The sequence below is a fragment of the Podarcis muralis genome, chromosome 14 (assembly GCF_964188315.1).
Source record: "Podarcis muralis chromosome 14, rPodMur119.hap1.1, whole genome shotgun sequence".
In the NCBI taxonomy this organism is placed as follows: Eukaryota; Metazoa; Chordata; class Lepidosauria; order Squamata; family Lacertidae; genus Podarcis; species Podarcis muralis.
In genome coordinates, this window is record NC_135668.1 from 29,908,969 (window position 1) to 30,133,165 (window position 224,197).

At 51.5% G+C, this 224,197-nt stretch overlaps 16 protein-coding genes, 1 long non-coding RNA gene and 1 other non-coding gene across 42 annotated transcripts; 10 read left to right on the forward strand and 8 right to left on the reverse strand.

The window, feature by feature from the left end:
- Positions 1–12,664: 12,664 nt before the first annotated feature.
- On the reverse strand, positions 12,665–16,192 carry LOC114584519 (uncharacterized). Its single transcript, XM_028706445.2, has 2 exons — positions 15,479–16,192; positions 12,665–14,986 (listed from the first exon to the last, which is right to left on the reverse strand). The coding sequence occupies exons 1-2, from the start codon at positions 16,172–16,174 to the stop codon at positions 14,924–14,926; spliced, it is 759 nt and encodes a 252-aa protein (XP_028562278.2). The 5' UTR covers positions 16,175–16,192; the 3' UTR covers positions 12,665–14,923.
- A 6,938-nt stretch (positions 16,193–23,130) lies between these two features.
- On the forward strand, positions 23,131–24,578 carry LOC114584388 (uncharacterized). Its single transcript, XM_077918862.1, has one exon. It carries the CDS (start codon positions 23,521–23,523, stop codon positions 24,505–24,507), a length of 987 nt encoding a protein of 328 aa, XP_077774988.1. The 5' UTR covers positions 23,131–23,520; the 3' UTR covers positions 24,508–24,578.
- Positions 24,579–27,327: 2,749 nt separating this feature from the next.
- Positions 27,328–49,737, reverse strand: ANPEP (alanyl aminopeptidase, membrane). Its single transcript, XM_028706212.2, has 21 exons — positions 49,444–49,737; positions 45,357–46,191; positions 44,131–44,273; positions 42,725–42,861; positions 42,429–42,555; positions 41,127–41,281; positions 40,659–40,772; positions 39,580–39,723; positions 39,187–39,252; positions 38,826–38,891; positions 36,251–36,423; positions 35,932–36,008; positions 34,513–34,652; positions 33,308–33,363; positions 32,069–32,216; positions 31,714–31,805; positions 30,836–30,946; positions 29,710–29,877; positions 28,966–29,106; positions 28,785–28,866; positions 27,328–27,901 (listed from the first exon to the last, which is right to left on the reverse strand). The coding sequence occupies exons 2-21, from the start codon at positions 46,013–46,015 to the stop codon at positions 27,752–27,754; spliced, it is 2,949 nt and encodes a 982-aa protein (XP_028562045.2). The 5' UTR covers positions 46,016–46,191; positions 49,444–49,737; the 3' UTR covers positions 27,328–27,751.
- Positions 49,738–62,336: 12,599 nt separating this feature from the next.
- Positions 62,337–74,833, reverse strand: ARPIN (actin related protein 2/3 complex inhibitor). Of its 2 annotated transcripts, none has more exons than XM_028706217.2 (6): positions 74,625–74,833; positions 69,362–69,437; positions 65,842–65,974; positions 65,095–65,301; positions 64,531–64,694; positions 62,337–64,327 (listed from the first exon to the last, which is right to left on the reverse strand). In XM_028706217.2, exons 1-6 carry the CDS (start codon positions 74,816–74,818, stop codon positions 64,319–64,321), a joined length of 783 nt encoding a protein of 260 aa, XP_028562050.2. In that variant the 5' UTR covers positions 74,819–74,833; the 3' UTR covers positions 62,337–64,318. The 2 variants fall into 2 exon arrangements, with proteins under 2 accessions (XP_028562050.2, XP_028562051.2); XM_028706218.2 differs by lacking the exon at positions 74,625–74,833 and adding an exon at positions 69,923–70,166.
- TRNAS-UGA (transfer RNA serine (anticodon UGA)) lies at positions 62,562–62,631 on the forward strand. The gene has a single exon. It is a non-coding gene; the product is annotated as a tRNA-Ser (tRNA).
- ZNF710 (zinc finger protein 710) lies at positions 73,706–93,199 on the forward strand. The gene is made up of 5 exons (XM_028706213.2): positions 73,706–74,092; positions 89,459–90,914; positions 91,342–91,533; positions 91,947–92,121; positions 92,363–93,199. The coding sequence occupies exons 2-5, from the start codon at positions 89,490–89,492 to the stop codon at positions 92,530–92,532; spliced, it is 1,962 nt and encodes a 653-aa protein (XP_028562046.2). The 5' UTR covers positions 73,706–74,092; positions 89,459–89,489; the 3' UTR covers positions 92,533–93,199.
- LOC114584390 (uncharacterized) lies at positions 81,018–83,259 on the reverse strand. The gene is made up of 2 exons (XR_003703654.2): positions 82,225–83,259; positions 81,018–81,328 (listed from the first exon to the last, which is right to left on the reverse strand). It is a non-coding gene; the product is annotated as an uncharacterized LOC114584390 (long non-coding RNA).
- Positions 93,200–93,339: 140 nt separating the features above from the next.
- IDH2 (isocitrate dehydrogenase (NADP(+)) 2) lies at positions 93,340–101,614 on the reverse strand. Its single transcript, XM_028706215.2, has 11 exons — positions 101,363–101,614; positions 99,757–99,848; positions 98,764–98,929; positions 98,214–98,374; positions 96,719–96,862; positions 96,404–96,540; positions 96,052–96,203; positions 95,154–95,266; positions 94,476–94,573; positions 93,904–93,996; positions 93,340–93,783 (listed from the first exon to the last, which is right to left on the reverse strand). Exons 1-11 carry the CDS (start codon positions 101,475–101,477, stop codon positions 93,699–93,701), a joined length of 1,356 nt encoding a protein of 451 aa, XP_028562048.2. The 5' UTR covers positions 101,478–101,614; the 3' UTR covers positions 93,340–93,698.
- A 5,076-nt stretch (positions 101,615–106,690) lies between these two features.
- On the forward strand, positions 106,691–146,606 carry SEMA4B (semaphorin 4B). 7 transcript variants are annotated; one of them, XM_077919120.1, is made up of 16 exons: positions 106,691–106,851; positions 111,740–111,846; positions 119,458–119,768; positions 134,003–134,163; positions 134,989–135,051; positions 135,231–135,329; positions 136,099–136,210; positions 136,484–136,600; positions 137,326–137,483; positions 138,907–139,085; positions 139,545–139,695; positions 139,931–140,144; positions 143,755–143,870; positions 144,380–144,546; positions 144,681–144,766; positions 144,901–146,606. In XM_077919120.1, exons 3-16 carry the CDS (start codon positions 119,675–119,677, stop codon positions 145,686–145,688), a joined length of 2,505 nt encoding a protein of 834 aa, XP_077775246.1. In that variant the 5' UTR covers positions 106,691–106,851; positions 111,740–111,846; positions 119,458–119,674; the 3' UTR covers positions 145,689–146,606. The 7 variants fall into 7 exon arrangements, with proteins under 7 accessions (XP_077775246.1, XP_077775248.1, XP_028561333.2 ...); XM_028705500.2 differs by lacking the exon at positions 106,691–106,851 and adding an exon at positions 110,155–110,283; XM_077919122.1 differs by lacking the exon at positions 119,458–119,768 and having other exon boundaries at positions 106,692–106,851.
- Positions 146,607–147,126: 520 nt separating this feature from the next.
- Positions 147,127–152,786, reverse strand: CIB1 (calcium and integrin binding 1). The gene is made up of 7 exons (XM_028705507.2): positions 152,620–152,786; positions 152,197–152,231; positions 151,458–151,560; positions 150,488–150,641; positions 148,432–148,550; positions 148,196–148,284; positions 147,127–148,000 (listed from the first exon to the last, which is right to left on the reverse strand). The coding sequence occupies exons 1-7, from the start codon at positions 152,668–152,670 to the stop codon at positions 147,979–147,981; spliced, it is 573 nt and encodes a 190-aa protein (XP_028561340.1). The 5' UTR covers positions 152,671–152,786; the 3' UTR covers positions 147,127–147,978.
- A 24-nt stretch (positions 152,787–152,810) lies between these two features.
- Positions 152,811–155,295, forward strand: GDPGP1 (GDP-D-glucose phosphorylase 1). Of its 3 annotated transcripts, XM_028705504.2 has the most exons (3): positions 152,811–153,212; positions 153,507–153,575; positions 153,940–155,295. In XM_028705504.2, exons 2-3 carry the CDS (start codon positions 153,546–153,548, stop codon positions 155,149–155,151), a joined length of 1,242 nt encoding a protein of 413 aa, XP_028561337.2. In that variant the 5' UTR covers positions 152,811–153,212; positions 153,507–153,545; the 3' UTR covers positions 155,152–155,295. The 3 variants fall into 3 exon arrangements, with proteins under 3 accessions (XP_028561337.2, XP_028561339.2, XP_028561338.2); XM_028705506.2 differs by lacking the exon at positions 153,507–153,575 and having other exon boundaries at positions 152,813–153,157; XM_028705505.2 differs by lacking the exon at positions 153,507–153,575 and having other exon boundaries at positions 152,814–153,212.
- Positions 155,296–156,151: 856 nt separating this feature from the next.
- On the forward strand, positions 156,152–167,342 carry TTLL13 (tubulin tyrosine ligase like 13). Of its 7 annotated transcripts, none has more exons than XM_028705653.2 (16): positions 156,152–156,317; positions 158,516–158,815; positions 159,104–159,144; positions 159,512–159,630; positions 160,506–160,636; positions 160,811–160,967; positions 161,135–161,278; positions 161,641–161,726; positions 162,198–162,423; positions 163,306–163,490; positions 163,988–164,176; positions 164,301–164,472; positions 165,165–165,365; positions 165,805–166,171; positions 166,540–166,777; positions 166,885–167,342. In XM_028705653.2, exons 2-16 carry the CDS (start codon positions 158,529–158,531, stop codon positions 166,895–166,897), a joined length of 2,556 nt encoding a protein of 851 aa, XP_028561486.1. In that variant the 5' UTR covers positions 156,152–156,317; positions 158,516–158,528; the 3' UTR covers positions 166,898–167,342. The 7 variants fall into 7 exon arrangements, with proteins under 7 accessions (XP_028561486.1, XP_028561488.1, XP_077775250.1 ...); XM_028705651.2 differs by lacking the exon at positions 156,152–156,317 and adding an exon at positions 156,529–156,617; XM_028705654.2 differs by lacking the exon at positions 156,152–156,317 and adding an exon at positions 156,592–156,612.
- Positions 167,343–168,119: 777 nt separating this feature from the next.
- On the forward strand, positions 168,120–171,398 carry NGRN (neugrin, neurite outgrowth associated). Its single transcript, XM_028705658.2, has 3 exons — positions 168,120–168,586; positions 168,674–168,784; positions 168,969–171,398. Exons 1-3 carry the CDS (start codon positions 168,471–168,473, stop codon positions 169,477–169,479), a joined length of 738 nt encoding a protein of 245 aa, XP_028561491.2. The 5' UTR covers positions 168,120–168,470; the 3' UTR covers positions 169,480–171,398.
- Positions 171,399–172,888: 1,490 nt separating this feature from the next.
- HDDC3 (HD domain containing 3) lies at positions 172,889–175,317 on the forward strand. Of its 2 annotated transcripts, XR_013390713.1 has the most exons (5): positions 172,889–173,265; positions 173,486–173,541; positions 173,763–174,003; positions 174,554–174,750; positions 175,000–175,317. XR_013390713.1 is itself a non-coding variant. In XM_028706075.2 (4 exons), the coding sequence occupies exons 1-4, from the start codon at positions 173,151–173,153 to the stop codon at positions 174,682–174,684; spliced, it is 543 nt and encodes a 180-aa protein (XP_028561908.1). In that variant the 5' UTR covers positions 172,891–173,150; the 3' UTR covers positions 174,685–175,317. The 2 variants fall into 2 exon arrangements, 1 of the variants encoding a protein (XP_028561908.1); XM_028706075.2 differs by having other exon boundaries at positions 172,891–173,265; positions 174,554–175,317.
- Positions 174,612–185,114, forward strand: VPS33B (VPS33B late endosome and lysosome associated). Of its 3 annotated transcripts, none has more exons than XM_077919125.1 (23): positions 174,612–174,750; positions 176,182–176,262; positions 176,682–176,743; positions 176,955–177,004; positions 177,703–177,770; positions 178,318–178,363; positions 178,919–179,013; positions 179,176–179,280; positions 179,622–179,718; positions 180,208–180,285; positions 180,461–180,534; positions 180,732–180,818; positions 180,905–180,995; positions 181,347–181,421; positions 182,086–182,150; positions 182,267–182,321; positions 182,414–182,460; positions 182,648–182,780; positions 182,951–183,024; positions 183,110–183,211; positions 183,333–183,408; positions 183,954–184,070; positions 184,616–185,114. In XM_077919125.1, the coding sequence occupies exons 2-23, from the start codon at positions 176,221–176,223 to the stop codon at positions 184,693–184,695; spliced, it is 1,719 nt and encodes a 572-aa protein (XP_077775251.1). In that variant the 5' UTR covers positions 174,612–174,750; positions 176,182–176,220; the 3' UTR covers positions 184,696–185,114. The 3 variants fall into 3 exon arrangements, 2 of the variants coding, with proteins under 2 accessions (XP_077775251.1, XP_028561906.1); XM_028706073.2 differs by lacking the exon at positions 174,612–174,750 and adding an exon at positions 175,929–176,087; XR_013390712.1 differs by lacking the exons at positions 174,612–174,750; positions 183,333–183,408 and adding an exon at positions 175,928–176,087.
- Positions 185,115–187,872: 2,758 nt separating this feature from the next.
- Positions 187,873–196,795, forward strand: PRC1 (protein regulator of cytokinesis 1). 4 transcript variants are annotated; one of them, XM_028705616.2, is made up of 14 exons: positions 187,873–188,029; positions 188,226–188,358; positions 190,652–190,774; positions 190,862–191,095; positions 191,186–191,356; positions 191,460–191,609; positions 191,863–192,010; positions 192,112–192,248; positions 192,378–192,473; positions 192,589–192,735; positions 193,280–193,390; positions 194,224–194,322; positions 194,716–194,958; positions 195,629–196,795. In XM_028705616.2, exons 1-14 carry the CDS (start codon positions 188,019–188,021, stop codon positions 195,704–195,706), a joined length of 1,881 nt encoding a protein of 626 aa, XP_028561449.2. In that variant the 5' UTR covers positions 187,873–188,018; the 3' UTR covers positions 195,707–196,795. The 4 variants fall into 4 exon arrangements, with proteins under 4 accessions (XP_028561449.2, XP_028561452.2, XP_028561451.2 ...); XM_028705619.2 differs by having other exon boundaries at positions 194,716–194,881; XM_028705618.2 differs by having other exon boundaries at positions 194,779–194,958.
- RCCD1 (RCC1 domain containing 1) lies at positions 189,736–200,758 on the reverse strand. Of its 3 annotated transcripts, none has more exons than XM_028705621.2 (8): positions 200,332–200,758; positions 199,697–199,897; positions 199,433–199,586; positions 198,890–199,011; positions 198,069–198,173; positions 197,775–197,933; positions 197,312–197,341; positions 189,736–194,568 (listed from the first exon to the last, which is right to left on the reverse strand). In XM_028705621.2, the coding sequence occupies exons 1-8, from the start codon at positions 200,741–200,743 to the stop codon at positions 194,555–194,557; spliced, it is 1,197 nt and encodes a 398-aa protein (XP_028561454.2). In that variant the 5' UTR covers positions 200,744–200,758; the 3' UTR covers positions 189,736–194,554. The 3 variants fall into 3 exon arrangements, with proteins under 3 accessions (XP_028561454.2, XP_028561453.2, XP_028561455.2); XM_028705620.2 differs by lacking the exon at positions 189,736–194,568 and adding an exon at positions 196,697–197,206; XM_028705622.2 differs by lacking the exons at positions 189,736–194,568; positions 197,775–197,933 and adding an exon at positions 196,697–197,206.
- Positions 200,759–209,002: 8,244 nt separating this feature from the next.
- Positions 209,003–219,682, reverse strand: UNC45A (unc-45 myosin chaperone A). 2 transcript variants are annotated; one of them, XM_028706159.2, is made up of 21 exons: positions 219,427–219,682; positions 219,158–219,329; positions 218,745–218,912; positions 218,043–218,079; positions 217,764–217,939; positions 217,512–217,604; positions 216,718–216,885; positions 215,774–215,942; positions 215,447–215,617; positions 215,192–215,363; positions 213,968–214,268; positions 213,723–213,817; positions 213,292–213,433; positions 211,609–211,749; positions 211,314–211,441; positions 210,929–210,995; positions 210,701–210,814; positions 210,500–210,615; positions 210,270–210,387; positions 210,035–210,190; positions 209,003–209,896 (listed from the first exon to the last, which is right to left on the reverse strand). In XM_028706159.2, the coding sequence occupies exons 2-21, from the start codon at positions 219,269–219,271 to the stop codon at positions 209,618–209,620; spliced, it is 2,925 nt and encodes a 974-aa protein (XP_028561992.2). In that variant the 5' UTR covers positions 219,272–219,329; positions 219,427–219,682; the 3' UTR covers positions 209,003–209,617. The 2 variants fall into 2 exon arrangements, with proteins under 2 accessions (XP_028561992.2, XP_028561993.2); XM_028706160.2 differs by lacking the exons at positions 219,158–219,329; positions 219,427–219,682 and adding an exon at positions 218,992–219,129.
- Positions 219,683–224,197: the final 4,515 nt, after the last annotated feature.

Genomic DNA, 224,197 nt, shown 5'->3' on the forward strand with positions numbered 1-224,197 from the left:
AACCGCCACCCTTCTGACTGGCAAGCCCAAGAGGCTCAGTGGTTTAGACCACAGCACCACCCGTGTCACTTAGCAGATGCCTTAAATCACCACCTCCAATGCCAGCCTGCCACCCCCTTGCCTCTTTGCACCCCGCTAGGTAATCCCCACCCAGGGAGCAGTACCATCCACTTTGGAACTACTGTTGTGGTGCATGAAAATGGTCTAAATCAGCCTTCCCCAACGTGATGCCCTCCAGATATTCTGCATCAGCCCCACTCAGTATGGGGGCTGTAGCCCAACAACATCAGGAGGGCGCCAGGTTGGGGAAAGCTAGCTTAAATCATTCCAGCCCTCTCACCAGAAACTATCTCCGACACTTGACTAGGCATAGGCAGAACTTGCCCTGAGTCTGGGCTCGGCATGGCAGGGGCCTGAGCAACCATTCTCGGCTTCCGCCCTGGGTGGAGCAGCAGAATGGTCGCGGAAGGGTCCCAGAGGCTAGTGGAAGAATTGCTCATCCTCACGGAGGCAGCGCGAGAGGCTGCTCTCTCTCCCTCCGCCCCGGCCAGCCCCTCTGCTGACTGCGCCCCGGAGGCAACGGATCTGGATGGCGAAGCCGCCTGTTTGCATAACCTCTGCCCGGGGTGTATAAACAGAGGATCAGCTCAATGTGGCTCTCATTAAAATGACCAGACAGCTCAGCCACTGAAGCATCAACTCTGCAATTCTGGGATTCCTCAGCTCGGCTGACTCAGCCCTTCGGCCCCACCTGCTTCCCAGTCGCTCTGTGGCGGGCGGCTCAGGGCTTCGCATGCAACGACCTGCGCAGGGTAGCTGCCCCGCTCTATTCTACCCAGAGTCCTAGTCTGACACGCTAGCTGCTGCACCACACTGGCTCTCAGGTTGTGCCCAGGGAGTTAGAACATGTCCAGAGGGGACCTTCTTATTGGCTGAATAGGCAACATTCTGGCTTACCTCAAGAATCACTTTCTAGATGTGCCAAATTGACTGCTGAGCCGTCCACAGTGGAAAATCCCAGATTTTTACACAGATGTGACGGGGCACCAGCATGATCACCCCCAAACAAAACTGTTATGTACTGAGTTGCAGTAATGGGGTGGGGGTGGGGAGCCAGTTTTCAGTCCTTGCCTTAGGTCTCTGACTGGTATATAGGCCTGCCACTCATGGGGAAGGGCAAAAATACCCCCCCCCCCTTGATCAATGGATAGACAGCAACTCTTGCAGCCCACGAACGGATCGTTTTCAGATGAAGATAATGCAAGGACAAATGTAATGTATTTGGAACGTATTTATTGAAACCATGGTGACCCTGAACCAATGTATACTTGAGGGAAATAATAAATTTATCTACTGTACTTACATACATACTACATAGTTATGTAACCTTAATTATATTGTAGTGTTACTTTGTTGTCATTTCCCCTTGCATTTAAAATGGTTTCTTCTTTTCTTTTCTTTTCTTTTCTTTTCTTTTCTTTTTCTTATTTACTTGAATTCACTGTGATATTCTCAATAAAATATAAATAAATAAAGGGGGAGAGCATTGTTTGTCTTCTGGACAGGTGGAAGATGCAGCTTAAAAGTGACTCTTGCACTCTGCTGCCCCCTGCTGGCCATGACTCTGCCCTGCTTTAGTTGTTCGACAGGTATTGCTATCACAGGGCAGAATCTTCCTTATTCTACCAGCATAAAAGGGCTTGCACTCTTCCTATGGCCCTTCTCTCTCGTTCATTCATTCATTCACTCCCTCTCCCTCTCCCTCTCCACTCTTCCTATGGCCCTTCTCTCTCGTTCATTCATTCACTCCCACTCCCTCTCTCTCTCTCTCTCTCTCTCTCTCTCTCTCTCTCTCTCTCACACACACACACACACACACACACACACACATACAAACAAACAAACATAGGACACCCGCAGGAGGCAGTAATGGCAGCCAACTTGAATGGCTTTAAAAGAGGATCAGACAAATTCACAGCTATCGCTCTACTTCCACAGTTGGAGGCAGCAGTGCTTCTGAATGCCAGTTGCTGGAAGCCACAGGAGGGGAGAACAGGATGCTGAGCTAGATGGACCATTGGCTTGATCCATCAGGCTCTTATATAGTCAGACCACTGGTCTATGTACTTCAGTGTTGTCTACCCTGACTGGCAGCAGGCATGGAATATTCCCAGTCCTACCTGGAGTTGCCACTGGGGATTGAACCTGGGGCCTTCCACACAGCAGCACAAAGGTGTGCATTTTTTTCACCTTTCCTCCTCACCTTGCCCTCACTCCAGACACTTTGAGGACCTGGGTCAGGTAAAATGTAGCAATTTCTATTGCAGTAGAAGGCTACTGCAGAGTGGCTACTGCAGTAAAGTGATTTGGGGCTGGGGGTTGCCATGGGTGCAAGGGACTCCAGGTACGCCTCTGCTGAAAAGCTGCTGCTCTCCCTCTGCTTCCTCAAACTGGGTTAGCTAAACAGAGACATGCTTCCCCAGGGACTCGAAGCTGCTGTCGCACAATTCTATTTTAGGTGGGATTTCTTTCTCTCCTCCCCCCCCCCCCGCCCCCTCTACTGCTGCATCTGAAGGGAAGTTGCTATGTATGGAAACCTATTCTGGCTGCCTCAGCTGCCCCCAGCAACTAGGCAGGAATCAGTTTCTCCTGCAGGAAACAGACGCCTTGCAAGAGCCATCCATATTCCTCCTTGAGCCAGCAGCCTCCAGACATGAGTAGAGGGTGGTCAAAGAGCAGGAGGGGACTAAAAGGGACAGATACAGTCAAGATGTCAAATGCAGGGCTCTAAACAGCTGTGCAGAGCATTGTGGCTTAGAGGAATTCTGTTCAGACTCCTGTTGGGAGCAAAACCAGTTCTGCCCAGTTTACATGACTGTGTCACCCTCAGTTCCAGCCTGAGAAGTCCACAGGAAGGCCAGGTACTTCAAGAGTAAAGCTTTAACTGTAATCTCTGTGGGAATGCCAATTCCTCCTCCTCCTCCTCCTCCTCCTCTTCTTTTTCTTCTTCCTTCAGTGAGCTCAAGGTGGCATACATTGTCTCCTCTTCTTCCTTCAACCTCTACAACAATCCTGTGAGGTAGGTTAGGCTGAGAGGAAGCGACTATCCCAAGGCTGCCCAATGAGCTTCATGGCCAAGCAAGGAATCGAACCCTGGTCTGCCAGGTCCTAGTGTGACCCTCTAACCACTACACCACCACTGGCTCTCTGCTTGACCCTCTGCAATTCTTTCCTGCTAAGGTCATATCCAGGATGCCAGGGAAATCTCCCTCAACACCCTTTGCCTAAAGAGGTTGACCTTCAAACTCTGGCTGCTTGACTGAGCAGTCTCCTTCACAACTTTGCACTTGCTCCATCTCAGCCTGAAGATCAATGAGAGGGAGGAGACTTATCCAGACAGCAACCAACCCTTCAGAGGGCACCAGGCAGGTCTTGAACCTGGGTGCCTTAGCCCAGAAGACCACAGGCCCACAAAGGATTTCTTGAGAATAAGCCAGCTACACTTCCTGGAGCTCACTGCAGGAGCATAGCTCAATACGTAGCTTGGTGGGGAAGCAGGGTGGTGGTGCTAGTTGTGGGATGTGAAACACAAGAGCAGTCAACTACAACATTCCTAGAGTGAACATGTTTACACATGGGGAGGAATGTTTGTCCAGTCAGCAGGTAAACTTCCTCACCTGTGCAGGCCTCACCTGTGCAGGTAACAACAAAAGCACAGGGCAGGGCAGCCATCTCTCCCTTTTTGACTAAATGCATCGAAGAAACAACATCTGCTTAGCCAAAGATGCTCTCTTGGCTCCAGACAAGAGAGGACAAAGGGAGTGTCTTCTTATGGAATAGTTTCCAAGTGTATGTTACTTTTCTAAGCTAAGTCTGCCTTCTGGGATCCTATTGTGAACAGAATGATATGTGAGTAAACCTTTTTATACTTTTTATAGAAGACTGTGTCGTGTCTTATCTTTTATGAGGGAATAAGGGGGAAATAACAAGAACAGTTATTATAGAGGCTTTAGTGAGCCTGAGCAAACGCATCCGCTGCAAGTTTAAAAAGGGGGATGTTACTCTGCTAAATTGTGGAACTTGTTAACACAAGTTGGAAAACGGATATAATCAGACAAGATATCCTCTCCTGCATCCCTGAACATTCCCACACTAGTTACCCCTCTCCTGCCCCCTCCAGACCACAGGCTTCTGGTTGGCCACTGTGAGAACAGGATGCTTAGCTAGATGGGACACTGGCAGGGCTGGCTCACCCATGAGGCAAGCTAAGGCAACCACCTCAGGCAGCAGGATCCACAAGGACAGCAGATCCGGTCTCCAAGGAATGCATTTCCTGCTGCTTCTACTATGGTGGCAGCAAGAGCTGCAGCATGCTTCCTGGAGGCTGGATCTGCCGCCTCCTCGCAGCTCCTCATTCTATGCCGCTTCTACAGTGTCCTTCTGACAAATAGGAGGTGTTGGTGGTCTCCTCCCACCCTTTTCCCCAATCTAGATCTTTACTTGCCATTTCTTCCCTAAGGCAGGTGCTGTTTTGTGGTTTGCCTCATGTGCCAAAATGTCTTGGGCTGCCCCTAGCCGCTGGCCTGATCCAACTGGCTTTTCTTATTTTCCATGTTCCCTTCTCCTGGGACAGACAGCACCACTGAAACAGTACAGCCTAGCCCAGGGAGAAAGAGCTGTTCCAGAGGGGCTAGGAGAAAAACCAGGGGACTTTGCAGAGTTCGAGGCTCACTCTGAATTATCTGCAGGGCTCAAGGTTTGAAGGAGAGGAAGAAAAACTCCGCCTTCTTCCAAGGTCCATCTGAACATCCAAAGGACTGTGAGCCATTTGTGTTATAATGCCTTTCATTTAGACTTTTGTTCTGCTGTTCAGAACATCCTAAACATGCTGAAGATATTTGTATTTTCCTATAAAAAGAATGGATTTGTAGCTGTACAGCAGTAGCAATCAGGTTGTTTTAAAAGCACTGGGGGTTATTACTGTCACTTAAGTGCTTTTGTTATACAAAATATACTGCATTCACTGTAAAATATTTAAACTTGACATTTGTTGTTATTTCCCTTCCATATTATTACAATTCCAGGCTAAGCTAGCACAACCGTGGGTGGGAGTTCTGCTGTCAATACAGACTTAATCCACCCACTCCTCCTGCCAAGATGGGGCTGATGGTGGGTTGAGCATGCTCAGTGTGTGTGGAGTAAGAGAGAAGAGAGAAGAAGCACCTGAGGACTCATGCTCTGCCTCCCCACCCACCGCCCAACACACCATGGAGTAAACACCTTGAATATTTTGAATAATTCTCTCTCTCTCTCTCTCTCTCTCTCTCTCTCTCTCTCTCACACACACACACACACACACACACACACACATCTATATCATCTATATCTATATCTATATCTATATCTATATCTATATCTATATCTATATCTATATCTATGACAGCTGGAGAACTGGACGCCCTTTCTATTTCTATCCTTTCCTTTTTCTCTTTTCCATTCATTTATTATTTTTATCTTTCTTTTACTTTGACTTCCCTTCGTTTGCTCTTGCTCCTGATTCCAGGGAATCCAGCTGTTCTGTTGGGTGATGTACTTCCAGCCCTTCAGATTCGGACATCTCAAGTTCATTCATTTTTCCTTCCACACAAAAAGTCTAAATGAAGTTCTCCAACTACTGTACTATTATCAATAAAAGTCAACAATAGTCTTCCTCCAATGTTCAAAAGCAATAAATCCTTGATCTTTATTCCCACAGGAGTCTCCTCGTTGGGGTCATATATTAAAACAGTAATCCACAGTTATTTACTTACTGTATGTTCATTAATTCACACCCAGTTCCATATCTTCCAGTCCCATTGCCTGTTGGCAGTGGCGTAGCGTGGGTTGTCAGCACCCGGGGCAAGGCAAGTAATTTGCGCCCCCTAACCCGTGGATTTGCGCCCCATAACCCTAACCCCCAGATGTTGCGCCTGGTGCGGCCGGCCCCCCTGCACCCCCCACGCTACGCCACTGCCTGTTGGCTGTGCTTTTGAGGGGCTGCCAATGCCCCAAAATATCTCTGTGCCATCCCACCCCACGACACAGGGTGAGAATTCTCTCTGTGCAGAAGTGTCTGCTACAGACCCCAAGAGGGAGCTCTTTGCAAAGGACTTGCCACAAGCCATGTATCTACTCAGCATTGATTTTTGTGTCCCTGTGCTCTCTCTCTGTTGGCAAAATAAAAACTCAGGTTCCACACAACATTTATTGCAGTGCACTGGTAACCAGCTAAGGTCTTCCCTCTGACCAATATCCTTCTAGCTCGTCTCACAAAAAGAATTCCATTTGGCAAAAGTTCCCTGGAAATGTCAAATAAAAGCTTCTTGCTTACAAGCTCCACTATTTTTATTACTTCTTTATTAGCCCTGGTTGGTATATTAGTGCATAACTAAATAGAAAGTGAATTGCCATGGATCAGTTTCTATTTGTATGTCTTTAATTGCCAATTTATTTTCAATATTATTATTATTATTATTATTATTATTATTATTATTATTATTGGCATTTTTTTAAGCTATTATTTTTGAATTAAACTTTAAAAATGAGAGGGGGAAGACACTGAAATGGGGCAATTCAAGGAGAAAGGGATCAATTAAAATCTGCAAAATAGGCTGAAAGTGCTAAGAGGAAGGGCTTAATTTAAAGGGCCAGGAGCCCTGAAAAGCCTTTATAAGAATTGGCTGACAGTTGGCAATCCCTAAGGAAAGGGCTTGTGTGGGTGGAAATAATCTGGTTCAAAGGTAAAAGGTAAAGGTACCCCTGCCCGTACGGGCTAGTCTTGACAGACTCTAGGGTTCTGCGCTCATCTCACTCTATAGGCCGGGAGCCAGCGCTGTCCGCAGACACTTCCGGGTCACGTGGTCAGCGTGACGAAGCTACTCTGGTGAGCCAGAGCCACACACAGAATTGCCGTTTACCTTCCCACTAGTAAGCGGTCCCTATTTATCTACTTGCACCCGGGGGTGCTTTCGAACTGCTAGGTTGGCAGGCGCTGGGACCGAGCAACGGGAGCGCACCCCGCCGCGGGGATTCGAACCGCCGACCATGCGATCGGCAAGTCCTAGGCCGGTTCAAAAAAAAAAATCTGGTTCAAAAGTCACCCCCAATTCCATGATGATTATCTGCTCCACTCCTTTACCTGCCCAATCATGATCTCCAGCTGCACACAGGAGAGCAGAGGCTGGAAAGGGCAGCAGTCAAGGTAGCTTCAGAGAGAACAGGGAACAGCACGTTCCAGGAACAAATGTTCTGGGATTAAAGAGGCAAGAACAATGCTGCCCCCCCCCCACAGGAGGGGGTGGGTGCTCTCGACTGCAGGGGCTCACAGCTGCTGTGCTTGGATTTCTGCAACAGGCAAGGCCATTGTCAGAAATCCAGGCACCCTACAGGCCCTACGAGGGGTGAAGGCAGGCCTGCAAGACATCTTTCCTTGGTCTTTCCTGAGCTCAAGAGGGCCAGGGAGGTGGGGAGAAGGCAGCTGCAAGTCCCTAGCCATGGAGAAGGCAGGATGAGTGCAGTCCCGCCCTTTCAAAATCTCCCTATCGCATTGACGCATCAATCACACGCCACAGAACCTCAGGCCTCCAAGCACCAACGCACCTTAAATGACACCTTAAACCTTAAAGTTTATTCTGAGACAGAAAGAACTCCATATATGCTCAGGGATGCTACTGGGAATTAAGCCAGCCTTCCACAATGGACGCGGGTGGCGCTGTGGGTAAAACCTCAGCGCCTAGGACTTGCCAATCGCATGGTCGGCGGTTCGAATCCCCGCGGCGGGGTGCGCTCCCGTTGCTCGGTCCCAGTGCCTGCCAACCTAGCAGTTCAAAAGCACATCAAAGTGCAAGTAGATAAATAGGGACCGCTTACTAGCAGGAAGGTAAACGGCGTTTCCGTGTGCGGCTCTGGCTTGCCAGAGCAGCTTCGTCACGCTGGCCACATGACCTGGAAGTGTCTGCGGACAGCGCTGGCTCCCGGCCTATAGAGTGAGATGAGCGCAGAACCCTAGAGTCTGTCAAGACTGGCCCGTACGGGCAGGGGTACCTTTACCTTTTTACCTTCCACAATGTAGCCGTTGGACATTGGCTACATGCATATTCATTTCACATGTAATTCCGTCTTACTATTTAATAAGTAACCAAACAAACCCCTGTGTTGCAAAGAGAACGTCAGCAATGTCTAGGCAACATGATGACCATGTACATACGCAATAGACAATCTTTATAGAATTCCTTCAAACCATAACAAGTACAAAATGAAATCTATAGTCCCAAAGTCTCTGAAAATCTTTAAATGAAGCGAGATAACAAACTTTGTACGATAAAAGACAAGCTGTGAAGCTTTGTGTATTCAGCAAATATGATGTCCAACACTGAACAGTGATTCCGAATATTGACTACTGTTTCGTAGAATTCTTCGTCAGCGTGGTGGGAGGAAATAAAATTGCTTCATAAACCCATCTTATTTCGATTGAATGTATGTAAATGAAAATATCAAATGCTGTGGAACAGTGCTCATGTAATAATGTAGTCACTGCTCATTATTACACTATAAGATGGGTTTATGAACCAATTCTATTACTATTTAATAAACCATAGAATTGTAGGGTTGGAAAGGATGCTAAGGGTCGTCCAGTCAGTGGCGTAGGAAGGAGGGTGCGGTAGGTGCAGGCCGCCCCGGGAGTAATCACTGGGGGGGGGTGACAAAATGGCAAAAATATGGGTTTTTAAAATAAATTTTTAAAAATTGGGCTCACGGCACTTTAAAAATAAATAAATAACTCCCGCACCCCCCCTTCCTACGTCACTGGTAGCTAGGTGAGGTGGGGGACACTGGGCACCACACCGCAGGGCCTGAGCCACACATCTCTCCTGAGGGGGAGGTGGCAGGTGCAGTGGCGTAGTGTGGGGGGTGCAGGGGGGGCCGGCCGCACCAGGCGCAACATCTGGGGTTAGGGCAAATCCATGGGTTAGGGGGCGCAAATCCACAGGTTAGGGGGCGCAAATCCACGGGTTAGGGGGCGCAAATTACTTGCCTTGCCCCGGGTGCTGACAACCCACGCTACGCCACTGGGCAGGTGGACAGCTTGCAAGCTCCACACTGCTTTTTTGAGCCGCATGGGGCTTGTGTCTGCCCACCGCCTCAGCCACCCTACAGCTGAGGGGGAGGCTGCGGAGAGGCTCCACACAGCCCTGCCCACACCGAGCACCCAAGCAGCTAGCTACGCCACTGCATCCAGTACAACCCCCTGCGACGCAGGAATAACAACTGAAGCATCCCTGACAGCTGGGCATCCAACCTCTGTTTACAAACCTCCAAGCGCAGAAGGTTATCAGCTATTTTCATTCTCCTGTGACTTTGCATTGCACATCCAGGCCGCTCTCCAGCCAGAGGACCCCGTGCTTGTGCTTGGGAGCTGGCTCTATCCCATTAAGTACATCCCCCAAAGCAGCCTTCCTAAGTCTGGCCCCCTCCAGGTGTTCTAGGCTTCAACACCCAGCATCCCTTGGAACCAGCACAGCTAGATGATGCTGAGCAAGTCGAGTGGGTGTCATAGTCCAAAACAGCTGGAAGGAGGAAAGCAGACGTTTGCTCTTCATTGAGCTGCTTAGAGGACCAGGCCTCTGGGTTTCAGAAGTATCTACTTGGCCACAGGATGCAGGACGAGATGGGCCCAGCAGGCTGTTCTTACATTGCTATACCACCACCCCCAGTCTTACAGGTGCAACCTCTGAGACTAGGAGAAAAAATGTGTCTGGGGATTTTTCTCCTTCTTCAGACTGCAATTCTTCCAAATCTTCCACGAGTCCCTCCTTTAGATGCTCTCCTGCTCACCTGAGTAAACCAGTCAGCAGCAGCTGTCCAGACTGCATCAGCTCCAACAGAAATCCCAGCAGTGACAGAGAAAGAGTGACTATCCAATCACCTGGAGACAGCTTTCACCAACCTGGTGCCTTCCAGCTGTTTCAAACTACAACTCCCAACAGCCCCAGTTAGTCCAGGTGGATGATGCTGGGGCTGCCAGCAACTGTAGTACAAAACATCTGGAGGGCACCAAGCTGACGAAGACAGCATCAGAGGCAGGCCTTCCTGGTGCCTCTTGACCAGGCCTGGTTTCAGCCCCCTGGCCCTCCCTTTAAAAATGCCCCCCCCCCCCGCCCAGCAATGGTGGGAGACTGGGTCAGGGAGCATCACTCCAGGCCAATATGGGAAATGCTTATGTCACTGTTAAGTAGCTTCTCATGAAATATCTCAAAGTGATGTTGGTTGGCAGCTGGCTTGGGAAACAGAGGAGTGCATCTTTTGGGGGGAAGTCAACTTGTTGAAAGGTTGCAGCGCCTGAGACCAATATGGGAGACATGTTTTGTTGCAGCTGGGGCAGATGAAGGCATCCAGCTGTGCTGCTGCAGATGCACCACGGCATGTCTTCTCTCTGTGCTCCTCTCAGCAGTCATTCCTCCTCTGGTCACTGCTGTAGATACATGACCTAACTGCCTGTCTCCAGGCACTGCTATGATCTGCAAGGGATTCCCACAGGGCAGGGCTGAAGTTGCCAGCCTTCATGCCATGTTTGCAGACATCTTTGTAATGCAGAGATGGTCTGCCAACGGGTGGCATCCCTGAAGCCAGTGCCCAGTAGAGCAAGACCTATCTTGGTAGAAAATGAGGGAAGATGCCAGGATTTGAGTAGAGGGACCCAAGCAGCTGCCTTCTGCCCAGCCAGACCCAGGGCTCCATCACAGCCAGCATGGTGTAGTGGTTAAAGTCTCGGGCTTGGACCCAGGAGAGATCAGGGTTCAGGGTTCAAATCCCCACTCAGCTAGGAGGCTCACTGGATGTGACCCCCAGTCACTGCCTCTCAGCCTAACCCACCTCACAGGGCTGTTGTGGGGATTAAACAAGAGAGGGGGTGATGCTAGGAGGCTCACTGGATGTGACCCCCAGTCACTGCCTCTCAGCCTAACCCACCTCACAGGGCTGTTGTGGGGATTAAACAAGAGAGGGGGTGATGCTAGGAGGCTCACTGGATGTGACCCCCAGTCACTGCCTCTCAGCCTAACCCACCTCACAGGGCTGTTGTGGGGATTAAACAAGAGAGGGGGTGATGCTAGGAGGCTCACTGGATGTGACCCCCAGTCACTGCCTCTCAGCCTAACCCACCTCACAGGGCTGTTGTGGGGATTAAACAGAGAGGGGGTGATGCACAGACACCACCTTCCGTTCCTTGGAGAAAAAGAAGGGCTATAAATGCAACAACAACAACAACAACAACAACAACAACAACAACAACAATAATAAAGAAGTATGGGATAGCCAGGGGGCAAGGGGGCAGTTGCCCCCTCTAAATCAAGTAAATAAACAAAAATACTTAACTAAATGGCCAATTGTATCACAGATAACTTGGTCCTGCCCTGCTCCCCAACATAAGGCCTACCCAACCCTAAAATAAATCCTGGCTATGCCCATGCTATCTTCTTCTTCTTCTTCTTCTTCTTCTTCTTCTTCTTCTTCTTCTTCTTCTTCTTCTTCTTCTTCTTATTATTATTATTATTATTATTATTATTATTATTATTATCCGTCCGACAGGCAGCGGCTCCCTAGGGCTGCGGGCGGGCCAAACGGAAACACGATTGTCTGCGAGGGTCCCTGGAGCCCCCGGGGGCTGCCCTCAAGCTGTGCTGAGAAGCGGAGGAGGAGCAGAGAAAGAAGGCGGCGGCCCGCAAGCGGGATAGACTCCGACGGGGCGGGCACCGCACTCTGCATCTCAAAGGCTCCGCCGGGACGATTAGCAAGTCCCTGCGCGAGGAAGGTGGGTTCGTTAGGGGGCGGGGGAAGAGGCTCAAGCCGCCGCCAGGCAGTCGCCAGCAGGGGCGGGGTGCCGGGGCGAGCAGGACTCGGGAGCTCACGCAAATCCTGACACGCGGCGGCAGCAGGAGCACATGCCGCGCACGTCCAGCCCGCCCCGTCGAGTGTGGCTGCTGCTGCCGGGCCTTTGTTATGTACGGTGAGGCGAGGGGCGCCATCGGGCCGCCCTCCTGTCTCCTTCCGACTGGGGCCTGGCTTCCCTTCCCTCACCGCAGAGCAGAGGGGCCCCCCATGCCTCCCACTCCTGCCCAGGATTGTGTTCATACGTGCATCTTCCCTGGTTCTTACAAGTCCTAGGAAGCCGAGGGGCTTGGTTTGCTGTCTTGTTTACAGACTATTGTATTGATTTTGTACTGTTCTAATCTGCTCCTAGACCTTTGGGGAAAAGCTGGTAATAAATATGCTAAATCTAAAACGGATTTTATGTTTGAGGTTTTTACAGAGGGGAAATAATGGGATTCCTCCTGGCTGAAATTAATAAATTCTGACTATAAAAACTTTCCCTCTAGGTCTGGGGTGACCCTGGCAGGGGCGCTGGGTTTGGAGGGGTAGAAACAGGCCTTCATTAACCCATTAACCCCCACTCATAAGGCCCCACCCAACTGTCTTTGCCTTGGCAGCATTACTCCACTTCAACTACTGTATAGGGTGTGTTTTTTCAGTCACAGAATCTGTATATTGCTTTTCACTGTCAAATATTCTCTAATCAGTTCGCAGAATTAAGAGTTGGAACCAGTTAAATAAACTTCTAATAAACATATAGGTTAAAGTGGGATTGTTTATTTACAGTCATTTGTATCACACATGTTCTCTCTGGGTAAAAGCTACAATCAGAGGAGCTACAAAAATATTTAAAACATCAATTAATATAATAAGTATTGAAACAATATCATTATTAGAGACTCACAACAAATCAGGTGGAAAAAGCAGTAAAAAGAACAGCTCAAACATATGTTTGCAACAGGAGCGGGAAACCTGATTTTAAGAAATTGTATTAAAGCAATTCAGTTTTATCTGTAATAATTTAGAAAATTAATAAAAATAATTGGGGGAAAACAGCTCAAGAAATATTCATAAAATTAAGCCCTCAAACACCTTCACCTCCCTCTAAAAAGGAAGCAAAATAAGAGGGAGGGGCCTCTCCAGGGTCATGGAAGGCCCTGTTAATCTAGATTAGAAAGCAGCACAACTTCTTGGTAGATCTCAGAGTGGAGTGGGGTAGAGACATCAGGTGGAAGACCAATTAAGGCTTCAAACAAGAGTCTTGTTGGACCTGGGAAGGAACTGGCAACCTGAGCAAAGGCTTTAGAATATGCAAAGTAAGTTTGCCACCACCTTATTAGCTGTGATTCCTGCATTTCAGAGCATTGGACTAGATGACCCTTGGCTTCCTTTGAATGCTACAATTTTATGACTGTATGATTCTACCCATCAGTAGCCTAGCTGTGTTCAGTACCAGGTTCCAGATGATGCTTCCAGACCTTCAAGGGCATTGTGGCCCATCACTTTGCAGCCATGTCATTGAGAAATTGCCAAGGAATGGATAACTCTGACCACGTGGGCTTCCATCTTCCAGCAATGCAGCCAGACCAACCCCTAAAAGTGGACTAACAGACTCCAGGCCATATCCGTTGCTGCCTAGGAGTCCAGAGAATCATAGGAATTTCCAGGCCACACAGTCCCCCAGATAGCCAGTGAGCCTAGGTGGCCCAGTCTACTCCACTCAAGATTAAGTCTACATTTATTCACCTCCATCTAGTTCACAGAGAAGCCAATACCACTTCTCTTGGAGAACAGAGCAGGGTGCCACCAGCAGATTCATGAAACAACACTTCCTGACCCCAGATAACCTTGCCCACAAGTGTCATGGAGATGTGGACTTGTGACAAAACAGATTAGTGCATTGCAGGGGTTGAACTAGATGACCCCTAGAGTTCCTTCCATCTCTACAATTCTACAAAGGGCAAATGAAAAGCAACAGGGTTACCCCACTGACAGTACCAGCAGTCTATAGGGTAACAAAGGAGGCTTCTGTCCCCCAAAGCACCCAAAAATGCAGACAAGGAAAAGATCCAGATTGGCTGTTGTGAGGCAGAAATGCTGGTCTAGGCTCCTTGGGGAAGACATCAATAATTAACCTTAGATGTGGGGGGGACGGGGACAGGACTTGTTAGGGTTAGTGGGAAAGGAAAGCTATTTTACACTTCCTCAGAGGCACTCTGTCCCGACATCTCATCCCCGTGTATTGTTCTGACTTGGAGCTTGATTGAGTCATTGATTCACTGCATCTATATCTCCAAGGAGCTGAAGCTGGCATACATGGTTCTCCCCCTCTCCATTTAATCCCCACAACAACCCTGTGAGGTAGGTTAGGCTGAGAGGCAGTGACTGGCCCAGGGTCACCCAGTGAGCTTCATGGCTGAGTAGGGATTTGAACCCTGGCCTCTTAGGTCCCAGTCCAGCGCACTAACCACTACACCACACTGGAAGCAACGTCCTCTTCTGCCCTACACACAAAGCCAGCCCACAAGGAGCCAAGCAGGCAAAGGACAGAATACATCAGAACACAAGAAGAGATGTCCTGCCTCCATGGAGGCAGAAGATAGCTATTGTGGCTAGTAGCCACTGACAGCACTCTTCTGGTCTTAATTTTTTTTAACCCTTTCCACGTTGGTGGCAATCAATGCCTCTTGTGGGAGCCATGCCAGTGACTCTTCCTTTTGTCTATCACAGCAGGGATTAGGGCAAAGTTTGTTCACAAATGCCACAACCTTGCCAGCTGCTCTTAGAGTTCCAAAGCAACATGAAGGGAGGGAAGGCAGGGGCAGCTGGCAGAAGAGCTTAATTGGCACCTTGCTTCCTAGAAGGTCCTTGCCTCTAGGGAAGAAAGAGTCTTTCAGTTTAGGAGGGTCTTTCTGCTCCAGAGCACTTCTTGCCATGGCGATGTCCCCACGGGGCTCCTGAGCTTCCAGATGCCAGTCAGGCCAGTTGGCACAGGGCAGGCGAGGGGGTGTGAAGGTCAGCCTTGAGATGCCGGGGGAAGGAAGCCCTCCAGGAAAGCCACCAGCTCATCGGGGAGAATCTGGAAAGAGAGGCAAGAGAGAGAGAGAGCAATGTAGGGGGTCAGCATCAGTCAAGGGCAAGTGGTCAGGGAGGGGGGCAGAAGGAGCCCTCTGTTCTTGGCTGTCCCCTGCTTTGCCTTATGCTCAGCTGCTGAACAGGAAACTGAACATCTGAATTAGACCCACTGGTCCATCTAGCTCAGTATTGCCAGCACTGACTGGCAGCAGCTCTCCAGGGTTTCAGGCAAGGGTTTCTCTCCCAGCCCTATCTGGAAATCCCATTGGGATTGAACTTGGGACCTTTTGCATGCGTAGCCCGGAGCTGCGACGGTCCTTCCCGCTTTAAGGCTTCCCTTGAACCTGCCCAGGGGGAGCAGAGAATAGCCGGGAGTCGGAAGGGCCGTTTGCAGCTGGAGGAGGCCCAGAGCTGCATGCAAAAGGCCACATGCTCAAGGCGCTGCCGGTCCGCGCTGGACGGAGCTTGCTGCCCAGGTGTGGCTCTAGGGACGTACCTGCGAGGAAAGATCCAGCTCCGCAGTCCAGGGCGGCTCTGTTCGCCCGCCTCCGTCGGTGGAGGACTCGGCAGGGGCCCCGATTCCGGAGCAGGACGGAGAACCCAGCAGCCAGGGGGTCGACGGCGAGGCAGGGGAGCGACAGCAGCAGGAGGCGTCGAGGGGGTCCTGCTGGATGCCGCGAGACCAAGCTAGGGGATCGGGCGCCGTCGGGGGGCGTCGGGCAGCGCGGGCCAGCGCCTCCTCGCTGAGACCCAGCTGCTCGGAGAGGTGCGCGATGTAGCGGCTGGCCAGGCGGAGCGTCTCGATCTTGGTCAGGCTCTGCCCGGCAGGCGCCACCGAGGCCGGCAGGTAGAGGCGCAGCGTGTGCAGGGCCTGGGCCAGGCGCCGCATGCGGTGCTTTTCGCGCTGGCTGGCGCTCTGGCGCTGCCCCAAGCCTAGCCGGGCCCGACGGCCGCTTCCGCTGCTGCTGCTGCCGCTGCTGCCTTTTCTGGCCTCGAGGCCCGCGCTGCTCCAGGGGCAGGGCGAGGGCGAGAAGCCGCAGGAGTCCGGAGAAGAGGCCGGGGAGGCGCTGCTGGAGCCGTCGGGCCAGCCCCACGTCGGGTACTGGGGCTGAGGCTGAGGCTGGGCGGCCCAGAAGGAGGGCAGCTCCAGAGGTGGGCTCCCGAGTGGGGTAGTGGGGTAGCCGTGGGCCATGGCTGCAGCCGAGCTGGCTCTGGGAGAACGCAGAGGCGGCCGCCGGCCTTTATGCCGGCCCGAAGGTGTGAACTGGCACCTCCGCGAAGCCCAGCGGCGCATCAAAGCCGGGCCCTTTGAATGGGGGGAAGGGAGTACCACCCCGGCCGAGGGGGGTCCTCTTTGGGGACGTTGGGGACGCCCCTTCCCTTCTCTAAGAGACCCTAATCCACCCGCAACAAGTTTCAGGAGAAAAGCGATTATTTTTTTCACGCAGTGCCTAATTAAAACTGTGGAACTACCTCCCGCAGGAGGCCCTCGTGACCACCAACTTTCGTGGCTTTAATAGAATCATAGAATTGCAGAGTTGGAAGGGACCCCAAGGGTCATCTAGTCCAACCCTCTGCAATGCGGGTATTTCAGCTAAAGCATCCATGACAGATGGCCATCCAACCTCTGCTTAGAAACCTCTAATGAAGGAGAGTCCACAACCTCCCGAGGGAGTCAGTTCCACTGTTTAACAACTCTTACCAACAGAAAGTTATTCCTGATGTTTCGTTGGAATCTCCTTTCTTGTACAGTAGCTTGAATCCATTGGTTTGGGTCCTGGCCTCCGGGGCAGACTTGCTCCATCTTCCATGTGACAGCCCTTGAGATATATTTGAAGATGGAATTGGATTTGCTGGAAGCCACCGGAGGGAAGCGTGCTCTTGTGCTCAGGTCCTGCTAGTGGGCTTCCCGTAATAAGAGTCCGGCTGCCCACTGTGAGAACAGGACACTCTACTAAATGGGCCCTTGCTTCTTATGGGGGGTGAATGGGGCGCCTCAACTTGGGCAGGTGGGATGAGACATGAGTCTGACTGACCGGGAACAAAGGAAACCTCATTGGCTTTGGAAGGGGCTCCCAGGTGCCAAAGCAGCGCCCAAGGGCAGCAAGTGCCACATGCAAAGGCAGGCATCAGGGCCTGCAGCAGCTCCCTGCCCCGCCACAGGCCAGGGACAAAATTGAGCCCCTCCTCAGCCAAAGGAGGACTAGATCAGCTTTCCTCTATCTGGTGCCCTCCAGAGTTTTTGGAGTACAACTCACATCAGCTGGAGGGCACCAGGTTGGGGAATCCCAAGCTTGGTCCAAGGACTGATAGTCATGTGGTTTGTGTTCCCTGCCCCTAAGGAATATGATGCAAAGCAAGTTTCCCTCCTAACTAGTCAGTCTTTGGTGCATGTGATTTAGCCTTTGCTTTTTCAGGGTACAGTAAGCATAAGCATCGTTTGCCCTTCCAACACCCTTGCAAGGTAGGCCTCCCAGTGAGCTGTATGGCTCTTTGTGCATGGCACACACTAGGCCCCCAAGTTACTTACTGTATGATCTGTTGTGGCTGGAAAATGCCTCCAGTGCCAGGAACCTGCACGGTATATCTAATCCAGCCTGAGGGCCTCAGTTGGACAGTTCCAGGAGGGATGCCCCTCCAGAAGCCCCTCTTTGCTCACTGAGAGGATCTACCAGCCACTGGCACAGGGACTTCTCTGTGGTAGCCCCAACCACCCCTGCATATATAGAATACTCTCCCCCAAAGAGGCCCACCTGGAGCCAACCTTGCCATTATTTTGGCATCATGCAAATACATCTTTTGTGTTCTTGGGCAACACCAACAATATTTGGATATATTGTACAATCTGTTTCTAATCTGTTTTTGTCATTTTATTATTGTATTTTCACCTTGGTTGTAAATCAGTTCAGGACTTCTTTAATGGGGAACGGCATACCGATTTGTCAAACCGGAATCAGCCCTGACCTCAAGAATCAGGCCTCTTCTTATCCAGGGTGCAGTTTCCCAGCCTGGAGACCTGGCACCACCAGGAGCCAGCGAGAGGCCTGAGGAATGTGCCCAGCCGGCCAGTCACACCCTCCCTCTAATGAGCTTTGGGTCCCCTCCTCTGCCAGCCAGAGGAGGAGCAGAAGGATGCCTGCTGGTTGCCCAGCTCACAGGGTAAAAAGGTTTGCCACTGGCATATGGGCACATGCACTCACTCAACCCACATCTTGAGGGGCACCAGGAGGAAGCAAAGCAGCCTCTAGCATACCCAAGGGTTCAAACTTCAGGTGGCAAACAGGGGGGAGAGAGAGCTGGAGTCTCCTTCCTCAAGGCTGTTGACTTGTTAGGAGTTCCCTTCAGTTTAGTATCAGTTATTGCATAGTATTCATCCCCAGCCCAGATGGATGGATGCAGCTTGTTGGGAGGATGTGGAATGAAACTTACTGGCCTCTCTGTGGAGCGAGATCTCATGATAATAGTGGCCATCAAGCCCCTCTGGGTGTGAGCCAGAGTGCGGGTGTCTGCAATACCCCAGATGCGAGGTAGGGTGGGGCCCCTGGATCTATGAAGATTGAGTCTTGAGTCCAAACAGTGTGGTGTAGTGATTAGAGCAGTGTTTCCCAACCTTGTGCCTCCAGCTGTTTTTGGACTACAATTCCCATCATCCCTTGCCACTGGTCTTGCTAGTCAGGGATGATGGGAGTTGTAGTTCAAAAACAGCTGGAGGCACAAGGTTGGGAAACACTGGATTAGAGAACTGAACTAGGACCTGGGAGACCAGGGTTCAAATCCCTAGTCAGCCGTGAAACTGACTGGGTGACCCTGGGCCAGTCACTGTCTCTCTCCACCTAACCTGCCTCGCAAGGTTGTTGTGGATTAAACAAGTAGAGGGAGAACCATGTACACCATCTTGAGCTGCTTTGAAAAAAGTTGGGATAAAAATGCAGTAAAAAACCCAAAACCTGTTGGAAATAGATGCATCTAGAGCAATGTGGGAGATTTGTACACTAATTTGTATTTCTTTGTTAGGCACAATCTTATCTCTTGTTTAGATGTAAGCTGTTAAATTAGGTTGGTTTATTTGTATTATTTTATGCAAACTTGTGTGGATTGATTTTTAAATATATATATATAGTAATAGTTGATGTCATTCCTAATTTTTGCTAATCTATCTATTGAATTGCTATACTTGTTCCTTTGATATGTTATGAGCCACTTTGAGAACAGTTTTGTGGGAAAGTGGGATTCAAATAAACAGATGATGGTGTTGGTGACTTTCCATTGCAGGCCTGATTGCACTGAGTTTTCCAAACTGAGCAACACACACACACACACACACACACACACACACACACCCTGCTCCCCCATTCCCAGCAGATTCTGCCTTGAGCCCTGGACTAGTCTCTGGAGCCCACTGTCCCAGAGTGTGAAACAGCTGGACGGACTACGGCAGGGCGGGGGGGGGGGCAGCTTTCCCAGGCCCTGCCTAGGAGGCCCTTGACACCCCTGGTGTAAAGGTTGCCAGGGAAACCCAGCCTTGCCGTTCTGGGAAACAGACCTTTTGGGGAAAGATCCAGAGGGAACGCAGAGCAAAGGCAGCTTCCAAAATACCGACGTGGGCTAAGTGTGATGAGACAACAAGAGCTGAACACAAACACCAGCACACCTGGGCAAGCACTGGTGGGCTCAGGAGAGACCCCCATGCAAGCACTGCATCCTGGGAGAGCTGGATGGGGGGGTCCCTTGTGGAGGATGGAGCATAGGGCATCTTTGTGGTGATGGCTGCTGCCAGGTCAGGTATCTGATGAGTGACAGCCCCTTACCTGCACAGGAGGGATGAGCCCAACACGGAGGAGCAATGGCGAGCACCCTCTGGGGCACACCCTCTAGTACATGCAGAACACACTCAGGGTTTGGGGGTATTGGGGACTCCTACTACCTATGTATACAATCATGCCTGGTGTGATGAAAGTGGATAGAGATATTTTCTCTCTCATAATCCTAGAGCCCAGTGGGACGATCCAATGATGCTGAATGTTAGCAGGTTTAGAGCAGAGGAAAAGGGGGACCGCTTCACACAGCACAGAGGAGGATGGCTTTACTACAGTGGTACCTCAGGTTAAGAACTTAATTCATTCTGGAGGTCCGTTCTTAACCTGAAACTGTTCTTAACCTGAGGTACCACTTTAGCCTCCCACTGCCACCCTGCCGCCGGAGCACGATTTCTGTTCTCATCCTGAAGCAAAGTTCTTAACTTGAGGTACTATTTCTGGGTTAGCGGAATCTGTAACCTGAAGTGTCTGTAACCTGAAGTGTCTGTAACCCGAGGTACCGCTGTATTTGACAATTGTGCATTACTAGAACTGGTGTGGTGTAGTAGTTATCGAGTGGGGGAGAACAGGGTTCAAATCCCCACTTGGCCATTGATCTCACTGGATGGCCATGGTCCAGTCACTGCCTCTCAGCCTAACCTATCTCACAGGGTTGTTGTCGGGATTAAAGGAGGAAACACCCAGGGCCCTAGGGAGTTGGCACCTATGCCGTGGTGTTCTGTATAGCTACTAACACAGAGAAGGAAAGTTCAGAGTTTGGACACTGAATTGGGGAGGCCTTGTCATCATAGAACTGCAGAGCTGGAAGGAACCTCAAGGGTCATCTAGTCCAACCCCCCTGTAAACATTTTGATTACAGAAAAGACTAAGGCTAAGGAACAGCTAAGGATGTGCACATCCGAGGTTTTTCAGATAAAGAGCAGCTTGGAATGCCCAATTCGGGGATGAAAAGGCCTCCAGTGATCATTGCAGAGTATGGGTCCATCCCCCGTCCCCTGGCTTTCTCCCACACCACCTCCCACCCTGTGGACCCCAATCTCTGGCAGCTTTTCCCAAGCGCTGTGAAATCTGTTTGTGGGTCAGCTTCTCAGGGCAAGGGGGCTGAGTGTGAAGACCTTCTCTCCTCCACTTGTCCAAATAAGGACCTGGGGAAGTGTGAAGAGGCCCCCCCGGGCAGATTTCAATCCCCGCTTTGGATCAGTTTAGCTGCACCACAGCTAATGATATTCAAGGTGTGAAGGGGAGGGTAGAGGGGGGGAATCCATGGGCCCTGCTGCTGCAGGAGGGCAGAGGCAGATTGCCTGGCAATGGCAGGCAGCAGAGGTCCAAAGTGAATGGGGTTCAGAAGAGTCCTGCAGCTGGAACAGGGCTAAAGCCCACATTGCTCAGCATCCTGGGCTCATGGTGGCCAACCTAATAGTAACTCCACGCATGTGCTATAGCCATCTCTTGTTGTTGCTTCCCAGCCACTGGGGGTGCCTCCTGTTCCTGTTGGTGGTGGTATGACACAGCCTTCATGATTGACAGCTTAGCCATGATTCCTGCATTGCAGGGGGTTGGGCTAGATGGCCCTTGGGTCAGGTGCCTTCCAACCCTACAATTCTATGAGCACCAGGGTAGTGCAGTGGTTATAGTGTTGGACTAGGACCTGGTAGACCAGGGTTCAAATCCCTGCCCATCCATGAAGCTCCCTGGGTGACCTTGGGCCAGTCACACACTCTCAGCTTAAGCTGCCTTGCAGGCTTGTTGTGAGTTAAAATGGGGAAAAGGAGATCTATGCTTTCATCTTGGAGAAAAGGTTACAGCAGGTAGAGAAGAATCCAGTGACTGACAGATGAAACGGCATGGGCATGTGCTCTCAGGAAGGCAGTGGAGAAGTCCTCTTTAACTTATTTTCATGTATTTATTTGTTTCTTTATGAAAATTTTTATATACTGCTGTGTCATGAAAAATATATTGCGGCAGTTTGCAGCAATAAAGCCATATAAGGAAAAGTTAAAAACAGACATCAGTTAACCTGGTGGAACAGATAGGTTTCCGCAGGCATTTAAAAGTTGGCACAAAAGGAGCCTGCTGACTCACAAGTGGCAGAGAGTTCCACAGGACTGGACCTAAGAGCTCAGTTGCTTGTTGTTGCCAAACAAGCCTCGCCAATTTGAGGAATGACCGATGCTGCTCCTGCAGATGGTCTCAGTGATCAAGTTGGGATATTATAAGGGTTCAGGCAATCCCCAAGGTAACCAGGACCAGTCTCTCTGACCCCAGCACCAGGTGCTTCCCAAACAAAAAGATGGTGCTCCTATAGACAACAGCAACACCCCTGACTCAAACCCCCAGTCTGGCTTGGTGCACCACTGAACAACCAGGTGGGCAGAGCTGGGTGACGTCAGGTTTGCCCAGCTTCCTCGCCTAAGCCAGATCAGCCCACTCATCCACAATCACAGAATGATGGAGCTGGAAGGGATCACGAGGATCATCTAGCCCCCTGCAATCCAGGAATCTTTTGCCCAACGTGGGGCTCGAACCAGAATGCTGAGATCAATCTATCCCAACATCAAATTGTGAAAGAGCATGGATTTATTACAGATTGATTTGGCATCCAGCAACAGCATCATCAGGCCAGAGGGTTCAGTGGATATGCTGCCAGTAACCTCCGGTGGAGTGAGAGGGCTAGAACGAGGAACAGAGGCCAAACACCCAGGCCTCTGCCCCAAATGGTGGTCAACCCCACCACTCCCACTGTGCCTTCCCCTGCCCACCACCACCACTGGAATTGGGGCACCATCTTGAGCACTACCTGCCCACCCAGAAGCATTAATTAACACACCGCCATTCATCTGCTAGGTGGTGGAGGGAAAGAAAGGTCCAGTACTATATGCATCCCACATGATGTTACTCTCCTGAATACAGTGGTACCTCAGGTTACATACACTTCAGGTTACAGACTCCACTAACCCAGAAATAGTGCTTCAGGTTAAGAACTTTGCTTCAGGATGAGAACAGAAATTGTGCCCCGGCGGCGCGGCAGCAGCAGGAGGCCCCATTAGCTAAAGTGGTGCTTCAGGTTAAGAACAGTTTCAGGTTAAGAACGGACCTCTGGAACGAATTAAGTACTTAACCCAAGGCGCCACATACAAGGCAAGGAGAAACAAGGGACTGGGAACAGCTTTTCTCCCTCTCCCATGAAGGCCATGCTGTCCAATAGGAGGGAACCTCCTATTGTCAGGGAAGACAATTTCTCCCTCTCTCTGGATTTGTGGAACCTTCCTGGGAAGAGAAATCTACAGGTCCTGCAGCAAGCAGCTTTGCACATTTTGGGGTGCTGGGGAAGTAACTGCAAGAGGGAGCAGGACGGGTCTCCTTGGAGGCAGGTCAAGGTCCCCTCATATTCGCTGCGAGGGCAACTACTCAGGAGCCCTGGCCAAGGAGGGGAGGCAGTAGGAGCCAAGGGAGGCTTGGAAAGAGAATTAGCAGCTGACAGGACTGTGTGAATTGCCTTCTGCACACTTCCCAAGCCCAGGGTGGCAACGATCAGGAGCAGAGCAGCGAAAAGTCACACCTTTGCAAATGAGGCCGCCTTTCCCACAGCTCCAGGGCTGGGGTCCCCCCTGTGGCCTTTGACCCCTCCCACAAACCTGCGAGGTGCCACTTCACACCTCCCAGGGCAGCATAAAGAGGACCCCTCCCACGTCCAGGCCAAAGTGGCCGCTGTCCTCCACTCATGTCCGGCTCTCCAGCCCATCTCTTTGGCCAGGACCTCCTTGTCCCCAGCTGGGCCATGACGTGGGGCCAGGCCGGCTCCTGCTCTGCCCCCTCCGTGGGCATTTGCAGCCCCTCCACGGCTTACAGCCGGAGCCTGGTCCCAGAGCAGGCCCACCGCTGGCTCCCAAAGGCCAGGGCACCCCAGAGGGCATCATGCCTCGCTGCCGGCAGCCAGCGCCAGAGTGCCAGCCAGAGAGAGAAGCACCGCATGCGACGCCTGGCCCAGGCCCTGCACACCCTGCGCCTCTACCTGCCCACCTCGGTGGCACCAGCTGGGCAGAGCCTGACCAAGATCGAGACGCTCCGCCTAGCCATCCGCTACATCACCCACCTCTCTGAGCAGCTGGGCCTCAGTGAGGAGGCGCTGGTGCAGAGGAGGGCAGTGCTGGCACGGCCTCACTGCCCCCTGTGCCTCTCAGGGCTTGGCTGCTGCCAGGCAAGGAGGTCAGACCAGGACACCACAGAGTCCCCGGCCCAGGACCGACCAGCCCCTGAGACTTGGATGGGCTCCCCAACCTGCCTGATCGGAATGGGTCAGGGGGTCCAGGTCCCCGACTCTAGAACCTGGCCACTGCCTCCTTGTGGCCTCCAGGATGAGACTCCTGCTGCCGTTGCAGAAACCTGGGTGCCTCCAGCGCCCTCTCTTCAGATCCAGGCCTCTCCTGAGCTGCAGAGGACTCCTTGCCCTCCCTCACCTTGCATGAGGTCGCCCATGGACAAACCAGGCAGAGTCTGGCCTGGGGAGCAAACAGCAGCAGATGCCCCTGTTGTCACCTGGGAAGGGCCAGCCTGGGACCTTGAAGAGCCACCTGGCTGCAAGGTAGGTGCTGCATGGGGGTGCCTCTCCTCCGGGCAAAGTGCCCCCTCCCAACCCCTGCCAGGGCCCGTTGCCCTTTTGCCTTGGTGGGGCTCCCTCCCTGCTCAGGACCACATTCCAGGACGCTAGACTTCCTGCAAGTCCCAAACTGCCGCTTGCCTTGGCACCAATGCTTTTGAAAAGCATCTACCCAAGACTGGCAGCACATGGGCAACCCCCGCCCCACCCCACCCCCATCAGGCACGGGAACCTGCAAGACAACCTCCCACCTGTCTTGCCTTATGGGACTGGGGAAGGGGGTATAGGAGCAGCCTAGGGTGCCTACAGGCGGGCTGGCTTTGGGAGAAATCGGTTCCTCCCAGATTGTGTGGCTGTGCAGTGGTACTCAGTAGGGAGAGAAACACATGTGCTGTCAATGGACAAGAACACCTCTTTTCTCCCTTTGTTTGTCTCCACCATTGTGTCTCGTTGGCTTTGTTGATTTTTGCGCACAAACGCTGATTTGTGCATTTGGCTCTGATGTTGTTTGTCAGCTGCCCTGAGTTGCATTACGAAGAAGGATGTATTTTTAACCAATTAATATGTCCAAAGACACTCTCTCTTAGTGCCTTCCAGATGTTTTCGACTGCAAGTCCCATCAGCCCCAGCCAACACGGCTGTAGGATGACCCTGGGGCTGATGAGAGATGTAGACAAAAATATCTGGAGGGCTGCAGGGTGGAGAAGGCTGGCCCGGAGGAACACCCCGCCCCCTCCGCTGGTTTCCTTGCTGCAGCGAAGAGAGCAGGCTGCCCCCTTGTGGGGGGGGGGAAGTCCTTTGCATCTCCTGGTGAGCAGACGCTGTTGCGCCAGGCGGTGATCGCCACGTGGCTTTTGACCTTCTGCGGGTTCCCCAGCCCTGACTGTGGGTTGCATATGACACGAGTGCCCCACGGATGGGAGTGGGAGGCTGCTAGATGTCTCTGAAGCAGGCAGAGCGTTGCTACGGCTTTACTTGTTTTCATTTCATAACTGGATACCGTATCGCTGGAAACCCACCCTTGGGAACAATAAAAATGTTAATTAATTAAAGATACAGCCAAGGGGAGTGGGGATTTGGTTTCCCTGCCTCCCAGGTGCAGTCCCTGAACTACATTTGAGGCAGGACTGGCTGGGATTTGAATAAGAAGTTCCAGCTCTGGGATATATGGAAAACATGCATTTCCCTGAGCATGTGCAGAGTAAACCAGGCCTTGATGGTTTCTAAATCCAGTACTGTGTGAAATGATAAAACCCTATTTATGATTTGCAAGCACCCTTTTTTTATAAAGGGTCTTTAGCCATGCCTTTCTTAAGATGAACATTCTCCTTGAATGTAAGAGCCCTCAATAACGTTTCTTACCCTTCTCTGATATATATACCTTGTTCTATGTTATGTGTAATGGAACAGTCCATATTTTATAAGGTATTGACAACTTGGTGTGTTTTTTTATTTACTTATTTTTCTGGCGAGTGCATCTTTAAAAAGCATGAAATATTACTATACGCTGCAAATTGCTCAGCATAGGGAATGTAGAGGGAAGAGGGATAAACAACAAAGAGTCCTGGTAGTTGCAGTGCATTTCTACACGCAGCGTGCGTACCCCAGTGTGGTATACTGGTGGAAGTGTCAGACTGGGACCTGGGTGATCAGGGTTCAAATCCCCACTCAGCCATGAACCTCACTGGGGGACCTTCGGCCAGTCACTCGCTCTCAGACTAGCCTGAGCGCTGTTGTGGTGAATAACCAAAGGGAGGGGGAAGGGGGGTATAAATGCAATTAATATATATTTATAATTTATAAAAATAACATCAATAGGTCCCAGAACTAAGTTCACCCGACAGAGTGCTGCCTGATAGCTGCTTCTCCCTACCCACCTGTGACTCCTTTCTTGGCTTCCTCAGGACGGCACCTACAGAGCTACTTGGGACCTCCCCACCCAGCACCCTTCCTGTGGTTTCCTGTGGAGCAGCCAGACCTTAAGAGGGTGAGCCTGCTGGGTGAGAAGCAGCCACAGAGGAGAAGCCACAGCAAAGGAGGAGGTCCTGTGGTTGTCCTGAGCACCCTCCACCTGCCCTGAAGGCATCCTCGTCCCCATCAGCAGGAGATCCTCTTCTTCAGAGCTCCCAAACGCTGGGGCACGATCAGGACAGCAGCATCTTCTCTCTCTGGAGGTTTCCAGTCCAAAGACCCACTCTGACTGCAGCAAGCGCAATTGGGGACTTGGCCTCCAGGTGCCTGCTGGGTTCTTCAAACCTTTGCTCAACCACAAACTCATTGAGTCCTCTCTGTCCGGCCATTGTCCTACCTCACAGGGTTGTTGTGAGGCCACACAAGGCCACACACTTAAAAGTAGCAAAAAAAACCCTTGTATGATTAATAAGCGGCAGTCTTCTTGCTTGAATCCAAGGTTATTTTTGTTTGTTTTAGACCAGCGGTTCCCAAAGTAGGCAGTACTGCCCCCTCCCCAGGGGGCTGCTAAGAGGCAAGGGGGCAGCCAGTGATGCTGGTGGTGTAAATGACTACCAGACTTTGAAAAGCTGGTATCACCGGATCAATTTCATCCATTTTGTTGAATTAATTAAACTTAATGGTTTTACTTGGATTTTGAATAAACGTGCAATTAATTGTTACTGCTTTGAATTTTGTTGTGTTATTATCTTCCTAAGTGAGTAGGGGGTGAGTTTATGGAACCAAGGGAAAGTGGCCTGAAAAAGTTTGGGAACCACTGATTTAGGTTATCTCTCTCTCTCTCTCTCTCTCTCTCTCTCTCTCTCTCTCTCTCTCTCTCTCTCTCTTTCCCACTCCCCAACCCCAAATACTTGGTCTCTTTCAATTCACAAAGATATTTTTTTGGGGGGGGGGATACACAGAGCTACAGAGAACCCCACCCCTCCCACTGATTAATTAAAGAACAGCCTGGGCATATAATTCAGGATACTATTCTTAATTTATAAAGTTAGGGTTTAAAAATTTATAAAGTTAGGGGTATAAAAATATACAGAGCTTTCTGGGTGGGGGAACATCACCATGGTCGAGAGGGGGACCCCTCTCTCTTTCCCCTCCCTCCCCCCTCCCAGGACCCCTGAGGCAGATGTGGAAACAGGCAGTGCAAGAGAAGAGGCTTCTGGGCAGAGCAAAGAAGCAAGCGTGGCCCGTTTGCCTCATGGCAGAAAGGAATCTGGGGCGGTGGACATGGCCAGACCTCTTCAGTGGCCAGGAAGGAGCAGGACGAGGCTCACAGAAGGATGGGGGAGAAGAGACAGCTTTGGCAGTAAAGGGGGACTCCAGAGCAACGTGGAAAGACAGGCAGCAAAACTGCTTGCGGACAACCTCAGCCTGATCCCCCAGACCTTCACAGCTGGCTCTGGAACCACTTCAGGGCAGGCTCCTTGTTCGCAGCCACCCACTGGATGTTGGCCTTCGTCTTCTCCAGGGCCTGCTCCAGCGCTCGTGTCCCTGAGCCAAAGCCCACATCCGCGTTGTCTGCCTTGAACTGCTCCAACTGCCGGGAGGGAGAGAAAGCAGGCAGGGGGTCGTCACTGTCATCATTGGAGAGTGTGAGGAAGTGGTCAGAATGCTGGACTAGGACCTGAGTGACTTGGGTTCGAATCCACACACACCCCATTCAGCCATGAAGCTCACTGGATGACCCTGGGGACCAGTCCCAGTTTCTTTCAGCCTAACCTACCTTGCAGGGTGGTTGTGAGGATGAATTATCTATCACATTTAAGTATATTCCACCTTGGAGGGGAGGTGGAACATAAACAAGCAACTATGGCTGTTTAACTAAGAAGTGCAATGTGCGTTACACTGGGGTAACCAACACCATCCTTTGCTACGTGAGCAACCCATATAGAACAGAACCCATTTTATTTTGTAAAGAATTGGCCCACTTCTTAACACTTAATCTTAAATTGTTGCAACCTGCCCTGGGACCTGCTAGTGGAAGGCAAGTAATATATTTAAAATGAAAAAGAATGAACACAACAGTAGCCACAGGGGTGAGGGGGGTGGGGGGAGAGGATGGATGTGCAATTCACCTGAGCAGCCCCTTTAAAAAAATCCTGTTTTTTAAAAAAATCAGTTGCTTAAATTACGCTATAACCCTTATTGATTAAAGTGTGGCTGCCCAGGGCAGGTTGGAAACCCCCACTTCAAACAAGTGGAGGACAGATGTGATGGTCTGGAATTGGGGGAGGCTGTGGCCCAGACCCATAGGGCGGTTTTTCCAGCACCTCACCAAGCCTTGGGTGTTCTGCTCAGTGCCTGGCATCCTTTGGGTGGCCTGCGAAGGGTCATGGCTTCTGGCTCATCAAGGTGTTTGCCCCCCACCCACACTCTGCACAGGCCTCCCTCCTGCTCCTCCAACTGTATACGGTCCTTACCTGCCGGAGCTCAAAGTCGGAAGCGAATCTCTGCGTCACCGCCTGGATCAGGTTGGAGAAGGAGAAGGAGCCTCCGCCGTACCTGGTTTGGTGGGTAGGGGGGTAACGGGAGGAAAGGGTGAGCCTGGGCACACACAACCAATGCCCCTCCCCTGTCACCAGCTCAAATCACCCCACTCACTGGTCAAAGAGCGTCTTCCAGTTGGCCCGGACAAAGTCCCACACAAGGCCCTGCCCAACCACGTTGCGGGAGATGCTGATGATGGTGGACGTAGCATCCTGACGGCGAATCTTCGTGGGGTCCAGCGAGAACTCAAGGTACCTGTAGAACCGGATGGGGGCAGGTCCTTGAGCTGGCACCACTAGCAGCAACTCCAGGGGACCCTGGGGGTCCGGTCACACACAAAACCTCACCCTTGCCCAACCTCCCCACCACCACCACCACCGCTGCATTACCTCTGGCATTCAGCCGCCTCAGCGGCGACTAGGCCAGTGCCTGCACCTCTGCCGTGGGCCTCTTTTGGGGCCCGCTGCAGCTTTAGGTGGAGGCCGTGTGGCAGACAGAGATCCCACGGTGGAGGCTCAGGCCCTGGTTCAGGCGTTGCTGTGGCTCTGGAGCGCATGTGCTCGCACTGTGCTGCAATGTCATCCCATCACAGTGAAAGCGGGCCCAAGTTGGCGCCACTGGCTGACCCTCTCCTGGCTGAAACCTGGCCCTCACTCCACCTTATTCAGTCCTTGAAGACCACATCTGCCCCTTGCCGCTTGCTTCCTGGGAGTGCATCTCCCAGGGGAAAGGGGCCACAGGCCTGACCAGAGGAAGGTTGGCCCCTGCTCGTCCCTAGGTTCTGAAGAAGCCTGGCGCATCCTCCCCATCCCCACCTCCACACCCTACAAGGGCCTTGTCCAGCTGGGGCCACCTCACCTCTGGAGGATCCAGGGCTCCTGGCTGCAGGCCAAAGCAGAACGGAGCTTGTCAGCCTCAGACACCACGGTGGCATTCAGGAACATCTGCCAGCCAAAGTCCCAGGTCTCCTCCCCACCTGTAGAAATGGCACTGCAGTAGATGGCAGAGCGCAGGTTGGGTGCGATCCTGAAGGCAAGAATGAAGAAACGATTCATTTTCTGCATAATTTTTATTAAATTTTCTGTTTTACAATTTAAAATTCTCATTTTACGCCCTTAAGATATGCATTTACACGCCAGTGAATATTTTATGCTACTATTTTATTGCTGTTATTAACAGATCCTATTTTTAATGGATTTATTTATATATATATATATAGTTTTAATCCTATTGGTGTTTAGTTGATTTTAAATGATTTTTAGTTTTTTTATTTTAGCTTTGTTCCGCAATTTTTATTTGCAAGCCACCTTGAGCCCTGGTCCAGGAGAAAAGAGGGATATAAATAAACAATAATAATACTAGTCTGCAAACCACTCTTAGAAATGTATTTGTTTTTGATTAAGCGGCATATAAAACTTGCTAAATAAATAGACTAAATGTATGATTAGCTGGCAAAGCAGCAGCTGAGGACACACGGATCACTCTCGTGTCCTGAGATCCTGCAGGAGTGGAATTTCTTTGAAAACGAAACAGAGAGGCAAACTTGCCTGACTGGCCTAAAAAGGCACTGCTGTTACACTTTGATCTAGAGGGTTTGCCTCTCCAATGCAACCGTGTGCATGCCTACTTGGAAGTAAATCTCTCTGTGCTCTGTGGGAGTTACTGGAAATGATGTATCTGATTGCAACCTTTACATTTGGAAAAAGCGAGGGTCACTTCCACACTTAAAGCACGTGGCTTCCTGCAAAGAATCATAGGGACTGTAGTTTCTTAGGGGTAGCGGGAATCATAGCTCTGTCAGAGGTAAACTACAATTCCTGTGATTTTCCTGGGGAAGCAGTGACTGTTAAAGTTCTACAAATGTGCTTTCATGGTTTGGTGTGGATGTGACCCCAAACCAGCCTGAGGGATTGGTCTGCTCAAGGGACGGAGGTCTCCCCAGAGGTCTGTCCTGGACCATTCAGACACAGCCACAAACACTTACGGGTTATTGCTGGGGTTATTCATCCAAGTGTTGAACAAGTCACTGGCCAAGTTCTGGCACTCAGAGATGCCAAAGGAGCAGGCTGTGTTGATGGCGGAGATCTCATTGTACCTGGGCAGGGAAAGGAAACTCAGGGAGTTAGACTGGATGAACCTTGAGGTCATAGAATCATAGAATATTAGAGTTGGAAGGAGACTCCACAACCTTCTGAGGGAGACCATTTCACTGTCAAACAGCTCTTAGTGTCAGAAAGTTTTTCCTGATGTTTAGCCTCCCTTCTTGTAACTTGTAGCCGTTGGTTCGAGACCAACCTTCCAGAACAGGAGAAAACAAGCTTGCTCCATCTTCCATGTGACAGCACTTAAGGTATTTGAAGATGGCTATCATATCTCCTGTCAGTCACCTCTTTTCCAGGCTAAACCTATCCAGTTCCTTCAACCATTCCTCATAAAGCTTGGGTCCTTTCCAACTCCACAATTTGGTGGTTCTCTGACTTGGAGCTAGAGAGAAGAGCAACCCAGGAGGCCTCCTGGCTGCAGCTTGGACCTGGAAATCCCAGGCACAGTGTGTTCCCAGCTTGGAGCACCACAGAGGAAGCCTCTCAGCCTTTTCCCCTGCCACTGTGAAATGATGGGATGGAGGCTTATCTTCCCACCTCCCCACTGCCCAGGGCCAAAGTGAGAGCTGGAAAGAGGAGCAAGAGGCAACAGAGCCCCCCACCTGGTGCTGCATTGCAGAGACAGTTGGCCAGTAAGATTAGCCAAACCTGCTCAGCCCCTCCTTTGAGGGTCCTCCTGCCCCAACCAGGCCAGTTGTCAACCCCAGCCTAGCCCCTCCAGTGCCCCCCGACACCTTCCCCTCAGTCCAAGGAAACTCACTGGTCCATCAGGCCATCTGGGATTTTGGTCCAGTTAGCGGTGAGGTTCTTATAATAATTGAACAGAGGAGTGACCTGCTTCTGGATGTATTTCTGCAGGAAGAGAACAACGCAGCAGTCATTAGGCAACGTTCTCTCTAAGAAAGAAATGGGCCAATGCCTGCCTTGTAGCCCCCTGCCCAACTCCATCCCTGATTAGCACTAGGCTGGGAATACCCTTCCCCATTTGTAGGGTGAGGCTGGGGGGGGGAGCTCTCAGAGGGTGCAGGAGTGACACTCTCTCCTCCTCCCTCCCAACCCACCTGGCGCCCCACATCCCTGGAACCCCACCCATGCCTACCACGACCAGAACTCACCTGCATGGGCCCATACACCTGGCTGCGGTCGAACATGAGCTGGAAGTAGCCCAGGTTGCTGAGTGCTGCACTCCAGGGCAAGTAGTCTCTCTCATTCCCCAGGTAGAGGGTGGTGTTCAGGGCCAGCTCCGTGCTGGTGTAATTTGCCCTGGAAGATTGAGACAGCTTTGGGTGGAGGGTGTGTGTGGAGCAGGCTGGTGAGGCCCCTCCCATCCCCTGCACAGTTCAGCAGCCCTGCATTTAAGGCCACCAAGACCACAGGAAGTCATTGCCCACCCCCACCCCACCCCCACAATTCTTGGATCAAAACCTAACCCAGAGTCCTGTTTGCAGTGCCAGCAGTGAGACTTATGCAGCCTTTTGCAACCTAGAGCCCTCCAGATGTTTTAGACCAGTGATTCCCAATGAGGGTGCTCTGGGGGAGGATTGCCTAGGGGGTACTAAGAGGCAAGGGGTTAGGGTTAAGTGGCTGCTGAAGGTGTAAATGACTATCAGAATTTGAAAAACTGGCATCACTGGTTTGAGTCCATCCATTTTGTTGAATGGATTAAATTAAATAGTTTACACTGAATTTTGAATAAATGTGCAGTTACTTGTTTCTTCATCACTTCCCTTCTTGCAAAAAGCCTGCTTCTTTCGGGAGAGCAGCTTTGGTTGTGCAAAAGTCCCAGTCAACTATAACAAGGCAATCCAAATTTGCAAAGATGTGACTAAATCCCATGTAAAAGCTGCAACAGGCTGAAAGTGCCCGTAATCCAAAACAACCGGAGGCATCAGGATGTGGAAGGCTGGCCCAGGAAGATGTGAGGCTCCTGAGCATGGGCAAAGTGCCCTACTGTCACTACTAGGGGACCCAATGGACCCTTGCAAGGGGAAATTTCTGGGCAGACGAGCTCAGGCACCTCACACGCTTTTGATTTTACACAAGAGCAGCAGTAAGCCTGGGTGTCTTGGAAAAATGAGAGCATGCACACTCCACATAAGTGGGTGGGGGTATGTGCGTCAACTCCAGACTGGCTCGCTGGTTCCAGAGACCAGCCCAGGAAGGACCAGGCAGGTTGGACCTGAGAGCACCGACAATAGCCACTTCTGCATCCAAGCAGCACAAGAACCCTGCTGCATCCTCATACGCCACCAGAGGGCACTTGGACAGAAGTTTGGCTTGAATGGCCTTGGGGGTGTATATGGAGATTAGTGACTCCCAGATACAGGGGAGCTGCAGGTAACCCAAAGTCTTACCTGGCCAGGTTGAAGGAGTCATCAATCAGCTGAGCACGGTTAAGAATTGGGATTTTCTGGAAAGCAGCAGAAGTTGCTGGTCAGGATGGGAGGAACAGGAGGGAGGGGCAGGCTGGTAGGAAAGGGTGAGGGCAGGAAGGGAGCTGAAACATTAGACCAGTAGTTTTCAACCAGTGTGCCGTGGCACCCTGGGGTGCCTTGAAAGATGGTCAGGGGTGCTGTGGGCAACACTGGCCTCTATCCCTCTTTCCTTTCCTCCCTCCTCTGATGCCCTCTTACGTCTGCTCCACAGGCGAATGGGGCTTCTGGGAGGCACCTCTCTTTGGGGTGGGGGCAGCTCAGAGACCAGGCACGGCAACAGCAGCTGCCCTCAGGACTCCCAAGGAGAGAGGAGAGGAGACGAGGATGAGGGAACACTCCACAAGGGAGGGTGTGTGGAAAAGGGTGAGAGGCTGCCAGCTCTGCTGGCAAGGGGTGACATAACTAGGCTCCTGAGCCCCACAGGGGTGCCAGAGAAAGAATGTACTGTAATTGGTCAAGGGAGCTGTGGACTCAAAAAGGTTGAAAACCTCTGTGTTAGACCAAGCCAAATCCAGCCATAGGGGAGCCCCACCCCACCTGCCTTGCAAGGCCAGGTTCCCACATTCGCCCGAGACTCATGATGAAGGCAGAACACTGCTGACATTTCCTGCTAGTTCAGAGTTGTGGACCAGTCCCTGGTTTGGGGTTCCCAGTCTGTCTGAAACAGCCCATTTCCTTTTGTGCATTGTCACTTAGATTGTAACCCTGAGAGCAAAGTCAGTCTTATAGCACTACTGGTTGTTGTCAGCCACTCTGGGAGCCATTTTCAGCGGAATAATTCCCTCCCACCCTTGATTTTACTGTTTTACCTTTTGTAAACCACTTTGATGGTGTGTGGTTTTTTTTACAATCAAGTAGTGTATAAATTTTATGAAATAAATTAATACTGAGTCAGGAACAGTATTTCCCCCCCCCCACACACACACACCCCTCCATCAGTCACCAAATTTCAAGGGCTGTGGGGGAGAAGGGGGGGAGCCTTTGCCTCACAGACTCTCCAGTTAAACCTTGAAGAAGTTGAACTGGAGGAAGATGGAGACCTGCCTGGGCTCCTGGTTGTGTTCAGATGAATGGGACCCTGGTTGTGTAGAGAGGGGAAGAAGGGAGTCCAGGTCTGTGGCTACCTGGTGGTCTGTCTTCAGCTGGTCCAGGAGCCTGTCCCAGTTCCCCTGGTCATAGTTCACCCGGAAATATCCTGTGACGTTAATGTTGAGGAGCAGCCACGTGTTAGGATCAGCCCCAATTGAGAAGTTGGAGTTCTGAGCTGCAAAAAGAGAGAGAGGGGTGACCTTGCGTGTGATCTAGAGAGACCCGTTCTCCAGAGCCAATTCCCCTCCCCCTGCCAATGTGGGCTCAGAGTGGCCCAGCTACAAAGTGTGATTCTAAGAAAGATGGCTAGAAAGGCATCTCTAGCCAGGGAATAGTATGGTGCCACTTTTGCCTACTTGACTACAAAACTTACTTAAAAGCCTCAACCAAGCAACCATCTTGCAAGGTTGGGGTGACCCAGTACTTTGGTCTGAAAAGCCTAATATATCGTTCTCTACAGACCCTCCCAGGTGCTAAGATCAGCAGAGAGGGCCCTCTTGGTAGTTCCTCCACCCTCATAAATTTGTGGGGGTGGGCCAGTGTGTGTTGAACCAAAGGTGAACTGTTCTGGACGCTCTGCAAACACCATCTCAGTAGTCAAGATAACCCCATAATTTATTAGTAGTTGTAGCAACGAACTCATATATGTTTATATTTTTTGCTTTGATGTTATCCTTATCTATGGGCTTGGGTGCTGGGCTCTGAGCCCAGAAAGGGGAACTATCTGTAAGATTTGGGTAGTTGCCACCTGTCGTCTCCTCTAGTCAGGTGAAGCGATGAGAAGTCCTAGACAAAGTGACATATACTGCTTTGTGTATTTAAAAATGTATGAATGTTTGCTTGGGTGAGGTCAATCTGTCCCCTTGCTGAGGTGCCCACCCCACGGTCTGTAAAGGCTAGGAGACCTGGCAGGCTGATTTGCTGCAAGTCTACACCCTTCTTCTTAATAGAACACTAGAACTGATCATTCTGGCATTTTGGGCATCCTTCTTTGTTATCCTGCACCCAGCCACTCCCATGAGGCCTCCTTTGGGTCTGCGGTTCAGAACACCTGGGAGAAGAAGGCATTCTCTGTGGCATCCCTCCCCACATGTATGCTGAAGATGAACCTCTTTACCCTGGCCTTTCACACCCAAGATACATGTTTTCAGGACCCGCCCTACTCCTGTGACTGCAACTTAGCTATTTTAAATATTGAATATTGAATAGTTGTAAGCTGCCCTGGGGCCTGTTGGTGAAGGGTGGGTAATACGTTAAAGGAGGAGGGGGGGAAGGCGGAGGAGGAGGAGGAGAAGTTGTATTCAACAAACTTTTACCCTTTGAAAATTAATGGTCCTCAATTAGCTATGGCCATGAATTTCAGTGGGTGTATTTTGAGTAAAAGTCAATTGAATGCAATAATAATCCCATTTACATCACGGTAAAGCTGGGAAGATGGTCGCAGTGAAGGGTACCTGTTGTGCTTGTGAGCCAGTACATGGGTATTGGATTATCTGACTTCATTGAGGAGACAGGGACGATCCAGGTGTAGCTGCAGAAAGAGACAGACAGGTGTGTCCTCCCTTGTCCTGACTCAAGCCAAAGGTCTCTTGGCTTCCAAGGAGGAGGAGGAGGAGGAGGAGGAGAGTGCACTGGCCAGGAAGTCTAGTGATGCCCTGCCAGGAACTGCCAATGGCCACAATGCTCTGGACACAAGCACACTCTTTCCTCCAGGTCGTTCTGGACTGGATATGGCCTTTCCATGGAGTCTGTGGCTCAGGGTTCCCTACTTACTTGAATTGTGAGGATCGGTTAACAACAGATGTTTGGTCCAGCAAGAAATGCTTCTGAGTGAGGCTCCCAGTAGCAGTGTCCACAGTCACCACTGGGAAGCCCATCTGCAAGGTCCACCGGTCCATGATTTCTTTGACTGTGCCAGGGAGTTCAAACCTGTCTTGATCTACTGCCTGTCCAAGGGAGGGAGTGTTAATGAGGCACAGGGATTCATAGCAAAAAAACAATCAAGAAGACTTGTGGCAATGCAAAGCCTACCAAGCGCATTATGACATCATAAGCTTTGTCAGATGCAATCAATGCAAAACACTCAGCTGTGGCTTCTGGTCACAGTCACACACCCCTTGCCAAAACTCTATGTTGCTTCAAGGTGCCCTCCTAGGGCTGAGCCCTCCAGCCCCACTTAAGGGTTTAGCCCTCATAGCTATGGATAGACAACCAGGAAATAACCCAGTTCTGTTGAAAACCCCAAAGGTAATATTTAAGGGGAAAGGGCAAAGCTCAGAATCTGATTTGCATGCAGAAGGTCCCAGGTTCAATCCTCGGCTGGGAGATACTTCCCTCCTGGAAACCCTGACGTGCTGCTGCCAGTCAGTGTAGACAGTACTGAACTAGATTGACCTAGACTCTGACTTGGTATAAGGGAGCTGTTCCTCCCCTTTTCAGCCTTCTCCATCAAGTAGTGTGCAGAGGCAGAAGGAAAGGGAGAGGGGCTGTTGGCACAGGGTCACATGCCAGAAAGCAAAGAGTGCCCAAGAACAAAAGCTACCATGAAAAGCTCTCTTCTTCCCTCCCTCCCTCTCTGGAGAATGAAGTTGGTCCAGTATTTAGCACAGGAGACACTGACTTGTTGAGCATCACAAGCAAGGGAAAGGAAAGTCTCTGCCCCCAGCAGCTTGCAGTCTAAACTTCAACAGTGAGAGATGCGACTGAAGGAGGGGAAAGGGTGGCAAAGAGAAATGGAAACAGGTCACGGTCACTGAGGCTCCTGTGGCTGGAGAAAAGGCTGGTGGGAGCGAAAAACCTATGGCCTGGAAGAAGAGGCAACCTTTGAGGGAATATGCAAAAGCAGAGAGTGGGCTGGGGTAGGAGGTGGAGAAAAAAGAGAAAAAGTAGAGCCAATTAAATAAGCAGGAAGGGTGAAAATCATGGGGTGGTGGATATGACAGGAACAGAACAGAAAGAGAGGAAGGCTGAGCTATACTCAGATCCTGTGGATTTCCCTCTTCAGCCAAACTTGACACTCGTCTAAGTGGGCAGTGCCCAGGGCAGGAGGGCAGGAGATGGGCTGACTGGCAGCCCTGATGTAGGGGGACGTGCTTAAAATCTGTTGACAGCAAAATGCCAGCAGGAGAGGAGGATTCAAAATGAGCTCAGGGTTTGAGCAACGGCTGTGACGCGGGATGCCAAATGCACAGCTGTAAGTTGTTACACACATGGAAGCAGCGCTCAGCAAAAAGCCCAAGAAGGAGATCGTGGACTGAAAGGGAGCTGCACTGCAAAGGAGCCAACCGGGCAGAGGGGACATTTGGGCCCAGGGAAGTCAATCAATGCAACCATCCTGAGGCAGGCAAGTCCAAGACCCAGGCAGCTGTTGGCTCATTCAAAGACCTGAGTTCCTGGCATCACAGGGCCAAATGCATGCTTGCTGAGGAGAAGTCAGTGGCTTCAAGGAAAACTCCAAAGATAACCCAGAATCTAGAAAGCCCATCCTTGAGGGTGGGGGGAGAGGCTGGAGGAAGGCCAGGGGAAATATATTTGGCCAAGGAGTGTGTGTGTGTGTGTGTGTGTGTGTGTGTGTGTGTGTGTGTGTTCGTGTTCACAGTTTCCAGATGTTTCTGAGAATTCCAGAAATTAGCTAAGAGGATGACTGTTTGCCCACTGAAGACAAAAAGCAATTGTGTTCATATAAATAAGGATGGGCTTTTGAAAATGGATTAAGCAACTTCATGCAAGACAGCAAACAATATTGTGTCTAAGAACCTTGTGGATGTGTGTATGGTCTCATCCAAACTGGCCCTTGCCCCCGCTGCCTTTCCCCAGGGAAAGCCAATCTTAACTGCCAAATCGGAGCAAATGTCACTTGAGTTTTCCCCAGATTGATACTTGCACCGATCTATTGCTAATGAGGGTGTTTTCTGAGAGAAAGCAGCAAGAGAAGGGCAAAACCTCTCAGACCTGTGCCTAGAAAGTGCAGGACAAATGGGAAACCACTCATATCCACAGGACAAGGGCAAGTCTGGATGAGCCCTGTATAACCAGCACGTTGAACAAACCAGGATGCAACAATGGTTGGGAGACCTATGAAAGCCCTCCTCCCCCTCACCCCCACCTGCAACTGAGAGAAGTAGCCTCCAAACACTACCTGGCCTGGAACACAGGAAGCTGTATTGTTTACACTGACTGGCAGTAGCTCTCCAGGATTTTAGGCAGGAGCCTCTCCCAGCCCCTCCCTGGAGACATCAATGGGTATTGAACCTGGGGCCTTTGATTTGCAAGGCAGATGCTCTCCCCACTGAGCTATGGCCCTTCCACCCTAACTAGAAGCAGCCACTGGCATTTTAAATGGACGTACCCACTGGAGGTGATGCCAGAGGTCATCGTAGACGGTGTTTCCATATGCAAAGGCCTGAAAGTATGACTGCAGAGAGAACAGAAGGAGAATGAGAGAGAGAGGGAGAGAGATGACGCCCCCCACCCCAGCTGCCACTGGGCCCTTGGGAAGCCCATACCTCCTTGGTGTGCAGCCCACATTGCCTTTGCTCCATTAGAGTTTGCTGGGGAGGTGGGAACGCACAGACCCTCCCCTTTGCTCACCCAGGTCTCTCCCCACTCCACACACCCCACCCCATGGCAAAGCAGGGGGAGGAAGCGCCAGACCAGGGCAGTGCAGGTATCATTATGAACGACCCAGCGCTTGCCAAGACAGGCCTTACCTGCAGCCCCTTTTTGAAGCGGTCCTCAGTGAGGAATTCGGAGAGCATCCGCAGGACTGAAGCTCCCTGTGGAGAGAGGAGAGGGCAGTGAAGGGAGAGGCCACAGGATGTCCTCTCTCACTCCCACCCATGATGGGGTTCCACACCCAAATGTAAATCCCAAAAGCCAGGCTTGGATAATTCCACAAGCCCCAGTAATGCAGCAGATCCTCTCAGAACCACCACCTTTTCATAGGTGGGTGGCCCTCTGCCAGTCTTAGCTTTGAAGTACCAAGGGAGAAGCGGCGGCTGCTCCCAGCTCAGTTCTCTGCAGCCAAAGTTACTCCATCTGGGAAGGGAAGAGAGGCAGGCACTCCACCTTCCCCCAGACCCAACCACCCAAGGCACATTCACCTTGCTGTAGGCGATGGCATCAAAGACTTCGCTGATTTGCGCTGGTGTGTTGATCTCCGCTTCGGGGAAGGACAGCGGGTGCGAGGAAGCCAGTGCATCAATGGCCATCACACGGTACATTTCGCTGGAGACCATCAGGTCTTTCTGCAAATCAGTTCCCCAAAATCTCATGGTCCATCCTCACAACAAATGCTCTTAGGTAGGAGTGTGTGGTGGGGGATAGTGACTGGTCAAAAGCTTTATGGCTGAGCAAGGATTCAAATCTAGTTCTCCCTGGTCCAAGCTCACTGCCCACTATTTACATCCCTTTCTACCTGGAAAGTGGACCCATCGTGCTCTGGAGGCTCTTCCTGTGCCACACAGGAGCTCCTTCCAGTGGCAACCACACCATTGCCACAACATAAGGAAGAGACCAGCTCTTCCCTCACTCCTACATGGGCCACATCCACACTCTGCCTCTGTGTGGGTTTATTTTCATAGAATCATGGAGTTGGAAGAGACCACGAAGGTCATCCAGTCCAACTTCCTACAATGCAGCAATTCTTCTTTTCTTTTTCTTTTTTTGTCCAATGCAGGGCTTGAACCCTGAGATTAAGAGTCTCATGCTCTACCAACTGAGCTAGCTCTCTTTCTCAAGCCAGCTTAATTCTCAGAAGCCATGAAAATTATAGTTTTGTGGGGAGATTTGGGTTGTGTACACTATGCATTTAAAGCACACACCCCCAAAAAATCCTGAGAACTGTAGTTTGTTGAGAGTGCTGGGAATTGTAGCTCTATGAGGGGTAAGCTACAGTTCGCAGAATTCTTGCAGTGAGGTGAAGGTGTTTTAAATGAGTGTATGAAAGACCTTATCAGCACCTCCAGAGAAATCCAGGGACCTTGAGATCACTTGGAAGCAGCCATCTTTGGTTTCCAGGGTGAATATGTCTCCAAACCTCCCACTACCCAGCCCTCTCCTTTTGCCAGCTACCTTTGCAGAGCTCAGGCTGCCTGAGAAGGACTTGGGTCAGGAGCTGCATTATTCCTCAGAAGCCTCCCCGCACCATCCAGCCCTGTTCTATCTCACAAAAGCAACTTACAATATCCCAGGTGGGCTCCGCCGCATCAGCACCAAGATATTCCACATAGGATGCAAAGCCCTCGTTCAGCCACAGGTCATTCCACCAACGGAGGGTCACGAGGTTCCCAAACCACTGGGGGTGGGGAAGCAGGAGGTTAGTCAGCCTTGAAGCCCCCTCAAATACTCCCTCGGTGCATCGTATTGGGTGGGTTTGAAGTGTGTCAGGTGCCCAGCCAACAATCATCTCATGGGCTGGGAGAAGGTCTTCAGAAAATGGCCAATGAGAGTGAAGAGGGTCTATTGACTGAGCAGGAGTTCCTGGGAAGAGCCCTGCAGCTAGACCAGAACACAGCCCATCCTGTCCAGCACTCAGATCTCCCAGTGGCCAACCAGGTACCCCAGGGGAAAGCCCATCAACAGGACACAAGTGCAAGATCCCCCTCCCCACTCAAGTGGCCCGTGTGGTTCCAAAACCTGTAGAGAGTACCTGATGGGCCACTTCGTGAGCGATGACGGTCAGCACCCGCTCCTTGTTCCCAATGGAGGAGAAGAGTGGGTCAAAGAGCAAGGAGTTCTCACGATAGGTCAACAGCCCCCAGTTCTCCATGGCGCCGGCATTGAAGTCCGGGAGGGCGACCTGGTCTGGGGAGAGAATGTTCCATGAGCCAGGCTGGGACCACCAGCCAGGCTTCCACAGCTGGGAGTCAGTTGTCACTCCTAGGCCTTTTTACAAACAGTGCTGTGTATATTGAAAACCACTTGTCAACAGCACTATCATGCTGTAAAGAGTTGGCGGGGCTACAGACCTGCCCTATCATTCAGCCACAGGGAACTGAAGTCCCAAGCCAGGTTTCCCCACCTTGCTGCCTTCCAGGTGTCTTAGACTACCTCTGTGATTCCTGCATTGCAGGGGCTTGGACTAGATGAGCCTTTGGGTCTCTTCCAAAGCTACCATACCGTCATCCTATTAACTTCCATCAGGCCCAGCCAGCATGGATGTATTGTCTACTCCAGCACAGCCAAGCTGACTGCGGCTGATGGGAGTTGCAGCCCAAGACTTCCAGAACATCCTAGGTTTCTCTAAGCATGGTCTGTGGAAACAGTTGAACAGTCAGGAGAAGGAGGTTATAAGAACCAAGGAGGGCCCATCTGGTCCAGCATCCTGTCCTCACAGAGGCCAACCAGATGTCCCAATGTGATGCCCAGAAGCAGGACCTGAGCACAACAGCAGCAGCAACACTCCCCACTAGTGATTCCCAGCAACTGCCATTCAGAGGCATTTAATGTCTCTGACAGTGGAGATCAGGCTTCAGAATAAGCAGGAACAAATTGTGAGAGCAGAGGTGGATTTAGGGCAGCGTGAGTGGTGCAGAGGTATTGGGCACCCAGCCAAAGAGAGAGTCTTCTCAAAGCCCAGTAATTGCTTGCCCAGCTTCGGGGAAGGAGGTGTGAGGGCTCTGAAAGGGTCTTAGAGCCCTCCTTCCTAAAGCTGGGCAAGCACTCACAAGGCTTTGAGAAGGAGTAAGGACCCTGCCAGAGCCTTGCATGCCCTTCCCAAAGCCTGCTCCTTGTTTAGTAGGCTTAAGTGAGGAGGGGAAGGCATCAAATGTTGGCCATGCACAAGGCAACATATTACCAAGGTCCACCTTACCAACGTGATTTTCACCTTCCTTGACAAGGGTTTCTCTTCTTTACTGAGATCCTCTTGCAGGCTCTCCCAGCCCCAGCCCCCGCTACCCGCTTCCCACCTGAGCCTCGTGTCAGCCCTCCCTCCTGCTTCTGCACCAACCTAGTTTGCTCAGTGGGTAAGGTGTGGCGTAATGCTTCTCAAAGAAAGCCAGGATGGATCCAGTGACACTGATGCCGTAGTCTCCCTGGCCCTCTGCAATGGCTTTGGGGCGGCCCCAAATTCGCATCTGAAACAGAATAGGGATGTCTCAGCAAGGATCGTCAGCGGAGGAGCAAGCCAGCGTGGGAGCAGGGCCTGGGGTCCCTGCCTGGAATAGGTGCCCAGAAATCCCTCCGAGCAAGGAGAGCTCCCAAGGCCCACAAGAAGGAGGCGGTCTCCCCCACTGCCACGCCTACCAAGATGTTATTCTGTTCTCTCTGCACATAGTCAAACTGGCTGACGATGAAAGCAAGCAAGTAGGTTGACATCTTGAGTGTGGGATGAAATACTGTCCGGCTCCAAAGCTGTCCGTCCAGCTGAATCTGTGTGGTGCCTAGAGTGCGGGGAGGAGAAGAGACCATAAACCTGCTCTGCTGATCTTGCCTAAAGTCAAGGCCCAACCATGACCCCTGTTTGTCTCCAAAACCCCTTAACTTTTTGTCTGCATTTGCAGTTTCTGGAGTCCAAGGGTCCCAATCCCAGTGCAGTTGGTAGACTACATTGTTGGACTGAATGTGGCCATCCACCTTGTGAGTGTCATCAGTTAACACCAGGCAAACAGGCATTGTTACCCCAGAGAGAAGGAGGAGGCAAGAGGGTCCTGCCCTCAAATGACAGCACCCAGCTCAGTGCTGGAAGTCGAGGCTGTGCGTTGCTCTCACAGTTCCTTAGCTCTGTGGCTGAGTCCATTCTGAAGCAGGATCCTCTCCCTCCAGCATGTTTTCCCAGTTGCGCTCACTTGCTTCCCTTTCTCTCATTTGGTGTCCTCCACTCAATTGGTCTCCTCTGCACATTTTGGACAGCTCCCAACAGCGCCAGCCCTGATGGCTGAGGTGGAATTACTGTTAAGCCCACTAATAGTGAGGCCAGTGTGAACTGACCACAAGCCTGCGAAGAACCAGTTAAAGAGGAAGCTGACAGCTGACTGTTAAAGGGGGAAAACCAATTCCATATAACACACAAAGAGGGGTCGGACAGGCACAGTAAAAAGGGGGAAGGGGTTGAGTCAGTTGTGGTTGGATGAGAGGGGGTGGAGTGCTGGTGTGGCAGAAGGTGATTGGGTAGAGGATGAACAAGTAAGATGACATATCTGCCTATATAGTGTGCATCCTAATGGACTCTTTCGACTCTGCCTGGGAATTTGGTGTGAGCCTCTGTACTTGAGCTCCAAAGGGAAATCACCTCCCTCCTCCCACACAGGCTTCTTCCCTTCAGTAAGGCTGATTCAGCAGCTCTTGGATCCCAAACCTCTGGTGATTCAAAGACTTCTCTCCCCTATTCCACTGGACACAGACCCTCCCCCCCCCGCCCCAAGCATGTCCTGACTCCAGACTCTGCAAAATGGGAACATCATCCAGTACCTGTGGGAAGCAAGAGGCACCCAGTGTGGGCACAGAAAGTTCCCACTCAGTCTCCTCCTGCTTCCAGTCTGGCTCTCCCCTCCTGCCCTTCTACCCATGCAGGGAAAGAGCAGCAATCTCTTGGGAGAGGAGGGAGGCGGTCATGAACACAGATGGAAACTGAGGAGGAGGAAGTGGCAGGTGTGCTTCACCACCACCACCAAAAGGAGTCCCTTTGCCCCACCCTCCCTTCACCCCCTTACTCTGCACAGGCATGTTGGAGAGAGCCACATGGTCAGATGGGTGGATCAACACGATGGTGAAGGTGGCCTTCATGGCCGGCTCATCAAAGCAAGGAAAGGCCTTCCGGGCATCAGCCGCCTGCATCTGTGTTGTGGCCACCACCCTGGGAGGAGGACAGAGGCTGGTCAATGCATGTTCCCCCAGGTCCACCCACCCACCTACCTGCCATGCCATGTCATGTCTTCCTGATTTAATGAGACAAGGGGGCTTGTGTCTTCCAGGGTCTGCCCTGCTTCTTAGCTGCCCAGATTTTTTCAAGGCAAGTTGCAATGCAAACGCCCACCATGGGAGGAGGTAGGTGTGGGTGGAGCTCCCCAGGTTGGGTGCAGGTGAGGAATACTTGGAGCTCTTGAGCAGGGGTGTGGGGGGCATAGCCCCTTTTCTGAGTGGCAACAGTCAGAAGTTCCAAGCCTGATTTGGCCATTACCCTGTCCTAGAACTGGGGTGAGGGTGGGCATTTCATGGGGGGGGGCATTCCCAGAGCTCAACTCTGGAGACTTTCAAGCAATGCCACCTAGTCACTGGGCACCAGGTCTCTGCTAAAGGTGCTATGTCGCATCTGTCCCACTTTGCTCTCCTGTAAACCGGTCTCCTCTCAACATAAGCCAAGCAGGAAGGAGTGGCAAGAGGGCTAGGAGGGATCAGCCACCCTGGGTTGGGCACCTCCACATCAAACTAAACAACAGGTTGTGGTTTGGGGTTCTACAGAGGCCCCAGGGAGGACACATCAGGGACTTGCAAAAGGGAAAAAGCAGCTGTGGGCAGGTAGGAGAAGCTTTGGAGTCTACAAATGGCTGGGGAGTCCCTTGCCTTCATCCGCACCACCACCCTTTGCTGCAATGTCCCACTCTGGGTAGATTTTCCTCCAGGTCCTTGCTAGGGATCTCTGTGGCTGCCCCAGAGCTGCAGGGTTGGTGACCTGGTGCCAGGTGGGAGGAGAAGCCCAGCCTGTCCTGAGGGCAGGTGGGTGCCAGGCAGCAGAGAGGGATGGCTCTGGCCTCCCCCCTGCTTCAGATGCTGCTAACACAATCCAGTGTCTATAGCCTCCACAACTCGCACCCTGCCAGGCTTGTCCAGAGATCTTCCCAGACACAGAGACTGCCTGCAGGAACTGTATTTTTCATAGAACCATAGAACTGTAGGGTTGCCCCACCACACAAACACACACACACACAGTTCCACCTACTTGCGAACCCCATCCTCCATGTATTCACTGCGATAGAAGCCAGCCAGGTCATCCGCCAGCTCCCCACGGAAGATGCTCAGCAGCTCATAGGACGCATTCTGCTGGAGGCTTCCGCTAAGCTGCACCACCAGGTATTCAGTGTTCTCCTGCAGCCAGGTCCGAGAGATGGCTGGTGCTGTGGACCCGTTTACTCCACGCAGAGAGACGAGGTTCCCCGCTTGCTCGGTGTAGCTGAGCTTCTTGCTGTGGATGAGGATGAGGTCGGTGGGCTCCACGCACACAAATTGCACTGTGCTGTTGCCCGTGAAGACATAGAGTCCTTGAGCATCCTGGGTCAGGAAGGGTTGCAGGGTGACATCATAGTGCACAGGCTCGAGGGTCTTGGGTAGCCGCATTTGATTCCAAGGGTCGTTTGGGTTGGCCGTAGTGCCAGGAACACTGGGGGTGGCAGCACTGGTGGTGGTAGCAGCGGTAGCTCTGGTGGTGGTGGTGGCAGTAGAGATGGAGCTAGATGGGGTTGGGTCAGACACATCATTGCTTGACTTCTGCTTCTCCTCTGCATAGACAACCGCCAGAGCAATGATGGTGGCCACAGCGGCAACCGCAAGAACAATCCCAACTATGCCCAGCGTCCTGCTGATGAAGAAGCCTTTGGCCATGGTTGAGGATGGCAGGAGAGTGAATCTGTGAGAAAGAGAAGGCAAGGACCTGCAGGCCTCTTATATGTGGGCTCTGGGGTTTTACTGATCCCGGTTCATTAGTTAATCATCAAACAGCTGAGAGATGGGCGAAGGTCACTGAGGCTTCCCAATCTTGCAGACAACTTCCCTTGGCCCTGTGGGAGAGTTAATGGGGAACTGAGAGCCAGCAGCTTCAAAGTGCATGCAATCTTTACCTGCCTCTCTCTCACTCCTGGAGGGTGGGGCAGGGTGGGTGGGTGTGAATCCTTCCTTTCGTCTGCCCTAGAATCACAGAATTGTGGAGTTAGGAGAAACCCCAAGGTCATGCAGGAATCACCTGAATCACCCAACATTCAACTTGGATGACCTCTGATTTTAATGCTATTGCCAGATCAGGTGTAATTTCATATATACCTCTAGTATTCCTCTCCTTCCTTTTTCTCTAAACTTTCTCTACAAAACCCCAACCACAGTAATCTTCCCTCATAGGGATCATAGGCTCCACCCCCTCAATCATTTTGATTGCCCTTTTCTGAACTGTTTCCAACTCTACAACAGCATTTTTAAGGTGAGGTGACCAGAAAAGGGCAGTATATTCCAAGTGTGCTCGTCCCATAGATTTGAATAAAAACATTGTTATATTGGCAGTCTTGTTTTTCATAGCATCATAGTTAACTCCCTCCAATGCTGGAATCACAGCTAAAGAGTCCCCAACCCTCTGTTTAAAAACCACCAATGAAGGTTTGACTACCACTTTTCGAGGTTGTCCTTTCCATTATCAAACAGCTCTTACTGTCAGAAAGTTATTCCTAATGTTGGAAAGTGAGCAAGGTCCCAGGTAAAGAAGATTGCTAACTTAGGGTGCTAGAATATGCAGAACTTGCAGGTTTAACACATAGAATAAGAGAAGAACATATATTGAAAGAAGAGTAGAAAATATTTATTGGATATATGGAAAATATTTGCACATCGCTGAAAACGCTGGCAATATTAAGATAAACTCAACAGTGTGATTAATGTTTGAACAATGTAAAAATGGAGAAGTGATTTAAACAGTTATAGCAAAATATGCAGGAATGGAAGATTTGCACAATGAACCATGGAAGCAGGAGAAGAGATATTTAAAAGTATGTAAAATGTTTATTCTGAAATGTAAAAATTTAAAATTTAATAAAAACTATTTTTTAAGAAAATGTTATTCCTAATGTTTAGTCAAAATCTCATTTCTTGTAATTTGTAATTTCTTGTAATTTGAATCTATATTGATTCTGGTCTTACCCACTGCAGTGACAGAAAACAAGCTCACTCCATCTTCCATGGGATAGCCCTTCAGATATCTGAATATATTTGATATTTCAATCCCTTTCTTAATGATCACTAGCATGGAATTTGCCTTTTTCTCAGCTGCCACACAATAGGTTGACATGTTTATCACATTATCTGCCACAAGCCCAATATCTCTTTCTTGGTCAGTTACTGCTGGTTCAGACCCCATAAGCGAATATATTAAGTTAGGATGTTTCCTCCAGTGTTCATCTTTCACTTACACCGAATCACATTTGTCATTTTAATGTCCTTTCACCTAGTTTGCAAAGATTCTTTCGGAGTTCCTCGCAATCCCTTCAATGAAGGAAAAGCTTTCTGAAAGCCTAAGTACACTATGTCTACAGGATCACCCCTCTCCAGTGCCTGCCCTCAACAACTCTGGCAACATTATTACAGGACCTAACTATGTCATCTGCAACATGAGGGGTTAATTCGCCTCTTCTGGAGTGATCTGCATATCATCATCTGCCACCTGTGCCTTTCTAGAGTCTGCATGGGACAAACAGGCCAGTCTCCACTCAGAAGAATAAATGGACAGAACTCTGGTGTCAGCAATGGCAATAACTAAAAATTAGCAGGGGAACATTTTCTCCTTCCAGGACACTCTGTAACTGGCTGTAGAGCAGCTACCCTTAAACAAAGGAGTTTCAAAGGAACTGCCTGCAATACGAAACCACTGAATTGCAGTTCATTAAAGGTGCAGTGCTATCACTTGCTGTGACAAAGGTAGTTCTTTTTTTAGATGAATGGCATGTGCTGATTGGCTTATGAGTGCCAAGATGCCTGTGTTATCAATAACTTTTTGAGTGAATAGCCTCTATTAATACTTATACCGGTAATCTTCTGTACGTTTTTTGTTTGTCTAACACTTCCTTCTGACCTCACTGCTCACAATCCCCTTCCCAACCTCATATATATGTGCCTGCAACTCAGGGTCATCCTTCTTTCATGTATCTGACAAAACGAGCTCTTTAGTCTTTAAGGTGCCACAAAACCCTGGAGCAGGCAGAAGCTAACCATCTCCTGCACAAAAATTGGCCGGCTGTATATTATTATTATTATTATTATTATTATTATTATTATTATTATTCCTCCACCTTTTCCTTGACTCAAAGCAGTATACAGCTAAAGTAGAAACAGCTAAAAACATAGAACTTAACAATCATTTAAAAAACAATTAAGAATTAATGGAATAAACACGAGAGATATCATTGCAATAAAAACATTGTAGCAGCAGGGCTTTCCTTAGAAACAGCCAGTTCCCAAAAGCTTGTTGGAAGAAGAAAGTCTTCACCTGTCAGCAGAAGGACAGACAGGAGCAAACCAGTCTAATTTCCCTAGGAAGGGGCAGCCACCAAGAAGGCCTTCTCCTGCGTCCCTACCAAGCATTCCTATGAGGGTGGTGGGACCAAGAGAAGGCCCTCCCCTGAAGAGCCCAGTCAGGTTTGGATGAGGGAATACGGTCATTCAGACAGCCTGGACCTAAACCATATATGGCTTTATAGGATCGAGAATGTGTTATGAATTGAAAAACAGTCAGTTCCTTATGTATAAGAAAAAGTTATAAATGGTGGGCACAGCAGGGAGGGGGGCAAAGGACAGTCCAAAATTTGTTTAAAATCTCAAGTTCCTTATTTCTCCCCAAAACCTGGGAGAAAGATGTTTCAAGCCACCTTTCCCAGTCAGTTCCCCGCCAGATGTTTTGGACTACGAATCTCATTGGTCCCAGGTGTCGGTGTCTGTGCTAGCTGGAACTGATGGAAGTCCAAAAGACGCCGAGGGCACCAGGTTGGGGAAGGCTGTGTTCAGGCATGTTGCAGGAAAAAACAACGTTTTGCAAAGCGAGTGCTGTGGCCCCCCAAAGGGCGCTATTTAAGAGCTCCGGAGCACATAAACACTAGCTCCTTCTCCAGGCTGCTCCTGCAGCTCCGAATAGTAATAATAATTTATTATTTTGTACCCCGCCGATCTGGGTTGCCCAGGGGCACAGGGACCTGGGCGCCCACGTCAGCCTTGCGGAAACCCCATCATCGTCATCATCCGCTGAGTGATCCCACACACGCCTCCGCTTGCCTACTCACCTTGACTCCCCCATCCCCAGGCTGGGCTCCATTCACAGCCGAGTTCCTAGTTGGAGCAGGCTGGGGCGTTCTCCTGGCCCACGGCGCCTGGCCTGCTCTCGGCTGCTCTCTCCAAAATCAGTCACAAGGAGAGGGCTCTTTCCAAAGCTCCGAAGGAAGTAGCCAGCCCTGCGCTGATCCCTCACCGTCTTAACCCCTGGGCTGCTGGGCGGGACAGAGGAAACCAGGCTCAAGAGAGGGAAAGGAGCGAGGAGGCTGCCTCTGTCCTGGCCAGTCGCTCTCTGTCATCCCACACTTGTCCCAGGCTCCTGCTGCGCCTTCAACTCTGCCCCACAACGCTGGACGCACAAACACACACCCCGGGCCCACCTCCTCTCCAGCTGCCAGACCGTCACATCTGGAAAGGATTTCAGTGGGGAGCGGGGTGGAGGCTCCTGAGTGCTGAAAGCAGGAAGGGGAAGCCTGGAAGTGGAGGTCCCTTTTCTGAGGAGGGGACGTTGGGGATCCTCGGAGTCATTTTGCAGAGCCTCTGACTGCAGGATCCGGCGGCTCCGAGCTAGAGCAGCTTTCGCTGCACACCCAGGGAGAGCTGGAGAAAAGGAGCCAGGCGAAGGACTCGCCTCTGGCTCCTCTCCCTGTTCAGGGCCCAGTTTCGGGCAGGCTGCACCAGCCTTGCCTCCAAAGTGCCAGCTTTGATCTACACGTTCCTTCTGCCAGGGACTCAGGGGCAAGTTGCTTTCTCCCAGCTTGAAATCCTAGTCTGTGAAACAGAGATGCTAGCAGCCCACCTCGCAGGGCTGTTGTTACAATAAACAACAGGTAATGCTCTACTTATTTAAAAGGCTGGATTAATGGGGAGGAGGAGTGCCGTCACCACTAGAGCCCACTCAAATGCACTAGGACCACTGAGGGTTGGAACTGACTCTTCCCCCAAAAAAGGGCTATGGGGAAAATGGACAGATCTTTCCCTGGGGGAATCAAAAGAGCTCCCTCCTAAGGCCTGATTCCAACACACACAAACACACACACACACGTACCTGGTCTAAGCAAGATTGTACGGCAGGCAAGAAGGCAGGTGGGTTGGTGCTCCCTGCCCAGGACACAGCAGCTCCTTCCTAGCTGGTGTCCATGGCTGGAAGCGTTATTCTTATCCCTTGGCAGGAAAGTGGGGGAGCAGAAGGTGACCACAGGGAAATTCCTTCGAAGCCCTGTCATGCCACGAACTGTGAGGAGGACGTGCCCCTGGAGGGGGCCTGGCTGGCTAGCGGAACAAGTACAGGCTGTGAGCCCGGTGCTGGTGACTAGTCCCCAGTTCCTCATTTCCATGAAAGCTTGAAACACAGCTCAGCCTGTAAAGAAGTCATTTTCTTCTTGCTTTATTTTGTTTAACATGCAATTTACCGGCACAGCCAGAAGCAATAATGCTTCTGAATACCAGTTTCTGGAAACCACAGGAGAAGGAAGATCTGGGGCAAAGCTTACTCTAGGCTGTAGCCAGCTAAGTCCTGAGCAGAGTATACCTGCTGGAATCAATAGGACCAAGTTGTGTACATTAATTTCAATTAGCCTACTTTGAGTAGGGCTAGCACTGGCTGCAGCCCTTTGGTTCCTAAGTTTCTGACCAAGCTGAGTTTCAGACTTCCATGCACATCAGGAGCTGGGAAATAGCCACCAACTTAAGCATCTCCCGGAAGCCCAGCCCTTGGAACTGGAGCCAGGATGGAAAGGGCCATTGACTGGCTGGATTCTCACAGACCAGGCTGGGGAGCAGGAGAGAGCAGCCCCCCCCCCTTTATGCCAAGTGTGCTCACACCAAGAAAAGTTACAGAGCATAGGCACAAAAGGCTTTAGAACATGACAGCCACGTTATTCCACTGAAGAACAAACAGAATCCAACACTTTGAAAGCTTAAATGGCTTTTTGGGGGGGAAGGGAAGACTAGACAGATTTGTGGAATAGGAGAGCTCTCTCAGGTCCTAAATGGAGCCCCTATTTTCAGAGACAATCTACTTCTGAGTAGCAGGTGTGCAGGATAAGCACCAGGGAAAGCCTTTGTGTTTATGGCCTGCTTGAAACAGTCCCCCAAAGCTCTTGCCTGGCCATGCCACAGCTGGAAGCAAAACTGCTGGTGAACTATGGAGAGGGGGATCCTACACCCATCTGGCTAGGTGGCTCTTGGGGTCTTCTTTACTACTTGTGTATTTAATGAGTATGTAGGGAAGATAGCAGAGCATAACCAAAAGTCAAAGCTGGCACCACTTTTCTTGTGGGGGGTGGCGGTGGGAATAGATTTATTCAGAAACTAGTTATTTCAGGCCCAACCCTCAAGCGGTTGGTTGTGGGAGGCCAGTGAATGGTTGGTGAGTCACTTCGACAGAACTGTGACTTAGCAAAAACTCTGATGCAGCTGGATATAGGAAATGATAACAGGTTGCCTCCATGTTCTCTTACCTGCCTACTTCTATGCAAATGGATATCTTTAGCAACTATCTACAAAGCAATTTTCAGGTGCATTATGCCAGTGGTCCTAACCACCACCTCTTAAGGTAAATAAATATTATCCTCCCCAGAATGCTGATGGGGAGGCTGATGTGCTTAAAACCTGGTGAGTTCACGACAGGGGTGAGATTTCACTAATTGTTTGCTTTATCAAGGGGCATGATGCCGTTGAGAGATTCACAAGCAAAGGGTGTCTGCACCCAAGGAGCCTACATTCCAGAAAGATGCATACTCCAAACCTTCAATAATATGCACCGGCCCTGGCTAGCTGGGGGTCCAGTTCTGTTCCCTATGTGGGTGCTGAGTTAACTAAGCATGTTTAGCTCCCTGTAATTAATCCTACAACAGTGTCTGTGTTTTAAGCACCAACACAAATTGTGGTTAGTGTCAGACTTGGCAAGGCATGAGAGATCTATGATGATCTTGGCATTTCCTTTGAAGAAAAATATTTGCGGTGGTGACAGCGCTTGGATAAGAGCCACTCTTTCAGAATAAAAAAAAATGCTCGCACCACACTGATTTTTTTAATTGATAAGAAATACATTGGAAACCAAAAAGAAACGACTCCTATGTTATAAACCAAGCACTGCTAGAACACAAGTACTTTAAAATATGATCATGGGGGCATCCAGAAAGTATAAAACAATGCAGCTACACAAGTACATGCATCATTGCCAAAATATAATTATAAACATGCCTCTCACATATGTACCTTAAGTATGTGTACAAACTCAATGTGCATTTGCCAGGTAATCTCATTTATATCAGGTCTACTTTGAGACAAACTCTCCTCATGAACACAATACTCTGCTACACTGAAATGTTTCAAGGTTTCTTTGGTTTCTTCCTGCCACACTTGCCACCCTCTCCTGTCACACCAGTGTGGCACACCACCCCCTTTGAGAGCCACTGCCCTAACCCCTATGCTGTGCTCAGGATGAAAATACATGAGTTACTAAGACACCTTATGGGTCAGTTCTTGTGAGATGCTCCAAGGAAAGTTCTCTCTGCAGCAGAGAGATGGAGGGTTGGGTTAGAGAAAGGGTGTGGGACTGCCTAGCAGCAAAGCCACACCAGGGCTAAAGCATTTTCAGGAGGAACAGAGATTGAGGGAGGGTCCCACGCAGGAGGAGGAGGAGGCGGGGATGCGGCAAGAGGAGCTGGGTGCTGTGCCCAGCGCTGCCTTTGCAGAGCCAGGGAGCCCGCTTGCTCGGGGTCAATGGGAGAGAAATCCCAGCCTGAAAAGGCAAAAAAAAAGCTCCCGGCCTTTAGCAGGCGAGGAGTTAACCCAGGCTTGGAGGCGGGTGGTCCTGCTGCAGGTCCGGCCTTCCGGAGAGGCGGCTCGGAGGGCTGGGCCAGGCTTGCTGCCAAGCCCATGGGAAAATCTGTCCCGTGGAGAGGATTTCTTCTTCTTCTGACTCCTTGCTCTCGGACTAAGTCACACAAAAAGAGCGGCCTAGATCCTGGGCTCTTTCAGAGCAGGGGTGCAGAAGCTGGGGCGGGTCGCTTCGGGCGCTGTTGCTGCTGCACGGTTGGGTCTGAGGCCAGGATCGGGGCCAGGAGACCCATTCTGAACCAGCAGGAACCGGGTTGAGGGACACAGGATGCTTGATCCCAGCCGGGGGACGGGGGGCATAAGAGCATAAGAGGCAGGAGCGGCTGCTGCCTCAAGCTCTGTGGCAGAGCAGCCCCCCCCCATCAATCCACCCAGGGATAGGCGCCCCTGTAGGCGCTCCAGGCACCCTTAGGATAGAGGCAGAAGCAGCTTCGGGCAGGGGTGAATAAAGGTGTCATAAAAAAGGACAAAGGTCCCACCAGAAAACAGGTAATCAGCCCAGCCGTCTTGGCTGGGAAAACACCAGCCAGACTTGGCACAGGTTTGCTTCCTGCAGCTCTCCATAAGCACTGGAGAGAACGAAAGAGATGGGGTGCCCCCACCCCGTGTGCCAGTTCCAGTTGGCAGCCTCCCAAGCCCTCCTATACTCCCAAGCAAGGAGGGCTGGGCTTAAGGGGGGGGGGCAGGTGCTGGGAGTGGGCCTGATACCTAGGCTAGGCTTGGAAGTTGCACATCCTTTCTGGCAGTGCTGTCTCCAAGGTGGCGTAGTGTCACAGCCTTTCCTAGCCTGCTGCCCTTCTGGTTATTTTAGACAGGCAGTGACCAGGGACGATGGGAGTCTCATGACTGGAATGTAGTAAGTGAGGGGTATAACCTATAGGCCAAACAGGAAGGGAGGGGGGTAGCATTATGTGGAAAGGTGGATCAGGGGTATGCTTTCAGTAAGGCTTTGGACAAAGTCTCCCATGATGTCCTTGCAGAGAAGCTGGCAATGTCTTATTGTTAGGTGGATTTGTAGCTGGTTGACTGACTGAACCCAAAGAGGGCTCACCAGCAGTTCTTTTTTATCCTACAAAATGACAAGGGGGGTGCGCCAGGATTCTGTCCTGGGCCCAGCGTTGTTAAATATCTTTATGAATGACTTGGATGAAGTAATTGAGGAGATGCTCCTCAAATTTGCAGATGACACCAAACTGGGAGTAGTAGTTAATACCTCAGATGATAGAAACAGTACTGCTCTATTCTGCGATGGGTCAGACCCCACCAGGAGTCCTGTGTCCAGGTCTGGGCACCACAGTTTAAGAGGGATATTGACAAGCTGGAACATTATGCAGAGAAGGGTGAACAAGATGATAAAGGGTCTAGAAACCAAGTGCTATGAGGAATTATAGCCATCTTCAAATATCTGAAGGGTTGTCCCATGGAAGATTGAGCAGGTTTGTCTTCTGCTGCTGCAGGTTGTAGAACTCAAACCAATGGATTCAAATGACAAGAAAGGAGATTCTGACTAAACCTTAGGAAGAACTTTCTGATGGTAATTGCTGCTTGACCATGGAACACACTACCTCAGAAATGGTGGACTCTCCTCCACTGGAAGCCTTTAAATAGAGGTTGGATGGCCATGTGTCAGGGGTTCTTTAGCTGTAACTAGATGACCCTTGAGACACCATCCAATTCTATGATTCCCAACATTTGAAGGCATTCGAGGGCACCAGGTTGGGGAAGGCTGACTGAGGACAAATCCAGACAGTGGCCAGATTCCCCATGCAGCACCTTTATTTGCTTGCTTGTTTAGATTTCTGTCCTAGTTCAACTTTAAAAAGTGACGCACATTGGGGCAAAACATCCTAATTTCACATAGATGTTTTGGGGGTGACTGACCAGAGGATCTTGGGGTCGTGGTGAAAGCACAAAATGTCAATTTAGTGTGTGGCAGCTGTGGAGGGGAAAGCAGCAAAATACGTAGGGGTCATTAAGGCAGGGGCTGAAAATAAAACTGCTGGCGTCATAATGCTGTTATACAAATTTATGCTACAAACACACTTAGAATACAGTTCTTGTTACTGCACTTCAAAAGGGATATTGTAGAGCTAGGAAAGGTTCAGAAAAGAGCAACTAAAATGCTGATGGATGTTGGACTTGGCCCTGTGCTCATGGCCCTCCTCTTCCCGAAACCCCCAGCCCAGGCCACTCTAGGGCTCTCCTGCAAGGAGTGAGTGCTGCCTTCGCTTTCCTTGTTCAAGCAAAGCAGCTCCTTTCCTGGCAGCCCTGACTCAACATTCATCTGCCGCAAGCAGGAGGAAGGGAAAAACCCTCTTGAACCTCTTTTTCAGGACCTCCCCACTTTGCCAGGTCTGCTTCCCTGTCTGTGCTTAGCCCTTGCAGGGACACAGGATGCCTCCATTCTTCACACAAGGACCACAGCTCAGTGGCCACCCAGGTGCCTCCTCCAGGATTTCCCCCCTCTGCCTCTGGCTCCATAGGGATCCAAGCCAGTCTGTCGGCTGACCGCTCTAGTGTTTCTCCCCCTTCCCTTCCCCCAGAGCTCCTTTTATAGAAGGATATGAGGCACTTGAGAACATAGAACCTAAGAATAGCCCTGCTGGGTCAAGCTGTGGCCCATCTAGTCCAACATCCTGTCCTCTCAGTGGCCAACCAGATGTCCCGATGGGAAACCTGAAAGCAGGACATGCATGCATTCCCTTGCAGCTGCATATAACTCCAGCTGTTTGCTGTCAGGGATTTGCTCCCTGTAGAATGAGGCTCTGACTCTGCATCCAAGTAGGTGGGAAACATAGTGGGATATTCAACTGAGTTTTAGTCAGAGCAGACCCACTTCAGTGAACAATACTAGGTTAGGTCCATTAATTTCAGGTCTAGCAGGTCTACCTGGAGAAAAACATAGTTGAATACCACCCATAAGGGTGTAGCAGGGTGGTCCTTAGCAGCCCTTCCCTACAGGGATACAGCAAGTCTCTTACAGAATCGTAGAGATGGAACGGACCCTGAGGATCATCTGGTCCAGCCCCCTGCAATACAGCTGCCCCATACAGGGATCAAACCTGCAACCTTGGCATTATCAGCACCACTCCCTAACCTGCTGAGCTATCCATGAGGAAAGGCTCTACATTGGGGCTTCTTTCTGAAGAAAATGTGAGTAAGAAAGGAGATGAGTGGCATAAGTCATGAGTGGTGTGGGGGAAAGTGAGCAGGGAGTTCTGAAAGCTGGGATCATGAAGCTGATTCAGGACGGACAAAAAGGAAGGACTTCTTCACACAGCATAGGGATGCTATGGAATTTCCTGTCGGAAAATGTAGTGATGGTCACCAACCAGGAAGGCTTTAAAATGAGATCAGAGGAATTCATGGAGGACAAAGCAATGCAGTGGCTACTAATCACGGTGGCTAGAAGCAGGAAGCCTCTGCATGCCAGTTGCTGGGAATTGTGTGTGAGGAGAGCTGCTCCTGTTGCACTCAGGTCCTGCTTGTGGGCTTCTTCTCTTTGAGGCATCTGGTTGGCCATTGAGAAAACAGGATGCCGAATTAGACTGGCCCCCTTTGACTTGACCCAGAAGCCAGCTCTTCTTATGCTCTTATGCATCATCAAAACAAAATAATAATAGGTTCCTTAATGGTCTTAGAAAAGCCTGCTAAATCAGGCTAATAGCCCTGCATCTAGCCCTGCATCCTGTTCTCACAGATGCCTGTGGGAAACCAACAAGCAGGAACTGAGCACACAAGCACATCCTGCGGCAACTGGGATTCAGAGAAGCATTGCTCCCTCCAACAGTGGAGGCAGAGCATAGCCATCATGGCTAGTAGCCGCAGATAGCTCTCTCCTCTGTGAATTGGTCTAATGGTCTTCTAAAGCCATCCAAGTTGGTGGCCATCTCTGCCTCCTGTCGGAGCAAGTTCCACAGTCAGCAGCCTTTGCCCCACACTCAACACTTGCCAAGCCTGCAAGATAAGATGTTCATCAGGAGAGTATATATGTTCGTGATGCAGTCTATTATTGCTGCTGAATTGTTTTATGGGCTTCCTCAGGGTCACTGGCAAATCGGGAACCCATGAGGACAGACGGCTCAGGGAAACAGCAGTTGAACTATGCCGAGATGGCTGCTCATGCCTGCTTGCAGCACTGATGAACCTGCACCCTGCAAGGTGCCAAGAGAACAGCTGGCTATCCTGTTTTAGAAAAAGCAGCTCTTCCCCACTCTGGGACGTGTCCAGGGGGTTTGACTGCCTGTAAAAGGGCTTATCTTCTGCTTTGAACATTGCTCAAATGTCACCCTGGCTGATTCAGATCAGGAAGTGCTCAAAGTTTTTTTCCAGTCATCCATCAATGCCCTGTTATCACAGCCTAACGAAATAAAGTAATACAACGGGGAAACAATAGTTGGCAGCAAAAGGAGGGCACTTATGCCACCCTGACCTCAGCAAAGGCGTCACAAGTCTGAGTGGCCCAAGCAACTGCTGAGAATGGCCATAGCTACTGAGCTTGCATGCAGGAGGTCGCTGGTTCAAACCCCTTTAGCATCTCCATGTAGTAAGGAAAGGACAATACTCAGCTGGATGAGCCATTGGTCTGGCTTGGTATAAGACAGCTTCCTCTGTTCCTCTGCTGACCATCAATTCCCACACATCACACCTAAGCAACTCAGAAGCTTCTGCATCCTGCAAGCTGCTCCAATGCATTTATGTTTACATTTTAAAATGTGCTCTAAGTTGCTCATAGGGCTTTGGGTAACAGGCAACTAATGAGTCAAACAAATTAATAAATAATCCCAAATACTAACTGGCCAAAATAGGAAGCACAACAGCTTCACATTTTCCAGTCCTGACAACCCTTCACATCCCATTTATCCACTCTGATTTACTTGAAGAATGAGCAAAATGAACCAACCTGCAGCTTCCTGAGGCAGAAGGGAGAGATCTGTGCCAGATGACCAAGAAAAGGATCCTAACGTTTGTTAGGTGGAAGAAGTCATGGCTTGTAAAGTGAAACCGACTTCCAAAGAGTATCAAATTGGGTAACCTCCTGTGGGTGGAACGTCCCGCTATCGGACTTGCTGAGCTGGTTCTAGGAGTGCCACTGTGGTTTTGAGGAAAGGGAAGCTGATGGGTCTACGATGTGCCAAAACAAGATAACCACTGCCTCCACCCATCCATCCACCCACCCACCCAGAGAGGCAGATGGGAAGGGAGCCCTATGCCCAGCAAGGGTTCCACCATTACCAGGGGCAGCAGAGAAGAATTAGGCAAGCATGGTGGTCACAGCCTGGAATAAGGGAGCCTTCTCTCTTCTCAGTCACAGGGTAGATGGGAGCAGCAAAAACAGCAAAGTATTGTGCCTCCCTAAAGACCAACAGATTTCTTACGGCACAAGCTTCAGTCTTCTGCAGTCCATGGAAGCTTATGCTAGAAGAAATGCTGGTCTTCAAGCGGAAAACAATATTGTTTTGTTACTATTTAGGAATATGACCCTCTTGTAGGATTGGGTGTTGGTCTGGATATTATTTTTGGGTCCCCTCCAAGCCTGTGGCTTGATATCTGTCAGATGGGATTCTGTAGAAGGAAGTTCTGAAGTGGTCAGACTAGTCTCTTTGTTAAAAAGCTAACAGCACTAGCCAAGTCTCTTAAGCATCTTTTTTACATGACAGAAGAGCTGGCCAAGTACAGGTGCTTTGTTGCCAGAAACACCCACCTAGCAGGGCTTCCACAAGGAGGGTGCAGACTCTCCCTCACTCGCTAGGACCACAGAGAGCAGGTTCAGGCCATAGTAAAAAAAAACAACAACAACGGTTGAACCCCCACAGCAAGGGCAGATTGGCTAAAAATCTTTACATGGGATATACAATAAATGTGTTCTCATTTTTATGTTAATAATAGATAGCATTCATACTTGCTAAGAGTATTAAGATCCTAATGATGCCAATAAAGTAAGCAGTCAAGACAATCATTGCTGAACCAGCCATGCACTTTAAATGTTTAACTTTTATGTGCAGCCCACCACAATGTGTATCACACAACAACTTTGTTGTATTTGCACAGCGTTCACTAAGGAAAACATACTAACGAGACTAGGCATAATACAATGAGACTGCAGTCATACTGTCAAAGCACAGCAATGAATGTTCATATAGAATCAGAAGTGCTTAGTTCACGGCGTACGTTTGCAAGCCATTATACAGAATTGTGCATGCATCAATCATGAAATATATACTTCGTTAAGAATTACGGTACATAAAACCAGTGCTGTTTTTCTAGAAAAAGAGGTGCTGGAGCTCATCACGAACTTTTCCTTTGTTCTCTTAGAATGGCAATGGCGCCCACCTGAGAGGTGTTGGAGCTGAGCTCCAGCTGGAAAAAAAAAATTCCAGCATAAAACATAGGCAAGGTAGTTGGGCCTCAGATCCCCTTTCCAGATCTCCAGCCCTGGTAATTTGTACCAGTTCCCACCCCACCACCACCACACTTGTCACCTCTGCCCCTCACCTGGCTGGAGGCCACTTCAGCCTAAGCATAGGAGAGCAATTGGTCAGAGGCCAATCTTTGCTTGAACTGGGAAGGCACAGTGGCTTGACACACACACACTCTCTCTCTCTGCTGAAACCAAAATGAGGACTTTGAGATCATCCTGGTAACCTAGCAGGGGAGCAAAATCTGCTGGGGGCAGGGAATGCTGTGAGCCCTATCTAATGCTCAGCATAGACATATGTGTAAATAAACCTGTATCTCACCAAGACACTACCTTCTCCGGTGACCTTTGTTCCTAGGAAACCTAATCCGAGGTGGGTGCTGCCAACCCTAAAGCCTCCCACCACTTGAAAAGATTTAGGACGCTCACTTTGTTTCGTGTTTACTTTTCTCATAGATCAAGAGATGGGGTGTCAATGCTGTGTCACATGCTATATAATTGTTTTTTTTTCCCTGTAGTAGGTGATGTGCCACCTCCTTGACTTTGCAAGCAAAGTTGGGGGAATCTTTCAGGGTGGGACAAAGCCTGGTGAGAAATTGGGAGGGTGGTCCTGCTGGACAGCCCATGGGCATGGTGTTCCTGTCCCTTGTTTCAAAGAGCTCACAAGCATCCTCCTTTACCTCTTTAAGACTTAAAAGACTAAGGGACAGAGCATCATCCCCATACTTTTCTTGAGCTTCAAAAACAGTCTCTTTGCAGCCTCAGGGGAGTGGAGTCCAGAGGCCTGGGCAGAAGGTTGCCCTAGAGACCTGCCGCCGGTTAACTCTTCTGAGGCTTGATGACTCTTTCCCTTCCCCCTGGACACTCCGCCCCAGCTGGCAACACAGAGAGACCCCTTCCAGCTTCGGGTTTTCCCAGAGAGTTTCCCATATTTCATGCTTGTGGAAGTTTGTGCACAGCTGTTCTGCGCTGAAGGAAATTGCCTCACCCAAGTGACACAACAGATCACTTTCAAGAGGCCTCATCTGGGCTACCCTCTTCCTGCTGAGAACCATGGCCAAGGCACAGGGAAGGCAATGAGTCAGCCAAGCCAGGCAGTGTTTGAGGCTACAGCCAAGGAGCAAGCAGGCATGTGGGAACTAGTCCTCAGTGGCAACCAACCCTTATTTAATCCGCCTTGAGTTTGCACCAAAACAGCATTCTGCTTGTCAGCTGCAGCAAAAACAAGTCTCTTGCAGCACCTTATAAACAAGTGACAATAAAATAGCTTGTCTTTGAAGTGCCAAGAGGCTGAGCTTTTGAGATTGTGGCATTATGAGGGGAGGGCTGCCAAACCAATACACAGGCTTAATTGCCGCATACAGGGCTGCCCCTTGGAAGTGGCTAGCTGGTACAGAATACCACAGGCAGATTACTTATTGCCACTGGCTGCTTGGAAATACACAGCACTGGCTTCAAAACAAATCCAAATTGGCTTCAGCTGTTTCCAGGCACAATTCCAGGTGCTGATTTTTGACCCCTAAAGCTCTGCATCGCTTGGGATGGATCTGAGCTCCCAGGAGAACCTGCCTGTTTGTTTAGAGTTCAGTCAGAGGCCTTGCCACAGGTGCCCTTGGCTGCAGGTGTCAGATGAATGCATGACAACCAAAGACACCCCCCCTAAGGCATTAAGCCCTCCCCCTACACACATCCCAGTAACACTTGCCCTGACATTCATATGATCAGCTTCCAGCCACCAGGCAGAGGTTTATTCTCCTAAGCTTTTAAGTGGAGCAGTCCATTTGCAGGGAGGGGGAGCCTTTTTTGACGTTGCAACGGTTGAAGGGGTCAGAAAGCCTTTGCCAATCAAACACAAATCTCCCCAGAGAACTACTAGGAGATCCTCTCCTCTCCCTCCTGACTGCCCGTGTCCTGAAGACATGCAAGCAGAAGCTCTGGCATTAAGTTCTTCACTCCAACCACCCTTTGCAGAGAGATGCCCAGGGCAGAATTTGCTGCACTTCCAAAGGCTTCCTTTGCTTTGAAAGCTTATCCTAAAGGCGCCACCTTCTGGCAAAACCAGGCCAGTGAAGCAGAAGGAAGAAAAAAGGGGGTTCTCAAAGTCTGCCCAGTCAAGGAGCCTAAGAAGAACCTGCTTGTTTGGGCCAAAAGGGGCACATCTAGTGCAGCAACCTCTCCCCATAGTGGCCAACCAGATACCCCAAAGAGAAGAAGCCCACAAGCTGGTCCTGAGTGCAAGAGCAGCACTTTCCCCATTTGCAATTCCCAGCAGCAGGCATTCAGGAGCATGCTTCCTGCTCATGACCGGGGAAATAGGTATTGTGGCCAGGAAGGGCAAAATTAAGGGATGGGGGGGGGGGGACAGCTAATGAATGCTGACATTTTAGCCCCCAGCCTAGCCTATGTTGCCATAAGGATTCAACCTATCCACAACAATACACCATTAGGGGTCTACAGTGGCTTGGCTCATTGATGCAACAGAGTCTAGGAAATCTCCCCCACAACCACCTGGTGGTCTTTCTGGGCCCAGAGGAGAGATATTTAGATCAGGATGGAGGGTGGTCACAGTTGCCCAAGAAACGGCCAAGGAAACAAACTTTCCCCAGACTCCCCCCACAGAAAGAGGCAGGCAGACTGGGGGGAAATGGAAATATTTTATTACAGAATGTATACAGAGCATTGAGCAGAGCTGAGGTTCTCCTACCAGGCCTTTCCCAGCTCCTGCCTGCTTAGCGCAGGCCCAGAGGCCAAATGGCAACTGTTTAGGACTTCCTCCACCAAGCTGCTGCTGCCCCCAAAGACAGCAGCTGAAGATCGCATCCTGCAGCCATCTTTTGGAAACATCCAGAAGGAATTGGTGGAGGGGGCGTAGCTCAGTGGTAGAACATCTGCTTTGAAATGCAGAAGGTCCCAGGTTCAATCCCTGGCAGCATCTCCAGGTAGGGCTGGGAATGCCCCTGCCTGAAACCCTGGAGAGTGGCTGCCAGTCAGTGTCACCAAAACTGAGCTAGATGGACCCAAGGGCTTGACTCAATGTAAGGCAGTTTCCTGCATTCCTATGTACTTAAGGAAAGGCCTCCACCCACCTTTCATCTTGTACATACAGAGAGATGACCAAACTCTACCACCACAATCACATGTAAATCTCTAGTGTGAAATGGGTAAGTTATTATGCTCTATGGAATGTTTTCAGTATTGATGGAACAACCATCAATACAACCAGTTGTATTTTGTTAAATGTGTTTATTGATTTCACACACACACAAAAGTTATTTACGAAATGGGTCAGCCTCCATCAATAAGGGTTATGTTCCATCTCTTGGTGCAATATATGACAAATCTATTCAGCTGGTCCAGAAGGATCAGACTGAAGAGTGGGCGATTATTTATGTATGCAATGACAGCAGCGCGGATACTATTGGCTCAGAGACGGAAAGAAGATGAAGTCCCGACCAGAGATGAATGGTTGATAAAGATGATGGACTACACCGAAATGGCGAAAATGACTGGGGAAATCAGGAAGATAGAAACTTTAATAAGGAATGGGGGGAAATTACAACACTGTAAACAACTAAAAACTTTGGCAGAATTTGAGTAATGTGTGTAATGTATAAAAAACTAAGGTAAAAAATGGACTATTTTAAGAAAAATAGAGAAAAAATAGGATGCAGCAGGAAAAGTTTGATAATGGAAACCATGGAGGAGTGGAGGGAAGTCTAAGGGTTCAAGGAATCCTAAATGTTGATGGTTATGATTAATCTTTGAATTCAAATGTACAGTGTAAAAGTGAATAAAAAAGTTTTTTTTTTTAAAAAAAAGAGTGGGCTGAGCCTGGGCAGGAATACGGGAGAGAAGCAGAAGGAAGGAAGGTGTTGTCCGAGCACCAAATAAAAGCCCCATGAAGCTAATTCCTAGGCTGCCTCTCAGATCACCAGCACATGATGGTGAATCCAGCTGCTGCTCTGAGGAGGAAGAAACAGTCCACTGAAAGGTAAGGCGTGTGGCACCAAATGAGAACACAAAGCAGAACCGTACCAGCAGGCTGCCTTCTGCAGTTGGTACCACTAGCCATTCAAGCTGCTATGGTGACACAGCCATCGCCTGCTGCTTGCCCACAGCATTTGGTACTCAGAGATGGAAGCTCCCTGTTCCAATAGCCTATTTCAGCACTGTGGCCAGAGACACTGACCAACCTGTCCTCCACACTTGTGGCTGGTCAAGCTACCTCTGCTGCTCCCGGTGGTTCTCCCACTGCTTGGCGCTCAGTGGCTGGCAGCCATCACTTTCTTTGGTCTTCCTGAAACTGCTACCAGTAATTTTTGGTATGCTGCTGAAAGGCTGAGGCTTTTGCTCCAGGGGCTGGGGCAGTGCCTGCCGTAGAAGAGCCCACAACTAGCCTGGGGGTAACGTTTTTCTGATCTGCCACCCTCAGGCACCCAGGAAGAATCATGTAAAGAAATTCAGAAAGGCTGCAGGAATCCCAGCCCTGCTGAGAGAGCACACACCACTCCCTCCCCACCCCCAAGTGTCCCCCTCCTTCCCCAGAAGCTTTGGAAACAGAAGAATAGAGAAGTGTCCAGGAGCGGCAGGGAGTCATTTGCTTCCTCTCAGTTCTTCTTGCCTCAGTCATCCTGCAGAGAACAGCAGCAGTTATTCCAAGGGACCCCTAGACAGGCTTTGTTCCCACCCAGGGCTCCAGGCACAGGCCCCTGAAGTCAGCCCCAGGTCAGTCTGGCTCCTGAGCTGGAGCAAATCCATGAGTTCCCAAGTCTCAGCCCATGCCAGAGAGAACCCCCTGCCCTGGCTGCTCAATCTAGAGTGGTCATCCACATACCCATTCGGCATCTTCCGCACCATCCCCATGCCCTCGGGGTTCATCAGACGGCTCCCCGTGATCCTTGAAAGCCAAGATGTTGTCTGTCCAGGAGGCCCCAGCTTGCTGGTCACCAGCAAAATTGCACTTGGTCACTGTCCCCACATCCAGCTTGGCTAAGGAGACTGGAAAGGAGAAAAAATGTGGCAAGAGATAAGTGGTAGTGCAGCTGCTTGGCATGGGGGTTCAAATCCCCATGGCACCTCCAGGTAGGGCTGTGGAGACCCCTGTGGAGAGCTGCTGCCAGCCAGTGTAGGCAGTACTGAGCTAGATGGACCAATGGCCTGATTCAGCTGCAGGCAGCCTCCTACGTCCCAGAAGTTTCTACATGGAATATAGACTGGAGGAAGGAGTCTAGTCACACCAGGGTGTCCCCTTCCAGAAAGTGTTGGTGCTTTGGCAAATCCAGGTCCTAGCATGAGGAAGGCTCATTCCCCAGGCTGGCCCAGCAGGGATGGTAAATGGGTAAAAGGGTTGACCGGGGGAAAGAGGCTTTGGGGCAGCAGCTCTGCCTGCAGCACTTACAGACAAAGGGTCCATCTCCCAGAGTCCTCAGGCGGATCTCCATCCCCACCTCCAGCTCTATCTTCTCCATCTCACTCTCAGGCAGCCAGAAGGCCACAGCCTGGCTGGGTGTGTAGGGCTGCGTCACCTTCACCAACTCTGACTTGGTCACCAGGCGCTCCAGCTCTTCTGGGGTCAGCCTGTCGGTCTTGCCCTTGGCCTCCACCTCTGTCCATCACAACACAGAAGGAAAAAAGACAGATGAGTACAGGGGGGGGCCTTACCCAAAGGCCCAGACACACACACAGGAGCCATCAACTCCCAGCTCCTGGTCTTACGCTGGGGACCACACCTGCCCTCCTTAAAAAAAGCCTCCTACACCCAAGCAGATCCTAGAGCAACCTTCACCAACTTGGTACCCTCCAAATATTTTGGGGCTACAGTTCCCATCAGCCCCAGCAGGGCACCAGGTTAGCAAAGGCTGTTCTACAACCATGCTGGACATGCTCTCAATCTCCCCACCCCACATGGCAGGAGAAATTCATGAGAAGAGGAAAGGTAGATCACATGCTGAGACACCCCAGTTCATTACCCAGGATAATTATTATTATTATTAATATTATTATTATTATTATTTATACCCCACCCTCCCCAGCCAAGGCCGGGCTCCGGGCGGGTAACAGGGCAACCTCCCAAGTCTGTTCTGCAGGAACACTACCCTCTGCTCTGCTACGGCAGACCAAGGAGAGGCTTCTGGGCAAAACTCACTGTAGGATGCCATGAGGAAGCCAGTATTGACCTTCCGAGTTTCGCTGAAGTTGGGCTCCACCTCCTTCCCCTTGGGGTCAAATTTGCGGCGATGAACAAGCCTTGGCCTGATGTATAGCACGAAGTAGCGCTCCTGGGGTTTGGGAAGGACAGAGAATCTGCTCACTCTGAGTCTTCAGAAAACACCATCACTTTTGACTGTTGTTACCACCTGCCAGTGCTATTGCCACTACATTTGCAACTCTGCATTACTGTGGATGTAAAAAAACTGGAGCATGTTGGCGTTCACCAGCCAGTGTTGACAATCCCCAGCACCAGCCATTGTCAACAATCATCATGAAGAAGACAGACACAAAAACGAAAACTGCTCATTTCTAGTTTCCAACAGTCACAGAACCAATGCAAAAATTACAGTGGGTTGCGCAAAAAAAATCACACTCACAACTAGCAAGAATGAATTACTCTATATTTCTTCCTCTAGAACAATATGCAGGGTATCAGTGTCATACTGGATGAGGGTGAGCGAGCTGGAACCTGAACCAGACAAGGCAGAGCTGCTCCTGCAAAACTGAAAGTCAGATCAGGAGAGTTGGTTTTGCATGAGGCTGCACTTCAAGTGAAAAGCCATGGGGTTCCTTGCTTAGGGGCTGCTCCCTAGATTCTTTTCTAGATCCCCAGGTGTGTTTTTTATTCAGCTGAGGTTGGTGCATCAAGCCCACCTCTGCTGCTCCTGGAGGTGTCAGCTCTGGCCCTGGTGAGACATGCCTTTGTTACATCTTGTTTGGGTGACTGCTACATGGGTGACTCTACGTGGAGCCGTCCCTCAAAGATTGTTCAGGAATTGCTTCTGGCTCAGAATGCTGCGGTCAGGACCTTGACAGGGGACTCTAAGGTGACAACAGCTGCCATTGCCTCCCAGACCATTTCCAGCACAATTCAATGTGCCAGTTGTGACTTATAAACCCCTAAAAGGCTCAGGGATAGACTCCCTGAAGGGCACTCTACTGCACAGCCCTGATCTGGTATTGCGGTCTTCAAGAGAGGCCTTTCTATCTGTCCAGCCAACATCTGATGCACACTGCTGGGAACTCGAGAAAAGAGTTTCCCCAGAGACTGCATCCAGAGGCAGGGGGGAGGCCATATAGTCCCCTTGAGGACGGACTCCATTTAGCCAGGATAAACCATCTTGATTCAAACAGGTGTTTGGCTCACTAGGCTGGTTTGTTTGGCTCTGTTGCTGTGTTTAAATATGTACTTCTAAGTTAACTATGCTTTCAATTAACTGCCTTTTTCTATATGCTTTTATCCAGTTTTATTGCCATGTTGTCTATAGACTGATCCTTTTTTATTGCGGATTTTATTACTGTTAATTACCTTGGACGAAGTACTGTTAGTTACCTTTTGATGGAAAGGCAGGGTATCAAGGTAACAAACAAATATCCAAGGAGAAACGTCAGCAATGCAATCTGGCTACATGACACAACCTTCAGATTGTGTCAGTCCCCTCCCTTCTCTCCCCATCTGGCAAATAATCCAGTCCACCAGCAAGGAGGATCACCTGCTCATCCTCTCAGGGTGGGGCAGGGCAGGAGGCTTAGGACCCAAGGGCCTCTCCTGTTTTGAGGACAGACTCCAGTTCCTAATCTCCCCCCCCCCACACAAAAAACCCCTTGGATCTGCAGGTTATTCAATATTATCATCAAAATGTGCACTATGAAATATTCAAGGCAGCCTAAAATAAAAATAATATGCATTAATAGCCAAATCTGATGAAAGCAGCAGCAACAAAACCATCTTTTTTGGAAAAAGTCCACTGAAGCAACGCTGCCTTTACTGCCCTTCTAAAAGTGATGGGAAGCAATCTAGTCAGGCCAAGGAATTTCTGCAGGGAAGTTGTTCCAAATCTGGGTGCCACAACCACAAGGTACATACTGGCTTTATTTCTGAAGACTGTGGGACTCCCAAAGCAGAGTCCCAGCAGAGGAATAAAGTTCTCAGACAGACTTGCATACAGGGAGGCATTTCTTGAGATATTCCAGTCCTGGGTGCTTTAGGGTTTGATGATGATGATGATGATTTTTATTTATACCCTGCCCATCTGGCTGGGTTTCCTCAGCCACTCTGGGCAGCTCTCAACAGAATATAAAAAAATGGTAAAACATCAAACATTAAAAATTTCCCTAAACAGGGCTGCCTTCAGATGTCCTCTAAACGTCAGCTAGTTGTTTAGTTCCTTGACATCTGATGGGAGGGTGTTCCACAGGGCAGGCACCACTACCGAGAAGGCCCTCTGCCTGGTTCCCTGTAGCCTTACTTCTCACAGTGAGGAACTGCCAGAAGGCCCTCGGAGCTGGACCTCAGTGTCCGGGCTGAATGATGGGGGTGGAGACGCTCCTTCAGGTATACAGGGGCCGAGGCCATTTAGGGCTTAAAGGTCAGCACCAACACTTTGAATTGTGCTCGGAAACCTGGAAGCAAGTGGCAATAAATGTAGATGGAATGAGACTGAAGTTAATTTGATCAGAATGACTGGCCCCATCAAAACCATAGCAGCTGCATTCTGAAGCTTCTGGAGGGTCTTCCAGGGCATCTCCACATACAGCACATTACAGTACAGTGGTGCCTTGGTTTATGAACTTAATCCGTTCCGGAAGTCCATTCTTAAACCAAAGCTGTTTTTAAACCGAGGCGCTCTTTGCCTAATGAGGCCTCCCACCACCAGTGCCCTTCCACCGTTTGGCTTCTGTTTGTAGACCGAGGTAAATACCCGGAACACTACTTCTGATTTTACGGAGCTCTTATACCGAATAGTTCGTAAACAGGGCTGTTCTTAAACCGAGGTACCACTGTAGTGTAGTTTGGAGGTGACAAGACCAGCCTTGGTTTCTTAAGAAAAGAGCACAGCTGGCATTTAAGACACAGCTAGTAAAAGAAACCACTCCTGGCCACTGGTGCCACCTGGCCATCTAGAAGCAAAGCCAAAGCCAGCTCCCCCAAACTGCTGTTTATTGCCCTCATCCCGTCTAAAACTGCTACTTAGCAGGACCCTATTATCTCTCCAATTCAAGGCACACAACCTCGACCTGCCAGGAATTGTGAGAACTGATATTTTTTTGTTATGGCAAAGGAGGTTATGTATCTTTTACTCCCACACCAGGATTCGCAGGTGGGATTATTGTATTTGTGGTGCCGACACATCCCTTCATTTCCCACAGCAAAGGCAGCATTCTGAGTGGTGCAGATGGCAAGGAGAGGGTCACACAAACCGCTTCAATGCAAACTACCTCCCAGTGTAATGCCGTGAACAAGTGAGAACTAATTCATGGAGGATAACACTATCAATAGCTTTTTGTCTTGATGGCTGTGTCAGACTTCCAGCACCAGAGCCTCAGAACAGGCTATGGCTTTCCTGCCCTGCACTTATGGGGCTTCTCAGAGGCACCTGCAGGGGAACAGGAGGCTGGCTGAGTGCTGGTCCGATCCAGCAGGATCGCTCTTCTGCTCTCATTAGAAGCCTCACCTTTTTGTCAGCATCATCCAAGATGAGATGGCGGGACACGTCCAAGAGCTGCCCCTCCACAATCACACCGTCACCACTGCAGGGGAGAAAAGTTAAGACACAGGGGAAGAACCCCAAGTGAAGAGTTTATGTCAATCGCCCCACAATCCCCTGGGGTTATACCGTATCAGGGAATTTTGATGCCATATAGGGGAAACTTATTTTTTTCACTTCTCCATCTATGCCATTCCCTCTCTGCCTGACCTACCTTACAGGGCTGTTGTGAGAATAGCATTAAAGGACCCCATAGGTCTCCATGATTCTGTTCTTGGGTGGTCCAACTTCCTAATTGTCCAATATTCAATGGGTGGGGGATTCATTCATTTCTCTCGCTCTTAAGGGGCCCCTCAAGGATTCATTCTTGGTGCTCAGTTATTTCCCACCACACAAATGTCCCTGGGCGACCGCATCAAACCCGACCCCTCGACGCTGCACCCCCTCAGCCTGCAAGGGCGGGAAGCGTCTCTGCGCACTCTGCACATGCTCAGGGGCCCCTCCCCGCTGAAGCGGCCCACCGCCTACCGCTGCCAGGAGGCGGGGTCCCAGCGGCCGCGCAGGCGCTCCGTGTGCACAGCCTTGGTGCTCAGGGCGCCCTGGTCGTAAATGCGGCTCATGATGGCGGCGAACGCAGCAGGGCCGGGGGAGGTGGGGCTACGGGAGACAGCGGTTCCGCCCACAACCTCCCTGCGCCTGCGCAGTAGCGGCAAAAAAAAAAAAAAAAACCACCGCCAAGGACAGCACTGTGATCGCCACTTGAGCTGCGTCAGGGCTCGGAGTGTAACTGCGGGAGGGAGAGTGGTAGGATAGAGGCGAGTCGCCGTCGCCGCGGGGTTGGCCGATTCCGAGCCAGGCATTGGTCCGCGGTTCGGCCGGTGAAGGCATTGATTGGGTGATTAAGAGGGAGGACGGATGGACGAAGCCCCGCCCCCTGCACGCGAGAGGAGGAAAATGGCGGGAAAGAAAAGGGGGGAGGAAGACAGGGGCGACTACGCGCTTGCGCACTTTCACTTACGCGTGTTTCCCGTGAGGCGAGGCACCCACAACGCCCCTGCGAGGGAAGCCAGCTCAGGGGATGTTTCAAAGCACGCAGCTGAAAGCAGCTGCCTGAGGCACCGCGTTGAGGCTGCTTGCCTGTGCCTCTCCTTGTAAGGCTGAAGCGCCCCAGGTGGGCCGTGGGAAGGGCCCTCCCTTCTCTCTTACCTTTTTGGTAATCCAGGCCCTGTGGCCACAGGTGAGAAGAGCAAGGGGTTGAGAGGACTCAGAAAGTGGCTTCTGTATAGCCAGGAGGCTCAGCACTGCCAGGAGCTTTTTGCTTCAAGTTCTCTGGCCTCCATAGTGAGAGTGAGCAGAGAGGAAGGGGATGGAAGTGCTTCAGGAGCCTTTAAAACCTGGCAGATGCAGAGGTGCCGTGCAGAGCACAGAAAAGCCACATAAGGATCCTTTCTGCACGCCCACCCCGAACTCTACTATTATTAAAGGTAAAGGTACCCCTGCCAGTCGTGACCAACTCTAGGGTTGCCCGCTAATCTCGCTCAAGAGGCCGGGAGCCAGCGCTGTTTGCAGACACTTCCAGGTCACGTGGCCAGCGTGACGAAGCTGCTCTGGCGAACCGGCACCAGAGCAGCACACAGAAACGCCGTTTACCTTCCCGCTATAAAGCGGTCCCTATTTATCTACTTGCACTTAAGGGTGCTTTCAAACTGCTAGGTGGGCAGGAGCTGGGACCGAACGACAGGAGCTCACCCCGCCGCGGGGATTCGAACCGCCGACCATACGATCGGCAAGTCCTAGGCACTGAGGTTTTACCCACAGCGCCACCTGCTGTTGTTATTATTATGCACTATTTATATCTCACCTCTTCCCCAAATTGGGATTCAAGGCGGCTTCCACAAATCAAAACGACAAAGATTAGATACAAAATGCTAAAAATATACAAAAGGCAGTTGTTAAAAAGCAGTTAAACTCTAATAGAATTAAAACAATATGAAAAACAAAAATACTGTACACTGTTAAAAGCTCTTTCCTTTAAAAAAAAAGTTTCCAAAGGCCTGTTTGAACAAAACAGTCTTCACCTGCTGGCAGAAGGAAAATAAGGAGGGTCGTCCCTCCCCAGGAACCTAAGCAGAGCCTGCTGGTGAGCTGATGGTCCATCTGGTCTAGTATCCTGTTCTCACAGTGGCCAACTAGATGTTCTGGGGTCATTGTGGATCACTCCAAGGACATTGCCCCAGAGTCCTGTAGCAGTAGAAAAGTGAATTGAGTGGTAAGATGTGGGAAAAGCCTAGAAGCAAGGATCATATTGCTCTTATGTCCATCCTTGGTGCCACCACCTCTAAAAAAAAGAATATTGGGAAAATGGGTATTGTAACCAGAGGGGGTCACCCCTTAAACTTTCCATGGCAGCAGTCCCCTTAATGTAATGTTCTTAAAAGGCAGGGGCAAAAGTTTGGCTAAAATTGAGGGAAGTGGAGTGGAGTTTGAGGATTTCATTAAGGCAGTCTTTGCCAACCTGGTGCCCAGCAAGTCCAAAACACCTAGAGGGTACTAGGTTGGCAAAAGCTACCTTAAGAGCCCATTAGCTCTACAGTCACAAGTACAATTCCTTTGTTGAGTTATGCCCACTGGATGGCAAGGAGTCACTTCTAAAGCCCCTTGCACTACCAGAGGGCAACATTCTGCCAGCAGAGGAAAGTGGCACCCACATTAACATCAATAGGGAGCCTCAGATGGCTGCCACTTTGGTCCTCCTCCCCCTGCTCCACCTCCCTTGCTGCAGTGCAGGTCTCTGCATCCTCCATCCCTCATTACTGCTGGTGTGATGATCAATCTAAAACTTGGGACTGCATGAAGTGGAGAGTGGGAGCAGCAGGTTGGGTATGCAGCTGACCTGGGATAACAACCAGCAGACATTGGAAATTAAAATGAAGCTGTGTGGCTGTTTGAGATGAAGGGGGCTACACAAAGTGAAAGCGTCCTAAGCCTGAATGTGATTATTGGGTCATAGGCCAATTACACAAGCTATTAGGCTGCCTTGATGCAGATACAGGCACGTGTTTTTTGCAGCTATTTTCCATGGGAATCCATGCCAGGGTTTGAACTCAGGATCTCATGTATGCTGAGTCTCCTTTTTCCAGCTTAGCTATGGCTACATGGAAAGCTAGTCTATGGGTCTGAAGGAGAAGAAAAGAGGGGGATACCCTAGGAAATTAATACAATTGCTCCATCATGGCAGTTTCTTCTGTGTCCAGCTGCCTGGAACAAGGGGCCAGGCCTGCAGTCTTGCTGTGCCATCCTTTTCTCACCTAAAACTATTCTTCCCACCCGGGCCTCCAAAATAGGAGCTTTTACATCTCCCTAACATCCAGGTGCTGTATCCTTTTTATTACGTTGCTACTAATCCCCACACAAGGGGGGCGGTGCCAACCAGAGTCTTGCCACTGTCAGCTCCATTATTTCCCCTTTATGTGTGGCATCCCTTATCCCCTGCAAAAGGCTGGTTCCAAACACACTTTGTGCATGGCTGCTGTGGAGGAAGCATTGTTTTGCCAGCAGGGCTTAAATCCTGCATGGGGCAGAGGGCTCTTTGCACAGGCTTCTTCTTATCCACAAGTATCTGGTTGGCTTGTGCAGGGAAAGACAATATAGCTTGTTCTGGTAGCATGGCCAGGGTTGGGTAGCCCCACAAGGTCACCTGAAAATTCTGTGCAGTGCTAGGAGCCTTCCTTGCCTGGTTGAAGATGTGTTGTTGGTGAGCATAATCTTTGTGGTTGGTGGCAGAATTGCCAGGCCTGCTGTGGTGGGTGTGTCTATTCAGTGTTGCTGTTGACTCCGCTGTTGGTTCACCAGAGGAGGAGCGTGACTGTGTTATGCTTGGCAGTAGCTGTGGCCTAGCAGCTGCTGGGGGAGCACAAGGGCTATCTGATGGCCCTGCGTTTGGAGCACTTCGGTGTAGAGGTTTATAAAACTATAAATGAGAAAAGCATGAATGGAGGGTAGTTTTTCTTTTCTAGCAACTAGAACTTGCAGGGTCATCTATTGACAGTGATAGCCAAGCAGGATCAAGAGGCAAAGGCTTGTCTCTGGCTGCCTCACACACAGAACCCATTAGAAGTCCCACCTAACCCCAGACATGGGAGGTTATTAGAGACAATTGGAGGGGCCCTTTTGGGCCACCCCTCCTCACCTGTGCAAAGCCCTGGCTGGGTGCACTTGCACATCTCTCTAAGAGAGACCAGGGTGGGAGATTGGGGGGGGGGGGTTTCTGTGGTGCTGGGAAAGGAGGGCAGAGAAAGAGAGGGAGAAGCTCTGTGGGGAGGAGGGAGAGAAAAGGAAACTTGGCCAGGGCCGGAGAGAGAGGAAGTGCGAAAACAAAAGCGAGATAAAAGGGGCTGCTGCTGCTGCTGCTGCTGCTCTCGCTCTCCCTCCTCTGCGCCTTTCTTTTTCTCTCTCCCTTTTTCTCAGAGCTGGGTTAGGAGGGGCTGTTTTGCATCCCTTCACGTCAGCCCTGCCTCATTCCCTTCTTCCTTCCTGCTAGAGAGCGAGAGAGAGAGAAAAGAGAAAGGGAACTGCGAGCAAGCGAGGAGCCGGCAGCACCCAGACGAGGATCTGCCCCAGAAGGAGAGGTGAAGCGGCCTCCCTTGCCTGCCTGCCCGTTACCCGCCCCCCTTGCCAAGCCTCTTCGGGAGTCCCAGGGTGAGTTCGCCTCAGCCCCAGCCAGCTGAGCCAAGCCCTCTCTTCCCGGGCCGGAGAGGAGGCGGGCGCCGAAAGCCCCGCGGGAGGCCCGGTGGGCTGCCCCAACCGCTGCCGCCTCTATCCATCCCGGCGCTCTAATGCCAGAGCAGGGAGAGAGAAAAGAGTGATGGCGTCTGGAGAAGGAGGGAGGGAAAGAAGGAAGGAAGGATAGAAAGAAGGGGGAGGAGGGAGAGGAGGACGCACAACTGGGCTTGGACTGCGGCGCTTCTTGTCTTGCTGGGGCTCGCAGCACGTGGGGGCTAACACTCGAGGAGCCTCCCCCACATCCTTGTTGCTCGCTTGCAACTTTCCCCTCCTCTTGCTGCTTTACAACACAAAGTTTTGCTCTGCAGGGAGCCGATCCGGGGAGGAGGGAGGGAAGCAGGCAGCGGCAACAGCGGGAGGGGAGTCTCGGGAGGTGCCGGCGTGGAGCTGATGGAGTGGACCCCTCTTCGGTTGGTCGCCTTGCAGGAGGAGGCAGCCGGTGGGTTACCTGTTGCCGTCTCTGCTGTGCTTGGCCATAGGGGGACGAGGCCCTCGTTCTCGAACCGCCCCTGGAGAGGGAAGTGCCGGCTGGACTTTCCCATTCTGTGCCTGGCCGCGGTGAACTTTCCCTTTAACAATCCTCCGGATAGGATTGGAGGGGACGGAAAGAAACTGGAGGGGGACGGACCTGGTCCCTTGCATGTTGGCGGAGGCTCAGTAGTAGCGGGGTTTGCTCTCTTGGAAAGCGCGCCGCCTCAAACTGCAGCCTGCGGATAGTGCCTGAAGCTTCTCTGCCTGCTGTTGGTTGGCCTTGCCAAAGAGCTAGGAAGCAGCTTTCCTGGAGCGGTGGCTGCAAAGGAAGGGGGGACTTTGCTCTTTGTCTGCCCATCCCCTGTGCCTTCCGTTAACTCTAACAGATGAGAATGTGTTTTTCCTTGACCGATTCTGTGGACTCGCATGTGTTGGGATCTGCGCTGTTCAATGGGAGTCATTCTGTGCAGCATCTTTGCTTTCTCTCTCCTTGACTGCCCTGCAGAGGTCTGTGTCATTGAGATGGTTCTTAAACATACTCAGAGGTGTTGCCCATAGAAGCTGCTCTTGCAGAGTGGGCTGGTCTGTGCTCTTGGGCACCTTCCTCAGCCCTGTCCATGTCCCTTCCTCTCCCACTTCCAGAACTATCTGAAGAATTTAGTACTATCTTGATACTTTGAGGAAACGAGTGGTGGGAAAGCAGCAGATGATTCTGTTGATGGATTGTGACCTCTCCAATGATGATTCCCCCCGCCGCTGCTGCCCCCCCCCCAAAAAACCCCACTGACAACATAAAATGTTTATCTCAGAAATGCTTCAGCTACAGTTGTCTCCTTGAATGGAGGGTATGGTCCTTGCAGTATAGGCTAAACAGTGTGAACAACAAAAACTCACATCTAAATTCTAAAGTGTTATTGGCACTTGAGTATCAGGTATGCACTGTGTGGGGCACCCCAGATGGATTGCAGCAGGCAGCACAGAAAAGGTTGCTTGCTTGCCATCTTCCAAGGACTGTTTCAAAGCAACTCTGTCCTGGCAGAAAATCAAAGATTCACCTTTTAATCAATGCAACCTTAGACTGCTTTTGGAATGGTGTCTGTAACTCTTTAAGCTACATTTGCAACTGGCTGTGACTGTAAAATGACTGCCTGGTGAAGATGGTGCCTCCTTCCTGACATAGCTTGAGAGGAAAACTCTTAACAAGGGAGCGTGTTTCATAGGAAGGTAGGAATACCTATGGTATTAGATAAGTTATTAGATAATGTATACCTCTAAAGCAAGGATTTCATTTCCCCATATAGAGTATGTTACTGTTTTTGTTAATAATCGTCATACTTGTATGGAACTGTTACTAAAGCACTTTGCATATATCAAGGGTGGGGAACCTGTGGATGTTCTGGTGTTAAGAACATAAGAAGAGCCTGGCTGCTGGATCAAGCCAATGATCCATCTAGTTGAGCACCTTGTTCTCACAGTGGCCACCCAGATGCCTCTGGGAAGCCCGCAAACAAGACCTAAGTGCAGCAGTGCTCTCCCAGCTCTGTACTCCCAACTCCCATCATATTTGTCCCTGCCAGCTGGAGCTGATGGGAGCTGCAACAACATCTGGAGGGTCACAGGTTCCCCACCCCCGACATACATTATCTCAGTAATCATTACTCCCTTATGAAACTGAGGCTCAGAGAGAGTACCACGGGTCGGCCTCAAGAGGTCAGTCCCTTTTCCTTATGGAGCTCAGAGATGGTCTACTGTGTGGAATAGCTTGCTGTTTAATGTCATGTCATTGGAAGGTGGCGTTCCTATGAGAAATGCTTAGAATCATAGAACTGTAGAGTCGGAAGGGACCCAGTTGTCTAAAATGGTGCATCACTTTTCTAAAAGCATGCACATACCTTTCTCTCCTTTTAAAGTTTTCCTTTATTCTTGCTGTAGAAACTTCATAATTGGAGTGTGTCTAATTAGAAAAGATGTTGAAAGTTCACTGGAGATTTTTGAAATGTTGTTTTTTTCTGTTTGGGGTGCTACAAAGTTTTCTTGGTGTAGAATTTAAGGTTAACCAGAAAAAAGGAGAGAGAGATTGTTCAGGGCTAAGTTGTAGGGCAGTGGTTCTTGAACTGTGGTGGGGAAGGGCCATGCTTCAGTGGCAGAGCATCTGGATTGCATGCAGAAGGCCTCAGGTTCAATCCCCAGCATCTCCAGATAGGGCCAGGAAAAGACCATCTGAAACTTTGAGAACTGCAAGTCATTGTAAATACTGAACTACATGAACCAGTTACCCAGCTCACTATAGTGAAAGGCTGTAGCTTACTGTATAACAACTGTTTTGCATGCAGAAGGTCCCAGGTGCAGTCCCCAGCATCTCCAGATAGAGCTACGAGAAAACCCTGCATGAAAGCCTGGAAAGTTGCTGCCTACCAGTGTAGAAAGTAGTGAGCTAGATGGACCAATGTTCTCTCAGTATATGGCAGCTTCATATACTTGGGTGGTGTGGAGAATGAAGTTCCAGGAGGAATAATAGAATTGTAGAGTTGGAAGAGATCCCGAGGGTCATCTAGTCCACATCCACCCACCCTGGTAATGCAGGAATCTCAACTAAAGCATACATGATAGATGGCCATCCAGCTTCTGCTTAAAAACCTCCAAGGAAGGAGAATCTACCACCTCCTGAGGCAGACCGTTCCATGGAGCCCAATTAAACTTTTGAGTATACCTGCAGAGCATGAGTTCTCAAACTTTCTACCCCCAGAGCCCACTTGAGACATCTGAAAATTACTGAGACCCACCAGTCACAAAGTGGTAGGAGGTGGAAGCTGAGTTTGGCATAGCAGTTGCAGACATTTTCTGATAGCTAATCCATATTTGGAAATTGCTAGATTCTATGCCATTGACATTTCCTCATGGCAAGGAGTTCCACAGCTCAGTTTTCCTTAAGCTAAGTACAGACATCTGCTCTGATGAGATTGTGAGGTCTTCTCTTTGTTTTTTAGGCAGAATGTGCTAATCTAGAGGCTCTTAAATGCAGAATACCTTTCTTTCCCTTTCCCTTTCCCTTTCCCTTTCCTTTCTCCTTCTGCCCTCACATGCCTCTCAGAGTATTTTTACTCTTCTCCTGTAATTTTGTCTTCCATTCTCCTGCCACACTCAACTTGAACCTTATTCCTTCCTCTCCCCCACAAAAAGTGCCATTTTTAATCTCTCCCCTCTAGCCCTGTTACATTCACTCTAACATTCCTTCTCCTACATTCCTCCTCTCTTATCCCCTTCCTTTCTATTCCCAGTTATCATCATCATCAGTAACATGTAATTTTGTAACAACATTTTATCTCACTAGCTAATTTCCTTCAACACCTCCTCTGGCCCTTTCCCATCAGAGGAAGTAAGCCTTCTTCCTTCCTCCCACCCCCCTCTCCTGACCACCTTTAATCAGCATATAAGAAGTTGCTGGTGCTGGTCCAGCCAATTACTATGGCATGGCTAGGTGGCAGAGGGAGGCCAGTCAGGAGACAGTGGGCAAGCTCTGGCTCTGAGGCCGACCTGGAAGTGCTCAGTGTAGCAAGAATGGCCTATGTATGGAAAGGGTTGACAGTCACTGTTTCTTGCCTTGATACCATTATGCTAGGTTCTCCCAGGCAGGAGTTTCACTTTCTCTTGGTCCTCAAAGCAGCTACAGCTGCAGCTTCAAGCATCAGTTAAAGGTGGGGAACCGTTATCAAGAATTCAGGATGTGAAACTGTCTCATAGAATTCCACTGACTTAGCTTTTGGAGCAGAAACACACAAGCATGTGATATTGTAGTTGGTTTCCCAGCAAAACATTTAAAATGCTTTCAGTGTATCCAAGAAGATACCGGTAATATTGGACCTGTCAGTGAAGGTCTGGTCTGCAGTTTTGGTGGCTATCCCAAGTGATCAAATGCAGGAATGAAAAGGACGGAAGGAAGGAAGGAGGGAGTGCTAGAATTACAGAAGGAAGAATGCTAGCTTGTTCTAATTTTATCTTTCCTGTTTCGCTCTCTGTCTTGTGTTGCCTGTGCATGTACTCAAATATTTTACAGTATTCCTGCCACAGACACATTTTCTGTCTTTCTGTTATCTTCACAGATGCGTACTTTGGTGTAATTTCCTTCAAGTTGCATAGACACTAGGTCTTCTCAGTCCCATCAGCTTTGTAGCTGTTTTGCTCTGAGGTTTTCCTTCCTATCCCTTCCCCCTGCCTGTCCAGCTGAAAAATGTTGAGAACTGCTATACAACCCCCCCCCTCAGTTCCTTAGCCATGTCTGCAGTGGGGGGGGGGGAGTGTTTCCATGGGAGCTATTCCCCTCCCAGGATCCAGTGTGCCAGCTGTTCTGTGGATCTTCTTACAGCCCTTGAGATTAAAGGCACTTTGGCTTCTGTGTGTTCCTGGGTAACAGCACTGAAATTAAAAGAAGTGAGCCTATGGGAGAACAGAGCAATGTTTCCCTTGCAGAGGTCTTTGTTCACTAAACTTACTCTGCTGCTTTCTTGTTCTCAAAAACTAAAATATGGATGTTTTCAAGCTTGCTGTCACATATGCACTCTGTTCTTTGGATGCTGAGTATTATTCCCACCTCTGCTTCTTATCAGCCTTTTGAGTTAATCCCCCTGTCACACCTGTTCCTTTTTCTAATATCATCTTTTTGCCTGCCATTCTGTGGTCTGCAACCACTGACCAATATTTAGACACATAAGCTCCAGAAGTATTCTGATCTCACATTTTGGTCTCAAGATCATCTCCGAATGGCTGCCCGTTGCATGTGAACTTCCCTTCATTTTGAAAAAGTTTGATAATAAAATCCAACTTGGAATGATGTGGAACAAGCAAAAAAAGTTTCATCAGAAATGTTCAAAAAAGTTTTTAACAACCCAAGACAGAAGCTCTCCTACAGTTCATGGTTGTTGGTCATTGTGCTTCTGTTGTTTGAGCATAGTTCTTTAGTGCTAGCACAAGAGTGTGAGCAGGTTGTGGTCTATTGGGGTTGCAGAACTATGCCCCAGATTGTGAAATCTGTGTCCCTGGAGGAATTTGGAACCTCAGGAAAGTCTTGCTGGATTAGACCAAGGATTCATCTTGTTCATCATCCTGTCTCCAGCAGAAAGGTACCCCTGTCCGTAAGGTACCCGTGTCCGACTCCGGGGTTGCGTGCTCATCTCGCTCTAGAGGTCGTGAGCCGGCGCCGTCCGAAGACACTTCTGGGTCACGTGGCCAGCGTGACGAAGCTGCAGCTGGCGAGCCAGCACAGCGCACGGAAACACCGTTACCTTCCCGCTAGAAAGCGGTCCCTATTTATCTACTTGCACTTAAGAGTGTTTTCAAACTGCTAGGTGGGCAGGAGCTGGGACCGAACGACGGGAGCTCACCCCGCCACGGGGATTCGAACCGCCGACCATACGATCGGCAAGTCCTAGGTGCTGAGGTTTTACCCACAGCGCCACCTGCGTCTCCAGCAGAAGCCACTGCCAAACAGATGTTCCTGGGGAGCCCACAAGCCCAGGCATGAAGGAAAGAGACCGTTCCCACAGCTATGTGGACCCCTTGCCTCTTGAACATGGAGATACCAGTGGCTAATAACAGTTGATAGGCCTCTCTGCCATGAATTTGTCATTGCTACATCTTGAGGCAGCAAAATCTGTGGATTAATTATGTGTTGTGAGAGGAGGTACTGCTTTCATCTATCCAGGCCCTACTGTCAATCAGTTTAATTGGTTCTAGTCTTGTGGGATGTTTTCCATGAAATTTCAAATTTTCCCACTCCCCTAAATCACTTGAGATCTGACCTGGCGTGTTTATTTGTTCATATTTAGTAAACAAGTGAAAACAAAATGCCATGTTAATTTTGTGTACTGTAAGTACCTCCAACAGTCAAAAGTAGTTGAACTGAAATATAAGGGTGGGGTGAATCAATAAAACACACTTGCAGCACAATTCTATACTCAAGTTAGGCCAAATGGGAGCTATAAGGTACAGTATAGTGGAAGCCCCACTGTCCTAGCATAACTTGAAGATAGTGTCTGTTGGACAGGAGATAACAGCAACACACCTGCAGCACCAGCAGAACTCTTTTAGCATAAGCTCAAAACAATGCTGAGATGTGGATGGAACTGGGGAGAAGCAGAATTATGCTGAACCTTGTAGTGCTTCAGATGTTTTTCCTGCCCCAACGCCAGAAAAAAGTCCTGATCTCAACGCCAATTTCAGAACAGCTGTATGTGAAATATCACCCACTCAGTGGACTGGAGTAAGAGCCACTGTTCCCCATACCCTCCTGCCCTACTCATGATGCCACAGAATCTAATCACAGCACACCAATATCAGTGCCAAAATCCCAGGGAGAGAAAGACCACAACTCAAATGACGGGGCATGAGACTTTATTGCTCTGATCTCGTGTCATGCATATATAGAAAGAGCACTTGGGACATCAGGTCAAAACACTCTACTCCCTCTCTCAAACTGGGAAGGCCAGAACAAAGCATCCCTACAACAAGCTACTAAGTTTAAGTGTTGCAGCTGTCTTCATCACCTCTTGCTGGAAGCCCTCTTTCCTCTGGACCAGCGAAGAGCAGCATCTCCCACCCAGGCAACGTGAGGGTCAGCATGCAGAAGTGTTCTCTGCTGGAGGGTGCTGATCCTGCCCAAGAACTCTTGCCTTGCAGGATCACAGCCTGGACATAGGGAACAGAACAAACAGCCGCTGCACACATGCTGCAAGTCCCCTGCAGGGGAAGGGGTATGTATTGCCTACTTCTTAGGGGAGACTGAGGCAAGGGGGCTGGATGAGTGCTTAAGTGGCACCACTCCCTCTCTTGCTGTCACCCTCACAAGCACCTCTGCATCCAGGGCCCAGTTGTTCCAGTTGCTGATCACTGCTCATTACTCTCTGTGTGTCTCCCTTCACAGCTCTCTAACAGAGGAAGAGGGCAATAGGGCCTTCCTTATGCCCAGCTACATGCAGGCTTCCAGGAAAGCTGCACCTGCTGGGATTATCCTTTCTACACAGCTATGAAGCTTTGCCCACTTTCCCACCTGACCACCCCACACTTCCAGTTCTTCCTCTGTAAGCAGCACAACTCCTGCTACTCTGTTGTCTGTCATGCAACTTTCAAAGGCACAGGAGCCCAGCTGGGGCTACCAGTCTGAAAACAGGCCTATGTTTGTTTAGGCCTCTATCTCCCCCCCCCCCCTTCCCCAAAGGCTATTCAATAAAGGCTATAACTTTGCCATGTGTTGTATTTTTTTATTACTAGGGTTTCGCCATGTCCTCCCTATCTCAGTCCTGTTAAGCTGGCCTCAGGACGGGAGAGGGACTAGGAAACATGTTCCTGTGGGATGGATTTTAATGGATAGGAGAGCATATATTAATTGCAATTTATCTATCCAGGCGCCACATGTGTAGGTTGAACAGAGTTTCAAAATCCCATCCTTGGCAGCAAAATTAAAAGCATAGGAATTAGGCTGCAATGTCTTGTTTTGGGCAAGTCCAGCTGGCTTCCCCCTTCTTACCCTGCTTAGCAAAGAATCAGCCAACAACTTGCAAAGTTTAAAAATATAATTTACTCACATAATCTTGCATTGGTTCACAGCAATGGCAGTAGTAAAAACTATGCAGGAAAAAGATATATATACAGTACAACGAGCTTCAGGCATGTGCCTAAAGCTGAAGCAAGCAGAGGCATGTCTGCATCCAATGCTGGTCAAAAGGAGAGAGGAGAGAAGAATAGGAAGCACTATATGCTCCTTCCTGTCCAGGAGACGAAGGGAAGTGACACCAATTGTCCTGTCTACCAATTGTATTTCTATGGTCTGAGTATCTGCCTATCAGCAATACAGCTCTGTGGTATTTGCTCCTCCTATTGCTAACTAGTAAGAATATGCATTTTTTTAGGTTTGGCTGCTAATCTCCCACAGTTCCTGCAAGAGCTCAGGGCTAATGACCCTTTCCACTCTCTGCCCACTTAGACTCCAAGCATCATTAGGGTGGCAGACCTCTCAGACTGTACAGAGGTCATCAATCAGTGGTAGAGAATTCGCTTTGCATGCAGAATGTCTTAATCTCCAGTATCTCGAGGTAGTAATTGGAATGTCCCCTGTCTGAAACCCTGGAGAGCTGCTGCCAGTCAGTGTACACAACTCCAAGCTGAGTGGATCAAGGTTGTGACTCAATATAACACAGCTTCCTATGTTCCAACTTGGGTTGAGTGCTGCCACCGTGATGTATGAGACAGTCAGTTGAGGTGAAAGGACTGTGAGACCTGCTGGGATGAAAGCCAGAAAACTGGGTCTGTCAGAGAATCAGTATAGTGGCAGTTGCTTAGGTTGATCCTGACATATTCATTCAAAATGCATATATTCTGCTTCATAGCCCTTAAGAGGCTCTCAAAGCAGTTTACAAAAGATCCCCTCATTCAAGTAAGTGTGGTACCCAGGAGCAGAACTAACATGTCCATGCAGACCCTGTATGATTCAGTATTTCGGCTAAGGCATGACAAATGTCCTGTGATGTCTGCTTTGTCATTCCTCCTGGTGCAGTTGGAAATCACACATTTCCCAAATCCATACCATATGCCAGAGGTAACCAGTGCAGTATCCTCCAGAAGTTGAATGGCCAGTGGTCAGGGAAGAGTCCAGCAACGCCTGGAGGACACCATGTTGGCCAGGCCCAGGTGGAACTTGTCCTGTTAGAATAAAGTTATAAACTCAAACACAAAAAAAACCTGCTGGTCATTGGCGGAGGGCCCAGCCAGCTTAGCCCACTGTTACAACCACCCCAACCTCAAGCCCTCCAGATGTTTTGGACGGCAACTCCCATCAGCCCCCAGAGGTTATGAACTGAAACTCCTATTAGCTTCAGCCATCATGGCTGTGCTCCCATCAGCTCCACCATGCTACAGTTGTGGTGGCTGGAGCTGAGATGGGAATTGTAGTTCAAACCATCTGGAGGGTACTGGGTTGGGGAAGGCTACTCTATTATGCATTTCTCAGTTTTCCAAACTAAGCTTTTATGGATTCCTTGTAAAAAGATAAATTTTGATTACAGCAGATATAGGAAGTGTTAGTTTGTGCTCTTGGAAAGTCCATTGTGGTGGCTGCTCCAACCTGCTGAACTTGGCAAATCCTCTGTGTGATGGCTTAAGTTGTCGTGCAGACTCATGCTGATTTGAAATGCATTCTTGACTCCTGTCTTTCTGCAGAGGGGTTCTTCAAGTTTGAGTGCATGCAATTAATTTTTAAGATTGGAACTTCAATCTCAGTGTTTTGCTAACTTCCATATCAATCAGTTACATAGAAAAGCATTTGTGTGCTGGGGCTGATGCAGTTAACACTTACTGTATTATATTGCAATGGGTCAAACTGGGACAGTACACTCCAGCTCTAAAGCATTTTCCACTTATTCCTTCACCTTCTGTGTCGTGGAGCTTACCTGAAGAAGCTTGGATCTCCCTGTACTTCCCTCCCCCCAACTCCTGTATTGGGTTTCACATTGTGCAGGGAGGAAGTCCACTGTTGTGAAAGGGAGAGGCATTGTCTTTGCTGGTCCACAGCTGTGGCTGGTAGATCTGGCTTCAAATGGCATTCCTTTGCTGTGCATGTTTCTAACACTGTATCACAGAGAGTTCAGGTGTGGGAAATAAAGCTCAGACATTCACACTGGAACATCCACAGGAAGTTAAAATGATGATATGCCTTGTAGGTCTGACCTGCTGCAGGTTAGGGCTGACACACCTGTCTGCCTTGAGAAGCATTGACAACAATGCTATGACTTAAATAGACAGCAGAGGGGTGGTTGTGTTGTGTGAACTTCATTCCCTCCCAGTCATTGTGTAGCATGCGGAGCAACTGAGCAAGGAAATCACAGCCCTCAACAGACTAGCTTAGCAATGCTGTGTGTGTCAGAAATTACTTTTAAATGCTTTTGTAAACTTACATAGCCTTGTAAGAGAACCAATGATTTACTATTTCCTTTTAAAAACAAATCCTCAGTTGTCTTTAAAGATACTGCCTTCCAAGTGTGTAATTCTTCTGAGTTATGATTTCCATTACTTGAGTTATGGACCTTCCCAAGACCCCATCCCTGCTATTCCCAAAAACCCAATGCTTTTTTATTCTGGTGCTCTGACTCTAGCAATTCTTGGATGGAAGATGAGCCCCGCCAGCATTAACCCACCTGTGAGGAAGGTGACGCAGAACCCTTCCAAAGTTGGCCAGTAGGCCACAGTTTTCTTCCTATTGACCAACCAACACTTTGGTCCAGTTGCAATAAACCTGAAATGTTGAGAGGTTGTTGAAAAATATTTGAGCTGTTTTGGCTGCTTGAGGGTTTCAAGGTTTATTCTCATTCATTCTCTCTGTCTCTCTCTATGGCATGGGACCTTTAAGGACCAGGCAAAGGGTCTCATCTCCTCACCAACACACATGCCCAGACAGACACTCTTGTTGTCTAGTTTGGAGGTTCAATGGAAAGCAACTTGTTCTCTGCCAGCTCCAAGGCTGGGTGTTTCTGACAAGCAGGTCCCTGTTTCTGTTGCCTCTGAATATTTTCCCATAAGAGAGAGCCCTTCTCCTAATCTGTAGGAGGCTTTGTTAAAGCAGAAGCTTTCCTCTTAAAGAACCTATTTATTTTTCATTGGATTGTGTGCGCTTTTTTTCAAACAAGGATTCTTACAAGTCGCTTCACCATCCATTTGGCCAGATTTATTTTCTACTAGGTTGAGAATCAAGTCTCTTTCCCTCCGCCTCCACTGGAAAGAGGGAGAATGGGGGGGGGGGGAGAAAAAAAGACTTTTGCATTGTGGTGATTGGCACAGCCTGTGAATCAAGGGTCATTTTGTGTAGCTGTTTCTTTTCAAGCATTCTCTCTCTTTTTCTTTCTTTCTTTCTCTCTCTCTCTTCCCCCTTCCATGCACAATCTATTCAGGCTGGAAGCATTCTTTCTTTTCAGAGTCTTTTCTGCCTCTCTCTCTCTTTTCCCCCTCCTTTATTTTTCATCTCTTTTCATTCTGTTTCCCTCCACCACCCCCCTAGAGGCTCTTTTTTCCCCTTTCCTCATTCCTCTATTCAGTTCCCTTTTTTTTTGGTTGCTTCTTTTAAAATAGCTTTTCTATTTTCAGAGAGGACAGGGAACATGTAGGAAGAGAAGTCGTTTCAGAAAGGAGGAACCTGAAAGTCTTTCTCCATTTATTTCAGCAAATGTTGTTTTTCAAGCAAGAGAACCAAGGGCGACAAAAAGAAACCCACCTTTATTTTGTTCCTGCCTCTTCTCCCACAAACACCCCCCCCAAATATTCATAAGTGATCACATCTCCAGTAATATGCTAAAATACTGGCAGCTTTGCTTCTTTATTATGTTGCCCTGGGCATTTTGGTGCAGAGACTAGAAACACAAGAGGCATGGCTGCTTTCCTGGATAGACCCCATTGATGCCCCTCTTTGCAACTTCTGACATCACCCATTTCTTTTAGCTCTGCACCAAGAGTTGTGGGCTGCAGGGCCCACTTGGGTGCTGGATGCTGCCTTTAGAACAATTTGTCCTTCATGGTGAACCTTCAGCAGGGAGCTTAGGAGATCTCCATGCTAATGCAGAGAACAATTTTGTGGAAAGCAGCAATGAAGACTTAAAGTTGTGTAATCTCAAGTTTGTAGATCTCTAGATGTGCATTGCTTAAAGCATTGACTAGCCCCCAATAGCCACATTAATCAGAATTTTTGAGCTCTGGCAGGATGCCACAAATACAGGCCCTTTGTTCATTACAACTTCCCAGCCTCTTATTTCCTGAATTTCATTGTTGAATTAGTGCCTTTTAGTAGTAATTGTCTTCTGTAGTATTGATAAACACTTTGCTTTGGGGAAAGAGTGTGAATTCTCCATTCCTGCTGGAGAGGATCAGGCTTGCAGGTGGTGGAAGGAGAGGTATAGTCAAGGGCAGCAAACTGCAACTCAAATACTTCTTCCTGTGCCATTAGAGAGAAACCAAGTTCTTCTGTGAAAGCCTATGATACAAGAGTGCCTGGCCCTTTCTCAGATGGTTCTCCTATGACAACCTTCCCTAAACCAGTGGCCTCCACATGCCACCGCCCATCAGCTCCAGCATCACATGGCTGGACTGGCCGGGGTTGCAGTCCTACGTCAATTCCTCAACAAGAGATGGTTGGTCAAGAAATGAAGACAGGAGTCATCCAGTAGACATGGATTTCCAAAGAGAGAAATGGAACAAGTCTTGGGAGCCAGAGTGTTGGGCTAGGTAAACCTCTGGCCCAGTCCAATTCTTAGGTGCTTATGCTTTCATTCATGTCAGGGCATAAAAAGTCTGAAGGGGGCTGATGTAGATGCTTGTTTTCTGTGATGGAGATGCTCTCAAAAGTAGGAGGTTTGAGAGAACCTGCTTCAAATGAAAGCAAAGGTACAGATGACTAGGGAGCAGGGACACACCTGTCTGGAAGCCAAACCTGCACCTGGGTTGGTTGGTTGGTTGATGGTGATGGTGATGTGCCTGCTTCTGTGGGAAGCAATCCTGGCTGTCCCTACGTAGCAGTTGGATCTGGTTGGTTTCTTGAAGGTTGGCTTGGTGTGAAGAGTGTCCCCTTCAGGTAGGAAAGTGGGTCTTGGTGTGGGTGGTCAGCCCCACACTTTGGGGATTAAAGAGGGAGGTAGCCAATGAGAAGGGACCCCATCCAAAATCCATACACCTTGCAGAGCCTGGCTTTGAAAGTTTCTTCCACCCACCCACCGAAATATGTGATTCAGATCTAATGTCACCTGGAAGCTGAGATGGGACATTAGAGGAGATGGAGGTGGGTGAGAGAGCGGGGTTGGAATACAGAAGGAGATTAGGAGATTGATGAAAGTGAGAGAGAAAGAGAGAGGAGATAAGAGAGGCACACAGGACTGAACTATCAAGCTGAGAGAGGCGTTGCCAGGGTAACGGAAAGAATGAGGGAGAGAGAGAAAGATGGAGAGAAGAGGCAAGAATCAGAAATGGAAGGGAAGTGGGAGGGAGGGAGGGCAGGCAATGGATTTTAAAGGGTGAATGAGAGAAGCAGATGGATTTTAAAGACTGAAGTGGCTGGACAGGCTGACTCCCTCCCCCAACCAAAAAAAAAAAAAGCTGCCTATGCCCACAATCAATAATTCTAGGTGGGCTCCACTCTGGCACCTTTGCTCAGGATTGCTACCATTCTGTGCCCAGGACATGCTGGCTGGCACAGAAGTGGCTGCCATCATGGCCAGTCTCCAGCTTCAAGGCTGCCTCCTGTGAGGAGGGAATCAATACTGTTGTTCCCCTTTGCCTCTACAGCCCATTGACATGAAAGTGTGCTTAACAGGGGCCCTCCTTGCATTGTGGTGCAGCTTGCATGCAAAATGGGTCAGGCACGGAGGCCAGCCTGCGGGTCACTACATGGCCTTCTCCTGCTTGTCTCTGGGTGACCTGATGGGCCCCTTCTTGGCCCTGCTGCGTTCATTGCCGCCTCCGCCTCCTCTAATCCTCCCCCATACCCAGCCTCCTTCCTTCCTTCTCTCTTCCTTTCTTCTCCGATGCCTGCCAGCCCCCTCTTCTCTTCTCCTTCCTCCTCTCTCCTTCCTGCCTCCTCCCCTCTCTCCTTTGTTTTGGCTGCCTCCATACACTGCTGTCTCCTTCCCCTCCTCCCCCCACCTGCCTCTTGCTATCTTTCCCCCCTCCATTTCCTCTTTTTGTCTTCCCTTGTTCACATTTCTTTTCTCTGCACCAGCCATTCTCACCCGCACAGGGTTTAAGAACATGCAGGCAGCTCTGGCGGAGAATGAGGTTCATTTATTTCCAGTGGTTCAAAAGTGGGAAGTTCTGAGGTTGTTCTGTCTAGCTGTTCCCTTTGCCTCAGGGTTAGTCCAAGCCTGGCTTGTCTTTCTGCTCTGCACCCAGGAAGACTGGCTTTGCATTTCAGGCGAGGAACAGTTATTCTGGCTCTTCTGGTCCTGCTAGCCCCATACTGGGGGAAGGAGCAGTATTTCCCCCCCCCCCCATGCTCTCCTCTCTCTGGCTTGGCTTTCTGGTGCTTCCCAGTCACACAAAAAGCACACACTGAGAGGGGGGGTCCTAGGGTTCTAAGGGCTGCCTCCAAGATCTGAGTCCTGCCTGGCCCTGCTTGCCACCTTCACAACCAAGGAGGCTGCTGTGCCCTTTCTTGTAGAAAAGAATCCAGCCCAACCTGGTGGGTGACAACATCCCAATACTTGGGGAGGTGCAGCCATCAGACTGCCTGCTCTTTCTAGAAGTGCAGAATTAGCCACATTTGGGGAGTCTCCTGACCTGGCATGCAGAAGCCTTCCCCTCCCCCCCAAGGTATCAGATAGAAGGCCACAAGATTTTGCTACACGCTGAGCCCTTTACAATAAAGAATAAACACAGCACAACTGAGCCATTGTACAGGGCTCGATGGAATATATGGTTTCTGCTAGTCTTGGGAAATGGTAAGGATACAAATGTCTGGCCTGTCATCCGGCCACTAGGCATTCCCACCACCACCATCCCTCATTTTGCCAGTGAAGCACACCCATGTTTAGATTTCAGGTTTTGCTCCAGTTTCAGGAGTGCAGAATATTTGTTTAGCTCCAAAACATGGGATGCTTTCAGGTTCTAAGCTCTGCCCTTTGGTGTTCCTTTCATTTTAAAGGCTATGTCCAGAGTAGATGCCACTTTCCATTGCCATGATTTTGGAGCTGCCAGCTAGGGCCCCTGCTGGCCAACTGGGTTCTCTCAGCCCGCAGCCCTCTGCTTGGCCAACAGGGTAATGGCTTCTCTTTCTCCCTTTTGTTCCTGCAGACAACAGAAGCTGTGCTTGATGGTGTGAGCCATGGACCGCTTTGCCCACTCTGGAACACAGACAGATGCCGTGGTGGTGCTGTCTCTGGCCCAAGCAGCCGTCCTGGGCTTGGTGACTGAGAACGAGTTTTTTGGTGCCACCGTCAGCCCCGGAGGTTTCTTCTCCAGCTTCGCAGGCAGGCTCGACGGCATGTCCATGGTTGAGTTGAAGCAGCCGGAAAGCCATTGCCCTCTGGAGAATGAAGGCCAAGGTCACATCGAGCCAGCGGAGGAGGATGAAGCAGCAGAGGCTTCCTTCGGGAAACATGCCCGGAGGAGGAAGCGCCCGCCTGTGAGGCTGGTGCCAAAAGTGAAGCCCGAGAAGGGTGAGTGGGGGCAGGAAGATGGCGCTTATGAAGCATCAGTAGCAAGTGAGGGCAAGGAGGAGCAGATGGGCAGCCATCCTATGAGCCTGGAGGAGTCCCCCTGTGAGCAGACGGTGCAGAGCAGCGCTACCAAGATGATAGATCTCAGCACGTTCAACAGGAAGCCTCGACGCCTGCGGCACCTGCGACAGCAAGCCCCAGAAGAGCTGTCCCTGGGCGGGTATGAGGAGAGGCTCCCAAGCACCCCACAAGCCAACCTGGACAGCACTCCGGGGAGTGCAGAGGCCTTCTCCAGTGACTGCAGCTTCCAGGCTGGTGCTCCTCCTCCCTTGATCAATCTGGAGCATCCTGTGCCACACTCTCCTCCGGGGCAGGGCAAGAGCGAGCTGGGCTTTGTGTGGCAGGAGCCCCTGGACTTTGAGGCGGAGGCCCACGGCGAGCACAGCAAGAAGGTTCAGCTGGACCGCCTGGACATCAACGTCCAGATAGACGACTCCTACCTGGTGGAGAAGCGTTGGCAGTGCCGCCTGTGCGAGAAGTCCTACACGTCCAAGTACAACCTGGTGACGCATATCCTGGGCCACAACGGCATCAAGCCCCACTCCTGCCCGCACTGCAGCAAGCTCTTCAAGCAGCCCAGCCACCTGCAGACCCACCTGCTCACCCACCAGGGCACACGGCCCCACAAGTGCCAGGTGTGCCACAAGGCTTTCACCCAGACCAGCCACCTTAAGCGCCACATGCTGCTGCACTCCGACATCAAGCCCTACAGCTGCCGCTTCTGTGGCCGCGGCTTCGCCTACCCCAGCGAGCTGAAGGCCCACGAGGGCAAGCACGAGAGCGGGCGCTGCCACGTCTGCGTGGAGTGCGGCCTGGACTTCTCCACCCTCACCCAGCTCAAGCGCCACCTGGCCACCCACCAGGGGCCCACCCTCTACCCCTGCCCAGAGTGCAACAAGTCCTTCCATTATCGCAGCCAGCTGCAGAACCACATGCTCAAGCACCAGAACGTGCGGCCCTTCGTCTGCACCGAGTGTGGCATGGAGTTCAGCCAGATCCATCACCTTAAGCAGCACTCGCTGACCCACAAGGTAGGCCGGGCAGCAGAGTGCCAGGTTGAAGGGCATGGGAGGGGCTATTGGGTAACCGAAGCCTTTTCCCATCCGTGGCTCTAAGGGCTTTTATTGAGGAGTATGTGTGTGTCTACCTGCAGTGCCCTGAAGGGGTACCCAAAGGGTTTCACCTTAGCTGGCTTGCTGTTTTTGTTGTCCTCGGGTCACCACAGACCTGGATTCTGAAAAAGAGGCCTTGCCACAATTTGGGTTAAAACTGCTTCCATAGGAGGGAGGGAGTGGGGATCCAAAGTGCCCTGGTCTCTTCCCCCTTGCTCTGAAATCCCCCAAACATTACTGAGCATGAAATCACCGTGGTTAGCACTGTCCTCCTTGGCCAAGGTGGGATTGGGTGGTACCTCTTAGCTGCAATGAAGCCTTGTTACCTGCCTGCTGTTGTCTTCAGGGCGTGAAAGAGTTCAAGTGTGAAGTGTGCGGGCGAGAGTTCACGCTGCAGGCCAACATGAAGCGCCACATGCTGATCCACACCAGTGTGCGCCCCTACCAGTGCCACATCTGCTTCAAGACCTTTGTGCAGAAGCAGACACTCAAGACCCACATGATCGTCCACTCGCCCGTCAAGCCCTTCAAGTGCAAGGTAGGTGGCGGAAGTGCAAAGAGCAGAAGCTGCCGCAGGTGGTGGACTATGAAGAGCCTGAGATCAGGGCAAAGCGGAGTGGCAGAGCCTGCAAAGACAGGCCAGACTCAACTCCCAGAGTGGCAGTGGTCATTTCCAGAACAGACTTCCCATATAAGCAACATATCCACCCTCCTCTCAAGCACAGCTTAGTCATTTTGGTTTTGCCAGCTGCCTGGACTGAGCCCGGAAATTATTTTGCTGACAGCTTTCAGAGCTGAGTGTGGAGTGGATCCTGGTTCTTGGCCATTGGCCTGGAAGGGCAACTGGGGTGGATGCAAGCAGGTGAATCCCACCCCTGCTGCCCACAGTCCAAGCTGCCCCAGCCTCTGCCGACAGGTGATCATCTCCTTTTCCCACCCCACCTTCCGCAGGTGTGTGGGAAATCCTTCAACCGCATGTACAACCTCCTGGGCCACATGCACTTGCACGCAGGCAGCAAACCCTTCAAGTGCCCTTACTGTTCCAGCAAGTTCAACCTGAAGGGCAACCTCAGCCGGCACATGAAGGTCAAGCATGGGGTGATGGACATCAGCCTGGACAGCCAAGGTAGGTGGAGTGGGGAGGGAGCTGAAGGGATGGGTCTAAGGCATCCTACCCCCCCCCCCCAGAAGCCCTGAAAGGCAGAGGCAGCCTTCTCATGCTGAAAGGCTGCACTGCAGCTCCCTCTGCAGGCTGTCTTGGCTTGCTGGCGAAGGAGGCTGTGGCGGCCAGTGCTGAATCCACATTGCCTGCCATTGCAGCACTACCGCCCAGGTGCTGCTCACTTCTTGTCCTGTTGTCCCCTCAGATCCCATGCTGGAGCTGGCAGGTGATCATGCAGAGCTGGACAGACAGCAGGAGATGGAGGACTACGAGGAGGAAAACTCGTATGACTATGGGGTGGTGGGGAACCCTGCCAACGAGTCTGCCTTGACCGAACACGCCATGAAGGAAATGGCCTACTACAGCATGTTGTAGCCTGGGGCAGACTGGGTGAAGAAGGGGAAAGGCAGCTGCTTCCACCCCCTCCGAAAAGCTCTGTTCGAGCAGCACGGAATTTGATACTCTTGCCCTCTTCAGCCGTTTAGTCCTGCACTGGATCTGTGGAAGTCTTGCTGCCACCAACCCTTGACTGGGCTCTGCTGCTGGGCTGGGCTGGGCTGGCAGTACTATTCTCTCCAGCTTGAAAGGACCAGGAGGGGGCAGCACTTGCCTTAGACTACCTCCCACAGCACCTTGCACCCAGCACAAAGAAGCAGAAGGCCTTGTAGTGGTGCTGATAGGCCAGGACCAGCCAGAGTTCAGTGCTACAGACAACAGGCTGTACTGCAGAGCCAAACTGGATCAGCTCCTATATGTTTCTCTTACAAACTACCTCTGCCCTGCGCAAAAAAAAGAGGGGGACACACAGCAGGGTCTCTGCCCCAAAACCAAATGGGTCTTGAGTGCCCCTTTGCCCATCCCCTATCCCTGGCAGAGCAGTTAAGCCAGCTTGCTGTGGAGAACATCCCTGTGCAGCCTGTGGCCATCTTAAATTATTATGTCATTTCCACAAGGTGGATTGTCCCACTTGTGCATAGATCTACTGTGTTTATTTTCTGTTCTGAAGAAGTTCAGCAATAAAGGAATACTCTTTGGAAGAAGAGCCAGATGGGTTGGTGCTGAACCAAAGGATGGGGTGTGTGGGGAGAGGTTCAAGGGGGGCTGAGACTTGCCTTTCCCCAGAAAAGAGTCACCATAACAGACAGTCGACATTGGGAAGCAATAAAAACGACAAGCCATGTGTAAAAGCTATAATTTAATAGCTCTATTTGGCACCATGAGGCCCAAACCACAGTACATAAATTACAGCACAAACCATTATGACCGCCTGGCAGGGGGTGGGGGGTCCAGCACTGAGACCTTCCCCCAAGCCAGCAGTAGCAGCAGGTGGGACATGTTATTGGAGCCCAAGTAGGGCGGCTAAAAAAGGTTTTTAAAAAACAACCAGGTTACAAAAATGTCTCTGGTTGACAGTACAAACAGCCATAATTTGTTCTGTTAAAAATGAGGCAATCCCCCTTCCTTCATCATGTGCCTCCATGCTATGCTGTGCCCTCCTCCACCCACTACCAGCACGTTCCAGCGCCCCCCTCCAGCTCCTCCTATTTGCCCAGAGCTTTGTTCAGGTTGTTCTTGATAGCTTCCAGGAAGTCGGAGGTGTTCAAATAATGCTCGTTGAGCTTCACACTGAAAATGCACAAGGGGGAGCATTAAAAGCCCACGCCGGTGGCAAGTTGTGCTTCCTCAACTCGTGAGAGAGAAGGTAGGAGCCACAGGCTAGCCCTGCAGCAGCCCAGGAATACTCACTTGTTTAATCCATGAATGCAGCCAGCCAGATCCTTTGTCATGGCCCCACTCTCCACCGTCTCAATGCAGACCTTCTCCAGAGTCTCACCAAACCTGGCCATGGAAAAAAGAACAGCCTCTAGCACAGGAGGAAAAACAGCAAGGCCCAACATCTCCCTGCAGCCTCTGACGGACAGGCCAGACCCAGCCTCACTCTTTGCGGGGAGCAAAGCTTGTTTGTTTTCTCAGCCTTGCTGTGCTACTGCTGTTATTTGATTTGTGCATCACTTGTTGAAGCAACTAGCAGATGCAGCGATATGCAATATGGAGTGTGCCAACAACACGCTTGACGCTCACCTTCAAGCAGGTCTTTCACAACACCTTCCAGGAGCCCTGCCTTTCCTTCTTCAGGGTCCCCCTTTTCCCCTGGGGGGCCCAGGGCACTCTCCCATTACAGTATCTGGGTCATTCTTATGCATGTACTTCAAAAATCTCTGTCGTGAGCCTGACATAATTGCAGCCCTATTCCCTCCCCGCCAACTTGCTCTCCCACAGCAATGTTGTTTTTCATGCTGATGGGCAGTGGCCCTTACTTGATGAGGTCAGCGTTGCTGTCCAATTTGCCTCTGTGCTTCAGGCCTCCTGTCCAGGCAAAGATGCTTGCGATAGGGTTGGTACTGGTGGGATTGCCCTGCAGGGGAGGAAAACAGGTAGGCACAGTTAATTGCCAGCCACTGCTACAGAGGTAGCAGACCAAGCATTTAGCTTGAGAGAGGGGGAGACCTGTGTCCCTCCAGAGGCTGTTGGACCCCATCAGTCTCAGTTAGCATAGACTTAAAGAGACTTAAAGCAGAGACTTAAAGCAACATTAGAGGACTACAGTTTCCCTATCCCTGCAGTGAGAACGCAGATGCAGCAAGTTGGCCAGAAGAGGGCGCTCACATCCCTCCCACTGGTCTATTTCATTCATTTATTTTATTGGCCATATTTATATCCTCCAATCACAGTGTTCACTGGGCAGCTTACAGCAATAAAACATTAAAATAAAATAAAATAATATAATAAGCAGCATATTTTCAGCCAGAAACAAGCAAACTAGCACATCTTCACTAAAAGTACATGGCGATTCTAAGACTCAGTGGACTAAAAGGGTGAAGCTATTTGAAGCCTGGGAAGCTGAAAGGGTCTTCACCTGGTACAGAAAAGAGTGAGACAATGTGCCTAAAGAAGGGGCCAGGTGAGCCCCCTCCACAGCCACCCAGTTGACCCACCTTCTGGTGCTCCCGGTAGTGGCGTGTAACAGTGCCGTGAGCTGCCTCCGCTTCGATGGTCTTCCCATCCGGGCAGACGAGGATGGAAGTCATGAGGCCGAGTGAGCCAAACCCTAGGGAAAAAAAGCCAAACTCCTGTTGGCTGTCTCTGCAACAGCAGCTTTCCACACCCTCCTCTGTGGGGAAGGGGAGGTCCCTGGGCCACTTTGTTCCTGTGCCTATGAGGCGCTCCCCTCTGGGGCATGAGGTACCTGGCACTCTATATCAACAGATTAAAGCCAAGTGCTCAGCTGACTCGCAAGGAAGGAAGGAACACCTGAATTCTCCAGCTTCACCATCAGCGGGGCATCTGATCTGCCACCTGCACTCTGCAGAACAGACAACTGCAGCAGAGCTGGAGAACAGCCACAGGGAGAGAAAAGCCCAACTCCTGAAATGCTAGTCAGAAGGGCATGAAGCGGGATGTAAAATGTTCTGGCCTTGCCTTGTGCAGTCTCCCTTCTGAGAACCATTAATCTCACGAAGACCTCAGCAACATGGCTTCCCCCCTTGAGAGCAGAAACCTGCCCTTTTGAGTGCTATGCAGTCTTGGAGAAAGACAATAGCTCAGTAGCAGAGTGCGTGCTTTGAGCATACAAGACCCCAGGTTCCATCTCCAGAGAGGGCTGGGAAAGGCTCCTGGTGAGGTGCTGCCAGTTAAGATGAACCAGCGGCAGCTCCCTACATGGGAGGGTCTAGCCCCCTGAAGTGCCCTGGTCACACAGCAAGCCATGTTCTGCGGTGCTATTGCAAGAATAGAGAAAACTCTTTCCCCCTGCTTTCCGGTCCCTACAAGTTGCAAGCACACACACCACTTGCAGCCTTTCACAGCTGCCCTCTCCCCTGCCCAGCGCCGCACCTTGGGCCAAGATGTCAGACTGGACATCTCCATCGTAGTTCTTGCACGCCCAAACAAAGCCACCTGCGGATTTTATCACCTGGGCCACCATGTCGTCAATGAGACGGTGCTCGTACCAGATCTTGAGCTTGTCAAAATCAGTCTTGTAGTGCCTGGCAGTGGAGAACAAGAGGTTACTTACTCATGCAGCATCAACCCTCCTCACACAGCACCTCCAAGCCATCCCAACAGGGAGGTGCTCTGGCACTTAGGATCTCAGCAGGCAATGCTGGGTTTTGGGGAAGGTGGGAGAAAGCAACTCCCACCCACAGCTTCCTGGCTTAGGCCAAGAGGTGGGGTCAGAAGGGCTCACTTTTCAAAGATCTCCTGGAAGGTGTCCTTGAACCGCCCATCGTAGGCCTTGAGGATGGTGTTCTTTGTGCTCATGTAAAGGGGCCACTTCTTTTGGATGGCATACTGGAAGCAGCTGTGGGCAAAGCCCGAGATGGACTGCAAAAGGAAGACAGGGCCCTCAGTGGGACGTGACCCAGAAGCAGCAGCCTGCAGGAGCTGCCACCCTGCTATTCAAAGGGGAGCAGCAGGTCCCCAGGATGTACCAGCCAGCCTCGTCCCATGGAGGGGACCCAGGAAGCAACTAATGCAGGGGTCAAGCTAGCATTGCCCTCACCTCATCTGTATTGTACATGCCCATGCCGACGCCTCCGCCGGGGAAGTTGTACACCTCCCACTCCTTGACTCCGCTGCCATCCTTGGGAGTGAAGACCATCTTAAACGTCCCAGACTTGTCCACAACGAAATCTGTGGCTCTATACTGGAAAGCAGAAACCCACATGTTAGGAGAGCCCAACATTATCAAATTCCCAACATCAAACCCCCTAATTAGCCGCACGCTGGGGCCTGCTCCCTCCCAATGTATTCTGTAGCTAGGATCCACAGTACTGTCCTGTAGAAGAGCAAGGGGGGGAGCCTCTGGAATCCTTTGGGTTTACCCCACCAGCTGTAGGAGGCAGGGGCAATTTGAGCTGAACTTCTAGCTTCTAGACTAGCCCTGTTTCATGAGCCCCTCACTAAGGGATTGGGTTTTTCCAGTTAATTTCGGTTTTTATTTTTCTCTGCTTACAGCCACCCACCTCCTCCACACACCCTAGAGAGGGACATAGCTTTTTTAACCACATGGGTGAAGGTGGAGGAATTGGGAGGCAAATATGCCTGCCCCCCCCCCCAGTTATGACCTGCCTCTGGGAGGTTCAAGGGAAACTGAACCAAAGGAAGTTATGGCAGCTGTAGCTGGGCATTTACAGTGACCATCCATCCTTCCTCCACCATACCATGCTCATCACCCACAGCAGGGCTTTCCAGGCTGCCAAAGTCTGAGTGAGGGTCTGTTTGTTCCCTGCACATTTTTTGCAAAGTCTGCTTTACAGAGAGCATGGAGGAGTCAAGTTCAAGGCAGCTGGTCTCTCCTCCTGAAGATGGGAGGATCCAACCCCAAAGGATTCTAAATGTCCTCCTCACTTCACTGCAGAACAGGGCATTTACTATAAGAAAATTCTAGTTTTTTCTCTTCTGATTCTATTCCTATAGAAGATTATACAGCATCTGAATTTAGGACAGGTATTTAAACCAAGTACAGTGGTACCTTGGGTTACAAACACTTCAGGTTACAGACTCCGCTAACTCAGAAGTAGTACCTCGGGTTAAAAACAGAAATCGCGCGGCGACAGCAGCGGGAGGCCTCAATAGCTAAAGTGGTACCTCAGGTTAAGAACAGTTTTGGGTTAAAAACGGACCTCTGGAATGAATTAAGTTCTTAACCCGAGGTACCACTGTACCTAGTACTCAAGGATGAAGGAGATTTATCAGTGAGGTTCTTTCAAAGCTTTCTGTACTCTTGCCATCACTTCCTGACGCAGCCAGCAGGATTCCAACAACATTCCCCCTGCTACTCCTGACTTTGTGCATGCCTGTCTGAGGTGGGGAGCAGATTGGAGCCAGACAGATAATCAAAACACAATTGCCAAGGGGGTAAGAGAGACTGACTGGCTCTGCTCTATCCCAGAGGGTTTGTAGAGAAGTGAATGCTCTACTCTCCCAGTTGCACATCCCGCCTTTCCCCCCAATCCAGCTGCCCATCCACCCACCCACTCTCCCTTCCAACCCACCTGATCACCATGGGCATGCCTGCCAATGACGATGGGCTTTGTCCAGCCCGAGACCAGGCGAGGAATGTTCTTGCAGATGATTGGTTCTCTGAAGACTGTCCCACCCAGGATGTTCCTGATGGTGCCGTTTGGGCTCCTCCACATCTTCTTTAGCTTGAATTCTAGGGGAAGAAGAAGTAGTTAGGTGCAGAGCAAGAGACCAGTGGTGGCAGTTCAGCAGAGTGCATCTGCTTTGCACATAGAAGATCCCTGATTCAGTCCCAGGCTCCATCTCCAGGTCCCTTGCCTGAAACCCTGGAGAGCTGCTGCAAGTCAGTGGAGCCTGTTACACCAAGAGCCTGACTCAAACAAGGTAGCTTTAATGGCTCCTTGCCAATCCACTGCCTTAGCACCAGCCACTCCAGCCATCCCAAGAGAAAAGAGGAACATTCCCCACAAGAAAGTGAGCTGCAATCTGCTCTGGGCTGAGGGACTTCCTCTTGGGAGAGGGGGCCTGGAGTGCAGGTCATGCCAGATTCCTTGAACCCCGCCACGGGCATTTCCCATGTACCTTCCACGCGGGCTTCATCGGGGGTGATTGTGGCACACTTGACGGCCACGCTGTATTTCTGGGTGGCCAGGGCAGAGTCTATGGTGACCTGGTCATCCGTCTGGTCCCGATTCGGCAGCCCCAAGTCAAAGTACTTCAGCTGGACATCTACGTTGGGCAGGATCAGCTGTGCCAGGATGAGAGGAAGGCAGTGAGGACAAAGGTATGTAGATGCAGACCCCGCAGTAGAGATCAAGACACCACTGAGCAAGTGCAGAAGGCTCATCAGAGACGTGCCCCAGGAAGCTTCCACGCACTACCCTTCCCGTGCATGCAAAAAGTGCCCTTAAAAAATTAATAATAATTACATGTTATTCACACAATTTCCCTCCTGTTGCAAGGATGGTGTCTTCTCCAAGCTCCATTTGGTCTGTGGGGAAATGGGACACTAACCTGCCCCAGCCTACCCAGCTCCAAACCTGCTGCCTTCCAGATATTTTGGACTACAACCCCCATCAGTCTCAGCCAGTATAGCTCTGCTTCTATCAGCCCCATCATCATACAGCCATGTTTGCTGGGACTTAAGGGAGCTGTAGTCCCAAAGAGCTGAAGGGCACCAGGTTGGCAGGGCCTGCCTGACTTTATATAACTCATTCATTGCTGCATGTGGAATATGGCTGTGTTAGATGTCATCATCTGGCTTACCTAAGATATATCCAAGGATGTTGAAAATTGTAAGGAGAAAACCCTGGCTCTCTCCCCACATCATTCATAATGTTATAAATCTCTTATCATACTTCCCCTGGGAACTTTTTCAAAGCTGAGAAGCCCAGGCCGCCTTAGCCTACTGGAAGAAACATCTTCCAGTCCTCTAACTTTCTATTGCCCCTTTCTTCACCTTTCCACAAACTGTGAGCATTTTAGAAACATGACTGTGCTACCAATGTACAGGCCATCAACACGTGGTCCTTGCTGCTTTATTCCCAGCCCCTCGGATCCAAAACTCCCAGGTACCTTCTCCTTGATGCCGGCCCAGATGATCCGGGTCATCTCGTCACCATCCATCTCCACCACAGGGTTGGCAACTTTGATCCTTTTGTCAGCATCTGTGGAGAAATGTCAGAATGCTGAAGAGACACCAGAGACAACCTCCAGCACCCAAACAATTGTGTGATGTGGGCTGTGCCAGGGTGCAGATGCTAGAACCACTGGAAGAAAAATCCCAGGGCCTTGGCGTGTGTCTCTATCCCAGCACACCACTCTCAAAACAAATCCTTGTTGGGGTCTAGAGACTGATAAACTGGAAGCTGCCTGCGCTTCTCCTGCAAGCCTTTCCCCCTTCGTGTATGTAAACAGCAACTGACGACGGTGCTTCTTAAGAATCTGAAGTATTTCCCCAGCTCTACTGAGAATAGGCACAACACAGAGTGGAGCTAAAGCAGTCAGGCCAAGGTGCCTGCTGTGTCTACCCTGTGATTGACCCTGGCAGGAGAGAAAGTGAATTAACTGCTGCCCAGTGGCTCTCTAACTAATCCCAGCTGAGCCCAAAGCCCTGCTGACTTTCACAAGCCATAATCCAAGCACATTCGCCTGGGGTGAGGCTCCTCCGCTGGGGATCTGCCCGCAGCCCCTTTTCCACAGACTGGACCTGCAACTCCACGGCTCCAGCCAGCCGGTCAAGGGACAAGGTCACCCTCAGAGGACAGCAGGCACACCCTCCCTCTGCGGCTTCCTCCCTGCCCCTCCGAGAGTGAGCTGGCAAGGCTCTCCAACAGGTCCTGGAGCCAGCTGCTAGCTGTTCAAAGCAGGAATGGCAGGGCAGGGGGCAGCCAAATCCTCTGTTCGAGATCCACACACAGAGGAAGGAAAAGGAGTCTTGGTCAAGCTGGAAAGAGGCCTCCACAGGGGCTTACTTAGCCTTAGGGTGTCCATGTGGGGCTCCAGGAGGGGGGGGGGGTCTTCCATGGCGACACAGAAGCAAAGCAACTGCAGGCCTACATTCCCAGGCCTGGCACAGCCTCAATGAGTCAAGCACCTATATGCAGGCAGGGTCTTAATGCCCCCTCCAGGCCAGCTGTGTGCTGTGCCAGTTTCTGCTCCATGCAACAGGAACCCGCCAAGCTGGCAAGCCTTCTGCCCGCCAACCCCCCCACTCCGGGCCACTTTCGAGACGGGGCAAAAGAGGGGCTGGCATGTGGGCCTCGCGTCCCCCAGCTGCAGGTCTCCCAGGAGAGACAATCTGCTCTCCTCCTCCAAGTCTCCCGGTGCCCCGAGGCCGCCCCGGAGTTGAGCGGGAGCGGCTCCACCCGAGGCGGCTCTAAATATAGTCCCTGGGGAGGCCCAGCATGGCAGGCGGGGCCGAGCGAGCCCAGGCGCAGAGGAAGGCAGCCGGCGGGGCCCGGCGGGGCATCGCAAGGTCACCGGCGGACAGGGGGGCCGGGGCGCTCCAGGACCCCGCCACACAAGGGCACGGCCATGGCGCCGGGCATCTTGGAGGGGGCAAACGCCTGGCCGGCTTCTGCGGGGCTAGAGAGGTGGCTCCCGGAGGGGACAGCGCCGGGACCCTCTGCTCTAATCCCCCTCCCTCTTTCCTCCGCTCCCCCCCCCCCCCGCCACTCACAGTGCCGGTGCGGCGGGCGCTGCGAGACGCTCAGCACCGGGAGCAGCGCGGCAGGAGAGCGGCCCAAAGCGGCCGAGGCGACGGCCGGAGCAACAGCGCGGAGGTAGTGGGCCATCGTGGCGGCGGACGGAGGAAGAGGAAATGGAGGACGTGCAGGCGGCAGTGGCGGCGGCGGCGGCAAAGAGGAGAAGCCGAGCAGCCGAGGCGCGCCAGGCGGAGCAGATGGAGCGGCCGCCCGCCTGCCCTGCCCCCTAAGTCACCGCGCTTTGGTAACCTCCCCGTCGGGGCGGGGCGCCGAGGTCCGAAGCGGACCACCCGGGAAATGGACACGCAGCGGCAGCAGCCATTGTTCTTTTACTGCCCCTTTGGCTCCCGTGAGTGCCACGCTCTTGCCCTCCCTTGGGCGACAGCATCTCCACTGCCTTTGTTGCCCGCCCCCGCCCCCCCGCGTTACAAATGTGTCCTTCGCGGGGGCACTGGGCGGTGGGGTGCCCTAGACGCCCAGCACGGAGGGCTACCCAGCTCACTCCCCACTGCTTCGCCTTGTGCTTGGGTAACAGTAGCTGCAACCGCCAGACAGGCGGGCGGGCGGGAGCGCCAAGGCCAGGCCTGGCTGCTGATAAAAGACATCCATCGAGACGAGAGACGAAGGCCAGCTTCCCAGGATGCGCTCCTGTGCTGGACGTGGCCTGCCTGGGCCGCCGTCGGGGCTGAAGGGCATTGGTAGAGCCGGAGGGCATTGCGCCATTTGTTTGCACACTGACGGCAGCCGCCGGTCGCCACTAATCCAGGAGCTCGCAGCAAGTAGCCCCGGGGAAGAGGGGCCGGAGCGGAGCAGACCAGGGTCCAGGCTGGGCTGGAAGGGCAACCTTGGCACCCCTGCCTTGCAGGGTGGTGCCCAAGAGAGAAGCCCCATGGGGACTTCCTACGAGGGCCCCTGCTTCCATTTCGCCTGGAGGTGCAAGAAGCCCTCTTGATAACCCAGCCAAAGGGAGGGGGGAGCCCCTTTGGGAAGGCAGGCGCTGGGCCTGGAGGGTTAGTACCCGCGGACATGGTGGGGGTCGGAGCTGGCACTGAGCACAGTGCAATCCAAGCAGCCCTTGCTTTGCTCTTGGCTTGAACCACCCAGGGTCAGCACTGGCTGAGCTGTTAAGGTCAAAACACAAGAACAGTCTGGCTGCTGGATCAGTCCAAAGAGGGGCCACCCAGAAACCCCAAAAAGAAGGCCATGATCCCCAGCAGCTAGCATTTAGAGGCATCCTGCCTCTGGCAGTGGAGGTAGCGCAAAGCAATCTCTTCCTTCAATTTCTTTAATCCTTGTATCTGTGGTCAGCCTCAGTTGGAACACATCGCTGTTAAACATCTGTTAGTCTGCCCCTTATATAGAGACCCAAAAGATCGTTTTCTGAAACCTTTGTTCACAGAAGCAAGCAGGTGCATCCCGGCAGAAACGGTCTAGTTTCCTTTGGGTGACAATACAGTAATAGCTTTGTAACACACAGCGTGGCCCTCTATTCACCAGCTGCAAATAACTTATCAGGAAAAGGGAGTTCAATAGAACACTATAAAGTTGTGGTGAGGTTTAATTTTAAATCAAACTGGATTTGAGTTTGTGGGTGTATCTGGCAACCTCTGTCTTACATCACTGATGTTGCCTCATATTATGGATGTATGATCTCTATTGTTTTATTGGGACTGTGGCTGCAGGTTTCTAGCCTTTGGCTAGAACAATAAACTTTGATTGACTGACACAGCCTGGACCTCGCATGCTCTCAGGGCAGAAACACAAGAAAGGAGTCACACAAACACACTCACCAGCAACACCACCAATCAGGAAGCAGCCTGCTAAGACCACCCCAGCTTGAGATTGGGGAGAGAGGAGGAGTTGCCCCTCTGCCCTCTTGGCTGCAAGGCCTCAGCCAGCAGAGCAGTTGAGCAATTTAGACTTTGGACTTAATTCAGTTTAATTCTGCCCATCACCCCCTTTAGAGTTGTGTGCTGACTGTGTATGGGGTGGCATTGTCCTGCCCATTCTGCCAAGTGGGGGCTTCTGCCCCAAAGCTCTGCCTCAAGGGCACCATATAGCTGACCCCTACACCTCCACCCATCAAAGTGCCAACCAAACGGGAGCTGGGGAGTCCAGCAGCATGTAGAGGGCCAAAGGCTTGCCCCACTCCAGTCCTGGTGGAGATGCCACTAAGTTTGATGGGCCAATGTTCTTGACTAGATCAGAGGCAGCATGCATGGACTGCAACTCCCATCAGCCCCAGGCATAATGAGGCAACAGTGAAGGATGATGGAAGTTGTAGGCAAAGGTCTGCTTTGGAGGTTCCCCTTACCCAGCCTTGCCTACCCAGTGGCTGGCCAGTTGGACATCCCCCTGGGGAAGAGAGGAGAGGGGGGCAGGAAGTCTAGGGGGCACCAGGGCAGAGCCAGGGTTCCCTGTGTGTGTGAGAGAGGGAATCTCCAGGGCTGTAGGGGTCACTCAGTCTGGGCTGCACTGCCTCATGCTGAGTGTGAGCACTTGTGACAACAGAATATAACTGCTTCTTTCCTACATGCTCAAAATTCCTTGACCTTTTCATGCATGAACAGACCAGCCGTCTGTTCTTCGGCTGCTTTCAGTTCTCTGTAATGGATTCCCATCCTTTAGACTACCTATCTGTGAAATGGGTAGATGTCTTCTAGAATGACTGTGCATAAGACTGCACTGGACCTGCAGCTTGACATGCTATTTGCCACAGGGCTCACCAGCTGCTTGAGACACCTGCACTGGGCTCACTCATAGTTGCTACTCATGAGACAATTGGCATCTGAACTGTGTTGTGCTGCTTGGCCATTGGAGATTAGAAAGCACATGTTTTTTGGCGAACTTCATCCTTGAAGCACCAGCCTCTGCTTCTTGCCTCCTGGGCATGGCTTGTTTGCCCTGAGCCACTGGGCTCCTCCCCTGGCAGCATGCTGGGCTCCAGGCAAGAGCTGGCCGCTCTGGCCATGACTGGCTTCATCTTGGAGGAGGCCTCCTTGGTGCTGGACAGGCTTAGGCAATGGATCCAGGAGGGGAGAGGGCTCGTGTGCTCGAATTCTGCTTTCAGGTTTCCCACAGCAGTGGCTGGCTGCTGTGGGTAGAGGATGCAGGACTACATGAGCCCATTTGGCCTGATCTGGCAGTTTCTTCTTATGTTCCTAGTATTATTTGATTGACTGAGCCAAGGAGCCAGACCCAGAGGCACTCCAAGAGGCCAGCCTGTTTACCTCCCCTACTTAGGAAGAGGCTTGGTACTGCTCTCCTTCTTACTTGGGCCTCCTTGACTCTGCTTCCCACGGGGCAGGAAAGGGTGCCAGTTTGGCACCCTGGTTGGTTGCAGGCAGGGTTGGGCACCCTTCCATGCAAACTCTGCATTTTGCCCAGGATCCCTTTCAACAGCAGCTGTGATCTTCTGGAATTGCCAGCCTCGCCAACTTTCAGACAAAATCTTTTAATTGAGCACAGACTTGATGACTTAACAGACATTAAAGCACAAAGTTTCCTCATAATTACGGCGTGTAAAATCTTCTCATGGGTTGCAAAAGTTGTCTTGTTGGATTTAGGCACCGCCTAGACTGTGGTCCTTTGCAGACCGCAATGTGCTTTTCAGGCAGGCCTGGAGAGACAATACGTGTCTCTCAGCTCCAAGATTAGGCATATTGCATGTTTAGGAGAGGGTGAAAATGGAGTGGCTCTGGCTGCAAAAACGGCACCCCACCCCACCCCCTGTGCCTATACACAATGTGTGGCAATGCACAAGTGGCTCTTCTGACATCTCTCACAGAATTAGAGTGAGAAAACGGAAATAGAATCTACACACATATAAAAAACCCACTGTGAAAATGCTTTTCTAAAGACCGTTTTGAAAAATACATTGAATTTGCCATTGCTCACTGTCACTATCTAGTGTCACACAACACACTTAAAACGTTTTATTTGCAGCTGTGCAGCTGGAGTCCTAGCTCTTGGCAAGACCCCTGAACCTATTGGAACAGGCTGCATATACACACCCTGCTTCTGGACAAACCGAAAACTCACAAGTGTCTAAATCTGAGGCCCAATTTGAGCTTGAGGACCCTGGCCAAATGGCCATCCTGCCTGCCCCCCCCCCATCGCCCTAATTGGCCCTGATTGTAAAAAGATGCAGCCACTCACCAGTAGCAATGATGGCTAGATTCTGGCATTTCTTCTTACCTTCTACTTACCTGTGGTGCAAATATCTTCCGCACTGCATGTACCCAGAGCCTGAGGTTGCATCTGCAGCATGGACAGATTTGCAGGGTCTGTAGGTCCATGTGTGTTTATGGTACAGAAGCAAAAACACTAGCTTAGATCCAATGAAGCCGTGTTTGTCTCTTGGACAAACTGGAGGCAAGATTGCAACTTTTTTCATGTGCAGATATTTATAAAGATTCTCTCAAAAAAAAAACCCCACCTATGCTGCTTGCTAAGGTTCATGCCCATATGGCAATGCTTTCAAAACCAGGATGGTTTAAACAGAAATGTGTCAACTGGATTACAGAGGTTGGATGGCCTCCTGTCAGGGATTCTTTAGCTGTGATTCCTGCATTGCAAGGGGTTAGACTAGATGGCCCTTGGGGATCCCTTCCAACCCTACAATTCTATGAGTCTATGATCTGGGCTTGGAAAGTTCGGTTTTGGTCCCATTATATAAATGAACCAATTTATTTGGGATTGGGATTGGTGACTAAAAGTTGCTAGTCTGCATTAGAGTCCTCTTGTGGTTCTTATTGTGTCTTATTGGTGCATGGTGATTTTATTTAATTTAATTGGCATCTGTGTGTTCCAGACTGGAAGAGAGGTGGGAAGGAAAAGTCACAAACAAGCAGAAATAATCTCAGAAGCTTTAAGGGGGGGGGGTATTGACCAGTGAGAACAAACAGGCACCCAAATGCAGAATAGCCAATGGTCAGGGGAGATGGGAATTGTTGTCCAATAACATCTGGAGAGCCCCCACAGGATACCCCTTCCTACCTAAAGGGCTCCCCAGACAGAAAGGAACACCTGAAAAAAGGAGAAACTAAATACTTAGTGGGACGGAATGGGACATAGCATCAGTTGGAGAGCAGAGCAGGAAAGAACAGCCCAGGAAACAAGCAAACAAAGCCAACCCATGACTTCTCTTGAACTTATAACACATGATAAGCTTCTAAGCTTGACCACTCAGACAGCAGTTAAATGAGGTCCAGGCAACTCTTAAACAAACTGCAAACATAGGAGATAGCGCAGCTGAGCTGCAGAACAAAGTACACGATGCGTTGTAAAAATATAAATGAAGAGTATCTCAAACAAGAAGACCTTGAAAAAGATGGCCACCTAAAGCTTCATTTTCTGACTTTGCTAAAGCAGTAGGGGGTTCAGGCACAGAAATCTCCCTTGGAAGTTGACTTGGCCAGCTCCTGGAACTGGAAGAAATGGGCAAGGCCTCCATGCACTGAAGGTAAGTCCTGAGCAGGCTTGGAAGCTGGTGCCTCTGAGCCCTGACATGTCTGCGGCCTCCACAATAAAGCATACACGATCTTTCTCCTCTCATGGAGAAGCAAAGATCCCAGTGGAGGGGACTTGCAAGATTTTTGCACAATAAAACAAAGGAGACAATATTAGCTGAAGCCAGAAAAAAGATGCTCACTCAAAGAATTGATTCTACAAACTCCTTTCCTGAAAAATATTTTTATACCACCCTTCATGAATAATACTATGGTGGTTCAAAACAATGCAATTATATTAAAACTGGTACATTAAAATATATACAGTAATAAAATACATCACAGGCCAGTCAGATGTCACCCAAAAATGCCTTCTGGGTTGACTTCAGCAAGCAGGAAAAGCCCATCAACGCTGGTGCCTTATTTCAAAGGAGAGGCCATTCCAGAAGCTGGGTGCCACAACAGAAAAGTCCCTTATTTGGGTTGTTGCAGGAAGGATCTCAGCACATACGCAAGAGAAGCTCATCCAAGGATCCTTGAATTGGGCTGGTACATACAGGAGAAGGCCTTCCTTCAGGTTCTCTCACTTCATTTATACATCAAGAAAAAGAAAGATAAGCACAATATTTAAGGAAACAGGGTTTTTTTATCACCATCATCCACTTTGCATACAGAAGGTCCTAGGCCCAATTTCTGGTGGCATTTCCAGGTAAGGATGGGAGATAACCCTGCCTGAAACCCTGGAGAGTTTCTGCCAGTCCGTGTAGACAGTGCTAAGCTAGATGGAACAATAGTCTGGCTCCGGGAAGGACACTTGCTGTGTCTCTGTTACTTTTTCTCTCTCCGTTTTGTCTTTTGCTTCACAACCGGCCTGGAGAACCTGGAATCTCCCTCCCTCCCTCCCTCCTGCCCTTTCTCCTAGTGAAGGGGTTGCTCTCTTGTGGTTTGGAGGTGTTCTCTTCCCTGCAAGAACCAATACAGCTCAGGACACATTTTGCTCTTTAACCTTAGTTTTCTTTGGCTGGTTTTCTTTTATTTTTTTAAAAAAGATATTTATTAGAATTTTACAACATGAAAAAAGAAAAATACAAAATAAAAATAGTTAAAAAAAAAAACCATTCCATCTTTTGATCACTTATCTTTCATTTGCTTGTTTCCCGGACCTCCTCACACCTCCCTTTTTGTATTCCCGTTCAATTTGTTAGTTCAGCAAATCCTTTCCCTCTTTGTTTATCCTAGTCTTTAATCTTAAAATATTGTAACATTAAGTTTTTGTCTGTTAATAGTCCATTTTTTCATACTCCTTATAGCGTTATAGCTAAAAACCACATAACTTTTTATCCAACATCATTCTAACATTCATTAATTTTACAATATTTCTGTAGGTAATCTTTAAATTTCTTCCAATCTTCTTCCACCGACTCTTCTCCCTGGTCTCAGATTCTGCCAGTCATTTCTGCCAATTCCATGTAGTCCATCATCTTTGCCTGGTTTTCTTGGCATAATTCTTGGTGGGTTTGAGCTGGAAGCCAAAGACAGTAAATGTTGCTTTCCTTTCTTCTGCTGCTGGCATTTCGCCAAGGAAGATCACTGGAACAGACACCTGTCCTTGTAGGGCATGGGTTGGCAAACTAAGTTCCACGGGCCAGTTCAGGCCCAATTGCCTTTTAGATCCGGTCTGCGGACGGTCCAGGAATCCAGACAGTCAGCGTAGTGCGAGAGCGCGCATGATGGTTTTTGTGACTCAGCCAGGCTTGGGGGTCAAAAGTGAGGCTAGTGGCTGCTCAAGACAAGCCCCTTCTTCGTCCTCATGCATGCGCAGCAATCATATCTTCCAGGGTTGGGGGTGGGGAAGAGGGAAAAGGAGCCACAGTTTGGATTTCCACCATGGAGCTGCCGGCAACTGACCTCAAGAAGGGCAGTTGCGGCGGCAGGGGCTTGGAGGCGCCTCGGGAGCGATGCCCGCTGGTGTCTGTGGCGGCGGTGCTCCCCACCAAAGGAAGCGGGGAGCACCTGGGAGGCTGCACTCCAAAGCAGTTCTGCGCTCTGCTGGGGAGGCCGCTCGTTAGCTACACGGTGTGAGCCATGGAAAGGTAAATAGCCCGTCGTCGCCTCGTCTTCCCTCACGCAGGGAAAAGAACATTTTTGCTTGAGCGGCACTGGCCTGACTTAGCGTGGCCAACGGCTTTTCCCTGCACACACGCTCTCCAGGGCTGACAGAAATGGCGCACTTACCTCAGCCTCCCACCCTGCCTTGTGAGAGAAATAATAACTGTCAACGATTAAAACGCAAATGAAGCAGCGTGGGTGTATGTGGGAACACCCCCCCCCCAAAAAAATCACATTTGGGCAACGTTGGGGTTGGTCCCAATAAGGGTTTTTGCCAGAAATGTGGGCCATAATCATGGCAACATAGAGTCCGGCCCCCTACAAGGTCTGAGGGACAGTGGACTGGCCCCCTGCTGAAAATGTTTGTTGACCCCTGTTGTAGGGGCTTCCCTGGATGAACAAAGGCGCCCCTCCAGGAACCAACCGCCTTATAGGGCTCCATGCGCATCCCGCCATTGCCCACGAGAGGGCGCTGCTCTCTCGCTCCGTGGCGGCGCCACTTGCTTTCACCTTCGGAAATCCCTTCGATTAATTCCGCATCCTGGAAAATCCTCCCTGCAGGAGCGCCCCCTGGAGGGCATTGATCGGGTTGCATAAAGAAATGGAAGGGAGCGGTCTCTGCCCGCAAGCGGCTTACAATCATCCTAATAGGCAGCAGGGAATGCTATGGGCGGGGGAGGGGAAGGATTTGAACTCGACCCAACCTGGGAGTGGGGAGGAAGCAAAAATCGGGGGCGGGGCTCCTGCTGCTGTCCTCAATGCAGCCCTGGGGGGTTGCCGCTGCTCCGAGCGGTGGTCAGAAGGGAATCCCACTCCCCCCTGCCAAGAATCAGCCCCACACCTCTCCCTCTTCCACTTCCCCTGACAGAGATTAACGCGCGCCTTGTCCGTTTCCTCTACTGATTTGGCCAGGAACCGAAAACGGGGGGCGCAGGGGGGGTCTCTCTTGCTGTTTGAAAGGGACCTTCTTTTGCAGCATCTTCGGCTGACCGGGGTGAGGGTCGTGCTTACCTGCCATAGGGATAGGAGGCGATTCTATCCAGGGGGGCTGGGTGACATTTCGGGGTCCCGCCCCCTCCCCAGCCTCCGAGCAGCCCGCCACACCCCCGCCTCTGCATTGTGTGGACCCCTCCCCGTATTCAAACCCCCCCCCCCATCTCCTCCCTTTCTTGATGTCACCAGTTGGTCTGGAAGCACCGCCCCGATCCCTCCCCCCACCCCGACGGCGCCCCGCGATTCCGGCACAGACAGGGAGGGACGCACCACAAAGAAAGGCGACGGCGGGCCACGGCAGGAGAGGCTGGGGCCGGGGAGAAGGGGTCGCGTCTGTGCAGGAGGTGAGAGAGAGAGAGGCGGGCGGGCGGGCCGGGGGTGTCTCTGCCTTCAAAGGCTGGCTCTGTGACGGGACTCAGCCCCGAGACCTGTTAGCAGCCAAGACAGACAGTGCCTCTGCCCATGTGCCGAGAGTCTTTTTTCCCGGCAGAGGCAGGACAGGCGGAGGGAAGCCCCTCTTCCCTGGCACAATAGCACACCAGGAATTTTGCCCTCCCCCCCCCAAGAGAAACCCCCTGCAGTTATCATCGAAATTTAGCGTGGGAGGGGCAGAGGCATTTTATATAGCTAAAGGGCTTCCGAGATTTGGGGTGTGTGTATGGCCGTCTGAATAGCTCTTTTCAACATTGGAGGGGCGCAGGTGATGGCCCCTCTGGCGCCCCCCCCCCAAGTTTAGCCTTAGGCTGGTGATGTGACAACCAACAGAGCTTGTAACGGAGCTGGGACTGACCCCTCCTGAACTCTGGGGTTCAGCCGTGGACCTTGGCAAGCGAAACAACCTGATGCCCACGTGCCCCACCCATCTCAGCATGACGCTGGACCAGACCCCCGGTCACCCCACAGCCAGCCCTCAAGGGCCACCCTGAGGCAAGGAGAGGAAGGCATCACAAGCGGGGTTCGAATGCCCCCCATATCGCCTGCATTTGCAAAACCCTTCATCTGCTGTTCCCCCACACCAGGCTGTGCTGCCAATCTGGGCACCCATTAACAAATGTTTGTATCTGTCTTGGATAGAGCATGCTTGCCAACTCAGATTTTGCCACAGAAGCTGTGAACAAAAGTGCATTTCGGAAGGACTGTCTGCCACAGGGGGGCAGCGCAGAGAGAAAGAGAAAGGGAGAGTGGGAAAGAAAGAGAGAGACTGTCCCCACCAGAACCCTAGGAGAGCACCTGCTTTATAGGCACATATTTTTTAATTCCTTTTATATTCAATCTTGTTCTCCAGTGAGTTCAGGGTAGTGTATATGGTTCACGCCTCCTCAATTAATTCTCTCAAACTTGAGGCCCCATCTGTTGTTGGACTACAACTCCCATCATTCCTAGCTAGAGCACCTGTGGTCAGGGATGATTGAAGTTGTAGTCCAACAACAGATTAGTGTGTCAGACTAGGACCCGGGAAACCAGGGTTCAAATCTCCATGAAGTTCATTGGGCCAGGTACTGTCTCTCAACACATAGTTGTTGTGGATCGGGGATCCACATGCACACCACCTTGAGCTCCTTGGAGGAAAAGCTGGGATAGAAATGCAATAAACAAATGCCAATCATCCCCAAAACCTCTTTCCTGCTGCACCAGCTGCCCATGTTGCAGAGAACTTTGCACTTGTGGACAGTGGACCGTGACATCTTGAGAGCTTTAGACTGGGGAAGGCTGAGATAGACCACATCTTTCAACTATTCCAACTTGGTTGGGAATTTTCATATCTAAAACCTTATTTCCTTCTCTCCCCCCCCCCCCCAGGTCCATTCTGAAAGCCTCAGCTGACCTCAGCATCGCTGGCCTCCCGGCCAGGTGAAACTGGTTCCTTGCATCTTTGTACCCATGCCAGCTGCTCAGAGCTGAAGGAGGTGAGTGTGAGGACCCTCAGCCTGTCAGCTTGTGTGCTTCCTTTATGAGATGAAGCCTCGACAAATGGGCAAAGACGTCAAAGCAGCTGCCAGCCGAGAGGGTATTTGGCATCTTCTGGGAAAGGCTGGGCAATCAATGAGGGAACCTGCCTGCAAAAAAGGTCTCTCCCCCCCCCAATGAATTTGGGGCCTTCCTTGGCCAAGTGCCATTCTGTGAACCCCAGCCTACAATAGTGGGACCCACCAGGGTTATTGGGGAGGGCTTCCCCTGGTGTCATGTGGTGGGAGGCAGCTCACAGCCACATATCTTTCTTTCTGACAATATCCCGAGCTATTTAAGGGTAGTGTGTGTGTGTTGGGAGGGGGGAAGGGAGAAGGGATTGGGAGTCACCATGTTTTTAGGGTGGCAGACATTTCCTTCCTTCTCTCCAACCTCCCCACCAAAATGTTTGAGAACAACTCAGCTTCCACCAGGGCATCAACGGAAATAAAGGAAGTAGCCTGGAACAGCCAGGTCAGAGTATTTTCCCCTTGGCTTTATTGGAAAGCTAGAAGCAGGGAGGAGTGTCTATGGTGGTGATGATTTATTAATTTATATACCGCGTAGATGCCAAAATGGTTTCTAAGCAGTTTACAAAACCAATATGCAGAGTACACAGCGGCATCAAAACACCCTTAATTTGAATTTACAATGAAACAAACAATTTAGAAAGCATGACAATGAAAGACAGTTTGAAAAAAGCAGTGAAAACAATAAAACCACAAGTTCAAGTTCAGGGAAAGGCTTACCAAACAGGTGTGTAACCAGGTGGTGGCAGAATGCCAACAGTAATGGGGTGTCTCGAATTTCATCAGGGAAGGCATTCCACAACACTGGTGCCACCAGCAAAAAAATTAAATAAAACCCAACCTCTCTGTTACCACAAGCCGATAATCATGAGATTGTGGGCCCTGCTGTGGTGCTGACGGCCTGGCATTTGCCCATGGGAGCTGCCTTACAGAATTGCTGTTTTGTTTTATGTGGCTGAATCTCTCCCTCCACCTGCCTTTGTTTCTGCCACCCTTGGTGCCCTCCAGGAACCAGCAGCAGCCATGACTGTACAGCCCTCTGTGGGAATGCTGTGACCTTAAGGGGGCAGATTCCAGCAACAGTTGCAGTTGCAAAGAGGAACAGCCTCCCTGGAAGCCTGTTTGCACTGTTTGGAGTTATCAGTGGCCCTTGCTGGGTCTCTCTGCCCTGGGAGGAGGGCACAGGGCATCTTGATTGAGTCAGCGTGGCTTAGGACATGGCTCCTCTGAGCTGCTCCCCACATGTATGCTGACAGTACTGGGCAAGGAAGAGGCAACCCAAGAAGGCACGCACTCATGTGTGTCCTAGCCAGCCTGGTTGGCAGTGACTGGGGAGAGTTCTTTCTCCCAGGGAGGAGAGGGGGCATCTGAAGGTCTGCACTGGGTCATCCGACTGGACCAGTGGCTGGATCTTACTTCAGCATTGGCAGAAGGACAGCACCCGGCACTGCAGTGGGTCACACCCACCCCATACACATTGAAGGTGCACGGTTTTCCCCAAAGAATCCTGTAGTTTACTCCTCAGAGAGCTACAATTCTCAGCACCCTTAAACTGTAGGATTCTTTGGGGAAAGTCATGCACTTTAAATGTGGGAGAGTCCCTTAGGGCAGGCAGTGGTGGAGGCGGTGCTGCAGGTCATATGGCACATGGTGGTCTGTCTCCCAATACTTTGCAGGGGCTCAGTCTCCTCCACCCCCAACACAGCACCTGGATCCTATATAGGCAACAGGGCATGGGCTTGCCCTTCCCTTGTCTGAAGGCTGAAAGGGCCAGCGCTGAGCTCCTACCCAGCCTCTACAGGCTGGTCTCCCAGCTGCCTGCCCCTGCCTGCAACCAGATCTGGGCCCTGCCCTGAGCTAGGAGATCAAATGACACCATTGATTGTGTGCTTGATCAGCTGGCTTCCAAAAAGATCCCTTCCTCCCAAATCCCAGGGCACGACAATAGACCTGGGCCAAGCAAAGCTGGCTGGCTGCATTTTTCTCAGGCCCAGAGGTCTCCTGTGGGTGGGCAGCCAGCCAGCTAGCTAGCCAACTGGGCAGCCACCTGGAATCTCAGCCTCCAGGCTTCCCTTCCTAATGTCCAGAAGTGGAGGAGAGTCCAAGAGAAGGCTCAGCAGGGGACTAACTGCCTTTTCGATAGGGAAGGAGTGCATGCGCACTTTGACATTGGCCCTCCTGGCCACCTTGTTCCCAACAGGAGGCTCTCCAAGGTGCTAGTCCACAACAAGCAAGGAGCCCCAGCACGGGGGTGTGGCTGTGAGGTCTGTAGATGGAAGAAAGGAACCCAAATCCACAAGGGCACCTCCTTACTCCAGGCATGGGCTGCCAGTCCCCCCCCCCCATTTATCCATTGCCTCTGCCCAGTTGAATTGATGCATTTGTTTCAGTGGTGGTGTTGTGTAACGATAACGGTATTAGAAACCCACCTGCCGTTGGAGATACCTGAGCACCTCTGCAGGCAAATTGCAGGATTGCAAAGGGAAGGGCAGAAGCGCTGGGCTGTTTGGTTTCAAGCCCTCTAGCCCCCTCCTCTCTCCCAGCCACTGGCTGCCCTTGGAGAGCTTTGCTCCGTCCTTTCATCTCTCGGCCCAGGAAAGGGGAGGCCTGGGGTGAAGCTGGCCTCTCTCCCAAGTTGCTTTTGTCCTGGCTGCCAGGGCTTTGCCTCCCTCTTTTTGCAATGGGTGCTGCTGCTGCCTCTGCCGCCACCGTTTGCTTGGGACCAATCCAGAGCCACCTCTTGGCCACCCTCCCTCTGGGAAGATGAAAACAGCCACTGCCTTTCCTCCTCCCCCACTTCCTCCCCCGCCTCTCTCTCTCCCCCACTTCGCTCCGCTGGGCCCCTGATCCTCCCCGTGCTGATGCCAATGCTCATTGACCCACCACCTCGACCCTTGCTAGTTCCCGGGGCCATTCTCTCATGCTCCTCCGTTGCCATGGCAAACCAAGTGGCAGGCATTCATCACGGGTTGCCGTGGTTACTGCTGGACGGATGCAGCGAGGAGGTCCTCGAAGGGGCTCCTGAGCAGAGTCCCACCTGGACCCTCTTCATCCTCCTCTCCCTCCTGACAGCTGTGTTTGGGAGGAAAGAAGCCTGCTCAACCGTCCCAGTACCCCAAAGAAGGGGAATCAGGGAGAATCCTTTTTGTTTAGGGCCAAGCCTGTGCATTGAAACCCTCCCCCATCTCCTTGAGTGCTTGCTCCTCTTGCTGCACAGTTTGTTTTCCTAAAGTGAGGGGAGAGGTGATGGTTCTGTGTACTCCCTTTTTTTTGCAAAGACAGGGTGCGGATGGGCCCCTGCCAGGACTCCCAGAGTCATAATTTCCCTGGAAGAGTTGAGAGAGCAAATATCTGCACTGAGTTCAAGGCAAGAGTGGGAGATCTTCCTTTCTGAAAGTCACGTGGCGGTTCCTGCCATGATGCTCAGGAACTGCTCCTCCATTATATGTGAACTGGAAGGCCACAGGAGCCATGTTCTCTGCCAAGAGCATGTCTCCCTCTCTGCTTCTCCCTTTAAGATGCAGAGGCAGAGTGTTGGGCATGAGCAAATGATTCCTTCGCCACCATCCTTGACAGAGCTGCCACTACCCACTGGAAGGGGTGGGGGACTTAAATGCAGGCAATGCCAAAAGGTTTCTCCTTCACACAGAACCACCCCACAAGAGTGCCGTGGTTGCTGGATGTGGAAGGGAAGCAGAAAGAGAGGGGGATAGAGTTCTGTGCGTAGGTGACTTGGGGATTCTCATTCCCCGAAGTACAGCCTCTATTTGTTCAGAGTGATGGTATCCCACCCTTTGCTTCAGCTCTAAAACCTCTCAGGGCAACTGACTTGTGAAATGAAAGCTAATGGAGTATTATTATTTTTTGCTGTGGTTGGGGATGCACACATCTCAGGCCCTGATGGGTCAGCATCTGGAGCCTTGCAGGGTCTGCCATGACCAGTTGGCTTTGCATTTTGCCGATGAAATTGCTCATACCTGTTCCAAAGTGCTCTGGGTGGGACTGTCTTTGAACCTGTAATGGTTATAGAAAGTGGCTGCCGAGGTTATATCGCACCTATACTGCACTGGTTAAAGTGACTGCCTGTTCATTCCTGTGCCCAGTTCAAGGTGCTGGTTTCGGTCTTCAGGGTCTTAAACCATTTAGGACCAGGTTACCTGTAGGGCTGTTTGCCCACCTGAACGTTGAGATCAGTGCCTGAAGTCCTGAGGTCTGGCCTGCCAGCAGGAGAGGTTAGATTGGTGGGCAGCAGGGACAGGGGCTTTTGAGTGGAGATCCCACATCTCTGGAAGCCTCTCTCCAGGGAGAGATGTACATCTTGGACACTGATAGCCTTTAAGGAAACTCTGAAGGTGTTTCTGTTCCAGCCTGTGTTTGATTATTTCATATGCTGTGCTTGAATTTCTTTTAAAATTAGTGGTTCTATTGAAATTGCTGCTGTCTTTATGAGCTTAAAACAGCATGTGAACAACTTTTAGAAGGTGGTGAGTTATAAATATTTGAATAAATAAAAACTCAAAATACAGCACAACAATACAACACATAGCGTTTTTAGGCATTACTGCCCTGAAGAGGAAGCACACGCATAATGGAACAGCACTGCCAAATCATTGCCCAGCTCCTTCTAGCTTCTCCATCGGTTGACTGCTATTCCTGAAGCAAGGAGCTTCCTGTGCTCATGGAGGCTCCCCACAAATGCTCCTCCAGTGCAGGAGGCTTCCTGCATCAGAAGGAAGGGACTAAATAGCGCCTGAAGAGGACTTCAGTTAAAACCAGCTCCAAAATATGTTGGGTGAGCAATAAGGGCATCTTTGCCTGGCACCCAAAGGACATCAACACCAGACTTGGTTGCAGATGCTGAGGTGGGCACTGCGCTGGGTCCTCTCTCTCCACAATTCCCACCCACCGGACTTCAGAGGGCTTCTACTGGAGGGCTCAGGTGTCAATCATAAAGTCCAGGTGGGCTTATCTGTGAGGAGGAGGAAAGATCCACAGCTGTGCCTGCCTGTAAAGCTGCTATTACATAAAAGCCCCCAGGGTGGCTTCCAACAGCATAATTGAAAACAGACACACGTAGCAATAAATATAAAACCAGCAGTAATAAAAAAGAAAGCAGCAAAACAAAACAAAAACCCATAGCCAGTTTACAGCTTAAAGCTGTAAGGAAATGCAGAAGTCCTTCGCCTGGCACTGAGATGACATCAGGCCTTTAATGGTGACGGGCAGCACTTTGAATTGTGCCCAGAAATGGATGGGCAGCAGCCTGGTGGCCAGGGGTCCTCTCTAGAGCTAGTCCCAGCCCAGCAGCTGCATTCTGTCCTGACATTTCTGGGGAACCTTCCAAGGCAGGCAAGCAGGCCCATGTGCACCGCAGATTGCAGCTGTGGTTTAAGCTAGGAAGCTTCAGCTCTCTAATTATTCTTGATGGAGGGGTTGAGTTCTAGTCTGAAGAACATCAGCAGAGCCTGCCTGCAGCTGCTGCAGGGTCACACCACAGGCTCACCTAGTTCTCTGTCTTGTTCCAAACCAATGCGGAACTCGTAAGCAAGCAGGCCCTGAGCTCTCCTTTGCACTGGGCAGCACATGCCGCTTGGAAGCAGGGCAGAGCTGCACACTGGCATCTTAAAGCTTATGTGATGCAGGATTAGGCTTCCCAGGTCACCTTCTGAAAGGCAGAGGGCTCGGCCTAAAAGTGCACCCAGGGCAGAGGCAGAAGAACCTTCAGAAACCATCTAGTCAATAGTGTATTATAGAAGAAGAAAAAACTGGCACAGAATTAAAGCATTAAGAATTAAAAATAAACATGTCCAAACAAGCTGACCAGGAAACTCAGCTCAGTACAGGGGTTGCCATTTGCAAGTCAAGGCCCATAGAACTTTCTATTGTTTGTTACAGCTTTTGTACAGCCATAGACAAGGAATTAATCCATTTATTCTTAGGTGAAACAACTTATATACAAAAAAATTTCTAAAATATTAAACCAGACAATTCAGCAACAGACAGAAGACAGGAAACGCATTCAGCTAATATTATAGTCACCATTTTAATTTATTGTCTGTTGTTTGTTTAACATATATAGAAATATAGGATGCTCAATCAAGTGGTCCCCCACCTCCGCCCCGCCCCAAACCATGGGTCTTGGCATCAGGATCAGCATGGGAGAGTTCCTCAATAAATAGTTACTGTGGAAATTGGAGGGGCAAGAAAGACTAGTGGGCATCAATGGAGCTGAATGTTGGGAGACTGAAGACAGATAAGAAAAAGCACTTCTTTGTGCAGTGCTTAGTCAAACTACGGAAATTGCTCCCACAGGAGGCAGTAACCCAGACTGCGGTAAAAGAGGGTTTACTATTTTGGAAGAGGGGAGACTTCAGCACTGGGGAGCGGGCAGGCTGGCGAGGCCCCCTAAGTAGGCTTCAGCCTATACATAAATCCGGCACTGCCACTGGGACATGATAATCTTGACGGCTCCACCCTCCAAGGCAGATGCAGTCTGTGTTAAGAGATTCAGCTCATTCAGGATAAGATTTTACATAAACAAAATCAAGGAAAGGGGTGTGATCCCGGCTCGCTCGGGAGTGTTGTAATGATGGTGTTGATATTTCACGTGTTACTTCCACCCTGCTGGTGCAGAGAGAGACGTTCAGTGGTCCCTGACCCAGGCAGCTGTTAGGGTGGACTCTCAGCCATTCACTGCTGGTGCACCAGAGGGGGTTGCAACCCAGGAGGAGAAGGAGGTCAGACTGGGCAGAGCCAGGTGCCCAGGGCAGGCTCAGAGCAGCGGGCCAGTTGCCAGGGGAACAGGCAGGAGCCTGTTGCAGGCCTGCCTCTCTGAGGCTGCCCTGCTGGTTGGCCCCACAGCCTGTGTGTCTCTCCCTCTCTGTTTGCCAGCCCTGCCTGGGCGCTCTGCCAGGGCGGGGTGGGCACGGTGCCCAGGAGAGCAGGGAGATTAGCCCAGAGTTCAACAATGCCCACAGGGCAGAGGAGCTGCCAGGGAGGTCTGGCCCAGTGCGGGGGGCAGGGGGCATGCGGACACTCCCACCCCTTGCTTCTCATCCAGTGGGGTGTTCTTGAGATGCCCCCATTCAACCTAGCTCCTGGGAGAAGCAGGCATGGAGCCCAAGGAAGAGTTGGGAGGAGAGGGGGTGGGGTGGGGCTGCCTTTGTCATAGTGCCCCGGGGGGAGGGAGGTTGCTTTTGGCCCAAGAGACTCTTTTGTTTTGGGCTGCAGTTTTGGGGTTGGCGGGGGGTATCACCCATGGGTGCTAAAGCTGTCGCGTGCTTTGGTTCGACGGCACCGCCAGGCGAAGCCCCAACGAGAGTAGCTGCCTAGCTCGGGATTGGGGCGTCAGATTTGGAGGGCGGGAGAGAGGAGGAGGAGGAGTAACCGCATGGGGGTGGTGCGGTTCTGGGAGAGATTAGCAAAGGGACGTTCAGGGCTGCTTTCAACGGCCGGGGGAAGATGTTGGGGCGGGGCCGGCCCTCGGAGCTTCACCCACATCTCCTCCTCCTCCCTCTCCCTCTCCCTCTCCCTCTCTCTCAGGTCCGGACCTGTCTCTTCCCGAGGGAGGGGGCGGAGGCGCGGCCACTCCCGCCCCGACGGGGGAGGAGGAACCAGAAAGAGCAGCAGTCCGAGCAGCTCCGAAGTTTTGCAACTTGATCTGCCTGCCTGCCTGGTCGAGCGAGCAAAGCCTCCGACGCTCCGCAGCCCGCCGCCGCTGCTGCTGCCCAGGCCCCGCTCCCCTCGGACCCACTGCGCCATGGGGCTCCGGGAGTCGGCGCTGCTGCTGTTGGGAGCGCTCCTGGCCGCCGCTGCCGAAGAGGAGCCGGTGCCGCGCCTGAGTCTGCGCCTCGGTAAGCCTGAGAGGTCGGGGGCGGCCCAGCCACAGCGGAGGCCCCGTCGAGGGATGCTCCTGGCCGGGGAAGCGGCGGGGGACCGGACCGACGCTGCTCTCTCGGCCTGCCCCTTCGGGGTCTGATTGGTGGGAGGCGCTGATATTTCACGCTGCTGGTGGGGAGAAGGAGATCTCCGCGGGCTGATGGGGTGTTTTAGTATCTTGCGGGGGCTCGAGGGCGCGGAGCCCAGGGTCTTTTCCTTTTGCTCTTTGTAAAGCACCTCGAATACTGACACTCACACCCCGAATACCGTGAGCGGCCCCGTGAAGAGGTTTTCCCTTTGGGCTTCTTCCTTGATGTGGCGAGGACTGCCATGGCACTTTTGGTCTCCCCATTGGAGTCGGAAGCCTTGAAAAGGGGTGCCAAGACCATTCAGCCTCCCATCATCCCTGACCACTGGTCCTGTGAGCTAGGGATCATGGGAGTTGTAGGCTAAAAACATCTGGGGACCCAAGGTTGAGAACCCAACCTCTTGCCTTAGGAAAGGGTTCCTTGACTGGAGAGCAGTGCCGCTCCATGAAATCAGCAGCTGGGCCTGACCTGGCCCATGGCCGGACTTGGTGGCCAGCATCCATATGATAACTACACATGTCTTGCACCCTGGTGGGTGGGTGGCACCAAAAGCACCCTGGCCAGGGCTTTGTTACCCTTGTTTTCCAGCGCACCCAGTACCAACCCCCTTTGATCCAGTGGGGGGCTTTGGCCAGAGGCTCCTGAGTATGTCCCTGGGGAAGCTGTGGCTTTGGACAACTGTGTAGATGGGGTCTTTTGGAGCTGAAGGGGAGTCCAGCTGACCCTGCAGCAGTCCTGGGCTGAGCCTGAGAAGGGGGCTCCCTGTCCCCTGGGCACTGCCATTCATTGCCAGAGCAAGAGTAGCTGCCAGCCTCTCACATTTCAGGGGGTCCTACAGTGACTACCCTACCATCTCTTGCTCCATAGGGCCTGGGCAGTGCAGGAGGTCCTTCCTCCCCTGGGAGGTCACTGCAACCACTTTTGTGGTCAGTCAAGGCCTCTGCTGCTTCCCCACATCCACAGCAGTCCCCTGCAGTCCCCACTCTCCCTGGGCTGTGTTTTTGTTGCTCCCCAGACCAGCAGGGGGCAGGAGGAAGAGAAGGAGGGACCTGAGCACACTCCCTCTCTCAGGTTTGTCTGAAGGTGGCAGGACCTGCCCCAACAAGCTTTTCTGGCAACTGCATTTCGCTTCAGTGGAGCTGATGAAATAGAGGCTGGGTAGCTACTGGGGACCTCCAGAGATCCGGGGAAGGATTGGGGCCTTCTCCTGTGCATGTGCCAGCCAGGTGCCAGCTGCAGTGGGTGACCCGAATGGTCCCAACAGACTCACCTGAAATACTATCTTTTGTGAAAACCATTAATTATCGTATGGGGAGATGGTTTATGGAGGGGATTAGTAGCAAAGAACTGCTTAGCAAAATTGGGTATAAGACAAAACACCCATCTAGTGGGCAGACTTTGGGGTGGCTGCTATTTCCTCCGGCCTTGGTTGGGTGTGTGCGTGCAAGAGGCAACAAAGTGCTGTCTCAGCTTGCAGGTTGCTTCTTCCAACACAGGGCCAGGTGTGCAGGTTGAGTGGGTTTGAGGAAGAGGCACCTGTCCCTCCAACAGCTGCCACATCAAGTGACAACTTGCCCATAGGAAGCGCTCATCACAGGGCACAGCCCTATGTGACCTCAAAAACAATCCTTCTGATAAGGGTGCTTCACAGGACTTTGTTTAGGAATAAAGCCACTGGGAAATGAGATGGGTTCACCTGGGTACCTCTACCTGGAAATGCCTCTTGCTGATCAGGTAGGGGTCAGAGTTCAGAAGACTCTGCTCCCTCTTGCTGTTACTCCCCTCACAGAAGCCAGTTGGCCACCCCAACAGTAAGAAAGGCCTGTCATGTCCTGGAGGACCCAAGCTGAAAGCATCTGCAGTCAGTTCAGACAAGCTGTTGCATCTCCTTCCCTCCCTTCCCACAGCTTGCAAGGGAGAGAGGGGGCAGTTTTTTCTAGCGAAGCTACACAGTTTGAGGTTCAGAGCAGGTGCATAGTTAAACTGTGGAACTCGTTCCCACAGAAGGCAGTGATAGGCACCACCTTTTTCAGTTTTTAATGGAGGTGGCTTGTCAATGGCTACTAGCCATGATGGCTGTGCTCTGCCACCACAGTTGGAGACAGCAATGCTTCTGAATGCCAGTTGCTGGAAACTGCGGGGGGGGGGGGGTGCACTTGTGCTCAAATTCTGCTGGTTCCCAAATCCCACAGGCACCTGGTTGGTCACTGTGAGAAGAGGTTACTGGACTAGATGGGCCATTGGCCTGATTTTACATTCTTATGGAAGCTTTAAGAGATGATTAGAGAAATTCATGGAGGAGGATACCAAATTCATGGTGCCAGTGGCTATCAGCCACAATGGCTACGCTTTCCCTCCGCTGTTGGCAACAGAATGTTGCTAAATGCTAGTTTGGGGAGAGTTGCTGCCGTTGCGCTCAGGTCCCATTGGGGCGTCTGGTTGGCCACTGGGGGAACTGGGTGCTGAGTTAGATGGACCCCCTTTGGCCTGATCCAGCAGCCATATTCTTCTTAGGGCCTTGTACTCGGTGTCCATGGAGATGTTGAACCCCACAGCACCATGTCCTGAATTCCTCTTGCTTGATCATAGGTGTGCGTCCCCAAAAGACTGTGCATCACAGCTGGTCCTTTTCATGGACACTGTTGTCTTTTGGTTGTGCCTTTGGACTCTCTTTTGCTGGTGTAGGAACTTGGCAGCCCAGTACTTCCCCTCATATTCACTCATTTCCTAGAGAGCCGCTGCAGCAACAGAGTTGTCTGTGTAATACTTTGGAGTCCAGACCAGGAAATTCCTGGATTGGATAGACTGGTGGGAGTGGCCCTCTGCCAGCCTCTGCCCCTTCTGGGTCACAAGCGAGGGCAAAAGATTGCCCAACCCTGTGACGAGGTACGGAGTCACAGATGTGTGCTCTGCTGGTGCCCACGGATCACCATCCTGCGGAAGCTGGCTCATCCAGACTGGCAGGTAGGTGCCTGTTCCCCAGCGAGAGGCAAGCCTCCTGTTCCCTGCTCAGCTGTTTCCCTCTTGCCTTTCCCATAGTTGGACCATCCGTCCTCTGCTGGTGAATGTGAGCTGGGGCTTTTCTAAGGGATACTCAGAACTGCGCAAGTGCTACATGATTGTAGTTTGCAACACACACCTCTGCATTTTCTCTGTGAGTGTGTGCACACACACTGTTGCTTGGAGTCCTATTGCAATGGCATTTGGAGGACAACACAAGAGTAGCAGAGAATCCTCAGAACTGGGAAATCTGGCAGCACTAATGCAGAGATGTTTTTATATTCAGGCTTATTTAGTTCATTAAATTTATATAGTACTTGATTGTAGAAAACCTCAAAGTGGTTTACAGAAAGAATGAAACAGCAAGGTCATTAACAAAGCAATTAAAACATTCAAAAAATTAGAAAGCAGCAATGAACTAACAAACACATCAGCATTCTAACATGTCTGGGTAGGCTTGTCTGAAAAAAAAATGTTTTCAGCAGGCGCTGAAAGGCATCTGCCTAATGTCAACAGACAAGGAGTTCCAAAGTTGTAGGTGCTGCCACCCTAAAAGATCAAATTACTATAAATGTGGAACAGATATTATGTGCCGCCTGTAACAGTGCCATTTTGTCAGATCAAAATGGTCAAGAGGTCACATATGGAGTAAGGCAACCTCGCAGGTAGACTGGTTCCAAGTTATTAAGGGCTTTATTTGTATAGTAATACAGTGGTACCTCGGGTTACATACGCTTTAGGTTACAGACACTTCAGGTTACAGACTCCGCTAACCCATAAATATTACCTCAGGTTAAGAACTTTGCTTCAGGATGAGAACAGAAATCGTGCGGCGGCAGCAGGAGGTCTTATTAGCTAAAGTGGTGCTTCAGGTTAAGAACAGTTTCAGGTTAAGAATGGACCTCCAGAATGAATTAAGTACTTAACCCTCCATACAGGTACCACTGTAGTAACACCTTGAACCTGGCCTGGTAGCAAATTGACAAACAATGCAGGTCTCTGAGCACATCTGTTAATATGCTGGCCCAGTCTCACTGTCAGTATTATGCTGCAGTATTCAGCTTCACACAAGAGATCTCATGAACTCAAACAAAACCATATTTGGAATAAGAGATTTTTTAAAAAGTGGATGGATGCACAAATATCAGTACAACTGAGCTCAGCTCTCCCTCTTCCCAGTACACTGACTATATTGGAACCAGGAAGTCAGCTCTTAGAGAAATAGTAATCTTTGGTATCACAGATTCCATTCATCACTCAGAGACGAAAGTGTTAGTAACCTCCCAGGCACGTGGTCAGATTTGTTAGCTAGTTTCTTCCTGCTTCTGGGAGGCCACAGGGCTGGAAAAGTTGGGGCAACTGAGACAGGATGGAGGAAAGCTCTTCTCTCTTGAGAGACACAATTGCCTTCTAGGGCAGTTGCAGGAGCTCCCAGTGTTTACAGAGGTGGCCTGTGTGAGCTGCTCTCTTGATTGGAGGACTTTGCTGTCGCTCTGTGTTGGAGTGGGGAGGGTCGGGCATGGTTCACTCTTGTTATATGTCAGGAGACAGAGATCATGTGTGAAGAGGGTGACTTCAAGAGCTTAGAACATCCTTCCCTGGGGCCTCCTTGAAGTCAGGATGTGGCTAGCTTCTCATTGCTGTGACAAATCTAGGCAGCAGATTTCTGTAAGTTGAACAGTGTTGTTCCTGAATGTTTGTCGTCTTGTAGTATTTGGAGGAATCTTGGGGCGCTTCCAGATGAGGGTGTCATGTTGCAAATGAGCCATTCAGATCCAGTTTCTTGGTACATTCTCTTCCATACACTGTTTGGGTATTTGTTGCTGCACATTCTGGTGGGCAGAGATTGATGGAATATATTTGTGCTGTTCTGGACCTGCACACAGGTTTTTCTGTACCTGAGCACATGCAGGTTGTTTTTTTAAAAAATAATAATCACGAGAAGCACACAAGCAAATGTCAGCAGCTGTTAATTATCACATTTCACAAAAGGCCAAATGGAGGGCTGTGCTTTTGTCAGGGAGCAATATCCATTTCCATTTGAGTTTTTAAAAAATAATACTGAGGTCTTGCACAAGAGTGATTTCAGGTGACAAGGAGAAGTGGAGTTGAGTGTCATCAGCAAATCAATAGCACCTCTCTGCAAATCCCCTGTTGATGGTATCAAGCAGCTTTGTAAAGATAATAAAAAGCTGGGGGTGGGGAATATTGTGGGACCCTCAAAGCACAAATGCAACTGAGTTAAGCGGAAAACTACCACGTTATCTTCTGAAACTGCCTCCGCAGATAGGAGCAGAACCTCCACGTCTCATGAGTCCCCTATTCCCAATTACAGGTTTGGTCCAGCAATACACTGTGGTCAGTGATATCAAAAGATATCAAGAGTTTTAGGAGGGTCAAGAGAGCCACAGAGGTCATTTATCAGGGCAACCAGGGTGTTTTCAGTACCAAAACTGAGCTTACACCCAGCTTGAAATGGATCTAGATCCTCGGTGTCCTTCCAAGATGCCTGCAGCTGAGTTTTTCCAAGTTCCTGCCCCAAGGGAGTATCTGGACAGTAAATGGCCATATTTCTTGGGTCCAAAGTGGACTACCCACTCTCTGAAAGAGGTGTTGCTCATCTCTCAGACCATCTAGCTCAAGGATCAGCAAACGTTTTCAGCTGTGGGCCGGTCAGACCTTTGGGGGGGTGGACTATATTTTGGGGGGGAAATGAACGAATTCCTATGCCCCACAAATAACCCAGAGATGCATTTTAAATAAAAGCACACATTCTACTCATGTAAAAACATGCTGATTCCCCAACATTTAGGCCGGATTTAGATGGCTCCGAGCCTTAGTTTGCCTACTCATGATCTAGCCAATGCCACTCATCCCCTGGCTAGCGGTCAATAGCCAAGACGGGTAAGGATCAAGGGTGTGGTCAGCCACACCTTTGCCAGATTCTTTATTCATATCCTCAGGCTGCTTCAGTTGAAACTGATCCCATAAAGAGACTTGACATCTTCATAGGAGCTGCATCCAAGTTGGTCAGGTTCACAGTCAATACAAACCACTTTAAGACACAAATGTTTCACGTCGCTTTCCTCCAATAAGGTCCCTGCTAAGACTGCTCTGTTTTCAGTCTTCCCTAGAGACTGCAGTGACTGTGTTTGAGGAGGGGAAGAGAGATGGGTGGCCTGATCAGGCTCTAGGGTTCTAGAAGAGCCCAGACTGCTCACTAGATGCCCTCACTTTTTACAGCAGTAAAAAAATACAACTTCCGCATGATACTTGAATTTCAGAACTGCACAAGCATTTGGAGAGGGGAGTACACATCTCCCCTCTCCACAGAACATCACACTTTGTGTCCATCCCCTATTGGAAGGTAGGTTGGAGGGAGTTTCCTGGTCCTCCCTGAACAGGTTCTTCTTCCTCCTCCTCCTCCTCCTCCTCCTCCTCCTCTTCTTCTTCTTCTTCCCACCCCTCTGACTGGGTTGCCCCAGCCACTTTGGCTGGCTTCCAACATATATAAAAACATAATAAAACAATACACATTAAAATATGATGGACTCTGCCTTTCTCTGCCCCATGGTGGTCCCCACAGACCACCTGAATGGGTAGTCTGAGACACTCCCTCTGTCTCCCTTGTTAAAATTTTTTCGCAATGCCTGCAGTGGCCCTCTGAGATGTTGGCTGTTTTCTGTGTAAACACAAGCTGGCTGTGTTATCAGTGGGTTTGGGAGGCGTTGATTTGTCCAGCTGCTGCTGTGGCCATTCAAGGGGCAGGAAGTCATGGGGCGGCCCAGCTCCAGCAGGCAAATTCTGGTAATTCTCCTTCACCTCTTCATGCCTGACCTTCCCGCTAGCTACATTGTGCTTGGGCCTCTTAGCCGTTCTGTTGCACTGCCCCTCAAACTTGCTGTTATCCTGCTCTATGAACACTTGCAGAAAAGCCGGGATTTCAACAGTCAGCTGTTTTTCTCAGGGATGAGGAACATGTGCCCCCTTCCCAGAAATGGTTGCACTACAATTCCTATCATCCATGAGCCATGCTAGCTGCTGGGATTTGAAGTCCAGCACCTGGAGGGCTTCAGTTGTTCCCCATCCCTGCTGGACAAAATTGCATTGCTTACTTTAATAAATGTTTCTAAATGGTTGACACAAAAACTATACAAATACCACAACTCAGAAAAATGTCCCAAAACTAGAGAAAACTAAAACGGAGTAATCTGCAAAACAGAGAACTTTGAGTCAGAGTTCAAGACAGCTTGAGTAAACATAAAGTTTTAAAAGAGTTGTTTAAAGGTCATTCCTGTCTCCTCACAAATTACCCAAGGGGAGGGCATTCCAGGGGTTGAGATGGCTTAACAGACCTGCTTCCATGTTGTCACCATCAGCTGGTCATGAGATGACCAGGAAAGCATCCTGAGAGGATCACATAGATATGGGCTTTGGGGGTATTGGTAAATTTCCTTCCCCATACTTTCAGGGTTGAGATTTTTAAATGCCCTAGATCAGGACTGGCTAATCTATGGGCCTTCCAGATGTTGGACTACAACTCCCATCCTCCCCGACCCTTGGCCACCCTGACTGCAGCTGATTGAGGACCACAGACACACTCCACACCTGCTCTAGGTCTTTGGCCTGGGTCTTTCTGACACCCCAAGCTGAAGTGGCCGCCTCATACTTTGCCCTGCCCATCTAGGCTAGCATCCTGTTTCCTGCAGTAGCCAAAGAGATGCCTTCATCCCACAAGCAGGACATGAAAGCAACAACTTCTCTCCTGGTGGAGGGCAGGGAGGGGGAGTTCTGCTCCCCAGCAACTGGTATTTAGGCACAGTTGCATATAGCCATTATGACGGATGACTACTGACTAATGATAAGACTTCTCTTCCTCTGTGAATTTGTCCCTCTTTTCTATAGCACTGATTTGGGACTTTCAGAATACAGTGGTACCTCGGGTTACATACACATCAGGTTACATACGCTTCAGGTTACAGACTCCACTAACCCAGAAATAGTACCTCAGGTTAAGAACTTTGCTTCAGGATGAGAACAGAAATCGTGCTCCGGCAGCGCGGCAGCTGCGGGAGGCCCCATTAGCTAAAGTGGTGCTTCAGGTTAAGAACAGTTTCAGGTTAAGAACGGACCTCTGGAACGAGGTACCACTGTATTCTGAATTGAGGTTTTATTTTAGGGATGGGGGAACCCTGCCCTGATTGAGCTCTTTAGGATGTTGATTTGACTTACATGTAGTAAACAAAACTTGTAATTTAATTTTACATTTGTAGATAGACGAACAGACACTTCAAATGTCTTTTCAATAGCCAAAAGTAGTTAAGCCGAAACATTTTATTGTGGTGGGGAGATCAGTAAAGGGCATCGTGTGGTTTATATTCAAATGAAATGAGAGCAATTCTTGGAAACTGATTTTATGGGAATACTTACTTGGAAATGTCTCAAGAGATGTCAGCTCAACAGCTTGAACTTCCCTTTTATGTTAAATTTGGATTTGAAGGGAATTTTAGCCTGCTTGAAGAACTGAGCGGAATAATATCCGCCCTTCCTATGGAGAGTCGCCTGAAAAAGTTAGTTGCAACTTTGACTTTAAGCTGCGGCCTGCCACTGTGCTGCTGCACTCAGCCAATTCATTCTCTTGCTGGTTAACTATATGAAGCAAGGCATTTCTAAAGGTAAACTTTCCATGGAGAAATGCAGCAGTGGGGAAATCTCTGCCCCACTTTATTCAGGTTTGGTGCCATGGAGGAGGGCATTGGCAGGGAAGCCTAACTTTGAATTGCTGGTGGAAATTGTCAGAATTGGGACCTCTCCACCCTTCCCAGAATGCTGCTGTCTGTCACCCAAAAGGAGTTCATGGTCTCTAGAAAGCAATGCAGCAGAGAACTCTAGCTAGCCCCTCTGTGATTTCATAGCCCTTTTACTGTGTTCATCTTCTCCTCCCCTCAGCCCAGCTAAACTTGTTCTCCTGGGATAGAAGGGGCTTTGCTGAATCCCACCCACTCATCCAGCCTGCCAAAAAGGGTTGTGCTGCCCTCAGCAAAACCCAGCCGGCTCTGTTTGTGCTCACAGATCTCTTGCCAGGTGCAGCTTGTTGGCCCAGTCTTTGAATCTTAGGGAGAATCCCATAGGAGAAGCAACTGCTGAGCTGGAGGGAGATTCTGTCTAGCGCTTTGCTTTGCTTGGATGGGTCCCTTTGCTGATGCAGCTCTCTGTGCTTTCTGTAAGCCTGCTTCAAGCTTAGTCAACGCTTCAGGGCACAGTGGCAAGAGGCAAAGTGTGTGTGAGAGAGAGGGGGGAGAGAGAGAGGTAGAGAAGCCTGGCCTGTGACTTGCACCTCAGTTCATGGCTTCCACAGTTGCATAACCTTTGCCAAGCTGGATCCTTTGGAATACAACTCCCATCTTCTGGACATGGGGGCTGAGGCTGCTAGGAGCTGTAGTCCTAAACATCTGGAAGGCTATGGGTTGGTGATGGCTGCCAGAGAGAGAGAGGGGGGGGGGAGACATGACACCTTGCCTGTGAGAATCAGCTGACAAACTAGGCATTCTTTGTGCCTCATTGGGTACGAAAGGAGGAGCCCCTGGGAATGCTGACACCTAGTTGTGGGCCAGGGCCTCTCTGTGCTGCGCAGAAGAGGCTGAGCCAGCTGTTCCTTCTCAGCCCAGCCTGACCTTCCTGCTGACGGAGCTCCAGGACTTCCTGCAAAGTTTGCCTTAGGGGTGCCCAAACTTTTTTCAAAGAGGGCCAGATTTGATGAAGTGAACACCAAAGCGGTTGACCTTTATTTAGGATTGAAGTTGTTGAGGTTTTTTTTTAGGATTTTACCCTTTTACCCCAGGAAATACCGTAAACTGCCACAGGGGCCGGATTGAACCGACCAGCGGGCCACATTAGGCCCCCGAAATGGACTTGGACATGCCTGCTTTAGGTCCAGGCAGGTGGCAGCTTCCTGCTTCTTGGGGAAAAGGAAGAACTGCTTGAATGACAGAGGGTGATGTGACTGGAAAAGGGGAAGAGGAGCTGGGCGCAGCCTGGTTGGTGTCTTCTCCCGCCCCCCTTGGTGGGATGCTCTACCCAGGAAGGCCCACCTGACTCCGTCATGCTCAGTTTATAGTCCCTAAATTTAGATGCTTTTGTCTCCATGTTCTGGCTCATAACATTGGACTGTTTTGAAATTTGATTTCTATTATAATTTGTATTTATGAGTTTCAGTTGTATACATTTCAACAATAGCTTAACAGTAGTTCTAACATTTCAAACCTTGACTTACTTCCTCCTCTTTCTGCGATTCCTTAAATTTATTTTCATCTTTTATTCATTTACTTTGATATACATTTTTTGAAACTGCCAGTTATTACAATAATCCTGCCAATGTCTTTATCTGTTTACAGTTTGCTTGTAAATATACAACAAACAATTTCCATTCCCTTATGAAAAGTTTATTATCTTGATTTTTACTATTTTGAAATTAGATTTCTGACCTTTTCATACTTATTGATGGATGGGCACTTTTTGGTATTTGTGTATTTGGCTTGAGTGTTTCTTACACTATTCGTATTTTATGAATGGCATGTTGCTCTGAGGCATTTTTTTGTGAAAAGTGATGAATAACTCGATTAATAGATTAATGTTGTAGCTTCCTGGGGTTGGACAGAGCCAGCAGGATCTGCCCCCTGCTCAAATGGCTGCCCGGCCTCTGCCTCAGAGAGAGATCCTCACCATCCCTCCAGGTCTCCATTGACAAGCCACACTTTTAATTCCAGAGTTTCTCCAAATGTGTTCCTGCTTCTTCTGCCCATGAGATCTATAAAGGCCCAGTGGTATCCCGACAGGCAGAGTGCCCTGTTACTCTGGCCAGCTGCTTCTTAGCGCGGCCAGTTATCCAGGGACAGTCCCTCTTCCAGTCGTCTTCACCTTTTGTCACACATTCAAGGGGTGACTCAGCCGCAAGAGAGCAGGTCACCTGAGGGGATATTGGGAACTCCTTTGGCCTCCTTCTCTTTCCTCTCATTTGCCTATGATGAGTAATTAGTGGTGGAGACAAGGCAAGACAGACTCTTGCTGTCCCTTTGCCCCTTTTGTATCACACCTATGCCACCTGTGGGGCTCAAGGCCATTAGTCATCCTTGGGGGATGGGCACCTACCAAAGCTCTCAGCTGGGAAGTCTTTGGGAAGAGGCATCAGTGTCTGCATGTCCTCCCAGGTGTTCTTTTGATCCCTCACTGTACCTGTGAGATGCTCACCCACACAGCCTCACCAGTGAGACCAATTATCGTTGAATCTTTCTCACACTCACCTGTGTGGGAATGTTTTCCTTGCTCAGTTCATAGGAACACCAGTGCTCAAAGTGTCACCTTTCAGGTTCTCAACCAGATTCAAGCATTTTCTCCTGGCTAGGGCTGGCTGGCAGGTTTTAGATGAGGCTTGTGTTGTGGGAGAGCCAGGTGGAATGGGAAGAGTGTCACAAGGTGGATTGATGGAGGTGTGCAGGCACTCAGGTGATTGATGCATGGGGTGTTCTTGTAGCACTGCCTGTTTCAGTAGGCAGCTTCCAAACTTGAATGCAGTGGGGGGGGGGATAAGCAGTGTAATCTGAAGGTGGCTGTGTTCTCTATTTGAAGAGCATCAGAGAGTCAAGTTTAAAGACAGAGAAGCTTTGGGGTAGGGCATGCCACCTGGGCAGCAGACTGAGGGTGCTCACATGGCCACAGACTTCCCTGTTATGCTGAGATGTAGTTTTATTTAAATGGCAGCAATTGTTTCTAAATTTGCATCTGTACATTTAAACTAGCGTATGCACATTTTATGCAGATCTGTGTCCTCTTTCTTTCTTTGGGGTGATGCATTTACTTTCCTGGCTGTTTTGGTGACCCATAAGTGGGTTATCCTTTAATTCAGTGGTTTCCAAAGTGAGCAGTACCACTCCCTGGGGGGCATTGAGATTACCTAGGGGGACACCAAGAGGCAACGGGATGACAGGGGACCCCTGTCTATCAGACTTTGGAAAGCTGGTATCACTGGATCAAGTTCATCAATTTTGTTGACTTAATTAAACCAGGAGTTTAATTAGAATTTGAATAAGTGTGCAATGTTGCTGTTCTGAAAGTCACTGTGTTATTACCTTCCTGAGTGGATCATGCAAACAGCTTTTCTTAATACTGCTTTTTATAGGGTAAGGTAGGGGGCACTGGGGATAAGTTTGTGGAACCAAGGGGGCGGCAGCCTGAAAAGGTTTGGAAATCACTGCTCTAGTTTATTAAAGAGGAATTTGCATTCCTGCATTGTGGAGGGTTGAACTAGATGACTCTTGGGGTCCCTTCCAACTCTACAGTTCCACGATTCTATGAATTTCCAAACTCCCAGAGCCCCTCAGCTATCAAAGGAGCAGCAGAAGGGCACCGGAGGCTCCTCCTTTCTCAGCCACGGTCCACAGAGCTGCAGGGAGATGGCTGTTGCCCATGGCTGGCTGGGAACAAACTGTGTGGCTCTTTGAGCCACGTGTGGGCTGAAGTTGGGAAGCTGCTCCGGGTTCCCTTGGCAGGGCCGGAGCACCAGCCGCCCTCACCTACGCCAGGCCTGTGTTGCCACCCATGAAGGAGAGCAGGGCTGGGAGAACTTTTCAGCCTTTTAGTGAAGCAGGAGCAGGAACGGGCTGGAACTTGTCCAGTGGCAAACAATCAGGCACAGGCTTGCTTGAAACACACAGAACAGGCTGTGCTGCAGAGCTGGAGTCGTGCAACAGGGAAGGTCACCCAAGGTCACCTGGGTTGGGCTTCGCAATCCAGCACCGAGGCTGTTTCCCAGACTCTGCAGGCAAGCTCCCAGGGAGAGTCCCTGTGATGGGTGCCACACCCAGGTGCTCTGCCCTCCCCTCCCTTCTGCTGAAGCTACGCAGACCCCGCCAGCCTCCCCAGCCAGTCCTCTAGGCGTCCAGAGCATGGTAACTCTGGCTCACGCTCCAAAATGAGAGGTCCTGGGGCTGAAAGCTGTGCCCTTGAGGCCTCAGCTGTGTGCCAGTTCAAATGGAGTTGGATGCCAGTGCCCCACAAAGAGTTGGGCCAAGAATGGCAATGGGTGACTCACAGGTGTGTGTGTGTGTCCCCCACTCAATAGGGTCCTATCCTGCACTGCAGCTGAATCATCCAGCAGTTTCAGGTACCCTCAGGCAGAGGTGAGTCATTTCCTGTTAGCAAGAGCCCTGACTGGAAGCCATCTGCAGGAGGGTCTTTCCCCCAGAGTCAGGTACCACCTCTTTGCTCCGAAGCGGAAGGGGAAAGGAGCACAGACAGAGTCATCCCAGGTGTGGAGGTGGAGGGGAATTTTGAGCAGCAGCCAGCTCTGCCTTGGGGCATCATTCATCCTCTGCCCCTCACCCCCCCCAAATAAAACTCCATCATACATGCAAGAGGGAACCAGTAAGCCAGTTGTGGAGATTTTGGCATGTGCCACACCACAGCCTCTGGGAATGTTGCCTTGCCCAAGGCTGTTGTGGAGACGACGACACCACGAGCGCCACCAAGAACCATAGAATGGTAGAGCATCATCTAGTTCAATCCTCTGCAGTGAAGGAATATGCAGCTGTCCCATATGGGGATCAAACCTGCAACCTTGCCATTACTCTATTAGCACAGAGGTGGACATGAGAGAAAAGTAACTGCAAAACCTGCAGTGGGTAGAAAAGACTGGGAGCAAATAACTCCTTTTGATGATCTGAAAAGGCTGGACTCCTGTCTTCTGCCTTACTGCTCGGGTGGATTATTGAAACTCATTCACCTTTTCTGTATTTGTGTGTGGCCAATTCCCTGAGCAAAATGCTGCTCTTGGGCATTCTGCAATACTGAATGTTGTTTGCAACACTCAAATGCCTTTTTGGAGTGTTCTGACCTGTTATGTCTACCTTGAGCTTTGTTGAATGAACTTTATTACGGTCACAGACCAGGATAGCCTTGAGCTTTGTTTTGGCAAATGAAGTTGCAGTAGAGACATGCTTGATAAGTTGTTGAAATGTGGCAGCGCTTTTGTTCTCTGCTTGGTGAGGGGGCAGAACTACTTGGGACACTGGGGTTCAACCTGCCACTCAAAGGCCATCTCTCTCTTCTTATCCCCTTCCCCCCAGGCTCCCCCCTTCGGCCCTTGACCCGCTTTGAAGAGCCTGGAATCACCAACTACACCACGATGATGCTGAGCCCAGATGGGGGCACCTTGTATGCAGGTGCCCGTGAGAGGCTCCTTGCTCTCAATACCACCTCCTTCTCTCCTGGGCCACAGCACCAAAAAGTAAGTGAAGGGTGCCCACAGGGCACTTTAGAGCCCCCCAGTTCAGATGTGCAGTGGAAATATACAGGAAGGACATCACTGGCTGACGGACTAGCTGGTTGTTTCCATTGTACCTCTCAGTCTGATGGGACCAGCAAGTCCCTACTCATCCTGGAAGCAGTTTGGGCCGCAGTCAAGGAGCCAGTCCTCAACACTTGCAGCAGAGGCTGCCTCTCCTTCCCCCTCTGAGGGTTCCTAGCCTGGGAGGGTTCCAAACCATTGCCACACACAACTTCACTCTTTGGGTTCAGGCACAGAAACTGGCAACCTGAGGATCTTGGAGCCTGTGGTCTTTCTAAAAGCAAGCTGCTTCAGCCTTGGATTGAGGAGGACAGTTTGGAAATGCTGGTCAGCACCCCCATGGCCTTCCAGGTGCCAAAGGTGCTGCTGCTGCTGCTTCCCTTAGCCCTGCCCCATGGAGGTTACTCTAGATGCCAGGGTCCTGCTCTTGGCATAATATTTGGGCCACTTTAGGAGAATGCTGGGGTTTTCCATTTAATGCATCTGCAGCCCTGGCACTGGACATCACTGGGCTGGCCCCCCTTGCAGTGGGTGAGCTGTCTTTTGGGGCAGGAGACTGCCACAGATGAGGTTCACTGAGAGGCCCCAGAAAGTACCAGTGGAGAAATCAAGGGTCCATTGGGAATGGGGCAAGAGGGGCACTGCTGGGGCTCACAGCCTGCCAAGGATGGCTCTGAAATGCCATTCTAGAAACCGCCCTAGAGGGAGGCAAAGGGAGTGCCTGGACTGAGCCCCCTGGTCACCGCCTCTCTTCCTGTCTTGCAGTTGCTGTGGGGGGCTGAGGAGGAGAAGAAGCGTCAGTGTGTCTTCAAGGGCAAAGACCCCCAGGTGAGTGCCAGGGATGTGACTCCCCCCTCCCTACCAGAAGTGGGTCTGCCTTTCCTGTGCCAGGGGGGCTCCTTCTGCCCCTTGGATTGAGCTGTGACCCGCTCAAGGCATCCCCTCCATTGCTGGGGGGCATTCTGAGTTCGCCAGAGCTCAAAGCTTTCCTCTTCTGTCCCTTGCAGAGAGACTGTCACAATTACATCAAGATCTTGCTGCAGCTGAACAGTACCCACCTGTACACCTGTGGGACCAGCGCCTTCAGCCCTACTTGCACCTACATTGTGAGTAAGCTTGTGGGGGGAGGCACACCCTGCTGCCAGTATGGGACCCCTCGCCTTGGAGAATCAGAACTATCAGGTTGGGCCAACCAGCTCAGCTTTCACCAGCCTGGTGCTCTCTAGGTATTTCAAACTACAACTCCCAGCAGCCCAGCCAGTGCGGCAGTTCCCCCATCAACCCCTGTGTCACATGCAAGCTGGGGCTGATGAGGGTGGTAGTCAAAGCACGTGGAGGGCACCAGGTTGGCAGAGACTGAGCTATCTCAAGAGACTCTCCCATACACCCTTCAGCAGGATCAAGGAAATGCCTTTTGCAGATGTTTGTCCTGCCAGGAGTTTCTACCACCTCCCTGGGCAACCTGACCCAGTCCTGTATGGACCTTCTCGCACTGGATCAAGCCTCATTCATGAAGAAGCCTCCAGCTGCCAGTTGTGGGTAGACCCTGTTTTCTGGGAAGGAGCCAGTGCTGTTTACTGCTGTAGTGTTGAAAACACAGCTCTGTGCTCTCACAGGCCAAGACCCTGGCAGGATTTGCACCTGGAGGCTGTGCAAGGGTCTTCTTGAAGGCCCTAGAGTTAGAGTCTACATGGTCAGGGAGCCCCAGCCCCTACTATTTGGGGTTAGTGGGAAGGATTAGGCTAGGTCTTGTCTCCTGGCGTATTTGAGCCCCCACACCTTTTTAAAAAACAGAAATCAAACGTTTTTGCCTCAACACCACCCCCAAATACATACTTCCTGGCATCTTCCTGACTGCACCATCCTCCCCTTTAGAACATTCCAGAATTCAGCCTGAAGCGAGAGGCCTCCGGGAAGCTGTTGCTGGAGGACGGGAAAGGGCGCTGCCCCTTTGATCCTGCATACAGGTCCACGGCCATCATGGTTGGTAAGGAGATCCTGGGTTATAGCCAGTGGCTGCCTCCCTTCATTCCATGGAACCAAGGAGGGAAGGGCCTGGGCCACCCCCAGGACTGGAAGAGTCATAGAATCATAGACGGGGGGACGGGGACCCAAAGGGTCAACTAGTCCAGTCCCCTGCAATGCAGCAGGGAGAGGGGATCCAGCCAAGTTTTTCTAAAGCATTGAAGAAGAGGAGACTGTCCGTGGGTGTCTGGTAAAGGGCTCTGAGGGTCTCCCTGATGGGGATGCTTTCTGGCAGATGGAGAACTGTATGCGGGGACTGTGAGCAACTTCCAAGGCAACGAGCCAACCATCCTGCGGAGTCACGGCAGTCGCCCGGCCATCAAGACCGAGAACTCGCTCAACTGGCTGCAAGGTGTGTGGGGTAGCATAAGAACATGAGAAGAGCCTTCTAGATCAGGCCCATCTAGTCAATCATCCAACCAGAGGCCCCAAAGGGAATCCCTGCAAGCAGAATCCGAGCAGAATAGCCCTCTCCCCTCCTGCGGTTTCCAGCAGCTGGTATTCAGAAGCATGGCTGGCTCTGACTGTGGATGCAGAGCCGAGCCTTGTGGCTAGTAGGCACCCATAGTCCTCTCCTTCGTCGAGATGGGTGAGCAGGGAAGCTCTGCTGCTCAGTGAGATGACTGGGGAGCATGTTTATTGCCTCAAATGGCTTGGACATCAGGACCTTCACTGGCCCTTCCCATGGTCTTGGGGGCAGGAGTGAATTCGCAAGAGCCTTCTTCAAGCCAAGGTGTTCTTCTACCGGCTAGACCCTCTGCAGCTCTGGTTTGGACTCGCCATTGGGATGGGGGGCTCCAAGCCTCTTCCTTGGATCCAGATCCATGGGATGAGGGAGCAACTGCAGAAAGGCCTGCCTCTGCCATCAGGAGGGCTGCAGCTCAGCAGCAGAGCATCTGCCGTGCATGCGGAAAGTCCCAGGATCAGTCCCCAATGGCATCTCCAGGGAGGGGGTCGGAGCGACTCCTGCCTGAAACCCTGGAGAGCTGCTGCCCGCCAGTGTAGGTAATGCTGAGCAAGATGGACCAATGGTCTGTCTCTGTATAAGGCAGCTTCCTATGTTCCTATGTGCCACAGATCCCTTCTTTGTGGGCTCAGCCTACCTGCGAGAGAGCCACCCGCCCAGCAGCCCCCAGGGGGACGATGACAAGATCTACTTCTTCTTCAGCGAAAGTGGCAAGGAGTTTGACTTCTTTGAAGACACTGTTGTGTCACGCATCGCCCGCGTGTGCAAGGTGAGGAGGGCTTCGTCTGTTTGGGGACTGGGATGTTTTCCCCCCCTTTCCCTTTTTGCTCTTTGCAAAAGTTTGGAGAAGGTGGAAACCTGCCTTTCTGCTGAGCCAGGGCCAGCCCAAGACATTTTGCTGCCTGAGCCAGAGCAGTAAATGGTCCTCCTCGCCCGCTTAATTCAAGGTTCATTGTGCCCAAGGCTGGCCGAGTTATTTTGGCGCCTGAGGCAGGAGATTCTACAAGCGCGTCTCCCTGGGAGAAGAATGGTCATAAACTAATAAACTAGCAATATGCTGCTGCCCTTGCTGCCTTCTCTGGGCCTGCAGCGTCCCCTGGTGCCCATCTCTTGCTCTCTCATGCCTTCTCTCGGCAACAGCAAGAACAGCAAGGGGCAGCTGGGAGGAGCTCCCAGCTGGGTTCAGCGTGGAAGGAGAGCTTAAAAAAATTAAAAAGCCACCTTTCTGTCCCAGGTGGAGAACTCTATTTTTATGTGCAACAGGTTTCGACCAGTTCCTCTCAAAGTTTTATTGAAGCATTTCTTATTTATTGGATTTAAATCCCACCTCTTCTCCCTGGAGCTCAAGGTGGCTTAAATGCTTCTCCTCCTCTTCATTTAATCCCCACAACCACCCTGTAAGGTAGGCTAGGCTGAGAGATTGTGATGGGCCCAAGGTTACCCAGTAACCTTGGCCAAGTGGGGATTTTGAACCCTAGTCTCCTGACTCTCTAACCCAGGAGTCAGCAAACTTTTTCAGCAGGAGGCCAGTCCACTGTCCCTCAGACCTTGTGGGAGGGCCGGACTATATATTTTTTAAAAAGTGAACGAATTCCTGTGCTCCACAAATAACCCAGAGATGCATTTTAAATAAAAGCACACATTCTACTCATGTAAAAACATGTTGATTCCCAGAGTGTCTGCAGGCTGGATTTAGAAGACACTTGGGCCAGATCCGGCCCCCGGGCCTTAGTTTGCTTACCCATGCTCTAACCACTACACCATCCTTTACTGCAAGTGTAATCCCAGACTGTCTTACAAATAAAAGTGAACCCAGTTACACCCTCAAAGGACTCAAAACAAGGCAGGTGTTTCCAAATAGGCTGCCAGGGAAAATTCTTCTGGGCATCCTGGGCCTCTGCTCTGTAACGTAATACAACTTGGGACCAAGCTAGATGTGAGCATCTGGGATGCAGGATCTTGCCTCCTCCCATTGGGTGGGTGGATGGGGAGGGAAGTACAATTTGCATCTAGCTACATCTCTTTTGACCCCAAGTCTAACCGTCTTCCACCAAACCTGTCTCAAGTCCAAAATTAAAAGCCCATTAGATGTCCTTCCTGCCACACTGTGGCTTTTCTAGGCCCGGCTCTTGCAACTTGGCATGACAGCACCACCCCTCACCCCTCCCTCCCTCCCTTTCTCTCCCTGCCAGGGCGACGTTGGGGGTGAGCGGGTTCTCCAGAGGCGGTGGACGACCTTCCTGAAGGCCCAGCTGCTGTGCTCACACCCCGAGGACGGCTTCCCCTTCAACGTGCTGCAGGACATGTTTGTGCTCACCCCAGGCGAGAGCTTGGCAGAGACCGTCTTCTACGGGGTCTTCACCTCTCAGTGGTGAGCAGTGAGAGGAGGCTGCCTTTGTGGGCTGCCAGGTTCTCTTGGCAGAGGGCACTTGGTGCATGCCCCATTACTTCTGCATGCCTGTGGGTCCTTGACTGCCCCAGTTATATATTTATTGTCAATTTTTATTCATTTTTCAAATGTATAACACATCAACGCCAAATTAAAACCAATACATTCCCCCCCCCAAAAAAAAACTGGCTTTGCACTCTCTCAGATATTTCCATTTCTTACCCTTTTACATGCTGTTTATTTTACAGATTTATCTCTAATTAACACCTATTTTTCTTTAGCAAATTCCTCATCTCTCAGCTGTGCCTTTACCAGCTCCTGCATATAGATCAAACAAAATTATATCAAATGAGAAATGAGGTTATAGTAGTTTAAATCTTTCATTCGTCTTTCTCAACTGTCCCATCCTTGACCCTCCTTCTCCTTCCTCCTCTTTCCCAGGGATAGGAAGGGCGCTGGGGGTGCTGCAGTCTGTGCCTTCTCCATGGCAGATGTGGAGGAAGCCTTCAGTGGGCTGTACAAGGAAGTCAACCGGGAGACCCAACAGTGGTACACGGACACCCACCCTGTGCCGGAGCCCCGGCCTGGAGCGGTATGTCCGTCACCCAGCAACCAGCTCCATGGGCTTGGGGGCGGGAAGGCCTTGGGACTGATGCTGGTGGGTCTGCCTGCCCTCCACCTTGAAGGCTACTAGGCTGCCTTCGGCTTTTGCCTGAGATCCTGCAGAGGGTAGGGGCTGCCAGAGTCCAGTGCTGGGCAACTTAAGCTGCTGCCATGCACCCCTTCGCTTCAAGATGGCTCTTTCCTTTTAATCCCCCTGCCCACAGTGCATTAACAGCCAGGCCCGGCGGATGAAGATCACCTCCTCACTCCAGTTGCCTGACCGGGTGCTCAACTACCTCAAGGACCACTTCCTGATGAGCAGCCCCATTCGGAGCCAGCCACTCTTCCTCCTGCAGGGTCATGCCCGCTACCAGCAGATCAGCGTCCAGCGTGTCCAAGGCCTGCACCGGGCCCACGATGTCTTGTTCTTGGGCACAGGTGGGTGGTGGCAGCGGCGGCTGGGAGGAGGGAGGCAGGGGGAGGCCCTCAGGCAGTGGCTGGAAGGATGGACCCTCCAAGGTGCTAGCTGCCTCTTACCTGCACTTCCTGGATATAATACCGTATTTTTTGCTCTATAAGACTCACTTTTTCCCTCCTAAAAAGTAAGAGGAAATGTGTGTGCGTCTTATGAAGCAAATGAAGGTTGCACAGCTATCCTAGAAGCCAGAACAGCAAGAGGGATCGCTGCTTTTGCTGTGCAGTGATCCCTCTTATTGTTCTGGCTTCTGAGATTCAGAATATTTTTTTTCTTGTTTTCCTCCTCCAAAAACTAGGTGCGTCTTATGGTCTGGTGCATCTTATAGAGTGAAAAATACGTATATCCTTATTATATATATATGGGACGCGGGTGGCGCTGTGGGTAAAACCTCAGCGCCTAGGACTTGCCGATCGCATGGTCGGCGGTTCGAATCCCCGCGGCGGGGTGTGCTCCCGTTGCTCGGTCCCAGCGCCTGCCAACCTAGCAGTTCGAAAGCACCCCCGGGTGCAAGTAGATAAATAGGGACCGCTTACTAGCGGGAAGGTAAACGGCGTTTCCGTGTGTGGCTCTGGCTCGCCAGAGTAGCTTCGTCATGCTGGCCACGTGACCCGGAAGTGTCTGCAGACAGCGCTGGCTCCCGGCCTAGAGAGAGATGAGCGCACAACCCTAGAGTCTGTCAAGACTGGCCCGTACGGGCAGGGGTACCTTTACCTTTATATATATATATATATATATATATATATATATATATATATATTTGCTTTCGTAGATTTTCACGGGTACAGGAATGCAGGTTTTGGTGTCCTCGGGTGTCTTCCCGTGTAAAAGTTGGGGTGTCTAGGCGACGTTTCGACGAGGTCTCACTCGTCATCTTCAGGCTGGTGCTTTCGGCTTCTTGTTACTGGAACAGAGCAGGATCTCAGTGTTTGAGTTCCTATAAATACTGTTGAGGAGGTGTGGTGTATAGCCTCCAATGTTCTGGGCAGAGAGGAAGTTCCCAGGCTAGTGTGCCTTTTCTTCTTTTGTTCCTTAATTGCTTGAGGGATATCTTGAGTGATTTCTTGAGTGATATCCTGAGTACCACTTAGGTGGGTCATTAGGTGTGGATTAGTTGCTAAAGCCTTTGTGTCTTGACCTCTTGAACTTTGTGAAGAGTTTTTCTGAGAAGATGGCTGTACTGCACTTAGTTGTGCTCTGGCTTGGAACATCACCACAAGAGAATAATCATGGAAGCCATCGAGATAGAGAAACACCCTCACAACATGAACAAGCGTGACGACACATCCCGCTTGCCAGACATCTGGAAATTAGCCCTCCCCACAAAAACTGACACCAGATCCAGAGGCACACAGAACGCCATCACCAATCAACCACACCAGACCCAAACCCAGACCCTCTCCACAGATAAATTACAGATACCATCCAGTAGCCAAACCATGGTGGCACCTCCGGATGCTGCACCCCCCTGCAATCCCTACACAGATCTGGCTGGCACAGGCCACAAAACCACAGCTCGCCCCTATACACGAAGCCAAGCCAGAGCACAACTAAGTGCAGTACTGCCATCTTCTCAGAAAAACTCTTCACAAAGTTCAAGAGGTCAAGACACAAAGGCTTTAGCAACTAATCCACACCTAATGACCCACCTAAGTGGTACTCAGGATATCACTCAAGAAATCACTCAAGATATCCCTCAAGCAATTAAGGAACAAAAGAAGAAAAGGCACACTAGCCTGGGAACTTCCTCTCTGCCCAGAACATTGGAGGCTATACACCACACCTCCTCAACAGTATTTATAGGAACTCAAACACTGAGATCCTGCTCTGTTCCAGTAACAAGAAGCCGAAAGCACCAGCCTGAAGATGACGAGTGAGACCTCGTCGAAACGTCGCCTAGACACCCCAACTTTTACACGGGAAGACACCCGAGGACACCAAAACCTGCATATATATATATATATATATATATATATATATATATATATATACACACACACACACACACACACACACACACACACACACACACACACTGTCCATCTGGCTGGGTTTCCCCAGCCACTCGGAGTGGCTTGCAGCACATAAAAATTGTAAAACACCAAACATTAACATTTCCCGATACAAGGCTGCCTTCAGATGTCTTCTAGAAGTCAGATAGTTGTTTATTTCCTTGGCATCTGATGGGAGGGTGTTCCGCAGGGCGGGCGCCACTACCGAGAAAGTCCTCTGCCTTCCATGGCTACCAGCCATGATGGGTATGTGCTGCTTCCACGGTCAGAGGCAGCAATGCTTCTGCATGCCAGTGGCTGGAAACCGTAGGAGGGGAGAGGGCTCTTGTGCTCAGGTCCTGCTTCTGGGTTTCCCACAATGGGCATCTGGTTTGCTCTGTGAACACAGCAGGCCGGACTGGATGGGCCATTGGCTTGATCCTGCAGGTCTCTCCTTATGTTCCTCCTCTCAACCAGCTTAGATTTTCTCTTGGAAACTTGCTCCAAGCGTCCTTAGAGAGGAGGCATCCTGAGTACTCTTTGGAGGCGCCCCGGGCTGCCCCCTTTCTTGACATTCAGTTCTATCCTGCCTATCATGGAACCCAAGGGAGCAGGCACCTGGCTTTCAGGGGGTCCCCCACCCGCCCTGACCAGGCTTGGGCCTGCTTATCTTCAGCAAGGTGGTGGTAGTGACCTCCTTCGCCTTCTCCATTGCCTGCGCTGCTGTGGCTGCCCTGTGGCAGGTGGGAGAGACCTGTTTAGGGAAGTTTTTAATGTTTGATGTTTTATTATTGTATTTTTAATATTTTGTTGGAAGCTGCCCAGAGTGGCTGGGGAAACCCAGCCAGATGGGTGGGGAATAAATTATCATCATCATCATTTATTACACTCATTCTACAGCTGGCTTCTTTGTTCTTGCTGCTGCCTTCAAAATTTTCCCTGTTTCAATTTGTTTCAATTTCCCTGTTTCAATTTGTTATGATACTTTAAGACGCCTAGTGAGGGGTCTGGATCAGGCCCAAAAAGGTGGGGGAGGAATTAGAGACTATGCTGAATTTAAAAGTGGGAGAGGTCAGTGGGAGAGTGTCACAGAGTGAGGCACATCTTGTCTTAAATGCTGTTGACAGGATAGCCCAGGGTTTCCCAAACTTGGGTCTCCAGCTGCTTTTTGGACTACAACCCCCATCATCCCTAGCTAACAGGACCAGCGGTCAGAGGTGATGGGAATTGTAATCCAAAAGCAGCTGGAGACCCAAGTTTGGGAAACCTTGATCTAGCCCAACCTAAGACCAGCCTGGCCACTAAGGGGAGTCTGTGCCATTTCCACTTACTCAGAATAGCAGGCAGGAAACATGCCCAACAGCAGGAGAGAGAGACCAGGCTTTCAGGTGTCTGGGAAAGCTGTTGGCTGCTCTTGGTGTGGACCTCCAGACTTCAAACATGCAGGTTTTGGTTCTCTGTGGCTGGTCCTGGACAGGTGGGGAGGGAGGTAATGGAGCTCTTCTATGTGGGACTGGCCAGCAGGTGGGAGACAGCTGTTTGCCCTGGCCCTCATCACTGGGTTCCCCTTTCTGCTTTGCAGATGACGGCTGGCTGCACAAGGCCGTGGTGATGGAGCAGCAGGTCCAGATCATTGAAGAGATCCAGCTCTTCCCTGCTGGGCAGCCTGTCCTCAAGCTGCTTCTGGACCCCGCCCAGGTAAGACACAGGGGCATCCTGGGAAACTCCTGCCAGCATCCTCATCAGAAGAGGGAAGCCATCTCCACAAGAGAAGGAAGTGGCCAGTCTAGGGATTGTGTGCCTTCCAGGAGGACTCAGCCCTGAGCTTCAAAGCGAGGGTTCCCTCCTCAGTGGCTGCTGTAGATCCAACCTTGCCTTGATCTGCATGGGCACCTGGGGTCTCTGGAGGGAAAGGTGTGCCATATCTTGCCTCCACTCCTTCCCAGAAACGTTGTTCGGTGCTAGCCTGGACTCAGGCAGATACTTCTGAACCAACAGGGACCCCCTTAGCTAGGCACAGAGGGCAGGACAAGGGCTGGTTTTGAGAGCTTCTGTTCCCTGGTGGCCAGCTGCTCTGCCCACAGGGGTCAGGTGCTGCATGACTGGCTTGTGGCCGCTGGAGACCCTCTGACAGGTGACCTACAGGGGGCACGGTGGGTGTGCTCTGTGGAACGAGCCTGACTTAGCTCCTCCTGTCCTCCCCGCAGGGCCTCCTTTACGCTGCCTCCTACACTGCGCTCGTCCAAGTGCCGCTCTCCAACTGCAGCATGTACCGGACCTGTGCCGAATGCATCCTGTCTCGGGACCCCTTCTGCATCTGGAGCGGAGGGGCCTGCATTCCGCTTCTCCCAGACCGCTCATGGCCCCATGCAGGGTGAGTGCTTCTTCCACCAGGCTTAAGTGGGGATGGCCATCTCCTTCCTCCCCCTCCCCCTCAACCCATGAGTGGCCTCTGCCCCCTCCCTCCTTGCCTCTCCCTTCACCATTGCTGCCTCCATCTCTCACCAGGCCCAGCGGGCTTCAGGACATCGAAGGGGCTGATGCCACTCAGCTTTGCCAGACGGGCAATGGGCAGCCCAGCCACTCAGCCACAGGTAAAGACCAAAGCTGGGGTGGGGGCTTTGAGAACTCTGGGAACAAAAGAGGGTCTCCTGGGCTCGGCTGCCTGGCAGCCTCCCTGTGGCACCCAGGGCCTGACTGGTGGGTGTCCCTTCTCTCCCGTCTGCAGAAGAGCCCCCGTGCCAGGCAGTGGTGATCTTGGGCTCCAGCGCTGTGCAGACGCTCCCTTGCCCGCAGCTCTCCAACCTGGCTTCTCGGCACTGGCTGCACAATGGGGTTGCCATCAACACCTCGGCTGTCCTGGTGCTTCCCAAAGGGGAGCTGGTGCTGATGGGCAGCCCGGCCCAGGCGGGACGCTATGACTGCTGGTCGCAGGAGGGTGGCTTCCGGCAGCTGATGGCCAGTTACTGCGTGCGGGTCGAGCCCACGCTGGGAGCCCGGATCGTGCCCCTCCAGAACCCCCTGGAGACCATCAGCACCTCCAGGAGCGTCTCAGCGGCAGCCGCAGGGAGTAGCATGTCAGCTCTGCTGGAGGGCAAGACCTACTGGACAGAGTTCTTGGTGATGTGCGTGGCCTTTGCCGTCACCGTGACGCTCCTGACCCTCTTTGTGCTGCACCGGCACCGCAACGCCGTGAAGACCTTCCTCAAGCAGGGCAAGTGCACCAGCGCCCATCCCAAGAAACCCTGCAAGATGGGGCTTCCCGCAGAGAACTTGCCCCTCAACGGGGCCCATACGCCCAGTGCCATCCTAGACCACAAGGGCTACCAGGCCCTCCACGACAGCCACGCGGCCAACACGCCTCTGCATGCCGCTCCGGCGGCGCAGCCCAGCGTGGCCTTCTTGGAGTCCGACCGACGCCCACTCAGCGTCCACGAAAGCGTCGTGGAGGTGTTGACTCCCACCCAGCGGCCGCGTGTGCGCCTCGGCTCCGAGATCCGGGACTCGGTCGTATGAGCCACATTGTTGCATCCACAGACCCTGCTGTGCTGAGCCTTCCGAGGAACCAGGAGCTCCTGGTGCCCCTGCCCAAACCAGAACTGCCCTACAGACTGTGAACGGACAGAAGAGGCCCTGCGGTGTTGGGCACTTGGGCCGCGTCCTCTCGCCCTGCGCTGGGGCACCTGTGTGTCTCTGCGCTGCCCTGGACTCCTTGCAGACAACGACCGGAACCTGCAGAGACCAGAGCGGGCACTCCTAAGCATTGAGGAGCAGGGGTGGCCTGCTCTCTGGCTGCTGCAAGGATGCTCAGCTGGGCAGAAGGGGAGACACTTTGGCCCGGGCTGTCGTCCTAGGTCAGAGGAGCCAGACCCAAGCCCCACTGGGCTGGGGCAGGACAAAAGACTGCAAGGAGGCTGCAGAAGGAGGCCCTGTCCTTGGCCTGCCCAGTTCCTGCACTTCCTTCCAAAGAGAGCACCCTCTGGGCCAAGGAGTGGCACCAGCGAGCTCTCTCAATGGGTGGGTGTGTTGTGTTGTGTGCATGGGGTGGAGTCTGGCTTCTCGTGAACTCTGTGGGGTTAGGGGGAGAACCTGTTGAATGTTTAGGGTGTTTGCTTGGTATGTGGCAGTGTGAGAGTGGGGCTCAGGTGCCATGTTGCGAGGGGGGAGCGACACATGCCCACCAAACACAGATACCAGCCTGCCCTTCTGACTCTTGCGCACTCTAGGTTTGGCTGTCACCCACTGTGAATTCTGCTGGGCTCCATCACAGAGCTGCCTCCTGCCCGGGCCAGGTATGTGGAAGGGCAGGCCCTGGCTTGGCCACTCGCAACAGCAGCCCCAGTGCACCCCCACGCTTCCCACAAGTGCACTTGCACAAGCCTTGTGTGTTGATTGTGTTTATTTTTACATAAAAGTTGATGTCTCCTTTGACAATGGCTTGAGCCTGACCTCTCTCGACGCTGCCCAGCCTTCTCACAGCAGCCAAGGCTCCCTGATCCCTGCCTCTCGATCCTCCCTGGCAGCTCTGGGGGCAGGGTGTGTGCTTTGGAGCCTCCAGGTCCCACCAACATCTCTGTGTGCCCCTTGAGCGCTGGGAGCTGTGGCATATACCTATGGGCAAAGCCTCAGCCTCTACCATCAGGGGAATCTGGGTAGAATGTCTGCTGCTGCTGCCCCTGTGGGCCACGCAGCAATCCTCCCCACCCCCACCCCCTGTCTCTTTCTGGCTGCATGACAAGAAGTGGTTCTGAATGGGGCAAGGATCAAAGGGTAGAAGGAAACAAGAGGCGGAAGGAGCAGCGGCCCTGTTGGAGGAGGCAGTAGAGGAGCTTGCTCCAGCAGCCTTTCCCACTCTTGTCATGAGGGGCCGATGCAGTCACTTCTCCTTCCACTCTGCCAACCTGGGCTTCGTCCTCTCTCCGCTGCAGGGGTAAACAAAAGCAGGCCAGGGGACTTATAGGTGCCAGGTCCTGAGTTTTATTAGTAGCAGTGTAGAAACAAGATCACAACAGGTTTTGTAAAAAGAGGGTGGAGATTTAAGGCTTTCAGAAACAGCCACCAGCCTCGGGATTGCAATTGCGCCCCCAACCCCCCAACCCCGCCAGCTCAAATAACTGGCCAGAAAATTCAGATCCAACACACCAACCCAACCTGCCAATATCACAAGTGGGCCAGCAGTGGGGACTGTACTTGTCTTTGCACCAACGGCTCTCCCGACAGCTGATCTCCAAGTGGGGAAGGTGAGAAGCTGGAAAGAGTTTGCAAAGGAGTGGGCAATCGTTAGGAGCTGCTGTCCGTTTCCCAGGGTGCAAAAGCCAGTCCAGGGCCCACAAAGAGACAGGCAGAGTTGGAGGCAGTCCCTGCTGCGGCAAAGGCACGGAGTCGGTGGGAATGTCAGTGTAGGTACAGCAGCGCCAGGGAATAATGATCGTCGTCGCCCAGGATAGAAACCTCCTTGGAGTGTGACTTCCCTGCTGCAGGTGAGAAGAGTCCTGTGCTCAGCACTCAGCCGGGGTCTTCCCTGTCCCAGGCTGCAGTGAAGCAAGAAGTCAGAGTACAGACCATGGCTCTCAGCATGCCTTGCTCCACATCCATCTCCTCAAGAACAGTAGTGTGGGGGATGAGGCTCAAAGACACCCCACCCTGTCAAGAGCCTGGTTGCTGTCTGGACCTAGAGCTTGGGTGGGGTTGCAAGGCAGGATCTTCCCCTTGGCACAGCTGTTCTCGGGTGGCTAGAAAGAGGTGGTTTGTTCCCTCTGTAGAGAGATGGAGGCATCTTCCAGCGGGAGGGAGAAGTAGGGAGGAATCAGAGCACAATTTTGAAGGAACTGGGAGAGAAAAGGGAAGAGGAGGAATAATGAGTTTGATTTTGCAAACTTGGGACCGCAGGAGCTCGTAGGCAGAATACTCCCAGGGCAGGCTCCTGAAGCATTCACACATGCACACACCCCTGGCTGTGAGCTAGCTGGTCAATCAGGGAGCAAGCCCAACCCCAAGTGAAGCAAGGGAAGGGCAGAAGGTACCTGGTGAAGTCTGGGGAGCGGGAAATTATGTGCTGGAACTCGGAAAGATTGATGGTCCCGTCTTTGTCGATATCGGACTCCTCCAAGATCTGGTGGAAACAAAGGAGCCTCGTGGGGCAAGAGCAGCAGCACTTCCCAGATTGGGCCGACCTTCCTCTTCACCCCACCCAGGGAGAGAGGTGAGAACTCGAACCCAGCTCCCCAGCAGCAGTAGCCCCACCTTGGCTGGTACTCACGTTCTGGATGAGCTGGTCCATCTCCATGGCACTCAGCCTGCTGTCCTCGCCTTCCCCCGTCAGGCAATTCACCAGGTTCTCCAAATCCTTCTTGTCAAGAGTTCCATCATCATCAAAATCTGGGGGTGCGGGAGGAGAACGGACCATTAGTTGGCACTCGCTGAGCTTGCCAAACTTGCCTGCTCCCAGGGGTCCTTTTATTTGGGAGGGGAGGCCTGCTTTGCTTCTAAGAAAGAAGCAGGCCACGTTCAGCAAATCTCTGAGGGGTATTCTAGATTTCTCCACTGCTCTGCTTTTGAGAAGGAACAAATGGATACTGTAAGGGACTGGGGGGGGGAGCAGCCCTGCCATGTAGGGCAGTCCAGGGGAACCTGTGGCCCTCAATATGTTTCTGGGTCATGACCCACTGGCCATGCTGGGATTCCAACCAAGTCTGAAAGAATATGGATTCTCATATATCCCTGGTGTGGGGTCAGAGGCAGAGACCACCTTCCTGCCTCCATGGCAATGGCCACCTAGGCATCCCCAGGCAGGAGCCTAAGAACAACCTGCTGCATCAGGCCAATGGCCCATCTTGTCCAGCATCCTGTTCTCACAGTGGCCAACCCGGTGCCCCAAACGGAAGCTCACAAGCAGGACCCAAGCACAAGAGCCCTCTCCCCTCCCCTCTTGTGGCTTCCAGATACTGGCATTCAGAAGCATTACTCTGCCTGACCGTGGAAACATAATATACCATAATAGCCTTAGTAGTGCTCCTTGGGGACTCAAAGGCCAGCCCAGGCTACTTCAAATTGAATTTGAAAATTGAATTGAAATTGAAATACTTTATTGTCACTTGTACAACTTGTATACAGTGAGATTACACAAGCACCCCCCACTCAGCTCTCTTAGTCTTAATTCCCCTCGTTTACTGACACACACACCAAACCCGAAGGTCAGTTGCCCTGTTGTTATCTTTTCATTCAGTAGCCTAACAGCCCACAGATAGAAGCTGTTTTTTACCCTGATGGTGCGACTAATCATGCTTCTATATCTTCTGCCTGAAGGCAGGAGATCAAGAAAGTGCCGGCCAGGGTGTGAATCATCCCTGAGAATTTTCCTCATTCTCCTGAGGCAACGTTCCTCCACAATGTCATCCAGTGGATTCACAGGACAGCCCATAATATCTTGTGCTGTATTCACCACCCTCTGTAGGTACTTCCTATCAGATGATGTCAAACCAGCATACCACACCGTGATGCAGTATGAAAGGACACTTTCTATTGTTGACCGGTAGAAGGAGATAATCAGATGTTGATTGACATTGTTCTTCTGCAAGACTCTGAGGAGATGGAGTCTCCGTTGGGCTTTCTTAACCACTTGGGTTGTATTTATTTCCCAAGTAAGGTCTTCACTGAGATAAACTCCTAGGAATTTAAAGGAAGAGACTCTCTCCACACAGCCCTCCCCGATGTACAGTGGGGCTAGTTCTCCTCTCTTCTTCTGAAAGTCCAACACCATCTCCTTTGTCTTGCTGATATTAAGGTGCAAGTTGTTCTCTAGGCACCATGTAGATATTTTTTGGACCTCCCCTCTATACACTGATTTGTCTCCACCTGTTATTAAACCCATTATGGTGGTGTCATCTGCAAACTTAATAATTGCAGTAGACAGGTCCGAAGGGTTTCCCGTTGCTCATCAAGTCCAGCAGTGCCCAGGCAAGGGAGATAAAAGCCACTTCCCAACTGACCCCTTCCTAATATGGGGTAAGCAAGGAGATATGCCACCTCCAGATGTAGAGAGGGTCCTTCACCCATGCCTGTTGGTAGCCATCAATCCTCAATTTTTTCTGATCCTTTGACTAAGCTGCTGGGAAGCCAGCGCCATCCTGTCTTGAGGCTATGAATCCCATAAGCTCCTTTTGCACACTGTGTGCCAATCCGTATCCCTGTGGAGCTCTTGCATTTCAGCTCTTTCAAAGAGAGTGCAGCTGCACTCTTGGCTCACAGAAAGTCTCCCAACAAAGTGCTTCTGCTTTCTCTCTTGCAGACTAAGCCCCAACCAGGCTGGAACTTACCAAAGATGCGGAAGGCGTAATGCGATTTGATCTCTGGCGTTGCAGAGTCGCTAAAGACGCTCAGCATGTCCAGAAAGTCCTCAAAGGACAGGCCGCCTTCCCTATCATCCGTGGTAGAGAAGACGTGGCAAATGCGGTGGCGGAAGGGGTTTGCCTGGAAGCACAAAGAGGGGAGGGGGGACTGTAAGGAGCTTCTTCCAGTGTGTTAACCAAAGCCAGTGCAGGTGGAAAGGAACAGAAGGCTAAACCCATACCAGCAAACTGGCCCTACAGATCGACCCATGGGAGGGATGGAGAAATGTGTTGGACCCTCCAAGTGATGCTGGATGCCCCCTGCCCCCAGTGATCATCTCCAGCCTACACAACCAATTATCAGAGATTAGATTTATTTGCAATACTTATATCCCCACTTTCATTATAAATGATTTCAGGACAGGTCCCAACAGTAAAAACTACATAAATCCAGTCAAAAATTCGGACAAAAATCTGCAGCTTACAGTATAGTACAAAGATCACTCCCCTCGTGCTCCCTCTTCACTATACAGGCCTAAATTCAAAAGACCTAGAGGAAGGCACCAGCTTACTGGAGGATGTGATTGTTCCACAACCAGGGTGCCACCACCGAGTAAGCCCTATCCTGAGTCCCAGCACCCAGGACCTTGTTTGGTGATGGTATCCCCAAGATGGCCATCCTGGCAGATCTCAAATCACAGGCTGGACAATACAGGGAGGGAGAAGACTGCCTTCAGAGGTGGGCTCTGGGCCCTTTAGGGCTCTACATATCAAAAACAAAACAATGAGTTGGGCTCACTAGCAAATAGATGGGATGTGCAGCCCAGCCACAGCTCTTGGATGCACCCAGCTGCAGTCTTCTGTACGGGTCACAGAACAATAAACATGTATCCTGTACAGACCTTGCCCAGGGCCTCTCCTGAGAGGCAAATAATGTTCCCTTCCTCTCCCAGCATACCCGCAGTTCAGGCAGCATCAATATCTTGCTCTTGGGGATCCTTGTGGTGAAAGCCTGATCCCGGTCCTCCTTGGGCAGCAGTTCACTGAATCGCTTGTGGGCCCTGGAAGAGAAGACAGCGGGCAATGCCAGCCAAGTTCCTTCCTCCCTGGACGGATGCCCTGCCCAGCTGGCGCCAGCTTTCCATCAGCCCTGCAGCACCAGCTCCTCCTCTCTTTGGGGTGGGGGGGTGGGAGGGTGTTTTCCCTGTGCTGCACTATGCCTGGCAGTGCCCTCCCCATCCCACTTATCTACCCACACTCAGCTTGGGGAATTCCCACTGTCATCACCACATCCCTCCAGGTGAAGCTGCAGGTGCCTCTGAACCCTTGAGCAAAGTCCGCCTGTCAACCCAGGGCTGAGGCCAGGGTGAGGGGACTGGACCTTGGCATTCCCAGGGGAGAGGGAGGGCCACGGCAGCTCAGTGATGGGACACCCAGTTCAACCCCTGCTGGTATCTCCAGCCCCTCCCTGTGCCAGTAGAAATGGCTTGGCTACCTTAAAATCATAGAACTGCAGAGTGGAGCAGGAAGGGACACCAAGGGTCATCTACTCCAACCCCCTGCAATGCTCTTGGGAGTCAGGCAAGCTTGCTCAGCTTGCTCAGCAATGGCAGGGTCGTTGGGAAGCCTGTCTCCCCACTGCTCACACCCAGGCACCCTAGAAAGAGCCTCACGAAGGAGGGGGGGAATATACTCACAGCAGGATCTCTTGCTTGGTCAAGAAGGTCAGCTCCTAGGAAAGCGGCACGAGGCGGAAAGGAGGGAGAGAAGGTTAGTCTGCTGGAGATGAGGGAGGGGTCCCATCATGCCTCCTTCACCAGTCTGCCCCGTGCCCTGGGGCTGCCCTCCAGACGTGGCTCCAGACTCCTCCTCCTCCCAGAAGCCTGCACCATCTATGGGCAACAGGAATGAGCTGGAGTCCCGTCACATCTGAAGGGAAGCCCCCTGGAGGGGGGCAAGTTGACGCCCACACACAACTACTGCCCCTCAGCTCCTCTCCCACCCCGCCAAGCGAGAAAGGTTTAGAGAGCCCAGCGAAGACGTCCATACGCCCCCCCCCCTCCTCGGACGAAGGCAGCCCAGCGAGCTGCACAGCGAAGGGACGAGGCGGGAGTGCGTACCTGGTATTCCCCCAGGAGGTCTCGGGGTAGGCGGCTGCCGGAGGCCCCCATGGCGACGACGGTACAACTTGAAGCAAACTCCGGGAACTTCCTTGTCTCCTCCTCCTCCTCCCCACTCCCCTCGACGGGACGTCACTGTCGCCAGGCAACCACTCCGTAGCCCCGCCCATTCCGAAAGGAGGCAGGCGGAGCCCGGCATGGCCCGTTGCGGGGGGTGGGGTGTCCCGGGATTCGTCGCTGCTGGGAGACTCCGAGGCATCCCCTCCTCCGCTCGCCGGCCGGCAGTTAGAACAGGATGAATGGAGGCCCCCTCTCCCACCGTTCCCTGCACCAGATAAGCTCCGGCGGTCGGAGCCGTCGAGGGAGAATCAGCAGCGATGGCATCCCGCGCTGTGGCCAAGCCGGTGATGGGCTTCCTTCCCCAGATTAGTCGACGCTGCTGCCAGTCCCGCCCGACGACCGCGACTAAGGAAGCGCCGCCCGGGACGCGGCCACGTAGCCCACCGGCAGTCCGACGTGAGCAGCACAGCGGCGGCAGGTGAGGAAGAAGAGAGAGGGATCCGGCCGGACTTCGTCTACGGGGCCCAGGAGAGGTAGGAGGCTAGGAGCGGGCCGGGCTGTGTTGCTTGTGGAGCAGCGGGGAGGCTGCAGTGTGTGCGCTGGGCGGCGTCCTCTCCTGGCAATGCTGCTGCGGATCCCCCAGACGGCAGCCCTCTGGACGCAAGCCGGAGCACGCCGGGCTTTTTCGCCAACAGAGGCTGGGGCTGGCGAGCCCCCCGTGCGTTAAGGAGCCCGAGGGGGACGCCATGGTCGAGGAGTGGAGGGCACCCACTGGCGCTGCCCGGACTCACAGCATGAGGAGCTCCCCCCATTTCTTTTGCTTTCAGGAAACGTACAGCCCAGCAGGGCCACAGAGCAGCAATGGGATGGGGAGTTTCATTCTTCACACTGACCCAGTAAGCATAACTGTCAACTTTTCCTTTTTCTTGCGAGGAATCCTATTTGGAATAAGGGAATTTCCCTTAAAAAAGGGAAAACGTTGATAGCTATACCCAGTAAGTCTGGCTTTGCCATCCTGGTGCCTCCATTTGTTTTTGACTACAACTCCCATCAGCCCCCAAACATCTGGAGGGTACCAGGTTGGCGTTGGCAAAGGAAGAGCTGGTGGTGCCAGCCTCAGACTGCTCTTCCACATATGTTTGGCCTCCCAGTCCAGAGCTGAGTTACCCAGCCGAACTGCAGGCACTGAAAGCAACCAAGAACAGCTCTCTGGGGCTTCATTGTGGCTCTCTCTAATGTTGGCTCTTCTGTCTTTCTTAGTTCTATTTCAGAGCAGCAGAGGAGCCTCTGGTTGCCTCCACCCTAACCATGGAGCTTGGCCCCACCAGCCATGAACCTCCGAGACCCCAGTCTCAGAAGGGCTCCGATCTCTCCCCTGCAGAGGTTTTTGCCTATGACGAGAGGGACTTTGTGCTGAGTGGAGTAGAGTGGCAGGAAAACAGAGGGAATCGTGGACCCCCTGGCCACACCATGTCCCGCTTTGACAGAGTTCTTCAGTCAGGCTGGAAGGACAGACAGAACCGGGGACTCTTCCGCTACTACTTGGAGGAGCTGCAGACTCGGATCCTGCCAGGGATGGTAGGATTTGTGGCCCAGCTGAACATCCAAAGGGGGTCAGAGAGAAGGAGACCCCAGGAGATCCAAAGCATCCAGCAGAGATTTGACCCCCAGCAGTTCAACTTCAGCAAGATCCGGCCTGAGGAGATTCTCTTTGGCATGTCCAGGGGCCAGACTTCCTCGAGGCCCTGCTTGGCAGGTGCTCAGATTCCGCCTGGCTCTGCCTTTGTCCTTGTAGTGATCAATATCAGCCCTTTAGAGTTTGGGCACATCCTTCTCATCCCTGATCCCACACTCTCATTGCCACAGATCCTCACCCCACAGGTCGTCTGCTTTGGCCTGGATGCTGTCCTCCTCAGTGGCCACCCTGGCTTCCGTGTGGGTTTCAACAGCCTTGGGGCCTTTGCCTCGGTCAACCACTTGCACCTGCATGGCTTTTACCTGAACTGGGAGCTGCTGGTTGAATCAGCCCCCTGTGAGCCTCTCCTGCCCGAAGCAAACTTCTATCTGCTGCAGGAGGTCCCAGTTCCCTGCTTCGTCTTCTATAGTGAAGGGCAGCAGTTAGAGAAGCTGGCAGAGCGTGTTTGCCAGGTCACCAACTATCTGGTAAAGAAGGAGATCGCTCACAACCTCTTCATAACCAGGGGTGCTAAACCAGAGGGGCCCGTCCACTCAGGAGCCCGACCTGGAATCCGGATCATAGTCTGGGCCAGGAAATCCTGTTTTGGTACCAAAGAAGAGTCTGCGTTCAATGTGGCTCTCTGCGAGCTGGCAGGGCACCTGCCCATCAAAACTGCCCATGATTTTGAGAGTCTCACAGAAGCACTGGCCATTCGCACCCTTCAGAAATGTCTCCTCCCAGACTCTCTGTTTTCCCAGCTCCAGTGTGAGCTGGTGGCCCTCCTCAAAGAGTGATGTCACAGGGATGGTTGTGCTTCTGGAAATTCTGCTAATGTGTGCCTGTTCAGTAAGGAGGGGAGAGAGACCTCGTTTACCCACAAATGCCATGGTAGGAGGACATGCAAAATTGCTGGTCAATAAAGCATAAATTCAACTGAATTCCCGCCTTTGTTCTTTTGACTCACAAGCTGTAACACAATATTTGCTTTCCTTAAAGCGCTTACACGGAATCAGACCATTTAGCTCAGTATTGTCCACCCCAGGAGTTGCCAACATAGCCAATTAAGGGAATCATAGTCCACATCTAGGTGGGCACCATGCTCGTTACCCCGATCTACAATGTCAGGTGTGAGCTCTCTTAAGGCATCAGGTAGGAATCTTTCCCAGCCCCACTGGGAGATGCTGCCTGGACTTGGACTACTGCTCTGCACTGTTTGAGTGCTAAACTGAATATGTGTGATCCCTAAGCATTCCCAGTTAGAGCCCCTGTCAGTGTAGACAATACTGAGCCAGATGGACCAAGGATCTAGTTTGGCACATCCTTAATTTGACAACTTCATATATAAACAAACTGTTGCAAAAAAGTAGGGTTGTAGACAATGCCATGCTACTGAAAGCCAGCGTGGGATAAGCATGAGCCTTGGGCACTGGTTGTAGAGATCTTGTCTTTAGAAAAATGCCCTAGTATTGCCTGAGCCACCCCTGAATAACAAGTCCTGCAGCTGTTGATGGTATTTATTTGCTCAGTACACCTTCAATTAAGAACATAAGAACCTACTGAATCAGGCCAATGGCCCATCTAATCTAACATCCTAGCTGAACATTCACACTCCGAAGAAGTGTGCACGCACACGAAAGCTCATACCAAGAACTAACTTAGTTGGTCTTTAAGGTGCTACTGGAAGGAATTTTTTTGTTTTGACTATGGCAGACCAACACGGCTACCTATCTGTAACTGAATCCTAGCTGAACATCTGTCTGTGAGAAGCTGGCAAGTAGGATTTAATCACAAGAACAGCACAATCCTTTCTTGTTGCTTTCAGAAACTGGTAGTCAGAAGCATTGCTTCCTCTGACTGTGAAGGCAGGGAAAAGCCATCGTGGCTAGTAGCCATTAATGGTCCTTTCCGTGAAGAAGAGTTTTGGATAACTCTAAAACTTGCACACTTTGGCATGATAGAGGTGATTTCGGCTTCCTTCAGGGCCACCTTTTTATTTTACATCTATCTATTTAATGACGCTTTTTTTAAAACAAGGTCAAGTAATGTCCAGATAAACACAAGGAAAGAAGAGAGGAGAGAGGCTGCCCATTGGCTTTCTAATGCTGTCACAGGCAGCGAGGACTCTAAACCGGGATCTCCGAGACCGGATATCCGCTTCCATATTCTCTCTCTCTCTCCCCCCCCCCACCGCCATGTCAGGGAAGAGACGTCCAATAGGAATGAGCAAATCCGAGAAGCGCGGCTTGATGGTCCATGTACGGTAAATCGAATCACAACGCGGGCCAACGGCGAGCGAGATCCTGCCTCACGTCACAAAGAGCAGGTCGCCAGGCGATGACGAAATGCGGAAGCGGAGTGGGAAGGAAGCGGCGCTCAGTCCTTCGAACCGCCCTTTATGGTTGTGGCGCTTCGGCCCCGCCCCTTCGTCCGCGTCCGCCCGAGGGGGCGGGGCCCGCTGTCGGCATGGTGACAGCGTCAGGGCCCGAGGCAGCCCGAGGCCCAGGCGCCGCCGCCGCCGCCTCGGGGGAAGCCGCGGGGCCGGTAAGGAGCCGCCAGGAGGAATGAGTGGCGGTGGGGCAAAAGAGCCCGCAGCCCTGGGGTCTCCCCGGCCCGGGAAGCCTCGAAGGTGCCCCGCCGACCCCTCTCCCGCCCCCGGTGACTTCTCTTGTCCCTGCGGAAGGGGGCCGTCGAGGACCTTCCTCCTCGCAGGGTGAACCTGAGGCCGCTTTAGTGCTGTCCTACACGCCGAGTCAGTGTGTGGATGTGAACCGGTCAGACCCCAAAGCAACCCCGGCCAGCCTGGCGCCTCGGAGCCCAGAACCGCAGCCAGTACCACTAGAGGTCCTCGCAGGCCCAAACACCTGGAGGGCGGCGCCAGGCTGGCTAAGGCTGCCAAAGATGGGGTCGCTGGTACCCTGCAGGTGTAGCTGGGCACAGCTCCCACTCAACCACCCCTCCTGGCTCTTGGCTTACCTGCCGCCTGCTGGCATTTGTCGAGCAACATCTAGAGGGCTACAGAAGGTCCCCTGCCCCTCCTCTCCCCACGATCCGCTTCCCCAGAGCTTCTCTCTGTGGCACACCACCCTTCCCTGTTTGCAGACATGCAGGTCACTTGCGTATGGGTTCCTCTCCTGGAGGCTGTCTTCCCCTATCTGGTGCCCTACAGACTGTGTTATGACTTCCATAATCCCTGACCATTGACCATACTGGTTGGGGCTGATGGGAGTTGTCATCCAATACATTTTGGAGGGTGGCCAGTTGCGGAAGACTGCCTTAATGCCTTCCTTCTCTCCCCCCTCCCCCCAGGCCTTTGCAAGGAGAGCAAGCTGTGCTGAAATTGGAAGCGCAGAGTTGGCTACAGAAATATTTTAATTCTTTGGTTGTATTCTTTTGGTTTAGTTACTATCATTTACTTTTAAGATGAATATTGTAAACAACCCTGTGATCCTGACAGCTTAGAAATATAGTAAATAAACAATGAATAATATACTAGTACAGTAGTGCTCAATCCATGCTTAATATTGCTAAGGCCAGCACAAGTTTGTGCCACTCCCTGCCACACTTTGCTGTAGGGTCTGGCTATCCAACCTCTCCAAGCTGCCCTCTCCCTGTCCCCTTCTTGTTCAATGTCTCTGGATGTCCCAGTCTTCAGGCAGGGCACCTCCTTTGTCTTTGGCTGCTAAACTGCATAATCCAAGCCCCTCCAGTAATTTGTGGGATATGTGCTCTGCTGGTAAACTGAATCAACTGCAAGTAAAATGTGGATTTAGAAATGCTTCAGTTTTAGAATCTGGAGAGTTACTGCCAGTCAGAGCAGGTATTAATATGAAAGTGGACCTGCCATTCTGATTCATTATGAGGCATTTTGGCTGGAAGTTTTAGAGGAAGGGAGGATGTCCTAGGTGGCTGAAGAGGCTTGGAAGAAACCCACAAAGATGGTGCTACCATTTTAAAATTTACCTATACCCCACATTCAGGAACATCCCTGGGCAGCTTACAAATAATTAACATTCCAGTAAAACAAAAGCATTAAAATACCACAATACAAAGGAGCATTATAAAGAAGACAAGTTTGCTTTGGATTATCAGTAGCTAGTAAGAAATGTCAGAGTGGCAGGATCTGCTGACAACCCTTTCTTCCCTGTGCTCTTTTGCAAGAGTGCCTGAGAGAATGAAGATCAATACAGACGAAAGCAGTGAGTCTGAGAATGAAACTGATGAAGACGAAGATGAGGATGATGAAGGGGGCCTTTCAGATGAGTCTGCCAATGAATGCCTTAAGAGGCTGGATGCAGAAAACAAGGACAAGCAGCGAACCCAGGGCCAAGGGCACAAAGGCACTAAGCCACCAGGGCAGAAGAGTGACCAGCCGGGTGTCTCCCTGATCGATTTGGAGGAGCAACTGGCAGAAGAATGTGAGCTGGAAGAGGCAAGGAGGAGGAAGAAGAAGAAACACAGGTGGGTCACTTCTGGGTTTCCCCCTTGGACCCCCTTGTGAATCTCTTCGGGGCAAGCTATGCAGTTTCCATTCGCACTTAGGAGTGCAGACACCGCCCCTGTTGGAACCCCTGTTCTCTACTTTGGCCCCCCAAGTCATTGTGTTCTGTGCCCCAAGGCCACAGGGGTCAAGGTCTGGTGGGTTGGCCCCATGTTTCCATAGGCATTTCCCCTCCCAGCAGCCGCTGCTTGTCAGCTCAAAGGTTTGCTCTCCCCAGCCGCTGAGCCACTGTTCCATCTCAATTCCAGGCTGCTGTCCATCAACCTCGCCAGCTGCAAATATGAGAGTGGTAAGTTAGGGTTGCTTCTTGGTGGCTTCCTCCTGTACCCTGAGAGCATCATCACATGGGCCCTGGTTATTGCTTGGTCTCCTGGATTGGCTTTATGCCACTCACAGGGGAAGGAGCCAACAGCAGTCAGGGTGACTCCAGGCAGCTTCTGAATTGGTTGGGAATGGGAACCTGTGAGGCACCTTCATTAGGATAGAAGTTCCCAGGGTCACTTTTGTTTTGGAGGGTTGCTTCCCCCCCCCCCACCTCTCACCAGAGGGGTGACTCCTTCTGCTCAGATGGTTGCTGCACTCCCGCTGCCCCCGGCAAGATCCAGAGGGGTTCCAGTGCCTCTTGGATCCATGTGGCCCTCTTTCTTTTGCTGCAGTTAGGCGTGCTGCTCGACGCTGTGGTTTGAAAGAAGTGGGGGAGGACGAAGAGTGGACCGTTTGCTGGACTGACTGCTCAGTTTCCCTGGAGCGTGTCATGGAAATGAAGAGGTTTCAGGTAGCTGGAGCAGAGCCAGAGGGGAGGGAGCTGTGGCTGGCAGGCAGGTTGGAGTCAGGAAGGGAGATAGCTAGTCTCTGACATGTCACAGCACTTTTGATCTCTTATGCTGCCTCAGGCAGTTCTGGGACTTGAGTGGCTTGTGCTCCTCTGCTGGGGGAAGCCCCTGGTGTCAATCAACACATTTGTCCATGGGCATAGCCAGGATGTTCGTCAGTGGGAGCAGAACTTCAGTTGGCTATTGGTTTTTATTGATTTGGGGGGGGGGGCTGCCCATGCATCTGTCTGATTAAGCCTTGGCTCTTCCATGGCTTTGCCACTACCAGGAGGGCATTCCTGTGTGCACTCCACTGCCTTGCTCTGATCCAAATTATCACAAGGAGAGGGTGGTGGGCAAGGTCTGGCTGCAACCCCTCCTAGACAGACTCTGCTTAGCCACAAATTAGACTACCAATGGCAAAGCATTGTTAGATGGGCTCTCTTTACTTGGAACCTTTGCTTGGTGCAGAATACAGCAGCTAGATTGTCGACACTTATGTTGTGAACTGCCCTGAAATTTTCAGATGGAAGGAGGCATATAGATTTAATAAATACATAAAAATAAACCAACCACTTGCAAAATACCCTGCCATCTGCATCTGCTGCACTGGTTCCTGTTTATTTCTTAGTTCAATTCAAGGTGTTGGTTTTTATGATTGGTTGTACTCAGTTTTAATATGGAAGCTTTCTAGGGAATCCTACAAGAAAATTCCCCAGGCAGTTTCTACATTAAAATGGATATTGGAAGGTGGCATAAAAAATACCCTAAATAAACAGCAACACTCCTTTCCAGAGATGCTGGTGATTCTCTTTCCCTGTCCCTGCTCTATTTTCAGAAAATCAACCACTTCCCAGGCATGGCAGAGATCTGCCGCAAGGACCTGCTTGCCCGCAACCTCAACCGCATGCTTAAGCTCTTTCCCAAGGAGTACAGCATCTTCCCACGCACCTGGTGCCTGCCAGCTGAGTGAGTGAAGGGACTGATCCAAGTGGTGATGCTGGGGGAAGGGCAAGCAGTGGGCCACTGTTGGGGACACACACACATACCCTCATTCAGATGAACAATTCCTGCCACTGGCTTGAGAGAGGGCACCCTTTGTGGAATCTTCCATATGCCAGCTTCTGTGTTGTCCCTTTATAGCTATGGGGACTTCCAAGCCTATGGGCGCATGAGAAAGAACAGGACTTACATCTGCAAGCCAGATAGCGGCTGCCAAGGACGGGGCATCTTCATCACACGCAATCCCAAGGAGATCAAGCACGGCGAGCACATGATCTGCCAGCAGTACATTGCCAAGGTGGGCCTGGTGGACACCAAGAGAGAATGGCCTCCCTTTGCCTAAATGCACAGCTCCTGCCCTCTTAGCCTGGCTGGCCTCACCTGGGGATATTTGGTGCAAGACTCCTGAGCTTACTGGCTGTCTGCCCCTGACCACCAATCACAGACCCACCCCTCTCTCTGCAGCCCTTCCTCATTGATGGCTTCAAGTTTGACATGCGCATCTATGTCCTGGTCACCTCCTGCGACCCACTGAAGATCTTTGTCTATGAGGAGGGGCTGGCCCGCTTTGCCACCATGAGGTACATCGAGCCCAGCAGCAGCAACCTGGTAAAGAAGGGATGTTTCCCAGGAACTGGCATTTGCTTTGTAGAATAATAAGCTGTTGTGGTACCTGATGTGATTTCTGGGAGCTCTCCAAGAGGGGGTGGATGGATGTAGTGTCCCTGTGGCACTTTGCAAGTGAAAGATCAACCCAGATCCATTCAATGGAGTCTTGCTTGAGAGATGCTGTCAGGAAAATGAACTGCCTTCCTTGAATCCCATGACAGGCAGCACTGAGGCATGGGGGCAAGAGGGTTCTGGCGCTGCTCAGGCAGGACTGATGAATGCTGTTGGTCCAGGGAACCTAGGCAGGAGGGGAACGGGCCTCCAGGTGTGGACAGTAAACCCTCCCACTGTCTCTCTTGCAGGAAGACATATGTATGCACCTGACCAACTACGCCATCAACAAGCATAACGAGAACTTTGTGCGTGATGACAATACAGGCAGCAAGAGGTATTTTCCTTGCCAAGCCCCCTGCAGGAGCAGAGCTGGGCTTTCTGCTTGGGGGAAGCTGCCTTCTGCTAAAGTGACTGCTTAGATGGGCAGAGGCAGCTGGAAGCAATGCAAGTTGGAAGGACAGTGCAGGGTGGGGGACAATGCACGGGTTCAGGTTTCCGCTTAGCCAAAAACTTATCCAAGGTCACTCAGGCCATCAGTATTATGGAGGAGGGGAAGAGAGGACACATTTTATATGGAGAAGATCCCATGTTCAATCTCTGGTAGCATCTCCAACTAAAAAACATGGCTGAAGGTGGGAAGGGTCTTAATGCTTGTTTGGAAATATGCCCTGCTGAAAGGGGATTGTCCTGGTTGTCCTGCTGAGCCCCTTTCTTTGTGGATGTGGGGATCAGGGTTTGGGGTTTGGCCATCCTCAGGAGCAGAGTCTGGCCTTGACATCCCTGCAGCCCATTTTCATCCCCATAGGAAGCTGTCCACGCTGAACAGCTGGATGCGGGAGCACAGCTATGACACAGCCGAGCTGTGGCGGGACATTGAGGACATCATCATCAAGACCCTCATTGCTGCCCACCCAGTGCTGAAGCACAATTACCGCACCTGCTTCCCCAACCACATATCGGGCTGCGCTTGCTTCGAGATCCTGGGTTTCGACATCCTCCTGGACAGGAAGCTCAAGCCTTGGCTCCTGGAGGTACGTGGGGTGCTGTTGTCCTTCTGAAGCAGAATTCCCAATGGGAGCATGCACTGCTTCTTTGCAGCAAGACCCTTCCATCTCTGCAATTCTATGATTTTGAACACTCTTTTGTTCTTGATCCCAACGAAGTCTGGGAAGAATCTCAGCCTCTTCCTTGATAGTCCCTTTTCCCTGATTCAGCTAGTCTCCATCACTCAGTGGTAGATGGTAGATGTAAGCAGGTCCCAGGTTCAGCCCAAGTAGGGTTGAGAGAGAGACTCCTGCCTGAAACTGCCTGGGAGAGCTGCTGCCAGTCAGTGTAGACAGTATCGAGTTAGATGGACCAAGGGTCTAACTCGGTATAAGGCAGCTTCCTTTGTTCCTATGTCTACTCTTTTGTATCTTGAAAGAAGCAGGAAAGATGTCTACAAATACCTTGGAAGTCAGAGGTGAGGTGGGGTGGGTATCTTCAGACAATAGTAACACAAACAGGCACATGAGACTGAGTCGGGATGCTTCCAGATCTGATTTAAAATTGTCAGTCCTGATTGGCTGCAAATATCAAACTTCTCCCCACACCCTCCAAGGTATGCCAGCCTGTCGTTCATTCCCAGTCCAACCACTTCAGGCTCTTGGGGAACATTTTCCATCTCCCTGAAGCACCCACTGTAATCCTGACTGCTGCAGTGTCTTGCTACCCCCTACCTGACTAGCTGCAACTGTATACAAAAAACTGCAAACTATTTCTTGGAAAAAACTAAGCATCAGAATAGATGCCTCTATCCTAGAAGGAGTGGAGGTCCTGAAGTCTCATGGGTCAAACCAGATCCCAGAGTGGCCATCTTGTAAGGAAGCTGCATGTAAAACCCAGGCCCTTCCCCATTGCTCTTTCCCCTCCAGGTCAACCACTCCCCCAGCTTCACCACTGACTCCCGCCTGGACCGTGAAGTGAAGGATGCCCTGCTCTGCGATGCCATCAATCTTATCAACCTGCGTGCTTGTGACAAGAAGAAGGTGCTAGAAGAGGACAAGCGGCGGGTGAAGGAGCGCCTCCTCCAAGCCCACCAGCCGCCCCGAGAAGCCAGGTAACCCTGGGAGGGGCCCAGCCTGACTGTGGCTGTACTAAGTGCCTCCCTTGCCCTGGCCATGCTGCCTCCTTCTCCCCCAGAAACAGCTTTTCCTGGCTTTGCCTTCAGAGATGCCCAATACCCAGTCCCTGCAGCCTTGTCAGGTTGCACGTTAGCCTCCAACCACCACGAGGGAGGGGAGAAAATGGAGCAAGGAGCCAATCAGATGGGTTTGCCTTTATTTCTATGGTCCTGTAATGGGCCATGTGGCAGTGCAGGAGTCCTGGATCCTGGCATGTGGGTCATTGGTTGCCTTGGCCGAAACTGTGCAACACCCCATGCAGACAAGGTGGGGGAGCAGGGGGAAGAGAGGGAGGAAAGTGGCTTGGGTACCAGTGACAGGGGAGGCCAAGGGGGACTCGGAGGACAGCAGTGCCCATTAGTCTCTCCCTCCCCGGCAGAACCTAGGATTTCTCTGCTGCCGGGGCCCCAGCCTGAACTCTCTCCATCTGCAGGCGGGAGCAGTTGGAGAGCAGTCAGGCCGCCTGGTTGGCCCAGGCCGAGAAGTACGAGAGCAGCCACCTGGGTGGCTACCGAAAGATCTTCCCATCACGGGGCACAGAGAAGTACAACCCCTTCTTCAAGCACAGTGGATCCCTCTTCCAAGAGACTGTGGCCTCCAAGGCCAGGGAAGAGTGTGCCAGGTAGGGCAAGGGGAAGCCATTCCTCACAGGGCAGGCTGAGCCAGGCCTAGTCCTTGCATGTACACACACATGGACATGCAAAAGGATGACACACCCACACACAATGTCTTGTGTCTTCTGTCAGGCAACAGCTGGAGGAGATTCGCCAGAAGCAGGAGCAGAGGGAGAGTACAGCTGCGAAGAAGAAGAGGGATGTGAAGGAGAACTTGCAGGGGGAGTCAGCAGGGGAGAAGGGGAAGGGCAAGCCAGCCCTAACTCGCATAGCCTACAGCCACAGCAAGACCTGGAACCCAAAGGTAGCTCATGGGGGAGTGAGGAGCAGCTCTTGAGTCCCTCCCTCTTCTAACACCAGGGAGGAGGAAGGACTTTCAAGGCCAGCTGCTGCACCTAGAGATGGAACTATTCTACTTTAGGAGCCTGGTGAATGTTTCTTTTTTTTTAACTTGCATGGTTTAAATCTTCTGCCTGCCCCAGGGAAAAGTGAGAGATCCCATAGTCCCACCCCAGCCTCCCTGCTCCTTTCCATAGCTATTGCCCTCATATATTCAGCCATAAATGCAAGTAGCCTCTTATTGCTGGAACTGAGTTTGCAGTTCTGAGGGAGCCAGTGGCTTTCCACATGCAGTGCAATTGCAGAAGGGTCATTTTTTGCCTTTGGGCAACCTGGAGCTTGAAAGAGCCTGAGTCCCGCCAGACCTGGCGATAAGGGCGGGCCTTGAGCTTTGTCTGGCATGGCTGCAGAGGAGCTGGCCAGAGGGCTCTGTGGGATACAAGCTGCAGGGCAAAACAAGACCTGGGGGCTAAAGCTGGAACACAGCGTCCTCAATCTTGGCCTTACCGAATTAGATCTGGTTTTGCTTCTTATGTGGAGAAGCAGGTGTGTTGTTTTGTTTTCTGTAAGCTGCTTGGTGAGCTATTGAGGATCTAAATATCTAAAATGAGCCCAGCTCCTCTTCTCAAGTCTGACCCAGGCTGCCTTTTCCCCTAGATATCCTCCATACCATATGACAGCATGACCCCCCAGGCCATTGTGGAGGAAGAGGAAGTGGAGAGGGTCAAAGCCCTCCTACGGAGGGAGAACCTCATCCGAGGGCTGGGCATCGTCGACCAGCTGACACGCCTGCTCCGCAACACGGAACCCAAGCCTGTGGAGGTCCAGAGGCCACACATTAACATCTCAGAAAGCCAGGTATGCAGGTGCTGTTTCCAGACCCCAAAACACACACTGGGTGGAAAGTCTTGGAGGAGATCTCTCTCCAGCAAAGGAGGAGGGTTGGAACAAACATTGTTCCCTGCCTTTGGAGGGAGCTGGGTTCCTGCTCCTGCCTTGCAATCAGCCTGCCTTGCTCTCCGGCTTTGTTCTCTGCCTGCAAACCAGAAATCCTTCTGACTAGTCTGAAAGGGCCAACTGTTGTGCCTTACCAAGGCTACGAAAATGTTTAATGGCTGGTTTGGGGAAACATGACCAATGGGGAGTGGATGCCTGCCATTCCCTTTGGATGTGCTATGTGGGTCTTTGTAAAAAAGTGGTCAGTGTGGGAGGGGACACCTCAAAACCTGACAACAGCCACAGGTGACTCCTGTAGGGTCCCCTTTCCAAGCCTCACCCTGCTGCTTTTTTCTTTCAGCCTCACTTTCTCCAGGATATGTTTAATAACCGAGAGCCACAGAATCTGATGACCCTCGTCCCCCTCTCCCTCCTAGGGGGCTCCGTCCAGGAGCTGGGGCAGCAGATCATGCAGCAGCAGCCCACAGCCCGTGTCCAACTTCTGGGAAACCAAGGCTTCATCCCAACCATTTTGGGTGCCCTGTCGGGTTTGGGCTCGTCTTCCCATGAGTCCTATTCCACACACTTCAAGCCGCAGCTCCACATCCAGCCCCCCAAGAACATGAGCTGGTTGGGTGCGGCCATGGTGGGCGAGCCGGGTTCTCTGGCCCGGATGCTGAAGGCTGGAGGGCGCCGGTTTGGCAGCGCCAAGAACAAGCTGGACGTTGGTGAGTATTGTGGGTGAGAGCCTTGTGGTCCTCTGGTGCTGCCCCAGTTGCTCCACGACCACTGCCAGCAGCAGCAGGAGGGTTGAGACACCAGGAAATGTAACCTTTCCCTGTCTGCGTGCTCAGGAACCCCAAGACTCGGGAACAGGGGCAACATGAGGGCCACAGCCTGCAGTGGAGACAGGGCAAGCAAGTATCTTGGCAGGTGTGTCCAGCAGTGGTTCCAAGGGGCAGCCAGACCACTGAGGAGCAGGGAGCACAGGCGGTCTTCTTCAGCACCACCACCTCCTCCTCCCTCCCCCAGCATGTTGCTTGCCCTACAGGCATGGAGCCCGGCCACCCATGCCTCTCTCCTTCTCCTCTTTCAGGCAGCCCTGCAAGCAAGCGGCCCCTGTACATGAGCTCCGGTTCCCTGAACTGCCTGTCACACGGTGGCAAAGCTACCAGCCACATGTACAGCAGCTTTCCCTTCCCCTCTGCGGCAGCTCCGCTAAACCGCACTGACCTGCGTGGACTGGCCATCAATTCTGCGTCTGCTCCACTCATCCGGCGCACCAGCCCACACCGCTCCAGCAACATGGCCACTCTGCATCTCAACCAGCCCAGGTAGCCTCCTCATCCTAGGTCCGCTCAGGCAGCAGCAGGATGGACCCTGCTAAGAAGGTCCTCCAGCCAAACTTCCTCATGATCTCCTTGTCTTTCTCCTCCCCCAGGAAAGGCACTTGACTTGACCTCTTGGCGGAACAGCAATCCAGGAGCCAGAAGAGCTGGGGGACTTTGCTGCTGCGGCCTGTGCCAAGAGGGGCAGTAGAGGAAGTGAAGCCCCTGCCCTGTGGAGGCAGTGGCAGCAGCAGCAGCAGTGGCCTGGTGCCATGGCCCTGGGCACAACACATCCACCCCAGCCAGGCAGTTGTCCATGAGCCCCTTGCCAACCTACTCCTCCATGCCAAATTCATTTCCCCCTTTCCCCACTCCAAAGCAGCAGCAACAAATTCTAATAACAGTATTAGACATCTTTGGCCGTGCCCCCACTTCCTCCATGCCAACTCCCCTGCCGCCAATGCCAGTCAGCCTGCCAAAGGCCAGGTCCCAATCCTGAAGAGCACTATGGGCTGGGAACGGAGTTTCTTTTGTAACCGACTTTGTATTAAAGTTTTATACGGTTATACAATCTGGGGTCTCTCTCTCTCCTTTGACTCACAAAGCACAGCATCTTGTTCTCCCAGCAGCCACCGTCTTTGCTGGGAGCAGGAACAGGGACTTCCTTACCCCCAAAAAAGTTTTTATCCCTCTCTCATAGCACTAGAGCTTGCAGACACCCAATGAAGCTGAATGTTGGAAGATAAAAGGGTGTCAAGCACACAGTGCAGAGTTAAAACTATGGCACTCCCTCCCGCAGGAAGCACTGATGGCCACTGAATTTGATGGCTTTAAAAGAGGATTAAACAAATTCATGGAGGAGAGGACTATCAATGGCTACTAGCCACAGTGCCTATGCTCTGCAGCCATAGTTGGAGGCAGCAATGCTTCTGAATACCAACTGCTGAAACCACAGGAGGGGAGAGGGCTCTTGAGCTCAGATCCAGCTTGCAGGTTTACCATGAAGGCATCTGTTTGGCCACGGTGGGAACAGGATGGTGGGTAGATCCAGCAAGCTCTTCAAAGAGGCAGAGGAATACAAAGAATTCATTGTTCTTTGCCCTTCATCATACTTGAATTTCAGTGAAAGGGATGCAAAGGGGGCCATGGGTGTAGGCAGGGAAGCAGCTGCCCCCTAAATCAAGTGAATAAATAAAAATACTTACGGTAACTGACCAATCGTATGGCAGATAGCTCGGTTCTCTCCCCCCCCCCCCATAAATCCTGGCTGTGCCCATGGATGGGGGCTCTACTATTTACTTCTAGGCAAACTGTGGCAGACCCTACCCCACCCAGGGCTAGCCTCCTGGGGGGGATGGAAAGCATAAGCCTCCAGGCCCACAAGGTTTACAGGGGGGAAACGGGATGGACCTTATTTTAGGGGTAGAATATCCAGTTTGCATGCAGCAAGTCCTAGGTATATTCAGTGAAAGACTCTCCTGAAGAGCCGCTGCCAGTCTGTGTAGACAACACTGCACTGCAGGAATTCTGCATCAGACCATTACCTCCGAGGCGCGCTTTCCCTACTGAAACTCAGATGGGCTAAGCTCGGCCTCCGTGGCGCCCGTTCCTGATTGCGCCCGCCTTCCGGAAGAGCCCGCCCCGCCCCCACGTGCTCCTAGGCGGCGCGGCCTCGCCAGTCTTTTTCCTCTGAGCTACAATGGCCGGGTCTGGACGCTTGGTGGGTCTGAGGCGGGTTGCTGCTCGGCTGGCGGCGAGAGAGGCAGAAGGCAAACTGCCCGAGGAGCAGCCGGAGGTGGAGCAGGAGGTGGAGAGGTAGGGCCCGATCCCTCGACAGCTTCCGTCCCTGGCCCAGGAGCTCGCCTGCCCGAGACGCTCATCTCTCTCTCTCCCCGCCGACAGGTTGCTGAAGCGCCAGGAGAAGGCGATCCGCCTGCGAAAAATGCAGAGGCTGATGGAACCGCGCGGGCCCCCTGAGCGCACCTTGACCCGCCAGGCCATGGAGCAGATCCGGTAAGAGCGGAGGCCAGGGAGGTCGACCGCAGGGAAGGTGGCGGCGGCGGAGGAGGAGGAGGAAGGGGAGCCCCGACGGCAGCTCGCGACGAGCCGCGTCTCTCTCTCTCTCCGCCCCAAGCGGGGCGCGGGCGACGCTTCTCCAACGCGCCCCTGCAACTTCTCTTTCTCCTTTTTGCGCCAGGTACCTGAGCCAGGAGCTGCCGGAGGAGTGGCCCGTCTCCCGCCTGGCACGGAGCTTCCAGGTGGAACCCGGGGTCGTCCTTCGAGTCCTCCGGAGCCGCTTCTCCCCTTCACCGGAGCGGAGAGCTAAGCAAGACGCCAAGGCCGCCGCCGCTGTGGCCTCGACCCCCGAAAGCAGCGCCCGCCCCAGGATCGTCGTTGCCACCGAGGCCGCCGGTCATCTACTTCCCGCCCCTGGCGCTGCGGCGGCGCTCTCCCGGCCAGTCGCCCCCAGGGCGGCACGTGCGGGCCCCTCTGCGCCGGAGAAGCAGCAACAAAAGCAGCAGCAGGAGGAGGAAGAAGACGAGGAGGAGGAAGGTCGGGCTTGGCGGGGGCCGAGCCCGGCGGAGCTGGAAGCGATGGTGGCTGAGGGCACCTGGGAGTCCCAGCTGAAAGTCGTGCAGAAGGGCCGAGAGTTCTTCGACAGCGATGGGAACTTCCTCTACAGGCTTCCCCAAACCCAGCAGGCCTGAGCATCTGGCAGTGCTGGAAGGCACTGGCCTCTTTTTGCATGTCAAGGGCAATACCTTGTCTGGATTGTCCCTGTAGCTAAAATGGCCACATCCAGCTCCTAAAAAGGGGGTGGGGTCCTGTTGTGGTGGAAAGTGTTGTGGCGCCCCTCCTCACTAGAGTCAAAAGCTGGGACTTCCTGCTCAGATTCTGCTCCCAGGCAGCTAGGAGAACTCTGCTGCCTGCAGTACAAGGGACCATCCTTGCCTAGGCTTTTTCTGTCTGCTCAGAGCAGAATCATCAAGCATTGAGAGGTGGACACCAGGCTTATATAAAGGGTCCTGCTGAGTTTCGCCTTTACAAAGTGCTGTGATGCAGGTGGTTAGAATTTCCCTTGGACACATGCAGATAAGAGACTCAGAAAGAGCCATGTGGCCCTGCAGGGACTCAGCAGTAGTGACTGCAGCAACAGCAGCAAGGTCTCCCAGGCCTATGAAAGCAAGTACATGATGATAAGCCTCCATGCCTTTCTGAAAGCATTTTGGAAGGGATTAATAGCTTGGGATTCTTAAAGTTCCTCAGATGCCTGCTACCCCTTCTTGAGAGGAAGCCCCAGCCACATACTATGAAAAGCAGGTTGGGGAAGCTCACTTACTCTTTTAGTGTAGAAGTTGGTAGGTTGTTGCTTGGTTTTTTTGCAGGCGCCAGAGAAGTAATTCTTAGCAAACTGCCCAGCTAACCTGGGCACTCAGCCCCTCCTAGCCTGCTGCCCTCCTGGTGTTCAGGACTATAATTCCCATTGGCCCCAGCCAGCACAGCTGATAGGAGCTAGTCCAAAATATCTGGAGGGTACCAGGCTGGGCTAGCGAGGCCCTGCTTGAATGTCTGTCTCGTGGCTGGTGCGTGAAAGGGTAGCCCATAGGCCCAGGGCTTGGAAGTGCCTTGCCTGCCCTCTCCCTCCAATTACTTGGAGCTGGGTGAAAGCTGTGCTCTTGCATTGAGGCCTCATTTGGGTGCCAGAACGCTCCTGCCCTGCTCCTTGGTGACAGTTTGGCCCTTCAGATCATGAAAATAGTTACCTGGGCAGGATTGGTGGCAGGACACAGCACAAGCAATTAAAAGGATTTTTATGGATAAAATTCTTCTCAGCCTAATAGGAGGGATCCATATTCTGTGCTCCTACCCACGTCTGTCATGTCAAACAAGCCCAAACCAATTCATCCTGAGCATGAGGGAATTCCTATGTGAGGAGCATGAAGTGCCTGCTGTCAGAGGGAAATGACTTTGTGATCCTCTTAGCAATGATTTGGGATGATCAATAAAAGTGCAAGATCTGTAGGGTAAGAGGAGTGAAGAAGATGTGAGTGTGCTCTACCCTTAAAAACCTCAAGTTTTTCTTTTCTTGATGGGTTTTTAACATAATGTAAAAGATTGTGCTACAGGCAGAGGGGTCTCCCGTTTGCTGGCTTGGTGGAATACTCTTATAGGCTTCTAAAGCTGAGGTTTCAGAGTTCCCATTCTAATCAATAGGAGGGGGGGGTGCTCCACTGCATGTTTCTTTGGTGAATGGGAAGCACATGATTGTCTTTGCTTCCCTCTGCCCTCAGCAGAGAAGATGAGTGAGGCTGAAAAACCCAGGAAAAGAAAGTAAGCTATACTGGGCAAGGCTCACCTTTGTGGAATTGGCATTGCTCTTAGGAAGACTTCATGGGACTGGAAAAAATGGGATACCAATATGCTACATAAAAAGTCTTCACTACTCCTGTGGCATGGAAGTGGAAGCAGGAAAATAAATTTACACTTTCCAAGTTCATGAGTGAATTATAAGCAATAAAGATGTGAGACAGTCTCAGCTCAAAAGTTTTTTTCTAGTGTTTCTTACAGCTTTTTCTACCCTCAAATCCTTATTTAAGTAATAAAATACTTAAATATTTCAAGTTAATTCTTCTGTTTTATTCTACAAATGTGCACTTAACTGCATTCTTACATAAAGCAGCAAGAAGGGTCCCCCCCCCTTTAATTGGGTGGGGATTGAGGCTTTATTGTAAGGAACGCGGGTGGCGCTGTGGTCTAAACCAGAGTCTAGGGGTAAGCTCCTGTTGCTCGGTCCCTGCTCCTGCCAACCTAGCAGTTTGAAAGCACGTCAAAGTGCAAGTAGATAAATAGGTACCTTTCCAGCGGGAAGGTAAATGGTGTTTCTGCTCTGGTTCACCAGAAGCGGCTTGGCGTGCTGGCCACATGACCCAGAAGCTGTCTGCAGACAAACGCCAGCTCCTCGGCCAGTAAAGCGAGATGAGCGCTGCAACCCCAGAGTCGTCTGCGACTGGACTTAACGGTCAGGGGTCCCTTTACCTTTACCTCTGAGGCTTTATTGCAGTCAATCTGTGAAAGGGCTGTGCCCTTTTATTCATTTCAGTGAACTTGTGCTGCAGAACCTCCAGGTACCCTCATTGCTTTCAAGATGGGAAGGGCCACCACTCGATAGCAGAACAGCAATGGTTGCTTTGCATGCAGTCTCCTGTATCTCTAAAGGGGAAATACATTTTGCCAGAGATCTGGAAACGTGGCTGCCTGTTGGAGATGCTACCTGCTAGATGAACCTAGTCTTGTCACAGGTAGGTAGCTGTGTTGGTCTGCCGTAGTCGAAACAAAATAAAAAAATTCCTTCCAGTAGCACCTTAGAGACCAAGTTAGCTATTGGTATGAGCTTTCATGTGCATGGATTTTTAAAATTTTGTTTCAACTAGTCTTGTCAGTATCAGTCAGCCTTATGTCCATCTGTTGAATAGCATGACCCAAACATACTACCAGGGCTAGAGTTGCATACATTGCCCTGTTTCTGTGATGCCTTTGTTCGTTTTACACTTTGTAGAGAACAAAAGAACAGTGTGGCTGCAGGCTGAGTCAATAAAAGACCTATTACTGTAGGTAGCCAAGACACAGGTTTAGGGAAGACTGGCCTTTGGGGAAGACTGGCCTTTGGGGTCCAGGCCTTTTGCAGGGCATTCAAAACACCCTCAGCTGAAAGGGAATGTGGAGCAGCGGTTATGGTCCACCACAGCATTTTAAAGCCACATTTAACAACTCTGAGGCTCCAAGTATACATGATGGTGATTGTGTATTTTAATGGAAATTCTGGTTTAATGTAGGTTGTGTACTTGATAGCAACACGGTTTATCCTCAATGCTACCCTCCTCAGCTCATTTCCCAGGTGCATAGAGAAACAGCTGCTTAAAGATAGGGGAGCAGTTGGGGATGATCTTAATTGCGAAAACGGCCGCGTGCTGCTGCAGTCAAGTTTGCACAAACCCCCTTCAATCTGCACGCCCCTTTTCAAACAACTAAGCTTGGATTTCCCTGCCTAGGTCGAAGTACGTATTGGATTTAATAGTCCTTTCCTGGCTGCTACCATTTGGTTGAAGGCGGTGGGGGAAATCAATTGTCCAGCTGATGCCACAGTTTCCTCTGCGTCTCATTTCCACCCCTGCGGAGGCGACGGCGGTAAAAGAACCCGGAAGGGGCCTTTCCATCCCGTTGGCAGCCCTTTCCCTTCCCAGCCAAACCAGCCCACCGCCCTCCCTCCATCGCCTTTGCAAAAGGGCTACCGGAGCGCCTGCCCGCCCCGCGTGCTCTTGGGCATTAGGCCGCCTGCGCTTTGCACCCGGGGTCAGCAACCGTTTGCCCGGCGGTGGCCATGAGTGTCCCGGACGCGGTGCGCCTGCTGGACGCCGCGGATTTCGCGGCCCGGAAGCACGCGGCGCAGCGCCGCAAAGACCCGGAAGGCACGCCGTACATCAACCACCCCATCGGTGAGCAGTTTCCTGAGCATGTGCAGTGTGCGCTTTATTCCGCAATTCAGTGGGGAAGGGGGCTTCACTTCCAGCTCGTCTTCTGTTGTGGATGCATTAGTTGAGATTCCTACATTGCAGGGGGTTGGACTAGATGGCCCTCGGGATCCCTTCCATTTCTACAATTCTATTATTCCTTTTAGAAGCTAAGTACTGCCCCTCTGTCTAACACCCCCCACAGGTGTAGCCCAGATACTGGCACAGGAAGCTGGAATAACGGAAATTGCAATACTACAGGTAAGGGCACCCCCTCTCCCCCGCTGATATTTTCTCTGTCCTAGTTTAAAGCTTCCAAGCACAGCTTGGCAAGGCTTAGCCTGGAAAACTCACAATAAGTGTGCCATTAAGCATGTGTGAATAGCTTTGCATTCCTGCAGAGAAGTACTTCAAAGAAGAGGGCAGGGTGTTGGGGATCAAAGTCCTTTAGAAACTGAGCATCAAGAACCTCCTATTTCCAGGCTGCTCTCCTCCATGACACTGTTGAAGACACAGACACCACCTTCTCAGAGATCGAGGAGCACTTCGGGGAGGAAGTGAGGCGAATTGTGGAGGAAGTGACGGATGACAAGACTTTGGTCAAGAAGGAGCGCAAGCGGCTGCAGATTGAACAAGCAGCTCAGAGCAGCCGAGAGGCCAAGCTGGTGAAACTGGCAGACAAGCTGTACAACCTGCGAGATCTCAACCGCTGCACACCCCGAGGTCCGTCTCTGGCCAGCCACCTTGGGTAGCCCTTCTGAAAGGAGGGGGAGTAGCTGGCATGGGATGGCAGGATCCTTGCTGTCCTTTTCTGTGTTACAGAACAGGAGCTCAATAACTAATTTATTAAGACTTCTGCTCTGTATCTATAATCTGGTGGGGGCAGGATCTAGTACAGCATTTTAAAATATTCAGCTTGGACAAAACATAATACAAAACCTTCCTATGCTGTACACAGTTCTGGCCACACACAAAAATGAGTTCAAATATCAAAGTCATGTAGCTTTTCCCAAATTAGTCTCTGGTGAACACTGCTGTCAACTGAAGAGTCAAATACCTATGAGAACAGATTTAGCTAGTAGACATCAATGCTGTTGTGGAACAGGTCAGGGAGATCACACAGTCTCCACCCCACTTATTGAGCGGCTCTGATCCCCTCCTTAAAGTAGCAAAGCAAGTCCAGCTGTCACAATGTGTGGCAAAGCAGTAGTCAGGCTTGTGTATGGATGCAAGTGTGAATTTCTGACTTGTGGGTTTGTCTCTCTTTGGCCAGGCTGGTCCGAGAACCGAGTCCAGGAGTACTTCCACTGGGCTTCGAAGGTAGTGACGGGCTTGCGCGGGACAAACCCGGTGTTGGAGGAAAAATTGTGGCTGCTGTTTAAAGCCAGAGGGCTACCTGAGTGACATGGCTAAGCTGCAGCCAAATCCACTGGAAGAGAAAGGAGGCCACAAAGCTTGCTGAGCTACTAGGTAAAAAATGGAGAAGAATTTCGCCAGTTTGTCTGCAGTCCCACTTACTCTTATCCTGCCTCACTAGGTACTCTCAGTGTAAAGTGATGCCTTCTACATATATTTGGAATACTCTGAAAGTATGCTGGAAACAAGGCAATCTCGCCAGATGCCTTATCCATCCTCTGGAACAAGTGTAGACATTATGGCATACAAGGGGAGAGGATGAAAGTAGCTCACTTCTTTCTCTGCCCCCCACCCCACCCCCAGTCTCTGCAAATAAAGAAGGCGGCAACCTAAGGGTACCACTTGGCCTACTCCTTTCCCCACATGGCCTGGCTATTGCAGCACCTTTGGAGGGCAGGACTACAAAGAACTCTCTCACCCCTGCAGTTCAAGCACAGCATCCTTCTCTCAGCTCATTATGGGCATCTAGAGAAGATCACATTGCACTATGGTTCCTGGAGCATAATGGAGTGTCTCCGTTCCCAGGATCTTACTTCTCTCACCCACCCACCTTGCTTGGCTGGATAGCAAAAGCATGTATGTTGAGAGTGGTTCTCAATAAAAGCCTTGAGCAAGTTGTGACTCCGCATTGGCATCAGTCTATAAAACCTGCAAGGAGGTGGGTTTATTCCCTGGCTATCGGTGAGGGGTAGTGGGAGGGTTTCCAGCTTCAAGGATGGGGTGAGTGGGAGTGCTGCCCCTGGTATAAATCACCAAAACAAAGTTTCTCCAGATGATAATGCTTTTCTCCTTGGGCTCATGGAACTGACCAGGCATTAATGCACCAATGAAGTGGCTGGCCTGACAACGTTAGAAAAGGAAACTGCCCCAAGGGTGGTCACAGTTTGCTTTGGGACTAAGGAGGGGAGAGATCTCCGAGAGGTGAACGCTCGCCTAGGAAGGGAGCTGGCTGGGTTGGGGGGGCAGCCCCCCTCCCCCAGGGATGGGGCAGTATGCACCGAAGCAGCCTGCTGCGAGGAAGACAAGTAGCGTTCCCTCTTAGCAGGGAAACAAATGCGGCCGCGGTTGGCTCTGCCCTCCCAGCATCACCGGGCAGCCAATGAGAAGTTTCCCCACCACCTCAACGAGGAAAAATGGGGGAGTCGGAACAATAATAAGAGCGGACGAGGGCGCGAACGGAAGCCGGCTGGGCCGCGTTGTCATGGCAGCAGGTCCATTTCCGGGCTGTCCCGGCAACAACAGCGTTCGCTGTGGAGGGTTCCGGGAAGGAAGGGCGACGTCCTACCCTACCAGCCATGGCATCCCCCGGCCACCGCGACGCCCCGGAGCTGCCGGACTTCAGTCTTCTGAAGCGCCTGGCGCGGGACCAGCTGGTCTACTTGCTGGAGCAGGTGGGATGGGCGGGTACTGGGGCGAAAGCGAAAGCTGCTCCCCATGGCCCTTGCGTGGCAATGACGCTTCGCCTCTTTCTCCGTCTCGCTGCAGCTCCCCGGCAAGAAAGATCTGTTCATCGAGGCCGACCTGATGAGCCCCCTCGACCGCATCGCCAACGTCTCCATCCTCAAGGTGCGCGAGGAGCTCCCCGCTTGCTTCCTCTTCCTGCTCTTTCAGGCAGGCAGTAATTCGGCAGGAGCAGCTTCTCGCCCCCGCCCCCGTGTAGTACAGACAGCGGTGGGAAGGCTTCCCATGTTGCGACTGCCCGGGCTTTAAGGCAGCTGCTGAAAGCACAAAAGCTCACCTAGGAGAAAAGGGCAAGGGGCGGGGAGACTGACATGAGGATGCTGGGGTGAGGAATTGAACGTGGAGGATCCCACTTGAGCTGTGCCTACTGGCAACTTCTGTCCAATTTCGTTGCTGCATAAATCTCAGGAAATGGGGAAAGAGGAAAAGGGAGTCACACCCCCCCACCACCACCACCCTCAAGAAGCAGGGGTGCTGTGCAGGATGTGGAGCTGATCATTCTCTGCTTCCATCTCTCTTTGCAGCAACATGAAGTGGACAAACTTTACAAAGTGGAGAATAAACCAGCCCACAGTACCAGTGATCAGTAAGTGTGAGGCAGGAGGCCTGCCCTGTCTGGCCAGGGCTTACTGAGCCTGCTGCATGGGGTTGCCTGCCTGCCTCTTTTCTGCTTGCCAGGGAAAGGCGGTGTTTCTCCATCCCTGAGCCGTGGGACAAGGTCACCCACAGGCAGACAGAGCAGAGCTGTTTCTAAGACTACTCCTTTCATGTTGTCTGTTTTGTTTCTTTCTCCCAAGATTGTGCTTTTTGGTGCGGCCACGGATCAGGAACATGAAGTACGTGGCAGGTAAGTTGGTGGTTTGCATGTGCTGGCCTGAGGGAGGAGCAATAATGGTAGTTGTCAGTGGTAGATCTGATTTACATGCCAAAAGTTCCAGGTTCAATCTCCAGGTAGGGCTGGGAATGTCTCCCTGCCTCAAACCTTGGAGAACTGCTGCCAGTCAGTGTAGAAAATACTGAACTAAATGGACCAAGGCTGCTTCTTAGCTCCCAGGCTTAGCAGGAGGTCCCAGTATGGACAGTCTGTGCTGAGCACCTCTGAAAGGAATATGAACCGCGTAGTGGTCTGATTATAGCAGTGCCCTGAGCAATTATGGAAGAAGGGTATCATGACTAGGTTAGAGCAGAAGTCTTATCTACCCTGCCTACGGTAATGTTTCAGGCTGCTACCAGAATTCAGGGGGATGCTGGGTAATTGGGGAGTGGGTTTCAGCCTGTCTCTTCTCCTGGTTCTTGGCAGTCTGCCTACCTGCATCTATCTCAACAGGTATTTCTACCACACACCCCAAGCTGCAAGAGTATGGGACTAAGGGGTCTTTGTGCAAGTTCCTGGGGTGTTCTGTATTATTACAATCTGTTGCAAAGCTGCCTTGAGATTAAATTAAAAATATTCTAAATAAAAAAATGTGGACAGCCTTTTCCTGGATTGCCTAGAAAGGGCTTGGCCAGCCTTGCCTGCTCCTTGACTCATTTTTCCCCCCCTAGACATAGTAAACGCCGATAAGGCAGCTGGCCGGACCCGCAAGTACAAGATTATCTTCAGTCCTCAGAAGGCGAGTCTCTTGTAGCCGGGAGTTGTGGGGTCGGGTTTCTTGGGATTTACCTTCCAAGTAGTCCAGGGGTAGCTCAGCAATGATGTGATGTGTGGACCTTCTGAAGTGCTGCTGGCTGGCTGGTCCCTCTGGCTGGGTGGTATTTCCCAGTCTGGGCTGTGGCTGCTGCCTGGGCTGCCCAGCTCTAAGAAGCATTGATTTGTGGGCAATACTGAGCTAGATGAACCAATGTTTTGATTTGTTATAAGGCAGCTTCCTGTGTAGTCTGGCCAGTGGGTGGTATATGGGTGTAGAATTAGGGGGGGGTCTCTTTTATCTCCCAAGCCCCCAGACGTTTGGTTGAGCTTAACATGTTTCAATTTAGCCACTGCCAATTTCACTCTTTGCAACAGTTTAGAGGCTAAAATTGGTTGTGCCTGTAAAACACCCTCCTCTGCCCTTGGAGGAGTCTCTTCAGTTTTTCTCAGTAGAATGGGGTTCTAGGGACACTTAGACTGCTTGTTCCCAAGGCTGCCTGGAGCTGATTGTCTTCTCCAACCTTTTCCAGTTCTACACATGTGAGATGGTGCTGGAAGAAGAGGGGATCTATGGGGGTGAGTTCAGAGACAGAGAACAGAGATTTTGCTTGGCAGAACATCAGGATCAAAGTCAGCGGGTGGGGAGGGGGCTGTACTTGAGGAAAGCAGCAGTTCAGCTGGTGATTGGCTCCCCGGCATCCCCTTCCCCAAGCTCAGAAACTTTGAGCAACGCTGTCCTGTTCATGCTTACTCAAAAGTAAGACGCACTGTGTTTCATAAGGCTAACTTCCAGTTAAATGGCATAAGATTGCAGTCTGAATATGCCAGTGTTCATTGTTCCGTGTATGGGATTGATCTGTGTTGTATTAATTTGTGGTTAGTTTTTCATCTTTTAAGGTATTTTGATCATGTTTTAAGATGATTGTTCACTATGCTGGACAATACCAGGAGGAAGGGTTGGGTATAAGAAGAATGAATGAATAAGTAATATTGCTACGTTTAAAATAAAATAAAAAAAACACCTCTGACCATTCACCTGAGTTACTCCAAGCAGCTAATTTAAGGCAGTGGAGAGGTTGTATCATGGGTCAAAGGCAAAATCCCCCTTGTGTTGTCCTGGTTCCTTGGCAGACGTGACCTGGGATGAGTGGTCCTTCTACTTACTCCCTTTGGACGATGACATCATCAGCATGGAGCTCCCGGAATTCTTCCGTGACTATTTCCTGGTCAGTATTGACTCCTGCAATGTCTCTATCTATTCACACTGCCCTCCTCCCCCTTGTTTGCCTCAGTGTCACACAGCAAGTACCAGCTCAAGAATTTTAGGCACAACTTCCATTTCCACCCTCTTGTGTCAATCACAGCTTCCTTCTCTTGTGCCCCAGTAGGAAGGAGACCAGCGCTGGATCAGCACTGTGGCCCAGGCCTTGCAACTGATGAACTCTCTCTATGGACCATTCAGCAGGACCTACGGAATTGGCCGGTGTGCTAAGGTGGGGCTTTGTTGGTACAGGAGGATCAGCTGAAAGAATGTGAGAGGGGCCTGGTCCAGAGAGCAGAAAGTCTCTGGGTAGGATGGGGTGGGCATGTATTGAGTATATAGCAGAAAGAGCTCTGAATACAGATGTTTCCAAGAGCTTTCCTCCACATTGGTGAGACCTTAGAATCATATCATAGTGGGTAGCAAAGTTAGTGCAAGACAAGCAAGCAGCTGGATTCTGTCAAGTCACTTAAACGGGGCTGTTGGGGTCAGAGGCAGGATTCCTGCCTCCTTGATGGGGGCCCCTCCCAGCTACACTGGTTGGGCTGACGGGCAGGTCTGATCTTCTCCCAGATGGTCCATGAACTCTGGCGCGAAGTGGTGGAGGAAAGCGACGTTGACAGTGTGGGCCGGAAGCCAGAGATTGGTCACGTATTCCTTGTGGACAGAGGTAAGGGCATGAGAAGTAGGTTCTGTTAGACGGGCAGATGGGGCCTGGTGTCATGCCTGGAGTCCTGGCCCAAGGTCGTGACTGGTAGTTTCTGAAAGAGCCTAAGCATTCATCTGTGTAATTCAAGCAAGTACAGCTATTTTTGCTAAGCTGAGATGCATGAAATGCTGTAAAACAAAACAGATCTCCTGGACGTGGGACCCTGTCTTCAGTGAATTCAGATCTTTGGTCCACCTAGCTCTAGGGGCAGCTATTCAGGATTTCAGGCAGAGTCTCTCTCCCAGCTCTTGCCTGGAGATGCCATTGAACCTGATGCCCTCTGCATGCAAGGCAGTTTCTCTGCCTAGGATGGCCCTTCCCTCTTATGGGTGTGGGTGGGGAAGAAGCCTAGGGTGTACACCCCCTCTCCTCCCAGGAGATGTCCCCTTCTGTTCTGATACTCTTTTCTGCCACCTGCCCATCTCACCCCTCTCCTGGCTCTCTTTTCAGACGTGGATTATGTCACAGCCCTTTGTTCCCAGGTTGTGTACGAAGGCCTGGTGGACGATACCTTCCGCATCAAGTGTGGTAAGTTTCCATTCCGGGGGGGCGGGCTGCTTCCCCACCTGCTACCTCTCCAAAGGTCAGGAGGGCCTGCCTGCCTCCCAGAACAGTAATTGATCAGCTGACACTTGGGAGCAGAGGCTGCTCGCAGGCCAGATGTCCTGTCAAGCGAGCACCCTGGTGAATTCACTTTCTGCAGGGAGCGTTGACTTTGGCCCAGATGTCACCTCCTCCGATCGGAGCATCAAAGTCCTGCTAAATGCTCAGGACAAGGTGAGTGTCTGCCTTCCCTTCTCCTCCTGAAGGCAGGCTTGGTCAGGGAATTTAAGGCCTCTCGATAGCAGCAGAAGGTGCTGCCCTGTTGTGGGGGCAAGTGGTGGGAGCACTAGTGCTGTGAGCTGAGGGTTGGCCTAAATGGGGGTGGGGGGAGCTAGGTGCTGTCTGGCCACCCTACTTGCCTCTCCCTGCAGGTCTTCAGTCAGATCCGCAACGAGCACTTCTCCAGTGTCTTCGGTTTCCTGAGCCAGAAGGCCCGGAACCTGCAGGCGCAGTATGACGTGAGTGGGATAAGCGGAGAGGGGCAGTGGGGGGCGGGTAGGATTCCTGGATACCTCAGGATGCAAGAAGTGTTCTCCCTTTGCAGCGACGGCGAGGGATGGACATCAAGCAGATGAAGAACTTTGTCTCCCAGGAACTGAAAGGCTTGAAGCAAGAGCATCGCCTGTTGAGTCTCCGTAGGTCTCCTCCTCTCCCTCCTGGGGCAACAACATCAAATGGGCGAGGAGCAGCTAGGAGCAGCAGAGTGTCATCATTGACTTCCTTCTACAGACCTGGCCCGGTAGCCTCGTTCTGGGGTGGGGAACCTGTAGCCCATGAGCCACATGCTGCCTTTTGCCCATGGAGAGCAGGAGAACAATGGGGTTGAAGTGGCACAAGGAGAGAGGGTGGGAAGAGTGCTGTGCACCCCTGCAGTGCTGTAAACTCCATCCCCTGTCAGCAACAGCTTGTGATTTGTCTTTTCCTCTGGGTCAGTGCCTCCCTTGATTAGTGCTGCCCTAGTTCAAGAGTCTTCCTTGTGCCTGCAGATATTGGAGCATGCGAATCCATCATGAAGAAAAAAACCAAGCAAGATTTCCAGGAGCTGCTGAAGACAGAGCATGGTGAGATTCTGACCTTTCCCCACTCGATCTAGCTTCCTGAGCCCTAAGAGCCTCATTTTCAGGCATGTAAAAATCCAGGTGCTCAGTAGCTGAAGAAGCCAGGAAGCTGGTTTTACATCTTTTCAGGCTTCTAGAATATCTTACTGCCTCCTGAGTTTTGGAAAAAAACCAAAAGCCCTCAGTGCCTTAGATGTTCTTGTTGCTATTTCTCTCCCCTCAACTGAAATTCCATGCTTGCTACACCCAAGATTTGGACCACTAAACAATCAAGAATTTATCTATTGCAGTTGAAGACCTAATAACTTGATGATAATACTCAGGTGCTGAATTTGGGGAGTTAGACTGGAAGACAAGAGAGAGAGACAATGGGGTGACCGGAGAGGGAACCCCCCCATGCTTGCCAATCTCAGGGCTCCTTTCTGTTTCAAAACTGGTACAGTTAAGAGGGTTCTCAGCCTCAACTGATGGATTCTTATGGAACAGTTTGTGCTTTCTAACCCAGAAGGTTTACAAGTGCCTCTGAGCATGGCTGTTGCAAGATATGCTGCTGGGAAGCAAAGGGATTTTTTTGAGGGGAGGGGGAGCATACTGAAACTCTCTAGTAGAGTTAGAAAGAATGGGCTGATTCTGCTCTCCCCGCCCCCTGCCCCGCTTGACTTTGCAGCCCTCCTGGAAGGATTTGACCTCCGCGACAGTATCAGCTTCATTGAAGAGCACATTGACCGACAGGTAAGGGAGAGGCCCGGGGTGGGGAGAAAATGCAAGCACTGACCTCAGTTGGTGTCTGGGTTCACCAGATCATATAATTGTACAAAAAGTTAAAACTTCTTTCTCCCTCCTTGCAGGTCTCCCCCCTTGAGAGTCTGCGCATGCTGTGCCTGCTGTCCATCACGGAGAACGGTGGGTGCTCTGCTGCAGGAGGAGGGGAGCCATGGGAGCATGCAGGGGTGTGCTGCAGCGCATTCACATCTCCTTTCTTCTGGTTGCTCCAGGGTTCGCCCCCAAGGACTATCGCTCCCTGAAAACCCAGTACCTCCAGGTGAGGCGGGAAGGAAGCAGCCCTCCTTTGGGCAGGAGGAGAGGGAAATTGGCTTTCCTGAGCCTCTGTAGATGTGCAGTTCCTCCTGGCTGGTGCTGGTCCTGCTGGACTCATGCTCCCCTTTGTTGTGATCCCCTGCAGTCCTCCTCTGCCCTGATGCTCATCTCCCCCCACCCTTCCCTTCTAGAGCTATGGACCAGAGCATCTGCTGACCTTCCATAACCTGAAGCACCTGGGGCTCCTGACAGAGCAGGTGCCAGGGGAGACCCTGACAGCCGTGGAGAACAAAGTCAGCAAGCTGGTGACAGACAGAGCGGCAGGTACAGCATCCTGCAGCAGCAGTTTCCCTTTGGAGCCTCTGTGTGTCCTGTGGAGGGGCATCCGGATGAGCCAGGAAGGAGCAGCTCCTCAGCAGAGCAGACAAGAGCTCAGTGCTCCTTGAAACATTGTTGGCCCCAATGACCAGCTTCCTTTTGCCCTCCTCTTCCAGGGAAGCTCTCGGATGCCTTCAACTCACTAGCCAGGAAGAGCAATTTCCGAGGCATCAGCAAGAAGCTGGGACTAGTGAGTGCTATGCGGGGGGTGGAGCCGTGAGGTCGGTGTGGGGCAGCAGGCATCCTGATAAGACAAATCTCTCCCCCTTCTCCAGATCCCCCGTGTGGATGGCGAGTACAACCTGAAAGTGCCCCGGGACATGGCGTACGTCTTCAGCGGTGCCTACATCCCCCTGAGCTGCAAGTTGATAGAGCAGGTGCAAACCAGATCCCCCCTCTTCCCTTGTGGCCCTGGCCAGCCTCCCAAGAGAGGCCCCAGTGCCCATGTCCCTTATTGTGGCTTCTGCTGACTGCTGCCATCTTGGCTGCCTCATGCAGGTGCTGGAGCGCAAGAGCTGGCTGGGCCTGGAGGAGGTGGTGCGGCTCCTCGGGGGAAATGAATTTTCTGTTGCAGGTCAGTGACTGGGAGCAAAGAGTGGGCAGCACCAACATGCTCTTGTCAATGCTCTTTCACCCCATGGGGTATTCTCTTGTTATCATTTCCCCCACGTGTGATAACATACGTCCTCTGGGCATGGAGTGGCGTGGGGATTCGCCATAGCCTGAGCAGTACAGGAAGCTGTGTACGTTCCCTCTGTTGTATCTCTGGAGTGGTGGTTAGACATTATACTCATTATTTTTTAAAAATGCAGCATGCCTTCTTGACTTTTTGAAAAAACTAACCAAGGTGGTTAATACATTTTTGTAAAACACGACATTATCAAGCACCAGAGCTTGAAGTGAGGAAGGTGCTTCATACCATCTAGGACACTGACTGAGAGCAGCTCTCTGCGGATTGAGGCAGAGTTCCCCCCCCCCCCCAGCCCTCCCTGATATATAACACTAACACACACAAACACACCTGCTTCAGTTGTGTGTTCATGCCTGCCTGGAGCTTAAGCATTTCCTTGGAATTAAACCAAGGGAGACCAGCTGCATCCTCCTCTGTTCTCCTTGCAGATACCACTGTGGAGGAGAATCCTGCCTGGGACTCCCAGCGCATCGTTCTGGCCATCTTCTTAGGTGGCTGCACCTTCTCTGAGATCTCAGCTCTTCGCTTCCTTGGCAGAGAAAGAGGTAAAAGCACTCCTTGAGCCAGAGGCAGCAGTGGCTTGGGAACTGGCAGTGGGCCTGCCCTGGTTTATGATCCCAGACAACTGTTTGTTTGGCATAATACATCTTTTTAAAAACTATTTTAAATGTAAGAGGAAATCAAAGATCTAGCCCTTACAAAGTTTGAAAAAGGGATTAGAAGCTGGAGAGGCCTCTGTGTATAGCTCAGTGTTCCCCAACCTTGGGCCTCCAGCTGTTTTTGGACTACAATTCCCATCATCCTTGACCACTGGTCTTGCTAGTCAGGTATGATGGGAGTTGTAGTCCAAAAACAGCTGGAGGCCCAAGGTTGGGGAACACTGGTATAGCTCCTTGTAATACATTGCTTAATAAATTATGCAGATAAGCAAACACCTGCAAGCTTCCTAAATTAACATATTTTCAAGGCTTTGAATTTAGCTATTTTTGCCTCTCTTAGAGCAAGCCAGTGGAGGCTTTTGTTCTCACCAGACTCCAGGCAGCCTGTGTTTGCCTTTTGCAATTTCACTCTCTGGCTCCCCTTTTTGCAGGGATCAGGTTCATCTTCCTGACGACAGCCATCACCAACAGTGCCCGGCTGCTGGAATCAATGATAGAGACAAGGGCATGAGAGCTTCTGCAGCAAGGCATGGGCAATGGGCATACTTCAAGCAGCTGTAGCAGCCCTTGGATATTGCAGCAATGCTACCTGGAAAGTCTCCCCACTGCTTCCTGTAGGCCGGCAGCTGGAGACTTGTTTCTCTACCCAGCAAGAAATCTGGGCTTGGACGTCTCTTCCTTCTTGCTCAGCCCGCCCATGGCAGGCAACGGGCTGTTCTTTCAGGAGCTTGACTCTTCACTGCTTTGAACGTTGGGCTGCCTCCTGTCCAGTGAGAGGGCCTTTCCTTCACCCACCCTGGAGACACTTGGCCTTCCACTGCCACTCCTCCTGGCCTGCCATAGCACTGGGAGTATGCAGGGAGAGGTGGTCACCTGCAAATGTGACTCCTCCTGCCAGTTCGAGCAGTGCAATAAAGATGTGTCTGGTAACTGGTCTGAGCACCTGCTCTTTCTTCTTTCTCCCTCCGTCTCAATATGGGGAAAGTGTGCTGGCAGGGAAACTGCTTTTGTCATTGACTACCTGGTTTAAGGTGCTTTGGAGCTTCTGCCAACAGATCAGTGAAGCCAACCAAGAAGCGGGGGGGGGGGGGGGGGGAGGGAAGGCAGGCTGCTGTAGCTGTAGGGGAGTCGCACAAAGCCAGCTTTGAAGTGGGAGCAGGGAAGGGCCCTGGCCCCCAGGGAGATCGCCTCAGCACACAGGAGAGAAGAGGAAGCCATTGCAGACCCTCTCCCCTCAACAAAGAAGAGCCTCTTTCAGCCTCAGGGTCTGTGCAAGATCCAAAAGAAAACTGAGCTGCAGTTGCCAAAATAACAACTCCACACAACTATTTACATTTATTACTAAGGTTTTATATGCCATTTTTTAGTAAAAGTGTTGGGGCTAGGGGATACATAAAAATAAAAACTCCAAATAAAATAGATCAAGACAAAAGCATAAGAGTGAAAAAGCAACAGAGAAGGGAGGTTCCCAAATATTTGAAATTCTACCTCCTTCCCTACAGACCGTCTTGGGGGCAGTGGGGGCCCTCTTGGTAGTTCCTCCACTGTCAAAGGTGGAGGGGGGGCAGCCCAGAAGAGGGCCTTCTCTGCAACAGTCCCTAAGCTGTAGAACTCCCTACAGAGGTGCATCCAGTGCCTTCATTGTACAGCTTTTGGATAATGCTGAAGATGCACTTCTTTGTCCTAGCTTTTGACATGTGAGGCGTGTTTTTAGGGTGCACCTTAATTTTATGGTTGGAAGTTGTTTTATAATGTTTTTTAATATTGTTAATGCTGTAACCTCCGCTGGGACCTCAGGGTGAAGGACAGATAATAATAAAAGAGCAGGAAAATGAGGAACCCCCTCCCCCCCACACACACTGTTTAGAAGAGGTAGAAGGGATAAGAGAAACTGTCACCGTACAAAACAACTATGCATAATGGGGCAAAGAAAGCTCATGTCTGCTGGTGTATTGTGGAAGGTAAGAGTCATAGGCCATTCAGACCTTTGGCCGAATGAGACCCTAGGACAGTATGTCAAAAAATGCTTTCTGCTTCTGGGAAACACACAGCAGCACTTTCCTCTATCTGCTTGCTTTCTCGACTTTCTTTGCTGCAGGAGAAGCTGCCTACTCAGACAAGGTGTGGATATTTTTCCCTTGGGAAGGAAGGTGAGTAATCCAATGCACAAGCTACAGCAAGGAGTGGAGAGAATGGCTGGCTGCCAGATCCTACAGTCATGGGGGAGGGGGGCTCAGGCGGAACAAACACAACCCTCGGAAGGAAATGCACCAAAAACAGAAAGGATAGCAAGACTGGCAGTGCCCACCAAGCATCAGCTGCCAGAGTCATGACACCCCATGGAAGGTGGCAGCCCCAGAACCATCTTCCCCCTTTGGCATACACAGCAATGGCACTCCAGCATCACCTTCCTATGGCAATGGTGGTAGTGCCTGCCACCCGCTGTGCAAGCAAACAGGAGTGCAAGTCACACCATTTTTGGGAGGAACAGCACAGCACAGCATAGACTTTGGTCCTTTGGCAGAAGAGATGCACAGCCTTGTAGACAAGCACTCAAGACCCCCTGAAGGGGAAATAGTGCCTTTGTCAAGAATGCTGTGCAATGCAAACCGCTGCTGGTGGTTGGTGCCCACTGGGACTGGCAGGAAGACCCAAGTAGGTAGAACCAGAGCCAATTTTTATTTTATTGATTACATTTCTATCCCATCTTTCTTCCTCCAATGACATCAAGACAGTGCGTGTGCTTCTACCCGCTTCTCCATTTTACCCTCAGAACAACCCTGCAAGGTAGGTTAGATTGAGAGCAGTCATAGAATGGGGGAAGCAGCCCAAGGTCACCCAGTGAGCTCCATGGCTGAGCAGAGACTTAACCTCCAACCACTAAAGCACACTGGTGCTCTAGGACTGACAGGCTAGAACAGGCTTCCTTAACCTCGGCCCTGCAGATGTTTTTGGCCTACAACTCCCATGATCCCTAGCTAGCAGGACCAGTGGTCAGGGATGATGGGAATTGTGGTCTCAAAACATCTGGAGGGCCGAGGTTGAGGAAGCCTGGGCTAGAACCACCCTCTGGTCGTCAGGAAGGAGGCAGGCGGGTGGGGGGGGGGTAGCCTGAGGGTGTGGGGCAGCGCCCCATCTGCCTCCATGGCCCACGAAAGGTGTCCCGGGGCTATGGCAACTGCTCCCTCCATGCTGGCTGCAATCGCCTGGCCGTTGCCGTTTTTCTCCCCTCCCCTGGCCTGGGCACAGAACAGGGGGTGGGTGGGTGGCACCCCGTCCCTCCAGCAAAATCAGTGCGCATTCCGGGGAATCCCCGGGCCAGTTTTGCAGAGGGAGGACCCGCTCCGTCCGGCCCCCACCCTACTTTTAAAGCAGGGGCTGGAAAAGCCGGTGGGCGGGTCCCCACTCCAATCCACGCTCCGCTTGACCGGGCCGGCTCCTCCTCCGCAGCGCTATGTCAGAGGAGATGCTTGACGCATTGAGACTCGCCTCGCGTCAAGCCCCGTACTTGTGCAACTATTACGTTCCTTCCTTCTACGTTGCTACCCTCCGATAGGCTACAGTGAAAACAGCGCTTCCCTCTCATTGGGCAGAACGAACGCTCGGACGGAATAAACGCCAGGGAGGTGTCGTCCGTCTGGCAGTTGGGGGCGTGGCGGCGCCTTATACGGAAGCCAATCAGGGGGCGGCGGGGTAGAGTTTGAATTCTAGGCGGAGGCGCAACGGCTAGCGGAGTTGCGCGACGCGGAGCCGAATAAGCAGCGGCGGTGGCAGCGAGCTAGAGAGCAAGAGGGAGAGAAGTGGGCTGGCTGGCCTTGGCGGATACCCGCGGCCATGAGGAAGAGGTGGGCATTTGGAGGACGAAGTAGGGGGCGCTCTCTGGTTCGCAGGCAGCTGCCCGTCCGGTGTAACTCCGCAGTCGCCTCGCTGCGAGCCAGGAGCGGCCTCTGCCCCGGAGCGCCGCTCTCTTCCCAGGTGGCTGGTCGGTCATGGGGAGGGTTCCTTTTCCGCCCCTGACGGACTACCTTCCCTCTCTCGCAGCGAGGTTTTGGCCAGCGAGTCGGTGGCCTGCCTGAACCAGGCGCTGTTCCAGCTGCGCGACATCTGGGAGGAAATCGGCATCCCGGAGGACCAGCGCCTGCAGCGCACCGAAGTGGTGAAGAAGCACGTCAAGGTGAGCAGGGCCGAGAGATCCTGCCAACTCTGCCAGCTGAGCAAGGGCGAGGCCATGGGATGCCTTATGCTGACTCAGAGCAGTGGCCCATCTCCCCCCGCATTGGCTGCACTGACTGGCAGCCAATGCTGGGGTTTCAGACAGGGTCTTCTCGCAGCCTGACCTGGGGGTTGGACTTTCTGCATACAAAAGCAGGTGCACTGTCACTGAGCTGACATGGTCCTTTCCTACCAGGGCTGGCATAGATATTAGGCAGGGTGAGGCTGCCTCATAGCCCCCAGGGTGGCAGGGCGGGGCACTGCAGCTGGAGGCAGCAGGGCAGGGTGGCATTTTCCATTTTGCCTCAAGTGACTAAATGAGACACGCCATCCCTGTTCCCCATTGCACTGTTCAACCAGGTGCTTTTGGGCTACAACTTCCACTCTCCCCAGTTAGCTTAGCTAGTGGTCAGAGAGGCTGATGGCAGCTGTAGGTCCAAAAATATCTGGAGACTGAAAATTGAAAAATGCTGTTCTGGAGCAGGGGCTTGCAAACTGGTCAGAGGCTCTTCATTCATGTCACTGTGGCATGTCTACTTTAACTGTTCATATCGATTTTTAACCATAATTTAATTGCTTGTTTCATTTGTTTGTGTTCTTCGTATTTTTTTGTATTGCTATCAATCTGTTTGTTTGTTTGTTTGTTTGTAGTTTGATTTATATACCACCCTTCATCTCAGAGCAGAATAAACCGCGGAATAAAATCATACAGCATCTGACAATAGAGCATTACAATTGCTACAGAAGGTGGAAAAATCATTAAGCAGTCTGGGTGGGGGGAACAGAGAATAGAGGAAGCTCACCTGGCCTCACAGTTCAAGGTCAAGACCTGTAAGATGAGTTCTGTGACTGGATTAGACCAAAAGCCCATCTTGTCACGCAACACAACACAGGAAAGTGCCTTAGTACTTTGGTCCATCTAGCTCAGTATTATTCACTGGCAACAACTCTTCAGATTTCCCAGCCCTACCTGGAGATACCAAGGATTGAACACCTGAATGTAAAGCAGGTGTTCTACCAGAACTGTGGCCCTTCTCATCCTATAGTAGCCTCAATGCCTTCTGTGGGAGCGAATTCCGTAGCTTAACTGTGTGCTGCATGAACAATTTTCCTTCTGTTTGTCTTGAATCTCCCTACATTCAGCTTCATTGGATGACCTGTTTGGTTATCACTGTCTGCTTTCTCCACACCATGTGTAATTTCCTACTACTATATTGTAAACAAAATCTGCCCTTATTCCTTTATGGGGTACACAAGAGCCCTTATAGAGTCCTTTGTAGGTTCTCCATTGGTAGGAGAAAATAAAAGGCCAACCAGAGAATATTGAGAAGCAAAGCATCTAGTAAGCCTGATCTTTATTAAAGCTGTTGCAGCAGGGTGCTCCCCTCACAAGCAGGAGAGAGGAGGAGGACCCCGACCAATGGCGTGCAAGGCCTTATATAGCCATTTTGAAATTCCCTGCCCTGGAGCTCAAAACCATCCCTTCATACATCATACCTAAATCACAGAAAAGGCGGTCTACAACAGAAATTTGAATGCTGTTCTGCCAGGTTATCTGACAATGCCTTATCTGATTGCCTTTCCTGGTAGTCTGGCCATTCCTTTGATATGGTAATTACTTAATTCCTGAGACAATGGGAAGGTTTTTTCACCACCTTCCTCCTTGCAGAGAAACACTTGGTCAGCTTGGGAGTCAAAATGGTTTAAGGACGGTCTTCCTGTGCCGCTTCAGACATGTGGTTTATGTGTTTATGTATGTGTTTCCTTGGTGCATTTATGAACATATACCTCTAAGACCTTAAAATTCTTATAACAATATCATGCCTCCCATTATCACCTTTTTTCAAAATGCTGTAACCTATCCTCACAAGGGAGTTGCTTTAGCACCTTGATCATTTTGGTTGCCCTTTTCTCTACAGTTTTTCTAAGATGCAGGAACCAAAACAACCTCACAGTACAAGTTCAGCTGTACCACATTTGTATGAAGATGTTACAATATAGGCAATTTTATTTTTGGCCCCTTTCCTAACAGGTTCTCTTTGGTGAAGGACTTGTGCATGATCATCACAAAAAGCAAGCCCACATGTACAGGGCTTTCTTGGGAATGATCAGCGGGGGCCTCTGACATGCTCTACTGATGTGGAGCTGCAAGCACCAGGGGAGGGGGTTTCCTAGATTAAATTGACTGGGCTCTGCAGCTGCTGTAGTGTCCTTGCTTGCTCTGGGTTCAATGCTGCTTGCTCTTATGCCACCAGGGCTTGCTGGACATGATGATTGCGGAGGAGGAGAACCTCAAAGAGCGTCTCCTGAAGAGCATTGCAGTGTGTCGCAAGGAATTGGTGATCCTCTGCAAGGAGCTACAATTGGCTCCTTTCGAGGTGAGACTGTGGGCTGGCGAATGTGGCTCAGACGCCGTCTCTTAGAGGGTGGTCCTGCTGAGCTCAGGAGGACTGTTTTTCTCACAGGAGGACGAGGAGACCACCATCCTGCAGCTAGAGAAGGACCTGCGCACCCGTGTGGAAGTAATGCTGAAGCAAAAGCGGGAGAGAAAGCAGGAGCTGAAGGTGCTGCAGGAGCGAGACCGGGAGATGTGTGACCTGCTTTGCACAGCTCCCTATGACATTGACAGTGAGGCTGTGCCCAGCTTGGCGGAGCTGGACCACTTCCGGCGCCACTTGGCAGGACTAGCAACTGAAAAGGTGGGCACACTTTGTGTGTGCATGAGCGAAGGGGGGGAGGCTGAGGTTGGGGCTTGATGGGTAATGTCCTGCTTTGTCCTGCTCCTCCAGGAGCGCCGGCAGAAGGAGTTCCTTGACACCAAGAGGCAGATCATCCTGTGCATGGAGGAGCTGGAGCACACCCCTGACACCAGCTTTGAGCGAGATGTCGTGTGTGAGGAGGAGGACGCCTTCTGTCTCTCGGAGGACAACATTGCTGCCCTGAAGGATCTCTTGCAGCAGGTCAGAGGGTGGGGTCTGGGAGAAGGATCTGGGGGGCCTTGCCTGTGACATCCCATCTCTTCTGCTGCTTTAGTTTGGCTCAGACTGGCCTTTCTGTCCCTAGCTTGAGAGCAGGAGAGCTCAGAAGGAAGCCTTGTGCCAAGAGCTGCGTTCCAGGATTCGGGTGCTGTGGGAGCGGCTGCAGGTGCCTGCGGAGGAAAGGGAAGCCTTTGCCCCCTACATGGTGGGAGCCAAAGCCGCCATCATGGATGCTGTAAGGAATACTAAAGGCCTGAGGCCTCGGACCAGCAGCAGTGGTTCCTGTGCCAAGCCAACAGGGAGAAGGGGTGCTTCGTGCTGGGCAGTTGCGCTCAGGATCAAAGGGGAGCTGTTTCAAACCTTCCTCTGCCTGCTCCGAATCCCAGTGCACCCTGAGAGCCCCCCTCATGTTCTGTGGTGCACGCAGGAGGGGAGAGGGGGTCAGTGCCATCAGGGCGTGTGTTGACCCTTTGCTCTTCCCCGTTTAGCTGAAACTGGAAGTGGATCGTTTGCAAGAGCTGAAGTTTCAGAACATCAGAAATGTGGTGGAGGCCACCCGGGCCGAGCTGGCAGACTACTGGGACAAGTGTTTTTATGGGGATGAGCAGAGGCGAGCCTTCTACCCCTACTATGAAGGTGAGCAAGTAGACCCTTCCCCAGCTGTTGCTGCTGGGTATAGATTGCTTGACTGTGGCCTCTTCCTACTGGGCATCCTGTTTTTCCCTTCTCCTTCCCAGATGACTTCACTGAAGAGCTGCTGCAGCAGCATGAAGATGAAGTTTCCCGGTTAAAGCAGTGCTATGAAAGGCATCAAGAGCTGTTTGAATCCATCCACAAGTGGGAGAAGAACTGGCGCCTCTTCCAGGAGCTTGAGGTACAGCCAGAAGCCACACAGGTGGCCAGATGTCTGGTGCTGGGCCAGGTGGGAAGCCGCTGAGGGCCAGCCTAGGGTGGCTTCCCAAGCACAAGAGGCCTGCCCATTTCCCAACTTCTCCCTTTTCAGAGGAAGGCGACGGACCCCAGCCGCTTCACCAACCGAGGGGGTAACCTTCTGAAAGAGGAGAAGCTGCGAGCGAAACTTCAGAAGACTCTTCCAAAGGCATGTGGCCCTTTCTGCCCTTGGGAGGGACTGAGGCAGTAGGCCCAACCAGCCTGCTGTTTGCTTTGCACCCTGGTTGTGTAGCTTAGCTGAAGCCAGTTGTCTCTCGTTGCAGCTGGAGGAGGAGCTAAAGGGGCGTGTGGAGCTCTGGGAGCAGGAGCAGGAGCAGGCCTTCCTGGTGAATGGGCAGCGCTTCATGGAGTATGTGGCAGAGCAGTGGCAGCTCCACCACATGGAGAAGGAGAAGGAAAAGCAGGAGCGAGTGAGTGAACAAGCTGAGAGCCCTCAAGCAGCTTCCATCTCCGCATCACTTAACAAGGACCCCTTTGTCCTCCTTGCTTTACTCTGAAAAACAGACTCCTTTTTCTCTTCTCTGGCTGGTGACTGAAATCACAGGCGGCTTGGCCAAGGTCTCCAAAGGATGGGAATGAGCTGAACCATCCGCACTGGGTGTTTGAGGCCTTGCTTTGTGCGTCTGAAGTACAGGGGAGAGGGAGATATATTTTGGAGCAATGGTCCCAAAGCTGACACATGCTGCTGTGAGAACCACCCAGTAATTTGAAGCTTAAAATTAGCTGCTGGGCTATCTTGGGCAACCTGATCAGGAGTCATCAGTACCCCTCTGGCAGTGGGTAGGTAGGCTGAAGAGAAGATGCCTGCAGAGGACTTCAGTCCCACCAGTCTTGTAGCCAGACATGAAGGACTTCTTGCTGCCTTCCCTTTTTGTGGCTAATCTAACTCACTTGCTTGCCATCCCCTTCTGGGGCTTCTGTGAATACCAATCACCCAATTCCTTTTTCTTCCAGCAACTCAAGAAGTCCCGCCAAATTGAGGAGGAGATGATGTATGGCAGCACCCCACGGACCCCCAACAAGAGACGGGGCTTGGGCTTCATCACACCCAGCAAAGTGCGGAAGGTCCGTGTTGCCATGTGATGCTTCATGCAGAAGGGGCACTTTCTTTCTTTCTTTGTTTGTTCGTTCCCTAGTACCACATGTGCAATGAATTATGAATTTCGGTGGTTTTTTTGGTTATTCTTGAAATAGTTATGGGATGGCAGTGTGGCTTTTGTTGAGCATTTCGATTGTACAGTAATGTAGAAAAGTGGTGTACAAATTAGCAATGAAATAAAAATGCTGGAAATGTAAACATTAGTGCAATAAAACCAAATGGTTTTCATTGACCAAGGAAAAAATGCCCAAGGAGCCAAAGAGAATTGAGAATCCCTCACAGTGGCTGCAAGAACCTGTTTTTGCAAAATACTGAGTGGAAACGCAAATTCCAGGAATAGCTGAAATAAAAAGCAAAGATGTGTGAATCACAAAGCTCACACAAGAGGAAAGGAGGCAAACCTAATAAATTTCTGCAGAACTACAGTATATTTACTGATTGATAGTCTAGCAAGGTATATTCCTCAGGAGATGATGTAATAGTAAATAGCATAGCTATAACCCTTTATTAATCCTGACCTTTTGCACAATATTTTCTTTTATATAAAAAAAACCAAATCCTATGGTGCAGCCACATCCAGAGCATTATACACAGTTCTGCTTGCTCTTAATATGTATCCACACACCCTTCCGATATTTGATAGGGTTGGAGATGGTGTAGAAAAGGAGAGGGGGGGAGAGCGGCACCTCCACTGTGAAGAGATGTTTTATTGCTAGGTGCTTGGGGTGGGAAGAAAGTGCTTTTGCCACCTGGAGTTAGGGAGAGCGCACTTGTGTTAACTCATGGCTTTTTCTTGCAGCTTAACACCACAGCTACCCCGAACAGCACCATCCGTTCAGCATTTGGGGGCTCTCTGTTCCACTCCCCAACACCCCACCCAGCACTCTCTGGAGGAAAAGTAAGCAGCAGCTGCTGGTATCTAAATTCTTCCTGTTTCCAACATTCAGACCTGGGTGCAAATCTTTATAGCTACGCATGGACCCAAGAGGGAAATTATCAGCAAGGGCTGGGGGCAACCTCATGGTTTACTGAAGTGCAAGAAATTTTTTATTTTTAAAAAAGTGTTAATGTTTATTACTTGCTTTGTAACACATTATTTAGGCAGCATGCATTTCTTCCTCCCAACCATCTTAAGCAACGGGTACTGCAAGTAGAAAAGAGGCCACTTTTATGCCAAGTCAGAAGAATGCAGTGCCCTCGTAGAATGTTGTTCTGTGTTGTCCCCCACCCACTCCTGTGGCTTACTGGTTCTTGGTTGCTCAGTAACCTTTTCTGTGTTGCTTCTCTGCAGGGCTCCCGGAAGCTTGTTGTCAAAAGCTCTAACCTCCAGTGCTGCTCCCCTCTGCCTCCACAGCCTCTCCGGACTCCCAGCCGCATGGCCCCCAAGTCCCCTCGCCCAGGACCCATGGAGCACAACAAGGAGAACGTCGCTCAGCTCAACAGAACAGTTCTGAGCGGTGGGTGCACCCCTGCAGCCCCTGCCCAGAGCACCTGCAGCATTAACTCTGTTGCCAGCACCTATTCCGAGTTTGCGGTAATTTCCCTCTTCTCTCAACGCCTCTAACCTGACAGCCACCACTCTCAGCAACTGGGCTGCCAGCTGCCCTTGCCTGCCCCACTCATTCCCTTGGGGAGCCACAGGCCACCCAGGATGCTGTGAGCCACCCTTGAACTGTAATGAAGCATGCAGTACAACGGTAATCATTTCACATTTTCCTTCCCAAGAGCACCCCCTCCCTAGCTGAGCCAACCTCCTAATGCAACGAGCCAGCTGTCCACTCTCCTCTGCCTGGTTGGTCTCAAACATGGATGGCACCTGGCCCCACACGTGGCTTGCAGTGGCACTTTATGGATAAACTCAGGTTGCATGTGAGCCTATGTAATAAAGCCCTAGCCCCATGTATGTGTTTTATGGAATGGAAAGCAGCTTTGGGGAGCATAGAGCAGTGGGGAGGGAAAGAGTGTACCTGGACACTGGGAGGGGGGACATTTGGAATGGGGTTAAGCACCTCTTTATTCCCCTTGCATGTGTTTGCCTGCAATATACCTGCACGGAGCTTGGTGTCGGTGGGAAGGTGGGTTGTGTGGTGTTGGTACACCTTCCCTTCTGCCCTGGGCTGGGACTTCCACACTCACAAGAGGGTCTCCACTGCTCTTTGATCCAGCTTGCTCAGTTACATCACATAGAATTTATCTTTTCACAGCAAGAACTTTCAAAGGCTTCCAGATCTGACTTCAAATCCCGCATCCTTAACTCCACGGTTTCCAATGCTGAGAGCTGACGGGGAGCTTGTACACAGCGGCAAAGGAAGGTAGCCAAAGGAGCTGGCACCACTGGACTTCCCTCCTGGGGTTAGGCAAAGCCGTGTGCCTCCCTGCTTGGCCCTGTTGCCCGTGGCAATGGAGGCAGGGCCACTTTTAACTATTTGTTCCTTGTTTTTACCACACTGATTTTTTTAAACAATTTTTTTTGTATATTAAAAAGAATAAAATGTAAATGTTGCAAAGGGTTTCTTATAAGTAAGCCTACTCTAGTGCACAACTTGCTGTCTAGTCTAGGGTTCCAGCAGCAAGGGAAGAGGGATCCTGGCCAACCCAACCTATACTCTTGCAAGCCTCTGGAACGTTGGCTCCTGCCCTCTGCTAGGCAAAGGGTGTGAGAGAGCCCACAGTGGCAGCACTCCATCCATCCTGTTTATGCGGGCAGAATCTTTACTGCCCTCCTTGGTGCTTATGCGGTTGCTTTTGGGGGAGGGAGTAGTTGCAACAGAAGTGGGGAAGGGAAAGCAGGCAGCCCCTAAACTTGCTTGCAGTAGGAAAAAGTGATCAGGTCCTGGGGCTTTTTAGGAGGTTTTTTGCTCCAGAGGTCTTGTTCCACTGGAGAGAAGCACAGCTCACCTTTAGTTATGACAAATGGGACGGGGCTGACTTCTTGCTGCTGCCTTTGAGCTGGGCTAGTCCTGCCTTCCTCTTGGGGATGGGGAAGGAGGAGGAGAGGCATCTGCCAACCACCCCCACCCTCCCCATCATCGTGGCTAGATTTGCACCTTGTTTTCACTACAGTGTCCTTTTATTATTTATTTGTATGGCAGTATGTTCACATCTCGTTTATCTGCTGTTCTGTATAATGACTAATCAATTGTATTGTTCTGATGAGGGCTCTTAGCTGAGGAGAGCAGTCTAACTCTACTCCACTTCTACCGCAATGTCCTGCTGCCTGGCATCTGGCTTCTTGCCCGAAGAACTATGACTGTGTTGCAGGCTAGTAAGGATGACAGTGGCAGCAATAGCTTTATTCACAAAATGACTGTTCCAACATCTGTTTTGTCCATCATGGCAATTTAGCGCTACATAAAATATGCTCTGTATAACTCTGCCTCTGTTGTGTTCTTGGAGGTGCTAAAACAGCTCCCTCTTTTATCTAAAGATGCCCTTGTGTTGTCCATTGAAGTAGCTGTTACTGGAAGGCAGGTGGAGGGAGGATTAGATGAAGCCACTACACCTGATCTGGGACTTGGATAAAGTCGGATTGAGCCTCTACTCAGACAGTAGAGCATTGGACTGGAGCAGCAGTAGGAGTAGGTCCTGTCCATGCTGTCTTCCCAAAGGTTTCTGGATTCTTGCCCTCCATCTCAGCTGTTATCGGGCCACAGCATGTACATAGGTAGTCCATGGTCCACATACCACGTCTACTACACGTAGACCCCAGTCCACAAAGCAGGACACCCTCTTTGCCTCATCAGAGCTGGCTGTCTGCCCATGCCCCAGTTGGCCATATTTACCTGCAACCAAGAAGAGCTATTGGCACCAGTTTGCCCTTGGAGCAGGAAGAGAAGATGGAGTGCTAACCCTAAGGGCAGCTGTAATCCACCCCCCAGCTTACTTACCCCAGCCCCAGGTGTAGAGCTCTCCTGTACCTGAAATACAAGGATGACCTGTGTTTAACTGAGGTTGTTGAAGGATAACAGTTGAGCACCTCTTTGGGGGAATGGGGCAGATCCAAGAAACAATGGAAAAGGAGAAACCTTCAGGACCCTTTTACGCTATGTTGTGATTTCCCAACCATGCAAAAACCAAAGAGCTTGCGCTGTTTAGGAACTCCATGTGCAGCAATTTTGACAGTAAGCAGTTTTGGGAGGGCTGCTGGGCATCCTTACACATAAACTGTGTTAGACGTCACACACATTTTACGCTTGTTTGTCCTTCACTCTTGGATGTTTCCCCTTCCACAAATGAGGCTCAGGCGGACAGCAACAGCCCCAGGATATTTTTCAGGTACTAGGCAGTGAAGCCTTCATCCTGCTGTCCCTGTGCTCCCCTCACTGAAAGACAAACCCAGCGTCCTCTTACATGTCACAGCAGCGGTGTGTCGTGAACCACAGCTGATCTTACAGACATCTGCCCCATCTGGCATATCCAGCAAAGCAGGGAAGGCTTGGATCGAAATGAATGCAGCCTTGCAGGGTCCTTGTGCTGCCTCCTGCTCTGCCAAGCTCAACTCCGTGTTCCCTAGAAACAACCCAGTATAAATAAAACTACCAAAGTCAACTCATACCCCAGCAACAGCTGTGGGGTGTAGTGTATGTTTGCTCTGGGCCAAGTTTGCCAACAGAGCATCTAGCTCTGTCCCAGAAGTGGCCTCACCTCTCTTCACCTCTGCCGTGGTGGCTCTACTCTCAGCCACAGATTTGGAAGGTAGGGCCAGTTGTCCCGTCTCGTTCCAGCCCCAGACGTACAAATCACCTGCTTCTGGCAGAGAGTGAGAAAGAGAGCAGCTAGGAACTCTGTCCAGGACCAACGTGGCCTTTTCCCCCAAGGAAGAGGCCTCATAGGGCTGGCAAAATATATTCTCCAGTGAAAGCTGGTTCTGGCCCTATGAGGGATTTGGCTTCTCATGCAGAGGGGAGTTTATTATTTGAAAGCGATGGGAATGGGAAGGGCTGTAGCAGAAGCCTCACCCCCATCTTTATATTTTTGGGTTTATAACTTTAAGAAAGATTAAGACAGAAAAAGTAAATAAGGGCAAAGGAGGTAACTGTTAGCAGTATCTTTAACAGCTGTGAAGAAAGGGGAACTTCACTTCTGTAGGAGATGCATCTCTCAAAACCCCCATGAACAATTTAAGCAGCAGCAGTGGCTGATTGATGGTCTTAAGTCAGCCCTGGCCATGGAGGGAGGAGGTCCAACAAAAATATGTGGACAGCCACAGGGTCCCTGCCTCTGTTCAAGGAGCAGGAGCCCAGTTAACCCCTGACACCACATCAACAAGCCTCAAGAGGTTGGCATCAACACTTCCGTTGATATTTTTGTTGCTATTGTTATTACCAATGTAAAAAAGCAACACACAAACACACAAAATGTAAATGTAAAAAAGCAACACACAAGTCTATTTTGGGGTGCTGGAATCCCTAGCTAGTCATTGCTTAAGATGGGCCACTGCAGACCATGCCCTCCTGCCCCCTTACCACTAATGCCAGCTGAATGCCATCCTCCAGCCGCCACATCCACCAGGGGCACCCCGTACAAGGCTTCCACCAGCTGGGGCTCTGTCCTGCTCTCCAGCTCCCCATGGCCCAACTGCCCGTGCCTGGGAAGAAAAGACAGGAGGAGGAGGAGGAGTAGCCACCATGCTTCCCCTCCCCCTCCGCCCAATGCAGAAGCCCACCTAGCACTAGGTAAGAACCTAAGAAGAGATCTGCCTGATCTGGCCAATGACCATTCTAGTCCAACATCCTGTTCTCATATTGGCCAACCAGATGCCTGTGGAAACCCACAAGCAGGATCTGAGCCTAAGAGCACCTCTCCCTTCCTCTACTGGCTTCCAGTAACTATGGAGGCAGAGCTTGCCATCATGGCTAGTAGTCATTGTGAGTTTTCTCCTCTATGAAGTTGCCCAACCCTCCTCTAAAGCTGCCAGCCATCACTGCCTCCTGCGGGAGGTCGGTTGCTAGTTTTAACCATAGCCCTGCTAGGAGGGCAACGCTAGTCCTCACCTGCGCCAGACTCACCTGCCGCCTCCCCACGAGAAGAGGGCCCCCTCTGTGTTGAGCAGCACCGCATGCTCGTAGCCCAGGGCCAGCTTGCGAGCCTGCAAGGTGGAGGGCAGAGGGGTGAAGAAAGGGGGCAGAGGGGCCACGTACCCGCCAGGCACCAGGGGCAGCTCTAGGGCAGAAGAGAAAGAGGGTTAGGGGCAGAAGGGATGGCTCATCCTGGGGTGCAGCAACAGCTTCCTCTTCTTTCAGGACGGCGCTTCTGCCAGCGCACCCACCTACCTACGGTCGCTGCTTCCTCAGGGAGGATCTCGCACCTCCACGCCGGCTCTCCTTCCAGGACCAGGGCCGAACCCTCCACCGGCCAGCTCTCCACCGCCGCCTCCCGCAGCACCAGCACGTGCGTCTCCGACGGCAGCACATCCCGGCAGTCCTCCGGCAGCGCCGCGCACACCGCGCCTTGCAACAGCACCGGGGGGGACCCTGCGGGAGGCAGAAGGCAAGACGGGGCGAGGGGGGCGGATTGGAGCTCTCAGTCCAAGCGGAGCAGGAGGCAAAGAAAGAATATCGGGGCCACAGAATAGGAGGAACCCCCCCCCCCGCCGCCACCAGAAAGGCGGCTTGGGGCCACCATCAAGGCTCATGGAGAAACTTCCCGCTCTCCTCTATCGACGGGATGGGGCTTCTGTGACCTGCCTGGCGTCGTTGCATCTCCCGCAGCCCCAGCAAGCAGGGGAGGAGTTTGGGGGTGCTGATGGGGGATGCTGAGCAGCATCTCCCCCACGGCCGGGACCCCTTAGTCTGTCCCTTCCATATGTCTTGGAGCGCGCGGTTCCCCGCTCCTGCTCAGCCTAAGTAAAAGGGGTGGGGAAGCATGAACCCCGCATGGCCCCGGGACTCTGGTGGGTGCCCCTCACCGCCGGCGCGGACGATCCCGGAGAAGCTCCAGCTCGGCCTCACGCAGCGCACTGGCCCGGCCTCGCCCCCGACCAGCAGCGGCGCCACTTCCAGCCCGGCCTCCGTCGCCTTCCCGAAGCAGAAGCCGAACTGGAACCAGCCGCCGCCTCCGCCTCCCCGAGCTCCCTCCGCCATCTCCGCCGCCCGGAAGGCGAGCGCCTCTTGCGGCGGGTCGGGGACAAGAGGCGCCTCAGTCGGCAGTCTCCACCCTTTCTCTGACTCTGGCGGAGGCTGCCTTGGGCCGCCCCGGTGTCCCGCTACTCTCCTCACCCCACACCCGAAAACAACAACTTGCTCTTTCCGCTCAAAGTTGATGGCTAGTGCCGGGACTGGGTAAAAGGCGGATCCAGATGATTTTAAACGGATCCTCATGAATTCATATGATTTTTTCATTCAAATTAAATAAAACCACCATGATACTGTAGTGTAGACCATGTCTGTAGGCAGAACCAAAAAAAATCAGGCATCCACTGTTTCGTGGGACTATGGTGCAAAAACATGGTTAAAAAACACGGATCCTCATGATTTTTGCACTAGATCAGCCCAAAGCCACCATCGGGTCAACATCATGGCCATGGGCACAGCATGCACCACAAAAAACTCAGATCCAGTTTCCTCGCCATACCATAGCCCAAAAACATGGTTCTGAAGCACGGATCCTCATGCTTTTTGGATTGGCCCAACCCAAACTTACCGTCAAATCACACATCATAGCCAGGGGCACAGTGTTGGTACTAAAGGGTTAAGAGGTAACAAGTCACTCTAATCACTGAGCAGCTGGAAGTCATTAAGCATCCAGGAATGTGAGTTAGTTTGTATAAATAGTCAGTTCACCCGTGTGTCCTTCCCCCCTTCCCCCCTTTGACCTGACTCGCAGACTCAGTTTGTGGCCATGGGCGTGTTTGCTGATATGAGTTAAGTTTAGAGTAAAGTTTTCTTTATGCTGGAGATAAAAGCATGTGTGCTTTATCACCAGGGTTTTTTTGTAAATAAAGTTTTTCCTGAGTTCCAAAGTGCTTGCTCCAGGATTCTTCATTGAAAGGTACTGACTCTCCTGCCTTCTTCAACCGCTGCACGAAATTCTCTGCTGAGATAAGATTTATGGCGTTGGAAGCGCACTGGACGTTTACTTAATATTAAGCTAATTAAAGTTTAATGGACACACAGCCTGCACCACAAAAAACTTGGATCCACAGCTTCCTTGCAACTCCATGGCCCCAAAACGTGGTTCTGAAGCACGGATCCTCATGCATATTCATGCTTTTTGCATTGGGCCACCCCAAACTCACTGTCAAATCACATATCATAGCCAGGTGCACAGCCTGCACCACAAAAAACTCTGATCCACGGCTTCCTGGCCATACCATGGCCCAAAAATGTGGTTTCCTGGCCATACGATGGCCCAAAAACGTGGTTCTGAAGCACGGATCCTCATGGATCCTCATGCTTTTTGCATTGGGCCACCCCTAACTCACTGTCAAATCACACATAGATCCGCCTTTAACCCAGTCCCACTATTGCCATTCAAATGGTGTGCGTGTTAGGATATTTCCGTTCCACCTTAAGAGAGAGCAGGCTTGTGAGTCACAGAGTCTGCGTATTTCCTGTTACAGGATGTTTATGCTTGCTGTTTCCTTTCGATTTCAGTCGGTCGGAGACACTGACACAGAACGGTCATGTTTTCCTTTGTTCTGTTCAACGCTAAATAAAGTCTGTAAATTATGCTCTCTTCTACGGTGCAAGCTTTCTGGCTGTGGTTCTGCTGATAAAGAACAGTGTGCACAAGCCTGGAATGTGGCAATCTATTTCTGAGGCTTCGTGTCGCTAACTGCTGGATCTGCCTGGCTACGGGAGATCGATGGAAGTCCGGCAGCCGGCTTGGGGCCATGATGGACTATATCTCCCTGGCAGTTTCCCAACAACAAGGTTTCGGGCCCAGATTCACAGCACCTACAGGAGAGTAAAGCTGCAACAGACTGCGTTTGAGAGGTATGTGAAAAGCGAAAGCAGCGAGAGCGGAGGCTTTTCTGTTTACCTCAACAAGGAGCCTTTGAACTCCGGCAAGGCTTAATTGGCCTGGGAGCCAAGCCAGGGAGTTCGTGATTAATGGGCTGCCGAGATAATAAGTCTTTGAAGGCATAAAGACTTGGGCTCACGTAAAGACCTGAGATGGATCTTTTACAATCCTCAGAAGTAGCTCCGTGTCCACCAAAGCTACATGGGCAGAATTATGAAACCTGGGCAAAATGGTGTGAGAGTTTGCTGCGTCAGTTTAGGGTGTGGCATACCGTGAGTGAGGCCCCCCCAGTTCCTCTGACAGAGAGATGGAAAGCCGATGATTCGAAGGCGATTGACGTAATAGTCTTATCCGTATCTCTTGAGGAAATTAAGACGCTGGCTGGCAACACCACTGCACGTGGAATGTGGTATGCTTTGATGAAAGCTCACAACTCAGTTGTCCCAGCCCAGAGTTTGACTGCATCGGAGGTCCAAGCTGTTTCCCAGAATGCGAGTGTATGCAGGGATGCTGAGGGCACCGGTTGCAAGCTGCAGGGGGAGCAGACTGTGATGTCATCCCAGGCAGCATTCCAGCCTCCAGAGGGAGCCAAGGAGTCGGCAGCTGAGAGCTCTGTTTCTCGTGAGAACCAAGGTCATCGCCTTTGCAGAGGCCGGAAAGGCAAAGGTAAACAGGCGTCTGCAGATGGCCCGAAGCAGAAGGGGGGTGAAGAGCCCACGCCAGTGGAAAACAAGGCTTTGTTAGCTGGCACTGCTTCACCAAAGGCTAAAGGCACGTCTGCTGACCAGAAGCAGGGGGGCAAGCTGCAAAAGCCCACGCCAGTGGAAGACAAGGCTATGTCTGCTGGCACAGCTTCACCAAAGGCTAAAGGCACGTCTGCTGGCCAGGAGCAGCAGGGGGGCAAGCTGCAAAAGCCCAAGCAAGTGGAAAACAAGGGTTTGCTTGCTGTGAAGGCTGCTCCAACAGCCAAAGGCAGCTTTGTTGTTGATTCGGGCTGTACCCGCCACATCTCAAAGGATCGGCACCTCTTTATCTCCTTCAAGCCTCAGGAAGGTGAGATCCACCTGGCTGATGGAAGGACGTTGCAAATTGCAGGAGAAGGGACTGTGAAACTTGCAAGTTTGCACACAACCATCAGCGGGGTACTATATGTTCCTGGAGCTGCAAGCAATTTATTGAGCGTCCCGCAGCTTACTGGACGTGGTTTTCAGATTTCCTTCAAGAGGAGCGTCTGTGTCATCAGTAAAGGCAAAGAGGACTATTTGCATGCAAAGTTTATGGATGGTTTGTTCCATATAACTTATGATGACACTGCTGTTGTATCTAATGCTGATTCTTGTTGTGTTGCACAAACTAACAAAGTTCTTCATGCAGGTTGCATTCATGAAGCGCATCGAAGGTTTGGTCACCTCTCTTGGAAGGCACTGGCCAAGATGCCAGAGGTGGTTGAGGGTTTGAACATCAAACCCTGTAAATTTCACATGAAATGTGTATCTTGTGCAGAGAACAAGGTGAAGGTTGCTCCAAAAGGCAAGGAGTCTAGCAGGCAGGCTTCCAAACCCTACCAGCTAGTGCATGTGGACCTGGTTGGGCCACTTACGCCCTCTTTAGGAGGAGCAAGGTTCTTCATGGTTCTAATTGATTCTTTTTCTAGGTACATTCATGTGTTTATGCTCGAGCAGAAATCGCAAGCGTTTCCGAAGTTTAAGGCATTCTGTGCTTGGTTGGAGAATGTGCACGGTAAACGTATTTCCTGTCTTTTTACCGATCGGGGCGGGGAATTCACTTCTCAGCAGTTTGAAGCTTTCCTGACTGAGAAGGGAATCCAGCATGACATGTCAACCCCCAGATCGCCATGGATGAATGGGCTTGCGGAGAGAGCAAATCAAACATTGCTGCAAGGAATGAAAACCTTGTTGCATGATGCCAATCTCCCTGATAAGTTTTGGGGGGAGGCTTTAGGGAATCTGGTTTACTCCGTTAATCGCAGATTGTCATCACCCATTGGTTGTACCCCCTATGAGAAGATGTTTGGCAAGAAACCCAACACCAAACACATGAGAATTTTTGGTTCTGACATGTGGGTACGCACCCCACAAACCAACAAGCTTGGGAAGCGTGGGGCACATGGTTTGTTCATGGGGTACGAAAAAGGTGCATACAGGGTATGGATGACTAACTCTAAGTCCATTAAGTTCACAAGGAGTGTTGAGTACAATCCTAAGTGGGGGGAAAATGTGGGAATTTTCCAGAGTTACCCAGAGGAGGATGAAGGTGATGTCAAGCAAGCAGCTAAAGCTGAGGAAGCTGCTGAGGATGATGATGATGAGGATGATGATGATGATGATCAGAGTTCGGATTCCAGTTCAGTGGGCGGCGCTGCTGCTGATGTCAGTGAGAGTGATGACACAGCAGACTACAAGAGTGCAAAGGCCTCAGTCAGACCATCTGATGCGTCTGACAATGAACTGGAAGAACCACTGTTCACCATTGGTCATTTTTCTCCTAAGAAAGAGGAGATGAGTCCAGAAGACTTGCGTCTAGTACGTAGGTCTGAAAGGGCGACCAAAGGCAGACCTCCTAAGAGGTATGCTGATGAGTTTGCTAAGACAGCAACTGCTGTTCTTAGTAGCTCAGAGAAGGTGTGGGAACCTTCAAGCTTCAAAGAGGTTCAGGAGTTAACCTCTAAAGATGCTGAGCCTTGGCTAAATGCCATGAAGGCTGAAGTTGATTCCTTGAACAGGAACCAAACTTGGGAGCTGGTACCGGTAGTCCCAGGTATGAGACTGGTAGGCAGCAAATGGGTCTTCAAGGCCAAGACAGACCAGAATGGCAAGGTAGTCAGACACAAAGCCAGATTGGTTGCCAGAGGTTTTTCACAGGTACCAGGACAGGATTACCACGAGACCTACTCACCCACCGTCAAATATGAGAGCATTCGGCTGATGCTCAAGATCGCTGCGGAGGAGAAACTGCATGTTTCTCATCATGACATTAATACAGCTTTTTTGTACGGGATTTTGAACGAGGAGCTGTTTATGCTTCCACCTGACGGGATGCAGATACAGAAGGGAATGGTCTGTAAACTGCGGAAATCCTTATATGGTCTCAAGCAGAGTGCTAGGTGTTGGAACACAAAACTCACTGAAACGTTGCTTTCTCTAGGTTTTCACCAGGGCAAAGCTGATCCATGTGTGTTTGTTAAGGAGGAGGGGCAAAACAAACTGTATTGTTTATGTTTTGTTGATGATCTTCTGATGTTTTGGAAGAATCAGGCTTTCTATCAAAGCACCCTAGCTCAGCTGAAGGAGCACTTTGACATGAAGGATCTTGGTGAGGTATCCAACTATCTTTCTCTGCAGGTGGAGAAGGACCAAGCAGGTAATTTTCTGGTACACCAAACACAGAAAATTGCTGATGTATTAACCAGGTTGAATTTGGTTGATGCAAACCCAGCAGACACACCGATGGTGACAGGTTACCAGGTAGACAGTACTGCTGAAGCGTTTTCTGACACAACGCTGTACAGATGCATTCTAGGTAAGCTGAATTTCATTGCCAGATGTTCAAGACCTGACATAGCTGTAAGCTGTAATCTGCTTAGCAGACATGCCAACAATCCTACGGTTCAGGATTGGAAAGCTCTGAAGCGCATAGCCCGCTATTTGAAAGGGACTATGCACTACAGGCTGAGGTTCACCAGTCAGAAGACTGGAGGTCTTGAAATCTTTGCAGATGCAAGTTTTGGAAGTGACACCACAGATGGTACAAGCACTTCTGGAGTGTGCTACATGTACAACCACTGCCTGTTTGACTGGTTGTGCAAGAAGCAAACAACAGTGAGCCTAAGTTCCTGTGAAGCAGAACTCAATGCTCTGTCATTTTCACTCATGGATTGTGAATGGTTGATGCAACTGTTTAAGGACATCGGGGTTTCTGTGAAATGTCCTATACAAGTGTATCAAGACAATAGATCGTGTTTGGCTTTGCTGAACTCCGAGAGTTGCAAGCAAAGAACCAAGTACTTGCAGATTAAGCTACATCGTGCAAGAGAGTGTATTCAAAAGGGACTGATTCGGGTGTCCTACATGGCAGGAAATGAAATTCCTGCTGATCTGTTGTCTAAGGTTGTTAACAAAGAACAACTTAAGGTTTACACACAGAGGTTGCAATTGGGTGAACCACAGGTACTACAGGTTACACGGAAAGGGGGAGGATGTTAGGATATTTCCGTTCCACCTTAAGAGAGAGCAGGCTTGTGAGTCACAGAGTCTGCGTATTTCCTGTTACAGGATGTTTATGCTTGCTGTTTCCTTTCGATTTCAGTCGGTCGGAGACACTGACACAGAACGGTCATGTTTTCCTTTGTTCTGTTCAACGCTAAATAAAGTCTGTAAATTATGCTCTCTTCTACGGTGCAAGCTTTCTGGCTGTGGTTCTGCTGATAAAGAACAGTGTGCACAAGCCTGGAATGTGGCAATCTATTTCTGAGGCTTCGTGTCGCTAACTGCTGGATCTGCCTGGCTACGGGAGATCGATGGAAGTCCGGCAGCCGGCTTGGGGCCATGATGGACTATATCTCCCTGGCAGTTTCCCAACATGCATCATGTGATCGATTGTGTGGGACGGGGCTTATCTGGTGCGCCCAATATTTTATTCAAGTTGGCACCCCTGCTCTGAGGAATCAACTGGAGGAATCCCCCTTGCTTCCCACCCCCGAAAACAATAGAGTGCTGACGGAAGTTCCTCATTTGCAGCATTTGATGTAGGCTGAGGCCTCAGAAATAGGCAGGCAAGCATAGGTTTTAACACCATCCTGCAAACTATAGTTGTTTCTCCTCCAATATTCAGAATGCAGGACAAATCAGAAAATGAGCTTTTGGGATTTGTCTTCCAGCTAACTTGTGAAACGCCCTGGGCATAAGATACCATGATGACAACTTTTAATAGAATTAAACTGAAGGAACCTTACTTCTGCCAGATTCACAAAATCTGACCTGGAACAAGGAACAGCTTAGGTGCCTGGGGCAGTGAACTGGGGCAGTACTGGACTTATAGTGCTTCTTAGAAGGTAATGGTTGTTCCTTCACATCTGTCACAAGCTACAAGCAACCCAGGTTGCCCCAAGCGCAGGCAGACAGGAGCACAGTAACTGCCTCCCCTCCCCCACCCCAGTACAATGAAGCTGAGAGAGACAGTGGTAGAAGGAACTCCTCAACATAAGGCTACAGTCCTTGCGATAATTACCTGGGTTATGTCCCCTTGGGCTTCCTGCTCAGTAGGCAAGCCTAAGAGTGCACATTAACTCTGCTTTTAAAATCACTCAAGGCTTTTCTTCCCTGCCCCTTGCCAGAGAAACAGCTTGATGCTTGTGTTACATGTGTTACCTTGAATGAAGCTGTGGAGAGAATACCCTAAATAATTCAAACCAGGAGCAGAGAGGAACTATTATGATGCCCCTACTACTGCCAAGCAGCTGGCGAAGCTGGACCACAGAAAACCAGGGCAAGCCTGAAACCAGGTCCCCTTTCCCTGTTTGGCAAAAGGCGCTGCTTTGGCAGGAGAGGGGGCGGGGGCTGAAGAACCGGTACCTCTGCCCAGCTACTGCTGATGGTATTGCTAGTGAAGAAAACAGACAGTGGAGAGAACCAGGAGCACTTCTGTGGCTTTCTTCGCAAAGGAGTTTGAAGGATTCCTCATTCTTTGCAGTTTCAAAAACCTCTGTGGGATGGCAGACCCTCCAGATCACCTGAGAAACTTAACCTGACAGCAACCCCTGTTGCACCCACATCAGATCGGTCCATGGCTCTCTCAAGGGTTGAAAACTAAAATCTTTCTTTCCCCAACGCATGAGGTGATATGAGGCCTTTACAGTCATACCTCATGTTACGGACGCTTCAGGTTACATGTTTTTGGGTTGCAGACCGCAGGAAACCTGGAAGTACCGGAACGGGTTACGCCATTTGTGCATGCAAAGCGCTAAATCACGCTTTGCGCATACGCAGAAGTGCCAAATCGCGCCAGCGCCTGTGCAGACGCGGCGCTTCAGGATGCAAACGCTGCAGGGTGCGGACGTGCCTCCGTCACGGATTATGACTGCAACCTGAGGTTCCACTGTATCTTACTCTTTCCTGCAAATGACAGTTCATGCCATGACACCTAGAACCAGCTCCAGGCCCAGTTTTAAAGTGCAAAGGCAGCTGGCCTGAATTATGAATGTGCTGCAAAGCCCCCATCCCACCCCCGCTTGGTTTTTAAAAGTAAAATGGGGGGGGGGGAGAGTTTAAAACCCTCAAAAGTATGCCATCTATTAGTACATGGCAAGTGAGTGGTTGCTTTCAAGAGTTTAATGTAAAGCAGGAGGGGGGGGGCTTCAGCCTTCGCTCCTGGGCCTAGCAACACCATAGGACACGGGCTTGGTTGTTCTTCCTTGTGGGAGGGAGGTTGGTCCAAGTGGGAAGGGGTCTGATCATCTTCTCCCTCTGCCTGAGTCAGTCTGGAGGTCAGACATATCCCTAAATGGTGATGGGTCCCATCCCCTCAATTTACATACAGCCTAGTTCAGTTCCCTCCCCATTCAATCAATGCAATATTGAGAAACACACGAAATCAGATTTACCGAAAAAGTCATCTGTATACTGTAGTTTCCCATAATCTTTTCATACAGTTTACATTCTTTCCCACATCATATTTGCTTACAATAAACGGTGGTCCTGTTTGCCACGGAGGGCAAGAGGAATGGATTGTCAGTAAGGCAGTTTCTTCCTACCCCAAGGGAGGGGAGGAGGCCTCAGGAGCTGCAGCCTCAGACCATGAAGGAGCAGCTCCAGAGGGACAGGAAGGCTGTGATTTCCAGCAGCAGGAAATTAAAAAAAGGCAGCCATGCAGCACAAGCAGCTCCGTGACCCCAAGCCTAGGGGTAGTTGGGGAGCCCACCACCCGTCACCACCAGCGCTGCCAAGGTGTGTAGCAGCAGCCCAGCGATACCCTCCTCTAGGTGAGAGACAGCTAAGAGCACCAAGAGGCTGCAAAACAGCCCCTGGAGCTGCCTTCTGTGTCACAAAATGGTGGCACCAGCCCCTGTGGCTCTGAAGGGTGCCAGCGGCAATCGCTGTGGCTCACTCCCCTGGTCCCAGCAGCCCCAAGCCCCCTCCCTCCTGTGCCCTGGTGTTTGTGCCCAGCAGCAGCGACAGCGCAGTGTGCCCAAGCAGGTTGGGAGGGGGCAGCTCTCAGTCCCCCTCCTTCTGGGCAACTGCAGGAGGGTTGGGCTTGATCAAGCCATAAGCCACAGCCTGCGCCAGGCACTCCTGGGCCACTTGGGCAATCTGGGGCTTGTCCTTGGCCTTGGCCATAACAGAAAGGATCTCCATCGTCTCGCTCTCCATCAGCTTCTCGGCCACCTCCTTGTCAGCAGCCACCATGTTCCTCACTACCACCACCCCGCGGTGCTGGAGCTCGGTGCCAGGGCTGAGGAGCAGGGCCTGCAGGATCTCCAGCCAGTGAGTCGTCTGGGGAAAGAGAGTGAGAGGTCAGTTAGCAAGCAGGAAGGAAACCCGGCATCCACCCAGTTCCTGGAGACCCTCCAAAGGTCTGCCATGCCCAGTGGGCAGCTGCTGGGCTCAGCCCACCCTCCAGGCGGTACTCACCACTTGAGGGATGCGGGAGCAGATCTGGGGCAGCAACGAGGTCAGGACGGCCAGTGTCCCTGAAGCTGCCCGCTGGAGCCTCTCGTCGTCCTCCCCACTGTACAGGACCAGCAGCTTGAGCCGGTCACTGCCCTCCACCAGGAACAGCTCCCCGACCTGCCCAAAAGAGAGATGTGAGTGGAGATAAACCTCCCGGGGCCCCAGCACAGCCAGGTGGCCCAGTACCCCTGCTCACCTCTGGGCTCAGCGCCATGTTGCACATGCACTCAGTGGCTGCCAAGCGGATCATTTCGTGCTCCTCAAACATGTAGCCCTCGATCATGGGCACGGCCTTCTCCTTCACAATCTTCTGCCTGCAGGAGGAGGAGCCAGCAGGAGAAGGTAATGGCCCCTGCCTCCAAGGAACGTAACCCTCCCAGAGGACAGGGAGATGGCCAGCCTGCCTGCCTGCCTCGCCAGCCTTACCGGAGCCGCTCACTGGTCCCCGCCAGGTTGGTGAGAGCCATCAGCCCTTCGAAATTCTGCAGGGCACTGCGGTTCAAGTGCAGGAGGCCCACCAGGGGCCGGACCACCTCGTAGATCTGCAGGAGGAGAGACAAAAGGCTCAGGGTGGTGGGGAGAGGAAAGGGGAACCTTGCTGTGATGCTGCCCTCACTCCACACTGACCCGTTCGCCCGGAAAAGCCATTTCGGGGGCGGTGGTGATGGTGATCTTAGCCAGGGCCTGCGCAGCCTTCGTCTGCCCTATTTCAGTGCCTTCCAGGGCCAGAGGGATGAGTGCCTAGTGGTGGAATAAAATCCATATTCTGCTTGACTGTGAAAAGCCTTGATGCCCCAGTACTGCTGCAGGGCAAAGCCCAACAGGAGAGGGTGTGTATGCATGTGTGAGGCTCACCTTCCCGCCTCCAGCAGCCACCACAGCCCCTCGGTCCTCAGGGTCTTCCACGACAGCCAGGAACACCCTGAAGCACACAATAGCAGGCACTGAATGTGGGACCCAGAACACTCTCTCCACACACACACACACACACACACAACACACAGCAATTTGAGATTACAGGAAGGCGTCATCTTGGCTCAACTGAATTTTCTGAGCTCTTTGGCTAAGCAGAAACCCACAGGTAAGAAGGCCAGCATGTCTCCTCTGTGTAGCAGGTCTGGAGGACTTGCCTGTGAACAGCAATACCCACATTGCATGGGGTTGGGCATGATGACCCTTTGGGTCCCCTCCCTTCTATGAAAGCTCTGCAGGGGTCAAGGCCTGTGGCCGCTGGCCTCACCTGGAGATCAGCTCCCGGCAGGCGGGGCTCAAGGAGGGGCTTTCGCTCTTCACCATGCAGGTGAGTGCTGACACCACACCGGCGGCCAGCAGCTTTCTCACACGTTGGCGCACGAACTCTGGCTTGTCCTGGGCAGGAAGAGATGGAGAGAGAGGATGAGAATAGGCCGTGGGATGCCTATTATCCACCTCCTACTCCTCCTCTCACCCTCCTTGCTCCACCCACCAGCATCTCACACAATTGTGCTAGAAGGCTTCCACTGGCCCCCTCAGGGCACTCCTCTCCCCACTCTCACCTTTGGGTGCTTCTCAGGGATGTGTTGCTTGGCATACTTCGCCAGCTCCACCATCTGGGGGTCAGGCTCCTCTTGGTCGTAGCTGCTGGTGCAATTCACCAGCGTGGAGGCCACTGCAAAGAGGACGCTTCGGTTCTCTGACTGAGGGGAGCAGATCGGCGGCAGGAACAAAGACAAAGAAGCAGAAGAAGGTGGTCAGTCGGGATCTTCATGATTCTTTGGGACCAAGGGCCACCACTTGTGCATTCGTTACTTCAAGACTAGGCTACTGCCAGGCAAAGTAAAGTGTGCGCGCCCTTGAGTACTATTCAGAAGCGTCAGCTAATGCAGAACAAGACAGCCCAGCCATAGAACACCAGAAGCTGATCAGAAGTGATCTCTTAACATCTCTGCACCCCTGATGGACTGAGTTGGGCAGGTAGGTGGGGCCACCCACCTGTCAATCACCAGATGTAATGGTGATGCTGCACTTTAAAGCCTCAGTTTCCCGACTGCAAAGCACAGCATGGTGCTGTGTGAAAGGCTTTTTGGGAGCTGCCCTGCCCTGCTCTTGAAACCTCTGGAAACTGGAGACTGAAAGAGCAGTGCTAGGAGGAGCAGTTTTTCCTGAATGGAATCCACTTTCCCGCCAACTTGAGCAAGGCTGATCAGCTGATGAGAAGCTGGGAACAAGCCTTGCCTCAGCAAAGGAGCAATCCCCTTTAAGCTCTCAAGTCTTCCTTTGAAGCCCCCCCCTTACCCCCCCACCTAACATCAGGTGGCCATGCATGGCTTACCCAAAATGGTGGACCAAGTTTGGCTCACAGGCCAGAAGTTGCCAACCCCTGCTCCAGAGCCTGGTCTGGATTTGAAAGCCCTAAAGGGGCTGGGTGGGCCAACTCTACCCCCCTGGGCTGGTCCTCCTGGAGGCAACCAGCATGTCTCTGGGCTGTACAGAGCCCACTGCGGGGAGATATAATCAAAATGCTTCCGCACAAACAAGATATTCACACACAGAGAAGAGGTGTGTTGTGGCAAAGGGTTCTCCGAAACACTCATTTCCTATGTGGAGGAATCCTTTTCTTCTTGGGTGCTGTTGAAGTGGGGGAAGAATTTCATCATGTGAAGCTCCAGTTATGGATCTGAAGTGGTACAGTAGAGACACTTCACTGAGACTCGGGAAATTTTGCTACAGAACAGCATTTTACATCTTAAAGATTCAAACATATGAAGGGCTATCACATAGAAGACAGAGCAAGGTGGGTTTCTGCTTCTCCAGTGGCAGGAACCCAAACCAATGGATTCAAATGACAAGAAAGAAGATTCCCACTAAACATTAGGAAGAACCTTCTGACGATAAGAGTTGTTTGACAATGGAGCAGACTCTCTCGGAAGGTGGTGGACTCCCGCTTCACTGAAAGTTTTTTTAGCAGAGGCTGCATGGTCATCTGTCAGGGATTTTTAGCTGTAATTGCTGGATTGCAGGGGTTGGACTAGATGACCCTTGGGACCTCTTCCAACTCTACAATTCTAAAAATTACTGGGTACCATATACTACAGCTGGGTTGCTATTCCTAAGCAAGGGAAATTCAACATAAACAAGGCAGAGGCAAAAAGAGCCTCTGGACATGCCCAGCTGCCCATTCCTCCCACAGGTACCCCACCCACCCACTTTGCCCTCCCTCTCTTGGAAGAGGACCTCACCCTGGCCAACCAGAAGAGAGCCTGCAGGGCAGCCTTGTCTTCCAGGAGCTCCTCCTTAACGTCCGCATCCAAGGAGAGGAAGGCAAGTCCCTCAGCTGCCCAGTAGCGGGTGCCGGCATCAATGGCCTCGTTGCACAGCCACCTGGAAGCAGGAGAAGGAGAATCAGGATCCCTCCCTAGTGCCTCTACCAGCTGAGACCCTAGTGGGCAAGGAGCATAGGAAGCCCCACCACCCCAGGCTTCAGTGGGACATGGTCTGTTGCACAGCTGCCAGAAGGACTTGTTTTTGTCATCTGTCAGCTCCCACCAGCCCCCAAGATTTTGAGAAAGGGACAGGCAGCCTGACCTCCTTCTAAAGGGGAAGGCAGTCACGTGGCACAGAAGAGGCTAAAGCGCCTGGGACATGGGGGAAGAAAGCAGCGCTCACTCACTTCCGGCACTGCTTGGCCAACTTCAGGGTAGAGCCTTCCGCAAACTGCTTCATGCTGAAATCTGTGCCCCCTGCCGAGCCCAATTTGCAGAGACCCTGGAAAGAGAAACCGTGATGTGCTGCAGTTGCCACCTGACCCCAGAACTTCCTTCTATCGGGGAAGATGGAAGAGGAACAGTGTTGGGTCCCACTGCAGCCAGAAAATGGCTCCCTCCTTCTCCAAGATCTGCTGCCCCTCTTGCTCACCACCAGGGCCCGGATGCGAATGCTGTCACGCTCGCTGTGCTTGTAGATCTCCTTCAGTAGTGTCACCCCATTGGCAGTGATGAAGGTGGCCCGCTTGGCCTTGTCGGCAGCATGGATCAGGGCCTCCACGGCCACAAGCTGGTCGGTCTCCCGTGACGAGGCGCACAAGGCCAGAATGCTCTCCATGATGCCACTCAGCTCCAGCACCCTGTTCCCAGCCTCGGAGGGGCCTTGCAGGAGACAGGAGGCCGTCTGGATGGCCCGCAATTTCCCAGGGACGCCATGGTCCTGGAACCAGCCCCTGGGAGGTGAAGGAAAGGCGGCTCATCAGGAGAAGCCAGGAAGCTGCCACAGGCATTCCAAAGCTGAAACCCCAAACTCTGCACCAGAAAGAAGGCTGGAGTCTCAAATCCGAGATCAACCAACGGCATCTCCTGGCAGCAAAAGTCCTCCCCCCCACCCCCTATTATGTATTTTTTTCATAACATCTATATATCACGTGACTGTAGAAAACCTCAAAGTGGTTTATAAAAAGAATAAAACAGTAAGATTTTTAGAACAAACAACACATTCTAAAAATTAAAACCAGCAATAAACTAAAAGTACACCAGCATTTTAAATATATGGGTAGGCTTGCCTACACAAAAGTGTTTTCAGTAGACGCCAAAAAGAGTAGAATGAAGGCGCCTGCCTGATATCACCACACTAGAAGATCCATTTCTTATAAATGCAGAACGGGTATTATATGGCACTTGGAACAGTGCCAATTCTGCAGATGGAAGTGGTCGAGTGAGCATATCTGGTTTAAGGCAATCTCACAGGTAAATTATTAAGGGCTTTGCATACTAATAGTAACCTTTTGATCCTGTCTCGGTAGCAAATCGGCAACCAGTACAGATCTCTGAGCACGGGTGCTATATGCTGACAAGTTTTTGCTCCTTTCAGCAATCAAGCTGCAGCATTCTGCGCTAGCTTCAGCTTCCAGATCAGGTGCAAGGGAAGCCCCATATAGACTGCAGTAATCCAGTCTTGAAGCAAGCAGTACATGAACTACAGTAACTGGGTGTCTCTGGCCAAGCTGATGGGCTGTTGTGACGCTTTCAATGTCTGTCAGCAACTAAGTGCTGAGCCTCACGCCCCACCACTTCATTGCCCCCCCATGCCTTCCCAGCAGCCCCTACCAGAAGCAGCAGGGGGCAGCCCCCAAGTCAGTCACAGGCCTACCTGACATAGTCCTCGCAGAGCCGGTGGAAATTCTCCCGCTCCCCATCGCACTTCAGGTCCCCATAGAGCTTGCTGAGGAGGACGGCTGCGCTCATGAGGGTGTTCTCTGTCACCCGCAGGCCCCCAGGACTGTGGCTCACTGTGCCCCCCACCTCCAGGATCTGCTTGAGACCTAGTGAGGACAGACATGCTCACTGGCGCTGGCGAGGGACCCAGGCCAGGAAGAGGAGGGGCTCGGGAATGGGCTAGACATACCCTGGTCAATGACCCAGAGGGTCAGGCAGTTGTTGGGGTCCTTCAGCGACTTCCTGGGCACCACACTGATCAGCAGGTTGAGGATGCTGTCCCGGCCATAGGAGGAAATGCTCTCCCGTGTCAGGGCTTCCAGCAGCTGCTTGAGGAGCAATTTCAGCTCTTTGGATGTATCTACAGGAGAGGAATCAGAGTTGAGGAGGTCTGAGCCTCCTCTGCTCCAGGCCAGCATGCGCAGCCCAGCCCCACCCAAGGCATCAGCACAGAGATGAGCTTGGCACGACACAAAGTGGATGCTGAGCCCAGCAGGGAGGCACCCAAGAGACTTACCCAAGACCACAGCTTCGTCCTTGCCACGCACATCCCTCTGCAGCCCCTCCTTCAGGGCATCAAACATAACCTGCAGCAGGCTGTAGGTTGCCAGCGAGACTTGCTCGTCCTCCATCTCTAGGATAGCAAACAGGCGCTGCGGCCCCAGCTCAGAAAGGATCACTGCAGTCTGAAAGAAGGGCAGCATCCACTGAGACTTGGGGAGGGATCCAGGCCTGTCTCTCAAGAACCAGTTACCTCCCCCACAATGCTCAGAGCAGAGCTGGATACCTGCCTAGTAGGCAACTCTACAAGTGCAACTGTGGTTTGTCAGCAGGAACTCTGAGGACCCATAAACTTACCCAAGGAGACAGAGTTCAGGGGTTTTTTTTATACTAGAGGAATATCTAGGTTATCTTGAAGCATGTATTACTTGAGGATTCAACAGTCTTGCTAGCCCTCTGTCCCCCACGGTAAGTGATCATAGAATTGTAGGGTTGGAAGGGACCCAATGGGTCTTTCGGTTCAACCCCCTGAAATGCAGGAATCACAGCTAAAGTATCCCTGACAGGTGGCCATCCAAACTCTGCTTTAAAACCTCCAGTGAAGGAGAGTCCATCCCCTGGAGGGCGTCCATTTCAAGAGGTTGAACAACACCAGGCCCAGGACAGAACCCTGCAGTACCCCACTTGTCACTGGACAAGGAACTGTTGGGGAGCACTCTTTCTGAATCACTGGTGGTTAGCCAGACTCCAGCAAATAGGAAGCCCTAGGTTTCCTCTCAACACTGGAGCAGCAGAGAGGGAGGGGTGATTCCATCCCCTTCCCCAGCCTGAAACATGGGCGAAAACTCAACTCTGTGCTTGCCAGGAGGATGCATAACCTGTCAGTAAACGGACCTAACATGTTACCCCCTCCCCCCAAAAAAAGAGTGAAGAAGCTTTCATCTTAAAAAGTGGACATACCCGAGAACGATGCCCACTGCAAAGGCCAGTGAGGGTTCGCACAGCTGCAAGCACCGTGTCCGCCCGACCTGTATCCAGCAGCTGTAGCAGGAGGCGCACCCCGTCGTTCTGGAAAATCTTCTCAGCACCAGGCTCCTCACGAGCCAAAACAATCAAATTCTGGGCTGCCTGGACAGGAGAACAGCCAGTTAGCTGGACAAAGGGGCTCGCTTTAACCGCTCCCCATCAGGCCACACAGCTGATGGATGGGCACAGCCAGAATTTAGAGCTGGAGAGGTTTGGGGATTCTGGCCCATAATAACTCCATTGTCCTTGCTTCTCTAAGAGCCATGGGGGTGGGGATCTCCTCCTTGGGCAGAGCTGGGAAGCCTGCAGAGTCCCTCCAGGTGCTGCTGCACTGTAACTCCCATCAACATTAGCATGACTTTATGTTATACAAATCCCATGAGACAGAATGAATCACTCTAGACTGAGACTAATCGTACTAAAATAAGCACCACCCTAATATATTCTGGTTTTGTCAGTCACGGAAAAGGAAGTTACGGTACAATGACTCAAAGTCCTCCTCCCTTCCTCCCTCAGGTATCCTGATCCAGGCATCAGAAACCCTTCCTCTGGCTTTTGCCTACAGGCAATTTTGGAAATGCAAAACTTGCATTTTGAAATAGAAAACAGAATTGGAGACTGCCTAATTCTACAACTGCATCCCATATATGTACAGCTGCAGCACACCCAAAATTGCTCTTCATCAGGGCACATCACACCTCCTACCTGCTTGCTGATTAGAGGGGTACCTTTTGTTTCTTGTCCAGATCTTTTTCTTCAGGGTCCAGCAGCAACTTAAACATCTGCTCCACTTTGGAGTCTGTGCGGGACATAGCTGTCATCTGAAGCAAACAGGCAGTTGGTGAGAAACCCCACAGTCGTACTTCAGAAGCCCAGTACACACCTGAAGCCCAGAATCCTTCCTGGGTGGAGAGCTAGGCTACCCCACAAGGGAGGCGCCTACCCTGGCAATGCCCACACTCCCCCAATGCTTCTCCTACCTTCTCATGCATGCTGCTGCCAAGGTTGCGCAGAGCCTCCTGGAAGGCCTTGTTCTTGGGCTCCAGGCTCACACATCTCTGCAGGTCCAGGAGGGCCTGGTCGAAGCGGCCCAGTTTCTGCCGGGCTTGGCTGCGCCGGAAGAGGCTCTTCACGTCATGCCCATCAGCTTCTATAGCTGTGAACAGGCAAGAAAGTATTAAGAGGCAGCAAAGAGGCTTCTGCAGAGAAAGAGACTTTTGGAAGGAGAGTAATCCCCCACCCCACCCCTTGCAGCTCACCTTTAGAAGCGTCCAGTTCTGCCTGGACATAGTCCTCCTGCAAAAGAAGCAGAATGCCAGAGAGGCATTGGTGAAAGGAGATGTAAGCGGGGGAGCGGGGCGGGGGAGTGAGGGGAGAAGAAAATACTCAAGAGGAGCTCAGGCTGAAAATGACAGCCCTGACCACCTTTCTGGGGGGCATCTGTCAAATCCTAAATTCTCTGCAGGTTACAGGAGGAGGAGGAGGAGGCAAGGCATCAGGCTGGCCTCTCACTATATGACCACTGTCTTCTCAGTCCGTCATAGCCAGACAGCCAGGCCCGAGGGCTCCCCTTGACTGTGCATAAAGGCGCCTCAGCTTCTAAGGAGCAGCAGGGTGAAAAGAAGTCCACCTAAAGGGGCTCAGCACAGTTAAAATGAGAGATGCACAGAAACGTTGACCCTGGGGGCACAGGGAAGCTCTGTGGCCATTTAGGGGAAAACACACACACAATGCCTGCTACCTTCTGATGCGTACTACGTCACTTGAGAATTTTGAGAAGAAAAGACACGAGAAGAAAAGAATTTTGAGAAGAAAAGACAATAATCCCTTAGAATTTCCCCAGGAGTGTCCAACTTTTCTCCTTCTGCAGAAGTGAGCGGCAGGTAGGCAGGCTGGCACTGCCCCTTGGGGGGCTACCATAACTCAGGCAACCCTCCCGCTTTCCCCACTTCCCCACTCACCAGCTTGAGGTGGCAGGCGGCGCGGTTGCGGTGGAGGACAGCGCGGTGCGGGCCGGGCTCCTCGCCATCCCCAGGGCAGAGGCTGAGGGCCCGGGTGTAGGCGGCCAGCGCCTCCTCATAGCGGCCTGTCTGGAAGAGCTCGTTGCCCTCCCGGCGGAGCTCCGGGACCTGCGGAGATAAGAGGGGCGGGGTGGATGAGCGACTCGGTTTGGGGGTCAGCTGGGCTCCCACCGCCCACCCCACTCACCGCCGTCTCCTCCATGGCGCGCTCTAGTGACGCCACGCGAGCGCGACAGCCGCTCCCTAGCCGACCCACGTGCTGGCAGCGCCTCCCTTGGAGCGCCCAGCGGAGAAGAGACTGGGCGGCCCGGGAGCGGAGCTGCTCCACCTCCCGCCGCGCCCGCCCCGCGTGCCTTCTTGCCGGCTTCCTGTTTCTTGCAGGGGCACCTCCCGAGGATTCGTCGGTGGAGGAGGCGGTGGAAGCTGCGCTGGTGGAGGCGGTAGAAGTGAAGGAAGTCGACGGTCATGAGGGCCAGGACGAGGCAGCCGTAGAGCCCCACGCCCAACAGCGGCCCCAGCGGGCTCCTGTGGAGGGAAAGCGGGCTCAGACGGAAGGACGGGAGGAAGAGGGGCAGAGGGGAACCCCCAACACCCCCCCCGCCCCCCCCCAAGGGCATCTCACCGGGGCGCGGCTGGCGGAGCAGAAGCCGAGGCATTGCCGCGGAGCCTCTCAAATTCGGGCCGTGGGCAGCAGGACTTGAAGCGGCGAGAGGCAGCAGGCAGGCAGCAGTAGGCGTGGGTCGGGGGGTCGGTGAGGCGTGGGCAGTAGAAGCCGGCGTGGTGGAGCCCGGCGGGGTCCAGGTAGCCCTCGCAAAGGTGCACGTTTTGGGTACCAGCTGGAAAGAGGAAGCGATTGGAACAAGCTGGGTGCTCGGGGGGCTGCCCTCCCTGCCGGGGCTCGCGGGAGAATTGCGGGGAGGGGGGAGGATACTGCTGCTCCAGCCCTGCTGAAAGCCCACACAGGAGGACCCCGGGGAGGGGGCAGGCAGGTCCAGGGACTGCCGTTTCAGCGTCTCTTCGGTCGCATGGCTATAGAGTGGTTGGCAGTCCTGTGGAAGCGGGCTGAACAGCGAGGGAAAGTATCCTAATAAATAAGGCTGCAAAGTCGCGGACACTTCTGCTAGAGGAGAACCACTTCCTGCCCTGAGCCAGATCAGACCTCTAACAACCAGTACCCAGGGTCCAGGGACATTTGTTTCCCATAAAGAGTAAAGCCAAACCCACTAAAGACTGAAAGTGACTGGTTCTGTGCTAAGGGATTTGAGGGTACCCAGTTCCAATCAGACAGATCTGCATTGGCAAGGCACAGAAGTCTGTCTGGTGAAGTTGTCCTTGGGTTGAAAGATGCAAGGAGCTGGGAAAGGTTTTCCTCATACTGACTGGGAAACTGAGCAGAGCACTTGCAGGCAAACTGGCCTATGAACACAAGCTTAACTCTCTGTCTCAAACACATTCATGCACGCACTCCAATTGTCATGCACACAAACACAGGCCCATCATTCCTTGTCAACATGCTTGGATCCTGGGTTGATTCCTTCCTCCAGCTGGTGGGACACCCCAGAGCAAGTGGCACCCTGCAAACAGGGCTTTTACTTAGCTCTAGGATGGCCCTGAAGCCCCTGAGAGTGAGAGTCTTGCTCGAAGCAGATCTGCACATGGGCTGAGAAGCCCCTGGGAGACTATAGAGACTGCAATTTCAAAGTGTGGGTTTGGCACGGCAAGTTGGAGCTCCTGGGGGGCTACTGGGCTGGTGGGGAAGGGAGAGAAGGGAGACCAGATGCAGGTACCTGTCCTGAGAAAGGCCAGCAGCAGCAGGCAGGGCAAGAGCAGCATCTTCCCGGCAGCGGCAGCAGTGTTGAAGGCTGAGGCAGCTCTGACTGTCTCCTCCTAGGGAGGGAAAGCAAAGAAACCACACAGAGCTGCCTGGCTCCCGCATCCATTACCGGGTACCATCAAGCACCTCCCTGCGCCATTAGGCCAGGCTGCACTTAACGGCTTGCCTCTGCAGGGACCTTGCCAAGCTGGGGGCAGGGAAGATCCATTAGGGAAGCGACCTGGCTAATGGGAGGGGCCAGAGTTTGGCCTAGTAGTGGGGAGAAACGATGTGGTCAGGAGCCTCCCCAGCGGGGTCTTCAGCTCAGGAGAAAGGCCCAGGGGGCTTTTTACACCAAGGCAGGCCTCCACTCAGAATCCAGGCACCTGCTGTGTTCAACATCAGGAAAGACAGACAAGCACTTTCTGGGCAGCGTCCCATATTGGCGGGGGCGGGGGGCAGGTTTCTACAGAACAAACAGCCAAGAATCCAGGAGCACTTCTCTTGGGTATGGGTTTTACTGGGCTAGATAATATTCATCTACTGTAAGAATGTAAGAAGAGCCTACTGGATCTAGCCAGCATCCTGTTTTCACAGTAGCCAACCAGGTGCTGAACCCTAACCCTGTGGGAAACCCCCAAGCTGTAGGCAACAAAAGTTTGCATTTGGCTTCCTAATAGTGTCACTGGTGTTCTTGGTTGCATTTGTAACACTCAGGGTTTTGTCATGGTCTGGAGCTACACCTTTTGATGAGGGTAACTGATTGGTCTCTAACCCTTGGTCTTGTCACCTGGGAGGTCTTGTCACCTGGGTGGTCTTGTCACCTGGGAGATAAGGACCTCTGTATGCACTGCCCAGGCTTGGGCTCCATGGAAGGTCACTTCAGAGCTACCAATGCAGCGGTTTGACTCTTCAGGAGATGTGGTTCCATTGTCCTGTTTGTGAAATGGAACTTCCCCTCCCTCTGCCTGTGTTGTCCCCTAATACCATTCAGAGTGGGGCAGGGATTCTGGAACAGATTTAGGGGGTGCATGGGGAGAAGAAAGTGAGGAGGGAGCTCTGTGATACAACCAGAGATTCTCACACTAATGAACCTACTTTGCTGGATGCTGCCCTATAGAATCAAAACACTGATTGTGTCCATTAAAAAAAATTCCATTGTTAAATTTTAGAACATGAAACATTGGGTCAAACTGAAGAAGTAACTGGATAGAGAATCCCTCAGGCTTTGCACACAGAAGGTCCCAGGCTCGATCCCTGGTGGTATCTCCCCCGAAAGGTTTTGGGCCATAACCACTCCATACTTCATTTCCAGGAGTTCTGCTCAGATCCTCATTTCTCATTGACCGCAATCAGAATTAGATTGCATTAATCATTCATAAAGCTGGCACAAGTCCTTTCAGAAAGGTTTGTAATTAGGGCTTTGTTTTTTCTCTTAATTGGCCATATTTCTTTTAAGGGTGGGATCTGTGCATGCTTGCCTATGTCCTGTCATACTTCCAGTTAATGATTCAGATGACTTTGCAGTTCTACCTTTTCCACTGCCTGCTACCTGACCTTTTTGTTTTTTCCCTTGAGCTGCTCCTAGGGATTGAATCTGGGACCTTTCAATGTGCAAAGGCGGTTGCTCTACCCCCCGTTTCCATTCTTTCCTTTTGGAGGTGCATAAAACCCCATGAGGCACATCCTGAGAACTCCCTTACTGCTTTCCCTGCCAGTGGCCTAAGCCCACAGAGCTCCCAGCATGATTCTTCGTAAGGGGTGCCCCTTCACACTTCCTGCAGGATTGGCCCTTCACTGAGAGAGCTCCTGCCTTCTGTTTATACTAGGAGTTTAGGGAATAAAGAATGGGATGGGTTGGGTGCGGTGTCTCTCACCTTTTGAGCACATTTGCAAGGAGAGATGAGTCCTCTTGCCTGTCTACTGACTGTGGGGCAGGGGAGGCAGGCTTGAGGCCAAGAAGCTGCTAGCTTGCCAGGCACTGCTCCTTGCGATGAGAGACTGGCTGCTTGACAGGTGCTCCAGTCGACTTAGGAAGCCCTACCTTTGCCCTGCCACACCTCCTGATCCCCACTTGGGAACCTGCACTACAGGTAAGGACAGGGCCTGGGAAACAACACGTGTGACCTCTTGCTCCTTCACCCATCCTTCAGGGGCTGCCACCCACCCCACAATGCCTGAGCTCAAAGGTGCCATTCCCCTCTCAAGCATCAAAAAGCAGCCGCAGCACATGAAACCAGCCTACCTATCACAGCCCAAGCCTCTCCGCAGCTGATGTCCACATCAGTTTGCTCTCCTTCTGGCCAGGGTCTCTACAAACCCAGGTACAATCTGGTTCTGGCCGCCGTGGTGCCTGCCCCATGAGACATGGATCGCTTCCCCTCAAAGGGAAGCTGCCTTTTCTGGTTCCTATCCTGGTGTCAGTGCAGCTGTTCTATCCACTGTCCCATTGTGCAGCAAGAAGCAACCATCCAGGAGCCACTAGAGACCATCCAGCTTGTTCAGAGCATCCCCAGGAAGACTTTTCCTGGTGCCGGATCAGTACTGCAGGTGGAACGTGGCTCTGCAGTGACCAGCATGCCCACTGGACAGAGAGAGCAGCTCTCGGGCGCTGCCTCTGTCCCTTCCTGGGGAGTTGCCTGAGCTTTGGTGATGCTGGTCCCCATGACAACCAGAGGTGCCCTAGAGGCTGGTGCTGCCAAGAGGGGAGGGAACTGGTGCCTGAGATCCCCAGCAAGGGCTGCAGTCTTGGCAGGTGCCCTATGTACGTACCTGCAGCCAGAGCGAGGCCCTCCTTAACAGCTGTACCTGGGGGGAAGGAAAGCGTCCAGGGAGATATCCTTCCCACATCTCTCTCCCCTAACCCCAAGTAAACCTAACCTTTGGTCATTAGCCAGTTACTCAAGTGAACCGCCCTGAGACCCCCCAGGTATGAAGCAATATATAAATTTGATTAATAATAGGTAACATCCCATGCACTGCTCGGGGTTACGGGTGTCATTTGGGATTCCCTCATATTGAGCCACAATGGCTAGAGGCGGGAAGGGAGTGGCAGTGCTGAACCCCCACACTGGGCAGAATGGCTTGGGCAAATCGCAGCACAGTAAGTTTTTCCACCTGTAAAGTGGGAATGCCGGCACCCGCTTGACAAATTGTTAAAAACCACTGGAGAGAGATTTTAAACCACCTGGCTGTACAGACAGCAGTAGACACGCTCTGTCACTGTCTTGCTTGTTCTCCCACCCCACCCCAATCCCTACCCCCTCCTGGCCACCATTTTCTTGGGACAGAGAGAAGGGGAGCAAAAAGAAGCAGAGGGGGTTCCCCTTCCCCATCCAGTTTGAAATGGCTGTTCTGGGCTGAACACTAGCATTTTGCCCTGGAAAAAGCATGAAGTGTCCAGCATGCCTTTGCATTTTGAATCCTTCCACTGCAAACTTGAATCTGGAGGTGGGAAGGGAAATTGACAGCCAAAGTTGCTCTGGATCCATTCACAGCAGGGACATCGACACTCAAGAAGGTCTTCCTGATAAGGCAATGGCCCTCATGCACTTTTCATTTTGGAAATTAAGCGGGGAGA

What these genes read in the sequence shown, in the direction of transcription:
- ARPIN (XM_028706217.2), bottom strand. Translation starts at nt 74,818, where the DNA reads ATGCAAGGGACCAGGTCCGTCCCCCTCCAGTTTCTTTCCGTCCCCTCC. An exon ending in TGGATGATGCTGACAAAAAG is followed by an intron (nt 65,975 to 69,361) that starts GTGAGGCTTCTA and finishes CCCAAACCCCAG; the next exon opens with GAGCGCTACTTCGTGCTATA. An exon ending in GGGAGATGGACCCTTTGTCT is followed by an intron (nt 64,695 to 65,094) that starts GTAAGTGCTGCA and finishes TCTCCTTTCCAG; the next exon opens with TCTCCTTAGCCAAGCTGGAT.
- TTLL13 (XM_028705651.2), top strand. Translation starts at nt 156,550, where the DNA reads ATGTCAGGGAAGAGACGTCCAATAGGAATGAGCAAATCCGAGAAGCGC. An exon ending in GCCAGCAGTACATTGCCAAG is followed by an intron (nt 160,968 to 161,134) that starts GTGGGCCTGGTG and finishes CTCTCTCTGCAG; the next exon opens with CCCTTCCTCATTGATGGCTT. An exon ending in CAAGAACAAGCTGGACGTTG is followed by an intron (nt 166,172 to 166,539) that starts GTGAGTATTGTG and finishes CTCCTCTTTCAG; the next exon opens with GCAGCCCTGCAAGCAAGCGG.
- PRC1 (XM_028705616.2), top strand. An exon ending in TGGTGAAGAAGCACGTCAAG is followed by an intron (nt 188,359 to 190,651) that starts GTGAGCAGGGCC and finishes TTATGCCACCAG; the next exon opens with GGCTTGCTGGACATGATGAT. An exon ending in AAGCCGCCATCATGGATGCT is followed by an intron (nt 191,610 to 191,862) that starts GTAAGGAATACT and finishes TTCCCCGTTTAG; the next exon opens with CTGAAACTGGAAGTGGATCG.
- UNC45A (XM_028706159.2), bottom strand. Translation starts at nt 219,271, where the DNA reads ATGACCGTCGACTTCCTTCACTTCTACCGCCTCCACCAGCGCAGCTTC. An exon ending in TTGGCCAAGCAGTGCCGGAA is followed by an intron (nt 213,434 to 213,722) that starts GTGAGTGAGCGC and finishes TCCTGCTTCCAG; the next exon opens with GTGGCTGTGCAACGAGGCCA. An exon ending in CTCTCTTCTGGTTGGCCAGG is followed by an intron (nt 211,750 to 213,291) that starts GTGAGGTCCTCT and finishes TGCTCCCCTCAG; the next exon opens with TCAGAGAACCGAAGCGTCCT.
- VPS33B (XM_028706073.2), top strand. Translation starts at nt 175,992, where the DNA reads ATGGCATCCCCCGGCCACCGCGACGCCCCGGAGCTGCCGGACTTCAGT. An exon ending in GCCCACAGTACCAGTGATCA is followed by an intron (nt 176,744 to 176,954) that starts GTAAGTGTGAGG and finishes CTTTCTCCCAAG; the next exon opens with ATTGTGCTTTTTGGTGCGGC. An exon ending in GCTGCAAGTTGATAGAGCAG is followed by an intron (nt 183,212 to 183,332) that starts GTGCAAACCAGA and finishes TGCCTCATGCAG; the next exon opens with GTGCTGGAGCGCAAGAGCTG.
- RCCD1 (XM_028705620.2), bottom strand. Translation starts at nt 200,743, where the DNA reads ATGAGGATCCGTTTAAAATCATCTGGATCCGCCTTTTACCCAGTCCCG. An exon ending in TGAGGAAGCAGCGACCGTAG is followed by an intron (nt 199,587 to 199,696) that starts GTAGGTGGGTGC and finishes CTTCTGCCCTAG; the next exon opens with AGCTGCCCCTGGTGCCTGGC. An exon ending in GCTCTACACCTGGGGCTGGG is followed by an intron (nt 197,207 to 197,311) that starts GTAAGTAAGCTG and finishes TCTTGGTTGCAG; the next exon opens with GTAAATATGGCCAACTGGGG.
- CIB1 (XM_028705507.2), bottom strand. Translation starts at nt 152,670, where the DNA reads ATGGGGGCCTCCGGCAGCCGCCTACCCCGAGACCTCCTGGGGGAATAC. An exon ending in TTACGCCTTCCGCATCTTTG is followed by an intron (nt 148,551 to 150,487) that starts GTAAGTTCCAGC and finishes CCGCACCCCCAG; the next exon opens with ATTTTGATGATGATGGAACT. An exon ending in CGCTCCCCAGACTTCACCAG is followed by an intron (nt 148,001 to 148,195) that starts GTACCTTCTGCC and finishes TTTCTCTCCCAG; the next exon opens with TTCCTTCAAAATTGTGCTCT.
- LOC114584388 (XM_077918862.1), top strand. Translation starts at nt 23,521, where the DNA reads ATGTCCGGCTCTCCAGCCCATCTCTTTGGCCAGGACCTCCTTGTCCCC.
- GDPGP1 (XM_028705504.2), top strand. Translation starts at nt 153,546, where the DNA reads ATGGGGAGTTTCATTCTTCACACTGACCCA. An exon ending in TCATTCTTCACACTGACCCA is followed by an intron (nt 153,576 to 153,939) that starts GTAAGCATAACT and finishes TGTCTTTCTTAG; the next exon opens with TTCTATTTCAGAGCAGCAGA.
- SEMA4B (XM_028705502.2), top strand. Translation starts at nt 119,306, where the DNA reads ATGGGGGTGGTGCGGTTCTGGGAGAGATTAGCAAAGGGACGTTCAGGG. An exon ending in CTCGCTCAACTGGCTGCAAG is followed by an intron (nt 136,601 to 137,325) that starts GTGTGTGGGGTA and finishes TATGTGCCACAG; the next exon opens with ATCCCTTCTTTGTGGGCTCA. An exon ending in TGCTTCTGGACCCCGCCCAG is followed by an intron (nt 143,871 to 144,379) that starts GTAAGACACAGG and finishes TCCTCCCCGCAG; the next exon opens with GGCCTCCTTTACGCTGCCTC.
- IDH2 (XM_028706215.2), bottom strand. Translation starts at nt 101,477, where the DNA reads ATGGCCCACTACCTCCGCGCTGTTGCTCCGGCCGTCGCCTCGGCCGCT. An exon ending in GGCATGCCCATGGTGATCAG is followed by an intron (nt 96,863 to 98,213) that starts GTGGGTTGGAAG and finishes TCTGCTTTCCAG; the next exon opens with TATAGAGCCACAGATTTCGT. An exon ending in GTCTGACATCTTGGCCCAAG is followed by an intron (nt 95,267 to 96,051) that starts GTGCGGCGCTGG and finishes TTTTTTCCCTAG; the next exon opens with GGTTTGGCTCACTCGGCCTC.
- HDDC3 (XM_028706075.2), top strand. Translation starts at nt 173,151, where the DNA reads ATGAGTGTCCCGGACGCGGTGCGCCTGCTGGACGCCGCGGATTTCGCG. An exon ending in CGGAAATTGCAATACTACAG is followed by an intron (nt 173,542 to 173,762) that starts GTAAGGGCACCC and finishes TCCTATTTCCAG; the next exon opens with GCTGCTCTCCTCCATGACAC. An exon ending in CAACCGCTGCACACCCCGAG is followed by an intron (nt 174,004 to 174,553) that starts GTCCGTCTCTGG and finishes CTCTTTGGCCAG; the next exon opens with GCTGGTCCGAGAACCGAGTC.
- ZNF710 (XM_028706213.2), top strand. Translation starts at nt 89,490, where the DNA reads ATGGACCGCTTTGCCCACTCTGGAACACAGACAGATGCCGTGGTGGTG. An exon ending in TCAAGCCCTTCAAGTGCAAG is followed by an intron (nt 91,534 to 91,946) that starts GTAGGTGGCGGA and finishes CACCTTCCGCAG; the next exon opens with GTGTGTGGGAAATCCTTCAA. An exon ending in CATCAGCCTGGACAGCCAAG is followed by an intron (nt 92,122 to 92,362) that starts GTAGGTGGAGTG and finishes TTGTCCCCTCAG; the next exon opens with ATCCCATGCTGGAGCTGGCA.
- LOC114584519 (XM_028706445.2), bottom strand. Translation starts at nt 16,174, where the DNA reads ATGGCCCACGGCTACCCCACTACCCCACTCGGGAGCCCACCTCTGGAG. An exon ending in AGCTGGATCTTTCCTCGCAG is followed by an intron (nt 14,987 to 15,478) that starts GTACGTCCCTAG and finishes CTCTCTTTCCAG; the next exon opens with ATTCTCCCCGATGAGCTGGT.
- NGRN (XM_028705658.2), top strand. Translation starts at nt 168,471, where the DNA reads ATGGCCGGGTCTGGACGCTTGGTGGGTCTGAGGCGGGTTGCTGCTCGG. An exon ending in GTGGAGCAGGAGGTGGAGAG is followed by an intron (nt 168,587 to 168,673) that starts GTAGGGCCCGAT and finishes CCCCGCCGACAG; the next exon opens with GTTGCTGAAGCGCCAGGAGA. An exon ending in CAGGCCATGGAGCAGATCCG is followed by an intron (nt 168,785 to 168,968) that starts GTAAGAGCGGAG and finishes TTTTTGCGCCAG; the next exon opens with GTACCTGAGCCAGGAGCTGC.
- ANPEP (XM_028706212.2), bottom strand. Translation starts at nt 46,015, where the DNA reads ATGGCCAAAGGCTTCTTCATCAGCAGGACGCTGGGCATAGTTGGGATT. An exon ending in CGGAGCCCACCTGGGATATT is followed by an intron (nt 39,724 to 40,658) that starts GTAAGTTGCTTT and finishes ACTGATTTGCAG; the next exon opens with AAAGACCTGATGGTCTCCAG. An exon ending in CCAGATGGCCTGATGGACCA is followed by an intron (nt 30,947 to 31,713) that starts GTGAGTTTCCTT and finishes TTCCCTGCCCAG; the next exon opens with GTACAATGAGATCTCCGCCA.